This window comes from Anabrus simplex, chromosome 6 (assembly GCF_040414725.1).
Source record: "Anabrus simplex isolate iqAnaSimp1 chromosome 6, ASM4041472v1, whole genome shotgun sequence".
NCBI classification, from domain to species: Eukaryota; Metazoa; Arthropoda; class Insecta; order Orthoptera; family Tettigoniidae; genus Anabrus; species Anabrus simplex.
Genome location: NC_090270.1, coordinates 169,995,624 through 170,201,687, shown reverse-complemented (window position 1 = coordinate 170,201,687; position 206,064 = coordinate 169,995,624). Strand labels below are relative to the sequence as shown.

Here is a 206,064-nt window from a genome sequence, read left to right as displayed (position 1 = left end):
AAAACTGAAAGTAGTGTAGGGAAAGGTACGTGAACTTTAAGTAATTTCTGCATTAAAATGGCCTGGTGATGTGCATATTGGAGGCAATGAAAAAACAGGTGGTCACTATCGCCCTGAGATTCTCCGCAGGAACAAGTTGGGTCGTTCGTAATGTGAAATCGAGTAAAATATACTGGGGTTAAGGCATGATTAAAACGTAATCCAATGATATTGGTAATGTGACGTCGTGTATACGTACCATTTGCAAACCACGGCAGTTTGGGAATACTCGGTTGAATTTGATAGTAATGTTGACCTTTCGTACGAGCAGATAATCGCCATTGTGTGCACCATGTGCGTTGAGCTGCAGTTTTGATATGTGGAAAGAAGTCGGGAATAGGAATTTTGATTTGTAATATATTCGTGGTATCTGCACTGGCGTCTTTCGCTGCTATATCGGCCATATCGTTGCCTACGTGCCGAGTATGCCCTTTAATCCATATTAGCGTTATAACAAAACCGGATGTTTCAAGTCGAAATAGAAGAGACTTAACTTCGTAGACATATGTATTTGTATGAGGGGCGAGTGATTGCAGAGCTTGTAAAACACTTTGAGAATCGCTGAATATATTTATTTTTTTGGATTGCAACTGTTGAACATATACGAGGGCTTGGTATATGGCATATAATTCTGCTGTAAAGATAGTTAAATTATTAGGTAACGGATATTTAAAGCTAGTGTGTAGTTGTGGATCGTAAAATGCTGCTCCGACTCCAGTATTTGATTTTGACCCATCGGTAAATAGGTGGTAATCTGGTGAGGTTATGGGACTTTTAAATTTCTTATGAGCGCATAATGTGGGATAAGGTGTAGACATTGATTGGTTTGATGCATCAGAAGGGGCAATGATAATAGAAGGACGGAATGTTTGAATATCATAGTGGTATGAATACGTATTAACGCGTGGTGTACGAAATATAGTCTCATTAAGATGGTGGATTTCAGCATAAGCCATATATATGGCGGGATACCGATGATTGGGAGGAGGACGCTGTTGATAATATTCATATAATAATTGTAATTTAGGGACAATAAGGGAGTTCGTTCTACTAATATGTTTAAGTAGGAATTTTTTGGAAAGTTTTATCCTGCGAATATACAGTGGTTCTTCTGTAGTTTCTACTAATAAAGCGTTAGTTGGTGTTGTGCGGAGGGCACCCACACTGATACGTAGTGCTGAAAATTGGAGACGATCCAAAGCTAATAAACTATGTTTAGAGGTTAAATCAATAATGTGGGCGCTATAATCAAGTATGGACCGAATGGTTGCATGATATAGCTGTAGTGCTGACAAAGGGTCAGCACCCCATGCACGTTTCGTTACCGTTCGTAAGATGGTAATATAACGATCAGATTTCCGAATAAGATGCCGTATATGAGTTTGCCATGTGAGTTTTTGATCGATATATATTCCTAAATATAAGTGTTGTGAAACCAAGGGAATGCTATAAGTGTCAAAGTTAATAGGGCTTTTATCAAAGGTTCGTTTATGTGTAAAGATCATCGCTGCACATTTAGGTATAGAAAGTGAAAGTCCATGGGCCGTGAGCCACTGAAAGACTAAACTTAAAACCCGAGATATTGTGGCTCTACACAGGTCAATGTGGGAGTCAGAACAATAAATAACATAATCATCCGCGCAAGCTAGAATTCGAGCGTGTGGAATCACAAGAGATTCGAGCTCTTTCATGTAAAGGGCAAACAAAGTTCCACTGAGTATCGAACCCTGTGGTAAACCTTGTGATGTGTAACGGCTATCAATTGTGTGTTGGGGAGATTTAATAGTTAACCGGCGATTAGTAAATAGTTGATTTAAAATAGAAAGGAATTGGATGGGGAATTCAACACTAAATAATTTCTCCCAGAGGATATGCAATAACACAGAATCATAGGCACCTTTAATATCAAAAAAACTGCCACTATGGATTGTTTCCGCCATTTTGCTAATAAGATGTCGAGTAAAAAAATAATGATAGGGTCTTGTGTACTATTACCACGTCGAAAGGCGAACTGATACTTGGGTAATAGCGAGTGATATTCCAATACCCACGCCATTCGTTTCATAAGGATTTTACAAAAGACTTTGCGTATACACGATCCCAGAACCATGCCTCGGAAATTTTCAGGTTCGGTAGGTCGTTTTGTTGGTTTCAAAATGGGTGTGATGAAAAAGTCCTTCCATGATGCTGGTACATGTAGTGTCTCGAAAATACTATTATAATATTTGAGTAAATAAATTTGGACATGGGGGGTAAGGCCTTGAGCATTTGATAAGTAATTGCATCAGGTCCTGGTGATGAGCTATTAACGGTACATAATAAAGAGTGTAATTCGTTATATGTAATTGGATTCAAAAGGGAAATAAAAGAACAAGAATTATTCTGTGAGGTGGGTAGAAAGAATGGATTTACTGTAACAGGGACAAGGGTGTATAAAAGGTCTTCTAGAACTTGTCGCGGATAAACGGAAGAAGTTTGGTATTGGAAAGTTCTCGTGATCATGCGGATCGCGTTCCAAAATTTCGTTGCTGGAAGTTGTGGAGTTAATTGAGAAATAAACGATTGCCAAGCTTTTTGTTCTTTTTTGCATTAAAGACGAGCTTTGTTTTCGCAATATGATTTCGCAATTGAAAATAATGCTGCTGCGTCATTGATTGGCGATATTGTTTGAATAATTGTTTGCGCTTATGAATAAGATCGTGACATTCTTTATCCCACCATTTTAGTGCATATTCCTGTGGATGGGTCGTCACGTTTAATGGTCGACACGGATGAAATATGTTTAAATATTGGGTTAAATAAGGGATAAGAGGGAAAAGGAAAGAGGGGACTTGTGTTTCTGCTGCAAAATATAATTGAGGTATGATTGATAGTTAGAAACATTAAAATTTTTATAAGATCGGACGTTACTTATACAGGAGGGTGTCCGAAACTGGGAAGGTGGTGGGTGAATACCATATGTGATGAGAATTGGGAAGTGGTCACTAGTGTGAGTATCTGATAATGTATGCCAGGTGGTGACAGGGGCCAGAGTTGTGCTGCAGAAAGTAAGGTCTACTGCGCTGGGGGGGAGATCCAGGCGGAGTTAAACGGGTCGGGGAGCCGTCATTTAAAAGGAACAAATTCTGATGAGTTGAAGTAGTAAGTAAATTAGAACCTTTGATTGTATCCACCATACATCCCCATTCTGTGTGGTGGCAATTAAAATCACCAAGAAGGAAAAGATGTGGAAATGTGTCAAATTGTTGAAAGAAATGAATCCATTGATTCTGAGTAATGTAAATGTGGGGAGGGCAATAGATGTTTATGAAACAAATATTATGGTGTACTATTCCTACAGCATAAGTGTGCGGGATGATATATTGTAAAGAGAAATGTGTAACTGATAAGGAAGTATGAACACATGTGGCAACTCCATCAAAGCCGTTACCGTCATGTCGGAAAACTTGATAACCTCGTAATCGAAAAATGAAATGCGGTTGAAACCACGTTTCTTGTAAGCAGATAAAATGAGCTCGTGTTTCATTCAGCAATATTTGTAACTCATGTCTTTTAGAGGCGGCACTTCGACAATTCCATTGGAGTAAAGTAATCATGCTAGTATGTTCATGATCGAGTCTCGTAGTTTATATAATACATGGTGAAGTTGAGGCTCGTAACCCATACTTTGGATTAACATTACCAGCAATTGCTGGATTTCTTGTTGAAGGCGGTCCTTGTAAGGAGGATAATGTATATCTTGAGGGGATGCGGAGGGTTGCTGCCTAACAGATGTGGGCGCACTTGAGGGATATGCTAGTTGCAGAGGTTGTTGCATGGTACTCGTTGAGGGGATCGAATGTACTGAAACCGAAGGTTCGTTTCGCAGAATGGCCATGTATCCTTGTCGGTCGAAACCGGGTTCTGGTGTAGGAGGGGGAGATTGCATGATTACTTGGGTGAACTTACGCTTACGCGGGTTTGGAGTCGAAGGGGATGGGGTATTTGACGATAGAGGAGGGAACGGAAGTTCTTGTTGCTCGGAATGATAAATTGGAAGGGCGATTCGGGCTTTCGCTTCGGGAAAAGATATGTGTTCAGTACTCATTAATTTTTAATGGTGACCTGATACTTATGTTCAGGACAAATTGAGGAACCTGTGACATGGTTTTTCTTACAGTACGCACATTGTGTAAATTGCTCGGTACACGCCTGGGTTTCATGTTGTTGTGCACATTTCCCACAACGAGCGTTTTTCGCTTGACATTGCCGAATTGTATGCCCATAGCGCTGGCATTTGCGACAGCGAATGTGTGAAAAGATGTAAGGTTCAACTTCCATATACACCTTATATAAGGCGACATGGGAGGGTAATGATTGTGATCTGAAAACAATTTTTACTGAACCCGTAGGAAGGTATTGGGTTTCGCCATCTTGAATTGCACGGCGATTAAGTCGTTGCACGCTTTTAACTGGTGCCTCGGATTCCAGGTACTGTAATATGTCATCAGTCGATACACTTTTTTCAACTCCACGAATAATGCCTACCCTTAACAATTGTGAGGATGGAATGTAAGCTTTAATTTTGAGGGTTTCAAGCATAGGATTACTCAAAAATGTGTTTGCTTGAGAAGCCGTATGGAAAGTAACTTGTAGTCGATTACGTCCTTTACGTTGGATCGATTTGACATTGAGTTTAGTTTCGTAAAATCGGCGACAGGGTGCCATAGGGTGTAAATTGCCAATGTTTTGCTCGTTTATAGATTCAACAAATACAAAGAAAGGTCCATGATGAAAGCGATTATAATATTCCGGGGTAGAAGCCACTTGGGACGCCTCGGATTGATTGTTAGATTGTTCGGAATTAGAACGGTCTACCACTTCCGTGTTACCCCTCTGTACATCAGACTCAGTTGACTGAGAACCTTGCTGTCGTGTCGTATTACTAGAGGAATTAGTTATGGGTTCCTCTTCCATAGGTACGACAATTTCACGCTCCACTCGTAAGGAATTCCCGGTTACCGCCGACGTTCCTCCACTGTCGGTCTCCATTGCTTGTCACTCCCGCACCACACTTGAACGAAAACACAAGTGATTATCACTACCGCGCACCACTGACTCGCACAAGTAGAGTAGTGTACCGTACCACTATCACTGCGTGACTGACCTTCTTCTACTTGCTGATTGGCGGGTCTTGAGTTTTTTCTTTTCTTTCATACTTGAGGAAATTAGTTGGGATTGAGTGTTCTGTTTCCCAGTCTCAAGCCATACATAATATTTCACTTAATTCACTTTACGATACACACGCATCACGAATAAATTGTATGTGTACAAGTATACCAGGTAATATGAAATCTTAAGAAATACTACACCACCTTCCAAATAAGAAAAGATGTGGGCGATGCCCTTGGAATCTATAGAAGTGTCAATTCCATGCACGCAGGGAAACAAATAATTGAATGTAGCATAATTACAACCGGATTTGAGTAAAGTCAAGAAAATGGTTGAGGATTGTGATTATCTGTGGTGATGATTGAAATAACAAGGCTGACACTCGCGTAGGCAAAGGTACGTGAATACTTACTAATTTCCTAACTAAGAGTCGTCGTTGAGGTGCATATTGTGGACAATGAAAAAATAAATTATCACTATCACCATTAATGTATCCACAAGTACAATATGGACTGTTATCGATTTGGAAACGATGTTTACAAGTGGCGGTTAAAGAGTGATTAAAACGTAATCGTATAATATTGATAAGATGTCGACGCGTGTACGTACCTTTAAAAAATCATGGTTGTTTCGGAATGTTAGGCCGCAATTGGTAATAATGTTGTCCTTTCGTACCTGCAGAAAGTCGCCATAGTGTATGCGACGCCTGATTAGCGTCCATCTTAATACGTGAAAATAGGTCTGAAATCGGAATTTTAATTTGTAGTAGATTTGAGGTATCATTACTTGCCTTTAGCTGCCGAATCGGCTTTATCATTACCGAAATTATTAATATGCCAATTTATCCAGATTAACGATATATAAAAGCCTTCGTAATCGTGCAAGCGAAGGTTGTTGAGTGAGTGAGTGCTGACATGGGGATTTCAATAGAATTGTACCGGGCGACGATAGGTCGTTGGCACGGTAGAAGCAGGAATACGAGACGCAATATGAGTGGCAGAACCGGACAGCAGGTGAGTTTGATCTCAATTTTGATGACTGCATCAGTGATGACAGTGTTGTTCGTTATTGGAGGGGTCGAGATGAACCCTGGACCTGATCATGAGAATGTGGTTGGTTGGGAAGACATGGAGAAGATAAGGGAATTTAGTAAGGTCCAAACTGAACAAATGAGAGAGTTATTACGAGAGCAATCTAGTGATCTACGAGAAATGGTGAAAGAGGAGATAGGAAAAGTGACAGAAAGGGCGGTCCAAAATAATAAAGAAATATCAAGTTTGAGGGATAAGGTGAGGAGAATGGAGGAAGAGATAAAAGAGTTGAGATGGCAGGAGAAAAAAAGACAAGAGGAAACCCGAAAGAAAAATATTTTTATATATGGGCTACCAGAGAACACTAAAGAAGACCTGGTATTCAAAGTGCTGGAGCTAATTAACGAGAAGATGAAGATTAGCTGCAGAGAGGCCGATATAGAAGAACTACAGAGAATAGGGAAAACAAAAGGCAAGAGACCAGTGAGAGTGAGATCTGTATCAAACCTACTAATGAGAAAGATTCTGCATAGTACAAGCCGGTTGAAAGGTGAGAACATATGGGTCAAACAGAAGATGGAAAAAGAAGCCCTCAGGAACCAGAAAATGCTACAGTTTCACCTAGGGAAAGCTAGACGTGAAGGATTAAGGGCATACATAAGGCGCAACTAATTAGTGGTGGGGGACAGCAACTGGACGAGGACTTGGGGGATAGAGCAGCTAAAGAATATGTACAATACAGCGAGTACATTGGCCGAGGAGGAAGGTGAACGTACGAGGCAGCTGAGACCAGCAGAATGCGGAGCAGTGAGTGATAACCAGCTAGCGAAGCAACAAGGACAGAGAGAGGAAGTAACAGATGCTGAGACAACGAAAAGCGAAGGCAGTCCAGGCGACCTTCAGCGGCAGCTGAGTGCGGACTCTATGAAAGAAGCAACACCGAAACGTAGACGTGTGAGTATTAAGGACTTCTTGCTCAGAAAAGGTAATGTAAATGAGGGCGGCCTTGATAGAGAAGGTGTTAACACTCTAGATGAAAACTCTGAAGATCTAGGTGTAACAAGGATTACGAGGTCCAAGAAGATCAGTTAGAGTGAGGGACAGGGGAGAAAGACATAACTAGAGATAAGAGTAGGGTGTATCAATATTGAAGGCCTTAGGAGTAAGTTACAGAATGAAGCTTTTAAAGAGTTATTACATAGCTTGCATATTCTCGCATGTGTGGAAACCTGGATTCCACCGAAAACAATTATAGAAATAGGAGAGTTCACAGTCTACTATAAGTCAAAAGAGAGACGAACCGAAAGGGGCAGATACCCGGGTGGGATAATGGTGATGGTTACGGAGGATTTGCAAGCTAGAATAATTCAGATAGAATCAGAAATGGAGGAAATGATGTGGGTCAGAATAAAGATGTATGATGAGAATGAGTCAGACTTATGTATTGGTTTTGTCTACAACCCTCCTGAAACCTCGTCATTTGCGAAAAGGTTTAACTTTGATGAGTTGGCATTAGAAATCAATAGAGTACAAAATATTTTTGAGGATACAGGCATTCTAATAATGGGAGAATTCAATGCGAGTGTTGCAGACGAGAAGCCGGTGTACGACAAGGAGACAGAAGCTGTTTATGTAAAAAAGAGAGTGAGCCAGGATAAGGGTTGTAATAAAATGGAGAAAAGTTGCTAGAGCTATGTGGTACGATAGAACTATATATTTTGAATGGATGGTGGCATGGCGACGAATTAGGGAACCTGACATACATAATGGAAACAGGGGGTAGTAGCATAGACTTGGCGCTATGCTCTAGGAATGCGTTGCCTGTGATTAAAAGTATGGAGGTTAAGGAATGGGGTGAGTCACACCATCTCCCAATTATTGTCACAATAAAAGTTAGAGAGGGTAAGACACCAACAAGCAATATGATAAAATACAAAGAAACGATAGTCACTAAATATAGGTGGAGAGAGGAGCTAAAAAACGAGTTTATGAATTATTATGATGGAGAAATAGGACAGATAGTGAAAGCTGGAATATATTCAATGATCGAGATTAACCAAACGAGTACAGCAGTTAAAATAATTGAAAATTCTGTAAAGATGGCAGGGGAGAAGATTATGACAAAGGAGGGGCAGAATATAATAGGAAAAGGCTGGTACAATGACGAATGCAGGCATAAAAAGTATGAAGTGATGAAAGCACTGAAGGAGTTTCGAAAGCATGGGGGAGAAACCCATAGGATGGGATTCTATAACTTGAGAAGAGAATATAGGGAAATATTGTATGCAACTAAGTCCGAATGGCAGAGCAGAGAGTTGTCGAATTAAACAGCAATGCAAAACAGAATGATAGTAGAAAAGTATGGAGTACAATTAAGGGGATTTGTGGAATGCGGAAGCTGCCGCGGCAGACGGTAATAAGTCAGGCTATCTGGGTGGAGCACTATAAGAAACTATTAGAGGCTGAATATATGTGGAGACCGAGATTAAACGATACCGGTATATCGGTAGGGCTAGGGCGTACTGTGCCGGCATTAGACAAGGAAATATCGAAAGAAGAAATAAGGGAGGTACTAAGGAAAGCCAGGAAAGGAGAGATTTCGGGTATCACTAACGAGATTTGGAAGCAGCTGGCGCAGAATAAGGATATCATAGAAAGTATGGCGAAACTATTTAACAAAATATTTGAAGAAGGTGAGTTCCCAAAATCTTGGCAAGAGGGAGTGATCTGCCCAATCTATAAGAAGAAGGGAGATAAAAAATAACCCTAACAACTACAGGGGTATAACGTTGCTAGATACATTAAGTAAAATATATACAAGTGTGTTAGCAAAAAGGATAATGAAGTGGGCAGAGGGGGAATTGATTCTGGAGAGGCTGCAAGCAGGTTTTAGAGAAAGGATGAGGACAACAGATAATATTTTTGTAGTGAAAACAATAATAGATAAGTATGTAAAAAAGAAAGGAGGAAAAGTATATATTACCACTATTGATTTGGAGAAAGCATTTGATTCTGTCAGCAGAGGGGCGGTCGTGGCCAAGATGAGAGGGATAGGGTTGTCCCAGAAGATGATAACAGCGGCTGAAAATATATATTCAGAAGTAAGGTGCGCAATAAAAACTAAGGAGGGCGTAGTATTTGGAGAAATATTCTCTAATGTAGGATTAAAAGTGGGTTGTAAGTTGTCACCAGTACTGTTTCTACTCTTTATAAATGATATCTTTCAATCGAAAGGCTTCGAGGCAGGGGTTTACCCAAGTCTTGAGAACCGGGATATTCCGGGCCTCATTTTTGCTGACGACATCCTTCTGCTCACTTTGACACCCAATAGCATGCAGGGTAGTATAAATGTAGTGGTAAATTACTGTCAAGAATGGAATTTAAAAATCAATGTACAGAAAACCAAGGTAATGGTGTGCAAAAAAGGACATAAATTATCCAAGAATGTAAAATGGTGGATGGGCGAGACGAGGTTAGAAGTTGTCAAGAAAGTAGAATACTTGGGTATGATTTTAAGTGGAAATGGAATATGGTCAGAGCAAATAAAAAGATCAAAGCTAAAAGGCATGAGTGCACTGTCAGCCATTAGCATACTGGAGAAGAAGATGCCCAGCACAGACTACAGAGTGTATAAAAATGTTTTTAATGCAGTAGTTAAGTCTAGAGTGTTGTACGGAGCGGAAATTTGGGGAGCTGAAGAAAGGGTTGATTCACTTGATACAATTACGAGTAGATTTGTGAAAATAATTATGGGTCTACCCAGCTGTACAGCTAATTGTGGAGTGAGAATGATGTGCAAAGATATAAGTCTGCGAGTGGACATTATTAAAAGGATAATAAAGTATTGGTTGAGGATGAAGTTGGGAGAAGGGGGCGAAATTTTACAGATAGCTTATCAACACCAAATGAAACATCAGAATCAAGGATACTGGGTGGATGGGGTACGGAATATTTTAGAAACGATTAGAATGGGACGTTACTGGGAAAAAGAATGTAAAGAGAAGTGGAAAATATGTAAAAAAAAATAGTTCTAAGAATTAAGGATATTGAAAAACAAGGTATTGATGCACAATGTATAAGTAAGAGGTCATTAGAAGAATTTTGTAATATAAATGGGAGAATGAGAATAAATGTAGAGTTTATAACAAAAAAAGAATGAGGGGTATAATATGGTGGTGAATGGGGATACATAAAAATAAAGCATATAGAAGGAACAGGGATGAAAATAAATGTTTAATATGCTCTGAAGAGATGGGATGGGAACATCTTATAAAAGATTGCCCTATGACAAAAAATTCATAGACGATGAGGATGTAAAGAAAATTGAGAACGAAAATCAGTTGTATACAATTGTAAAGTTATTGAACAGAGAATGGATGCATCCGGATAGAATTGCAAATTTATTTAACATTATTAGGGGAAGGTGGAGCAGGAAACTGAAGGAAGAAAAGGATGTGATACATGTCAGCCAGGAACGGAATTGTGCCTAAGGTAACCTAGACAAAATAACTCCGTTGAAGTCTAGAGCCATTAGGTATATAGGCTTAAGGGATAGCATGGAACTACTTCTTTACAGTAGTTCTACTAGTTTCATGTATTGTCGAGTAATAATTTCCGTTTTCTCTCTTTTCTAAACAGCCTTCAAAGGCAATATTATCTTTGATAATCTGAAAAGATATCACTATAAATATATGCTTTGGTTTTTTTCTGCCATAATGCTATATATGAATGGAACTCCAACATTCAGTTTATATTATTCTTTCTCTGTTCAATCTCTAAGCACCTGCTTTATATAAACATTCATCGCATGTACCAATTATTAACACAATTCAAATAGTTATTTAAGTTACTCCTTCTAATTTTGTATACGGCATGTATCACAAATTATGAAATTATGAAACGATTACAATAAATAATACCCTCTCCCTAATCTATGATTTTCGAGATTACGGGAGACGGGTATCTTGAATCTTGAATCTATAAAAGCCTGACTTCTCGAGTTGATAGTTCAGGTGTTTAACTTCGTATATATACATATTATAAGTTTGTGAAAAAGATTGTAACGCTTGGAGAACACTTTGGGAATCGCTAAATATATTTATCTTCCGGAATCTCAGTCTTTGAACATATAAAATTGCTTGATAAATCGCATAGAGTTCGGCTGTATATATAGTTATACTATTCGGTAGATGATATTTGAAACTTAGCTGTACTTGAGAATCAAAGAAGGCTGTTCCTACTCCATTATGTGATTTTGCTCCATCGGTAAATATATTATAATCTTGTGAATGTAATAATCCTTTAAATATTTTATGAGGAGGATTATACGAGTGGATCTCGCGTGAATATTGGGTCAATGGACAGAAAGAAGATATAATTATGGACGGTCTGAATGTAAGAATGTCATAATTGTACGAATACATAATTAAGCGGGGTGTTCGTAGAATGGATTCATGAATATTCTGCATGTCAAAATATGCCATATATATCGCTGGGAATCGGTGATTTGTTGGGGGACGCTGTTGATAGTATTCATACAATAATTTCAGGTTAGGAAATATAATAGAGTTCGATTTACCGATATTTTTGAGCAGAAATGTTTTCGCAATTTTTAATCGACGTATATAAAGAGGTTCTTCTGTGGCTTCAACCCGGAGGCCATGAGAAGTTAGCCACCGAAAAACAAGACTCAGGACATGCGATATTGTGTTCCTGCAATTGTCAATGTTAGTATGTTAGTATAAATGGCATAATCATCTGCAAAATCTAATATACGGGCATAAAGTGTTACAATAGTTTCGAGTTCCTGCATACATAAAGCAAATAATATTCCACTCAAGACGGACCCCTGTGGTAAACCGTTCGATGTTTGACGACTAGCAATTTGATATTGAGTAGATTTGACTGTTCAAGTACGGTTTGTGAATAATTGGTGCAAAATAGATATAAAATTAAAGGAAAATCCATAACTAGATCATTTTTCCCATAATATATGCAATAACACTGAATCATAAGCACCTTTGATGTCCAGGAAAACGGCAATAGTAGTTTGCTTCCGCCATTTAGCTAATAAAATATCAAGGAGCAATATAGTGATAGTATCTTGTGTACTGCGTCCTCGCATAAAGGCAAATTGATACTTAGGAAACAGGGAGTAATATTCTAACGTTCACGCCATTCTTTTCAGTAAAATTTTGCATAATATTTTGCGTATGCATGATCCTAATACAATTCCTCTAAAATTTTCGGGTGCATTTGGACGTTTGGTGGGTTTTAATATTGGGGTTATAAAAAAAATTATTCCATTGTGATGGTACTTGAAGAGACGTAAGAATATCAATATAATATTGTAGTAATAAGACGTGAGCTTGGGGAGGAAGGAATTTCAGCATATTATACGTAATAGCATCCGGTCCTGGCGATGAACTATTGACATTAGATATTACGGATTGAAGCTCATTATAGGTTATTGGTTGTAACAATGTAATGAATTTGCGAGAAGAAAGGGATGGTGAAGGTAATAATGGAGGAATAGCCGAAACCGGGGTGATCGATTGCAGAAATTCTTCTAAGATCATACGAGGAAAGGAATATTGAGCTTGATATTGAAACGTTCCCGTTATCATACGAATGGCATTCCATAATTTTGATGAGGGTTGCTGAGGGGTTAATGATGAAATAAATGCTTACGTTTCTTGGTATTAAAATGAGTTTCGTCTTTGCGATATGCTTTCGTAATTGCAAATAATTGTCTTGAGTCATAGACTGACGGTATAATTTAAATAGTTGTTTTCTCTTAATTATGAGATCATGACAGTCTTTATCCCACCATTTAATGACGTTAACCGGGGGAGGACTAAATGCTTTGATAGTTCTGCAAGGGTGAAATGTATTTAAGTATTGGGTCATATAATCAACTAATGATGTAAAAGTGATATGTTTACCATGCTCCTGCTGCAGAGTATGAGTAATATATGCACGATAAGTTTGTGAATTGACATATTTGTATGATTGGACATTACTTACTGTGAGCAAGGCTAATGATGTAGGGACATATTGTCTAACTCCATACGTTATGATAATCGCTGGTGTGAGTGTCTGCCAAAGTATGCCACGTGGTAACGGGAACCATATTCGTACGGCAAGCGTCAGATCCACCGCGCTAGGTGGGGATCCGGGAGGTGAAAGACGAGTCGGGGAAACGTCATTTAAAATGAAAAACTCGTGTCGATTAGACATTAATAATAAATTTAACCCTTTTATCGTATCTGTTGTACATCCCCATTCGGTGTGATGACAATTGAAGTCTCCTACAACGCAGATATGCTGAAAGTGTGCAAATTGAGCAAAAAATTGTACCCATTGTCCTTGGGTGACATAAATGTGCGGAGGACAATATATATTCATAAAACAAATGTTATTATAAACTATTCCTACCGCATAAGTGTGTGGGATAAAATATTGAAGAGTTAGCGTGGTATAACTTAAGGATTTCTGAATGCACGTGGCTACAGCGTCATAACCGTTATCATCATGTCATATGACCTGATAGCCTCTTAATCGAAAAGGAGAGTTAGGTTTAAACCACGTTTCCTGTAAAAATATGAAATTAGCCTGAGTCTCATTTATTAATAAATGCAATTCATGTTCCTTGGAAATAACACTTCTACTGTTCCATTGCAGTAATCTGATCATGAATTAATATTCATGATATGATACCTCAATTTATAGATGACATTACTTAGTCGGGGTTGATTTTCCATTGTTGGATGCGCTTGAGAACGGTTGGCTGTTGATAGAGCTCTTGAATTATTGTAGTGATAAAGTAGTGAAAACCTATTGAAATAGCTTAATTTTGAGTTTATCTGATTCATTTAGTGCTGTTTATATAGTGGTGTTTAGTGCTTGTTGGTAGAAATTGGGAGTAGTAATAATTATTTAAATTTTGTAACAAGTAATTCAGTGGGTCTTCAGTAAATTACGTTTTCTAGGTTAAGTAGGCTAGCTAGGTGCACCTTGTTTCGAATTTAGGTTTAGGCAATACTTTAGGTAACAATATTAACTTTTAAAATATTTGTAAATATCTGTAGGTTCGTTGGTTGTACTTACAAAGGCAGATTATCGTAAGGAATAGTACCGTAACTTCTGCAGCAACTTCTCCGGTATTTCGTATAGATATCCGTTCAAACTGTCGCGAAGGATATAATTTACTACATTAAAAAAAACACGATACGCCTGTAAACTTCCATTTAAAAAGAAGTTAAAGAGATTACACGATAATAGTTAACAGTCGTATTGTTATTGATTATTGTCGCTCCTCATATTCAAATATTGCATTGTTGGCTACAGTCGTGAACAAAGGGTGTAGTGTAGTCAAGTAAATATAAATAAAAATCAGCTGACCTTGTATTCCATTCATTTGTACTTCTGAGTAGGTAGTTAGTATCCGTAATTTATATTTCGCTCCCTCGATCGCCAAAGAAGTAATAAAATTTACATATGATAACAATGACATTTACAATAAGATACAAAAGTTGAAAACTAGAAAAGCGGCTGGAATTGATCAGATTTCTGGGGATATACTAAAGACAATGGGTTGGGATATAGTACCATATCTGAAGTACTTATTTGATTATTGTTTGACCGAAGGAGCTCTACCAGATGAATGGAGAGTTGCTATAGTAGCTCCTGTGTATAAAGGAAAGGGTGATAGACATAAAGCTGAAAATTACAGGCCAGTAAGTTTGACATGCATTGTATGTAAGCTTTGGGAAGGCATTCTTTCTGATTATATTAGACATGTTTGTGAAATTAATAACTGGTTCGATAGAAGGCAATTCGGTTTTAGGAAAGGTTATTCCACTGAAGCTCAACTTGTAGGATTCCAGCAAGATATAGCAGATATCTTGGATTCTGGAGGTCAAATGGACTGTATAGCGATTGACATGTCTAAAGCATTTGATAGGGTGGATCATGGGAGACTACTGGCAAAAATGAGTGCAATTGGACTAGACAAAAGAGTGACTAAATGGGTTGCTATATTTCTAGAAAATAGATCTCAGAGTGTTAGAGTAGGTGAAGCTTTGTCTGACCCTGTAATAGTTGAGAGGGGAGTTCCTCAGGGCAGTGTTATCGGACCTTTATGTTTTCTTATATATATAAATGATATGAGTACAGGAGTGGAATCAGAGGTAAGGCTTTTTGCGGATGATGTTATTCTCTATAGAGTGATAAATAAGTTACAAGATTGTCAGCAACTGCAACGTGACCTCGAAAATATTGTGAGATGGACAGCAGGTAATGGTATGTTGATAAACGGGGCTAAAAGTCAGGTTGTGAGTTTCACAAATAGGAAACGTCCTCTCAGTTTTAATTACTGCGTTGATGGGGTGAAAGTTCCGTTTGGGGATCATTGTAAGTATCTAGGTGTTAATATAAGGAAAGATCTTCACTGGGGTAATCACATAAATGGGATTGTAAATAAAGGGTACCGATCTCTGCACATGGTTATGAGGGTGTTTAGGGGTTGTAGTAAGGATGTAAAGGAGAGTGCATATAAGTCTCTGGTAAGACCCCAACTAGAGTATGGTTCCAGTGTATGGGACCCTCACCAGGATTACCTGATTCAAGAATTGGAAAAAATCCAAAGAAAAGCAGCTCGATTTGTTCTGGGTGATTTCCGACAAAAGAGTAGCGTTACAAAAATGTTGCAATGTTTGGGTTGGGAAGAATTGAGAGAAAGAAGAAGAGCTGCTCGACTAAGTGGTATGTTCCGAGCTGTCAGCGGAGAGATGGCGTGGAATGACATTAGTAGACGAATAGGTTTGAATGGCGTCTATAAAAGTAGGAAAGATCACAATATGAAGATAAAGTTGGAATTCAAGAGGACAAACTGGGGCAAATATTCATTTATAGGAAGGGGAGTTAGGGATTGGAATAACTTACCAAGGGAGATGTTCAATAAATTTCCAATTTCTTTGAAATCATTTCGGAAAAGGCTAGGAAAGCAACAGATAGGGAATCTGCCACCTGGGCGACTGCCCTAAATGCAGATCAGTATTGATTGATTGAGTATTGATTGATTGATTGGGGTTCGTGCCCTAAGTGCTGTGTTAACATTATTAGAATACGTTGAATTTCGTTGTGAAGGTATTCCTTCGTGGGAATATAACTTGTGGCTAGGGAGCCCGAAATATTCCTCTGACCGCGTTGCTGAGACGGAATATTTTGTGTATGTAACACTGGTTCAGGTGCCACCGTTGTACTCGATGATGGACTTGATCCATTGTCGTGTGGTAATGGGAAAATTGATTCGGCTGTTGATCTGGGTAGTAAACTGGGAGTGTTATTCGAGCCTTTGCCTCCGGAAATGAGAGGTATTCTGTACTCATAAGCTTTTTAATTTGGACTTGATATTTATGCTCAGGACAATCCTGTGATCCCGTAATATGGTCCTTCTTACAATACGCACATTGAAGAAATTGTTCAGTACAGTCTTTAGTTTCGTGTACTTGGGAACATTTTTCACACCGGGAATTTTTTGCTTGACATTGTTTCATAGTGTGTCCATATCGCTGACATTTTCGGCAACGGATAGGTGAAAAAATGAAGGGCTCAACTTCCATGCAAACTTTATATAAAGCTACCGGTTGAGGTAGCATTTGAGCACGGAAAACAATCTTAATAGAGCCGGTAGGCAGATACGTTGTTTCACCGTCCTGGACAAGCCTACGATTTAAACTTTGCAAGTAATTAACTGGTGCTACAGATTCTAGATGGTTGATAATTTCCTCATTTGAGATGCCCTTATCAACCCCACGTATTATTCCCACTCGTAATACTTGGGAGGAGGGAATATACGCCTTAATCTTCAATTTTTCTAAGATCGAATTTCGCAAAAAAGCATTGGCCTGCGTGGCATTTTGAAAGGTCACCTGGATTCGGTTTCTGCCTTTACGCTGAATGGATTTGACATGTAAGTCTTGTTCATAAAAACGGCGACCAAGGGCCATGGGATGTAAACTGCCAACATTCTTTTCTACACTAGATTCAACGAACACTATATATGGCCCATGATGGAATTTGTTATAATACTCAGGTGTAGGCCCTTCTTGTTGCACTGCTGATTGTTAATTAAGCTGTTCGTCATTAGAACGAAGTTGTTCTCCTGTATCTAAACGTCGTTGGTCGCGCTTGGTTGCTCGTTATCAGACGATTTATCAGACATGGATTCTTCTTCCATTGGAAGTTCAATTTCACGTCCTACTACTATCTGATCACCCGTCACTGGCAATGGCCCTCCACTGCCTACCACCCACTCACTACTCACACTCAAGGAAAACTAGTCACCAATACCGTACACGACTAACACTCACTCACTGGCTAGTGTATCGCACGGCGAGCAAAAACGAACTGCCGTCTTGGGTTTTTTGTATGTTACCCAGTCATACATCAGGAGTAAAACCAGAAATAATAGAAATGAATAGTGTGATGACTCCCTCTGAATCACATGTTAACAGACACGGTGTACTTGTTCTCCGCCACCTGCAGCGCTGCTGTCGATAAAAATCCAAATTACGCGCGCTTTTCGTCGGCTTACTGTGGAATATTGTGTAAACTGTTTGTGGTCTTTTTCAGTTGTTTCATACATTCTCTAGTTGTATATGTGCAAAATAGCTGGTATTAACGTTTCGTGGACTGCAAAGTGAAAAAGATTAAGCATTTGAGAAGTAGGACGTATACTTTGGCATAGGCTTCAATTTACTACTGTATGTAAATATGCCTACAACTCGCAATGTCCCGGGTTGTAATTCGGGTTACAATAAACATTCGAATGATAAGCGTCATTTTTGTTTCACCCCCAAAAGATCCCACTCTGTTCTCAAAGTGTTCGAAAGCTATCCCATGTCAACATCTGCCTTAAAGTGATAGTACCCTTAACATAATTTTTCAGTCAGATTAGAGCCATTGCAAAAGCTGATGTCAAAGAAAATGCCAAAATCACAAGTACAGCTCAGGAAGAAAATTACAGCACGCATACCTTTTATCAGCCACCATTATAAATTTTTCTTTTCCTAGTGGCTTTAAGTCGCACCGACACAGATAGGTCTTATGGCATTGATAGGATAGGAAAGGCCTAGGAGGTGTAAGGAAGAGGCCGTGGCCTTAATTGAGGTACAGCACCAGAATTTGCCTGGTGTGAAAATGGGAAAACACCGAAAATCATTTCAGGGATGCCGACAGCAGGATTTGAACCCACTATCTCCCGGATGCAAGCTCACAGCCGCGTGCCCCTAACCGCACGGCCAGCTAGCTTGGTCCACCATTATCAAGTCTTAAAGATGAAAAAATAGCTCCTATCGCCAGTTCAAAAATTAATGTTATTCATCAGTTCTGTGGGTATATTGTTAAACATGCAAGCAAAGTGATAGGCTGTACAGCATGTATTGGTTCTATGCAAAACAATACAGAGGAGGCCCTAATAAGTCTAGAAGAATATTGTAACGCATCTATCTTATTTACTCATCGAGTGAAATATTATTAATGTTTTCTCAGGTAGAGGAAGTTGTGAGAAATGTTAATGTACAACAAACATTATGGGGCGAAGTATTTCAAGAATGCCTGGATAGTTTACCTTCAATGACTATTTCTCATAGAATTGGGTGCTGTACTGAACATGCTCAGGATTTAGTACCAAAATTTAATTTTTCATTACGTACGATGCTGATTTTATTTCCGAATAAAAGAAGTACGGAACGAAACGCAAGCTTGTACGAACGCAAAACATACCCGGAAAATGTCCAAGGTGTCCAGTTAACTGACTGATGGGGTGAAGTGCTGGTAAGATTCATTAATTTGAGCATATTAACATATAAGTTAACTTAAGTAGTTATGTAGGAATTACATATGTATGACAAACCGGTACGTAACATCATGTGGGTGTCTGCAGAGTTTTAATATGTTTATATTACGTACCATGTACACTAACAGTTAAACATGTGTTGTTTTTTAAGGTTATGACTGATAATTGCAACTGAGTTTGATTTTGTGGTGAATTAATGAAATATGTCTTAGCTCTATACACACATACCCGTTTGAGATATTCGGTAAGACACTGACGAACCAATTTCAGAACTAATGTCATTAAATCATTACTAAATATAAAATATTTCCTACGAATTTGTCACATATTACTTTCAAAACAAGGAACACTCTATCGTAATTTGCTCGAAACACAGATCGCACATAAACACAATCATCGGCGAGTAAAGAGAATGCACAATCCAGAAACCTAACAATAATAAACACACGGTTTTAAATAATTTATTTAAACGATAAATTCCGTATTAAGTCACATCAGATGTCGTTTAAAATCACATGTTCAGGGACAGCTGATCCCTGTTTACCTACACCACCACCGCGTAGTTTAGGAACATATCAAACAGCAGAAGTCATCACACTATGTACTTATATTCGTCCTGGTATAACTTTACTCATTTGCTATGAAAAGAATCCCCATAAACACACACATAATAATAAAGCACTCATTCACAATAAACACTAAACTAAACCGTTGCCTACGACATACATCTATCTCGTAAGCAACGGCTAAACACACGTTATTGACCAAATGCTATGAATGAAATTGAACAGTTCCTGTGACATTGGAACGTAGGAGTGCGAAAAATTGATAAACAAAAGAGGATCATTTATTACAAAATTAATTTAGATTCATCAAAAACGAGGTTTAGAATTTTAAGAATATTGGAAGAGGGTTCAAATAACAAACAATAAACACTAGTTGGTATAGGGATGGTTAACTCAAGACCGACTCCAATCCTCAGACCTTAGTGCTACTCTCGATCGTTCAAAGATGGCGAATCGAGTAGCCGGAATTGTTGCAAATCTGGGTTTATTTTGGTTTGTTTGTTATCTTATATAGTCTGTGTAATTTTATGAAAGGTGAAGATAAATGTTAGTTTCTTTGTAGAATATAAGTATGCGAGTGTATTTATATGAGTCAGTGGGCACATACGATCTGTAATTATACGCAGTAATGTGAGAATGTGCTTTTGATCATGATTTTACCTATTGAAGAACATGAGTGCGCTAGGTGGACGAGGTTTTAGTCTAACTATGGCAATGCCTCTCATACAACAATTCTTAAGTTTCCTAGGGAATAGAACATTATTTCGGGTGTACTTCCTACTCGTTGAGGGCTGAATTTAAGAAATTGTCCACAACTTCAAAACTAAGGCAAACAATTGTGTTTCACAGTTCTCATGAGTGCGAATAAATCGAGAAAATTAGTACCTTAATTTATTTTTAAGACTGCCTCTGTGGTGTAGTGGTTAGTGTGATTAGCTGCCACCCCGGAGGCCTGGGTTCGATTCCCGGCTCTGCCACGACATTTGAAAAGTGGTACGAGGGATGGAACGAGGTCCACTCAGCCTCGGGAGGTCAACTGAGAAGAGGTTGGTTCGATTCCCACCTCAGCCATCCTTGAAGTGGTTTTTCGTGGTTTCCCACTTCTCCAGGCAATTGCCCGTACCTAACTTAAGGCCACGGACGCTTCCTTCCCTCTTCCTTGTCTATCCCTTCCAGTCTTCCCATCCCCCCGCAAGGGCCCTGTTCAGCATAACAGGTGAGGCCGCCTGGACGAGGCACTAGTCATCATCCCCAGTTGTATCCCCGACCCAGAGTCTGAAGCTCCAGGACACTCCCCTTGAGGCGGTAGAGGTGGGAACCCTCGCTGAGTCCGAGGGAAAAGCCAACCCTGGAGGGTAAACAGATTAAGAAAGAAATAATTTATTTTGAAACATTCAAAATAATGTTAGAAGTATCATTTCAACAGTTTTATCATGTATTTTTATCCAGCGAAGTGAAATCTAAGAAAAAGCGTTACTTGACGAACTGAAATTTCTAAATAGTCAGCTTGTTGGTCTCTTTTCTAGTAGAATATATGTGATTCTTGTTGGCGAAGCGTTTTCATACATGTAAAAGTGATTTTCCCTATGATGATATATTTATCATGTTAATTTACCGCCGTTTATATAATATTCCAATACCAGGAATCCGGCTACTTCGGCCGCCATATTTTTTTATATTACGGTCTGAAGATTGGAGTCGGTCTTGGATAACTGTACGAGTTGCTTTAATAATGTATGTGACGAACAAGAATACTCAGGACATTGGCAGAGCAGATGATTACTATCACCTTTTGCATTACCACATATACAGTGAGGGAGGTTAGTAATATTAAAATGATCTTTATATTGAGGAGTGAGTGCATGATTGAACCGTAAACGTATAATGTTAATAATATGCCGCTGTGCATTTGAACCGTTAAGATACCAAGTTTTCTGTGAAATGTATGGTTGCAGCTGATAATAAAATTGACCTTTCGTGCGAGCGGAGCGTTGCCACACTTCCTTCCAAGATTGAAAGGCGGCATCTTTCATAAGAGGATAATAATCTGGGAAAAGTGTAGTTACTGTAAGAGGGTCAGAGGGTGAGTTACTCGCTTCTTGAGCAGCAAGATCAGCTTTGTCATTTCCAGGATTTGCATAATGTCCTTGGATTAAAGTTAAATAAACACTCGAAATTTCATGTTGATAAAGTAAATATTTAACATTATATAAATACCAATTATACGACTGCGTGTTCGAACGGAGAGCTTGTAAAACACCTTGGGAATCGGTATATATGGTTGCCTTTTTTTAGGGAATGGTGTTGAACATATAGGAGCGCTTTTCGAATCGCAAAAATTTCTGCTGAAAAGATGGAAAATGTATTTGGTAAATGTATTAAAGTATTAAACATTTCTTTATTGCCCACCCTAGTTTACACCTTCGGTTTACAGGCAATAAAGACAACAAAGGAAAATATACAAACATATAATATCTATTATAACTCTCCTAAAACTACATAACTACCTCACTAAATTTACTACGATGCTCCTAACAAGGGCGGATGTCCTGTCCACATGTTAGGGCACCCCCTAGGCTACATAAAAACACAAAATCTATTCTATCTTTCAACAAAACAAAGCAGAGAGAAAAAGGACAAAAACTAAAAAAACACAAAAACACACTTACTAAATCTACTACGATGCTCCTAACAAGGGCGGATGTCCTGTCCACATGTTAGGGCACCCACTAGGCTACATAAACCAACAAAATCTTTTCTATCTTTCAACAAACAAAGCAGAGGGAAAAAAGACAAAATACTAAAAAAACACACAAAACACACTTAAACTAATTTGAAGATGCTGCTGAGGCGGATCTCCAGACCATCAACTGCACCTCGCTTCACTAAAACTTAAATTTCAACTCCCTACAACTACCTAACAAAAAGAAAAGGGACACCTGGCTGATCGCGGTATCCTTGGTGATGAGGGAATGACTTCCTGCCATCATACCGCTCTCAGACACACCCGTGGGTCAGATATCGTCCCCACCTAAACCTCTATGACAATGTGTTTCCCTCCCCTTCTTTGTGTGACGAATCGCCGAAGTCAATCGTCACGTTCTTATCTATTGTCTCGCCTACTAATCTAATCTGTGTCGCCTTGTTGCACATTGCCTCTTCCATCTTGAACCTCCTTGAACGGACATGCTTGTTTATCACACTTTAGGATGGGTCGGTCTCACCCCATCCTTCCACTTATAATCCCCACTCCCTCTCTTATTCACATCTTTCCGTCTATCTTCTTCACTTACACCTATTCATCCACCTTATAATGACTTACAACTATATTGACAACACTATGTCTTAGAGTTTGTTTTCTATACACCATTGAGCAACACTGGACTGTTCACACTTTTAGAGTTTCCTTAATCCTCACCGTTCTTACATCCTATTTATATCTCTTAGATTTTTTAAATTTATTTTTTACCACTAATTGATTACACATTTCTTTACATTACCAATCTCGATGTACCGGTACCTGTTTATCCTATTTATTTTTTCTATTCACTATGATGATCTAATGATAATCTATTTCACTTTTTTTACCGAACTTGTCCACAGATCAACAATTTCTCTTACATACCATAGTTCTTTCCTCATATTTACATCACTTAGTCTAATAAAACCATTCTCTATTACACATTTCTATACATATCCGTTATAGTTAGCACACTTCTTTCTTATTTTCAACACTTTGTCCAAAAATTATTTATCATAATATATTTTTTGCGTCGCTTAGCCTAAATATCATACATTCTTCATATTTCCAACACTATACTACAATCTTTTCCTTTTGGCATACATTATCTGGAACATAACACCTTTCTATTGTTCACTTAATTTTTTTACAAACCTGGCTGTAACCAAATTTAAATATTTTGATATGTTTGTTTCTCTTTCCCATTCTCTACATAGTCACGTCGTTATCTTATGGCCCATTTCTACTTTTTCTATCTCTTTCTTATTCAACACTTTCCTTTTCATCTCTTCTAATTCGCTACATTTAGAAAAAATATGCATATCCGACCATCCCTCTCCACATAAGCTACATCTATCCTTGTTTTCTCGACCTATCCATCCTAATTTTTTTGGAATTCCAGAAACCCACCAGTATAATCCTCTTTTTCTCCTCCTACCCTCAAATTCGGTTCTTGGGTTCGTAGTTTCTACTAATTTGTTTAAAACTGATAATGAGTCTCTTTCCCTACATTCCATAATTAAAGTCTGTCTTTCTATATCAGCCACTCTCTTTGCTACTTTTTTCAATACCCAATCTTTCCTCTCTCCGCATCTTTCCCACCAGTCTTCTAATCCTATCCTTCGTAATTTGTTTTTGCACTTATTCACCCAGTACTCTTCGTTCTCCATACTTTTCTGGAACCTATACACCTCTTGTACTAAATCTCCTCCTGTTCCTTCTTCCAATCTCATCCAATACTTCATTACCCTCTTTGCTATAGTGATATATATCGATTCTTTACATACTACCCTAGTCCCTACATTAGCTGTACAGTTTGGAACCCCCATCATAATCTTACTAAATTTAGCCACCACCCGCTTTAATTCATTTCTATTCTCCTCCAGTCCCCACACTTCTACTCCATATAACACTTTTCCTTTAATCATTAATTAAACACCATTTCTTGAATTTTGTATTTAATATCCGGGAGTTTATTTTTAACCCCCCCCCCACTATAGCCAATGCGCTCCTCTCCCTTTTAATTTAGCTGTTTTGATCTGTTCCTTCCATGTTCCGTTGCTACTAATTTTCACTCCTAAATACTCAATTCTTTTTTCTGGCGTGATTTCTTCTTGTTCTACTATCCAAACTTTATTTTCTTTCTTGTCTTTCCTTTTCCTGCATACCATTATTTGTGTCTTCTGTACATTTATTCTAAGTGCCCATCTTTTTGTATATTGCACCACCTCTTCTAGTCCTTTTCTCAACCCCCGTGCTGTTAGTGCCAAAATCAATAAATCATCCGCAAATAACAGTCCCGGTATTTCCCGTTTGCTTATCCAAGGACATTGCCAACCCTCTCCTCTATGACCATCTAATATATTGTTTATAAACAATAAAAATAATATCGGTGTCAGTTTACAGCCTTGTCTTACACCCCTCTTGGATTCAATCCACTTACTCAGTTCACCCCCTTGTAATTTAATCGTCACCATTACTTCCTCGTATATTCCTTCTAATGCCATTCTCATTTTCGATGATAACCCAATATCCCTTAGCCTAGTAAACAACGCCTCCCTGTTCACTATATTGAAGGCTTTCTCCAAATCTATTTGCTGCTACATATAATCTCATCCCTGCTATCCTGACATATTTCGTAATTAGGGTATCCAAAATCCATATATTATCCATAGAATTTCTCTCTGTTCTGAACCCATTTTGATACTCCGAAATACTTCCATACTTCTCTGCCCAATTTAAAATCCGATTGGTTAAAATTCCTGTGTATACCTTCGATAACGAATACAGGAGTGTTATCCCTCTGTAGTTATTAGGATCACTTCGACTCGTTTTATTCTTGTAAATGGGACATAATACTCCTTTTCTCCATTCACTAGGAAATTTCGCCGATTCCCATACCTTGTTAAAAAATTTAAGCATCACCTTCAACATCGACTCGTTTGTCCCTACTTCTTTCCATACTCTATTAGTAATACCATTTGCCCCACCCACACAAATACGTAATACACTAGAGCGTAAAAACAAGGAAGCGCAACACTCGAGAAGACTGTAGACACTGCCGTGGTGGCTAGATGTGTAAACTTCCACTGACTCACAGCCACCACTACCCTCCCAATCTGGTTTTGTTCACCCGGCAGCCGGCCAGTACAGTGGGGGCTGCCGGCTTCGTACTACAATAGCACGGCAGCCGGGTGTCGCTTATAAGGCAACGACTTTTACCGGGCAAGTGTGAAACGTCTCGTACACTTCTTGCCCTGACAACCGTGTACCCGACACCGGTTACCCGGCAGCCGGGTAGGTGTGAAACAAACCTTAGAATACTGTTCATGATCATTGCTTTGATCCTTCAAATGATTATTTTGTTCTTTGAGAGCACTATTTTCAGCCTTGCTGTTGTTCACTTCGCTGGTTAAATGGTCTATGCACTTTTTAATTTCAGTGTTTTGCTGTAGCAGTTCATCAAATTTTCTGGACTGAAACTCCATTGTGCTGCAGACATCTTTCAGGATTTGTTGCATGTTGTTCACAGCTTTACATAGGCTTGTATTGTCCGCTTTTAATTTATTCTGCTGAAAAGAATATGAAGGTGATTTAGCAGAAGTAGGGTTATGTATGCATTGTTTACAGTGCCACAAAATTTACCCTGGATTTGGCAGCATTGGTTTAAAAAAAGCGTTTGAAGCATGCACACAGTTTAAATGGAACGTTTCACTACACTTCCCATCACACTGTACATAATTTTCATTCTCTTTGAGCGACACTTTGCAGGAACTGCACATAATATTGCTGGTATTGGGCGCCATGATGTGGTTATTTGTTGAGATGGTTCCCAAACTAAGCTTCGGAACAGTTTTTCCATGTAGGTACTCTTGAACAACTCTTGCGCAACTAATATGTTGTATGAAATTGCATTAGCCGTGATCATACAGTGCAGTGCAGTGCTGAGTCAAAAACTGCACTTTTTCTGGAAACTGTGCCTCTAATGGAAAATAATGAATATTTAAAAAAGTTATCATATTTACCTCTAAAAATCAAGTGATCATAAATATGTCTTTCAATCAATTGTGTGAAGCTGTTACCTAGCAACCATGCAGGCTTTGATCTGAAGTATTGAGATAACCATGACATACATATCCATGCCTTGTGCAGCTCACTTTATACAGATTCAGGGCCTGCGCAGTTCTTAAGGTACTGTTGCTAGGTAGCAACACGTTATACATTTTGTTACATAACACTATTATGTTACACAAATTTTCAGATGACCCCCAGCTCTAAGACATATTTATATCCATATGTGTGGTGTGGGTTACTGTAGACTCATCCTAGTGCGTGAACCATGGGAAATGGCTGAGTGGCAAAGTTAGGGGTTCTTAGAGTAGGGATAGCCGAAACTATGGAATAGGGGTGGGCATCTTTGACATGTTCTGAGCCAGGACCCTCCTCTTGGTCAGGCAGCAATAACTATACAATCCACTGGAGGTGCCTACCTGTTAGAGGAGAGATTCTCACTGTGACGATGTGTAAGCAAGGTAGCATCCTGCTTTACTGAGAATTTACCAAGCTCAAAATATTTTAAGCAAGAATCGGACCAATGGGAGTAATAAAGACAGTGATTCCTAAAGAGAACCTGAAATACAGTACGGTATTTCCTGTAAAAGAGATCAGGTCTCTCGTAGTGCACTGGTACAGCCTGTAGCTCCAAGTAGCCTATGCAGTGGTCTCCACTTTATGCACTAGCAATGCATCTTGGTAGGTGTGCTAGTTACCAATTGATGAGCCCAAATTGCCATACTGGGGCGAAACGCTGGGAACCAAGAATGAGTTGACTGGAAAATTTATTATGGAGCCAGCAAATAGTATCCATCCAATGTGTTAGGAGTTAATGATATTCAGGTAAGTGGAGATAATGAGGAGATAGAAGATTATAAAGTGTTCTTACCAGGTGCTAAAACAGGAAGGACTGTTCATGAGGCATATTATCGCACTCAACATAGTTTCTGTTAGGATCGTAAATGAGAGATGGCATGGGTAGATTTAGCAGTTGGAGGAATTAAGATAGAACTATCTGTGTGAACCGAATTTGAATTGAGGAAATGTGCAGATATTCCAGGAACTTTTCGATGATACAGATCACTATCTGATTTGTAGTGAAATAATTATCTCTAGATCTACGACAGAGAAAGCGAAATATGTCTGCAGACAAATAAGGGTACAGAATCTCCAGGATGTGGAAGTTAGACAGAAGTCCATGGATATGATTAGTGAAAAGATCCAAATGATAGACAGTAAGCAGGTTCAGGATATAGAAAGAATGGGTGAAATACAGCGATACTGTATCAGGAATGGCAAGGGAATGCTTATTAACAACTATGTGTAAAGATTGGCAAAATCAAACATGTTGGTGGAACGATGAAACGCGTGTTGCTTGTAAATGAAAAAGGTGTATCAGAAATGGCTCCAAACGGGCTGATGCAGACAGGGAATTGAATGCAGGACTGAGCTGGATTTGCATCTAAGAAAGTGAAACGCTACAATACCAGGACCTCATCCAATAAGTGAGAAACCAAGAGAACTGTGACATACCTTATTGTTGAGTTGAGTTCAACTGTGGTCAAAACTTATGCTTGCACAACTGAATAACATAGCCCAGTTTTACAGACGACTCATTTGGCTGCACAACTTCAACATTCACTGCCATAATGATAGTATTAGCAAACTATATTACTTTGTGGAAAGTGAAAGGAATAAAGACCCCAACTCACTGTATTCCTCTCTCTAATGCTTCTTGACTGAAAAACTACTTAAGATTCCTTAGTACAGTGATCACACGATCATCTTTCTGGCAACCACTCTTTCAGAGATGAAGATGGAAGATGAAAAATGAAATGTCGTATGGCTTTTAGTGCCGGGATATCCCAGGAGGGGGTTCGGCTCGTAAGTTGCAGGTCTTTCTATTTGACTCCCGTAGGCGACCTGCGCTTCGTCATGAGGATGAATACAACACAGACACCCAGCCCCCGTACCATTGGAATTAACCAATTAAGGTTAAAATCCCGACCCGGCTGGGAATCGAACCCGGGACCCTCTGAACCGAAGGCCAGGACGCTGACCGTTCAGCCAAGGAGTCGGACAAGATGGAAGATGATGTCCAATAAGAGTAATCAATAGATCCAAAGAAACAAACCAAATCTTATGTTCCTAAATAAGAAATTGTTACATTACATTAAGTGAATAATGTACTAACAAAGGCCTAACAACAATAATAATTAGTAGCCAATTTATCAAACGTGAAAGCATTTGCTCTGTAACTTGCATGTAAAACGTGGGAATAATGTATATTATTTAAGCTATAAAGCAGTGTGCATTACTGAAGAAAATGAAATAAAGTTATACAAAGGTCATTCTTCTTTTATTACTCAGCATTTATAAGCCATTTAGCTTCATCTATAGATGATAACTTTGGTGTATCAACTATTTTAATGAACATTTGGTGTATCGATAAAAGAAAAACCTAATTCCTTGCAATGCTATTGTTTTGTTTTATCCTAAGCAGAACAAGCATTTATTTTTTATTTTGACAACACTTACATTAGGTTGTGTTATTTCTACTGCTAATTGTCTTAGAGCTATGAAGTAATCCATTTTATGATGTATCATATCCTGAAATTTTTGTTGCCAATTTACTAATTTTGTTATTTATGGAGTTAGCTTGTTCTTCCAGAGACCTCTCATTTATAATTTAGTGTGGGGGGTTTGGTGTCATTCTGAATATATACACACATAAAAACGTCAAAATTTACAGATGATTTTAGAATTATATATTTACAACAATATTTCTTTTACAGGAATAAAAAGTGACACACACAGTTTCTCTATAATCTCATCAAGTCAATTTATGTATGGGTAATAACAGAGATAATACATTTCTTCATCAAGGAAAGCATTCCATTTGATGATTAATGCTGAATATTTGATATATTTGATATGGCAAATAACAGAATGTACTGATGATGTATACTCACAGAATAAAAATAATTATACTTCTAATGCATAAGTCTGCTTAACACCTCCAGTTTGTTATATTAAAGTAAATACAGACGAAGTACAATCTAACTTATACATATCTGAATACTAGAATCTAACTTATACATATCTGAATACTAATTCCTTTTCAACTATAACAACATAATTCTGTTTATTAAGTATTTAATTAATCTTGGCAAATGAGAAATACAATAAATTCTTCAACATTATAGGTATCCAAATTGATCATGTATTACACAATGGTACATTTCATTTTTGAGAGACAGAAATATTACACTTACATTCAGTAAGAAAGACCTCTCAGTATATTGTAACACAAACAATCTTGACCAAACTCACAACCTTTCTTTGTATGCTCAGAAAAACAAAATACATACTAAGATATTTTAATAGAAAAACTACAAGTACTACACACTGCATAAGAAAGAAAGAAATAATCCTTTACAGGGCTTGTGTCAACATGAGAGACATTAATGAGAACATCTAATAAACAGAAAGAAAGAAAAGCATTAAATTAATAATCATAATAATAAATACAGCAGTAGCATTATATACATGTAGTAGGTACACTAACGGGCCAAGTTTCAGGACAGCCACACTGAACACGATACGTGTGATGTCTGGCTATGCATCCGAGGGTATATAAGCGAAGGCATGTTGCGTCAACATCATAGACTTAGTTTCTGTTGGAATGAGTCAACATAGATTTGAGTGAGTTCGAACAGGGCAGGATTGCAGGGGCCCTTAAGTTTGGGCATTTAGCCAGAGGGATTTCACAACAGTTACATGTGCCCAGGTTCACTGTTAGCAATGTTAGTGTGAAGTGTCAGGGAAGCAATGAACCTAATTATCACTCTGGTAAGCCTAATAAATGAACTGGTAGGAACTGCTGAACTCTAAAGCGTAATGTACGAACAAATTACCAGACATCCTTGTCAACTACTGTAGAGGACTTCTGGAGTTTTATTTCCTTGAAAAAGTTATAAACAAATGAAAACTAGCTTTAAATGATAATCATAATTTGATAAATGCCAGAAGATTAAGATAGGCCAATGCCATTGATTAGTTCTAATGAAGATGCAAGCATGTCTTCAGATACCCATAGTTGTACAGAATGTGGGTTGAGTTTCACCTCAGTTAGGGGAGTCATCAAACATAAATCTAAGGGGCATGCACAGTTCTATTCAGAACAGGATGAATAAATTATCAGCCAATTTAAAATTAAGCGTAACAATATGGAACCCATTCAGACTGATGACATACAGAGTGAAACTTTAAAAAATAGCAGAATATTTCTCATAATATTCATAACAATTTGGTGGCAATTGACTCTGGGATATTTAATAATAAGATTAACAGATTCCTTAGTTTTGTAATTGAAAGTAATTCAAAACTACCTGGACCTCTAGATCCTGCCATATATTATTAACAAACAAGAACATTACGTAAAGAACCACAAAGACTCTCATAACCCTCAATGAACCAACTATGCAAGGTGGATTCAAGGTCATTATGAGTACAATTATTTTCATAAAGGAAAGGCAGTTGTTAGAAATGTTATGAATCATGGCAACAAAAAACATAGCTCAATGAACTTGACTGTCATTGAAAATAGATTTTACTTTATTTTAAGAATATCCAAAGAAAATGTAAGAATCTAATTTTTGATATCGGTAAATTACCACTGAATACTGTTAAGAAGACAATAAAAGGAATTCCACTTGACATCTTAGCATGATCATACCACATACTTATCAAAACAGTGAAGGAACTTCGTTTTCATGAAGTAATCATGATCATTATTGATTTAATGTTCTATATAGGTTGTATACCTCAAGTATTATGGAAAGGAAGAGCAGTTCTAATACAGAAAGGAAAAGGAGATGTCAATAATATTTCATCTTGGAAACCAATTACTATTTATTTTGTTAATAAATAAAGGAGTGTTAGATCTTCAGATGAGATCTCGAATAAATTGAGCTCAGTCAAAACCAACATAGTTTTGTATATAATGTAGCTCGATGTCACATAAATTCTAAACTCAATGATGGGTGCTTGAATGATGCTAAAGAAAAGAAAAAGAATTGCGCAGCAGATTTCTTAGATGTTTTTCAAGCCTTTAAATTGGACATGCAGTATACTGAAAACACTCTTAGAGCCCAAGGTGTACAATCCGATCTTCACGATTTTAGATCCCCCTATTTGTTATGAGAACAACCTTGAAGATCAGGCAGTCGGAGTTAATGAAGAGACCATGTCCGGCAGTTGAATTCTGTACTACAGTAAGAAACACTATGACAAATTTTGGCAGCCGAAATCGGTATACAGATTGTTGTTTGATGCATGAGGAACTACATTTCAACATACTGCTGATAATCTGAGGTCTGTCTATATTGAGAAAAATACATTAATAAGACTGAAGAGAGCGTTGCTGCGGACTCAAATGCTATTAACTGGGACTTACTGGAATGCTGCGTGAAAGGGCAACTTGCCTAAGAAGCAAACAGCACCATTTATGTATCTTATATATATAAATGAATAGTTAGCAGAGTTAACATTTTCACTACATTTCTTAAAAAATATTAATTTCATCGAGAATTCTATGGCTATTTAAATTTTCTTTATATAGATACAAAGTAAAAATCCCTGAGTCAACTATTTACATTATGAGGTTTCAGATGTAAAATACATTTTCATTTCTTTTCGAAATTTATGGCTCTCAGTGAAAAATGTCCCCATAGTTTCTAGGTGCAATAGCAGCTCCGTCACCTCCGAAAGGTCCATTCTTATTTTTAATTCTCTCTATATATTTCCACTCTCTCTGTCAAATAGTATTCAAATGATAATAATGTCATCATGATCATCAAATGACAATGCTTCTTGTAGAATGTATGTCAGTAAAAGAGAGAGAGAGAGAGGAAATTACATTATTTCTCAACACCCCTTTTCAACACAAAATGTAATATGGATCCCCATCATAGTCTTCTATTTCTCCTCTTCTTTATCTCACTTCTGAATTTGTGTTTCTTGTTTCTCTTAGGATTGTGACTTCTGGTCTTGTGAGAAATTTCGTCTGCTTCACTTACCTTAAAATGAAAGATTATACCAATTAATTATTTGTAGTAAAACATACCATATTTTAAATTGAATCATCTCTCCTCTTAATCACGATATGATGGAATTCAGGCTAAGAAGAAGAATTGTGTTAACATTTAATATGCTATTGTTTACATCACAAATACACAACATATTTACAAATACAAATGTACATTTCACTATAATAAATCATAGAAGATATAGAGTAGAACCCCTATTTAACGTTTTTGTAGGGACCTGAATTTTTAACCTTAACCCGTTCGGTGGGCGATGCGGCGAGATCCGCGGCTACAAGTCGATGATCGGCGGAGAACGCGGATATATATCTGCCGATTCAATTTTTTTTCTCAGTTGCCTGCCTGCAGAGCTTTCTTTCCTTTTCAGCAGCGTATTCTGGATAAGTTTGCCCTCCGATGTGATTTTTTCAACTACTGTATGTTCTGCCAATCACGGCCGATTAGATGCGTCGCTCTAGCTAACTCCTTGGAACGCAGCGAGGGATCTAGTCGGCTGTGTCCCAATACAAACGTGTCATCCATGAGTCGCATCATAAAGCACGCAGCTTACGTCCGGACAAGAACGACCTAAAGCCTAATAGCCTCGCGGTGAAGCTTTAGCTCATTGCCTAATCGTCCTTCGGATGTAATAATATTGCTGTAGAAGGGATTTCTAGATATTATGATACTGTACAGACCTCTCTGATGATATTTTAGAACTGTGACCTGATTTATTATCCCCAGTCTTGAGTTCTTCCTTCACGACTGGAGTGTGTGCTTACCGTGAGTTACACAACATTTATTATCGTACGCATTCGTAATACTGGCTCAATTCATGATTTCCATCCAAACTGCAGAAACCAGGTTTCTATTAGATACTTTTTCTTACATTTTTTGCGCTAAAATGTCTGTAACGAATTCAGTAGCGTAGCCAGGATCGGCCAATGGGGGGGGGGGGGGTTACAGTTCCAAAATTAAGATATAACATAATGAAAGTGCTTGTGCATGTCTGGTACCCGCGCGCATGACTGTCGTAAGGATACTGATACAAGAGTGAATTACTGTATGTGATATTCAGATTGCAATACACTACAAAATTCTGACTTTAAAATACAGAATAAGAACAATATGATCGAGGTCAGCAGTTTTATCTCGAACGGTATGTTCAGTTTACAATCAAAAATCCAATTTTCGAGGCTTCCTAGAAAATAAATTTAAAACACCTGTTGGCTTTACAACTATGTCTCTGTGAATGTTCAAGAGAGCCAACACGTCGAGTCGATTTTTACTTGTGTTATTTCTGAGGTAGGTTTTCGGGCGCCTTAATGTTGAAAATGATCTCTCACTGGCCGCAGTGGTGACAGGTAGTGTGGCAAACACTCTCAACAAGCAGTAGATTGCAGGGAGTTTATCTTGATCACATAAAGGAAAGGCACCTCTGGGTTTATACTCTAGAGATGAAAGCAAGCCGTACCACACACTCATCTCTCCTAGAGCACTGACTTCACCGCATTGGAGATCCACAGAATACTTTTGTCTTAAGACTTTAAGACTTTAATTGCCTCTTCATCTTCCTTCGTAGGTGTTTTCTTGTCACTTGGAGGTAGAAGGCATATAAAGACTGCAAATTCAGTTTATGAGATGTGAAACGTTCTCTTAGTTCTGCTAAGAAATTGTCCAAAAAGGTATGAATATGGATATGCGAAAATATTCTTCTGGACTACATTGCACCTCTGCCTTTCGCGCTTTGCTATACGAGGAATGGTAATTTGTGTGTCCAATTGAGAATATGTTTATGAACTCTTCTGCGTTTCCTCTGATCTTGATAATCCTGTCCTCCACAACATTAGCATATGAAAATACTTTTGCAATGTCCAGCTCCTCACTTTGAAAAAAATCTGGTAAGAGGAGCACTTATACTAAATACTTTACTTAGTATATGTATGAATAGAAGGAATTCTGAGTTCTGCACAGTACACAACAATTGTTGAGCATTAGTAGAGGCCTTTTTATTATTCCATTGTATTATATTTTCAAGACCTGCAACGACAGCATCAAACAGTTCTAAAAATACTGCAGTTGAGTCATGGCGCTCCACCCATCATGTTAGACACAATGCTTTAAGCCTAGTTTTGTCACTTTCATGAACAGTGGCATCTATCGATTCTTTAAATGCATTTAATTTTTTTAGGAAACCTAAAAAATGAACAAATATTCCCCATAGTACCCAAACAGTTTCTGATTCCTTGGATTGAGCATGCATGGGTTATAGCAAGATTGAGAACAGGTGAGCTGCAGTGCACGTACAAAGCCAATGGGTAGGTCTCCCTTATTATCGCTTGGACGCCATTAAACTGCCCACTCATAGCGTTAGCTCCATCATATCCTTGTCCTCTTAAATAATTTAAGTTAACTCCTATCTTCTGAAGCACATAAGTTATTTTGGCAGCCAAACGCCTTCCAGTGGCGTCAGTGATCGGTACAAACTGGAGGAAGTCCTCCCTGAGTGTCTGAGAGTCAGGGTCGACATACCGAACACAAAGTGACATTTGTTCCATTCCAGAAATGTCACTTGTCTCATCGGCCAGTATAGTGAAGCACTGTGATCTGTTCACTGTGCGCACGATGATTTCAACAATAAAGTCATTGCATACGTGAATGATCTCGTTTTGAGTTTGTGGGCTAATGTACGTAGCATTGCGGCTGCTTAAGCAAATGAGTTTTTAAATCCTCATCCCAATATCTTGCACGAAAACGAAGAAAAGTCCTAAACTTTCCATCATTTTCAGTAGGCTCTTCATCATTCAATATAAGGGTCCATCGTCTCTATGTCCTCTAAGGGGTAAACCTTGGCGGCCACACAAAATTATAGTTTCGATAATAGGAATAATCTTCTTTCTGTTGTCTCTTATTTCCTTTTTCACGTTCTTGTCGATTTGTATGTCGATTGGGTCTTGCTTATTCTCAGCAACAAGTTTGAATTGGCTCGCCCGTAATATACAATTCTTGTGGTACTTGGTTTTTTCATGCCTATTGAACTCTTCAGCCCCATTCACAAAGCAAACGTAACCGTAAACTTAACGACGTAACGTAACCGTAAAATTAACGTAAAATTTGTGGTATTCACAATGGAGGAACGTAACATTAACGTAAACAGTACACAGCAGCCAATCAAAACACTGCCATGTTATTTAGTACGGAAGTCAGGTTTTGGGCTATCTCGCAGTTTTATATTTCAATATCTCGATGGAATCAAACAACGTGGTAGCGGAATCCATATTACTTCAAACATCTATTGCCTTGCTCCTGGGAGCTGTGTAGGCCTACGGTACCTGAAAAGGCGATCTAAACAACGGTGCAGAAAATGGGTTCATCCCTTGAATCAAAGAAGGTTATCTCAGGGCGATTTCGGTAATCTACTGTAAGAAATGACCCTTATCAGTTCGTTTTGGACATGCGGATGAAACCTGAACTGTTTGCCTTTCTTATGATTTGCTTCCCCTTTTGTAATAAAAAGAAATGCAATGTCTCCTTTACCGACATCTATGACCCTATCTATCACACCCCGATGAGATGTTTGGATCTATTTGTTTGGATGATATCGTTTTCGTAAACTAGTAGTCCGTCATAATGTTAAGAAATACACTGACTGACAGAGCAAATCAACACCAAGAAGGAGTGGTCAGAACTTTATGCCAATTGCAGGGTAGACTGACGTCACTGAGGTATGCTCATGATGTGAAATGTGCCGCTGTGCTGCGCACGTAGCGAACGATAAATGGGACACGGCGTTGGCGAATGGCCCACTTCGTACCGTGATTTCTCAGCCGACAGTCATTGTAGAACGTGTTGTCGTGTGCCACAGGACACGTGTATAGCTAAGAATGCCAGGCCGCCGTCAACGGAGGCATTTCCAGCAGACAGACGACTTTACGAGGGGTATGGTGATCGGGCTGAGAAGGGCAGGTTGGTCGCTTCGTCAAATCGCAGCCGATACCCATAGGGATGTGTCCACGGTGCAGCGCCTGTGGCGAAGATGGTTGGCGCAGGGACATGTGGCACGTGCGAGGGGTCCAGGCGCAGCCCGAGTGACGTCAGCACGCGAGGATCGGCGCATCCGCCGCCAAGCGGTGACAGCCCCGCACGCCACGTCAACCGCCATTCTTCAGCATGTGCAAGACACCCTGGCTGTTCCAATATCGACCAGAACAATTTCCCGTCGATTGGTTGAAGGAGGCCTGCACTCCCGGCGTCCGCTCAGAAGACTACCATTGACTCCACAGCATAGACGTGCACGCCTGGCATGGTGCCGGGCTAGAGCGACTTGGATGAGGGAATGGCGGAACGTCGTGTTCTCCGATGAGTCACGCTTCTGTTCTGTCAGTGATAGTCACCGCAGACGAGTGTGGCGTCGGCGTGGAGAAAGGTCAAATCCGGCAGTAACTGTGGAGCGCCCTGCCGCTAGACAACGCGGCATCATGGTTTGGGGCGCTATTGCGTATGATTCCACGTCACCTCTAGTGCGTATTCAAGGCACGTTAAATGCCGGTGGCACTCCCGTACCTTCAGGGGCTGCCCAATGCTCTGTTTCAGCAGGATAATGCCCGCCCACACACTGCTCGCATCTCCCAACAGGCTCTACGAGGTGTACAGATGCTTCCGTGGCCAGCGTACTCTCCGGATCTCTCACCAATCGAACACGTGTGGGATCTCATTGGACGCCGTTTGCAAACTCTGCCCCAGCCTCGTACGGACGACCAACTGTGGCAAATGGTTGACAGAGAATGGAGAACCATCCCTCAGGACACCATCCGCACTCTTATTGACTCTGTACCTCGACGTGTTTCTGCGTGTATCGCCGCTCGCGGTGGTCCTACATCCTGCGCAATGCCGTGCGCATTGTGTAACCTGCATATCGGTTTGAAATAAACATCAATTATTCGTCCGCGCCGTCTCTGTTTTTTCCCCAACTTTCATCCCTTTCGAACCACTCCTTCTTGGTGTTGCATTTGCTCTGTCAGTCAGTGTATACAGGGACACTGTTTTATTTAAGACAGGGATTGTCTCTCGTCCGTTTGCCAGCGCTGCGAGCTTGTCTCCCGCCATTTATTGTCATATTACATTACTACAGGATATTAATTTCCACCTATTATTTTTCGGTACAGCGTATTTGTAATTCTTTTTCCTTCTATCATACATTGCCTATACACAAAGATTATTTTGGAAGAGAATTACAAGTGTTTCGTCGAAAGAAGTCATTATATCGTGCACAACACACAATGTTTACCTCTGCTCTGATTGGCTGGTTCTTAAAGTTAACGTAAAATTAACCGCAAGAGCTTGGAGTTTGCAATCCCTTAATTTTACGGACTCGCAGTTAAGTTTACGTCGGGGCATTGTGAATGGATCCATTAGATAAGATGGCCGCTAACTTCTAAGTTAACGTTAATTTTAAGTTTACGTTACGTTACGTTTGCATTGCGAATGGGGCTCGCCCTCTTTTAACTCCATATACCGAACTAGAATGTTGCTACCTAAACTGTGACTGTGATCGATGTTGTGATCAGTCGTGATATCAAGACATGTGCTGCCGCAACGGTATCCACGCGAAGCGATGCGTTCAAGGAAGCAGCATCGCCATGATTACCAATAGTATGGACATTTGTTGATTTCATTTTTTAAGGACGTTAACATATCGTTCAGTATATAATGTATTTGTAGGAATTGAGCACATTTCTCCCGAATATATTAACAACTGAAACACTTATAATCCTCGGCATCGCTTGCAATGTCAGTTTCAGGAAATTGTCAGGACTCGCAGTGTGGTATTATTTTTAAGCGCGCGTTCAAAAAAATCGTGGTACACGGGACTCTCCTAAAATAGTAACAAACATGTATTTCTCCTGTATTTTGGAATGCCCGGGGGCATATTGTCACTGGAGCTCAGTATTAGGAGGCAAGTTGACTGAAATGCCATTTTCTAGAAAAAGGAAGAACAGTGACCTGTAGCAGTCCTTTAAAGAAGTGGATGAAAATTTCACATTATGTAATATGTGCAAACAGAAATTGTCTTAAAAAGAAGTATTTCAAATCTGAATAAACATTTGGAATGCAAGCACCTCTCACTTGCTTTGCCAGAAAGCAGTAGTCAACAATCGGCACGTATCTGATGATACAGACCTGGGATTTTAGACTCTAAAAAAATGTTTTAGGCACCTAAAATGGCCTTCTAAACAAGTAAATAGGTTTTTAAAAGAGAATATAGGCACTTCAAATATGCTTTAAAAATAGGCAGAAAATCGACTTTAAAATATGACAATATAGACCTACACTGTAATGTGATATTTTTTTTTTTACGTTAAGTACAGTAATGTGGTATAGGCTACCGTTTCTAAATAGGAATAGTTGCAAAATGAAGGCATAATTAAACAGGCGTTTACAAACAGCTATGGATTAGGAAACAAAAAATTTTCATCAGTACTGTACTAAAATTAAATTAAATGCATAGTACTGGTATGCATATTTATTTGTGAGGAACATTCCTACTGCACTTTTCAGTCGTAGTTTGCTTTACAGCACATAACAATAATCTTCTCCAAATTTTCCACAGTCAGGCAGCGTCTTTTGTCTGTTAAAACAATTTTAAAAGCAGAAAAAATGTGCTCTACACTCACAGATGTTGGAGGGGCATAGCAAAATTTACCTACATTTTTCAGTTCAATTTCACTAGGTAGGTCTACTTTTCCCCATCCATTACCTGATGTACCCTTTCCTGCACTGAATTACCTAGATTCTTCTGCAATATACTAGCCTACCTGTCTTTTATTTTATCCCTTACTTTACCCCTAGTACTTTGTATAATATTCTCAGCTTCCTCAATTACAAAATATATCTGTTTGAGACTCTACTTTTTTTTCCTATTTTTGTAATGACTGACTGGAAGAACTGAAAAATTTGCCTGAATATATGCAATGTCTCTCTGAACACTGGAATAATCCTTTAGCAGATCTTTGCGCATACGACACACATGCAGAGTTGTCTGTTAAAGGCATATTGTCTATCACAGATGTTCGATATAATACAGGGCAGCTTCCATTGAGGAACCCCAACGGCTGATGATTGGCTGTGGTGGAAAAGAATAGAGGGGAATTTCTCTCAGAAGATGGCTATTCTTGATGGAAGCTTACAGAACACTCCCTTTGTTGTTGAAATCAGATTATTTACTGCAGGCAACTTGGCCCTAACTATTTCTGTGAGTCTGTGCAAGGCATGGGCCATGCAAGTGACATGAACATTAAAGAAGGGTAGAAAGTGTTAACGAGAGGTAGAGTAGCAATCATGTAGGAAGCAGCATTGGAGACAAGGAGAAGGTCTTTATAATCATCAACACTCCCAGGATACAGCTGGAACCCCTTGTTGATGTACACAATGCTTTGCTCTATTTTCTGAAGCTGCTTAGAACAAAGGAGAGCAGTAAATGCCAATTGGGTTCCAGTTTTCCTACTATAAGATTAGCAATGTACCTGCCCACAGAGTTGCTGGTTTTGTCCACATACAACCCTGTGTAAGGACTCCCAAATATCCTCTGTGACTGGCAAAATTACCTCCTATATCTAAGTAGTTTTTCTTTAATGTAGATGTTGAAAGTATGTGTTGTTGGTGTATTTCTGTAAACAAATCTCTGAAAACATGACTATGCACAGAATTCCAGGGGATATTTTCAGCAACTAGGGCTCTAAACATATGAGCATAGAAACTACTGTGGATTGTGAGAGGTATACTTTGTGTGAGCAGAGTCTGTCCAATGTTACTTTTCATGGTTGATTTTGCTTTGACTAGCACTATCAGCATGCTCTTGTGAAATCTAAAACACAATCATGTGATGAAAATTACAGACTAAGATAAGGAATAGCTAATGAATAAAATTTGTAATTTTGAATTATTTCATTTAAACCACTATTACTCTAAAGTTAATTAAGAACAAGAACACTCCACGCCTCGAAAGGTCTTGGCTTTCTTTTACAGCTGCTGCGCAGCTCTAGGCTTGCAGATATTAGATAGCCGTGTGGTCAAAACGTCACATCCCTCAAGTGTATTGCCGCGCCTCTGAGACCGCTCCTGATTGTAGCTTCCCAATTGCCCTCACGCAGCTGGGTCAGCGCCTTTCCATACTATACATTTTTCTAAATTACTGCTGGTACTGGTATCTAGGGAAAGGTGCACTGGTATCGTTAACCTTACATTAGGTGGCTGAGAATAGTCATTCATCATTATATTTTTCGTTTGTGCCAGATAGTGTAGAATTTCATTTCCTAGCACATACCAAATAATCGGTTACAGTATAAAACACGACTGTTACCAATGTTGATCCTATTTTTTCCTTGACATATTGGTTGAACTTCGGCATGTCTAGAGAAAACGAATGTAAATAATAAAATGATTATGTTTGTACGCCTAGAAGCAACGACCGTGTCTGTAATGCAAACAAAATGTAGGCTGTTTATTAAATGCAAAACCTTAGGTGGCTGATTTTCTTATAAATGTTTACACAGAGATAGCCTAGTCACAATAACAAGGCATTTTCTTGATCACAAGCTACAAATAACAAGCAGCACGGACGATGCGGTGATTGTGATCACGTCACGACTAAAAATCACTGATATCAGAAAATCACGATATCAAATCACGCTGTGACTCACAAATCACGGTATCGCTCATCACTACTTAGTACGTTTTTACACAAAGTATTGTAAAATTAAAATAATACAATTTTTCAACAATTAAATACATTATATTCAAGTAAATATTTTCTCTTAGGGCCCTTCAAGAGTTCATTTCAGTCTAAGATTGTTTTTAATCAAGTAATTAAATATTTTCTTCAATCAGGGAAACTGCTCTTCACTTGGGAGTGAGCCGGTGTGTACCGAGCTCCCCGCTTAAGGGGCTAAATGGGGGTTTACCTTAAATCGAGGTTTCAGTAAAAAGCACACCTTTTGCAGAGATCTCTGCCTGTATTAACATAAATTGTACCATCATACATTATTTACACAGTGACAGCAATAAAACAGGGAGATATCTACCCTACACACCTGTACTGTAGTTACGGTTTGTGCTTCATTTTGACAAATTTTTGTCGGTGAATGCAGAACCACTTCAGTTTAAGGTTATTCTTATAACGATATATATGACTTTCCATAAAAGTCGGAAAAGATACCAAATACAAATATATATTTTTAGTGGTTAAATTCTACATGAATTAAACACACCAGTTAGGGACATGTTTCGCTCTAGTTACAGGCTGAAGATGCCCATAACCACTAAAAATATATATTTGTATTGAATAGGTGGACACAATATTTTTAATCTTGAAAGAGTTTACTTATTGTATCTTCAAAGATACCAAACTCGCACAAATACATTAAAATCGGTATGAAAGAGGTTTGTTTAAACATTTTCGTGGATGTTTTTCAAGCAGCAGGTTATTCATTAGCACGTATTTTCTAATTCCAGTAGTCTGAACACAAATATTCATTTTCATTCTTTTTAATTGTAATAGCATCACTCCAGAGGCTTATGGCAAACATTTCCATTTTCTTACTTCAAACGGCATCACCTAATCTAGGTTTACCGCGCACGTATTTTGAAAACATATCTCAAGCCCCATGTGGAATAATGATAACATTTTCACTACCTATAAATCTACACGAGAACAGCCTTTCTGAAATTTAACAAGACGTGAAAGTATATAACCTAACCTCTGACATTATGCACACTGCTGTATCTTGAGAAGAAGAAGTATCACATTCTTATTTTATTTCAGTACATAGTATTAAAATTAAGCAATGGATAACTTCAGCCTTTAATCCTGAGGAGTTAACAACTGCTGGCATTGCGCTTATTGCGAAAACATATTATCCCGATGTTTGTTTACACGAGTCGGAGATTCGGAGCTTAGCCTACAAGTAATACAAAGCCTGCTCACTCATAGTGCTCTCTTCAGAAACAGGGTCCGCTTGGCAGTGCGCATCATGACCACTACAGCGCTAGTATACCACCTCACTAGCATTGCAAACGGGAGTTAAATTCAGCACAAATTTACCTCTACACTATACTTCCTATACATTATATACGTTACTGAGCAGAATTAAGTAGAAAATAAATACGGTAAATGTTCACCTTTTACCCCTAGGAGTTCAATTCGGCTGTGGATTTTCATTTCAGATAACACACATAACTGTCGAAAATAATGTCTGGCATTTAAAAGGATACAAGGTCTGCACTAGATATTTTTACTACCGCACCACAGATTTTCAGTGAAAAGGAACGACTTTAACCACTTTCCTTAATATTTTCTTCTCATAAATTGTTTTTCTCCTCAAGAAGTAGTCTCCACGATATTCATCTGTCATGCCATTAGCGCAGTTAGTGACAAATGGGTGCAGAAACTTCTGCAGTATTATTCTACTTAGTTCCACAGGATAACCACTTTTCCCACACTGTAGAATAGGATTTTTAGCAACATGTGATGACAGCATTTCAGTTTATGTTTGTGCTACCGGGCTGAGTGGCTCAGATGGTTGAGACGCTGGCCTTCTGACCCCAACTTGGCAGGTTCGATCCTGGCTCTGGCCGGTGGAATTTGAAGGTGCTCAAATACATCATGGCGCCATGACATCATGGCGTCAATGACCTTGGCCAGGGTCAAACACCTCGGGTGCTGACTCAGCAGAAAAAATGCTGAATAGGTGGTTCTGAACCGGCCTAGCTCTACTACTCCCGTGCATTTTTTACAAACTTCACTGTACCTTTTCTCAACAACTAATTAAGGTACATGTCTGAAAATAAATAAGGAGAACCTATGATGGTTTTCTAATACTTTAATACAGGGATTTCCAAATGTGCCATTTTGCCCTCAATGCATTCTCTGAACCCCTAATCCTTTCTTTGTCAAGCTTGTACATAGCTTGTATCGCGTGATACACAACGCTAATACTAAGTTTCTTCAATGCTTCACATCTTGACAAGTTGTCGTTTTAAAAAGTAATTACAGCATCATAAACACCAAAATGAAGAGCACTAATTGACACAATTTTTTTCCCGGAATTCTTGACCAAAAAACACTGTTTATGCACTCATTCTGATTTTGGGTACGACCACGTAAACACTTCAGTAACTGTGCATCAGATAGGTCCTTGAAAATAGGCCTACATTCCTCTATAAAAGCATATAGTAAACCATTCTTGTTTACCAATATTTTCCCTGCTGCTTATGCTTTGTTGTACATACACCATGTATCAGTTCCTTTGGGGCAGATGCCATTGTTCGGTGCAGAATCAACTGAAGCAAAGCTGCGAAGACTGCCACGCCGAAACGGCTTTCTATGAAATAGTTTATTTAAAGCATTTCTAGGTTACACAAATGTATATATTATACACCAAATTATAGAGAACATTTCAAAATAAAAAATCAGCAAAAAACGAAAATGATTAATTTCATCATTTTCCACCATACCGGAGCCCCTTAAATTCGGGTTTACGTTAAATTGAGGTCACGCAAAATAGGTGCTATACTGTATGAACTTGCATGACAAATAGTAAAAGATGAAATAATTTTCTAGTGGGTTCAACTAAACTCAATACTTACAAGGGAAGGGCTCATACCAGGTAAGAGTAGATTGTAGTAAATTTTACACACACATTAAATGAGCCAAGATGGCCAAAATACTTCTTTCAGAAATTAACTCCCGCAACCTGTAAAACGTGTTAAGTTCGTACGTTTGAATTAGCGCACTCGGCTATGCAGTACTGCACCGCGTTCTGGGTTCACTCATCGATAGCCGCTACTCCATATCATACCCACAACTTGCACTGTCCAACAGGTGTTTTGAGGGCACGCTGACATATGCTTATTGTCATCATATGGGACAAATAGTTGTTTGTATAATGGTAATCAACATAGGCGTTATTTTTGCGTTATAAGAAAAATATGAAACATGTGATATTTAGACTCTCAACGTTCAAGAACATGATGTGCTGGACGCTATTAATGATATGTTTATTTGTTCGTTTGCATGTGTTTCAAAGCTTGTGTTTAACTGAAGCAAACGATTCTGATGACAAATACTTGGTAGAAGGTGATAGCCAACCAGGGAACGCTAAAGACAAACTTATTGATATGGTCTATAAAATATGTAAGGCTCTTCAGTATTCAATATTTGCTTTTGTCGGTGAAACAAAAGTTCCATCGTGTCAAAAGCAAAAAGATTTATATTTTTGGGTAAAGCATGTTACTAACAGTGGGGGATGCTGCAACGAATTGAGGGCAATAGCATCTACTGTCAGGAAAAAAAACCAACTTGATATTATTCAGCAAAATAATGAAATAATTCACAATGTGACCATCCAGGAGTAGGCTATGCAAGCTGCTCATGAAGAACAATGCGGGGGGTTTAAAGTAGGCCACACGTGGGTATGTAACTTTAGGAAGTGCAATGGTATTGTGTCATGGAAAATAACATCTGTAACAATGAAAAAGAAGACCAACAAAGAAGTGTAAAACATGGCAGCAGCAGAAATATTCGTAGAAGTTAAATCTATAGAGCCCTACGGTTCCAAAAACGCGTGTAACAGTGATCAGAGCGGGTTCAGCTTGGAGATTGTTACGGGAATGACATTGACTTTAAAAGGGGTAAAAGGGGAAAAATAAGTTACCGCCGCAGTGCAATCTGTGGTGTCTACCACATACATTTCGTCGTTGCCGGGACAAAACCTCTTATGTGATACTATTTTTTGGAGATATACTGACCCGCAGCACATACATTATGAAGAACGAGAATGCCTTGACAATATTCACACAATATTGCATTTCAGATGGCAGAACCTTACCGGCCAAAGTTCTAAGCTAAAATATTTCACATAAGAGGTTTTGTCCCAGCAGTAGACCATAATGCCAGCAGTTACTGCAAGTGGCGAAAGGCGTGTTTGGTAAGATGGTGAAAAAAAAAAGTGTTTTTGCATAAAAATAAAAGGGGTCAAGGAAAAAAGAATGCCCAGCAACATTTTTGGTGAAACTGAGTTGTTGGTGCCATCTGTTGACAATTATGATAAGCTATCAGTTAATACTGGAAACTTGTGTAGAAACACACTCAGGTAGCACTGCATGTGACTTTCATATTCTTGCCCCCAACATTTCTTAGAAACTCTGAGTAAAACATTGTCAAGCAAGCAACAAGGAGACCCAAACTGCCATGGATTATAGGAGAAAGCTTACATAATTTAGTAATTCTGAAGAATATCCCAGTGATTCAGATGCAGACCCAGACTATCTTCCGCATATAGTGTGTGGAATTTCCTCTGAAAATGAAAGTGAGATAAGTGTTGCTAGGCATTATTTTGACTACCTATAACGAAAGCTTCTGCCATTGAAGCTGAGGTTTTGAAACTTATTTAGTAATTAGGATCAATCAATCAATCAATCAATCAATCAATCAATCAATCAATCAATCAATCAATCAATCAATCAATCAATCAATCAATACTGACCTGCATTTAGGGCAGTCACCCAGGTGGCAGATCCCCGTCTGTTGTTTTCCTAGCCTTTTCTTAAATGCTAGCAAAATTGGAAATTTATTGAACATCTCCCTTGGTAAGTTATTCAAATCCCTAATCCCCCTTCCTATAAATGAATATTTGCCCCAATTTGTCCTCCTGAATTCCAACTTTATCTTCATATTGTGATCTATCCTACTTTTAAAGACACCACTCAAACTTATTCGTCTTCTGATGTCCTTCCACGCCATCTCTCCACTGACAGCTCGGAAAATACTACTTAAGTAAAACACTTTCAAGATTAGAATTATTGTGTCCACCTTTTCAATACAAATATATTTTTTAGTGATTAAATTCTACAAGAATTAAAAACACCAGTTAGGGACATGTTTCGCCCTAGTTATAGGCATCTTCAGCCTAATACTAAATCTTAAGGCCAAGAATTAAAACTATAAACATCGGAACTTAACAGTAAAATTAACTTAACAATATGTACATTAACTTTGCCAGAATTTACGAACAATGAATTAATTTATTTTATGATGACTAGACATCCAAATTGTAGATTGGATTGATCACAGAGTGAATTGGTGTTTCTCAAATTGTATTGACTAGAGATTTATCACAGGGCACTATGACTGCTTGACAGTACGTTGATAGGGTACTCAATCCAGTGGTTGTCCCTATAATGGCGAACACTGCTAATGGGATGTTTCAGCAGGACAATTCCCGGGTTCACACTACACGCATCTCCAGAGAATTTTAATCTTGAAAGTGTTTTACTTATTGTATCTTCAATACGGAACAAAATGAGATTAGTTACTTGTAGCTAAATACCACTTAGTCGAGCAGCTTGTCTCTTTTCTCCCAAGTCTTTCCAGCCCAAACTTTGCAACATTTTTGTAACACTACTCTTTCATCGGAAATCGCCCCAAACAAATCGAGCTGTTGATTTTTTCCAGTTCTTGAATCAAGTAATTCTGGTGAGGGTCCCATACACTGGAACCATACTCTAGTTGGGGTCTTACCAGCAGCTTATATGCCCTCTCCTTTATATCCTTACTACAACCACTAAATACCCTCATAACCATGTGCAGAGTTCTGTACCATTTACACTGAAGAAAATGGAAATTGCAACATCCAGAAGGAGTGGTGCTACATTGCTGTAATTGAACATGCAAGACGAGTGTTCGGTTGTGATTCGATGATTACACTTTCAGGTCCCTCTGACCACACGTTTGGACAACAATCAATACAGGATGTGCCCAGCACGAGCTGCAATACATTGATGAATTCGTTGAGGCATGGAGTCAATAAAGCCCTGGATCGCTTCCTGAGGAATTGTGGCCCATGCTTGCTGCACTGCACGGGTCATTTGCTCCAGAGTTGTGGGTGGCTGAGGACGGTTGGCCAGTTGTCGACCCATCATGTCCCACACATGCTCAATAGGACTGAGGTCCGGGGACCTGGCAGGCCATTCCAAGGTTGTGATGTCGTGGAGAGCTTATCTGGAGATGCGTGTAGTGTGAACCCGGGAATTGTCCTGCTGAAACATCCCATTAGCAATGTTCGCCATCATAGGGACAACCACTGGATTGAGTACCCTATCAACGTACTGCCGAGCAGTCATAGTGCCCTCAACAAGCACTAATTGTGATTTCACATTAAAGCCAATAGCTCCCGAGACCATAATGCTTAGTGTTGGCCCTGTGTGCCCCTCGACAATAAGATCTGGTATGCCCCTCTCCCCGGTACGTCGGCGCACACGATTCTGACAATCAGTGCGGGCAAGACAGAAGCACGATTCATCACTAAAGACGACACTATGCTGTTTGTCGACCCACATCGATCTTTCTCGACACCAGGCCAACCTTACACGTCGCTGTTGTGGGGTCAATGGAACACCTTCTGCAGGCACACGGGCTCGTAAGCCAGCTGCACGCAGGCGATTACCAACTGTTTGTTGTGTAACATGGGGTGCCACAGATGCTCGAATTTGCGCTGCTGTTGCATGGGCTTCCATTCGGGCCATCCGAGTGATGCGGCAATCCTCTCTCACAGTTGTCTGTCGTGCTGGGCCTGTGCCAGGTCTACGAGTGTGGGTACCTTCATTTGACCACTGCTGCCATACATGTTGTACCGTAGATGCCTGTCAGCCAACACGTGCAGCGACAGTCCTTAGTGATAATCCAGCCTCACACAGCCCAATTATCCGAGCCCTCTCAAACAGCGACAGTTGTTGTCGTCGAGGCATGTTTGATGGGGAACATTTCACTGCACAGACTGCAAGTCAACTACGTTACACCAGAGTCCATATACTGGAGTTGATTCCTCCACAACCAATCATGTGGGGAGACCTGTAGCAACAATCCAATGGGTCTGAAACTTTGATCGTTTACATATCTTGAAAATCAACACAAATGACCTATGCCTTCATGGTGTTGCAATTTCCATTTTCTTAAGTGTATTTATAATCATATTTATGTGATCACCCAAATGAAGATCTTTCCTTACATTAAGACCTAGGTATTTACAATGATCCCCAAACGGAACTTTCACCCCATCAACACAGTAATTCAAACTGAGAGGACTTTTCCTGTTTGTGAAACACACAACCTGACTTTTAACCCCATTTATCATCATACCATTGCCTACTGTCCATCTCACAACATTATCCAGGTCATTTTGCAGTTGCTCACAATCTTGTAACTTATTTATTACTCTGTACAGAATAACATCATCTACAAAAAGCCTTATCTCTGATTTCACTTCTTTACACGTATAATTGATATATATATAAGAAAACACAAAGGTCCAATAATACTGCTTTGAGGAATTCCCCTCTTAATTATTACAGGGACAGATAAAGCTTCGCCTACTCTAATTTTCTGAGTTCTATTTTCTAGAAACAGAGCCACCTATTCAGTCACACTTTCTCCTATTTTTGCCAGTAGTCTCCCATGGTCTACCCTATCAAATGCCTTAGATAGGTCAATCGTGAAACAGTCCCTTTGACCTACCGAATATAGGATATCTGCTATATCTTGCTGGAATATTACAAGTTGAGCTTCAGTGGAATAACCTTTCCTAAATCCAAACTGCCTTCTATCGAACCATTATTAATTTCACAAACATGTCTAATATAATAAGAAAGTATGCTTTCCCAAAGCTGACATGCAATGCATGTCAAACTGACTGGCCTGTAATTTTCAGCTTTATGTCTATCGCCCTTTCCTTTATACACAGGGGCTACTATAGCAACTCTCCAATAATTTGGTATAGCTCCTTCAAGCAAACAATAATCAAATAAGTACTTCAGATATGGTACTATATCCCAACCCACTGTATTTAGTATATCCCCTGAAATCTTATCAATTCCAGCTGCTTTTCTACTTTTCAACTTTTGTATCTTACTGTAAATGTCATTGTTGTCATAGGTAAATTTTAATACTTCATTAGCATTAGTCACCTCCTCTATCTGGACATTATCCTTGTAACCAATAATCTTTACATACTGCTGACTGACTACTTCTGCCTTTTGAAGATCCTTGCATACACACTCCCCTTGTTCATTAATGATTCTTGGAATATCCATCTAGGAACCTGTTTCTGCCTTAAAGTACCTATACATACTCTTCCATTTTTCACTAAAATGTGTATGACCGCCAATTATGCTTGCCATCATGTTATCCTTAGCTGACTTCTTTGCTAGATTAAATTTCCTAGTAAGTTCCTTCAATTTCTCTTTACTTCTCTCAGAGTACGCCAGAAAAATGTATACACTCTTTATAAGATGATATCGGGTTATGGACATTGTCAACTGTTATCATTGTTTTCAAATGTTGTAGTATGGTCTTTCACTCAACAGATGCCAGTACTTATATCACGATAGTGGGAAAACAAAATGGCTGGAGCACACTTGACATTTGAGCAATGAAAATACATTCTGAAGTGGTTTATCAGGTTTGATAATGCCGTTGAAGTGCAGCGTCAGTGGAAGAATGAGTTTGAAACAGAACCCCCAACACGCCTAACAGTGAAATGCATTACTGGGAAGTTTGAGACGCATGGAATGATTTGTGATATCCAAAAAGGAAGATTGGGAAGAACGCGCACAGCTACCAGTCCTGCTTTGTCGGCTCACTTGTTGGAAAGTTTTGCTAATTCTCCACAGAAGTCTGCTACGCAATGTGCACGAGAAGTGGGGATTAGCAGTACAAGTGTACGACGAATTTTGAAAACAGCTAAATGGAAAGTTTACATATCACGATTACTGCATACGCTTAATGAGGACGATCCCGATCGTTGAATGCAATGTTGCGAATGGTAACCCAAGATGAACAATTTCTGACAAAGTTAGTGTGGTCTGATGAAGCCCAATTCAAACTTAATGGAACTGTGAATTGACATAACTGTGTCTATTGGGCTCTGGAAAATATGCATGTTCTTGTGGAGAAGGCGGTCAGTCTACCAGGGGTTAATGTCTGGTGTGGACTGTCATCGAGAGGCTTACTAGGACCCTTCTTTCTTTGATGGTACTGTCACTGGAGCAGTGTACTTGGAAATGTTACGCACATTAATTTTGCCAGCTGAACGTGCGCTTCATGGAGCCGATGATGAAGTCTTCTACCAACAGGACGGGGCACCATCACACAACCATGTAGCAGTACGAGCTTTCCTGGATGACAATCTGCCGGGACATTGGATTGGACGACGAGGGCTCATTGAGTTCCCCCCACGGTCGCCAAATCTTATTCCTATAGACTTTTACTTGTAGGGAAATGTGCAAAATCAAGTGTATCGATGTAAGCCACGCACGCTGAAGGCCCTTCACCAGGAAACTACAGCGGCATGTGCAGAGATCCCCATTCAAACATTGACGGACGTAGTTGCAGCGACACTCGTCATACTGTTATGTGTCTGGCAGCCAACGGTGAACATTTTGAACATCTCATGTAACCATATGTTTAACTGAAGACAGTACTACATGTGTAATTAAAATTTAAATGTAAAAGAAAACCCACAATAAATAGCTTTGTTCCTTAAAGAGTGTATACATTTTTCTGGCGGACCCTGTATATTGGATCTTTACCATTCCTTATCACCTTTAAAGGTACAAACCTGTTTTCACATTCCTCAACAATTGCTTTAAACCCATCCCAGAGTCTGTTTACATTTTTATTTATCGTTTTCCACCGATCATAGTTACGTTTTAAGAACTCCCTCTTGCCTATTTTATCAGCCATATGATACTGCCTAATAGTCCTAATTTTAATATCTTCCTTTCTTTCACATTTATTTTTAACTACGACAAAAACAGCTTTGTGATCACTAATATCATCTATTACTTCAGTTTCTCTATAGATCATCTGGTTTTACCAGCACCACATCCAGAATATTCTTCTCTCTAGTTGGTTTCATCACTTTCTTAATCAGATGCCCTTCCCATATTAACTTATTCGCCATTTGTTGTTCATGGTTCCTGTCATTCGCATTATGTTCCCAATTAACATTTGGTAAATTGAGATCACCCAATACAATCACGTTCCTTTCCTTATCGTTTCCCACATAGCTGATTATCTTATCTAATAATTCTGAATCTGCTGTCTGCGCTACCCTTTCCCAGTCTGTACACTCCAATGACATCAAGTTGCCTATTATCTTTAGAGATGAGCCTTATACCTAGGATTTCATGTGTGTCATCTTTACCTTTTTCGTAGCTTACAATTTCTTCTTTCACCAGAATGAATACTCCCCCTCCTACCATTCCTATCCTATCTCTACGATACACCCTCCAGTTCCGTGAGAAAATTTCTGCATCCATTATATCATTTCTCAGCCATGATTCAACTCTTATTACAATATCTGGTGAGTATATATCTATTAAATTACTTAATTCTATTCCTTTCTTTACAATAATTCTACAGTTGAGCACTAACATTTTTATGTCATCGCTACTTGATTTCCAGTTTCCTGTTCCTTTAACACTGCTCCCTAGGCCACCCTGTTTCCCTGAATGTACATCTCTATAACCCTTCTAAACAAATTTCCTAACTTATATGTACTACAGCGATTTAACTGAAGGCCATCTGAGTGCAGATCCATATCTCCTACCCACCCATGAGGATCTAGAAATCTCACTCCCAGTTTCCCACATACCCACTCCATAGTCTCATTTAAATCCCCAATCACCTTCCAGTCAGTATCCCTCCTACACAGTATTCCACTGATAACAATCTCCGCTTCCTGAAACTTCACCCATGCTGCATTTACCAGGTCCCACACATCCCTAACTATGTTGGTACTTATACCTGCTTGTCTTACATTGTTAGTATCAACGTGAAACGCTACCACCTTCTCCTTTCCCTCCTCCTTCTCTTCTACTTTCCTCAACATCTGCCTTAACCTAATCCCTGGATAACGCTCTACCCTGGTACCCTTTCCTCCACACACTTTCCCGACATGTCTAACAATGGAATCCCCCATGACCAGAGTCTCTACCCTACCCACCTCATTTAATCCCCTCCTCTCCTGGTCAGTCCTATCTTTCCTGACGGCTGCAGAAGCTACTTCCTCCCCCCTTTTCTCCATCCCATGACGCTGTTCCACCTGTCTTTTCCTATCCACTACTCCAAATTTTCCTTTCTTACCTTTTCCCTTTCTCCTACTTCCACACTTCTCAGCAACAGTTCCCTGTTCCTCATCTTCCCTCGGTTGTTCTACCTGCAGTGATTACAAGTTGTCCATTTCATGACCGTATCGATGTTTAATCAAGAAGTAAGTATAAATAACCACCTAATCGATACTTTATTAATGCCTCAGCCAAATTGAATAAAATTAAAACTTACAGGACATGTTTCGACCACTTAGTGGTCCTCTTCAGCTGTATAAATAAAGAACTGGAAAGAAAAACATTATGACAATAAGCACAAATAAAATTTCTTTGGAGACTCCTTTGATAAAAATGGAGGTCATCAGAATAAGTCATCTTGCCTCTCGTTCTTGTTTGGAAAAGTTGTTTATTCTGTGCTGTCTAGAGGGTCTGACTTTGAGCGCGACCTGGTGAAGTAATGATGTGATACAGTTTGACAGTTCATGGAAAGCTCTGGAGAGAAGGAAGTAGAGTTTTATCGTCATCTAAAATAACATGTGAGGGAGGAGGGAGATTGGGCTGTGCTTCTGCGATGTCGTGTTTGATCATATCTCTTGTTCGTCTAGTCTGTTTCAGGTCTACCCATTCTAAGTATTTGCTAATATTCTCATATAAGATGTTTTTATGCTCGTTGTTTTCGTTGAGATTCTCTTCACCATTTTCCAATTTATCAAGAACGATGTGGATGTTTTCTAGGTTGTTCATAAGATTACCTTTATTAATCATACAGATAATTTGAAGGTCCTGTTTTATATTGGTGAATTTGTGGTTGGACTCTTTCATATGGGATCCCATGGCAGAGAATCTTTTGTATCTTTCAGCATTGACATGTTCTTGATATCTAATTGAGAAGTTCCTTCCAGATTGTCCCACGTAAGTTTTTTTACATTGAGCACAAGTCAGCTTATAAATACCCGATTCCGGGAATTCGTCATCTTTAAGTTTATTAGCTTTATTATGACTAAAGAATCTATGTTTCGTGTTGTTATTTGTAGAGAAGGCTACCTTGGTATTGTGTTTCTTGAATAAGTTGGTGATTTCGTAAATCTTCGGGTTATTAAAGGTGAATTTTACATATCCTTTTTCTTTTTCTGAATGCTGTTTAAGTTTAATTTGTTGTTGGTATTTGCATTTAGTGAAGATTTTATTGATGAATTTCAAACTGAAACCATTATGTAGAGCCTGTTGACGAATGAAAGAAAGTTCCTTTTTTCTGTCTGTTTCTGTTAGCGGAATTTCAAAGGCTCTGTTGACAAAACTATAATAAGCTGATTTCTTTTGCGAGATGGGATGTAAAGAATCACTTTTGATTGTAGTCGGGGTAAAAGTGGGTTTCCTGTATATTTTAAATTGGAAATGGTTGTCTTGACGAATTGTTTGGATATCCAGAAAATTGAGTATGCCTTTCTCTTCTTCTTCAGCTGTAAATTTTATGTTTAAGGATACTGTGACTATCATTTATTTCCTTGTTAATTATGGTATAGGTATCATCAACATATCGAAGCCAGAGATCGAGTCCTTTAATGTGACCTACTATCTGAGTGTGTTCCAAAAAGTCGAGGTAAATGTTAGCTAAAATTCCAGAAGCTGGCGCTCCCATTGGAAGTCCATCTTGCTGATATATTTTATTATTAAAAGAGAAGAAATTGTGGTTCAAAACGAATTCCAAGATAGTAATGAAGTTTTCTATTTCAGGAATACTGATACGTTTGTGAATTAATAAATTCGTCTTTATAATCTCAATGGTGTTCTTAATAGGAATGTTCGTGTACATGTCCTTGATGTCGAAGGAACTTGTTACATGAGATGAAGTTAACTTGAAATCTTTAATAGCAATGCAGAACTCTTTGGAGTTTTTTATCGAAGATTTGGTATAAAATACGTAGTTATGAGTTAAGAACCTATGAATAAATTGGGATATTTTGTATGTGGGGCTTCTCCGAAAATTAATTATAGGTCTCATAGGTGCATCCTTTTTATGTAATTTAGGCATAGATCTTGCTTTAGGAAGTTCTGGATTCATATTAATGAGTTTTTGAATATCTTGGTCATAAAAAAGGAAGGAGCTTTGCTTCAGTATCCCTTTCAAATTCTTTTGAATTTTTAGGGTGTGGTCTTTCTCAATTACCTTAAATTTGTTGTTAGTGAAAAAAGTTTCTGTTTTATTGATGTATTCGGTTTCATTTAATATTACTACTGTTGCACCTTTATCAGCTTTCGTTATCACTACATCACTTTGTCTAATTTTACGCTGAAAATCCTTCTCGATTTTAGTGTTTGTGGAATTGGTTAGTAACCCTCTCATTATGGAGGGAATTTTTTTCTTTGCTTCTACCATACGTCATTCTGAATGTCGACTGGAAGGGTTTGTATGGCTGTCTCTGTTTCTGCTAAAGTTTGTATTAATACTTGTCTGTTATCGAAACTATGCCAATTGTGATTAGGCCCTTTGCTTAATAATTGCAATTCTTGGTCTGTAAACGTCGTGTTCGACAAGTTCATGACGGGGGGGTGGGAATTCTTCACAATTAAAAGAAGATTTAGGTTGATGCTTATTTAGATTTGTTGGGGGATTGTTTTTTTAGGTTTTCTAACTTTTTATTCAAAGTTGTACGTTTCTTGTTTATTAGAATTTCAACTTTATCTCTGCCATATTTTTGTACAGAATCCCATTCTAGCGGAACTAAGTTACTAGAAGCAGAAAGGTGCGCTAGGTAAAGCTCCCGGTTGAGGAAGGATTTCTTCCTATACATAAATTTAATTTCTCGTTTAAGCCATATGCGTTTAACTGTTCTTTGTGTAGAAATTTGGAAAACTGAGCGTATGTTGTTTCTTTGTGCCCCTTTTAAGAATTTAGGAATTAGATTATTATTTAGACATTCTTTAAGGAAATATATATCTGTGCTTACTTTTGCAAGTTTCATCTTCAGATTAAGATAGATGTTCGTAATGTTTCCTGCTTGGTTATCATTCGTATTACAAGTTGTCCATTTCATGACCGTATCGATGTTTAATCAAGAAGTAAGTATAAATAACCACCTAATCGATACTTTATTAATGCCTCAGGCAAATTGAATAAAATTAAAACTTACAGGACATGTTTCGACCACTTAGTGGTCCTCTTCAGCTGTATAAATAAAGAACTGGAAAGAAAAACATTATGACAATAAGCACAAATAAAATTTCTTTGGAGACTCCTTTGATAAAAATGGAGGTCATCAGAATAGGTCATCTTGCCTCTCGTTCTTGTTTGGAAAAGATGTTTATTCTGCGCTGTCTAGAGGGTCTGACTTTGAGCGCGATCTGGTGAAGTAACGATGTGATACAGATGACGAATTCCAGGAATCGGGTATTTATAAGCTGACTTGTGCTCAATGTAAAAAAACTTACGTGGGACAATCTGGAAAGAACTTCTCAATTAGATATCAAGAACACGTCAATGCTGAAAGATACAAAAGATTCTCTGCCATGGGATCCCATATGAAAGAGTCCAACCACAAATTCACCAATATAAAACAGGACCTTCAAATTATCTGTAAGAAAACATCCACATCATTCTTGATAAATTGGAAAACGGTGAAGAGAATCTCAACAAAAACAACGAGCATAAAAACATCTTATATGAGAATATTAGCAAATACTTAGAATGGGTAGACATGAAACAGACTAGACGAACAAGAGATATAATCAAACACGACATCACAGAAGCACAGCCCAATCTCCCTCCTCCCTCACATGTTATTTTAGATGACGATAAAACTCTACTTCCCTTCTCTCCAGAGCTTTCCATGAACTGTCAAACTGTATCACATCGTTACTTCACCAGGTCGCGCTCTAAGTCAGACCCTCTAGACAGCGCAGAATAAACATCTTTTCCAAACAAGAACGAGAGGCAAGATGACCTATTCTGATGACCTCCATTTTTATCAAAGGAGTCTCCAAAGAAATTTTATTTGTGCTTATTGTCATAATGTTTTTCTTTCCAGTTCTTTATTTATACAGCTGAAGAGGACCACTAAGTGGTCGAAACATGTCCTGTAAGTTTTAATTTTATTCAATTTGCCTGAGGCATTAATAAAGTATCGATTAGGTGGTTATTTATACTTACTTCTTGATTAAACATCGATACGGTCATGAAATGGACAACTTGTAATACGAATGATAACCAAGCAGGAAACATTACGAACATCTATCTTAATCTGAAGATGAAACTTGCAAAAGTAAGCACAGATATATATTTCCTTAAAGAATGTCTAAATAATAATCTAATTCCTAAATTCTTAAAAGGGGCACAAAGAAACAACATACGCTCAGTTTTCCAAATTTCTACACAAAGAACAGTTAAACGCATATGGCTTAAACGAGAAATTAAATTTATGTATAGGAAGAAATCCTTCCTCAACCGGGAGCTTTACCTAGCGCACCTTTCTGCTTCTAGTAACTTAGTTCCGCTAGAATGGGATTCTGTACAAAAATACGGCAGAGATAAAGTTGAAATTCTAATAAACAAGAAACGTACAACTTTGAATAAAAAGTTAGAAAACCTAAAAAAACAATCCCCCAACAAATCTAAATAAGCATCAACCTAAATCTTCTTTTAATTGTGAAGAATTCCCCCCCCCCCCCCCCCCCCCCCCGTCATGAACTTGTCGAACACGACGTTTACAGACCAAGAATTGCAATTATTAAGCGAAGGGCCTAATCACAATTGGCATAGTTTCGATAACAGACAAGTATTAATGCAAACTTTAGCAGAAACAGAGACAGCCATACAAACCCTTCCAGTCGACATTCAGAATGACGTACGGTAGAAGCAAAGAAAAAAATTCCCTCCATAATGAGAGGGTTACTAACCAATTCCACAAACACTAAAATCGAGAAGGATCTTCAGCGTAAAATTAGACAAAGTGATGTAGTGATAACGAAAGCTGATAAAGGTGGAACAGTAGTAATATTAAATGAAACCGAATACATCAATAAAACAGAAACTTTTTTCACTAACAACAAATTTAAGGTAATTGAGAAAGACCACACCCTAAAAATTCAAAAGAATTTGAAAGGGATACTGAAGCAAATCTCCTTCCTTTTTAATAACCAAGATATTCAAAAACTCATTAATATGAATCCAGGACTTCCTAAAGCAAGATCTATGCCTAAATTACATAAAAAGGATGCACCTATGAGACCTATAATTAATTTTCGGAGAAGCCCCACATACAAAATATCCCAATTTATTCATAGGTTCTTAACTCATAACTACGTATTTTATACCAAATCTTCGATAAAAAACTCCAAAGAGTTCTGCATTGCTATTAAAGATTTCAAGTTAACTTCATCTCATGTAACAAGTTCCTTCGACATCAAGGACATGTACACGAACATTCCTATTAAGAACACCATTGAGATTATAAAGACAAATTTATTAATTCACAAACGTATCAGTATTCCTGAAATAGAAAACTTCATTACTAACTTGGAATTCGTTTTGAACCACAATTTCTTCTCTTATAATAATAAAATATATCAGCAAGATGGACTTCCAATGGGAGTGTCAGCTTCTGGAATTTTAGCTAACATTTACCTCGACTTTTTGGAACACACTCAGATAGTAGGTCACATTAAAGGACTCGATCTCTGGCTTCGATATGTTGATGATACCTATGCCATAATTAACAAGGAAATAAATGATAGTCACAGTATCCTTAAACATAAAATTTACAGCTGAAGAAGAAGAGAAAGGCATACTCAATTTTCTGGATATCCAAACAATTCGTCAAGACAACCATTTCCAATTTAAAATATACAGGAAACCCACTTTTACCCCGACTACAATCAAAAGTGATTCTTTACATCCCATCTCGCAAAAGAAATCAGCTTATTATAGTTTTGTCAACAGAGCCTTTGAAATTCCGCTAACAGAAACAGACAGAAAAAAGGAACTTTCTTTCATTCGTCAACAGGCTTTACATAATGGTTTCAGTTTGAAATTCATCAATAAAATCATCACTAAATGCAAATACCAACAACAAATTAAACTTAAACAGCATTCAGAAAAAGAAAAAGGATATGTAAAATTCACCTTTAATAACCCGAAGATTTACGAAATCACCAACTTATTCATGAAACACAATACCAAGGTAGCCTTCTCTACAAACAACAACACAAAACATAGATTCTTTAGTCATAATAAAGCTAATAAACTTAAAGATGACGAATTCCCGGAATCGGGTATTTATAAGCTGACTTGTGCTCAATGTAAAAAAACTTACGTGGGACAATCTGGAAGGAACTTCTCAATTAGATATCAAGAACATGTCAATGCTGAAAGATACAAAAGATTCTCTGCCATGGGATCCCATATGAAAGAGTCCAACCACAAATTCGCAAATACTTAGAATGGGTAGACATGAAACAGACTAGATGAACAAGAGATATAATCAAACACGACATCGCAGAAGCACAGCCCAATCTCCCTCCTCCCTCACATGTTATTTTAGATGACGATAAAACTCTACTTCCCTTCTCTCCAGAGCTTTCCATGAACTGTCAAACTGTATCACATCGTTACTTCACCAGGTCGTGCTCTAAGTCAGACCCTCTAGACAGCGCAGAATAAACATCTTTTCCAAACAAGAACGAGAGGCAAGATGACCTATTCTGATGACCTCCATTTTTATCAAAGGAGTCTCCAAAGAAATTTTATTTGTGCTTATTGTCATAATGTTTTTCTTTCCAGTTCTTTATTTATACAGCTGAAGAGGACCACTAAGTGGTCGAAACATGTCCTGTAAGTTTTAATTTTATTCAATTTGCCTGAGGCATTAATAAAGTATCGATTAGGTGGTTATTTATACTTACTTCTTCTACCTGCAGTGACTCGTACCGATTTCGCACAGACACCTGTCCTGAATTCTGATCCTGAATGGAGCCCTTAGCTTGTAATCTCCTTCCCCTTAAAACATTAGACATTAGACCACCTGTCTTCTACAATTCCTCCCTTTCCTTCCCATCCCTCTTTTACACATACTGTATTCTGTACATTGTTTGAGGAAGGCCTACTTTCCTTCCTGTCCTCTGAGGTTATGTTTCAGGAACTATTATAACATACTCTTGGATCTATAGCAAGTGGCTTTTTCATTTCAAAGTTTACTTTGGTTAGTTTAAGGCCTTTGTTAACAAAAAATCTCAGATTTGCATTACGTGGCTTGGCACTATATTGTTCCAATTTTAAATTGGTTGCTGTCTGCCATAATTTTCCCCAAGAAATGTTACACTGTCACTTACTCCCAGAGGTTTATACGAGTTGCATAGAAACTAGTGCATAATTTTGCAGCACTCTTGTTAAAGTAATCGTTATTAGTTAGATAAGAGAAGATACAACATGGGTATTTCTCATGCTAAGGCTTCGTGTGCAGGAATTAAATTATTTCTCCTAATGCCGCTACATAATTTTCACGACATGCTACGTAATTACTAATGGAATAAAAAAGAAGATAAGTGGCATGGTCCCTCGACAAGTGAACCCAGTACACACCGCAGTCTTGCGTAGCCAAGCATGCCAATTCAAACATGCAAACTTAAATGCTTTCTGTAGGTCACATAAGTTAATTTCTGAAAGAAATGTTTTGACCATTGTGTTATTCTTGCCTCATTTCACTTGTGGGCAGTATTTAAGTAATATCCGTGATTCCCTGGTACGTGCCCTTCCCTTGTTAGAATATTTGTGAGTTTTTGAATGCTTTGTCTAATTCTGCCTTCAAAGGGTAAGCTAAGCTGAGTACATAAAATTCAGTATTTGATATACTGTACTACAATTTATTCCATTGAACTCTTTTCACTAAGGATAACAACCAAGTCAACAAAATACCCAGTAACAGAAAGCAGTGATATCCCCTGATAGTTTTTGCATTGGGCCTGGTCTCCATTCTTTCCGATGGTGATGATTAAAACATTTTATAGGTCATAAGAGATATGGTTTCAGTGTCACAAATTTTGGCAATAAGCATGTGCATATTGTCAGCTATTATGGACCTTCTTCGTTAAAGAATTTTGTCAGGATTTCTGTGTGAGCTTGCTGTTTTGTTGTTCTTTAGCTACTGAATGGCTAATTCAACTTCTTGAAGAGAATGAAATTCACCTAAATGGTTTTATATAGGTTTTTGAGGAAATGTAGCAAAGATGTTTTCATTAATGTGTGAATTTCTGTTTAAGAGTACCACAAAACTATGGAGCAATACTTAACAAGTTTAATTGCTTGTAAAGTATAGTGTTAAACTCTTGTGTTCCATGTTCCATGAAGCTAAAAGCTATACTTGTAGACAGATAATGGTTTACTTAAAAGTGATGCCTGCATATTTACAGTTGAAAGCACAGCTAAGAGTAATCACTAATGCAAAGAGGATAGAGTAGGTTTTCAATCTAGTAAGCCATGCAGTAATATAGAATGTTGCAAGCGGAAAATGTGAATATTTGTTTATTACATATTACGTTTTATGGTGGAAAGAACATTTGAAGGCAGAGCCATTGTGAAAGTAGCTCTAAATTAGCAAATACTGGAGCTAAAACTATGTAAGCATATTTCAATGAGTGTTTGTAGACTATTCGTCCAACATATCAGTTTAATATCATTCCCATTCTAATGTATTCCTTGGAAACGTGCACACTAACATCAAAGAACATAAGCAAGCTTCAAGCTTGTGATATGAAGTTCCTTAGACTGCCCTCCAAAAGACAACTTCATTATACAAAAAGCAAGGAGATCTGAACAAATCTAGGATTAAGTGAATCTATGGAGGAAAGACATCCAGACTTAAAACTGTTTGGACATGCTCAAAGAATGAATAGCACAAGAATACCACATGTTTATATGGAGAGAAGACTAACATGGAAAAGACCAGTTGGAAGAACAAGAAAAAGATGGGTAGACCAACTGAGCAAAGATGTGGAGAACAGAACACGGAGTTGGAAATTTGTCATGAACAATAAAATGTTTTTGGACAGACAGCACTGGAGAGAGCTTGTTTACAACAACCCTACCTGGCATGCTGATAAGTTTCAATAATGGTTGATGATAATCATTATGAATAGTTTAAGACATTTCTATTTAAAGCTGTATTTCAGATAGAGGTACAATGTCTTGCCATTGTAATCTCTTCCTTTCCAATGGTACTATATGGCATCATAATATTCCTCAGTCTATGAATCAAGAATTCTGAAGGATGCTGAAATATTTATTTATTTATTTATTTATTTATTTATTTATTTATTTGTGTCAGTAGCACAGTATAGATTAGAGATGCATATTACAAAAATAAAATTCATGAAATTACAATATTTACATAAAATTATATAGTTATTTACAAATTATCAGCCCAGAATATGGCCATGTCAACAGCACTGATACTGGCCTGTGCTAGATCAAGTTCTGGGCATTTAACAAGGCATAGAGGACAATTAATAAGGTGCCTTGTCGTTTGTACCACGCCGCATTCACATACGGTCTGATTCCCCTTCAGGAGGCCCCATTACTTCATATTGTCCTTGGATCTTTAAACGCCTGTTCTTACTGTGTTCAGTGCCTTCCATGTAGTCCAGGTTTCTTCATGACAAGGGGGAAGCTTTTCCTCCAATTTTAAGCATTCTGGACAAAAAGGGATCTTCTGATTCCAGAGTAGAAGTCTGGTCTTCTTTGCATATGCACTGGGGGGTGACGAGTGCATAAAACTGTTCCTGGATTTCAATCGAGTTGGTGGTAGTTTGTGTCCATGCAGGGGGTTGGCTGAGCTGGTAGAAGCCTTTAACCTCTCCACACTTGCAACTACTTCACGTCTGATCTCAGGAGAGGGAATTCCTGAAAGGGAGTACAGTTTGTCTGTTGGTGTTGGTTTCAGACATCCTGTAATATGTCTGTATGTTTCATTCAGGGCGACATTGACCTTTTTGGCATGTGTAGATTTATGCCAAACGGGACCAGCATACTCCCCTGCTGAGTAACAAAGTGCTAAGGCTGTCCTTACCATATGAGGATGGGCACTCCACTTTGAACCTGTCACTTTATGAAGCAGGGAGTTCTAAGAGGAGACCTTTGCCTTGATGTTTGAACAGTGCTCCCTGTAAGTTAGAGAACAATCCAAAGTAACACCCAAGTATTTCGGTGTGTACTTATGTTCTAGAACTTTTTCCTTCCCCTTCACTTGCAGCTTCCTTGAGTCTTGTTTGTTCTTCAGATGGAAGGCACATACTTGAGTTTTTGATGTGTTTGGTTTGAGATTATTGGTCTCATAGTAATGAGACAAAATATCAAATGTTGAAGTGAGATTGTTTTCTTCTCTTTCAAAACATTCACTCTGAGTAGCCAGGGCCAGATCATCAGCGCATAGGAAGCTTTTAGTATGAGGTGGATGTGGCTGGTCATTGGTTTATATATTGAAAAGTAAGGGAGCTAACACACTTTCTTGAGGAAGACCATTCTTTTGTGTTCTGCATCAACTTCGCTGACCCTGAAAGTCAACAAAGAATTGTTGATTCTGCAAAAGGGCAGCAAAAATTCTGGTAAGCTTGAAATCCTTTGTAAGGCTGTACAATTTTTTTAACATGATTTGATGTTGTACGGTGTCATAGGCACAAGAAAGCTCTTTAAATGCTACTCCTATGATTTTTCGGGATTGAAAACCATCTTCTATATACTGTATTAGGTTTACTACTTGTGAAGTGCAATTCATGCCTGGCCTGAAACCAGCTTGCTCTGAGATTAACAAAGGCTCCTCAGATGGTGCAAGATGGTTAAGAAGCATCCTTTCAAAGATCTTGTAGAGGTGACACAAAAGGGAGATCGGTCAAAAGTTCTTGGGGTCATTAGGATCCTTGCTGGGTTTAAGGATAGCAGATTTTGGAATGTGACAGCGCTCCAAGCAGTTATTGAAGAGTTAGAGTATCCATTCTTTGGTAGCATTTCCGAAATGTTTAATTTTTCTATTGAAATGTCGTCTAGACCAGGCACTTTTCTCTTCTTGCACATCTTGATGGTCTTTTCCAGTTTGGACATTTCACAGGCTACATCTTCAATGTTTCTTAGAAATATTGGTGGTCTAGCTCTGCGTTTAACTTTGCCATTCAACAAGAACTGATGGGCGAATTCGTTCGGGGATACATTATAATGAGCAGACGCCTTGTTGGAATCATAGTTCAAACGTTTTAGTGGTCTCCAGGTTTTCACGCTGCTCTGCAACATATCCAGTTCTTAATACCAATAAAAGTGGTCCATTATTGGACATTATAAATTTTCCAGCTAACTCATTCCTGGTTGCCAGCGTTTCACCCCAGTGTGCTAAGTTGGGCTCATCAGTTGGTAAACAGCACACCCACCCAGATGCATGACTAGTGCATACTGTGAAGGCCACTGCGTAGGCTACTTGGAGCCACCGGCAGTGCCAATGCACTATGAGAGACTTTGTCTCATTACCAAAAATTGATGCCTGCCCGGCCATCATATGATATGAATGTTGATTCCCATATTACAGGTTCCCTATGGGAATCAACATCTACATTTCACCATTTCAGGTCTAATTTCATCTGTTCCTGATGCTTTACGACAATGGAGTTTATTCACCATCCTTTCCACTTCCTCAAGCATAATTTCACCAACATCATTTTCCTCTCCCCATGAGCTTGGCTATTCGCAACACCACCAGGAAGATTTCCTTTTACGTTGAGAAGATGTTCAAAATAATCCCTCCACCTCTCCAGTGATTCCCTGGGATCTATTATGAGTTTATCTGAATTACTCAAAACACTGTTCATTTCCTTTTTCCCTCCCTTCGTAAGATTCTTTATTACTGTCCAGAAAGGTTTCCCTTCTGCTTGACCTAGCCTTTCCATGTTATTACAAAAATCTTCCCACAAATTCTTTTTGGATTCAACAACTATTTGTTTTGCTCTGTTTCTTTCATCTACATACAAATCCCTGTCTGCCTAGGGTGTTGTTTGGAGCCATTATGATAAGCCTTCTTTTTACGTTTACAAGCTGCTCTCACTTCATCATTCCACCAAGATGTTCGCCATTTCCCATCTTTACACACAGTTGTTCCTAGGCATTCCCTTGCTGTTTCTACTACAGCATCCCTGTATGCCACCCATTCTCTTTCTATATCCTGAAGCTGCTTACTGTCTACTGTTCAAAACTTCTCGCTAATCATATCCATGTACTTCTTTCTAATTTACTCGTCCTGGAGATTTTCTACCCTTATTAGTTTGCAGACAGATTTCACTTTCTCTACCCTAGACCTAGAGATACCTAGTTCACTACAGATCAGATAGTGGTCTGTATCATTGAAAAATCCCCGGAAAACTTGTACATTCCTAACAGATTTCCTGAATTCGAAGTCGGTTATGATATAATCTATTATGGATCTGGTACCCTAGCCTCCCATGTGTAGCGGTGAATAGCCTTATACTTGATGAATGTATTCGTAACTGCTAAACCCATACTAGCACAAAAGTCCAACAAACGCTTCCCATTAGCATTAGCGTCCGTATCTTCCCCACATTTACCAATCACCCTTTCGTATCCTTCAGTTCTATTTCCAACTCTCACATCGAAATAGCTCATTAGCACTATTCTATCCTTGCTATTGATCCTGACCATGATGTCACTCAATGCTTCATGAAACTTGTCAACTTCATCCTCATCTGCACCCTCACATGGTGAATACACTGAGACAATTCTCGTCCTAATTCCTCCAACTGCCAAATCTACCCACATCATTCGCTGATTTATGTGTCTAACAGAAACTACGTTGCATGCAATGGTATTCCTAATAAACAGCCCTACCCCATACTCTGCCCTTCCGTTTCTAACACCCATCAAGTACACTTTATTATCTCCACTCTCATCCTCGTTATCTCCCCTTACCCGAATAGCAGTTACTCCTAGCACATCCAGATGCATCCTATTTGCTGACTCAGCCAATTCTACTTTCTTTCTTTCTTCCTTCCTTCCTTCCACAAGCCCCATTAATATTGATAGCTCCCCATCGAATTCCATTTCGTTCGCCAAGTTATTTCCAAGGAGTCCGTCGCCTGTCAAATAGGAGTGGGACTCCATTACTCCCATAGGTCCGAGGCTTGCTTAAAATGTTCTGAGCTCGGTAAATTCATGAAGCAGGATGCTACCCTACTTACACATAGTCCAAGTGAGGATCTCTCCTCTAACGGGTTATGGACTACCGGTGGATCGTAATAATAATCCCACAAATCTTCTTTCCAAGGCTCTTTTTCTTATTGAAAGCGACTGTACTAAATACTCTCCTGCTGACTTGCTAGGCCTAACGCATAAGAGGATTTTCTTTCAGGGTTTACTCCCTTAGCCTTTGAGGATGCCTTCCTCATCCTACAAGACAGTAGGTTCCATCTGTACACCCCAGAAGGATGGGTTGCCACTTCCGCCATCTCCACCGTACCGAAGTCCATCTTCTCCGCCGCAGATGCCGTTGAGGTCTTCACCCTTAACCCAAGGCAAGGGCCTTCCATATTTATGACCCCTGGAGAGAGGGTGTCCCAGTATTTTAAAACCCCCCAGGAATTGGGCTACCTGTTGGTCCGCGGGTTGTATTGGTTATTTCAACCAGCCCTACATGCCGTAGGGGCCCCCTGTCTGCCACCTGGGGATGCGCTCTGTAGGGGTCAGGTTCCCCTGGTTACTTATTGGAAGTTAACCCCACCCACAAGGAGTGAGGAAGACGACCCATGGGAAGGCCACGAAGGAAATGGATAGATTTAGTTAAGAATGATGTACTGCTGAGAGGTCATGATTGGGACAAGTTGGTGGAGGAAGAATGGTACAAGGACAGGATGAGATGGAGGAGGCTCATACACCACACCCAGGAAACTGGAGATGGTTTAGGACGATGATGAATCCCCAAAAAAATAAGGAGCATAAAAATTAAACATGAACGATTATCTCAATTAAATAAAACAATTAGAATCACCTTAACACTCATAGGTGCATATACCGCATTTGCAAGTTACCCCCCTAATTTAATTACTGTTACAAGGTTGGGTTTAATAAACATTTTAACAATAATGGTTTAATGGTTTTTTTTTTGTTTGTTTGTTTGTCCGTATTAAGAAAATTTCGGGTGCAGAGGAGACATAATTCTAATTACGAGGTCAATCATTGTCGAATGGTTTCAGAATGGGTAGCCCAAATTTTAATAATTTCACATGATGAGCGATGGCTAGTTACTTCAATTTACGGTAATATCTTCAACTAATCCACGGTCGTAGGGATGTTTCCTATAGGGATGTTCCCAGAAATATTTTTAAAAGTATATTTACTTACATATTCATTGTGCAGTATCCAAATTAATGTTATCCAGTAACTCACATCCTCAGGTTTTGTTTGAAGGTATCACACACCAGCAATTCAGCACTCACAAGTACCAGTTCTCAAAAGAGAGAAAAAAAATTAAAATTAAAATATCTTAAAAACACCAAAACAATTAAGGCATAGCCTTAGTTTACAAGCACATTATTTACCGAGCTCGATAGCTGCAGTCGCTTAAGTGCGGCCAGTATCCAGTAATCGGGAGATAGTGGGTTCGAGCCCCACTGTCGGCAGCCCTGAAGATGGTTTTCCGTGGTTTCCCATTTTCACACCAGGCAAATGCTGGGGCTGTACCATAATTAAGGCCACGGCCGCTTCCTTCCAATTCCTAGGCCTTTACTATCCCATCGTCGCCATAAGACCTGTCTGTGTCGGTGCGACGCAAAAAAAAAAAACAAGCACATTAATCTGGAGTATTTAACTCCATTCCCCAAATACTCCAATATGTCTTCCAGCACACACGCCACAGCACGTCCATCATCAAGCTCACCTGAAGGACAAGTCAGCGTCTAGCCAGAACTGCCGGTCAAGAACGAGCTAAGCGCATGTGTGCCAGCATCGATTTTCCAATTGAGCGAATAGAATGATCTCAGTTTCGATGTAATAATGAGAATTATGTATTGTAAGGAATAGACTCATTGACAAGAAAGTTGTTTTAGAATCAAGTGGACGTATCTCCTGTGATATTTACACAAATAAAATCACATTGAGAATGATATAGTAACTTGATGTTGTATACTTCAAATTTTCTCATACACTATCGGGATTTTAATGCCAACTTCCACATTATAGAAATATATTTTTTCAGAAATAAGGTACTTTGTACAAATAAAATCAAAGTAGTCTGAATTCTGTCTACAACATTCTGTTGGAGAAGGTTGGCGTAAAAATGTGGGATGGATTTAACTGAAATTGATACAAGGGATTCACACTTTGGCCTATTTTAATTTTGATATTGGATGTTATTTTGGATTCTTGGCTCTTTTTCTTTCTCTTGTTCTTGCTTTATACCACTTTCCTTGGATGGGATACCTCAGTTCATAAAGAGTCAGCACTTAAAAGTACCATCCATAATGAAAGGCATTGAAGTTACCACCAGTCGTATGCCACTGTTCATGCATGCTACAAAAATGCAGCTATCAACTTATGATAGAAAAAGGAACTGTTACAGACATTATCACTTGCACCCCATGATGAAGAAAAATGAGATGAGTTAATTTCACTTCGGACATGAAGGACCTATATTTTTTCAACTACAGGCCATTTATTTAGATCAAATTAAAGAAAATTTGTGAGGAAAAAATGTAATAAATGACTTAATTCTCTGAATTGCTCTGCTCACGATGCACTCTATGGTCCAGCCAATATTTCTGGAAATGTGCTATCAAAGTTCCATATGGACAAATGTATATATTTCTCTAACATAATTTATTTGCAACAATGATAAGGATGTTAGCCTCAGAATAGTAATAAGTACTAAGGTACCTCACATTTACTAAACTTATTCAATTTACCCTAAAATCAATGCAATATAAACCAAGGTTCAGAAAAGAATATACAATCATATTTTTTGCATGCCTATATCAGTTCACTAACTAATCTCATATTATGCATACATTAGACAGATGAGGAAGACATTATATACTACAGAAAAATAAGATTATAAGATCACCTTGGAAATGCACTGTTCTTCATGGTATGTGGTACTACTTAGCTCCTTCTTGCTAACTCCATCATCTGAGATATCATCATATTCCAGCATTACTGTCTTGAACTAAAAATAAAAATAAATCACCATTATGTGATCAGATTAGAAAAATATTATTACCTATAATCCAAAGTCATTCAGAAGCAGTTTTGAAATGGTAGAAATAAATGATATGACTAAATCAGTTAGGAAAACATTCAGAAAAAATAAATAAAAAATTAAGAAATCATAATGGTTAGTAAGATTCTGAAGCTGATTTTAATCCACAAGGTTTTGGAAGTGTTAATAAAATTCTTGATAGAAAAATACAAGGAGTGAGAGAGTAACCATAATTACTGAATATTCTTAAGACTTTACCACTTTGATTATATTTGTGTATATAATCCTATTTAACAATAGTAATAATGAAGAGAGTCCAACTCATTGGCTGAATGGTCAGCGTACTGGCCTTCGGTTCAGAGGGTCCCGAGTTCGATTCCCGGGCGGCTCGGGGATTTTAATTGCTATTGATTAATTCTTCTGGCTCGGGGACTGAATGTTTATGTCCGTCCCAACACTCTCCTCTTCATATTCAGACAACATACCACACTACCAACCACCACAGAAACACGCAATAGTGCTTACATCCCTCCATATAGGGTTGGCGTCAGGAAGGGCATCCGGCCGTAAAACAAGGCCAAATCCACATGTGAGACGCATTTCGCACCCGTGATCTCACAGGTGTGGGAAAAGTTATAGGAAAAGAAGAAAGAGAGAATAATGAATAGACAATTTAACTACAAACAGGAAAAATGTATGAATTTTAAGGGAGATTTTAACACTGGAAAGTTGACAATAGATCTGATTGGTAAGAACTGTCATGAAACTATGAAATATTTCAATTTTAATCTTTTTTTGCTAGTCGTTAAATGTCACACTAACACATAAAAAGTTTTTGGCAACGTTTCAATAGTGAATCAGAAGCACTAAATATCCAACAAGATCAGATAAAATTTTAAAAACAGTAAAACACAAAAAGCAGTGTAGACCTAAGTGAAGTAACAGATATTACTAGTAAGTATATTGAAGTTACCAACAGACGAACAGGACAGTAAGTTAAGCTGATGCCAATACCAATAAACCAACGGTTGATCTCATAGAGCAGAGGTGCAAAAAATTTCTCTGAATTGAGGAGCCAGCACAAACATTTAGAAGTCAGAAAGAATCCCACAAACCTGCTTATAAATAATAAAATTATGCTATTTAGTGTTGACCTAGTTATTACTTGTTGAAATCTTAAAATTTAAACCGTCCAGAAACATTAAAGAGCTACACAGCAGATGTTAATGCTAGGGTCAGCTTATTACATACATATATTATCATTAAAGACTGTTATGACTTTCAGCATTCATTCTGCAAGCCTCTGTGAATTTACTAAACGTCGCCACAATCCTCTATTTGCAACTAGTGCTGTGGCCTCATTTAGTTCCATACCTCTTATCTTTAAATCATTAAGAACTGAGTCTAACTATCATCGTCTTAGTCTCCCTCGACTTCTCTTACCCTCCACAACAGAGTCCATTATTCTCCTAGGTAACATATCATCCTCCATTCACCTCACATGATCCCACCACTGAAGTCGGTTTATGCGTACAGTTTCATCCATCGAGTACATTCCTAAATTAGCCTTTATCTCCTCATTCTGAGTACCCTCTTGTCATTGTTCCCACCTGTTTGTACCAGCAATAATTCTCGCTACTTTCATGTCTGTTACTTCTAAGGAATAAGATATCCTGAGTCCACCCAGCTTTCGCTCCCATAAAGCAAAGTTGGTCTGAAAACAGACTGATGTAAAGATAGTTTCATCTGGGAGCTGACTTCCTTCTTACAGAATACTGTTGATCGCAACTGCGAGCTCATTGCATTAGCTTTACTACACCTTCATTCGATCTTACTTACTGTATTACCATCCTGGGAGAACAAACAACCTAAATACTCAAAATTATCGACCTGTTCTAGCTTTGTATCACCAATCTGACATTCAGTTCTGTTGAATTTTTTACCTACTGACATCAATTTAGTCTTTGAAAGGCTAATTTTCATATCATACTCATTGCACCTATTTTCAAGTTTCAGGCTTTCGGCACAATCTGCCATTAAGACCAAGTCGTCAGCATACGCCAGACTGCTTACTACATTTCCATCTAAATGAATCCCTCCCTGCCATTTTATACCTTTCAGCAGATGATCCATGTAAACTACGAACAGGAAAGGTGAAAGATTACAGCCTTGTCTAATCCCTGTAAGTGCTCTGAACCAAGAACTCATTCTACCATCAATTCTCACAGAAGCTCAATTGTCAACATAAATGCCTTTGATTGATTTTAGTAATCTACCTTTAATTCCGTAGTCCCCCAGTATAACGAACATCTTTTCCCTCGGCACCCTGTCAGATGCTTTCTCTAGATCTCCGAAACATAAACACAACTGCCTATTCCTCTTATAGCATTTTTCAATTACCTGGTGGATACTGAAAATCTGATTCTGACAGCCCCTCTGTGGTCTGAAACCACACTGGTTTTCATCCAACTTCCTCTCAACTACTGATTGCACCCTCCCTTCCAAGATGCCAGTGAATACTTTGCCTGGTATACTAATCAATGAGATACCTCGATAGTTGTTGCAATCCTTCCTGTTTCCTTGCTTATAGATAGGTACAATTACTGCTTTTGACCAATCTGAAGGTTCCTTACCAACTCTCCATGCTAATCTTACTACTCTATGAAGCCATTTCATCCCTGCCTTCCCACTATAGTTCACCATTTCAGATCTAATTTCATCTATTCCTGCTGCTTTATGGCAATGAAGTTTATTTACCATCCTTTCCACTTCCTCAAGCGTAATTTCACCAACATCATTTTCCTCCTCCCCATGAGCTTGGCTGTTCGTAACACCACCAGGATGATTTCCTTTTACATTGAGAAGATGTTCATAATATTCCCTCCACCTCTCCAATGATTCCCTGGGATCTATTATGAGTTCACCTGAATTACTCAAAAACACTGTTCATTTCCTTTTTCCCTCCCTTCCTAAGATTCTTTATTACTGTCCAGAAAGGTTTCCCTGCTGCTTGACCTAGCCTTTCCATGTTATTACAAAAATCTTCCCACGACTTCTTTTTGGATTCAACAACTATTTGTTTTGCTCTGTTTCTTTCATCTACGGGCCCTTGTTTGGAGCCATTATGATAAGCCTTCTTTTTACATTTACAAGCTGCTCTCACTTCATCATTCCACCAAGATGTTCGCCTTTTCTCATCTTTACACACAGTTGTTCCTAGGCATTCTCTTGCTGTTTCTACTACAGAATCCCTGTATGCCACCCATTTTCTTTCTATATCCTGAAGCTGCTTACTGTCTACTGTTCAAAACTTCTCACTAATCATATCCATGTACTTCTTTCTAATTTACTCGTCCTGGAGATTTTCTACCCTTATTAGTTTGCAGACAGATTTCACTTTCTCTACCCTAGACCTAGAGATACCTAGTTCACTACAGATCAGATAGTGGTCTGTATCATCGAAAAATCCTCGGAAAATTCCTACATTCCTAACAGATTTCCTGAATTCGAAGTCGGTTAAGATATAGTCTATTATGGATCTGGTATCCCTACCCTCCCATGTGTAGTGGTGAGTAGCCTTATACTTGATGAATGTATTCGTAACTGCTAAACCCATACTAGCACAAAAGTCCAACAAACGCTTCCCATTAGCATTAGCGTCCATATCTTCCCCACATTTACCAATCACCCTTTCGTATCCTTCAGTTCTATTTCCAACTCTCGCATTGAAATTGCCCATTAGCACTGTTCTATCCTTGTTGTTGATCCTGACCACAATGTCACTCAATGCTTCATGAAACTTGTCAACTTCATCCTCATCTGCACCCTCATATGGTGAATACACTGAGACAATTCTCATCCTAATTCCTCCAACTGCCAAATCTACCCCCATCATTCGCTCATTTACGTGCCTAACAGAAACTATGTTGTGTGCAATGGTATTTCTGATAAACAGTTCTACCCCATACTCTGCCCTTCTCTTTCTAACACCCGTCAAGTACACTTTATAATCTGCTCTCTCTTCCTCATTATCTCCCCTTACCCGAATATCACTTACTCCTAGCACATCTAGATGCATCCTCTTTGCTGACTCAGCCATAAGCCCCATTAATATTGATAGCCCTCCATCGAATTCCATTTAGTTCGCCAAGTTGTTTCCAAGGAGTCCCTTGCCTGTCAAATGGGGGTGAACTCCGTTACTCCCATAGGTCCAAAGCTTGCTTAAAATGTTCTGAGCCTGGTAAATTCATGAAGCAGGATGCTACCCTACTTATACATAGTCCAGGTGAGGATCTTTCCTCTGACGGGTTATGGACCTCCGGTGGATTGTGTAGTCCTAGCCGCCTGAGCATAAGGAGGGCCATGACTTAGAATATGTCCGAGATGCCCACTCCCATTCCATAGCAAGTGGTATCCTGACTCTCAGGACCACTTACTAGGCCACTGAGCCGTTGCCCATAGTTCACGAACTAGGACGTGACTAGAGTAACCCACACCATGAACCATTAGTGTCAGCTTTGTTTTACAAAATTTAAAAGATACTGAACATAGACTTACAATCTTACAGAGTAATGATCCAATTCTTGCATGGTCAATTGTGACCATGGATGTGCCCTGTGGTCTTGTTACGAAAAACCACTGATCCATAGCCCTTGCAGGATCAATTTCATTTACTGCAGGTACGTTCCTATTACACATCATCAACTCACACCAAATGTGTGTTTCTAATGATGATCCGAATTTGTCTTGTATGAGTTTCATCTGATTAAATCCTCACCCACACTGTATTGTAGAGGCTGGAAGAACACACACAATAGATAGTAGCTGTCCCAGAATATGAAATCTGTCACTGCTTGCCAACTCCAACAGTTTGCAATGATTATTTTTCCTCTTCCAAGAACTGTGAACTCATACCACTCATTTTGTGTGCATTGTATGTATGTCCACCGTTTTCACATTTTGCAAGTTGCTCTCTGGAATGTTCTGCCAAATATCATCAACACCATCATTTTCCAGATCACTTCTAGTTGGCCAAGCAAAGTTATCAAATAAGTTTGTTCACTTCTCTACAGTTCCATGAACCAGAAATCTACCTTTCCTTCAGTTATATGACACTATTACTAATCAGTTTTTCTTTCTGCAAATCGACAGCAGAAATAGCAGGTGGTCCAACTCCCTTCAGTCGGAGTTGGAGAATGCCACTAATGAGGCTGTTCATTACAAATTTATCTTCATTTGGGCCAGGGGTGGTTTTGAGTAATTCAAGTAGATGCTATTGTATTTTTTTAATGTTGTATTTCTGCTGAGAAATAGCTGCTCCCTCTGAAGTAGGAGGGACAAATTCTTCAGGATTTCTAAAAAATCCAGAAAAAAAAAGTGCAGCATGTGAAGAAATTTAAAATCAGTTAGTTTTTGCAGTAGACTTTTGCCACTGGAGCTGTTTTATCTTTGCTTCCGAATTACATTTGCCAAGTGCACAATGACATATTTCCAATCAATCACTGGAGCCGATACACAAACAAACTTGCTGGCACCCATCTTACACCGAGCAAATACTGAAATTCCCGAATTCTCATCTCAGTTCTAGTAGCCTCTTGGGAGAATAATGGTAGGATTTGTAGAGTGACTTCAGTAATAAATCAAGTTCATCAACATAGTCTACATTTTTTACAGAAGTTAATATACTTCATTGAAGCCTAAGTGCTATGCAGTGCACAGCAACAATATGTCTGACCTTTCTTGTCTTATGTTATGACTTATGAATGAATCCATTTTGTGCACCAAGAAGAGAAGCAGCACCATCTGTTCAAATGTCAACTACCTTGTGAACCAGATAACCATTCTGACGTGCCAAGTTTTTTCAAGTTTTTCCAATTCTTGGTGCGTCTATGCACCCAGCTGCACTTCACTTTATAAAGGAAAATAGGTGATAGGAAAATTTCTTTGACTTTCAAGTTCTTTATGAATCTTACATTGAGAATTACTTCTTCCACAGATCCACCATTCCGCTGATCCGTCCAGCAGTAAACTAACACAACTTGCATATTAAGTTACTTCTTAGCACATTAGATATTTGACTAATAGATGCCATGTAACTAGTCCTATTGCCATACCTCCCTCTTAGCCCTGCTCTCACTCAGTTCTATGATTCAGGAAAATCAGTGAATGGCTTATTATTCTTTGCAATATAATATGCAATACTGAAAAACTTCTCAAAATTTTCAAACATATCTATTATTAGAATCTAGAGGCGTTGTTACAGGAAAGTGTTGTATTACAAACTGCTACACAGTTTGTGTATTGTAAAGATTTGGTATATTTCTAAATGTTTCCAATTTAAATGGCCCTGCAAAAAACTGTTACTACTTTCAAAAAATGGCCTGAAGAATTTGGAAACAACATGATTTAAATTCAGCCATACCTGCAGTTTTCTCAAATGCTAAGCCAAGCAGTTCCTTACACCACTCTTTTTTGATTTTTTTTTTTTTAAGCTGTTTGTAGGTCCACTACAACTGTTGTATTTCTGACTTCAGATTTAACTTCATTTACAGGCTCTCTTGCTGACATACAGGATGTGTGAATTCCTGTGCTGATTATGGAAGAACCAGTTGTATTTTCTGCATCTTTATTTTCTCTCAATACTCGCTTGCTTAATATGTATGGGAGTTGTGAAGAATAGTGTAAACTTAGCCTGGTTTGATTGTCATCACTCATCACACTCTGGTTTCTTACTGCATCTCATATTTCAAGGCTAGCATAATATTAAACTCCCACACAAACACAAGGTTTATGATTTACAAGCCTAAGTCCTGCATTTATTAAAACTTGAGTAATAACAAAGGACACACATTGAACCACTAAAATGTAACATAGTACCAAGATACATTATACTTTTGACTACATGTGACTATGATGTAATTAGTTCTCAATTCTTCCACCATGCTCTGCTGCTGTAACAGGTAAGGGCCAACTGCGTTATGAACACTGACTATCCACTATCGTTAGTGATAAGTCTCTCGTTCACCTATATGGTCCTATGCGATGAAAAATTTATTCTCTTTGGTCTCGCAGTTATTTATTTTCGAGAAGATTGCGACGTGGTTTTAAGCTTGTCCAGTAAGTAAACTTGTGTCCTTATACCGAGGTGGTGCAGGTCTTTTCAGACACACCCCTATTGAAGGTGAGCTTCATGTGCCATTTTAACCACCCCTCCTGCCATTCTTTAATTTCTGGCAGTACCGGGAATCGACCCCGGGCATCTGATTACGGCAGTTAATAGTGCTAACAGTTATCTCACAGGGATCTTGTTGCAGAATGATTGTTAGGAGAAGAAAGAAAGAAAGTATGTAAAAGCAGAAAACAGATTTTTCTGGGGGACCAAAACTTAGGCACCAGTAGCAAAAACACAGTCGCAGTAGTGACCTGGTGCTGGGAATTTCTGCACCCCTATCATAGTGTACCACCTTTAATAAAAAGTTAGTTAAGAGATACGTTCAAATTCTCTTTACATCTTTCATCGAACTTTCTCACATTACAACATGGAAAATAATTAATACCAAAGAGCTGAGCATGTCTTTCTTTCATTGAATATCAAAGAGTATGAAATATGGAGACTGGAGTATTCATAGCAGAGTCCTAATAGGACTGCTGCAGTTAGGATAATGGAAAATCGTGTGCTACCAAATAAATAATTTAACATTGTGTCCAGCACATTTAATACGTTTTAAGGAAGGTTCCTCACGTCAATACCATTATCCCAAAAATTGTCTGATTTCATCCACATTTAGCAGTTGATTATTGAAACAATCCTTGCTTCTGGTAGCCTGGAACCAAATTCTTTAGTTTTCTAATGCCTCCTTCAGCTTTTTTTTCTTTTTTTCTCCAATCAGTTTAATATCTAAAGCACTCTATGGCTTACTTGGGAAAACTTATGTTTTCACTCTTCTGTATCCTGTTTTTCAACTATGTCTTCTCTCACAAGAATATGGACTCTAATCACAGAATAATGAGTTAAAATCAAATGAACTGAAGGTACTTTTATACACACATTATATCTAAAATATAACATACTTATTACAGTCTAATAATGTTGACTATATGCACATTAACAAGGAAGAATTAAACACCTAATGAATTCTATCCTAGTAGAGAACAAATAGTTTTATTTTGTTGGCTTACCAGAACCAAAATATGTAATGTTTAGAGACTTTAAAAGCATGAATTTAACACAACTGAGACAAGATGCACAAGACTGCCCCTGCTATGACATGATGCTACAAAGTCACATTAATGAAAAAGTGGAAATATTTAATTGCCATATACATGAACTGTACAACAAACATGACCCTAAGTGCAGTATGAGAGTCTGTATGATGAAAGAATGAGACACAACACACCGACTCTATAGGCAAACTCAACTAGCTGACATATAGGAGCAATACTGTGTTCTTTAAAACCAAATTGAACTAGTCATTTGTATTAAGAAATTTAATTATTTCCAGCATTTAAAGGAAAATATTAACACTGGGTCCGCATGGCGACATCTTCGGTCACTTGGTATATTGGCAAACCACTTGTGAAGCCCGTTGATCCTGAGGTATTCCTTAATGAATTAAATACATCTCTCTCCAAGGAGCATTTCACTACTGAGATGCAGATAGTACAAAACAGCATCGACAATATAATAAGCCCCGATCCTACTGATGAAGGATGAAAATGGTAAGCTGGCTCATAACAATAAAGACAATGCAGAAATTCTGGGTAAATATTTCAACATGCTTTTAAATTGTGAGGAACCTACAGAACTCCTTCATTTGGACACCAACACCCCAATAAAAACACCGCCAGAGAACATCAATCCCTCCACAATAAAGGAAGTCCACCAAGCTCTGAACAAATTAAGAAAAAACTACAAAGCGCCAGGAGAAGATCAGACCTTTGCGGAAATCTGGAAATATGCAGGAACATCAGCAAAAGTTGCCCTCCATCAACAAGTTGTCTCTATCTGGATTAAAGAAGAACTACCAGAACACTGGACAACAGCCTTCATTCACCCACTGCACTAAAAAGGAGACAAAACCGACCCTAATAACTACAGGGGAATCTTGCTCATAGACATAACATACAAAATATTTTCAATAATCATCCTTAATAGGATAAGTTTACAACTTGAGAAAGAACTAGGAGAATATCAAGGAGGTTTCAGACCCTGGAGGAGCTGTCCTGATCAGATCATGAGTCTTAAGTTGATAATGGACTATAACAGGAGAAGAAAGAGATATGCTGATAACATTTGTAGATTTCAAGAAAGCTTATGATTGCATCCATAGAGAATCTCTCTTTACAATTTTAAGACACCTTGGACTACACCCCATATGAATAAGCATGATAAAATTGACTCTCACTAACGCCAAATCAAAAGTGAAGTTTATGGGTGAAACATCAGAGATATTTGAAATTAAAACTGGACTACGGCAGGGAGATGGGCTCTCACCACTATTATTTAATTGTGCTCTAGAAATGGTAATGAGTTTAGGAAATATCCCTCCAAAACAAAGACTGGACGAAAACATGAAAACAAATTGCCTGGGTTTCTCTGACGATTTAGCATTACTAGCCGTGGGACATAAAAAACCCAGATATCAGAACTTCAAAACACTGCAAATAAAATTGGCCTCAAAATATCATTTGAAAAAACAGAAATTATGCCCCAAAAACCAACAAAACTAATAGAAGTTACCAGAAATGGCAGTAAAATCAAAATAGTAAAAATAGTAAAATAGTAAATATCTTGGAGAAGTAATAACACATAACCTAAATGAAAAAATCTCAATCCAAACAAGAACAAATAGATTAGCTAAAACACAAAAATTAACATGGATCATCTACAAAAAGAAATGTCTATCAATAAATGCAAAAATAAAACACTACAACACAGTTATAAAACCGGAAGCTACATATGCAGCAGAAATACTTTTTCACCTGAATAAACAATCGAAGAATGACAGACTTCAGAAAATTGAAAGGAGGATTGGAAGAACCTGCATCAACAAAAAATACCAGAAAGATGGACAGTGGCAGTTAATACCTAACAAAGTCGTGTACAAAGAGCTAGAACCCATTACAGATACTATGCGTAAGAGGAGACTGGGATTCTTTGGACATATCATGAGGATGCAGGATTTGAGACTTCTGAAACAACTAGTACAACACAATCTCGTCTCAAAAAATACCACAACAGGATGTAAATGGATCAGAGAAGTAAGAGAGGATCTGAAGTAAATAGGTCTTACAACAGAAGACACCACAAATAAGATAAAATAGAATACAAAACTCAAGAATACAAACCTCCGCTTTACCCTTACACAAAACAAACCAACAACACACATATTTTCAACTGAGGAAAGGGCATGAAAATCGGAGCGTCTGAAGAAGTACTGGGAGGACCGCAAAGCCCGAACAATCCCTTCAAAAAGACCTGAACGACGGACTTACTAAAGTGATCCTATGTGGTCATAAAAGCAGAAGAAGAAGAAATGCTTTACTTGAGGAATATTCCAGTTAAATGGAAAAGCATACTCATCATTCCAGTACATTTGACTACCGACCTGTTTGCATTCTCACAGCACTTTCTAAGGCTGTTAAAAAGATAATGCATAAGAAACTGCTAAATATTTGGAAAAATATTCTTTACTTGATCCCTTGCAGTCCTGGCTTTCACTCTTCCGCTGCGCTATTTTTAAATAGAACACTTACAGAAAAATGTAATTTTTTCGTATTTTCCAAATGAACTGAAACTTTATTTTTTTCAAGGTCAGTGACATTCAACACCATTGCACCATTTTTAACCCAACTTTGGCAAACTAGTAGTGCCATTTGACCTTGAAAGTGCTAGTATACCATATAAATATAAATGATTATTTATTAAATAAAGAGGAGGAAAATACAATGACAACTCAAAATATTAATCCTCACATCCATCACTATTGTCTTCATTGTCTGTTTCATAGTTACAACTGGTTGTAGGTACATCCACTGATGCAGCTGTACCAAAGAGGCTTGAGTAGTACTCTTTGCTTGCAGGATTTGTGAGGTATTCGGCAAGTTTTAATATGTCCTTAGCCTTTGCAGGTTTCACTGCAGGAGGGGATGGGAAAGCTCCTGATAAGTTGATTGTGTCAGGAGTTTTGAACTTCGGATCTGTGATGATGTGACGGCTCCAAGGACCACGGTACGTTTGTCCCAATTATACAGCTTTATGTTTGAAGTCGCACCATATAGATCGAACATCCTGAAGCCTGAATGCTGGCTTTGGTTTTTTACAAAACAAACTGTCAGTTGTTTTTTAAAATCCTTGAAATCATAGTGGGGTGAATACCTCCAAACCAAATGGAGATGGACGCGTTTGGGCCTTCAGAATCCTTTCATTCCAGTCTTCAGGAAGTTCGGCAAGGGTAGTCTTCCTGCATTGAGCAGAAATAAGTGAAAAGTTCTGGTCGTTTGGTAGGTAGATATGACCACGAATGGGAAAAAAAGTATGTAACCCTTTCAAAAAGTTTGAGTATGTGCACTACACAGAAGAGGAAGTAAACCATTGTTTTATTTTTGTTTTGCCCATGAAATTTTGCCATATGAAGCTTTTGTATTAAAACCAGCTCATCCATTAACTCGGAGTGTGGGATGCTATTTATGAAATGTAGCAGCATTGAGATAACCTCATTGGACCATTTGTGACCATATTAACTTAAAACTTTGGAGAACAGGAGTACAACCTAGAGGAACGCGGCCAATTGTAAACAAAAGTGTAGTGGTTTATCGGGAGTTGAGCAGAGCGTTCTTGCAGCACCTGCCTAAGCACCACTGACTAGTGATGTTCTCGCTAGCAACAGTCCGGACTTGTGGGTTTTTTGCCAAATCGCCGTATGTTTAGAGGCTAATACAGTACGACTTGAGGTGTTTTTGACAGAATCGGTTGTGTAATCACGTGCTTAACGCTAAACACTACAAGATGGCACCTATAACTCATTTTTTGAATTTTTTTACTAGTGGGGTCCTTGCCGGTAACCCCTCAATTGAATTTTTCTCAAAATACAGTTTTTGTAATAGCAACAGTCAATAATTAATATCTTCTGAAGTATTACACCTAGAAGCATGAACTCTTTTTTTAAATGTTCAGTATCTTATGCCAATTTTAGAACCACAAAAATCTCAAAAATGAAAAATTCGACTTTAGGTCCCTTTCCGCACAACAGGTCACACAATACTTTTCTGCAGATGCTTGTTATGTGATCATTCCAGTTTAATGTGTCTTTCAAGACAACACCTAGATTTTTTATAGACTTTTGATAAGGTATAGCTTCACCACAGAGCATCAGAATAGGTAGATGTGTGATTTTTAGGGCATTTAAAAGTCTAGGTGGTCCTGTTATGATTGCTTGCATTTTCTTTGTGGTAATTAATAGGCAGTTCTCTTTTGCATAGGAGCTAATTGAATTTAAAATTGAGTGCATTTGGTGCATTGCAATGTCAGAGAATTTGAAGCAAGAGTATGTATATCTGAAGATCTTCGCATAAAGGTGATAGTTGAAATCATTCAGTTGAGAAGAAATGCCATTAGGTTAAGAATAAATGAGGTCCAGGAAAAAATCTTTGAGGGACACCAGACAACTTTATTTTTCATTCTGTGGTTGCCACGTTTGATACAATTCACACAAGAACTGAATATCAGAAGGAGCCATATGGAGCTTTTGTAAATTAGCTAACAGATGCACGGTAAGCCGCACACAAGCTTAGTTGTCAATGTGACTTGAGACTGACAAGGTCATTTCCATTCGAGACGACAACTTTTATTTACATGTAAGTTAAATGAGTTTTCTTTTCTTACATTATTTTTTAACTTGTTTTTCATCCATTCATAATTCCTTTTCTCATTACAGAGATTACACACGTTTTAATCCATGGTATTAACGGTCTCACTACACTGCTTAGCACAGTGTTTTCATTTTAACAGTCAGCAAGTTTTATTCGACAATCAAGAACGACCCATCAGACGAGAGGACTTTGTACCTCAATATGTTTTTAATTCATTAATCATGATTGCTGTCATTTCACTTCATCAAGATTTTTAATTTGTTTGTGTGATGTAATAATTGTTCTGCTACTGAAGATGGCCTTGAGAATAGGCTGAAACATGTATAGACTTTGTTTCATCTAACAGATGAGTTGATTTGTATTGATAAGGAGGATTTTATAAATACTTTTATTTGTAAAATGACAACCGTCAATACAGAATGAGACTTATAACTTGCAATAGCTAACAGCATGTGTATATTAACAGTGCCAAACATACTACTGAAATCTAGAAGGATAACTAGTCAGTTTTCATTCATCCAGTGCCCGTTTAATCTCATCCGTAATCTTGATTAGTGTTGTTTCATTACTGTGTCCTTTCTTAACTCTTTCGCTGCGGAAGTCGACTTTTGTCGACTTACTTCCCTATAGCATTCGCTGCGGTAATCGACTTTTGTCGACTTGGTACTTTCCTGCTATAATTTTCGCGCGCTTCTTCAATAAAGGCCCATTTAATAATACAAAAATCTATAGTCATGTATTCACTATATACTGAGCATTGTTTGAAAACTTTGCCACCAATACTGGACCTATGTTTATTTATTATACTTCACCCGCCCGCCCGCCAACATCCCTGTCAGCTGTCTGGCCGATAGCAGGCTTCACCCAGCAGCTATGAGCGCGCGGAACAACATTAGTAATGGAAGTGAAGAAATCTTCTATCTTTTAGTGGACGATTCTGATTCAGACTGTTCGGTAAATTTGGACAATGAAACAAGTGATGATATGCATAGTGATTGTTCGGAAGAAAGTGCCAACGAGGAAGATCTTCATTTTTTATCGGTCTTGCGGGATATTAGTGATGACATTGAAACTGCACTAATGAAAGAATATTGTACAATAAGGTTTAAAAGAGGGCAATTAATGCTCCTGACTTCAGATATTCTGTCATAATGGGACTTCTACGAGAGTATCAGCGAAGTCCGCCGGCCAAACCAGGAAGAACTTCCGATTACATACCACAAACGCGCCTGACGGAGAGGCACTTTCTTGGGGAGCAGCAGGACAAGAGTCACAAACATAATTGTGTTGCTTGTTCCATATTACCAGAAAAATGTTCAAAGAATATAAAGGGACTGTGCAAGAGAAAACAGACAGTATTTTTTGTGAGAATTGCCCAGGACAGCCTGCAATTTGTCCAGTTCCATGTTGGGAGATATATCACAGTAATGTGTGTCTTAATCTTAAAAATTAACTTTTAATTATGAAATCAAAACATAGAGTTAAAATACAATTATTTGCTATTGAACTAAATTATAATTTGAAAGATTTAAAGAAACACATTATAATTAACTATATCTAAAACCTAAGCATCAAATAACTTAAATATTCGTAGAAAACATGAACTTTAATATACTTAATCAATGAATAAGTAACGTAAAATCATACGTATCACATAAAAAGAAATAAAAGAAGAAATTTAAATATAATTATTCAGTTTTGAACTTCTTTATATACAATATTGGCAGTTCTTCCTTTTGGTGCCAAAAGGATTAAGCAACTTGGAGAACTTACTCCTGGAACAGGCAACATAAAACTGTCTGTGGGGAAAATAATTTTTCGCGCAGGTCGATTCCTGCAAATGTTAAACTCCGGCCTTGGGATTTATTTATTGTCTTCTTTTTTTTTGCTAGTTGTTTACATCGCACCGACACCGATAGGTCTTAGGGCGACGACATGACAGGAAAGGCCTAGGAATGGGAAGAAAGCGGCCGTGGTCTTAATTAAGGTACAGCCTGGTGTGAAAATGGGACAGAAAGTGCCGACAGTGGGGTTCGAACCCACTATCTCCCGGATGCGAGCTCCTAACCGCACAGCCAACTTACCCGGTATTAATTGTCATAGCAAGGCATACTCTAATTGGAAAATGCAGTCTTTCAAACTTAAACGGAGAATCTGATGGTATAAGTGGTATTCGTGGAATGAACACTGATTCTCCTTGTGCACACACTGTATTAACAGTAGGTTCTAGTTTTTTTTTTAAAACCCGTCACACGTTATCTAGTGCCACTGCACAACTTAGGTGGCTTGAGGTTAAGCAACAACATTACAGGTGCTCCTACTTTCAAACGAAGTTTGTGAGATGGGAATCCTGGAAGATTAAGAGTATTTAGAAATTCTACTGGATAATTCACAGCATCGTCCGTTTGTAATACCGTGTCGACTGATTTATACTCTATTTCTTCTACATCAAAATATGTAAGCAATGCTTCATTTATTTCATTAGCCGTCTCATTTTTTGGTGTGAGAATTGCTTGCTCGCATAGCTGTCCGCAGTACATAGATTTGTCTTTCAGATTAGTGATATCGGGATATATCTTTGAAATAATACTTCCTAAAGAGTTTACTATTGAACCTAAACCTTCAGGAATCAAAATTTTTCCAGCGACTTCTGATAATTCTCCATTTACGATTTTCAGAAGAAGTTCCGAAAATTTGCCAGCCAAAAGATTACCACTCAAACGGACCCTCATATTTTTTCCTCAAAGTAAGTTTGTGTAGTTTAGACCATAAGTATGATGTTTTTACACATGCCTTTGCCTCGTCAGCACGTGTCCCTCTTGGTATCACTGGAAAAGTTTGACGAAAATCTCCAGCGAGTAACACAGTAACTCCGCCCGTTATATCTTTGTTACTCCTTGAGTCTTGGAGAGTATTATCGAGAACCTGAAACCGTCATTTATGTCCCATTGTACTTTCATCCCAAACAATGAGTTTACACTCTTGCAAAACCTGGGCCGTGTTAGATTGTTTGGAAATATAACAGATGGGAGTCTCAGAGCGAGCAAGAGGCAGCTTGAAGGCTGTGTGCGCTGTTGCCCTCCCTCCAGTAATGTTGCGGCGATGCCAGACGATGAGGCAGCTACAGCAATGTTTCTTGTACTTCTGACTTTTGCCAATAGCAAATTTATCAGGAATGTTTTTCCCGTACCACCTGGAGCATCTAAGAAGAAGTTTTTTCCATGTTCAGACTGTATGCTACTCAGGACTTTACGATATACAGTACTGCAAGTTGTTCTGTAGTTAAAGATTTTTCACTGGTAGTTTACTAAAGCAACCTCATTAAATGTTGGGGCATTATATCATCTACTGCGAGCGTCAGCCGGCTTTCTGTTTGCATGAATAACTACCTTAAAATCTTGACATCCCGAAGCCACCTTCTCAAGAGCTGTTTTCGAGTTCTTCACATAGCAGTTAACATCATGGAGCAATTTTTGCAACTGTTTAACCAAAGCCGGCTTAACATCTGGTATCTTAGAACATCATATTCGTGCTTCTCTTTCATCTTCACCAACAAAGTAAATCTGTAAAATACCAGAATCTTGGTAAGCATTTGGCAATAGACTGCCTATGGAATGATAAATTTGACCTTGTACTTTGAAAGTAGGCATAAAGCCATGTTAGATGACTTGTTTAGCACCAAAAGATGTCATATTGAAACAGCTGTTATATTTTCTAATTTGATCCAAAAAAAAAAAGACCATGATCTGAGTGGGCACACATTAGTAAAGTGTATAATGGTTCAGGTGGAGATTGGAGTGGTGGCAGCTGAACCTTGCCAGAATTGTAACACATGCCTGGTGTTTCATCTTTCCACTTGAGAGCTTTGCAGAATTGGCATTTATTGATCATTGTACGAATGGTTCTTCTACTTTCTTCCTTTTCCTATCGCTTTTTCCACACCTGTGGGGTCGCGGGTGAGATCTGAGTCGCACATGTGGATTTGGCCCTGTTTTATGGCTGATGCCCTTCCAGACACCAACCCTATATAGAGGGATGCAATCACTATTACATGTTTCTGTGGTGGTTGGTAGTGTGGCATGTTGTCTGAATATGATGAGAAGAGTGTTGGGATGGACCCATATGCCCGAGCCAGAAGAATTAATCAGAAGAGATTAAAATAACCGACCCGGCTGGGAATCGAACGCGGGACCCTCTGAACCGAAGGCCAGTACGCTGACCATTCAGCCAACGTGTCACACCACAGTATGAATGGTTATCAAGCTGTTATCTTCATAATTAATTTCAGGATTGTAAGACATCCTGGAACGAAACTTAATTTTCCATGGACGCAATTTTCTTTTTTTTTTCTGATCCCAGGGTGTTGCTGCCCATATCGCGTTTGAAATGTCCTGTGATTTTCATGAATATTTTGCTGGTATGTAGCTGCCGCTGCTCTGTGAACCTCGGGATTATTTTTCTGGTATGTCGATGCCACTGCTCTATGAACCTTGGGGTTATTCTTCTGGTATGTGACTGCCGCTGCTCTATGAACCTTGGGATTATTCTGCTGGAGCGTGTCCGCTACTGCTCTATGGACTTTGGGATTATTCTTTTGGTATTTACTTGCAACAGTGATATATGCGGCAGGATTATTCTGTAAAAATATGGCTGCTTCTTTTTTAAATTGTATTTTTCTCGTAGGATTTGAGTATCGAGTACGGCTTTTTTTAAATACTTTTGTAATAACGAATGAAGCCCTTGTTTCTTCGCACAGACATTCATGTACTTCAAAATGTCCATTAAAAAATTACCAGTAAATCACAATCTTTTTACGGTGTTAGCTTCATCACCAAATGTCCAGTATAACTTTTTATCACAATAAACGGAATGGAAATATTTTGCCTGCTGCCGTCAACTCACATGTTCCACCATAAGTTGGATCTTGTGACATGAAAAGTTGGTACTTTCTGAGGAGGAATAGGTATTACCAAGATGATTTTCGTATAAAATGGAGAACTCTACGCAACTGTTCACAACATATGAAACAATAGCTTAATGAACTTCTTTATGCTGTAATGAAATGGTGTATGGCTTTTAGTGCCGGAAGATCCGAGGATGGGTTCGGCTCGCCAGGTTCAGGTCTCTTGATTTGACGCCCGTAGACAACCTGCGCGTTGTGATGAGGATGAAACGAGGATGAAGACAACACATACACCCAGCCCCCGTGCCAGGGAAATTAACCAATGATGGTTAAAATTCCCGACCCTGCCGGGAATCGAACCTGGGACCCCGGTGACCAAATGCCAGCACGCTAACCATTTAGCCATTTAGACAGCTTTGCTAATGATGCGTGCGCGTGCCGATCATAATGAAGGAAGAACTGGTATTGCTTTCACCTAGCCTGTTTTACCAGTTGTACAGATGAAGAAAGAAATCTAAATAGACACGCACCGTCACCTACAATAGAAACAATGTTATTTGGCAACACTTCACCATTAACGTCTTGATAAGTTACTGACATTATGCTGAGTGCGTGAAAAAGGTGTTTTCGCGCTGCAGTCTGTTATTTAGTTGTCTTCTTGAAATATCACACACCAGTACCAGTACGTTGATTCTTCTGGTATGAAAAGTCAGTACTCTTCTCAGAAGGAATAATTATTACCAAGAACTGCCAAGGTTCAAAGCCTTCTTGTTCAAGAGTTCTATCACACTCAATTCATTACTGGTCGACAATATGCAAGTTGCCTCCGGTTTCTCCTTCGTCAATATGAGTGACATACCGTATCTTCGAACCTTAGACAGCTTTGCTAATGACGCATGCGCACGCCGATCATAGTGAAAGAAGAACTGGTATTGCTTTCACCTAGCCTGTTTTACCAGTTGTACAGATGAAATAATTCCTTTAAACTGTAAACGGCTGCATAAATCACTAACAAAATATAAAACGGTAATACTTTTCCTTGATAAAACAATATTTCTGTGCCTGGAGGCAGATTCGAACCTACATTCTTGCAGTCTGTAGTCCGCTGTCTTAACCGTTGCGCTATCAATGCAGCGTAAAGTATTGTCACATAAATTCACTGATAAACATTCCTCAGTCTTGCCTAAGCCACCGACAAAGGAGGTCGCATTGAGCGGTGAGTCCCGGGAGGGGGAGTGGAGTTCGAGAGTGTGGAGTGCTGGAAGGTCGCCGAGGAGTGGGCCGACAACGATTGGTATAGAGCAGTACAGAGCGACGATAGGAAGATGGCAAAGGAAAATGAAGAAGGAAGAAAAGAAGCCAGGTGGGTGTAAAATGGATATGGAGAGGAAAGGAGAACTATTGTTATCGGCAGCAGTGATTATAATTTTATTATGTATTGGGGGAGTCGAGATGAACCCAGGCCCGTCATCTAGGAGAAATGAGGAAAGAGAAAATATGGACGCAATCAAAAGAGCTGTACGAGAGGTGTTGACAGAAGTTTGCCCTTTCGGGCAGATAAAAGAGATGATTGAAGAACAGTCCAGTAAGATTGAAAAAATGGAAGTATGGATAAGAGGAAAAACGGACAACATAGCAGCACAGATGAGAAATAACACCGAGGAAGTAGTAGCATTAAGGGAAAAAGTAGGGCGACTTGAAGAGGAGAATTTAAAGCTGAAAGTAGAAGTGGAAGCGAATACTTTAGATAGAAGGAAGAAGTGCTTGTTTATTTATGGAGTGCCTGAGGAGACGTGTGAAGTCAAAGTAATTACAACTTATAAAGTAGTGGACCTAATACAGGGAAAAATGAAAATAAATTTTAGTGAAGTGGATATTGACGATGTGCAGAGAGTGGGGAGAACTAGAGGCAATAGGCCTGTAAAGGTTCAATTGTTTTCAACGTTGATGACGGATATTGTGTTAGCAAATGCGGGAAATGTCCAGAGGGATAAAATATGGATAAGGAGAGACGTGGAAAGTGACGCGATCAGAAATGAGAGGCTACTCAGAAAACACAAGATGCTGGCTGTAAAACAGGGGCTGAGGGCAACTATCAGAAGTCAAAATTTAGTGGTGTCAGACAGGAATTGGAAGAGAATCTGGTCTGTGGATAGATTGATGGATTTAGATTTGAAGTTAAAACAAGAGGGAGAAAAGGAGAGTAGTGCAATAAACTGTAGGCAAGTGAGGCAAAATACGAATAGCAGTGTGCTGAGGATGGACTTAGAGATGAAGTCAAAGCGGGCTGAAGAAAAAGGGAGTAGTACAGCGATTAGTGGAGAGGATAGGCAAAATACAAGAAGTAACAGTGTACCGTGTGAAGAGAGGCAGGGGGAGGTGTCCAGTGATAAAGTGACCGATAGCAGTGTTCGGAGTGAAGAAGTGCGGGTAGAGAGGCCAAGTGAGAATGTGACTATTTGCAGGGAAGAGAGAAGTAAGGGAAGTGTATGCAGTGAAGTAAGTGAAGCAGGGTAAGAGGCTCGGGCAGAAGCTCGATCTGACGCGAGATCTGAGCAGGGGCCGAAATGTCGAGCAGAGAGATAGAGCATTGAGGGCCATGTTGGCGGCTCTTTATGGAAAGAAGAAATAAAGGGCAGGATTGGCGAAGAAGTAAGAGATGTAGGTGGTGTTGTTGAGTTGGATTATATGAGTGATTGGTATTTGTTATTCATTGCCGAAATTTTTGAAGATGGAGAGGTAATTTTATTAGGTTATGATGGTATTTATTTGTGAAGGCTGAAATGTGGTGATGATATTTGGAGCTGGAGGAGTGGTGGTAAATGTGGTGTTGGAAAATATTGAGGGCTTGGTATTTATGATTATGTGTTATTTGGGGGCTGAAATGTTGTGATGGAGAAGTGATGTATAAGTTATGATATGTTATAGGGTTGAAATGTGGTGTTGGAGAAGTGGTGGTATAAGATGGTGGATGGTAGAAGGTGAGTGTAATGGTAGAAGAAGTAGAGGTGGTATAAGGGGTGGAGTTGGTGTTGTATTGCTAAAATGTGGTGTCAGAAAATATTGAGGGCTTGGTATTTATGATTATATGCTATGATTAATTTATGAAGTGTTATGATATGTTACAGGGTTGAAGTGTTATATCGTTGGAATGTGGTGTGAGAGAAGTGCGAGAAGTGGTGATTTAAGTAGAGGTGGTATATGTTGTGGAGTTGGTGTTGTTTATTAGGTTATGAGGGTATTTATTGGTGAAGGCTGAAATGTGGTAATGGAGAAGTGGTATATTTATTGTTGATATTTGGAGATGGAGGAGTGGTGGTAAATGTGGTGTTGGATAGGTGTTATATCGTTGGAATGTGGTGTGGGAGAAGTGGTGATATAAGTAGAGGGGGTATATAATATGGAGTTGGTGTTGTATTGCTGAAATGTGGTGTTGGAAGTATTGAAGGCTTAGTATTTACGATTAGGTGATGTATGGTTTGGTATTGAGATGGTTTATTTACGGCTCATTTCGTGGGAGTTGGGAGGTGGTATTATTGTATTGGTGTCTGGTATGAGTATTTAATTTTTTGGAGCTGGAGAGAGGTGAGTTTATTATCATTTTGTAAATTTTGGTTTGTTTGTATGGAGAGGAGGAAGAGATATGATGTTGGAGAGGTATATGAGTGATTGGTATTTGTTATTATGGAGTGTTATGGCGGAATGAAATGAAAGGAAGCAATTGGTAAAAGCTGTGGTATGATGGATTGGAATGCAATGACGGAATATTGTTGTTATTATTTAGCCTTTTACTATAGGAGGTGGAATCTGAAAGATTGAAAGCTATGTTAGTGTTATGGCTGGTTTGGAATGCAATCTGGTAATGTTGCTGTGGTAGCGTATTTTGGAGTAGGTCAGGGAACAATAGAGGTGATGAAAATGCTGAAGCAAGAAGGTTGCATACGTGTGAGTGATAACAAGCAGGAAGTTGTAACACCAGCAGTAGAATGTAAACATTGACCAGGCTGTTGTGAACTGGTGTAGATGGAGTTGGTTCTGGTATAGAACCGGGGCGTTATTGTTCATTTCTTTTTATTTTATTTTGTATATGGTGGAGAGGGGTGGCTTAGGTTGGACTACGTTTATTAATCTTATTAATTATTTATTTATTTATTATTATTGTGAACATGTATTCGGGGCTGAACGCCTGTTTTGTTCATTAATAAATACATACATACGTGATAAACATTCTTATATGTAGGTCTATATACAGTTAATTATATTTTCGTTAACGACTTGGTTGATTACCGTCTTGAAATACACGGAAGTGGACTGAATTGGCGCGTACATTTATATGTTGGAAAGTGCCGCGGCCATCTTTGATTGGCAAAAGCCAAAGATTCATGCGTGCAAGGGAAGTGTTTCATCTGGGAAATCTTGAAAATAAATATATTTCCGTTGACTTTTCAAGAAATGCAAGATTTTTGCTGTACTATTGAGACGATTTGGAAGACTGAATTAATATATATGTACAATATTTTTCACAAAAATGCAGATATTGAACACAAATGCAAAACCACATTTCACCCCTTTTAAATGGGAATTAAAAAAAAATTCTTTTAAAATAGTATTTATGCTATAAGAAAAGAAATATTTGAATGAATATACGTACAATAATTTTCACAAAAACGGAGATATTCAACAAAAATGTAAAATCACATTTCACCCCTTTAAAATAGGAATTTTAAAAAATCCTTTCTTAGTGTGCATCTACACTATGGTAGGAACATATCCTCAAATTTTCATGCAATTATCTCCAGTAGGTTTTGCTGTGCGTTGATTATCAGTCAGTCAGTCAGGACATCTTGCTTTATATATATAGATATAATATTATTAGGCATTATCTCAGTGGGGTTGTATTGAATTCTGCAAAAAACCCACTAGTCCAATCCATTTTCCTTCTTTATGCCCAGAGAATATAATTTGGTATGACTTCTGATAACATCCCTGATGCCTACAGAGTATTTAGACAAAACAAAGAAACATTAGCTATTTATGGGACGAAGATATGCGGTTTTTCTCATTTTCCCATAATTGTGATTTTCTGACTAGTGGGGTTCTTGTCGGCAACCCCTCAATTACAACTTTCACTAATTTTCTTACCAATTGTACAAAGTTTTCATGACATTGATTGATGAAGACTCAAACTGCTGCATAACTTACTTTCTTAAGAAGACCCATAGGTAACGTAAGGGGCCAAAACATAGATATGCAATTTTTACACCTCTGACACTTTGTTCAGCTCTACTGTAAGATTTCCATTGCCAACTTTGGGTACCTTTCCGTTAAATGGGTCCATATGCATATCTTCATCCTCTAAAATTTAACAATCCATTCCTCCACATAGTATGAAAATAACACTTATTCAAACACTAATTTTTCCAATAATTAATTACTGTGATGTACTAACCAACACAACTGTTGAAGAAACAATGACATTTCAGAAGGCTATGAAATTCTGTATTATAACATTTATATTTTCCTTGAACTCTGGGACACACACATCACCTTTCTATTAGAAGCTATCCTGCCTGAAAATTGATAAACTAAGAAACCTACACACTGTGACACTAATATGTATTCTCAAATTTTAACTTTCTCCTTCCCTATCCATGGGCATGACACCAAACTGACTTCTGCACTTATGATATCCTTAATCATGCATTAGTATACACCACTCCTTCCAGGTGTCTGGAACAAAGCTATGGAATTCTCTCCCTGTCAGTATACAAAATAGCACTTCAACAGTCTCATTTACGAGGTCTTGTCAAGATTTCCTTGTAAATACATGTACAGCTTGTATGACTAAGTAAATAAGTAAATAACCAAGGGACCAGTTCACACACGGGATACATTCGATCAATTTCATATAATAGATCAGCATTTTTTCCGTTAGAAGAACAATTTCAACATATTACTGCATAAAATAATGGCAGAAATTACAACGCAAGGAGTCCCATAAAGGCTAAATTACGCCGATCTAGACGACATTTTATCACCAGTGAACTCGTTTTTCAACCATCATGTGCGATTTTAGCGTTTCTCATCATATTTATTCTTAAAAAACAGCAACATAGTCTATAATAAGAACTCACCCTGATATGAAAAACTGATTTTATCATAAACAGTCTAATATAATCGAGCGTAGATATGTTGGACAACGATTTTTAAGAACATCTAATTACCATATACTATTTTTAACATTTAAGCCATCCATTCGGTTTTACATTTTAAACAATTTGAATGATTAATATTTTTGTTTTAATAGACATAAATAATCTTATTGATTTTTAAAGTGTTAAATTTATATATTTTTATCAATGTATATTAGACATTCTTTTGTGATATACACCAGGATCAGGGCCCTGACCCACCAATGATTTATGTTAACTATTGCTGATGATGCTCACAAAGTTGAGTGAAACATGTCCAATTTGTGATTAAATGGTTTCATCCTAAATATAAGGATTTTGTGTATTGGAAAGGTGGTTCATTAATTATAATAATTTGATACGTAGGACTTTTCCGAAAATTAATTACTGGTCTAATAGGTACGTCCTTTTTATGTAATTTAGGCATAGCTCTTGCCTTAGGAAGTCCAGGGTTCATATTTATGAGTTTATGGACTTCTTGGTCATTTAAAAGGAAGGTGCATTGCTTCAGTATTCCCTTCAAATTCCTTTGGATTTTTAGGGTGGGGTCTTTCTCAATTACCTTAAACTTGTTACTATTGAAAAAAGTTTCTGTTTTATTAATGTATTCGGTTTCATTTAATATTAGGTGGCTTTTTAGATTAATTTGTTGATTATACTCATCGATACGGCCATGAAGTGGACAGCTTGCAAGAGCTAAGGCATTACAAAACAATGGTGTGTCATCAAGAAAGGGCAACCAAAGATATATGGACTCTGGACACTACAGGAATTATTTTATGTAACTAGAAGAAAATGTTAATTTGAATATGTTTGTAATATTTCTTTTATGCAATTTAGGGAAACCTCAAGAATGATATTTGGGACTTATGAACTGTTGAATATTTTGAACATTGCAAGAGCGATTACGTGACCTTTGTATTTAAGTTTCATTCAGAAGCATGAAGAAAATACATTGTGTCGCAATAGAAAAGTTTGAGAACTTGTGAAATTGCTATCTTAAACTGACCATATATGGTCATGTAATTGGATTGGTCAGAATAACGACCTTTCCAATTGGCAAAAAATTGGAATCTAGAGGAATTTGGTGTTCTATTCGTTGTTTGTGATCGTTCCATTTCCGGCCTTCTGCCGGATTCGCGTGCGTGATGGGATTCGTCTGCATCTTTTCCAACTGACCATCCTCGTGAGTGTACGCGCTCGAGGGCTGCCCTCGGGGAACTCTTCCCCTTCTTGGTAAGTGCTATTTCTATGTTTTTCTACCATATTGATTTCATTTAATTCCTTCTAGTGTTTTGGTATTTTCTCGTTTAATGTAATTTTCAGTGTTTTAAATTCAACGTGTCTGAGTTTGCCCAAGATTCCCATCACTAATTTCAATTCTCTGAATGACTGTTTACGACAGACAGTCACCTGCACATTGTTATTGACAATATATTGTAATTCTGCATAATCTTACGATGTTAAACTTTGTGTTTTACAAATTTACTTAAGTATCCTGATTATGTCTTCATTTTGGTTTAGTGGATCTGTATCTTTTGTTAAAGTCTATTTAAACATCCTTGGTCTGTGAGTTAAATGTCAGCTGTTCTGGCATTTATTAATTTTGTTCTTGTATTTTCATTTGTTACTTTTAATATAGTTGAGTTCGAGGTTGATGATCGTGAACCTTTTCTTCCCCATAACGTCATTCCTTCCTGCGGACCTCAATAAGGCTCCAACACGTTCCACAATCCTGTCCGTAGTTGTCATTGTTAGGCCTGTAAGTTGTTTTCCTTGCATATTGTTTGATTTTGCGTATTTATAAGTCTACCGTTGTATTTCCAAGCTTAGATATGAAACCGCCGCTACTTTGTTATTTTTCTATTTTCCCATATTCTTATTTTTTTTTTTTTGATTTCATTTTTATTATTATTATCTTTATTGTTTTTTATTATTATTAGTTGGTGTACGAGCTCCTCAGCGGCAACAGAGAGCATAATCACGGAGAGACTGATGCGCCCTTATCTCATCTGCTGGCAACATTACGAAGTTCATGTAATATAATTTCAAATGTATATACAGTATTACAAGTTTGGTGTTGGCACAGTTTTGGGAAAAGCAAAAATAATTGCCGTGACTTCTAAATCAACCCTTGTAGATAGAAATATTAATACTTTTAACAAAATAACTATTATAATAACATTCCAGCCTTGGAGCTGGCATCAGAGAGCCTTCTTAATCCGGTCAATGAGATATCAGAGATGATCTGTGTCTACATGGATAAATCCTGTCAGGCGCATCCATGCCACAGGGGTGGGCAACGGTACTGCAGTCGAAGCTACAGTAGCGGCCAATTTCTGATGGGGACCCAGTTCCATGGGGTATAACATGGGCCCCATGCACAGGGATACGTGTGAAGACCTTAATGGCAATAAAGGCGTAAAATGAAAGTTTTCAATATGTCAGAACTGGCAGAGGAAGCAACCTGTCCATTTGGGGACAGTACAGAAGGAACCCACTGTCTTGCGGGAAGAGGAGGGATCTTCGAAGGTTAAGGGAGTAAACTCTGAAAGAAAAACATCTGATGCGTTAAGCTTAGCAGGATAGCAGAATAATGTTATTATGTGTTGCTTTCAATCTAAGAACGAGCCTTGGATGGAAGAATAAACCAAATTTAGGCCAAATTCCATGTTCCCTTGGAAAGAATCAAGTCTCTCCAGAGTTTGAAGATAATCCCAGAAATACAGGAAGTAATACTGTATCAATGAAAGATAAAATATTCAGGCTGGGCTAAAATACAAACACAAACTGAGAGTAGGAACTCTAAACACAACTCTGACAGGCAAGATTGAAGAGATTGTACTTATGATGGAAGATTCATATTCTGGGATTGAGCGAGACAAAACGGAAAGGGACAAATTCATAATTGTTAAGAGGAGGTTACAAACTGTACTGGCATGGTAATAGAAAAGAAACATGAAATGCAGTAGATTTGGTACTCCACAAAGATATCACAGATGTTACCTCTGTAAATGATAGAATAATGAAATCCAGAGTAAACTTAGGGAAGAATAGTTTTACAATACAGTAGTCCAAGTGTATGCCCCTCAACAAGGATGCAGTGACGATGAGAAAATAGAATTCCTACATGATTTGGAAGATTAAATACAAGAGGACAATGTTATGATGATTGGGGATCTGAATGCTCAAGTTGGGGCCAATAGATCTGGGTACGAGTTGGTGATGGGCCCTTTTGGATATGGAACAAGACATGTAGAGGGGGGAAAAATATTCTAAATTTGTGTGTAAGAAACAATCTTTAAACAAAAAATACTTTCTTCAAAATACGGTATAGCCATAAGATTACCAGATATGACTGGGATGGAAAATCAAAGACAGTTATTCATTATGTGATAACTGATTAATTGGAGAAAAAGTGAGGGATACAAAAGTTATCCCAAGTGAAAGATTGGATAGCAACCACAGACTTCTAGTAGTGGATCTAAATTGCATAGTTAAAGCTACACCTGCAGTAATGAGATTGCCAAACATTAAAGAATGGAATCTGAAAATCAAGAAGGATTTTCAAAATTCGATAGCGACTAAATTGCCAAAAAATGAGACAGGTAGTGTTGATGAAGAGTGGAATGCATTTAGAACAACAATAGTTAACTGTGTGAAATGAAATGAATGGTAAGAAACAAGTTGGTGGAAAACAGGGTAAAACATACAATTAAAGAAAGAAACATGGCAAAGAAAAACAAAGATGTTGAAAAACATAATTAGGCTCAGGGAACTGTAAAAAAGGACGATGAAAAAATAGGAAGACTGGAACAGGAATACAGGAATAAGAAACTCCTGGTAAAAAGAGTAGAGAAAGAAGAAAAGAAGAGCTGGGAACTGTTCAGCCAAAGGATTGAGAAAGATAGTAAAGGAAATCAGAAAATGTTATACAGGTTAAAGACAAGTAAAAAAAAAAATCACATAGGGAAGAAACTAAAGTTATTGAAATAGAGGACGAGATCATTATCAGAGACATAGTAGGAATCAGAGAAGAGATGAATAGTCATTTTGAAAAACTATTGAATGGAGAATGTTAATGTAGCCACAAAGACGCACACAAAATGCTATCACTTGCGTACATGGATTTTATTTGCAATAATTTACAGGTTACACATTAGACACACACATCAACAAACCACCATTTTTAACAACTGCCTATCATGAAGCACATGGAGACTGCAACCACTGCATGTCAACTACCAACTTTAGTAAACCAATTCTCATACTTCAAACACTCGCTAGCATGGCACACTTCTGATCAAAACAACTCCTGTTAAACAATATGTCACAACATATCTTCTAGTAAATTCTAGAGTGCCGAATAACATAGTTATAATGTAAAGAACATTCTAAAACCATCTAGTGTCAAATATACGTTATTCTGCATGTTACAGTATGTTGCACAATGTTACTGTGGATTATACATCGTATATTCAGGTAATAATACATTATGTAGTATTGATTACAGGTTCTTACATTAACTAAACCCATATAAATATATATACAGCACATGTTTCATGACATAACCTCACAAACAATGCGATCGTAATTAATAATAATACTAATAATACTTCATAGCCATACATCACAGGTCATGATAATAATCATAAAAATAATAATATAGATTCAAGATTGATACTTGAATTATTTACCCATGGGTTAAAGATTTTGTTTTCAAGTTATATCAGTTTATTACACTTGCATCAGTGTGAACAAGAACAGGTTACCAAAGTCACTAATGAACTACGGAAGAAACAACCTCAAATTACTTGGAAAGAGACAGAAAATGCCCTGAAGAAAATGAAAAGTGGAAAGTCAGCAGGAGCAGATGAACTGGGGGAATTAACAGCAGAATCCCTGGAATACAGTGGCTACATCGAACAATGGAATTTATATGAAAGAGAACAAGTTGCCAGATGACTGGAGAAAAGAAATTACAATGCCACTGTTTAAAAAAGGAAGTAGAAGGAAGTGCACCAATAATAGAGGCATCACCCTTTTGTCCCATTGCCTTAAGATAATGGAGAAGATTATAGAACAGAGACCGAGAGAAATAAGACCAATTTGAAGAGGAACAACATGGATTTAGAAAAAATAGAGGAACCACAGACCTAATTTTTTCACTCAGGCAGTTAATGGAAAAGTTTTGGGAAAAAGGGAAGGACTTGATAATAGTGTTTTTGGATTTGAAACGAGCATACGACAGGGTGGAGAGAGGAAAAAAGTCGGGAGTTCCTCAGAGGGCTAAACAGACCATGTTTAAGACTTATTTTCTGCCCATCATGACATATAGCCTGGAGAGATGCATCATACATAAAAGAGAAGTAAGTCAACTGCAAGCTTGTGAAATGAAGTTCCTTAGATCAGCTGTACAGAAAACAAGGAAGGACAGAATTAGGAATGATCTGATACAAAGAGACCTACAGGTCAGCCTGACCATGAAAGAAAGGCTGAGTGTTGAAAAACTGAAGTGGCTAGGACACGTTACGCGGATGCAGGTGACTCGAACACTAAGGAAGTATTTTGCAAAGATTATTCTGGGACAAACCCCAATTGGACGCCCTACAGATTAAAGAAGCATTCCAGGACCATAATAAATGGAGGAAGATCATTATAAAACATCCTACCCAGCTTGCTGGAAGGAATTCATGATGATGAAGAATACCATTCCATTACTTTAAGATTTTGTAGATGCTGTATACAGTCTATGTAATAATTTTTGAATTATGCCTCTGGTTAAGTGGTTAATTGTAACTGTAAGAGTAACTTCACCACATACAAAGGCATATAAAAAATAAAATATTATTGTTGCAAAAATGAGGATGAACTGTTTGACAAATTCACTTCATTAGTGCATACCATTTCATAGGCAGAAATGGAAAAGAATTTTTGAATAAAAATAACAGTAAATTAAATCTTCCACATTATTCATAAATATCAGAGTACCATGAAACTACCAAACAGGTTAGCTCAGTACATTGTGGCACAGCCAGTTATGGTTGCTAGCTCTGTACCCAGAAGACAGGTGGTTTTGAATCACCTGTTGGCCATCCCTGAAATGGTTTTTCATGGTTTTCCATTTCAACCCCAGGCTAAATGCTGGGATGCTACCATTCTCAACACCATGACCACTTCCTTCTCAATCTTACCCCATACAATCACACCTACATCTACAGACAATATCCTCACACAGCAGTACATGCAGCTCCCCCATCATATGGTGTACCAGGAGAGGCAGCAGCTACAGAACTGGTGAGCTGAACAAGTCCTTGGGCACTCATGAAAGCTTGTGGTAATGGCTGTTTAATTTTCACAGAAAATCTTTATTACATTTTACAGATGAAGTAAGTTTGTACTTATATGACTGCTGATCATACCTTCAAGACATCCAGTTTTACATGGAATCCGAACACAGGAATGTGATTTGTCATTTCAAAATTCCATGTGAATGGCTGGGATTCAGAGCATAGTTGCCCAAGTCAGTGACTATGCCACTTGGCTATAACCCACACCCACCAACACAGACGAAATTATTACGTGGAATGATTATATCTGGCTTGTATTGAATTAAATAATGTTTTCAAGATGTTCTGAAAGAAAAGTCGCCCCTAAGTTATTCAACCCTGTTCAAAGATTTGTTGGCAAACGGTTGTAATGTTGTACTCGTTGTTTGATCATGTTCTAACCCCACACACACAGTCTGCAGGTCTTTGTGATTGAACTATACACCTCCACAAACTGCAACCAGCTTTGAGAAATATCTTTTTTTTGCTAGTTGTTTTACGTCGCACCGACACAGATAGGTCTTACGGCGACGATGGGACAGGAAAGGGCTAGGAGTGGGAAGGAATCGGCCGTGGCCTTAATTAAGGTACAGCCCCAGCATTTGCCTGGTGTGAAAATGGGAAACCACGGAAAACCATCTTCAGGGCTGCCGATAGTGGGATTCGAACCTACTATCTCCCGGATGCAAGCTCACAGCCGCGTGCCTCTACGCGCACGGCCAACTCGCCCGGTGAGAAATATCTGGTTCTATACTCATCATCATCACCATCATCGTTGACCAATTATTATTCAAAAAGATTAAGCGTGCAAGAAAACACGGAAAATTTTAAATGAAATTATATACAACAAAAAGCACAGCTTAGAAGCTTGTAAATCTCTGTCAATAGAGAACACGGTAATTAATGATAAACAAGTAATTGCTAACTCATTCAATGACTATTTTACATGCATAGCCGATAATCTTGCATATCAGATAACCACACAAAATTTCATAGATCTAAATAGTAACAAGCAGTTTGAATCCCCTTTTCTATATCCAACAGATAATGTAGAAGTCAAATGTATAATTAAGAATTATAAAAATATAAAAGTTGTGGAGTAGGTGGGATTAGAGCTACTATAGTTAAAATGTTCTATGAACAACTAATAACTAAACTTATCACCTTAATTAATGAATCCATGGCAACTGGCATGATACCGCAGGATCTAAAAATTGCTGAAGTCATCCCAATTTTCAAAGGAAGGAATGCAAGCAATGCAGGGGACTATAGACCTATATCCATTCTACCCATCATTTCTAAAATATTGGAAAGCATTATAATAAGAGTAATGGCTTTACTTCAAAAGAACGGATTCTTTGTTGAGCCCAGTATGGTTTCAGGGAGAATTCCAGTACAGAACTTGCAGTAACTGATCTTGTATCGATGCTTCAGGAAAGTGTTGTCAGTAACCAGATAGCAGCTGGATTATTTATCAATCTCACTAAAACTTTTGATGTGGTGAATCACAAAATTCTGTTATCTAGATTAGAGGATGATGGAATCTGCGGTGTTGTATTAGAGTGGTTCTACAGCTACCTTAGTGGAGGAAAGCAAATTGTTTCTGTCAATGGTTATCAAAGCATGGAAAAAGCTAGAGGCTTTATGTCGCACCGACACAGATAGGTCTTATGGCGACAAAAGAATAAGAAATGCTTAGGAGTTGGAAGGAAGCGGCCGTGGCCTTAATTAAGATTCAGCCCCAGCATTTGCCTGGTGTGAAAACGGGAAACCAGGGAAAACCACCTTCAGGGCTGCAGATAGTGGGATTCAAACCCACTATCTCTTGGATGCAAGCTCACAGCTGCGCGCCTCTAACCACACGGCCAACTCGCCCGGTACGCATGGAGAAAGAGGTGCCCTGTGGGGTCCCACAAGGGTCCAACATTGTTTTTAATATACATAAGTAGTATAATACAGGGATTCTGCGGCCTCCTCCCGCGGGAAATTTGAATTCTGGCGGGAAATTTGAATTTTGGTGGGAAATTTGAATTCTGGCGGCAAATTTGAATTTTGGAGGGAGATTTGAATTTTGGCGGGAGATTTGAATTTGTAAACAAAGCCACGTGCTTTTTGACAGCTGTCATCGACAACAACGCATCGCTAACCCCACTGCTGCCATCTTGACGGGCCTAAACCTCAGTAGTGCCAACTTAACCTAACTAGCGTGAGGTAAACAAAGCCACGTGTTTTTTTGACAGCCACGTGCTTTTTTGACAGACAACAATGCATCGCTAACCTCAGTACTGCCATCTTGACGGGCCTAAACCTTAGTGGTACCAACTTAACCTAACTAGCATGTGGTAAACAAAGCCACGTGCTTTTTGACAGCCACGTGCTTTTTTGACAGCTGTCAACCGCCATCTTTAATCACCGTGCTGCCCTCTTTAGCTACTTACCTTTGAAATGTGGTGGCGGTAAGTTCCACGTGCTTTACAAACCCATGTGATTTTCTGACAGCTGTCATCCGCCATCTTTAATCCAGAGAGAACAGTGCTGCCCTCTATGTGGTGGCGGCAAATTCCACGTGCTCTTGTTTGGAAACAAATCAACATGCTTTTTTGACAGCTGTCATCCGCCATCTTTAATCACCGTGCTGCCCTCTTTAGCTACTTACCTTTGAAATGTGGTGGCGGTAAATTCCACGTGCTTTACAAACCCATGTGGTTTTCTGACAGCTGTCATCCGCCATCTCTAATCCAGAGAGAACAGTGCTGCCCTCTATGTGGTGGCGGAAAATTCCACGTGCTCTTGTTTGGAAACAAATCAACATGCTTTTTTGACAGCTGTCATCCGCCATCTTTAATCACCGTGCTGCCCTCTTTAGCTACTTACCTTTGAAATGTGGTGGCGGTAAATTCCACGTGCTTTACAAACCCATGTGATTTTCTGACAGCTGTCATCCGCCATCTTTAATCCAGAGAGAACAGTGCTGCCCTCTAAGGGTGGCGGCAAATTCCACGTGCTCTTGTTTGGAAACAAATCAACAGGCTTTTTTGACAGCTGTCATCCGCCATCTTTAATCACCGTGCTGCCCTCTTTAGCTACTTACCTTTGAAATGTGGTGGTGGTAAATTCCACGTGCTTTACAAACCTATATGCTTTTCTGACAGCTGTCATCCGCCCAGCAATTCTCTTTCTATATAATAATTTTGTGTGGCTATTTCTAGCCAAGTGCAGTCTAAAAGAATAAATCCTAGTCTTGTTGTATCAGGAAGGGTAACTCGCTAAATCCCGGTCTTTCAGCGTCAGGAAGGGCAACCAGCCATACCGTGAAACAATAATGTATGATGTAAGAGGCTAGATACTGCTTTGAGCATCTAGCTGTAAAACCCCGATTCTCGTGTTTAAAAGAGCATCTAGTTGTAAAACAGATTTTTAATCCCAGTTATTTGACGTCAGGAAGGGCAACCGGTCGAAAACAATAGTGTATGATGTAAGAGGCTAGATACTGCTAGTTTTGTATCAGGAAGGGCAACTAGTCTTAAAACAAATTCTTGCGATTTAAAATCTTAGTTTTGCGTCAGGAAGGGCATCCGGCTGTAAAACAATAGTTCGTGATACAGCGATTTAAAATCTAAGAAGAGCATCTAGCTGTAAATCCCCGATTCTCGTGTTAGAAGTTGTAAAACAGATTCTTAATCCGAGTTCTTTGACGTCAGGAAGGGCAACCGGTCGAAAACAATAGTGTATGATGTAAGAGGTTAGATACTGCCAGTTTTGCGTCAGGAAGGGCAACTAGTCTTAAAACAAATTCTTGTGATTTAAAAATCTTAGTTTTGCGTCAGGAAGGGCATCCGACTGTAAAACAATAGTTCGTCATACAGCGATTTACAATCTAAGAAGAGCATCTAGCTGTAAAACCCCGATTCTCATGTTAGAAGTTGTAAAACAGATTCTTAATCCCAGTTCTTTGATGTCAGGAAGGGCAACCGGTCGAAAACAATATTGTATAATGTAAGAGGTTAGATACTGCTATTTAAAATCCTAGGAGGGTATCCAGTTGTAAGACAGATTCTTGTGATTTAAAATCTCGCGTCAGGAAGGGCAACCGGTCGAAAACAATAGTGTATGATGTAAGAGGCTAGGTACTGCTTTTTAAAATCCTAGAAGGGCATCCTGTTGTAATACGGATTCTTGTGATTTAAAATCTCGCGTCAGGAAGGGCAACCGGTCGTAAAACGAATTCTTGCGATTTAAACTCATGCGTCAGGAGGAGGCACTCGGCTATAAAACATATTTTTAATCCCGGTCCTGCTACGTCAGGAACCACATCTAGCTGTAAAAACAGGAGCTTCAAACATTTACAGTTTTAAGCTTTAGGAACGGGTTATGGGTTACATTTTCTGTTCTACTACATAGAACACTATCTTTGAAGTTGTATCGGCGCAGTCATTCAGAGCGAGGTATGGCATGCATGTGTTAGCTGAAATTGTACACTCGGCTTCCGGCTGCACTAACCTTGAACGAAGACACGGTGTGCTGATGAGCGACTTGTAACTCACGTAGCCCGTGTAAGCTCCTAACATAAATTATCATGATTGTACGGAGAGGTTAAAACACACAGTGCTAGCATATAGCCCCCTCCTACCGAAAGAGCCTGCACGGCGCCGGCATGTAGGCTACTCCTGTTAAAGGAGCCTGTACAAGGTTTAACACCCCTCTATCAACAGCCCTTACTTAACGCTAGCTTTTTTGCACACCCGCCTCTTAGATCATACACCATAGTTTTACGACCGGTTACCCTTCCTGACTAGGATTTTAAATCGCAGTATACGCGATAAATTTGTTGTAGCGGGTTTTATAACTAGATGTCCCGGTACCGGCACATAGCCTACTCCTACTGAAGAAGCCTGCACACAGCTTATTGCCTCCATCCGACAAATGAATCACCCTCAACGTCTTGTACTCAAAATCATTTTCGAAGGAGTCTGCACAAGGTTTAACGCCCCTATCAACAGCCCTTACTTAATGCTGGCTTTTTTACACACCCGCCTCTTAGATCATACACCATAGTTTTACGACCGGTTACCCTTCCTGACTAGGATTTTAAATCGCAGTATACGCGATAAATTTGTTGTAGCGGGTTTTATAACTAGATGTCCCGGTACCGGCACATAGCCTACTCCTACCGAAGAAGCCTGCACAAAGCTTATTGCCTCCATCCGACAGATGAATCACCATCAACGTCTTGTACTCGAAATCATTTTCGAAAGAGTCTGCACAAGGTTTAACGCCCCCCCTATCAACAGCCGTTACTTAATGCTGGCTTTTTTGCACACCCCGCCTCTTAGATCATACACCATAGTTTTACGACCGGTTACCCTTCCTGACTAGGATTTTAAATCGCAGTATACGCGATAAATTTGTTATAGCGGGTTTTATAACTAGATATCCTGGTACCGACACATAGCCTACTCCTACCGAAGAAGCCTGCACAAGGCTTATTGCCTCCATCCGACAGATGAATCACCATCAACGTCTTGTACTCAAAATCATTTTCGAAGGAGTCTGCACAAGGTTTAACGCCCCCTATCAACAGCCCTTACTTAATGATAGCTTTTTTGCACACCCCGCCTCTTAGATCATACACCATAGTTTTACGACCGGTTACCCTTCCTGACTAGGATTTTAAATCACAGTATACGCGATAAATTTGTTGTAGCGGGTTTTATAACTAGTTGTACCGGTACCGGCACATAGCCTACTCCTACCGAAGAAGCCTGCACAAGGCTTATTACCTCCATCCGACGGATGAATCACCATCAACGTCTTGTACTCAAAATCATTTTCGAAGGAGTCTGCACAAGGTTTAACGTCCCCATCAACAGCCCGTACTTAATGCTGGCTTTTTTGCACACCCCGCCTCTTAGATCATACACCATAGTTTTACGACCGGTTACCCTTCCTGACTAGGATTTTAAATCGCAGTATACGCGATAAATTTGTTGTAGCGGGTTTTATAACTAGATGTCCCGGTACCGGTACATAGCCTACTCCTACCGAAGAAGCCTGCACACAGCTTAACGCCTCCATCCGACAAATGAATCACCCTCAACACTCTTCAATCATTCTCGCTACTTCGGAAGATAGCGGGTTCGAACTCCTACTGTTGGAAGCCGTAAAAAATAGCAAATGCTAGGCGAGGGGCCTGCGCGATCGTCATAACGTGTAATTACATGATCTAGCTAAATGTAGTTTTAGCTCAATACCTTTAAGTGCCTACAGGTAAGGAATACCGCGGATGTAGCTTAGTATCCTCCCGTTTAAGTCCAGAAGTCGAGGACCGCGCGCTAACTTTCCAAGGCTCGATCCGCTGCAGAACTCTTAAATTCTGACACCTCGGCATCAACAGGAGGTTCGATTCCGGCTTAAATACGTCAGCCTGCAGAACTCAGTGTAAGACCCTCAGGAGAGCTCTTGTTGCATAAACACTTCGTTCCGACTGTACTGCAGTTGTCAGCGATTTTCACATCCGCTTGGTAACAAGCAGCATATTTACTCGCTGCAGTCTGCGTGAAGCGCTCACAGTTCTCTGTATGCGTTTATTACGTACACACCCCCGTCTAAGTACTGTCTGCTGTGAATATTACTCTTCAGCCTTTATCTTAAGGTAAGCTAGAACTGTTAGTTACTGTTTGCAAAGCAACTTCTACGCTAGGTAATTGACATCTACATTCATATATGTTTGTTCTTTTCTTTTTTAGGTACCGTTCGAGTTACAGGCTTGAAAGTACGCATTTTATTCATCCGAGTAACAGTCTGCAGCACATGCATTTTTAAGGTATGTTTTCGAACTTTGAGTTGTAAAGATAGCTAGGTTAACTGATGTACCCTACACTACATTCATATATGTTTGTTCTTTTTAGGTACGACCGGAATATTATCATTCGAGTTTCAGGCTTGAACGTACGCATTTTATTTATCCGAGTAACAGTCTGCAGCACGTGCATTTTTAAGGTATGTTTTCGAACTTTGAGTTGTAAAGATAGCTAGGCTAACTGATGTACCCTACACTACATTCATTTTGTTCTTTTCTTTTTAGATTCGACTAGAATATTATCATTCGAGTTTCAGGCTTGAACGTACGCATTTTATTTATCCGAGTAACAGTCTGCAGCACATGCATTTTTAAGGTATGTTTTCGAACTTTGAGTTGTAAAGATAGCTAGGTTAGCTGATGAAACCTACACTACATCCATATATGTTTCTTCTTTTCTTTTAGGTACGACCAGAATATTATCATTCGAGTTACAGGCTTGAACGCACGCATTTTATTCATCCGAGTAACAGTCTGCAGTGCGAAGATTTTAAGGTATGTCTGACCTCTATTCGTTGAAACTTGGTTTCTTCCGAACATCGTAACTTTAAAGCTAATCATAAATAGTTGTTCTCTTCAATCCTCATGCTATAGACGAGGTTAATCTTATAATTTCAAACACGCACACATAGCTATGTCTGACCTCAACAGGCTGAAACTTGGTTTCTTCTAAAACATCGTAACTTTAAGCTAATCATAAATAGTTGTTCTCTTCAATCCTCATGCTATAGACGAGGTTAATCTTATAATTTCAAACACGCACACATAGCTATGTCTGTCCTCAACAGGCTGAAACTTGGTTTCTTCTAAAACATCGTAACTTTAGTCTATTGATAAATAGTCGTTCTCTTCAATCCTCATGCTATAGACGAGGTTAATCTTATAATTTCAAACACGCACACATAGCTATGTCTGTCCTCAACAGGCTGAAACTTGGTTTCTTCTAAAACATCGTAACTTTAGTCTATTGATAAATAGTCGTTCTCTTCAATCCTCATGCTATAGACGAGGTTAATTTTATAATTTCAAACACGCACATAGCTATGTCTGACCTCAACAGGCTGAAACTTGGTTTCTTCTAAAACATCGTAACTTTAGTCTATTGATAAATAGTTATTTTCTTTAATCTGCGTGTCATAGAAGAGGTTAATTTTATAATTTCAAACACGCACATAGCTATGTCTGCCCTCAACAGGCTGAAACTTGATTTCTTCTAAAACATCGTAACTTTGATCTATTGATAAATAGTCGTTCTCTTCAATCCTCATACTATAGACGAGGTTAATTTTATAATTTCAAACAGCACATAGCTATGTCTGACCTCAACAGGCTGAAACTTGGTTTCTTCTAAAACATCATAACTTTAGTCTATAAATAGTTATTTTCTTCAATCCTCATACTATAGACGAGGTTAATTTTATAATTTCAAACACGCACATAGCTATGTCTGACCTCAACAGGCTGAAACTTGGTTTCTTCTAAAACATCGTAACTTTAGTCTATTGATAAATAGTTATTTTCTTTAATCTACATGTCATAGACGAGGTTAATCTTATAATTTCAAACTCACAGCAATGTCGGACCTCTATACGTTGAAACTTGGTTTCCTCCGAACATCTTAACTTTAAGCTAATCATAAATAGTTGTTCTCTTCAATCCTCATGCTATAGACGAGGTTAATTTTATAATTTCAAACTCACATAGCTATGTCTGTCCTCAACAGGCTGAAACTTGGTTTTTTCTAAAACATCGTAACTTTAGTCTATTGATAAATAGTCGTTCTCTTCAATCCTCATGCTATAGACGAGGTTAATTTTATAATTTCAAACACACATAGCTATGTCTGACCTCAACAGGCTGAAACTTGGTTTCTTCTAAAACATCGTAACTTTAGTCTATTCATAAATAGTCGTTCTCTTCAATCCTCATGCTATAGAAGAGGTTAATCTTATAATTTCAAACTCACAGCCATGTCCGACCTATATACGTTGAAACTTGGTTTCTTCAGAACATCGTAACTTCCGCCTAATCTCTATTGGTCGTTCTCTTTTCAGATGTTCCCCTGCTGTGAGGAATGTAATGTAACGTTTACAAGGCGAGATAACTTCATGCGCCATATGAAATCAAAACACCCTAGCATAACATCTGCTTTATGTAAAGTTTGTAGTGTGTATTTCGCTAACGTAGAGCGATACAAGGCTCACTTAGTAGAGGTACACCAAATATCTACTTGCCCTCAGGTAGTAGTAGGGAAAAAGCGTGCAGCTACTGATGTAGCTGTAGAAAGTACTAGTAGTAAAAAACCTAGAAAAAATCATGAACTTCAAACTATTCACTGCGAGCACTGTAACACTGATGTACCATCTTCGCATTTTCAGGGACACTTACGGAGTAATGCACATAAGAATAATGCGTGTAGAAGTGGTAGTAACGCAAACATCGAGGAAATTAATACAGCATTTAAAAGTAGGATTGCTAGTTACAGAATTCGCACCAGTCAAAAGTTTCAGAGCACTTCAAACTTTTTAAATTGCGTTCAACCGGATGTACAACAGCTTCTTGCTAAATCTTTGTCCAATCATAATTTATTTGAAGTTAATTTTGAACTTTTCGCCTTGTACATTAAAAGCACGGATGAATCCGAAATAACGGACATTAAATCATTTAATACGAAGAATTTTGTCATAAGTGAGTCGACTAATTTTGGTGATGTACTTAGGGATGTCTCTAACATTATTTCAACTAAGAGCGAGGAATTTCAGGAAAAGGAATCAGGGTGGGCTTTAGTTGAAATAATGTATCTAGAAGTTAACATCAATAAGTACAATCCCATGCGAGGTTCATCGTACATCGAGCTGCCGACATGGATTCAGCAAAGAAAAGCTGTTGTAAACATCCAAAACAATGATGAAGCATGTTTTGCATGGGCGGTGATGTCGGCTTTAAATCCTACGAAATCAGACGTAGCTAAGAGAACATCATCGTATCCACACTATTCAACGCAACTAAATTTCGATAGTATAGAATTTCCCGTGCAGATAAAGGATATTAAGCGCTTTGAGGAACTAAATAACATTAGCATTAATGTGTATGGTGTAGAGAAAAAGTCTGTAGTAGGTCCTCTGTATTATACATGTCATAAGAAGAGTACTCATGTTAACTTACTCTATATTGAAAACAGTGAGAATAGCCACTTTTGCTGGATTAAAAATCTGAGTAGACTTGTTGGTAGTCAGTTGTCCAAAGAAAGGTGTAAAAAGTGGCTATGTGATGGATGCTTGCAGTATTTTAGAACTGAAGATCAGTTAACGAAGCATTCCAAGAATGACTGCAATCATGTACGTACAGAGATACCTACTACAGGCAATAATGTTTTAAAATTTACAAATTTTCACAAGCAGATGTGGGTACCGTTCGTGATTTATGCAGACTTTGAAGCTATCCTCACGCCATGCAACACATGCTTACCTAATCCTGACAACTCTTTCACTAATACTACGCATATGCATGTCCCGTATAGCTTCGCGTATTACATCAAGTGTAGTTACGATAGTACGCTTAACAAGTTAGAGCTGTATCGAGGACATGATGCTGCTAAAGTATTTTTAGAAAGACTTGAAAGTGATGCAGTTCGTCTTGGCCGTATTCTAAATAGTAATATTCCTATGAAGCCACTCACCGAAATTCAGTTAAATGATCATGAACGTGCTACAAAGTGTAGCATTTGTGATAGGGAATTTTCCGAAAATGACCCTAAAGTTTTTGATCATGATCATTTAACTGTTTCTACAGATGTGCCGCTCATTATAGCTGTAATCTTAAGTATAGAGTTCCTAAATTTATCCCTGTAATGTTTCATAACTTATCTGGTTACGACTCTCATTTCATCATTTCACAATTTGGAGCTTCAGATGAAAAAGTAGATATAATCCCTCAGAATAAAGAGCGGTACATTGCGTTTGCAAAGTCTGTAAAAGTAGATGCTGAGCATTCTATAAAACTGAGATTCCTTGACTCGTTTCGCTTTATGGCGAGTAGCCTCGATAAACTTTCTAGTCATTTACAGCCTGAACAATTTACGGAAATTCGACGCGTTTTTCCCGAAGAAGCGCAGTTTAATTTACTTCGGTGTAAGGGTGTTTTTTGTTATGAATATCTCGACTGCTTAGAACGCCTCGAAGAACGTGCCTTACCATCGAAACAATCCTTTTACAGCTCGCTGAATTCAGCAGATATTAGTGATGATGACTATTTACATGCACAACATATCTGGGAGCACTTCCACATTCAAACGCTGGGTGAATACTCCGATTTATATTTAAAGACAGATGTACTTTTGTTAGCTGATGTTTTTGAAAATTTTCGCTGTGTTTGCAAGAAAACCTACAGGCTTGACCCATGTCAGTATTTTACTGCGCCTGGGTTAAGTTGGGACGCGATGTTAAAATACACGCAGGTGAATTTGGAACTGCTAACTGATATTGATATGGTGCACTTTATAAAATCATCTATTCGAGGCGGTCTAAGTCAGTGCAGCGGGCGGTATTCCAAGGCAAATAATAAGTGCATGCCGAGTTTCGATTCTAGTCAGGAATCTCAGTATATCGTTTATCTCGATGCTAATAATCAGTATGGGTGGGCGATGAGTCAGCATCTACCGGTGAGTGGTTTCCGCTGGCTAACGCAGTGCGAAATTGATGCTTTACAGCTGCACGCCCGAGGCGATGAAGCTGATAAAGGCTATTTCCTCGAAGTTGACTTACAGTATCCTAAAGAGTTACACACTTCTCATAATGACCTACCGTTCTGCCCTGAAAATATGAAGCCCCCGTACATCGCATCAACGACGAAGATGCTCATTGCTAATTTATGCGATAAATCTAAGTATATCATTCATTACCGAAATTTAAAACAGTGTTTGCAACATGGTTTGGAGTTATCCAAAATTCATCGCGTACTAGAATTTAATCAGTCACCGTGGCTAAAGCCATATATCGATCTGAACAATAATTTAAGAACGAATGCGGTTAACGAGTTTGAAAAAGATTTCTACAAGCTCATGAATAACAGTGTGTTTGGTAAGACTATGGAAAATGTTGACAAACGCGTTGATGTAAAATTGATTACAAACTGGTAAAATATTAAGAAAAGGTATGGTGCTAACTATTTAATAAGTAAACCAAATTTCCACAGCTGCACCATCATACATGAGAATTTAGTTATTATACAGATGAATCGTGTTAAGGTTAAGTATGACAAACCTACCTACGTCGGCTTTGCAGTACTTGAATTGGCTAAAACACTCATGTATGAATTCCATTACGATTATATGATGAAGAAGTACGAGCATAATGCGCAATTGCTCTACACAGATACCGATTCGTTTATTTATCAAATCAAAACTGATGGCTATTACAATGATATAAAGCCAGACTTGGGTAGGTTTGATACAAGTAACTATCCTGCAAATAATCAATATCATCTACCGCTAGTGAACAAAAAGGTTCTAGGTAAAATGAAAGATGAATGTGCTGGGAATATTATCGATTCATTTGTAGGTACTAAATCCAAGTCATATTGCATAAAACTCTTAAATGAATTACAAATAAAGAGATTGAAGGGGGTTAAAAAGAATGCCGTTCAGAATCAGCTAAGTTTTGAAAACTATAACAATTGCATTAAAAGTAATCCACCTGTTTTGCATAAGCAAATGTCTGTCATTAGAAGCAAGAAGCACCAGTTGTACACTCATTTAATTAGTAAGGTAGCCCTTAATAGCGATGATTGCAAACGGTTTGTCATTCCAAATTCTACCAACACTCTAGCCTGGGGGCATAGTAGTATTGATCGGTACTACTTTACATAAAGCAGATGTGTGTGTAAACGTTATGCTAGAGGTGTGTACTTACGTTACGCTGTCTTACATCACAATTCACTGTACATATTGTAGGGAGAGGTACACTGAGAGCGTAGTACGGCAAGTTTAAACTTGTACATACAAGAATTGCATCGAGAAGTACGCAAACATCACTAGGGTAAAACGATTCGAGATAAAACTTGTACATACAAGATGTAAATAAATAATGTAGAATTGGCATATTTTTTTATTTTAGGTTAGGTATTACCTTCCTCCCGCTCCTTATTCGCAAGATAGAGTTTTTGTTTATTACTCAAAGAAGAAAAGCAAGAAAGAAGGTGTTGAGCAGATTCGTAAGTATGTTATTGTCTAGCTCATGTTGAGAAGAGACTTCTTTTTCTAAACAGTGTTTGATTGCAATGCAGTGTTCAACAACATCGAACTATAAATGGTAGTATGTGTTCAAGTCTAAACTTGCAATACTCTTGCTTTTGCAATGCACGTTCGATAGAGATGTAGCTTAATAGAGGAAGAAGAGCAGTTAGTAAGTATGTTGAGAAGATATTTTGTTTTTCTTTCTAAACAGTGCTCGATTCTAGTTATACAATGCAGTGTTCAACAACATCGAACACTAGTATGCAGTTCAAGTTGTAATAAGTTTTGAACAGTAGTATGTGTGTGTTCAAGTCTAAACATGCGTCACTGCGGGTATGCGAGCGGATGACGAAATTGCCCCACATGAGGGCAGCACGGTGCTCTGTTCATTAAAGATGGCGGATGACAGCTAACGAAATTGCTGGTTTGTTTCCAACAAGAGCGCGTACAATTTACCACCACCACATTTCAAAGGTAAGTAGCTAAAGAGGGCAGCACGGTGATTAAAGATGGCGGTTGACAGCTGTCAAAAAAGCATGTTGATTTGTTTCCAAACAAGAGCACGTGGAATTTGCCGCCACCACATAGAGGGCAGCACTGTTCTCTCTGGATTAAAGATGGCGGATGACAGCTGTCAGAAAATCACATGGGTTTGCAAAGCACGTGGAATTTACCGCCACCACATTTCAAAGATAAGTAGCTAAAGAGGGCAGCACGGTGATTAAAGATGGCGGATGACAGCTGTCAAAAAAGCATGTTGATTTGTTTCCAAACAAGAGCACGTGGAATTTGCCGCCACCACATAGAGGGCAGCACTGTTCTCTCTGGATTAAAGATGGCGGATGACAGCTGTCAGAAAATCACATGGGTTCGTAAAGCACGTGGAATTTACCGCCACCACATTTCAAAGGTAAGTAGCTAAAGAGGGCAGCACGGTGATTAAAGATGGCGGATGACAGCTGTCAAAAAAGCATGTTGATTTGTTTCCAAACAAGAGCACGTGGAATTTGCCGCCACCACATAGAGGGCAGCACTGTTCTCTCTGGATTAAAGATGGCGGATGACAGCTGTCAGAAAATCACATGGGTTTGTAAAGCACGTGGAATTTACCGCCACCACATTTCAAAGGTAAGTAGCTAAAGAGGGCAGCACGGTGATTAAAGATGGCGGTTGACAGCTGTCAAAAAAGCACGTGGCTGTCAAAAAGCACGTGGCTTTGTTTACCACACGCTAGTTAGGTTAAGTTGGTACCACTAAGGTTTAGGCCCGTCAAGATGGCAGTACTGAGGTTAGCGATGCGTTGTTGTCTGTCAAAAAAGCACGTAGCTGTCAAAAAAACACGTGGCTTTGTTTACCTCACGCTAGTTAGGTTAAGTTGGCACTACTGAGGTTTAGGCCCGTCAAGATGGCAGCAGTGAGGTTAGCGATGCGTTGTTGTCGATGACAGCTGTCAAAAAGCACGTGGCTTTGTTTACAAATTCAAATCTCCCGCCGAAATTCAAATCTCCCGCCAAGATTCAAATTTCCCGCCAGAATTCAAATTTCCCGCCAGAATTCAAATTTCCCGCGGGAGGAGGCCGCAGAATCCCTGTATTATACTACTTACATATATAAAATAAAAATCTAAAATTAATAATAATAATAATAATAATGTTATTTGCTTTACGTCCCCACTAACTACTTTTGCGGTCTTCGGAGACGCCGAGGTGCTGGAATTTAGTCCCATGGGAGTTCTTTTACGTGCCAGTAAATCTACCGACACGAGGCTGATGTATCTGAGCAGCTTCAAATACCACCGGACTGAGCCGGGATCGAACCTGCCACGTTGGGGTGAGAAGGCCAGTGCCTTAACTGTCTGAGCCACTCAGCCCGGCAATATATCTAAAATTAAAAGGTGTAATTATGCTTCACACTTATGATAAAAATGTGTTCTAAACTGGTGACAAAGTGGACTCAGTAATCGATAACATGTAAGAAGACATAATCGCAATAAACAAGTGGCTCATTATCAATAAATTAACTATGAACATCAAGAAAACAAAATATACAATAATAACTAAGCAAAGCAAAGCAAAGTCATCTCCGTACAGGCCCTGAAGGCCCTTGGAGCGGTGGAAGGTAAAGGCTTCCACTATTCGTAACCTCGGCACTTGATGGGGTAGAGTGGTTAGCTGTACGCCCGGCCGCCTTTGCACCTCCGGAAATAATAACTAAGCCAAGTATAAAAACATATTAATCATTCAAAGATTAAGTGGCGTCATACCGCAGGCCCTAAAAATTGCTGAAGTCATTCCAATTTTCAAAGGAGGGAATGCAAGTAATGCAGGGGACTATAGACCTATATCCATTCTACCCATCATTTCCAAAATCTTGGAAATAAGTGAGGTCGATCACCTTAACATTTAGAGCGCAGGAGCCGTACTATTATGTTTCAAGGTAACTATCTAAAACTGTGGCGAGCGCAATATTATGTTGTTCAATTTCTCGCGCTTTGTGTTGGAGACAAACTTAATATTACAGCTCTAGCACTCCCGTGTGGATACCAGTATGCATGAAGTTGCACATATTTATTTATTACTTATTTATTCCTGACTTACATTTGTGGCAAAGTTAGGGCTTATGGCCCTCTCTTACACTTAACCACTTTAAACAATAACATTTAAAAATGTAATCATAAAAGTAAGACATAGTAATTCTACAAAGAAATAATACTACGGACAGATATGCTAAGTTACAAATCAGTACGGCAATTAGTGTGACAATACTAATAATACTATAAAGAGGAAATATAGTAATAATGAGAATAATGACTGAAGTGCATAACAGATGAAAAACCCTTTCACACAACGTATACACAATGACTCACACATCTCAGTTTATGTTCCCAGGAAAAACTATTGGCAGGCAGATTTGAATTTATGAGAGGAAGTAATGTGCCGAATATCCATTGGAAGTGTATTCCAGAGTCTTGATGCAGTAACTAAAAAGGAATTATTGTAGGAATTCATTCAATTTAGTGGAATTTCAAGTAGGGTACCAGAACGGGTACTAATTTCATGGAATGAGGAAAGGAAACAAAAATGAGAAGATAGGTAGGTAGGAGTGTTCGCCGAGAGCACTTGGTAATCATGTGTAATTAGGTGAAAATTCCTCTGTTCATTTATGCGTAGCCATCCCAATGTTTTGAAATATGGTGTAATATGAGCATCATGTCACAAAGTCTCAAAGCTTGTTCAGCATTTAGATTGACTAGTACCATATCACAGTAGTCTAAAATTGAGAATAGTAGTGCTTGGATTAATTTTAATTTAAGTTTTTGAGGAAAAGAATTCTTGTGACATTTCAGGGGATATAGAGCTGCATGAACCTTTCTACATACATTAGTTATGTGTTCATTCCAGGTCAGATTCCCACTGATGGAGATTCCAAGATAAGTTACATTTTTAAGGTACGGTACAGCAATGTCATTGATAGGAGGATTGATATTACTTATTACATGTAATAATTTAGAGTTTCCTATGATAATACTTTGCGTTTTACACGTACTGTTGGTAGATAGCACCACGTTGTTGTTCAGTGGAAGAATATCGATCTGTTCGAAGGCAAGTGAACTCGTGAAAGGAACTTCCTTCGTAAAGTTGTTTGTTATTGTTTGTTCTGTGCGTGGCTTGTGCTAAGCTTCATTTGGACTGACATGGCTCAGAAAAAGATAAAAGAGTTATTAGAGGAACTTTTAGATGAATCGGGTGACACTGATAGTGATATATCTGTAAACAGCGACAGTGATTTAGCTCTTTCAGCAAACGATGCAAGTGTTCAGGTAGGTCAAATCTGTTTTCCTTTCCTTAGATTTTTCCCTTTCTTTGTGGACAGATTCTTCTCACGCAAAAACTTGGCGATTATCCTATTATTAGTATATTTTGGGGTTATAATTCGCTTTACAGATTCTGAATCTGACGCAACCGAAGAGACAGTCCTCCCTTCTACTTCTGCCGGCACGCCCATTCGTTCCAGGAAGAGAGCGCGGGCAACAGGTGTTGTAGGTACGGGTGATCGTGAATGGACAGCGGGACCAGATATTATGGTTTACATCGGACTTAGCGGGATGGAACAAAACATCAGCTTAGACCAGTCCTGTGAGCCAATCAATTTTTTTATGCACTTCATCGATACGGACATGATGAACACAGTGAAAGAGCAGATTAATTTATATGCACGTCAACGACTGAATAAACTTTGATTGCAAAATAATTTAAGCCCGAGTTTGTGATTTAGGCAGTGAAGCACTGTTATAATTGCAGAGGTGAAAAGGTTTCTTGCAATTTTATTACACATGTGTATTAGCCTGCATCTGACGATAGAGAATCATGAGCACAGATCCAGTTTTCAGTTGTAATTTTTGTCCTAATGTATTATCCAGGGACAGGTTTCTGAACATTCACTCCATGTTTCACCTATCTGACAATACCAGTCAGACAGGCAAATTAGGATAGGATGCTCTGCATAAAGTTTGGCCTCTCCAGAGTAAATTATTCGCTAAATTTCGAGAGACAAATTACCCAGGAGAATCCGTAACTACTGATGAAGGTATGTGCCCATTTAGGGGTAGGATATATTTCAAATTACTGTATATATGCCCCAGAAGCCAAATAAGTATGGTATCAGATTGTATATCCTGGCCGAGTTGAGTACGAGGTACATATAAAACTTTGAGGTGTACCACGGAAAGGACGCGCAACTTGATAACAATGTCGCTGATATTGTCAAACAGTTACTAGGTGATTTAGCCAACAAAGGTCACACTGTATATATTGACTGATTCTACACCAGTGCACCTGTTGTAGAAGACTTAGCAGAGATGAATACAGGGGTAGAAGGCACTGTAATGAAGTTGAGGAAGGGACTTCCCAAGGCACTACTGGAGGCTAAAGTGAAGAACGGTGACCACATATTTCGCCACAAGAAAAATGTTCTTGCCCTACGGTGGAAGGCCAAGCGAGATGTTTGGATGCTAAGTAGCAGACACACTGCTAATATGCAAAACGTGAAGACAAGACGGGGCCAGGAAAAATCTAAACCTATTTCAGTGAATGACTATAATCTGCATAAGCCTGGTGTTGACCTCTTCAACCAACACTTATCATGTGGCAGTATTAAGAGAGCTATGGGAATTGGTTGAAACTTCTTAATTTATTTTTTACAAAATTAATTTTGTTGTTGCTGTATAAGATTTTATTTTGTTTGGACCTTTGGACTTGGAAGAATTCTGTTTTAGAAATTCCTTTTATGTGTTGTATCAAAATTATCATTTATCTGTGAATTTTAATATTTTTGTTGTTGTCAAAATTTGTGAAATGGTGTTCTGGAAGCATGTTTCCTGTTGTGTATACTAAGACTTTTCTGGAATATTTATTATCAGCAAGAAAGAAGAAACTTTTGATTGGAGATAATAAGAGTTAACGTAATTGGTGAATGTGAAAGTTGAGGGTAAATTTTAAATTCTCATTGGTTCTCTTTGGTGGCTGCACCATTTCTTGTTTCTAAAAAATTACACTGCTCCTTCTATGGGAGCAAAGTAGGATCACCGCTAAATTTGCCGAAATGATTTAGCTTTTCAGCAAAGATCTTGTACCTTTGTTTCTGAGGCAATACCTTTTTCATTCCTTCACCTTGTAATTTATAATGTAACTATCCTACGGGGTCGCCTCCCCATATTTCTCTGTCACCTTACATAAATATCGAAAATCTATGCAAATTACTTGAAGTTTTTTAGCTAGTGATGCAAGTTTTCTGTACCTCTGTGTTTAGTCCTATTTCTACTTGTGTGTAGATTGTGATTAGCCCATATTTAATCATAATGTATCGCTGGATAATTTTCTTTCAATTCAAATTAAGTGATTAAATTTCTTTTAGTGCACTGCGCATTTCTGCAGGTGCAGTTAAATCCTAAATTTCCTTGTAAAGATCTTTCTATTTTGAGGTTTTGATTTGTTCTTTATTGTTATGAGTGTTGATTGTTTCCTTTTTTCTTAAAATAAATGTGTGTAATCCAAGGGCAATTACCCTCTACGTTTTCTTTCTTCGCAAAAGGCTACGTTCCATTACCTCTCAGGGTTCCATGCCGCTTTCCATATCCATTCTGTAGTTGTCATGTTTCCTAACTTGTTTATATTTTGTGCTGCAACGCTTTTGTTGAATTTTAAGATTTTCTTTTACTGTGTTTCAATTTCATAACTCTATTATTATTACTATTTTATTTGTGTAATCAAGCTGTTGCAGTTATAATCATATGGGACGCTCGAGCATAAAACAGTGAAGTGGTGGAAAAAAACTAGCCTTCCATCTCATTGTGATGACAATGGTGAATGGTTGTATTGTTCACAACAGTCTGAAAGCAAAGAAACTCAGTACCTCCCAGTTTATTCAAGAAGTTTGCTCAAGATTAGTGCTGTCTGCAGTCAATGAATTTGAACCTAGCACCTCCAGTATGAAGATAGTTCAGATCACATAAAAATATTTTCCAGACCGAGTTCCTCTTTCTGAAGGTAAAAAGAAGGCACAGAGAAGATGTATTGTTGGTAGTGACAAGGAAAAACATTGCACGGGCAAGGCCGGGAGAAAAGACACTTCATATCAGTGTACTGACTGTGACATTGGACTTTGTGTCACCCCTTGTTTCAAAATTTACCAAACTGTAGTGCATATGAAAAGTGACATTTTTGGTTTTAAGTTCAAAGTAGTGTGTTATATCAATTAAATGATTATTGATATTTATTTCAACAGTGTCGTGCAAGCATAATTGATTTTACAATTGTTATTTTTTTCTTCCTGAACAAAATGTAATTTTGCAGTATATTTTTGCAATAGTTTTTTCAATCGTATTTGAAATTTATTAAACTTATAGTGTAAAGATTCGGAAATCGAATGGACTTTTCAATTTATTTGCAACTCAAACCACATTCATTTTGCGCCATTCTGAATGTAACTATAAATTCTGGAAATCAGCCAGCACACAGGTGAGGAACAACATTTAAGGGATCAGCAGGGTAAGTGTTAAATATATGGGTCTAAAAATAGATAAACATTTAAAGTCTCCATGGCTCAGGTGGCAGTGCACCGGCCTCTCACCGCTGGGTTCCATGATTCAAATTCAGGTCACTCCATGTGAGATTTGCGCTGGACAAAGCAGATTACAAGTTGTCCATTTCATGACCGTATCAATGTTTAATCAAGAAGTAAGTATAAATAACCACCTAATCGATACTTTATTAATGCCTCAGGTAAAATTGAATAAAATTAAAACTTACAGGACATGTTTCGACCACTTAGTGGTCCTCTTCAGCTGTATAAATAAAGAACTGAAAAGAAAAACATTGACAATAAGCACAAATAAAAGTTCTTTGGAGACTCCTTTGATAAAAATGGAGGTCATCAGAATAGGTCATCTTGCCTCTCGTTCTTGTTTGGAAAAGATGTTTATTCTGCGCTGTCTAGAGGGTCTGTCTTTGAGCGCGACCTGGTGAAGTAACGATGTGATACAGTTTGACAGTTCATGGAAAGCTCTGGAGAGAAGGGAAGTAGAGTTTTATCGTCATCTAAAATAACATGTGAGGGAGGAGGGAGATTGGGCTGTGCTTCTGCGATGTCGTGTTTGATTATATCTCTTGTTCGTCTAGTCTGTTTCATGTCTACCCATTCTAAGCATTTGCTAATATTCTCATATAAGATGTTTTTATGCTCGTTGTTTTCGTTGAGATTTTCTTCACCGTTTTCCAATTTATCAAGAACGATGTGGATGTTTTCCAGGTTGTTCATAAGATTACCTTTATTAATCATACAGATAATAATATGAAAGTGTCCAACCACAAATTCACCAATATAATTAATTAAAATAAATAAAAGTACAAATAGGTTCCCGAGTACTCTCTTCCATCAAAATTGTAGTACTATGATGTGCATTGTTTTAGATTACAACTAAGTAAATTGAAGACTTTTTGCACCCCACCTCGATTCATAAGAACAAAGAAATTATACCTGGAAATCAGGACATGTTCAATCAGATTCGGATGTCTGGTAACCCTGCCTAGAACTATACCTGGATCAATGCGGATGAACATCAATTTTTCATCAGTAATGTACAGCAAACCTGTTCAGAAGAACTTATCATGAATTCCTTATGATATTCTGATATGAGATCTGTTGAAAACTGTCTCTCACCTAAGAACTGCTGGTTGAGAATTATGTGAGAGATTGGGAATAGTAAAGGACATTGTATCCAAAGCAGAATAAACAACACATACAGTGTCAGGTACGGTGCAGAACAAACTCAGTAAGGTACTGAGTGCAAATAAGGGATATGCAACAATGTGCAGAACTAGAGAACTAGTGGTGGCAAACACGACCCACAGCTAAACAGCAGTGAACTGATTATGTTTAAATACACTCCTGTGACATTGTGTGACGTAGAAAGGAGCTTCTGCCAGTACAAAAAGAACTGAGTGACTTTTGAAGGAGATTTCTTTTCGACAGCCTGAGAATGCACAGGGTTGTGATGTGCAATGCTGGCAGAGAAGAAGATTAAGAGGTACATACGATAATGAACTCAATATACTTCCTGTTAAGCAGTGACTTCTAACTTACGCCAACAGATAGCATAAAGCATGCTAATACTTCGGGTTTAAAATTTTTTTTAAACGGAAGACCGAGCGAGAACTGCACTTCAAGGCTAGGATACTGAATGAATGTTGAATGATTAAATGTTTCTGGTTCATATCACTGATTGCGTTTTGGTACTTTAGGTCATAAACTTCCAAAACCTAGTAAAAACAATAATAACAATTATTATTATTTTACAATGTGGTAACAAATTTGAATATTCTTTTACTTAGTAAGAATCTATGTATATAATTTGAACGAGAAACGCAATATTGTGAGAAAATTGCAATATTGATGCCTATGTGTTATACATCAAACGAAAGGTCTCCATCTCAGGATTACTATAAAAAGATTACTTATTTCATTAAGTCATTTACTTGGGTAAAATAGTCATTTATTCAAATAATAAGATGCCTATGTCATTGCAATTAACAGCATGAGCTGGCAGATGGCTCTATGAAAGTTGTCTCCGCTGATCTCTTTATGCCATCTCGACAGAGGGTTCTGTGGAAGTGGTCTATGAAAACTTTTTATGTTACTCCAATAGATGGCTCTGTGAAATAATGTTTTCATAAGAATGTGAGTTGTCGCTCCATGTTGGTTCTAATAAGCGAGAAACAGAAAAAAATCCATCTCAGGATATACAGTATTTCAAAATATCCTTTATTTGACTCAAATAGTCATTTATTCACAAAATACGATGCTGTGGGCATTTCATTTAACTGCATTTCCTGGTAGATGGCTGTGTGAGTCTGTAAATATGTGTCTGCGTGATCTGCCGATCTTTCATTGCCATGTTCCATCGAATGCCACGGAAGTGTGCAGTCCATGCACAATCTTTGCCATTTCATTACACGCACACACAGGGCCATTGTACCAGCAAATAGTATTCTCAGATAGTGGTTTTGTGGTTCCTTCAGTGCATACAATTAACTTCGCTTGCTTATCTCACAGTCCGCACCTAACATAAACATAATTAGTGATTCTGTTCGTCACTTTTAATGGTCCGGAGCACACATATTTGGTTGCATATTTTCTTCTTTGAACAAAATGAACTGCCATTATTGGGTAAACAGAACCATTGTGGCATGTTTAGTCCACAGCACCATTATGGCATATTAGATCATTTCTTCGTCGCAAAAGCACCACTGCGTTAAATTCGGAGTGCAGTGACGAAAGGACGTATTACTGATAAATGGATATTCTGTGTTTCTGTCCTATGTGATCTCCGTTTTCTTTTCATGGTTACTTATACCTTGACTGAATATCCTGCTACCTATCAGAAAGCCAATTATTATTATTCTGTTCTGACACACATGCACACATGCACAGAGTTTTTGGTTTTCTTTTGTGAAATGTATTCTGTTCCTAGGAGAGGACGCTCAAAAAGGTGTGTTGTTTTACGAATCACTGCAGATGTCAGTGCTCTAACTAATGATTGAGTTAATAATTTCCACAATAGGGAAAGAAATCCTTTGGCTCGGAACACTATTCATGATGAAACCTCCATTGATTTATACAGGGAAGTATTATTATATGAAATCTGTATGCACATGGCACATGGCACGTGGTGTGGGTTACTGTGGTCACATCCTAGTTCTTGAACCATAGGCAACGGCTGAGTGGCCTAGTAAGTGGTCCTGAGAGACAGGATACTAGTTGCTATGGAATGGGAGTGGGCATCTGGGACATATTCTGAGTCATAGCCCTCCTTATGTTCAGGCGGCTAGAACTATACAATCCACCGTGGTCCCTAACCTGTTAGAGGAGAGATTCTCACCTGGAATATGTGTAAGTAGGGTAGCATCCTGTTTCATGAATTTTTCAAGCTCAGCACATTTTAAGCAAGCCTCAGACCTATGGGAGTAATGGAGTCCCACTCCCATATTGCAGGCGAGGGACTCCTTGGAAACAACTTGGTGAACAAAATGGAATTTGATGGGGAGCTATCAATATTAATGTGGCTGACAGAAGAAAGAAAGTAGAACTGGCTGAGTCACCAAAAAGGATGCAATGGATGTGCAAAGAGTAAGTGATATTCGGGTAAGGGGAGATAATGAGGAAGATATAGGAGATTATAAAGTGTACTTGACGGGTGTTAAAATGGGAAGGGCAGAGGGTAGGGCTGTTTATCAGGAATACTACTGCACTCAACATAGTTTCTGTTAGGCACGTAAATGAGCCAATGATGTGGGTAGATTTGGCAGTTGGAGGATTTAGGATGAGAATTGTCTCAGTGAATTCACTATGTGAGGGTGCAGAAGGGGATGAAGTTGACAAGTTCTATGAAGCATTGAGTGACATCATAGTCAGGGTGAACAGCAAGGATAGGATAGTGTTAATGGGCAATTTCAATGCAAGAGTTGGAAATAGAACTGAAGGATTCAAAAGGGTGATTGGTAAATGTGAGGAAGATATGGAAGCTAATGGGAATGGGAAGCGTTTGCTGGACTTTTGTGCTAGTATGGGTTTAGCAGTTACGAATACATTCTTCAAGCAAAAGGCTATTCACTGCTACACATGGCAGGGTAGGGGTACCAGATCCATAATAGACTATATCCTAACCGACTTCGAATTCAGGAAGTCTGTTAGGAATGTACAGATTTTTTGACGATACAGACCGCTATCTGATCTGTAGTGAACTAAGTATCTCTAGGCCTAGGGTAGAGAAAGTGAAATCTGTCTGCAAATGAATATAGATAGAAAATCTCAAGGACAAGGAAATTAGACAGAGAAAGTGGTTACTAGATTGTGTGAAAGCATTGATTTTAATAGAAGAGTCAATGAGGACTTGAAAGCAGAGCTGTGTAAACGCGGTCACTTCACGAGCAGGTCTGCAGGCTCAATGATGAGGCAAATGAAGACGTAGAACAAGTGAACCAATACCTAAGAAGAAATAATGTGGAAACACACGGTGCACCAGAAATCCAAGGAGAAGACATTTATGAAGTTGTTAAGAATATAGGTGCAGATGTGGGATGCAAAATCAAGAGGACTGATCTTGATATTGTTCACAGGATCCCATCTGTCAACAAGAATCTTCCTCGTTCAATCATCGTCAAGTTCGTCAACAGGTGGAAAAAGCACGAATCAATGATGGCCAAGAAGAAAATTAGACAACTGCAGTCCTCAGCAATTGGAATAAATGCTGCTAGCCACACGGTCTACATAAACGATCATCTCACTCCTAAAGCTGAAGGGCTACTAAAAAGAGCTAAAGACCTGAGAATACAGGGGTATAGATATGTGTGGACCTGGGATGAGAAAATATATGTGTGAAAAGATGATACCTCCCAAGTAGTTATTGTCAAAACAATTGATAATAAATAATTTCGTGTGGCTATTTCTAGCCGAGTGCAGCCCTTGTAAGGCAGACCCTCCGATGAGGGTGGGCGGCATCTGCCATGTGTAGGTAACTGCGTGTTTAAACAATTGATGATATTGTCAGATTAGAATCATGAATTGTACAGTTTAGCCAGTTGAACAAAAATTACCATTATATTCATCATAATCACTGGATAAGACAGAAAATCAATAAAATAGCTTAGGAGAAGTTAAAGATAAAGGGAACAAAATTAGGATGTTATATATTAATGCTCAGAGTATACGTAACAAATGGATAACATTATCAATTCTCATTGTGCAAGGACACATGCTGGATGTTATAGTTATTACAGAAACTTGGCTGAATCCAGATGAAGAAATATATTATAACTTACCAATTTTTATGGTTATTTTTGTTCAAGACCATTAAAAAAGGGTGATGGGATTGTCATCTAGGTCAAGCAGTGCTATGAAGCTAAGGTCCTAACAACTGTAAAATCTACAGATGTGCCGTTTAATCTGTTATTAGTTGAAATTTCTGGTTCTGATAGAGAGTTTCTTGTTCTAGCTTGCTATAATCCAAATATTAAATGTGCTGATTCATTCATCACTTGTCTTGAAGAGATGTGGAGTAAATATAACAGGAAAGTTCCGTGTTACTGTTGGAGACTTTAATATAATGCACTCCTGATAATTCGTGTGTGGATAATTCGCTTTGCGGTTAATTCGCGGATCTCGGAGAGTTATTTTTTAAAGTATTAATTCTTACACCCACTAATCATCACGCTGAGTAAAATTATCTCTACCTAGTTTAAAAGAATTTTAATGTGATACATGGAGATGAAATCACTGATATTTGAGGAGAATGGACTTTGTTACTCTAAGATGTAGCAGTAGGCCTATATGCACACTGCTGCCAGAATGCTGCAAACTTGGGAACATTCGAGCATGTTGCTGCACGTGGCACAGCACAGATTACCATAACCTTGGAAGCAGAGACAATGAAAGAGGAATGCACTTGAAATTTACCGTCCCTTTCTCCACAGCCCCAGGTCACTGAACTGTAAGCCAAGTGAAGTGTAGGTGCGCCAGCAGTGAGTGTATTGTAGGCTCCTGTACTTGAGAAGTGTGAACAGAGTGCAGAATTTTTGAAGTTTCGAATAAGTCAGTAGTAAGAGTTTTCAATATGACTGGTCGAAAAAAGAAACATAAAAGGTTAACCATCAGTGAAAAATTGAAAATTATAGAAAGACTGGAGAAAGGCAAGGTGTCATCAAAGTTAGCCTGCGAGTTTGGTGTGGGTAAACAACAGTGAAAGACATGAAGAAGCAAAAGGAAACCCTCATTAAATTTTCTGCTAATTGTGATCGTTCGTCGTCCCGGAAATCAATGAGAACAATGGACTATGCAAATCTAGATGAAGCCATGATAGGGTGGTTTGATAAAAAACGAGTGGAAGGTATTCCTGTGTCCGGCCCAATGTGTGCTGAACAAGCAAAACATTTTCATGATGCTCTTGGCTTAGAAAGCGATTTTAAAACATCTTCTGGCTGGCTTACGCGGTTTAGGAAACGCTACGGAAAACGAGAAAGTGTTATTCACGGAGAGCGTCTCAGCGCAAACACGGGTGCTGTTGAAAAGTTTGCACAGGAATTTCAATCATTCATTGAAAAAGAACAGCTTGACCTACTAATTGTGATCACTCATCGTCCCAGAAATCAATGAGAAATCAATGAGAAGTTGTCTAACTTTACAATGCAGACGAAACAGGGTTGTATTGGAAATGTTTACCATACCAAACATTAGTGATGCAACAAGAACAGCAAGCCCCAGGCCGCAAAACATCCAAGGAAAGAATAACCATTATGGCGTGTACTAACGCAAGTGGTGATCATAAATTAAAATTATTAGTGATAGGGAAATCCAGAAAACTCTGTTGTTTTAAACGATAGAATGTACCTTTGCAGTACTACCATCAAAAGGCAGTGTGAATAGACACACAGATATTTAAGGACTGGTTTTACAATCATTTTGTGAAACAAATGATAGCCTAACTAATTAAGCAGTCACTGCCAATCAAAGCAGTGCTCTTGATTGACAATGCACCTTCTCATCCACAGGAAAGTGAACTTAAAGAAGGTGATATTTACGTGAAATACCTTCCACCTAATGTAACTTCTATTCTCTAACCTATGGACCAAGGCGTTATTGCTGCTTTAAAGAAGAACTACAGGTCATCTCTGTTACAGCAATTGGTTGAGGAAGGCATCGATATTCCAACATTTTGGAATGACTTCAGTTTGTTGGATGTAATATAGTAAGTGAAATTGAATCAAGTTGTAGTAAAGCTAATGCAGTGAGCTCGCAGTTGTGATCAACACTGTTCTGTAAGAAGGAAGTCAGCTCCTGGACGATTTACATCGGTCTGTATTTAGACCAACTTTGCTTTATGGGAACGGAAGCTCGGTGGACTCAGATATCGTATTCATAAGTCAGAAGTAACAGACATGAAAGTAGCGAGAATGATTGCTGGTACAAACAGGTGGGAACAATGGCAGGAGGACACTCGAGATAAAGGCTAAGTTATGAATGAACTTGTTGGATGAAGCTGTACGCATAAACCGGCTTCGATAGTGGGGTCATGTATGGCGAATGGAGGAGGATAGGTTACTTAGGAGAATAATGGACTCTGTTACAGACGGTAAGAGAAGTAGAGGGAGGCCAGGATGATGATAGTTAGACTCTGTTTCTAACGATTTAAAGATAAGAGGTATAGAACTAAATGAGGCCACTGCACTAGTTGTAAATAGAGGATTGTGGCAACATTTAGTAAATTCACAGAGGCTTGCAGACTGAATGCTGAAAGGCATAAAGGTCTATAATGATGTATCTGTACGCACTGCCAAGCACGGCATTTTGCTGCGGAAATGGTAATATTTGTTCCCGCGATGGTTTGGTTTATTTTCCACAACCTCAAGTAAACGACGTACTTACAGGTATGATGCTATATGATAACGGTTTCATGAACCATATAAGGCAGTATGATAGTACAATGTCCTATGCATCCTTCTCTGCTAACCGTAGCCACATTCCAGGATTACGCCCTTACTGTTTTAAGCTTCAGGGGATGATTCATAGATATATTTCAGATTTACTGCCTACTGAAAACTGCTGAGCATTATACGGCCAGCTTTATGTGATAGATTCAAATCTAGCCAACAGAATTCGTTGAGAAAATTCTATAAATTCCTCTCTTAATCCAGAGGCAATTGAAAGTTTGCTAAATAACCCATATGCTACGTCATATCATAATGCTGGCAAAACAATGAGACATGAAATAAGTTTGCAGCTATTGCTGCGACAGGCCAATAGTAGTGAACACAATCAGCTCTATAACTATAAAAGTAATTGTAAAAATTATACTTTACCTTCATATACTGTTTAATCAAGGCTCGATGAGATTCCTCACATGAAGCATCCTTTTGTAATTTACGTAAAACAAACTCAGGATTGTATTTCGAATGGGTCCTTCGGCAAAATAGTTTCTCAAAATCCTTGAGAGGCTTCTCAGGAGAGTACATCGTTAGTTTTCTAAAATGATAATAAAATTTTCTTCTCAGTATCTATACTTACGTCAACATGATATTGAAATTTATATTTTGCCATGGTTATATTCCAAACATTACACTGAACTCCAGGACAGAAAACACAAATTATCTTCAGAAAAGCAATAATTCTCAATGACTATGTAATAAAAGTCCTAAATCTGTTGGCCCTGTTTTTTCACTGATTGACTGACAGTTCAGTCCATGAGGCATTAACACTGAAGCAAACTACTCAATGACAAGAAGGAAGAATGAACCTATCAGGTTAAGGAACAGATATGCTTAATAAAGGCAGTATTGTGTGTCTTTGCATGAAGTTCTATTGTCTACATCTATACATGAAGAAGTAGATAATGTAGACTCTGTAATTCAGGTAATCTACTTTTATGATTGGTGAACTTGAGTCTACAATGCTTCTGCACAGTGCTTTGGTGACAATGAAGATTGGCAGTTGGTGGGGAAAAAAGATGAAATACTAATTAATATTTCTCACAAACCATACCCTTCAAATGCAGATGTAGCACATTTCTGGTTAAATCTAAATTTCAGAAGTTTTGAAAATAATGTGCAATCTAGAAAAGAAATGGCTCTTAATATTTTTACTTTGACTGGTTATTGTAGTATTGTAGTGAAGCCCCATGTTTGTTCTCAAGTAAACATTTGTAATAAGTCCAACAGAAGTACAATTTGAGCCAAAAAGGAATAACAGTCTTCATGATTTTGCACATAAGACTGGGATATTTCATAATGACCAGTTTTTTAAAAATATCACTGATGCAATAGTGTTTCCAAGTATGAATAAAAATTACTTAATTCTAAAGCTTCAGAAAATACTAACTTCTGTGTTCTCTAATTAGTCATTATTTAGAAACTGTCTAAATTTTGATAGCTTATCAAAACTATATTTATGGTGACCATTGTTTGAGTTGATCTGATTTATTGGAAGTTAAATCTTTAGTAAATTTTATTTTAAAATTAAGTTGAGATAAGGTCAAAGTATCCGACACCAATGAATAAGGAGGGATTATTTCATGCGTCTGGACAAAGTTCACTGATATTGTAAAGCTTGTAATGTTAATTTTTCTCTAGGCATCAAATGTTAAAGGTTAATTTCATGTGTCGTTCAGTCAAATTTATTATTAATATTATTACTATCTATTATACTCACAAAATGACAGCTAACTATACTGCAGATGATTATGGATTTTCTCAAACATAATGTCCTTCTAGTTACATTAAAAAATTCCTGCAGAGTCCAGAGTCTGGATTGTTGGATTTCACGCGTGTTAGTGTCATCTGGCTTATTGTCGAACTCTGGCTTACGTAAATTTAATGTCTAGCACATCTAATAATAATAATAATTTTAAAAAATTCCAGCTCGGGTTAAATGAATGAGTAAGGGTCATGAGTTTAAATATTGCTTGATCTTGTTGTAAGATGTTAAAGTGTGCTCAATTAGGATGAATATGAGCGTCGAATATGGCAGAATCCCGACAGATCGTTTACTATATTTATTGAATTATTGAATTCATTTATTGAATTTTATTTGAAGAGTACGCGTTTGGTGAAACGTAATTTCTTCAAATGTGGAGCACATGTTGACTGATAAATGTAGATTTAAGTAATAATAATGTCATGACTCATGAACCATGAACCATGAATGTGAATGTTAATGTTTGACCTGTACTATGTGCATATCTGTAGACGACAATTCTTCCAGATATCAACCGCTGATGTTATTATGACCAATGTTGTGAAATTTTCATCATCTTTGACTAAGTGATCACTCAGATTTCATCACATATCTGAGAGTCATAAATTGATTTTTTTAACCGATACTGTCATCGTGACATTTCATGTGCCTAGGGTAAAAAATCAAAATATAAAATTCAAAGTCTTCCACGAACGTATTATCAAGGTTTTTCCCCGAGCGTGGCGTATCATTTGAGACCTTACAAGAGGGCATTGAGAGACGACGCGGGGTGTATTGGAAGACTGACGGTGAGGTAGCGTGTACAATTTAGTGCAGTTTATGAACCTCTTTGGTGCAAGACAATATTCTTAAGGTTGCAAAAGAAAACAAAAATTAAAACTGTAAACAAAATCGTAGTGAGAAAGACAATCAGACAGAATTAGCTTGAAATTGTCCAACTCCATGGCTAACTTGTTATAATACTGGCCTCTGGTCTCACGTTCAATTCCCAGCTGGGTCAGGGATTTTAACCTTCACCGGTTAACTCCTCTGGCTTGGGCGCTGGGTGTTTGTGCCATGAAAAGTCTTAGAATTCATCCAAGGTAGGCCCCCATCCTCACAGTAATTGTGCAGGTCACCATGGGCATCAACCTGAAAGACATGCACCAGGCCGCTCTGGAGGCCACACATCATCATCATTAGCTTTAAATCTTTGTTCACCAACTTACGTGGACAAGATGCTTGTGTTGATGGTCTTCTGATGTCACAAAAAGTGGATAAATTTAGTAAGTAAATAGGAATGGATGGTTCTGTAGTAACAGAAGGATGGTGTCACTGTTAGAAAAAAAGAGAAAATGTTGTATATAAGAGGAATGACCAAACATTTTGTCTCAGTGTCCTTCCCAAATGTGTGAACAACACAGACAAGACAGGACTGAATTATTTTGCCTTGCCTAAGCATTCATACTTGTTCAAAGAAAAATGTGTTAAAGGTTTTTAAAACAGCCAAGGAACGATTGGCATTCTGCTGTGTAAATGTCTAGTGAAAATAAAACAGTGTTGGTAATTGGAAAAAACTGGAGCCCAAAAAGCTGGAACCCGCAATGATTTAGGAGGTTTTAATATGTTTCCAGTTGATTATCATTAAAATTATGGACAGCAGCTTCAATATTCAATGAATGGCTGTTGAAGTGGGACAATGGGCTCAACCGACAGTTTTGCTAGTTGATAACAGCGCAGCACACATTGTAAATTGTGGACTGAACAATATTAACCCATTAGTGCCCACTGATATCATATGGTATCGGAGAGTAGTGAAAGTTAAGTGAGCTGGTACTAGCTAGAATTGCAAAAGGTGTTTAGTTGTAATTTTATACGTTCTTTGGGTTGAAGTGATATTATACCTGAGGAAGCTTCTGACACTTACAAGTGGTTTGTTGGTTGGAGCAGTTGTGAAGTCAACTGTGATTTTCAGGAGTGAAAATCATAGTCGTTTGATATGTATGAGTATAATATTACCCATAGTATCCACTATTTCTTTCTAATCAGTATATTACAATGTTAACAATGAATCAAAGAAACCCTATGTACCATTTGGATTTTAACAACGTTAATTGTGACAAAACAGAGAGGCCCCTAAATGCATCATATCATATGGTAAGTAAAGTAAACTCGTGTCCTCATCCTAAGATGGTGCAGCTCTTTATATCATATGGTATCACTGGTTGATTATATCAAGCCACTGATAATGTCATGTTTAAATATTTGTTATATTGTACACTCAAAGATTACATATGTGGTAAATGTGTTTGGTTACATATTTGTTTGTTTATTTATTTATTTACCTATCTTTCATTATTCCAGTGGTGGATTGACCTTATCAGAAGTAATGGATATATTTGAAGCAGACTATGAGTTAGAATATCACATTGAGGATATATTTATTGAAACACCAGATGGTACTGTTGACTCAGATAAAGATTCAGCCAATGAAGATGAGGGAGTAACGGTTTATAATCTAAGTGACATCAGTTGCTTGTTGCAGCTGAAATACGTCTGGCAAACAATGAATGTATTGGAGGAGATTATGAACCCCTGGAATTTCCTCTGGTACCTTCTTGCCATCCATGCAGCCTATGGAAAAAATCAACAACAACAACAACATGAAAAAAGAAACTCCTGAGTGGATTCTAGAAATATTAGCCAACCCAGCTATTATCAATGGATTGATGGTAACTTAGAACATGTTGATACTTCCTCCCCTCCTCCTGACTACACAACTTTTTCAAATATGTCCTGTGTTGATTTATTTGAATTGTCTTTTGATGATGAAACACTAGAATACCTTGCTGAAGAGAGTAAGCATTATGCACAGTATAAAAATCAAATCAACCTTGAAATAACTGTGCTAGAACTGCGATGCTTCATTGCTATTTTGATTATAAGTGGGTACAAACCGTTGCTTTCAAAGATGATGTATTGCAAAGCTAATGAAGGCCTCGGGTTCGATTCCCGGCCAGGTCAGGGATTTTTACCTGGACCTGAGAACTGGTTCAGGGTCCACTCAGTCTATGTGATTAGACTTGAGGAGCTATCTGATGGTGAGATAGCAGCCCCGGTCTAGAAAGCCAGTAATAATGGCTGAGAGGATTCGTCGTGCTGACCACACGACACCTCATAATCTGCAAGTCTTCGGGCTGAGCAGCGGTTGCTTGGTAGGCCAAGGCTCCTCAAGGGCTGTAGTGCCATTGGGTTTGGTTTGGTTTGTATTCTAAACAATGGTAGTAGTGTAACTGCCCAGTGATACCATTTATGATATCAGTTAATATCTTGTAAAATAAGTTCTTGTTTGAAAAGATTGAGATATTTCTCCAATTCTTATACCCTAACAATAAAAAATTAATGAAAATATCAACAAAATAGAAAAAATATTTTCTGGGCACTAACAGGTTAATGCAGTTTTCTTATAGCCCAATATGATTTCGCTAATACAGCCATGTGACCAGGGAGTCTTCCAAACCCTAAAAGCATATTATCATCGTGAGATGCGAACAATAATATTACAAAGTATGGAGGACACACAAGAAATGAGTGCTAATGCGCTGGCAAAGAAAACCAATGTGCTTGATGCTCTCCATCTTATAGCCATGTCAAGGGATAACATGCCAACAAATGCAATTCCAGAGTGTTTCCAGCATGGAGGATTTTCAAAAATTGTTCCAGAAACTGATGAAATTGAAGACACAGAGATTCATCTATAAGGCATGACAGAAGATGAATTTCAGGAATAGACGGGTATTGATGAAGGCACAATACTACCATGGTGTAAGTATAATGATGAGGCGGATCGCTGACTCAATTGCGCTCCGTCTTGCGCATGACGTAACATTGGGAGCAGCGGGGAGAACTGGCGAGGCAGGGAAAAGCACGTCTAATTCGCAGTCAATTGAAATATGTTTATGTAGATAATTGTATGTGGTACTAGGAAAAGTATTTCTTAGTCTTCGTGAAAGGAACATGTGATGCAATGTCGGGTTGTGCTATGTATGGTTTCACGGTTTCAACAACCACTCCGAGAAAACAAAAGGATCGAATATAATATATTTGGATTTCTGCAGGACAAAGATGTAGCGAGCTCGTGGGTGAGTGCTTGTCGAAGGGAGGACAAGTTTAATTTAAAGCACAGTAAGTTATGGTTTCTAAAAGTAGAACGTTTGTTATAACATGACAAATAAGCTAAAATGCAGTGAAATATTTGTCAAATTATTTCTCATTAAGGTTGAAACCTTGGAATAGGCCTACACGCATTTTCAGACTGTAAATTTATATAACGTTAGAAATGATCAGACAAACCAAATAATATTTACGAGTGGATATTATTATTATTTTTATCTCGTGTATGCTCTCTTCACTTCACTGAAAACAGTTTTGAAATTCCACTACGACAGTAATTACTGTTAAACTACACTCCAGTGAACAGTAGAAATTTAGAAGAAAATGCCATTCCAACTGAAAATCCACTGATTTAGACAAGCAAATCAGTTTGTTACATGATGTCAATAAATTAATAATGTCCATGAGAGTTGGCCAACATAAAATCTTACTTCCATTTCAGAAAAGGGATTCTACTAAGCATCAAGTCCCTAGTTAACCTTTTCAAATATTTGAAGTTGATGTAATATAACTTATTGTCTAAATAAAGATATTTGCTGGGCTGAGTGGCTCAGACGGTTAAGGCACTGGCCTTCTAACCCCAACTTGGCAGGTTCGATCATGGCTCAGTCTGGTGGTATTTGAAGGTGCTCAAATACGACAGCCTCGTGTCGGTAGATTTACTGGCACGTAAAAGAACTCCTGCGGGACTAAATTCCGGCACCTCGGCGCCTCCGAAGACTGTAAAAAGTAGTTAGTGGGACGTAAAGCAAATAACAAATAATAATAAATAAATAAAGATATTTTAGAGAAATGTTTCTTATATCTTAGAGGAATGGGAAGCTCCAAAGATCACCCAACTCTTCTGGACATTAAATACAGGGTGAACCGAAATTTGCGCACTAGGGCGTCACAGCGCTACTCCTCACATGCCAGCAATAAAAAAATGTCTCTCACAAAAGTTTGTTCTGTGAGTATATCCGGCAGAAAAAGGACGTTGAAGAGTGGCAATTTGGCAACACTGTAACCATATGTAGGGTAACTATTTCTGTCAGCATTTTTAGTCATGCTGTACAGTTGTTGCAGTGGATAGAGTTTTGGGTTAGCATGCAGGAGGTCGAGGGGTCAATCCTGGGCTGAGGCATATGTTTTTTATTTCGTAAATGTAGTTCAGGTGGTATGGTATCTGGCATCTTAATCGTCAACAGCGATTGCAGCGGGTCCTCTAGAAACCATTTCCACTTACATACTACAATCCTAGAAATGGACAAGCAATCATTTTCATTGGTCAGCTTTGAAAGATGCCCTTTCCACGTCGTGGGTGTGAATTTATTTGCTGTTGATGATTAAGATGCCAAATACCATACCACCTGGACTACATTATTTTACGAGAATAGAAAATCAAAAGAACAAAATAAAGTAAAAATGAAATCTAGGAGATAAAATGAAGGACAAAGAAGTTAAATAACACATAGAGTTTACCTCCAAAAAACAAAGATAATATGACTATCCATCGAGGCACAGTCATACAAAACCCAAAATTGGTGATTGTGGAAGTCTAGGGAGAAACTCTGATACGCAAAATTAAATTTTACATTACCACAGAAGTTACTTAAATCAAATAAAGGTCGAAACAGAAGAAAGAATAAATTAAATTAACCATCAGAAAACACCGCTTACCGCAAGAGGCCGGCAACCCCAGAAGGCTGGAGTCCTGATACGGGACGGACGCAGAGCGTGTCCAGCCGCTAAGGTGATCAGTATTCAAAGACACGGACAGTTGCCTCGCTCTCACAAGGAGCCCTAAACCGGAAATCGAGCTATCACAAAGATATCAATAAGGACACAGAATTTCCCCAGATCTCTGTATCCACCAATGGAAAAGGTCGTTATTCCAACCAATGAAAATACATCTCGATTACAGTCCAGTAAATTCTAGAAGATTGTTGATGTAATTTGAACTGCATCACCTATAATCTCCGCATGGCAGCACATACTGCTACAAAAGTTATGTATCAAAATGAACATACCTTTATACAATATTACAAAAGTTTCTTCCAAAATAATCCTGTTTTTAAAGAGTTCATTGATTCAAAATATTTTTCTTCTTCAAGCACATCAGTAACAATAATTTAAAAGAACTAATTTTCAATATATTCTTCAGTAATGTCTTTTGTTGAGAGTCTAAGAAACCTTATTCTAATTAAAATTTTCCCAATCAACATAATTTTCAGTACATAAATTTCTTGCATAAAGCTCTTCAGAATAAAGTCTTTAAATGTTCCTTTTTTTTCTTTTCACAAACAGCCATTTTACATAAAAAATTTAAAATGATGACAAGGCCAAAATTAAATAACATATTACATGACAAGTATTTTGATGGCTTCACTGATTTCTGCACACGGCTGTTCAAACGTCGCTCACACAATTGAGTGTTTATTTGAAGAAGATTGTGTTAGTGACTTTAAACATATATTTTTGTAGAAGACAATGAAAACAAGATAATTTACTGTTAATATGGAAACTCAAGAGTCTATTAGAGTTTGATGATGATGATATTTGTTGTTTCAAGGGGCCTAACATCTAAGGTCATCGGCCCCCATTAGAATTTGGTTTACCTCACAGATATTTTCAAGCTTTCAGAGTAGTAGGTAAAATGTGAGCAAAGAAATGGAGATTATGAAAAAATAATAAAAGTCTGCAGAATATGTTTTTGCAATAATAACAAATTCAAGTTCACAAAAAATTGTTGCTCATTAGTTTCAGTAGGAACCTCATAAAATCAGTCTAAATTTGAGGAACATATACATTCAACACTGGATGAAGTTATGTACAGAGAGGTAGGAATATGACTTGATTTTCATTTGTTTGTTCCTTTCATTTACTCAACACTGACTGAGTACATTTCTGTTGGTGGCATACCATTCCTGCCATAAATAGTTAAGACACAGTATATTTTAAAAGAATTTCAAGTTACCAGTGAGCAATCAAGATGTACACAACTTACAGAAACTCTTTCACCTATTCATAGATCACCAAGAACAATAAAGATCAACAGAAATAGGGACAACTTAAACAGATATTAATGCTGTAGAAGTAGAAGCAACCAGCTTTGTAATTATCATGAAATAAACCTTTATTATATTTCATTTTCAATAATTATTCTAAAACAAATTAAAATGTAAAAATGTAATGTAGACTTAGGAAAAAAAATGGTATTCTCCAGACTTTTCACAAATTCCAATGGTTCATTCTTTTAATTAACACGTTCACTGCGTATTAGCAGAGCGTGACATACCCGCCAACCTGAGCAAAATATTTGTGTGGGACTATTTAAAAGTTGTAACTATCGAAGTTTTGTACGTTGGTAGGACGAGTTCTATCGAACTCGTGGACTCATCCCACTCACGCGCCTGGTGCGTGACCTGCACAGTGGTTGAAATCGAGAAGTAATACTGCTCACCAGACGGATCACGCGCCACGCGCGTTGGTAGATTACTGTGCATTATTTACCGCGGATAGCAAATAAATGCATAAAGTATGTTACAGACATAAATATATTCATATTTACACTTCTCTATTACAGAAATTGACAAACAAAAATGAAATACTTTGGCTAATTGGGTGGGTCTTGTGATGTTGAAGGAACCACATTGTCGGCCATCAGAAAAAAATATAAATAAAACGATAACATAAGCATCACGACACTGTCGTGGGTTGTACTGCTATCATACTATAGTGGGTGGTAGACTATTATACAATAGTGATAAGTGATCAGAAGTACGTACAGTGGAGTATAATATGATATTAGCAATACCGTAGAAAGCTCAGTGTACCAAAGTATAGTAGTGAAATAGATAATGTGAAATAATAATAATAATAATAATAATAATAATAATAATAATAATAATAACAATAATAATAATAATGAATGATTTAAACCAAGGAAATGCACAGTGAGAAGGAGCTAGGCCAATAGGAAGACCAAAAAGATAACGATGTCAATACAATATATATTTAACAATAAAACATAACAACAAGTTAATAAAATCGAAGATAAATTTATAACAAATGGTGAAAGATGAATATACCAGAGTAGAGAAAATCCAAAAAGTGTGCCACATTTACAAATTGAATATCCAAAAAAGCATAAGGGGAAAGCCTAATAAATAATTTACCAATGTACAATAAATATAAAAACTAAATAGGACAGCAGGAGTAAAGACCAGAGAGAAAAGAAGGACGAAAGAAAGGGGGAAGGGAAGTGACATAAGGATTAGGGCGGAGAAAGGATTTTCTTCACCGGGTATTCCAAGATTCACCAAATTTTTTTTTTACATAGGTCCAAGAAGACATCTGAAATGATTATAAATAATTCATAATTGTCCGTAGCGCATGTTCGTATAGTGATGCAGTCTATGAGCTTTAAAAATGTAGCATACCAACATGACGGAAGAAAATTTGAACTGGCAAGAGGCCGGATGAAAATTAAAGTCCAGATGAAGATAAATTACAATAAGTCTTGCTCACCAAATAGCTTGAAGACAGAGTCCAGATGGAATAGACATGATTACAAGAGGCACAGTAGTTTGGCACTCCACCACTCCGCTATGAAACCCGACTCAAATATGGAGAAGCGGAGTGGGCAAAATATAGTGGAATAGAATATTCCAGAAAAGTAGGGAAGGCTACAAGCCATTGAGTTTGAGAAACATGAGGTCATGTGTACAGACAGCGCACAGGCAACGGCGAAGTGCAGCGAGGATGACGTAATCACACTGGTAGAGCATAGGTGAGCGGAGTGCTTGAAGCGGCGAGGATGAGGTCGAGGCGAACAGCAGTATGTAAGGTAGGGAAATGTACTGTAGATACGGCGATCGTAATAACCCAGTCAAAAATGATTACTGCACGTTCTTTCAAGTTACTTACAAGTGTGATGAGGAATAAATAACAATTAGTTCTTTCGTGTTATACACATATATGATGCAAGAATAAACGACAATTACAAGTTCAGTTCTTTTACTGAACATATTGCAGTAGTGGAATTTATTTATTTCAAAAGCGGAACCACTCGTAATTCTCCTGAATTAATAAGCAGAAAATGCAGTGTCTTAGCTCGCATTGAAGTGGTCTTGCTGCTCAAAGATCCCATAAATGAATGATGATGTATGATGACAACTCTGGAGAGGAAATACGCAGGAAACGGAATATGCATGCGCAAATATGGCTACGGATGTATCTGGTAGTAGACTGGACTTAATACGATGTGTGGGATGACAATTAGAACCTTTCTCACCATGCGGGAAACCTGTGATTACATTTCCTACAACCGTCCCATGATGCGCTAGGCGCGTGCTCCGCACCTGCTTATAAAATAGCGTCACGCGCCCAGCACGTGATCCGCATTGAACGTGTTAATGATAACTCAGATTCTGCTCCATTCTCTCAAAAAATATTATAAACAGAAATACTGACAAGGTTTAATATTGTGCATGGTACATGAATAAATATTACAACTTCAAAGTTTTGGAATTCTACTTACACTTTTCCAATGCCATACATCAGCATTAAGTGATGTTTCAAGTTAATCAATAATGAACATCTCTGGAATCCTATAACACACTTCTGGAGCAAGGTGGTGTTTTCTGGCACTCGACATAAGAGAGTCTCTTCATCTTCTTCACCCTCATCTGTTTCTTCATCATTTACATTATTAATTTGGTCTGACATTCCAGGACCCGGAATCGGTTCAAGAAGGGCCTTAAAAAAGTATAAAAATATGTTCTACAATTTACCACCGATTTTCAGTTAAAATCGAATTCAGAAAGTTCTCTGTCATAAATTTTATTCCTTACTTTTATTAAAAGCATAATACAAATTGGAATTAGTAATAAACTAACAGAAATAGCACTGAGGATAATTAATAATAATAATATAATTTCACACAGCAATGAAGAACATAATCAGAAATAAAGTAAAAGTAATTGATGTTGTGATAAGTGTGCCGCCAAGAAAGAACAACAGAATTGCAGTTTTGTCATCAAGAAAGGAAAGCAGGATTTCATTTTTGTTTGTAATGTATTGTGAGAAATGAAGAAATAAGAAATAAGAAATAAGACTCTGCTGGAATACTTTTTATGTTTGTAATAATTTTTTTTTAGGGAAACATCAAGATATATGGAACTGTAAATGAACATTGCAATATGCGAGAATTGTTTTGAAGTGATTTTTTTTTGTATGTAAATTTTACGTAATTGATAATTTAAATTAATGTCAGCAAGCAAGAAAAAACCCCCAAAAAAACCACTTGGGACGTTTTAACTTGAAGAATTATTTGAAAATTATTTTTGTACTTCTGTATGTCAAAATTGTAATCTGATGGAAAATTGTGTATGGTGCTTTAATTTTGAAGCATCCTATACTGCACGTGAGGTTACAGATGTTGAAACAGGTGATGTAATCCTCTTGCATCAGTAAGCCAGGAAATGACCATATATGGTCATGCAATTGTATTGGCGAACGGGAATCTAGTGGAACAGTGTCCTATTGGTGGACTGGGATTTGTCAATTTCTGGCCTTAGGCCGTTTCGCGTGCGGGATGCGATTAGGCCGCGACTTTTCCATTTGTCCGTCCTCAAGTGCGTTGCGCTCGAGGAGTTCCCCTCGGGAACTCCTGTTTTCCGAGGTAAGTGCTAGTTTCATGTTATTTTCAATGTTTTCTTATTTTGTTTGATTTAATTTAATTCCTTTGCATTTCTGTATTTTCTTGCTTATGTCATTTTTCAAGGTTTTAAATTCAATGTGTCTGAGTTTACCCCAGATTTCCGGCGTTTGTAATTTCAAGTCTCACCTGTGTTTTTTAAAATCAATAATCCATTCATTTGTGTTTTTGGATTCGTAATTGTATCCGTTTGTCAAATGTGTTAAGTATCAGCTGTTCAGTCATTTAACTTTTTCTTGCAATTTTTCATGTGTTATTTTTAATATAGTTGTGCTAGAGGGTAATTCTTGTAAGTCTTTTCTCCCCCATAATGCCATACCTTATCTTGGACCTCATAGGGTTCCTGCACCTTCCATAATCCTCTCTTAGTTGCCATTATTAGGCGTATAAGTTCCCAGCGTACGATTTGATTTTGTGTATTTAGAAGTTTTCCGTCACGTTTCCAAGTTTTGATGTATATCCACCGCTTCCGTGTCATTTTACGATTTCATTTTTCATATTAAGTGTCAGTTTTATTTTTATTATTTTCATTATTATTTTCGTATTATTATTATCATTATCATTATTATTATTAGTATGGGTAGGCGTTATTAACTCGATAATGGTTACAGATGTATAACTCTGAATTATTACTATTTCCATTGGAAAGTAATGTAATTTTATGGATAAGAAGGGTGAAACATCTTTTATGCTCTTTTGACTTCACATAAAAGGTTAGTCAATATTTCATTAAAATAATGCTTGTATAGTGGTTATTTACAGGAGTGCAGACTTCGGGCCTATGAAGGTGATCCGTCGGATTTTGTTCAGGCCACACCTTCTGTGATACAGTGGCTGGATGGTTTGGTTTTGAGAGTATAGATATATTGTTGTTTCTTGTCATATATATTTATGTGTATATTGTACATGGTACTTTTTGTCATCTTTCCAACCAGCATAAATACTGTAATTCTGCATGTACAGTCATGCAATAAATAACAATAAAATAACAAGTAAATAATAGGGTATGGTTCCAGGATCAATTATCGGGTTTGATTTAGGATTTCTTCTTGATATCATAATCTTTTTCCAAGCATTTCTCCCGCTTAGGTTAGGGGTTCCCGTTCTTACATGTCTCTGCCAATCAAGGGTGCCATTGGGGGTGACACTCAGAAGTTTTATGTCCGTCTTCAGCCTTCTGGGCTGAGATAGAAGGCCCTTGTGGCCACAGATAATTCATTACCACATACAACATGGCCATACCAATGCATAAGGACCTCTTGCATCTTCATTTGTATAGGTCTCACTCCAAGAACAGCCGAGACATCTTCATTTCCATGACATGCACAGCTTGCACATGGTTGGCAGTGGCTGGTCAACATTCACATCCACAAATGGAAACTGGGCACATGACACCTTTGTAGACCTAGGTCTTCAGATGAGGGGGTATTCTGTGGTTACAGATAACTACAATGAACTGCTTCCACTTTAGCCAGCCAGTATTAACCAAGCACAGGCATCGGGAAGCATGTCTCCATCTGCACAGGTGAGGATGCCGATGATGATGATAATGCATGTTGTTTAAAGGGTCATTGGGCCTGCACAGGTGAGAGAGCCAAGGTATTTGAATTGCTCAGTTTTGTTTAGATCCTGATCATCACTTTGGATGGTTCCATCTGTCTACAGTGTGCACTTCATGTACAGTACTCAAAGTTTAGCTGCAGTCCATGTTTAAGTCTGATTTTCCACAATTCTGTTTAATTTTGCAAGGCCCTATGATCTTTACTAGCCAAGAAAACATTATCGGCATATACACTGGCATCAAAAAGTTTTAAAGTCACCTTAAGGAAACTCCAATTTTTGGTATATTTCTTAGACAGCAGATTAGTGATATTTCAAATTACATTTATTTAAAATCAAAATACAAGCACAGATGTCCATTATACACAAAATGACACACAATAAAGCAATTTAAGCTTCAGATAATGAAAAACAATGTCTTTTAGAGATACACTATTCAAACTTTGTGCTCGTCTATGTGTTCCCTTTTCACTCAGATTACTGCTTGACAAGTGTGAGATATTCTGGTTAGTTTCTCTAACATTTCTGAGATTATTGTTTTCCATGCTTGCAAAAGGCATTGCCAGATATCTTAACAACTACTTGACAGAAAATTGTTTTGCTTTATTGTATTTATTGTATTTATTCATGAACATAACAGGTGTTCAGCCCCAAATACATGTTCACAATGAAATAATCCAACCTAAGCCACCAGGTTCACAACAATAATACAAATTTAGCTGACTGCTGTTACCGTCCGACCGTGTCATCCCCCTGGTGAGAAGAAGGCCGCCTTCCCCATGATGACACGGCCGGCCCTAACTGTGGGGCCCTAAGGAAACCCCAACCATCCTACCAGATGACAGTGTGTTTTCTTCTCACCAATCCATTACGACGGTCCACATCTAACTGGATCCTCTCTCCTCCCCTATCCAACCTATTGTATTCTTCCCTTCCTTGGCTTATTTGGAGTGGGCCTTACCCACCCCGTCTTTCTCACTTGCCCATCCTCCTTTACTCCCTCCTAATATGCATGAATGGTGAGAAAAAAGCACCTGCCCTAATACTATAATAATAATAATAATAATAATAATAATAATAATAATAATAATAATAATAATAATAATAATAATAATAATAATAATAATAATAATAATAATAACAATGGACAACTCATATCACAAAAAAGGGTAAGGAAAGAAATATCCCCTGGGCATGCCATGAGGTTCGTTGGATACTCTGGAAATGTAAAACCCCCAAAATAGAGTCACCACAGCAGTCATCCTCAGAACCTCGTGCCATGCCCCTCATTCCGTTGAATTAAAACCCCAGAATCAAGAGAGAAATAATGATAAAGATAATAATAATAATATATATATGATAGCATTATTCCTAGCAGTCATTAGCTGTAGCAGCCACTTACTCAATGTTCAAACATGCTCATCAAGTGTCCTTATTGCGCACTTCACTTGCGTCACATTATTGTTCCTGACCTACACCTAATCAATACTCCAAACAACAACACTCAGCATTTCAGCACTAGCACACCTAATCAATACTCCAAACAACAATACTCAGCATTTCAGCACTTGCATTCCAACCAACTCTAACACAAACAGAAAGACCTTGCCTTCATGCAATCCCATATCATTACCCAACTCCACATACTTAACTAAGTACTCGACACAATTTCCATTTCAGATACACCACAAAATCAAAATTTACAAAATCGAAAATTTACAAAATAACACCACTTCTCACCACATTTCAACAATAGTCCTCAATAACTTCAACCATTTCATACCACCACTTCTCCAACACCTCATTTCAGCAATATGACACATCATAACTTTAATCATAACACATAATCTTAAATACCAAGCCCTCAATAACTCTACATATCACTTCTCCATCACCACATTTCAACCATCTTATACCACCACTTCTCCAATACCACATTTCAGCAATAGCCCTCAATAACTTATCCATCTCCGCCCTTTCCAAGACCACATTTCAGCAATATAGCACCAGCTCCACCTCATATACCACCTCTCCATCCAAAAAAATTCAGTAATAAATAATCAGATTAGATACCAAACCGCAACTTAATCATAACACATAATCATAAATACCAAGCCCTCAATAACTCTACATACCACTTCTCCATCACCACATTTCAACCATCTTATACCACCACTTCTCCAATACCACAAATACCAAACCGCCTTCCCTTACAAACTCATGAGTACACCACCACTTCTCCATACTTCTCCAACACCACATCGCAACATATACCACCTCTACTTCTTCGACAATAACACTCACCTTCTGCCCTCCACCATCTTATATCACCACTTCTCCAACACCACATTTCAACAATATAACACCTCCTAACTTAATCATAACACATAATCATAAATACTGTTGTATGTCCGGCGCTCCCTGCTCGCTCCACCAGCCAGCTGCACGCGCGCCTGTGTATCATTCTGCTAGCTTCGACGCGCAGCCCTCAGTGCGCGTGCCTGACCATCGAGTGTACTATAAATAGGAGCTCCCGGCCTGCTCACTTGCCCACTTGCCCCGGTGTCCAGCTCCAGAATACACCTTACGTCGAGCACGGAGGCTACTCCTCTTGAAAATGTGCTTCGACCAGGTGGACTGAATTTCTGGCAGTACGAGGTTTCACCTCTGGTCACCGCTCCCTTACCTGTTTCCGCTGCCTAAGTCCCGTAATTCTTTTACAAGCCATTTTCATTCCCTAACTTATGCAAGCTCCCTTAGTTTCGCTAGGTGGAATTTCTTCAATCAATTGAACTTGCTTTTTAGGAATTCAGGCACTTCAACAAACAAGGACTCTCATGAACATTTATGTTAGTGTGCCAGATAGTTCTCGACTATCAAAGTGTCAATTCACAAAGACTATCTTTTCAAGATAGAAGTGTATATAAAGACTGCAAACCTGTACATATTGTATAAAGACAGACTGTTCTCAAGATTCAATATTCCTTTTGCTTCAAAATAAATTTCAGTTATTTGTGTAAATATTATAAAGTGAAGCAAATAAAAGTTGTGTTCTGTAAACTTCAACCTTGGTTACAACACAACTCTATGGCGACGAGGTAAAAAAGCGACACTACAATTCATCGGCCCCAGTCGCCAACTCTATGGCGACGAGGTAAAAAAGCAACAAACTACAATTCTTCGGTCCCAGTTGCCAACTCTATAGTGACGAGGTACACACGAAACCAACACTACAATTCAACGGGCCCAGTTGTCAACTCTACGGCGACGTGCTAAACAACAACGACACTCCAACCAGTTCTGACACACAGCGTACCTTACTCTTTCTTGCACGCATCTCGCAATGGCTACTGCGGAACAACTCGCTACGGTCTTCCAAGCCTTACAGCAGCAACAACAACAGTTTATGCAACAACAACAGGCAGCATTACTTCAGGCTATTCAAGCTATTTCTGTCTCTACACAGCCATCAGCTATTCCTCCGTTCTCTGCTTTTGATCCAGCTAAGGAAGAATGGTCAGTTTATTTAGCCCGCTTGCAACAGCATTTCATCTGCCATTCTGTCACAGATGATCAACGCCGCCGCGCACTATTTCTTAGTTCGGTTGGCAATGCTACGTGTGAATTACTACGTAAATTAAGTCCAGAAGAACACTTATCTGAGGTACCCTTCACGCAGCTCTTGGCCCGTCTCACGGAACACTATGCCAAAGCTCCTCACATAGTGGCTGCTCGCTATAAATTTTTTCAGAGCAGAAAGCAACCCCCTCAGACACATACTGAATGGATAACTGAATTGCGTGGTCTAGCTAAACCCTGCCAGTTCATCTGCTCCAAGGACGGTTGTGGTTCATCCTACACTGATTCTCTCATTCGGGACATGATCATTTTACATACTCCTGAAGACAAAATACGTTTTGACGCTGTCAAGCAGAGTAACCCTTCTTTAGAAGACGTCCAGCGTATTGCTACGGTTTATGAGCTTACTACCAAGACGGCCGCAGCCATAGCTTCTCCACACGAAGTTGCACAAGTCTCGCCTCAGGCCCGCAAGTCCTCTGCTACAGTGAACCGTACGGATAAGGCGCTCTCCACCAAGCATTCTCGCCAGGTTCCCTCTCGTAATGCTACACGGAAGCCCAATTCTAAAAGCACCTCGAAACTCCTGCCTTCCTGCCGAGGCTGTTTCAAGCATCATGAACGTCGTGACTGTCGTTTTTTCAAAGCTACTTGTGAACGATGTAATAAACTTGGACACATTCAGACTGTCTGTCAAAGTTCGCTCCGCCCTGCTCAGACTACTGCAGCGCGCCGGAAGCATATACAGCCCCGCCAAGACATGGAAGTTGATCAGATCAATCTTATTCTTCCCACAAAGGATTCTCACAAAATCATCGTTCCTCTCTCATTCTCTGATCGATCTGTCGATTTTCAATTAGACACTGGATCACCTGTCTCTATTATTAACCTGACTACCTACCACGACTTAGGTTCACCTTCATGCTCTCCAGCTGACATCCAGCTCGTGACATTTAACAAGAAGAAAATTGACATCAAAGGTCACATTAAGCTTCAGGCTAGTTATAAAGGAATTCAGAAGGCCATTCCTCTTCTCGTAGTTAACAACTACACTGCATCAAACATTATGGGCATGGATCTATTTAACTTATTTGGTTTCCAGATACATGACAACATTCACGTCGTATCTACATTGCATCCTACTTCTGATGTTACCGCTCTCCTAGCGCAGTTTCCTGAAGTCTTCGACTCTCAGCTCGGAACAGCAAAAGACTATACAGCTCACATACAGCTGAAATCCGGAGCTAAGCCTCGCTTCCTCAAAGCACGTCCAGTACCCCTAGCACTTCAAGACCAGGTCACGAAAGAATTAGAAAGATGGATACAAACTGGAATTGTAGTACCAGTTACTTCTAGTCAATGGGCTACTCCACTCGTGGTAATCAAGAAACCTGATGGTAATGTTCGACTTTGTGGCGATTTTCGATCTACAGTCAACGCACAACTCGAAACCGATATCTTTCCTATTCCACGTCCAGAAGACTTATTCCGTCGTCTCTCTGGTGGACAATTCTTCTCTCGAGTTGATCTTAAAGAAGCATATCTCCAGCTACTTTTAGACGAAGAATCTAAGAAATTTCTCACACTCAACACTCCTCTAGGACTGCTCCAGCTCCAGCAGCTCCCATTCGGTGTTTCATCCTCAGCGGCTATTTTTCAGCGCTATTTGGCTCAACTCACCGCCTCAATTCCCGGTTGTGCTAACTACCTGGATGATATTATTGTTACTGGAAAAGATCATCAGGAACATCTAACCAATCTCCGCCTTCTTCTCCAGAAATTGAAAGACAATGGCCTACGAGCGAATCTCGCTAAATGTACCTTCTTTCAGCCTCAAGTTCACTACCTCGGACATATACTTGATAAGAATGGAATTCGTCCTAGTATGCAGAATGTCTCCGCGATAGTAAACATGCCAGCACCTCAGAACCTCAAGCAGCTTCAGTCCTTCATAGGCAAAGCGAACTATTATAATAAGTTCATTCCACACTTCGCTACAGTGGCAGCTCCATTAAACGCTCTACGTAAAAAAGGTGTTAAGTTTCAGTGGACTCCGCAATGCCAACAGGCATGGAAAACAATCAACAACGCCTTAATTCAAGCTATACAACTCACTCATTTTCAGCCCGACAAGATCATCACGCTAGCTACTGACGCTTCAGACTATGGTGTCGGTGCCGTTCTCTCCCAGAAGGATCGTCATGGACAAGAACGCCCTATCGCCTTCGCTTCGAAAACACTTAATGACCATCAATGTCGATACTCACAGATAGAGAAAGAAGCTTTAGCCATCATCTTTGGTATTCGCCGTTTCAATGAATATCTTTATGGCAACCATTTCCTGATCATTACCGATCATAAGCCTCTCGTACACTTATTCCATCCTGGTAATAAGATCCCAGAGAATTCCCTCAGAAAGCTTCAAAGATGGTCCCTGTTCCTTTCTGATTATTCCTATCAGATTGTATATCGAGCCACATCCCAGCATTGTAATGCTGATGCCCTCTCCCGCTTACCCGTTGGTCCTGATACTGCCTTCGATTCTCAAGAATCTGAATGTCTTCAGTTGGACATAGAACTTGAAGATACTGTATCCAGTTTTCCTATTGATGCTACCTGCATAGCTAAAGCTACGGATAAGGACAGTACACTTGCTACTGTACGTACTTACATCCGCAACGGTTGGCCTCTTCAGAGCACACTTCCTGCCCACCTGGCACCTTATCATCGTATGCAGCATCGTCTCACGACTCGTGCCGGAGTTGTACTACTAGAAGCAGGCACCATCTTCCGAGTGGTTATCCCACTTAGCCTACAGAAACAAGTTCTCGAATTATTACACCAAAGCCATTGGGGTATCTCCAGAACAAAGCAACTCGCCCGTCAACACTGCTACTGGCCCGGTATTGATGCCGCCATCAAAAAGCTAATACGTCATTGTGAGCAATGTCAAACGAATCAGAACGCCCCGTCTTCTGATCTTGCTTCATGGCCTCCTGCTACTACTCCATGGGAACGAGTTCACATCGATTTCGCAGGTCCTTTCCTCAATTCCATGTGGTTAATAGTCATCGATTCCCTGTCAAACTTTCCATATGTAGTGGATATGCATTCGACTACTACAACCGAAGCTACCATTCGTGCTCTCCAGAAAATCTTTACTACAGAAGGTTTACCGCAAGTACTCATTTCGGACAACGGACCTCAATTTCCAGCTACTGCTTTTCAGAACTTTTGTACACATAATGGCATTCGTCATATACTAGCACCACCTTTTCACCCTCAATCTAATGGTGAAGCTGAACGCTTCGTACAAACATTTAAAAGAAGTATGAAGAAAGCTGTCTCTTCAGGCTTAACCAAAGACCAAGCCTTGCTCCAACTCTTAAACAACTACAGAACTCTACCCGGCGCTGATAATATCACTCCTGCACAGAAGCTCCATGGACGACCTCACAGAACTTTACTTTCTCTGTTACAGCCTCTTCCGGCCCAGCATAAGACCTCACCAACGAAGTTCTCCCTCAACGACAAGGTCTACACCAGGACATTCAAATCCAACCCACTCTGGATACCTGGAGTCATCTGCAGATCTTTGGGTCATCGTCTCTACGAGATACAGACTACGGAGAAACGTATCTGCCGCCATCAAGATCAGATACGTCTGCGCTACCGCCCCTGTCCAGCTATTGATGCTATTGCTAAACCAGATAAATCTATTGCTGAACGCGCTTTAGATCATTTAATAACAATGGGTTCCTTTCAGGACGAGACAGCGCCACTCCGCCCAGTTCCAGCTCCGGACAATACAACAGAGACATCAGCAGCTCCGCCCCAGCATCGCAGTCGCCGCCAGCGCCGCCGCCGTTTCACGCCGTACCGGCGCATTTAGGAGGGGAGGGTGTTGTATGTCCGGCGCTCCCTGCTCGCTCCACCAGCCAGCTGCACGCGCGCCTGTGTATCATTCTGCTAGCTTCGACGCGCAGCCCTCAGTGCGCGTGCCTGACCATCGAGTGTACTATAAATAGGAGCTCCCGGCCTGCTCACTTGCCCACTTGCCCCGGTGTCCAGCTCCAGAATACACCTTACGTCGAGCACGGAGGCTACTCCTCTTGAAAATGTGCTTCGACCAGGTGGACTGAATTTCTGGCAGTACGAGGTTTCACCTCTGGTCACCGCTCCCTTACCTGTTTCCGCTGCCTAAGTCCCGTAATTCTTTTACAAGCCATTTTCATTCCCTAACTTATGCAAGCTCCCTTAGTTTCGCTAGGTGGAATTTCTTCAATCAATTGAACTTGCTTTTTAGGAATTCAGGCACTTCAACAAACAAGGACTCTCATGAACATTTATGTTAGTGTGCCAGATAGTTCTCGACTATCAAAGTGTCAATTCACAAAGACTATCTTTTCAAGATAGAAGTGTATATAAAGACTGCAAACCTGTACATATTGTATAAAGACAGACTGTTCTCAAGATTCAATATTCCTTTTGCTTCAAAATAAATTTCAGTTATTTGTGTAAATATTATAAAGTGAAGCAAATAAAAGTTGTGTTCTGTAAACTTCAACCTTGGTTACAACAAATACCAAGCCCTCACTAACTTCCAACACCACATTTCAGCAATATAACACCAACTCCACCTCATATACCACCTCTACTTCTTCGACCATTACACTCACCTTCTGCCATCCACCATCTTAAACCACCACTTCTCCAACACCACATTTCAGCCCTATAACACATCATAACTTACATAGCACTTCTCCATCACCACATTTCAGCCTCCACAAATAAATACCATCATAACTTCCAACTCCACAAACACCACCTCCATCTCTTACTTTTTCGACAATCATGCCCTTAATACTTACTTACTCACTTTATTATTGTTTTTGCTTCTTGTTACAATACCCTCATTACTTTTCGTAGCTCCCCACATGGCCGTTAAGTCTCTATTTCTTCCTCTGCTCCAACTCTGTTCATTTCCCAGCCTTCTGCCCATGCCTCTATCCCAACTCAGATTGAGACACCCCCTGGTTGCCTCTGAGGTCACCTTTTTACCCTGCGCTTCTCTTACTTCACTGCTTTCACTCCCCTGCCTTTCTTCTTCACTGCTTATGGTTACCTTTTCACTTTGCACCTCTCCCTGGGCTTCTTCACTGTTTATGATCACATTTTCACTTGGCACCTCTCCCTGACCCTCTTCACACTGCACACTGCTACTGATATCTCGCCTCACTTCCCCACCTTTCGTTGCACTACTCACTTTTTCTTCGTCTTCTTTTATCCTCCTGTCTAAGTCAATCAGTCTATTTACAGACCAGATTCTCTTCCAATTTCTGCCTGCTACCACTAGTTCTTGCCCTTTAATAGTCGCTCTCAGCCCTTGATTTATGGCACGAATCTTGTGTTTTCCGAGTATTTTCTCGTTCCTAATCGCCTCCCATCCCACGTCTCTCTTGATCCATATTTTCTCTCTCTGCACATTACTAGCATTTCTTATCACAGCATCAGCCATCAACGTAGAAAACAGTTCTAGTTTGATAGGCCTGTTGCCCCTACTTTTTCCCACTCTTTGCACATCGTCTATATCCACTTCACTAGAGTTAAGTTTCAATTTCCCCTGTATTAAGTCCACTACTTTATAAGTTGTAAGTACTTTGTCTTCTCTCAACTCCTCAGGCACACCATATATAAATAAGCACTTCTTTCTTCGATATAAAGTATTGGCTTCCACTTCTGCTTTCAGCTTCAAGTTCTCCTCTTCTAATCGTCCTAGTTTTTCCCTTAATGTTACAACTTCTTCGGTGTTATGTTTCACTTGTGCTGTTATATCTTCCGTTTTTTCTCTTAACCATACCTCCATTTTTCCAAACTCCCTGGTTTTTTCTTTAACCATATTTTTAATTTGCTCAAAAGGGCAAACTTCTTTCACCACCTCTTTTACGGCTCTTTTGAATGCGTCCATATTTTCCCCTTCCTCATTTCTACTAGATGCCGGGCCTGGGTTCAGTCGACCCCCCCAATGCATAGCAAAATTATAATCACCGCCGCTGATAGCAATAGTTCTCCTTTTCTCTCCAAATCCATTTTACACCCTCCTAATTTCATTTCTTCTTTCTTCATTCTTCCCTGCCATCTTCCTACCGTCGCCCTGTACTGCTCTACACCAATCATTGTCGGCACACTTCTCCACAACCTTCCTGCACTCCGCACTTTCACCCACACCTCCCACTCCCGGGACCCTCCACTCAATGCGATCTCACTCGTCCGTGGCTTAGGCAAGACTGTGGTTTTGCTTTATTGTCAAGTTCATACCACAATTACTCGATGGGTGACAAATCGAGTTACTAAGTGGGCCAGGTTGTTACTTGTAGAACTCCTGATGATTCTAATGTACTTATTGCAAAGGTTCAGCATGTGTTTTGGGTCGTTGTCCTGCTGAAGAACAAATCCACTTCCAGTAAGTTGAGTTCACGATTGTACTGCAATGCTTGAAAGAATGTGATGGTACAGCTCCTATTCAAGATACCTTCCACTTCAACCACGTCTTCCACCTTACTGTTACCAAAACAATCCCAAACCATAACACTATCACCCCCCATGCTTCACAACTGGTGTTAGGTAGCCTTCTAGCATTCCTCTTCCTGGACGACGGCAGACATACTGACGACCCTTTGACCCAGACTTCTCATATTTTGATTCATCACTCCATAGAACAAGTTTCCACTTTTTAATGGTTCAATCCTTGTGTTGTCTGATCCAGTGAAGTCTCTGAGATTTATGTCTGTGTGTTAAAAGAGGTCTTTTGGCAGATACATGTCCAAACAATCCAACAACACATAAGCAATATTTCACGGTTGACAGTGATACTTGTTGTTCACTAGTTCTGTTGATTTCAGCATAGATGTCCACAGCTGTAAGCCTTCTGTTACTCTTACTTAAGATCACAATGTATTTATCTTCAGCAGCAGATGTTCTTCTAGGATGTCCACTACATATTCGATCATTGTAAGTTCCATCTTTCGTCTTCGCTTCAAAGCAGAGCAAACGCCAAATTCAGAAATCCCTAATTTTGCACCAATCTGCTGGCTTGACCAATCATCTTATGGGTACATGCCATATTGCACTTTTCTTCAATAATGTCAGCTTTCTCTCCCATTACTACAGTGAGTCCCTATCCAGAAAAAATCAGAGCAGTACTGAAGAGAAGTCAATGTTGGAAAATATTTAAACCAAAGACATACAAAAAAGGAGGGGAAGTATGATTGCCAAAAATTGCTGCTTTCAATAACAAAGACAACAGAGTCTTTTGAGGGTTGTAAGTTCTTTGTTATAGCAATATAACACAATCTAGGCTGACATTTGGTGCACAATGGCTGTAGATCATTTTTCAAGTATCATTCTCCTGATACCTACTCCATAGTTCCGTTTCCTCATACAGAGTTGGGGCTGAGGTGAGATGAAACTTTATGACATGTTTTTATGACCAGATGCTCTTCTTGATGCCAACCTCAGTTGAGGAGCTAATGAAGATGAAATGAATGATGGTGAATGAAATTGGGTAAGGTGGGAGGAATCGGCTGTGACTTGTGAATAGGAACTGGAAATAAAAATGGGAGCCCACAGAAAACCATTCTCAGGACAGCTGAAGGTCGGGTTCAGACCCACTCATCTTGCAAGTGCAGAGCTTGGCGCCATAGCCATAAAGCATTAAAATGCATGGCCACTCCGCTTGGTCGCATAATACCTAAATAATAATTAATTATCATATTTTAGTGTGTAATAGATCAGTATGGACAAATACCTGCAGCAGGAAATACATCAGAAATCCAAGAAATCTCAATAAATTATCAGTTTAAGGAATATATAGAAAATTTCAGAGGTAATGCTAGTGTCTGAGCACCCATCATAAGAGTAGTGTTTGGATGTCCGCTGTCACCATGTCCATGCAGAGCATGAATAGCATGGGTGAAAAAGATGGTGCCTGACGGATGTCAACCTGGATGGTGAAAAATGGTGACATTCCAACAGAACATTGCATGATGCTGCTGGTGTTACAGTACAGCTGCTACGTCCGACAGACATACTCTTCTGAACACCATATGATCGAAGTGCCTGCCAGATGAGCTCGTGAGGAATTCGGATGAACGCCTTCTCTTGCCCTAGCTTGTTCTTCTTCCTGTGTCTCTCCATGAGCAGCCTAATGGTGTGGAAGGCATTTGTTGTTCCTCTATCCACCACAAAGCCATACTGGTTAGGCGTGGTCTTGATGTTACTGCAAAGGTGGCTATCAAGAAGAAATGCTCATAGATCTGTATTGTATGGCACACCAGGTGATTTGTCTAATAGACAGCACACTCTTTGACATCACCCATGTTCTTTTGGCACTGCACTTTCCTCCAGAATCTTGTTGAAGAGTGATGCCAGAATTTTGGCCAAGCATCTTCCAGGTTTCAGCAAGGATGTCATCGAGACCGGCTGCCTTCCCATTCCATACCTTATTAATTGCTTGTTGAACTTCTGCTGTTGAGATTGGTGGAACTGGTCTGCATATGCTGATTTTGGAAAAGTAGCAGATCCATCAATTCAGCCGAATCTTGGAGGACAATAGTTGGCAGAAGATTTTGCTTTCCCCATCTGGTGTGTGCAGCTTTTCATACCTCAGTATGGTGCTGGGCTTTAGCTGGCTTTTGTAATAGCTTGCTTTTCTGCAGACTGAAGCAACTTATTCTGCTGATCAATGGCACTGAGGTGTGAAGTTTGCCATGACTTATAGGCTAGCTTCTTCTCTTTGATCACTGCCAGCAACAGGGTGTCACGCCACCACCAGATTTGCTTGTTAATAAACTGCATGTGTTTCCGACAGTATCAGCTGCTGCAGCATCAACGTGGTCTGAACACTATTCTGGAGGCCCCCTACCAGCTGACTGGGGTCGATGGTATGTGTGCAGACCCAGTCTTGCGGGACATCATTTACCATCCAAGTGCAAGCATAAGGTCAAGGTGGTGATGGTGGGGATTCATGGTCAGCTTAAGGTCACTGCACCATAGCACACAGTAGTCAAACTGGAATGTCCATCCGCCACTATAACAGGTGATAAGGTGTGCTTGGCTGTTTCTTGAAATAGGTGTTCGCAATGACAAAATTGTGCACCTCTGCACAGTCAAGGATGCGGCAGCCAACGTCAATCCGGGTGCCAAATCTCTGTCCACCATGACACTAAACGCTTTCCGACTAGAGAATAAAGTAAGCGTAAACAAAACCAAGTGACTTTGACTGCTTCATACTACTTTCTTTCTAAGTCCGCCCAGTAAACAGACCATTTCTAAATTAAAAAATATGAGTTGTTTCTAAAAATTTGAAATTTAATGTATTAAATACTGAATGCAAAAGGATTTTATCAACTGAAAATTGTATTCTCATTCTAAACTTCTGGTCAATATCTTAACATCCAATATCGGCTCATGGAAATCCCTATATATATCTATCAGCCATGAGGAAGGTCACACATGATTGCACAACCTTGAGTCAGTTCGCTTCAAAGGTTGGTGTTGTAAAGCATAAGCGAGGGAAACCTCTGAAAAGTGGAGAGAAGACTATTGTCTTAAATGTATTTAATAAGTTTATGGAAACATATACTGACAGTTCAATTGACAATTGGCAATATCATGAAATTGATATCAGACTTCACCGATGTGTCTGTTTCGAGTGTTTACAATGCACAGAAATAATTTTTTACTACTGGTCGTGCCAATGCACTGGATAAGCAGAGGACGTGCGTTAGAAATGTTGGATGTGGAGTGCGATGTGTGGCAGTATAAAGACAGCAGTGGGAAATGACTTGAAATTTCTTATTTTACTGTATTTGAATTTTATTCTATTTGGACTGAAAATCTTGGACTTGGAAGAATTATTTTGATCTCATAAACCTGGACCTGTCCAGATAATTTTAAATAGCCTGTTTTGAAAACTCTTATTAGTGGGTTGTATACAAAATTATCATTAACCTGAGGAATTCAATATTTTCAATTTTGGTCAATTATTCCGAAACATCCTATACCTGCACGCGCAGTTCTGGAATCGCATTTCCTGTTGTGTAAAAGAAGACTTTTCTTGAACATTTTATTCTCAGTGAGTCAGCTTTTGATTGCAGAAAATAAAAGTAAATGTAATTGGTGAATGTGAAAGTCGAAAGTGAATTCTGCATTCTGACTGGTTTTCTTTGGTGGCTGCACCATTTCCTGTTTCTTGATCTTACCCCACTTCTTCGGTGGGAGCGAGGTAGCATCTGTGTCTTTGGTCACCTGACCATCTTAGCGAGCGGATGTGTATCCTTCGGTCCCATAGTGGGAAACCTGGTTTCAGGGTAAGCACTGTTTCTTCCTTACTTCATTCAAATGTGAAAATTTATCTTTTTTTCTTATGCAGGAGTTTGCCCTCGAATTTCAAGTTCACCGCTAATTATGTCAAAATAGCTTCTCAGCATATACTATTTGTTTGGAGGCGATACCCTTTTCTTTACTTTCTTATTAAGTTGTAATTATCCCTTGGGTTTGCTTCCCGGTATTTCTGTTTTTTCTTTCATAGTGTGGAAAATCTATGCACATTTACATGGAGTGATTTCTGGATAATGATGCAATTTTACTCTACCTCTGTGTTTGGTTTAATTTCTATATTTGTTTGTTTAGAATGGGACTAGCCCTTACTTAAATTGACATGTATTGTCGAATTAGCGTTTCTATAAGTTTAACTTTAGTGACAAAATTTCTTTTAACACATCGCGCACGACCCAAGGTATGATGAACACACTTATTTCCCTTTTGTAACTATGGAATGTATCTAAAGGTCTTTCAATTTTTGAGTTTCTGATTTTGTCTCTTTTTAAAAATAAATGTTATAATCCAAGGGCATTTACCCTCTCCATTTTCTTTCATACCAGAAAGCTACGTTCCATTACCCCTCAGGGTTCCATGCTGCTTTCTATATCCATTCCGCAGTTGTCATGTTACCAAACCTGTTTGTTTATATTTTGTACTGCGATGCTTTTGTTGCATGTACATTTTTTTATTAAGGTTAAAATTTCCTTCTTTATTATTAACTGTCTGCGTAATCAGCCAAAAAGGTTACATGATGAATTTGTTCATTCTGGTATCTGGAGAAAAGTGCACATATTTTTTAAAAACACTGAAGCCCCTACGATTAACAAAGTGTTATCAGCTGTAAATTCTGATCCTGAACTCCCAGATTTTTTCATTTACATTCATCAGGGCAAAGTATATGATGGTGTGCTGCTGACAATAAGCATAGAAATGTTTCAAGGAATGTGGAGGTTGGTTGAGTGAATCACGGCCACAGTAGTTTTGTGGCCCCTACTGACTGGACTCGGGTTGTGCTGTGGTGGTAGAGAGGGAAATTATTGACTCATCGCCCTCTGTCAAGAGTTTACGGATTGCATCGCACTGTGCCAGTGTGGTGTTATGTATGTATTTCTGGATTAAAGATCTCCCATGTATTTGACAATTTGAAGCTGTCTTCCCTGTTACAGTTATTTGGGCACAGCTCTATTTCTATGTCTTTCCTCACACGTTCAGTAGAGTAGTTTTTTACAGGCATGATGACCCTTACCTGGTCAAAGAGGATTTGGTGGTCTGTACTGTCTACTGTAGAAGTGTTCTGCTATGGCAGACTGGCTTATAATATTTTATGTGGAAAACCTTATGTGTTCTCTCATCCTGGCTCTAATAAGCCTTTTTGTCATGTCAATATATGAGTGATCACAACCACACGGAACTTCATAGACACCAGGTGTTTCAAGAGGCGGTTTTACTTAGACTGGTCAAAACAGGGATTTGAGTTTCTGGTCTTCCGTGAAAATTGGACTTAAAGAATTTTTTACACCATAAGATACCCTTTTTGTTACAAAAACTACTGCCTAAAATATAGCTGGATCTTATGGTCCGAAGTTCTATCATATTTAGACACTCAGTATATGTGATTTGCTACACCAATGCTCAAAATATTCCTTACAATACTCTCAGCAGTTGACCCCTTTTATTACTGCAGTTAAGAAACAGTGGCTATGGTATACCTGCACCTGCATTTGTCTGACAAGAATGCGAGTTTCCAGGGAATTCCTAGTAAGATGGTTCACAACCCCTCCCCCGTCCACCTTCTTATCATACCAGGCAAACACAAAGACCTGCAATCTTGATTATCTTTAAATGTAACCTTCAAGGAAGAGTAGAAAGAACATCTTTCACTTCAGTCTTTGCTGAGCTGAGCTAGTGAGCAGACGTGCGTGGTAACGGTGCGGAAGTGCAGGAAAAGCAGTATGGGCGTAACAGTGCAGCAGTATAGGAGTGTGATAGGGCGATGGCACAACCGGGTCAAGTGGATCAAGACAGAGTGTAAATTAGGATTTAATAAAGAAATAGGACTGAGAGAACTGTTGATGGCGGCAGCTATAGTGGCTACTCTATTAGTCATCGGAGGCGTCAAGATGAACCCAGGCCCATTGACATGGGAGGAAATGGAGAAAATCAAGGAAGTTGTCCGCGATGCTTCTCAGGCTGACCAGACCAAAGAAATGCTCGAAGCACAGTTCCAACAAATCAACGATATGAAGGACAGCATAACCAAAGATCTAACAGAAATAAAGGCGAAGATAAGAGAAGACAAGGAAGAAAGAGCTATAATAAATCAGAGGATACAGGCACTAGAAGAACAAGTACAGGTACTTCAATGGCGAGATAGCAGAACGGAAGAGGAGAAGAGAAGAAATATTATTATTTACGGACTGGATGAAACAGAAGGAGAATCTAAGGTGGAATTGATGAGCTCAGTCTTTAAGCTAATGAGAGAGAAATTAGGCATTGATTGTACCGAAAGGGAGATAGATGATGTGTATAGGATGGGAAAGAATAGGGGAAGAAGACCTGTTAGAATTAAGTTTGTTTCCTTATTAATGGCAAGCCATATTTTGAATAGTGCGAGGAACTTGAAGGGCAGCAGAATTTGGATAAAAAGGGATATGGACAGAAAAAGCCTCCAAGAGCAAAGAGTTCTACAATTCCATTTATGACAAACAAGAAAATCGAATCTATGGGCATTTATAAGAGGAAACCGCTTGCATGTGATGGGAGATACCTGGGCGAGAACGTGGACGGTCAGTGATCTGGGTGATATGTTTAAAGAACGAAGTAAGCAGTTTGGGTCATCAGCGGAAGTGCATGGTGAAGGAGTGATGACACAAGGGATTCCAGAGTATACGTGCAGTGGTGGGGTTGATAACCCTGGACAGATGATTCAACAGTCTACGTCAGATCTTCCAGTGGAGTTAAATAACAGTGGGAGGAACGACGAGGCGAGCCGGATGTGAACAGCGGCGCCGTGTGGAGGAGCTGAGGATACTTCCAGGCGTAGCTCAGTGAGTCTAAAAGACTTTTTTCAGAAGAAGGGGATGGGTTCAGGTACCGTAGTAGATTAAAAATCACAGAAGAACTATCTGAGAAGGACGTTATTTGCTCTCCGGAGGGGAGTATAATGGAAGTGGAAAGATCTAGAATGACTAGAAGTAAGTCAGGGAGTTTAGAACATAGAAGTAAAAAATAACTAGAGTTAAAGGTATCATGTGTTAACATTGAAGGAGTATGGAGCAAAATAGGTAACGAAGACTTTAAAGAGCTACTGGAAGAAATGGACATCCTTGGGCTTGTAGAAACTTGGGCTGATTACAAGAAAGACTTAAAGATAGAAGGGTGTATCGTATGGAGATCCAATAGAGGAAGGATATCGGGCGGAATTATAGTGGTTATCAAAAACAACTTAAAAGATAGAATACAGCTCTTAGAATCTGAGTTTAAGGAATTAATCTGGATATGAATATTAGATAGGGTCAATTGGAGGAATGAAATAGGTATAGCTTTTATATATAATCCACCTTTGAGCTCCCCATTTGCGCAGAATTATTTTTTTGAGAATTTAGCGACAGAAATTAGACGAATGAGAAGTATGTATGATCAGGCAAGCATTATTATTATAGGCGATCTTAACGCGAGGATAGGGGACAAGAAACCAGTTTACAGTCAACTTGAGGACGGGGTATTAGTAGTTAATAGAAATAGCCAGGATAAAGAATGTAACAGAAATGGAGAAAAACTACTAGAATTATGCGCGGTAGAGGAGCTCTATATATTGAATGGGTGGTGGTTTGGAGATGAGAGTAGAAAACTAACCTATATAGTAGAAAATGAGGGCAGTACAATTGACCTAGTTGTATGCTGTAGGGATAGTTTGCAAATTATCAAAGAGATAAGCATTAAGGATTGGGCAGAGGCAAATCATATGCCAGTATCTATAAAATTAATGATTCAAGATATAAGAGCGCAAGAGATCGTTTACGATAGCGTACAGGAGAGGAAAATACCTAGGTATCATTGGAGAGAAGAATTAGGAAATGAATTCAGAGAGTACTTTAATGGAGAAAATTGATAGAAGAGAATAGAATGGAGGAAGCCCTAACCAGGATAGAAAATTTAATAGGAATGGCAGAAAAAGGTATGAGGCAAAATCTAAGTAAAACGCAGATAAAAGGTAGATGGTATAATACAGAATATGTAAAGAAAAAGTCACTAGTCATGAAGGCACTTAGGAGATCCAGGGTGGATGGTGGTCAAGTAGCTAGAAACAAATTTTGTAAAAACAGGAAAGAATACAGAGAATTGTTAAGAAAGACGAAGTGGGAATGGCAACAAAAGATGGCTGCAGACATAAATAAAAAGTGCAAGGACAATGACAGTAGGAAAGTATGGGATAAAATAAATCAAGTAACCAAGAAGTTGTGTTCTGGGGGGACCAATATAAGTCATAGTACATGGGTCCAGTATTTCGAGAAATTATTGAATAAAGAAGACAAATGGAGAGCTCAGCATGAGGGGATTACTGTTTCGGGGGGTTTGAGTGTCACTCTGCCTGAATTAGATGAGGCTATTTCGACGCATGAAATAAGGAACCTGTTACAACGAGCCATCTTTCACTTTGTAACCATTAGCATGTTACAGTAGTGGCAAGTTCCAAAAGTGACAATTTACTGTACACAATATCAGTTGTACACAAAATTACATGGTGATAGGGCAGCACAATGACAATTTGAATCTCCACCAACTGAGAAAATGATATGAAAACAAACTCGGTTCGAACTCCATCACGTTGGTATTAGGGACGAAATGCCTCTAAACTTTCACGTTCCATCAAACAGAACTGTTGACAGTAAAGGAACTGAGACTATCACAATAAAAACATCCAGCCATGAAAAGTCACATTACATTGTTGTGTTGTCTTTTTATGCAGATGATACAAAATTGGCTCTAATGTAATTTTTAAGAGAATAATTGTACCCACAGATAAAATTTCACAAGGTATTGTCCTTCATGTTCAAGAGAAGGGATGGATGGAGGAATATGGAATGAAGATATTGTTGGAGAAATTGTGGGCTAAACGTCCCAGTGGCCTCCTGAAAAAGAAATTCCTTCTTGTGTTGGACCAGTTCAAATCCCACAAAATGCATACAACAAAGTGGAGAATGAAGGACTTGAACACTCAATTTGTGATCATTCCATGGGGCCTCACAAGCCAGTTGCAACTACTGGATATATCAATAACCAAAACATTCATGGTTTTTAGCAGGATGAATGAAGAGACCATTGGTTGGACTAGTCTGTGAATGCCTGAAGACATCATGGATGTCAGTGAAAAGGGAAATGTTGCCAAAACCTTTAATAATTGTGGTATAAGGAATGCCCTTGATGGTGCTGAAGATGATATACTGTTTAAAGTATCACAAAATGAAAGAGAAATTTCAAAAACAGTGTTATGAGTAATGAATGAGAGTGAGAATTGCAAGTACCTACCTACTTGTGATTTGTAACAGTGACAGTATTGCACTACCTACCAATAATTTGGGTTAGTATACAAATTAAATTATTTCTATAAAACTTTGTCAGTGAAATTATGTTTTTCCTTAAATTTTCATAAAATATCAAGGTGCGTGTATGATCCAAAAAAAAAAAGAAGGTATATATTACTTCCTAAGAATGCGCCCTATTCTGTCGGTTATACCTGCCACATAAGGAAGGAATTTCTTTTTTTTTCTGAAGTCTTGGTTTGTACTATCCTTATTAGGCTCCTTGATCTTTACAGCTCATGCCGTGTCTCCTGGTATATAGGTGTTTTTCTTGATGGATGCTGTCAGTTCCCTTAATGTACTCGGGAGGTTCAGCATCTGCAATTTTATTTACCCTAGTAATTAACGTTTCAAGGAAAGCTGTTTTTTGACAAGGCTGGTGGTGTGAGGACTTATGACTTACGAAGGTACCTTTCAGAATGTGTAGGTTTCTTATACATTGGATGACCTAGTGTACCATCGTATTTTCTTGTACACTAGCACATCAAAAATTTAATTTACCTTACATTTTCTCTTTCCATTGTGAACTTGATATCCCTGTTAATGGAATTTAGGTGCTTCAAAAGTTCATTTAATGTTTCTCTTCCATGTGACCAGCCTGAAAATGTGTCATCTATGTAACAATAGAAGCACTTAGGTTTCAGTGGCGCTGTAGTTAATGCAGCAAAAAGCAGTCTGCCATAGCAGAACACTTCTACAGTACAGACCATCAAATCCTTTTAGACCTACAAGGGTCATCACGCCTGTAAAAGAATACTATGTTCGACTTGTGAGGGAAGCCATAGACATAGAGCTGTGCCCAAGTAAGTTTAACAGGGAAGACACCTTTAAGTTGTGAAATACATGGAGACCTGTACTCCCCACATACATATGTAACATTACCATGGAACAGCGTGACACACTCCAGAAACTGCCGGCAGAGGAAGGTGAGTCAGTAACTTCCCTCCCGAACACAACAGCATACCATGGCGATACCTGAGTCCGCCCGAAGCTGTTGGCTTCCTTAGGGTGCCAGTTATTTCCCCCTACCCAACTCTTGGCATTGAGATGCTGGCAGCAAAGTCTACTTGCTACCATAGCAGGAAAAATCTGGGGAGTCATTCTTCTCGATATGAGGTAGTATAAGATTAACTCAGTTATATGAAGATAAATAAGCTGCTGCCTGACCCATTAGATCACAGTTGTGTCATGAAAACTGACATTTTGCATGAGAGAGAGATGATTGCTGCAGGATATCTAATATTGTCTTACAGAGAGCAGTTATTAGTCAGCAAGCCTTGGACCCTCAATATTAAGTATCCCAGAACTAAACAAATAACGGTTATTGGCAAACCTTATATACGTAGACATCACATCAAGCAAGTATGGCACAAATGGAGAGGAAGAGTGACTTATCCAGGAACCCCCACACACATACCATCAGTTAGGGAAACAGTGGAGTTGAAACAGGTGTAATGCTGTAGACTAGTATGTCTTCTGAGGATGAAAAATAGAGCACTGAAGGTATATAAGGAAGGTGAAAAGGGGTGGACAAGGAAATAATGTTCAGGTAGGATCTGACAAGGACTTAACAAGATAACAGCACTTCCAGTATAAAAGAATCAACTGATGAATTTAACAGTAAAACACTTGTAAAGAGAAGCCTTCACAAAGTGGGCACACAAAAGTATGACAATATGTTGTTATGGTATATTGTTCACATGTGCCTCTAGGATTGTTCATAATGCAGTAACGCCTTCACTCCATCCCCCCAAAGACCACAAGTAATAATAAAACCAACAGTTAGCACTAATAGCTGCTGTCCTGGGAGGCCTGGGTTTGATTCCTGGTACTGCTAGAGATTTAAGAAAGGCAGAAAGGCTGGAATGTTGTTAAAAAGCTACTGCAACACACCCCCATTGGTGGTGTGCCTGAAAATAGCTGCACCATATTGAGCAATATGAGGCCACAAGTTTACTTAATTAACATCAATATAATTACTAATACCAGTGCAAGAATAATCTGCATACTACAGTGATCTCTTGTTTACATAGGGATTACACTCCAAAGGGGTATATACAAACAATATAATAACAGTTTTCCAATTGCATGCATAACTGCTTTCACGAAGATTCTAATGCTGAATGGAGATGATGTGCAGAGGAGGGGATGACAGAGAGCAAAAGCATTTAAACTACCTGCAGACTAGCAACTCACAAACCACAAACTAATTTAGGGAACCATTATGTAATTGTTTGCTTTTATACATTTTACTAGCTGATGTAGCCGTGCTTCGCTACGGAATCTACATTGTATACAGAATTGTAGGTTAGGTAGAGAACACGTTGTGAGCAAGATTTATTAAACTGCATAGCTCATAACGTTACCCTAGAAATGCGACGGAGAAATCACCAAACATCTTGTCTCATATGAAGACTGCGTTAGAGAATTTTCATAGTAATGGTAGGCCCGCTTGCCTACCATCAGTCACAATCAGGTTGGGGAATTGCATTATAATGGCAGACACTCACTCTCCACCTGCCTTTTTTACATCCCCAGAAAGACTGTCTTAGCGGTTTTCCCAACTGAAATGAACATAGGTCATTACAATGTCAGTAGAAATGGCGTGAGTACAATGATTTCACATGAAATATTTGATCAAATGAAAAACCACACATTTTCTCACTTTTAATGGACAGTACTACGCTGCCAATCTAGCAGTCCAAAGTTCCAGAGCTGGAATGACCAGGCCGCAGACAGCTACGATCCGTGAACATTCTTAGTTTTTTTTTGGGGGGTGGGGTCGAATAGTGGAGAGTCGCAGGGCAAAAACTATGCACTTTTACTAATCTGTTTCCTAGGAGTACCCGATGAGTCGGAAAATCTCAATTCACTACACTGGCGGCGGAAATATCTATCTGTCTTGGAGGCAGTTTTTTCCTTGAAGCACCGACCTCGATAGCTGCTGTTGCTTAAGTGCGGCCAGTATCCAGTATTCGGGAGATAGTGGGTTCCAACCCCACTGTTGGCAGCCCTGAAGATGGTTTTCCGTGGTTTCCCATTTCCACACCACGCAAATGCTGGGGCTGTACCTTAAAGGCCACGGCCGCCTCCTTCCCACTCCCAGCTCTTTCCTGTCCCATCGTCGCAATAAGACCTATCTGTGTCGGTGCGACGTAAAGCAACTTGCAAAAAAGAAAAATTCCTCCAAGCCAGAGGAGAAACCCCCTCTTCACTGCTAATTTTGAATAAAATTAATGTAGAATTTAATAAAAGTGAAGAGGAAAAGGCTCTTTTTAAGAAACAGCTCTTTTCAGGGTTGAATTTTGAGTTATTTAGTCAATTGTGGTACTATAATTTGGAATATGCCTAAATTTAATTCTAGACTACTATTACTACTACTACTACTACTACTACTACTACTACGTGAGCCTCTGCCTTAAGAGTGCACACTGCTCATTCAAAACAGCGCGTCAGAGTAGGGATCAAATAGCTGGAATACTATGAAGGACCACTGAGTTACGTACTAGTGATGGGACATTTGATTCATTTTACTGATTTGATACTGCTCACATTACTGAATCGATACAGCACATTAGTCACCGCTCCTACTGCATCTGAGTAGTATGTGCTGGTAAGACAGCAGCAACAGCATTCAGTGCTCACAGCTGCCATCTGGTTTCATACTATGAACTCCTTTCTTAGAAAAAATGCTAGTCACTCTAATACATCGAAGGTTTCTGGCCTGAATTAAGGTACAGTCCCAGCATTTCCTGGTGTGAAAATGGGGAAAGTACAGAAACCATCTTAACGGCTGCCGACGGTGGGATTCGAACCCACCATCCCCCGAATGCAAGTGCATAGCTATGCGATACTAACCGCATGACAATTCGCTCGGTCATTTTTGAAAATATGTATTTTTCTATCAGCTGAGGATTTTTTAAATCGTCATATTTTGTATAGGCTACCCGAGATGTACAGTAGCCCCGCTGGTTTTCTGATTCAACATACTGTTGATTAAGTTATTGCGTCTGTCCACATATGATTGAAGTCTTGTGCAGCGATGTGACATATGAACTGAGAGAATACTGAGCCGTTCTTCCCAATATAAAACAGATACTTTTGAGTATTCATGAGCATGACTCGTAGTCATAGGGCAGGCTAGAGTAGAGTTTAATTGTCAAATGTCAACTAAGTTATAATACTAAGATTCATTAAACTAATAAATAGTATAACCTAATAGCCTACCTACTTACTAGCTACTTCAGAATTATGTTTTGACTACCTTTTTAACACTGCAAATAAAACCATCTATTATTCAAACCTCCCCTGTAAGAAGAGGACAGTGAGAGCAAATGGGTATTATTTTAAAATGAGCTGAGCTCGAGAATCCATTACAGCATACGATTCTTTCAGTGTACTGTACCATGGCTCACTGTATGTCTCGCTGCAGCGGAAGCTCGGCTCTCCGCCAGTGTCCAACTGTCCAGTGTGCCGATAAGGAGCCGTGTATCTTGTGTCTCACTGAGCCATGCTCGTTCACGATTCTTTCGGTGTGCTATGGCTCACTGTATGTCTCGCTGCAGTGGAAGCTCGGCTCTCCGCGTGTCCACTGAGCCGATAAGGAGCCGTGTGTATCTTGTGTCTCACTGAGCCGTGCTCGTTCACGATTCTTTCGATGTGCCATGATTCACTGTCTTGCTGCAGCGGAAGCTCGGCTCCCCGTCAACGTCCAGTGAGTGCGCCACTCAGCACTGTCTGCTGGGAGTAAGCTGAATTGTGTGCCGTGAGCTCGCCGTTCCTGTGAATCAATTCACTCGGACACTTGAATGAATCAATACACTGCTTCGAATCATGCATTCAGTAGCCAACACTATTACGTACCAGCAGTACGGTATCATAAAATTTATGAACCAGAGGAATGACATGCTAAAGAAGAAAGTTTTCTAACTCCCCAGCTATTTCCCGCCAATGTATTACTCGGCACACATCAGTAATCCCATCTATCGGAGTTGAGCGGCAGCATAAGAGACAAAGAACATCACCACAAACACTGGTCAATGTAATGTTATTGTTGATCAATGCTATGCGCTTTCAATATCGTAGGCCTTCACATTTAGTCTTCTTCCAAATCTGAAATACCACTCTTATCATAGTCGGTACGGTAAAATTGAATAAAACATAAATGGTCGGAAATTGTATTCTCTATAAGTTCACTTTTGTTATGTAGTAATTTTCGATAGGGCCAATAACATAGGTATTTAAAAAATAAATTTCAGGTGCCTTCCCCTAAACTACAATTTCATACAGGGCGAATACAGTTGTTTATAACTTAGACTGTAGTTTCTTATTCCCCGAATCTATATACTGACTTTCATTAAATTCTCTTGACCCATTTTCTCGTGGCTCGGCGTTGATATGGACTTGACAACAAAAATACAAATTCATGAATATCTGTGTTATCAAAACGGTCACAATGTATGACATAAATGATCGGAAATTTAATTCTATATAACTTTAGTTATGTAGTATGCATCGATAGGACCACTAATATAAATATTTGAGAATTAAATTTTAGGCCTTCCCCTAAACTACCATTTCACTCAGCGTGAGTAAAATGATTTATAGCCTAGATTGTAGTGGCTCATCCTCTGACTTCACATACCGATTTTCATTAAATTCTCTTCAGCCGTTTTCTCGTGATGCGTGTACATACATACATACATACATACATACATACATACATACATACATACAGACAGACAGACAGACAGACAGACAGACAGACAGACAGACAGACAGACAGACAGAAATTATGGAAAAGTAAAAAGTGCATATCCTTGTTACTATGGACATGACTGATACAGAAATACCATTCTTTTCAAATTCTAAGGAATGTACAGACAAAACTCATTTTATATATACAGATTTACAATATTTCTCATCCCCTCCACACTCCCCCTCTCTTAAATATACATGGCAGAAAAAAATTACCTCTTCAAAATCCTTTTTTAGATCATAGCCTACAGTTGACAAGATTACATCAATGTGACGAATAATAAATAAGGGCTCATCCAGAATTTCATAGTGAAAGTAGGCAAGATTATCACACAAGAACAGCACTTCAGATAGGTCTGGATTCTGAAAAAGAAAAAAGAAAAAAGAGACAGAGTAAGACAATAAACAGACTATTTGTCAAACAAGTTATCAGCGTGGTTCGGGCCATGTAGCTGTTAGCTTGCATTCAAGAGACGGTGGGTTCGAACCTCACTGTTGGTAGTCCTCAAGATGGTTTTCCATGGTTTCCTATTTTCATGCCAGGCAAATACTGGGTCTGACCTTAATTAAGGCCACAGTCGCTTCCTTCCCAGTCCTATCCCATTATCACCTATTTGTATGAGCCCAAAATTAAACATTAAAGAGAAGCTAACTAAATTATCATCTTTACACCCGGGTAATATGAAATCTTAACAGAATGTGTGATTGTGATTAGATTTAATTGCAAATCTATCACAATCAGAATTACACAAGAAAGAAATAAAAATATTAAAGCTTAAAAATTAGTATGATCTACATGCAATAAAAAATGTATATCAGTTAAAACGAAATTAACATGTTTTCACACAATAACAACCGCACTGTTCGCAATTCTGAAGATGGTTTTCCATGGTTTCTTATTTTTCCAACAGGCAAATACTGGGACTGACCTTAATAACCCACCATTTTGCTTAGAGATTCTCTTGTTGCCTCACATATGATTAGTATCAACTTACAGGGTTTCATTTCTGGTTTGCCAGTCGAGTACTTGGGATTACTTCAGCCAAGATTGGGCTGACCCTGTTCCCACAATGAGATAATCTCATTCATTATCTCTACTTTCTTTTTTCTTCTCTATTGGATTAATGTCACAATGTCTTATGGAAACAATGGTATAGGAGAGGGCAAGGACTGGGAAACTAATGACAGTAGCCTTAATTAAGATACGGACCCAGCATTTGCCTGTTGTAAAAATGGAAAACCACACAAACACCTTCAGGGCAGCTGATAGTGGATTTGAACCCACTGCCTCTCAAATGAAAAGTAACAGCTACATGGCCCAAATTGTGGAGCCAACTCACTTGGTATTATCATTGCTCTTTTGAAATGTATTTTAACTCACATTTTAAGAGTGAAATGGGTGTTATTTCATTTCAAGCCTCACTTAAAGTGTTGCAAGATGGTGATGTGGATGGCATCAGATTAAAAGAAAAAGAGAATATACAAAAAAGTAAAAGATCGTCTGACTGTGTACAATCGAGCTTGGAAAATAAGTATGTTAAAAACTTACACAGTCTAAGGTTAATGAAAACAAGCTTCCATGTGAAAATGAAAATCCACAGCCTGTTTCCAGTCATTCGACCGGGTCAGGAATGGAAAGAATGAAGCTCCCATCTCGCGACTAGGATAGGAATTGTGCTGGCTGCCGAAGCCATGACGAAAAAATTAAAATACGACCATTTTCATAAAATAAATAAATAAATAAATTGAATTTATAAAAAACTAACATTCTAGCAGTAATTAAATCATTACTGCTTTGATTTTTAATGACAGCTTTAATCCAATATTTAAGTGTTTCATCTTTATACTTTAGTGTCTTGTACTTCAGCTATTGTGATTCTGTACCGATTATGGTTCTTATGTTATGGTTGAGGATGACCTCAAAACATAGAGGTTGAAACTAGTCCCATTAACGAATACTCTATGAATAAAACCTTGTTATATCATTTAAAATATACTGAATATGTGGACCAACTCCTACTTCATTAACTTGTGTCTTGGCATTGTGTGAAAATATTTTAATTCTGATAAAATTGGTCTGAAATAATGACTGATAATGATAAAGAGAGAGATAAAGGTAGCAGATCCACTAGTAATAAACCACATAACAGTAAATAACAGGAAAGTAAAAATAGTGAAACAATTTAAATACCTAGGAGAAATTATAACATACAACTTGGATGAGAAACCTGCACACAAGAAATAACTAATAAAAAGGTAAAAGCTTAAAAATTAATATGGTATACATAAAATAAAAAATGTCTGTCAATTAAAATAAAATTAAAACTACAAGATGGTGGTTCAACCAGAACTGACATATGGAAGTAAAACTAGTTTAAAGTCCTCTCAGAGTGGCTCAGACGGTTAAGGCGCTGGCCTTCTAACCCCAACTTGGCAGGTTCGATCCTGGCTCAGTCCGGTGGTATTTGAAGGTGCTCAAATACGACAGTCCCGTGTCGGTAGATTTACTGGCACGTAAAAGAACTCCTGCGGGACTAAATTCCGGCACCTCGGCGTCTCCGAAGACCTTAAAAAGTAGTTAGTGGGACGTAAAGCAAATAACATTATTATTATTATTAGACTTTAAATCTGCTTCATCTGTCCTTTCGCTGATGTTCGTGCTCTGTAGTTGCTGCTAATGATTTATGGCCTCCACAGTTGTGTGTCGATCAAGAATAACTTGCATTGCACAAAAGTGATCAACATGCTCAGTAGTGCTTCTCCTAGACCAGAACTGGGCTTCCTGGTGTAGATATTGTCCTCTCTGTACCTTTTAGCAGTTCTGTACACGTTAGAACAAGCAGTGCCTATAATGTCTGCTACATAGAGTATGCTCTGCCCAACCTCCACTAATGCCATAGCCCTTTGCTGCATTTTCAGGTGAAAGAGCCATTATGACCTGACTTAGAAGCGAGACTAACTGTTGTAGGCAAGACGTAATGTCTACAAAAATATGTGGCATAAGAATTCGCAGCAATAACTTTCAGCTGTTTGTGGATATTCTTGTCCAAAGCAAGAAAAGAAAATATTGGTGTTGTGATTGTCATGATCAATAACGTTTATCAATTACTGCGCAGAAACTTCTGAAATGGGCTAATTAACTAATGATACAATGCCATATTGTTATAATGTCATAACATTTAATATGTAGACATGATAATTATGGGCTTCTGGGCTTATGCCACGCCAAGGAAACAAGGTGAAGTTCTTTATGTTTCGCAGGTGAATGCAGTGACAAATTGCCCCCACTATTACAGCCTGGGGTGTGCAGAATTCCCTGTACTTGCAGCAAGGTATACATTGGCCAAACATGCCGGTCCATTGGGACTCACATAAAGGAACACCAAAGAAATATCTGTCTCAACCAGCCAGACAAGTCAACAATAGCTGAGCATGCCCTATCGTTGGGTCATGATGTCGTGTTCCAAGATTTATTTTAAAATAAGAATTTCATAATGTTCTGTACTGAATTGAGTTCGTAATTCAATTGAAATAAGATATATAGTGATTCAACCGTTTCAATACAAGTAGAAGTAGAAATGCAATGTTACATTCCTAGTTGATTGTAAGCAGTACCGGTTTCAATCACTGTTCCAGGTCATTATCAGCTGATCACTTAAAATATTAAAAACAATACAAATCTTCCACCAGTTGCAGTTCATGAAGCACTCTAACACTTTAGGAATTAGCACAGATGTTGAAAGTTCCCAAAAACCTGAAGAAGTCGAGGATCAATCACATAAATGAAGCCAGAAATAAGTTCTTGAAGAGCAGCAGAACATACGTGCTGACTGGCACTGTGCTTCCAAATGTTTATGCAGTTCATGAAGCACTATAACACTTTAGGGATTAGCAGTGTATGTGTGTGTGTTGAAAGTTCCCAAAATCCTGAAGAAGGCAAGGATTAATCACATAAATGAAGCCAGAAGCAAGTTCATGAAGAGCAACAGGACATACATGCTGACCGGCACTGTGCTTCCAAATATTTATGAAACTCGATGAAAAATTGAACAGTTGAAGGATCAAGCCTGCAAATGCTGCTAGGCGCAAAATCGTACAATATAGTTTGATATACCTGATGATATATATATATATATATATTAATATTTATAGAATCTTGTATGTCAGATTCTTGAAGTTTGGAGATGAAGAACAGTTGACATGAAAAACAATTGTGAAAAGAAAAAAGTTAAAAAATGCAATATTAGAACAACTGAGCAACGCATTTATGCAGCGTGTAATTTCCTGAAGATAAGAGCTCGGGTAGTTCTTGAGGTGGCGTCAAGTATAAATTTAAATATAAATATAATGATCTGAACTGTAAGTGATATTATAATACACAGTTCAATGCGGAAAAAGAAAAAGAGAGAAAAACAACTATGTTAGTAGATGATGGTGTGGATCAAAATATAAATAATGATTAAAGCAGGTAGATAGAGGTTGAATTAGATAGGAGATGATTAATAGAGTGGGAAGTGGAATGAAGAAAGAAGAAAGGAAAGGATAGGATAGGATAGGATAGGATAGGATAGGATAGGATAGGATAGGATAGAGAAATAAAGTAGTAGTTTAAGGTGGGGCCAGAGGATGGGTTATTGGAGGTAGAAAACGTGGCTAGGAACTGTGTAAGGCATGAAAAATCGAATTCGGGTTTGGAAATTTGATGATGATGATGCTTGTTGTTTAAAGGGGCCTAATATCTAGGTCATCGGCCCTTAATGGTACGAAATGAGACAAAATGGAATGACATATTAAAAGTCCAAAATCCTCCACTGACCAGAATTCAAAACGTGAGGATGTAAGTGTACTAACCACAGGGACTCGTGCTATCCCTTGGTGTTCCTCATATAGTGGGTACTAATCATAGGCAAGCCAGAACCATGGTGTTGCTCATATAGTGCTACCAATCACAGGTACTGTAAAATGGATGGATATGAATTTAAAACAATCAGTGGATCCGACATGCAATGTCTCGCATTCACAGGAACTGATGTGAAGTAATAGTATTACTAACCAAGGGACTGCGTTTGTAGCATAATACTGAATTGATGATGCTTTTAGTCCAAAGGGGTCCAAAATTCAAGTCATCGGCCCCTCCTAATGGTACTTATCGCTAGGAAAGTAAAACCATGGCATTTGTCATGCTGCGGTACTAATCAAAAGTAGCATAGACTTGCAGTATTACACACATTATGGTACTACTTACAGGTAATGAAATTCACACATGTAATATGTGAGGGGTTTCGCACATTGTGGCACCATTTACATGCAATGCAAACCTATGGTGTTCATCACGTGGGCCTTTGTTAATAAATTTTAAGAATTTCCATGTCCTGTTCAATTTTGTTGAAATTATATAAACACAACTGAAAATTGTTTAATTCACCTTGACCAATACTTCAACCCTGATGTCAATTTAAACGACATTTCTGAAAAACAATATATTCTATTCAACTTCCTCATTCTCATTTTCAAAAATGCTAAATTTCCAAACCCTAATTCGATTTTCCATGCCTTACACAGTTCCTAGCCATGTTTTCTACCTCCAATAACCCATCCTCCTGCCCTACCTTAAACTACTGCTCCTCCTTTATTTCCCTCTCCTATCCTATCCTTTCCTTTCTTCTTTCTTCATTCCACTTCGCGCTATATTAATCATCTCCTATCTAATACAACCCCTCTCTACCTGCTTTTATCATTATTTATATTCTGATCCACACCTATTTATCTTCTATTGACATTGTTGTATTCCTCTCTTTTTCTTTTCCCCATTGAACTGTGTATTATAATATCACTTACAGTTCAGGTCATTATATTTATATTTAAATTTATTCTTTATGCCACCTCAAGAACTACTTGAGCTCTTATTATTTTTTAAATTTTATTTTTACTTCAAGAAATCACACGTTGCATAAATGCATTTCCCAATTGTTCTAATATTGCGCTTTTTAATTTTTTTCTTTTCACAATTGTTTTTATGTCAACTGTTCTTTATCTCCAAACTTCAAGAATTTGACATACGAGATTCTATAAACATCAATGTATATTTATATCATCAGGTATATCAAACTGTATTGTACGATTTCGCACCTAGCAGCGTTTGCAGGCTTGATCCTTGAACTATTCAATTTTTCATCGAGTTTCATAAACATCTGGAAGCACAGTGCCGGTCAGCACGTATGTCCTGCCGCTCTTCATGAACTTGCTTCTGGCTTCATTCATGTCATTGATCCTCGACTTCTTCAGGATTTTGGGAACTTTCAACACACACACACTGCTAATCCCTGAAGTGTTATAGTGCTTCATGAACTGCATAAACATTTGGAAGCACAGTGCCGGTCAGCACGTATGTTCTGCTGCTCTTCAAGGACTTACTTCTGGCTTCATTTATGTGATTGATCCTTGACTTCTTCAGGTTTCTGGGAACTTTCAACATCTGTGCTAATTCCTAAAGTGTTGTAGTACTTCATGAACTGCAACTGGTGAAAGATTTTGCATTGTTTTTAATATTTTAAGTGATCGGCTGATGATGACCTGGAACAGTGGTCGAAACCGGTACTGCTTTTAATCAGCTAGGAATGTAACATTGCATTTCTAATTCTACTTGTATTGAACAGGTCGAGCCACTATATAATTTATTTCAATTTAATTGTGTTAGAAGATGTTCGAGCTCTTACTCACACTACAGTGACTCTATATGTACAGTGTGGCCAAGGCCAGCCCAGCCGCCATATTTTAGCTAAGTACTCAATCAGCTGATAGTTCAAGGAGAGTGATATTATTATTTCAATAAAGAATAGACTAGGTCAATGTTTTAAGATGTTATTCATTTTGCTTATGCTGTATGTGTATAGGCCTGTCAGTATTTGTTATATTCAGAGTCGGACTACATGACGTAAGACTTCAAAATTTAGAGTTATACGTGGTTTAGGCCTACAAGTCACTATTATTGAAGAGGTTAGAAATTCTGTATTGGTAGCTAGGCCTATCATAACATTTATATTATAATATATGTGGGGTAAAATAGTAAAGTCGTTGTCTTGAATAATGTATGTGAGGACTGTAAAGTTAGCCTACATTTAATTTTTTTCTATTTGCTTTACGTCGCACCGACACAGATAGGTATTATGGCGATGATGGGACAGGAAGGGCCTAGGAATAGGAAGGAAGCGGCTGCTGCCTTAATTAAGGTACAGCCCCAGCATTTGCATGTGAAAATGGGAAACCACGGAAAACCATCTTTAGGGCTGCTGACAGTGGGATTCGAACCCACTATCTCCCGGATGCAAGCTCACATCTGCGCGCCCCTAACTGCACGGCCAACTCACCCGGTCATTTAAATTTTTTTAAAAATATAACAATACCATATATCAGCTTACATGGTTTTACATATTAGAATATACAACGCAGTATCATAAAACTATACATAGAAATGTACTTTTTATATATGACAACGGTATGTATGTAATCTGAACACGCACAGAAGATTGTATTACCTAGCTCCATATTTATGTTAACGTAATATAAGTTAACATAATATACTGTACCATTGTACTCGTAGCGAAAACCTGCTACTCTTTAGTGACGAAAACAAGCAACTGCCATGGTCCCCGGGTTGTGTATAGTGCTCCTTTAATGATGGCTACGGTTTGATCCTCGCAACTAGGAATTAAATATTAGTATCACTATACAACATATCTATCGTTTGAGAAAATACTACTTGTTGCTCGGTGAAAACAATCAGTTTTTCTGGTCCCGGTGTACTTGTATTCTGGACTCAATTATCGACCACCTGCTGTTTGATTTCCATGATGTGGGACTAATTCTGTGCCCCGGTTCGGTTAGAATTGGTAGATATCTGCTGTATTTTAAACATTCTATTTGCTACTATCGGTTTTGCTAATGCTTTGTTATCACTGTTATCAATAGCTTCTTCTTTTTCTACCGCTCTTCCCACAACTGTGGGGTTGTGGGTGGGAACTGCGTCACACATGTGGATTTGGTCCTGTTTAACGGCCGGATGCTATTCTTGATGCAAATCGTATATGGAGGGATGTAATCACTAATGCGTGTTTCTGTGGTGATTTGTAGTGTGGTATGTTGTCTGAATATGAAGAGGAGAGTGTTGGGACAAACGCAAACACCCAGTCCCCAAGCCCGAGCTATTAAAATACCCCACCCGGCCGGGAATCGAACCCCGGACACACTGAACCAAAGGGCAGTACGCTGACCATTCAACCACGGAGTCAGACTATTATTGTTATCATTACAATATACCGTATGAGAAAATTCAACTTGATGCCAGGCGGCACTTACAACCATGTCCTTTAATAGATGAATAGCCATGAAAGTTTGAATTCGAGAATATATCAATCATAATACCTCATACGGTGAAAATGAATGAGACTTACAGTGAATGATTGGGAGTAGCCTTTCCTGTAAGGTTTGTTAAGTACAGTTTTCAGTTAAAACAGACATTTTCGGGGATACTTGAAAATTTGTGAAAAATAATATAATCGTGAAAATCTCTGTTATTTTCCTTACACGGTAAAATCGCATAAAACGTAAAATTCCGGGAATTATATTCTAAACAACTTTCTTTATGTACAGGTTTTCGATACGGAGAATATTAATGGAGAAATCTGACATTTACTGTCTTGGCCTCTATAAAATTACTAACACATTTTGTTATTATTGTTACCATTATAATGCATGAAACAACTCTTCTCGTTGTTGGGAGCATCTTATAACGTGCTGAAAACAAGCAATTGCCTAATTTCATTTTAAAAACCTTTCCTGATCTGTTTCTGCAACCATAAACTTAACAGCCTGGCATAATTTTCTTCAAAACTCAGACCTCAGAAATACGTAAATTCACACACATTTCTTAATTAATAATGCTAAATCATCTTCCATGTTTAATAAAAACATATTTTCGGTGTATTAAGGTTAAAACAGGTCGCCTGTACTTCGCTGAAATTGCATAAAGAGTGATCTTACCCTGTGTTGAACACATACGTTTAAATCAGCTGACGGGACATTTGGCTAAAACATGGCGGAGCCAATCAGAATGAAGCACTCATTAGCCACACTGTACATATAGAGTCACTGTAACCCACACTAAATACTACACAGGTCTAGGATTATAAAGGAAGCTGTGAAAATATGTAAAAATCCTAACGGTTTCAAAAGGGACGTTGGCTATCAATCAAGTAATATGGGGTTGCCACCCATTAAGGATTTATGTAGTAGTTCTCTTCAGTGTACTTTCTACGTTGTTATTTCGTTTTGGTGTTTTCTGAATTCGTACGTTTGTCACCACCTGTTGGTTCGGTTCATTCCATACTATGTGTTATGTATTAAGTGTCATACTTTCATAACGTATGTACACTGGTTATGCCTTCCCACCCTGTCTCACACCATTATCCATCCTCTGGTTTTCTCCACATACTGTACTTTTTTTTTTTTCATTCTTCAGCTCTGTTCTCTTCTATCCTGGTGTTTTTCACTGCATTTTATTATATTAGTTTCCATTATTATTTCTTCTACCACATTTGTTCCTGATTTGTCTGATGTTCTCTATGTTACTTCTCAAGCACACATTGTGTGATGAAACATCTTAATTGAACCTTACTGTTGTTGTCACTTCCCGCTAGGAGCGCTGTGAAAGCATTTGGCAAGCCACCTGGTGATGAATGAGCATACCACTACAGCTCCAATGGTAATGCATTCTTAAATTCAAATGCTCATTAATGTAAAAGTCTTCCTCGTTAACAGTCAAGATTTTCTTCCAAAGATGCGGAGTGAAACGTAAAGAGTTTCACCTCGTTTCTTGACATGGCACAAGCCCAAAAGCCCATAATTATCATGTCTACATATTGGGCCCTAAAAGCATCAATGTTAACATTTAATTTATACAAGGTTTCAAATGGAATAACATTAAATTTTGTGTAAAATACAGTGTTTCTTTTTTTTTTCTCCCCCTAGTGAGTGTATCTGCGTAAGTGGAACCTCGGCAGGTTTTACCCTGCATGTTTCAAGGTGAGCCACTGCTCCCACTTAATGGTATAGAGCCAAACCAAACAGTGGAAATTTCCACTCCACTGTTCACATCTAGAGGAGTGGGATTCATTGCAGGAAACAATGCATTCGATGTACAGTATGAAGTGTGAAAAGTATGAATTTTCATGCCAATATATGTGGACTCTAACGTGATAATATGATTTTGTTGCAAAGTTAACAATTATCAATTATTACAAAATAAAAGAACCTTAAACCTAAACAACCTTAAACATTTTAACCTGATAGATTCTTCATACACTTCTGTTTATGTGTATGTTGTTGTTTTTTGTGACCTGGGTTTTCAAGAAAGGACGAAGAAATTTATTTGTGTTCTAAAATTTATTGTAATATTTTTTTAAAAATTTAATTCAGAGACGAAGTTTTGATCTATAAAGAATGTAAAATTTTAATTTGGACTGGAAAAGAAGGTTAATTATGATTGGACAAAATTATGAGTAGTATTATTAAGATTTAAAATTTAGGCCTATGAAGAACATAAAGAACTAAAGAACATGAACTAAATTGTATTGTCATTTTCAAATGTGTTTGAAAAATTTAAAAGGGTTTTAATTATTGAGGCAGCTTATACCGCACGTGCGGTTTCCGCTAATGAAAACCTCTATGTTGCAATAGAAATGATCGACAACTTGTCAAAAACTTTATCATCAAAAATTTAGTTCTTACTAGTCACAATAAGAACTATTTTAATTGGTTGGATTAACAACCATGGTAATTGGTGAAAATTTATGTCTGAATTGTAGCGAGCTTCCCTGATTGGCTTTTTGCGTGTTTCTCAATTTCCAGCCTCGTCCACTCGATTCAACTCGTGGTCATCGTCATCTTGATCTCCCATTCAATCAAAAGTGTGTGCTGTAAGCACGTGATGTGTCTGTCTGTATCTGTTTCTCACCAGCACTGAAAGCAATGTGTTCACGTGTTTCTTGAATTTCCATCAACATACATGCTTTTGAAATTGGTACTGATATAGGTGATTATGCTGAAAAGAGAGCTACTGTAGTGTCACAGTTACATAAAACAATGCATCACAGTTACAATAAAAAATTGAAATGTTAAGTGGTGAGATATGTGGAAACGAACAACATCCTTGCAGCACGAACTCTAAAAGCTAATGTTCGACTGGAGAAAATCGAAGGAAAAATTAAATGACACTTATTCAACGTGGGAGAAATTTCATGGACTGACAATTGGCTGTTTCAAAGACTTGGAAGAAGTAGTCCTGGAGTATGTGTGTAAGAAAGGAAAGAATGGATTTTCTATTTTGCAGGAAACTATAAGAATGAAAGCCCTGTAGAAGCATTGTTATACCGGATACCATGGCAGCAATTTAAAGTGTAAGATGGACTGTAAGGTTCATTCAGAGGCATGACCTAACACTTCATAGAAGAACCACACTGGCACAGAGGCTGCCAAATTATTTTAGTGGAAAGCTTGCAAAATATCAGCGGCATGCAATTCGTCTTCATAAGCAGCACAATTATTTCCTGTCTCAAATCGGGAATGCAGATGAAACAACAGCGTACTTCAACATGCCTTCCACCACTAACAGTTGATCCAATAGCTTTGAAATCTGTGTTAATTAAAACCAGTGTTAGTGAAAAACTTTGAATAGCAGAGATTTTAGCTGCATTGATGATGGCAGGAAGCTTCCAGCATTTACAGTATTGAAGAGGAACAATCTGGCAAAGGAGAAGCTTCCAAGTGGGATTATATTCAGATGTAACAATAAAGGCTGAATGACTGCTGAATTTATGGTGGAATGGCTGAAAGAAGTGTGGAAAAGGCGACAAGGTGTACTTCTGAAACAATGAGGTTGCCCTCCCAGCTGCACATAGTTGAGGGCACTGTGGATAAACCATTTAAGGGCGACCTTCGACATCTCTACGAGGAATGGCTGCTTGCTGGTAACTGTTCTCTTACTTCTTTAGGCAAGCTTGAGAAACTATCTGAGGCATTATTGGGACAATGGATCAAGACTTCATGGAACAACATCTCACCAGGCCTGTGTAATTGTCCATTAATTCACCATCATCATCATCATCATCATTTAACCATCTCCAGTTTCCTGGGTGCAGTGCAAGAGCGCTCTCCACTTATGTCTATACAAGTACATTTCTTCTCCTTCTTCTTCTTCTTCTTCTTCTTCTTCAAATTTACACAGTTCCATTTCTCTTCTTGCAGATCATCTTTTATTTGGGAGATCCATCGTGTCCTTGGTCAGTCCCTAGGGCGCTTTCCCTCCAGATGTTTGTCAAACCATTTTCTTGCTACCCTCTTCAGATCCATTCTCTTCAAGTGACCAAATCACTTCAATCTTGATGTTGCTAGAATTTTATTGAGTGGTTTCACTTGGATGTCTTTGCGGACCTTTTCATTCCGGATCCTATCTTATCTTGTTTTTTACAGTATTGATCTCAGGAATTTCATTTCCACAGCCTGGAGACTGCTGTTATCCCCGTTGTGATTGTAAAATATGTTCATTTGCTTTGGTAAAGTATGCTATGATTGTAAAATATGTTCATTTGTTTTGGTAAAATATGTTTATTTGTGAGACTTAAAAAAAAAAAAAAATTGACTGTGTGTGTAAAATGGTTAAATTGGTCTTATCCTCAAGATTGACTGTGTGTAATATTTACAAGAAAATTTGTTTTTTTAATGCATGATTTAAGTGAAAAATGTGAAGATTTTTAGGGTGTTTGTTTTCAGCGATTTTATTATATGTAGATCATTTTTTCTGTAAAGGTATTGTCTTTATAACTTTCGGGGCACAGTGTAGTCGCACGTGCCGGGTTTGGTAAGATGCTTCGAGTAGTTTCCGGTTGCATCAGAATGGAAATTTCTCTAAGCTACGACCGGTATTTGATCATCAGTTTTCTCTGGGCCCTCATAGGCCAAAATAAAACTCTTTCCTATCGGCAAATGTAAGAAATGCGGTCGCGCTAATTGGTTATTTTGCGATATCACCACTTCCGGCCGCTGGCCGCTGGCCACTTGGCCAAAGCCAAGCTTGTTCCGTCTGTCTTTCCTGTTGGACCGGTGGAGGGAGAAGTAGTCTCCTCCATCTGATGGGTCTCTCGGCCTTCCGAGGTAAGCACTATTTGGTTCATGTTTTGGGTTTTTAACTTTCAAATGTAGTTTCATATTTTATATTTTCTTTACCCTCCGGAGTATGCCCGTGACTTCTTCCATTCGCCAATTTTAATTTCACATGACTTAGTCTTCGCGGATAGTCATACTCATTTTGTTTTAGAGGCACTTCCCTTTTCCTTTTGGCTTGATTAATTGTGTTGTAATTATATAAAATTTCATTCCCCTTTTCTTTTGTTTTAATTGCATAAAATATGCAAATTTTAAGTTTCCCTCGGGTTTGCCTCTAAGTAGTGCCGTTCTGTCTTAGCATACTCTCGTTCAGAATAAGCTCCTTATTCGGAAGTGGTTTAAAAAAGGTTGCTTCCTGAATGGGCTCTGGGTTAAGATTTTAATTATTTTCATCTTTTCCTTCCTTCTTTATGTCTTAACATGTAGGTGTGGTTTGTGAGAGCGTGTTTCTTGCATTAAATGTATTTAGTTAAAATTTTTCTAATTATTTCTGCATGTTATCTTAAACTCACCGCCGTGAAGCTTGTACTCTTAGTGCGATGGCTCTCCCTAAATTTGTTGTGTTAAGCGAAATTCGCGTCATTGATGCCTCCGTTTGTAATGTTATTTTCTAATTGTTATTATTTCAGTAAATGTAGTACTTAAATAGAATCACCGCTAATTTCGTTTCCTCGGCAACATAATACTTTCTCACGGCCCGGGTAGGGTCACAACCGCTTCCCATCTTCATTCCTTTAGTTGTCATGTTGCCTAACCTGGTAGTCATATTCTGATGTTTTCCTGTACTTGTCATGTGTGAGTGTTCGATTTTGTTTGATTGGGTCTGAAAATCATTATTTCTCTTTATAACGTTTATTTTTATGTTTTAATTTTTGTGTACGCCCTCACCGAACCGGGTTACATAATGGTAGCAGAGCGTGGTTGCTGGTGAAAGGAGATTAACAATGATAATAACCAAAAAATTACCTAAAGAATTATCTCATATTGCTGTTTCTTAAGGTCAACATGTCTCGTCCTATCCCTAACCCTTTCCACTTGAGGAAGGAGGAATTAATTTACGCACTTTGTATTCGTAAATTAAATTCTAAAGGAAAGATTAGATCAGGCTATTGTATTGTACCATTTCATTGCCCCATTGCCCTGATCATATTAAAACGGGATGTTACGCCACCAATGTTTGCCATGCATCGCAATAAAATGACAAAGATTATATAGTAGAGAAATACATTAGAAGAAAGTACGGACATACAGAATTAAATAGGCCGTGATTATGTTATAATAAAAGTACAGACAGATAGAATTAAAGAAGCTGTGAATGTGTCGAAAAGAATACATATTTAATGAATCAAGTAAGCCATGGTCAGGAAGTAAGACATACAGACCTATAGAATCCACGCGGCCGTGATTAAGAAAAATGCAGAATATTTTTAAATTGTTAAAATGGCAAAGTGAACAATCACATTTACGTTGAGCATCGGGACGAAATTATTCACGCGAAATTCGTCACGTAAAGAAGGAGGAAGCTTTTACGGAAGAAGATTTGAAGAATAATTGGAAGATCGAGTAATATTATAAAGATATTACGCCAATCTACAACTAAATATCAAGGTTAATGGGGAGGGAAACTTAGAAAAAAGGAAAGAAGAATTAAGTTATCAGAGACGAAAGCTCAAATTGAAAGCTAACACGAGTTACTTAGTGAAAAATAAGATATCGCCAACTCAAAATATATTACACGTTATAATTCTCATGTTAGGTCCGTACTGAAATGTACGTAAATACAAAGTATGTTACAAGTGTTATTATTTTTTATATCCACCTATTCAATACAAAGAGATCAATTTAGAAATTAAATATTATTACAAAATGTTAAGGGACATGTTTCGCCCATATTAAGGGCATCATCAGCCTCAAACTCAAACCTGTATGGTGAAAAATCAGAATCTCACGGCCCGGGTAGGGTCACAACCGCTTCCCATCTTCATTCCTTCATTCATTCATTCAGAATCATGATTTTTCATCATACAGGTTTGAGTTTGAGGCTGATGATGCCCTTAATATGGGCGAAACATGTCCCTTAACATTTTGTAATAATATTTAATTTCTAAAAAGATCTCTTTGTATTGAATAGGTGAAAATAATAACACTTGTAACATACTTTGTATTCAAAATATATTTACGATAAACTAGAAGTTATCTAGAGTACTTTACAAATCTTATAACTGAAACTGTCATGGAATTTTGATGGAATAACCTGTTTTAAAAATTAGAAATTAGACACAGGAGAATTTGTTGCAAGACTGAATTATGGTACTAATGATGGTGTTAAATATGTTTTTATAACATGCAAACGACGGCATCGAGATGAGTAACTAAGTCGGAGATGGGGCTGATAACTGATGGACACCAGCCAGCTGATTCTTCAAGCCCGAAACTGGTAGCTACTGCCCAAATATAACGCAGCCATCACCTGGAGCAAGGGAACCAAGGATGACCGAATTGGAATCTAGCCCAGTCCAGTAATGCCAGCAGATAAAAGTTAAGTTCCATGCAGTTTTATCTATTCAAAGTAACCATACATGTTTAACTTTAAGAAGTAGTGCGTAGATGTTAGTAATGTGATTTTAAGAAGGTCGACATTTATATCTTCGAGAACTGATTTCAATGTGCAGTGTCTTCGCAAAGAAATTATCATAATTGTCTTAAAACCATGGATGTAGGTCTTCGACTACGTAAACCAACATTCTTATGCAGGGAAGCTTGTAATCAAATGTGGAGAGATTGGAAAATGATATTTCGACTATTACCAAAGAAAAGTTTTATACATAATATGATTTAATCCAGCTGTAATGCGGAGTGGAAATAGATGGTTTCATAGGATATAAAGACTTGGTTATCGCCAGTTCGTCACCGCATGTAAGTAAATACTAGCCTGATTCATTCATACACGTATTTCTTTTACAGGAAAGAGTGATAATGTGTATTTGAATAGAAATTAAACACATTAATGCATCACTGTCATATGATAATGGAATATTGAAACGATACGCCGCTAAAGGAGAAATGATTGATATTTATATGTGTAATTAACAGTACATACAACGTAATGATGAGATTATAAGTATGAATATTCTGAGGGATATATTTGTTGATATGAATAATGTGGAGTTATAATGTTTACGGTTGGCATATGGAGAGAGATATGTATTTGTGATTTATTGGTAGTAATTACATGACGTGATACTAACCACTGGTTATAATTGACATGTTTGCGGCATGATTTTAGTAGCGGCATAGGATGTTTTGGGTTGATAGGGTATTCATACGGTGAAATACGTTACAGAATCTGTAGGCTGATAACCATATAGTCATCAAAATAAAATTTCCAAATAATAAATATTAAGGTGTAAACCTGATTTCTTCCAGGAGAATTTCACATGTTGTAATAAGCCTTGTTTGATTTTTTTGTCAAAGCCATGATTTGATGGGAGGAAGCATCTTCATAATTTAAGTCTCTGCCATTGACAAGTAAATAATTATCACCAGCAATGTTCTCTAGAATTCCATGAGCTAGTGATTGAACTTAGATGCGATCGTGAATCTTGATAGATGTAAGACCTGATAGGATAATGGTTAGAAGTTATTAGGTGATACCTACATTTACTTTTTAGGAAATAATATGGATATATTTATCCAGTAACAGGTGAAACTGATTGATTTTTTTTAAATGCATCAGAATATATTTAGAATAGCCATTTGAAGCTATGATATTTGGAACTTTGCTTTTTCTGCTACCGTAACAATTGAAAATCAAGCAAGGATGAACGAGAAGATTAATGACTTGATGAGAAGATAAATAAGCACTTTTGATTTGTTTCAATTTTAATTTTAACCACATTTTTTACTTATTTCACTTCCGACTTGATTTTTTTTAATTTTATCACTTATGACTTTATTCACATTTTTAACTTTCTTGACACTTTAATATCAATAATATCTAGTAAGATTGCTACATAATGAAATTGATAATTACGACATATGATACTTCGTAAACTTTTCTTTGCTTTTATATAGTGAGAACCATATTTCTTTAATGAAATAATCATTTGATCTCAGTCAAAGACTTTGTTGATTTATCTTTTGAATGAAGAGACATTGAATGTAATTAGATATTTTAATAATTGAATAATTCATCCCAAGGTAATTCATGATTATGAATAAAACAAGTATTTAAACATTTAAATTATTATTATTGCAATTTATTTCATTATTATAGCAGATCAGTTTACGTTGAATTCTTGCAGGATTATTTTTGGTTGGATGAGTTTGAGTGATGATTTTTATTGACATTTAAGGAAACATGGAATTGGTAAACTATAAGAGAGGATATGCGGGTCCCCAGTTGATCTCATGTAAAAAATATAATTTATTGATGCATATTAGTTACCCCTGAGAGGTATCGTGTAGCAAGTTGGAGAATAATTTGACACCTACAGTGAAACGTGGAAAGGAGATAATTACCTTAATTGGAAATTATGAAAGCGTAAAGAATTTATTGTTGACAGATTAATGGAGATAAACATAGCTGCCGATACTTAGCATCATATTTAATGCACGATCTATACAATTGACTCCAATACGTGGTGTAGTCGCAAGAGGAGAAATGGCCGATGCAATAAATTGAACGCCCATCGTGGTGCAAGAAGGATATCTCCTCAACGTCGTGGTGCAGTATACAATTTAAGTAGTGATAATTTCTTCCACGTTTTATATCCACACATATCCGGAGCTCTTTCTGAGCATATCATTAGAGCCATTTCTGAAAGATGTAAAGTGGATCAGTTTCAAGCACATGTACTTGAATTTTTTATTCCTTCTTGTGCCTTGTCTTCCTTGGTGCTAAAACATTATTTCAGAGTGCAGCATTTGAATGAATCGTTGTCTGAGTATATTCAGGACATTAAGTTCTATGCTAGAATTTTTATGCTCAACTACTCAGAGTCCTAAACAGTTGCCAGCATTGTTGAGGGTCTTGCCCCTAATTATTGGTCGTATCTTGCTCTTTCACCGCGATCAGCTACTTTTGCTCAATTGGAAGCTATTACTGTTTGTACTGAAGGTATTAGATATGCCGGCCGGCTATGTGTTGCATTAGCTCCCCCTCCTATGTGCATGTCCTTTCCACAAGTTACTGAAACCGCTTCTTCTCTTTCTCCAAGCCACGTAATTCTCGTGCATATTTTAATTGTGGCTCCACTGAACGTCTGCAGCAGAATCATCCTAAGATTGGGCCCTAAGGCAATTCAAATTGCCGTGGGTGGTCCCAGTGAAAATTTCCAGAGGAATTTTCCTAAGATTGAGCCCTTAGGCAATTCAAAACCTGGTATGGGTAGCGTCACTTCCACTAATAATTCTTGTCAATACTGTGGGTCGAATAGGCATTTTTCGAGACAGTGCCCTCGCAATTCTTGAGGGTCTGGGTGTTCTGGTAATGGTAATTCTAGACGACTAACCACCCATTCTTGTGCCAAACCTCAAAGTGTAGCTTCATGTTTCGTCTGTTATCACTGTAGGTTAAATGATGCTTTACACAATTCTGTGGCTAATGAAAGGTCTCAGTCTGACCCTAGTGTCAATTTCCTATAATCCTGTGGCATTTCTGCTATCCCTCCTTGTAAATTACCATACATATGCTTAGAGGTGAACAATGAACCTGTCTGTGCATTGCTAGATTATGGAAGTGGCTTCACATTGATGAGTGAGAAAACTGTGAAAACTGTTTGCAAGTTCCCGTCTTTTAAACCTGTATCTTAAACCAGCCTTATGGCTAACTCTAATTGAATGTGATTGGATGTCTGGATGTCAAAATGAGAATGCGTGATTTCACATGGAAAATGGCCATGCTAGTGTTGAAAAATTTATCTTGTCCTTTCATTCTGGGTGCAAATTTTATTGCCAAAACTGGTATGATTTTGGACCTTCAGTACAATGAGTTCCAGTTTAAATTTTCCGTTAGAATCTTTAAGTTGTGTAATCGCTCCTCTATTCTTCTTTGTCATGTTAATGCTGTTTCTGAGGACTCGGGTGAATCCAAAACTTTAGATTTTGATCATTTGCCTGATGATCAGGCCAACCAACTTAAGAATCTTTGTGATAAATTTCCTGATGTGTTTTCCAATAAGTTAGGTGTAACCAATGTTTTGGAGTACAAAATTGAAGTCACTGACAATGTACCTGTTCGTTCTCCTCCGTATAGGTTGTCGCCTCCTAAGATGAAAGCCCTTAAGGCTATTATCGATCAAATGCTTGCTGATGGTGTAACATGTCCTTCTAAATCTGCTTATTTTCCACTCATATTTCTTGTTCCTAAACCAAAGAGTGGTTTCAGGCCTGTGGTTGATTATCGGATGCTCAATAAGAGAGTTGTACTTCAATCTGTTCCCCTTCCTGATTTTCACTTTTGGTTTGGTAACACCAAAATTTTTACCACTTTTGATCTGAATCAGGCATATTTATCAGATACCTCTTGCTGAGGAATCCAAGAAGCTCACTGTTTTTGCCACTGATTGGAACCTCTATGAATTTGAATGCATGCCGTTCATCTTGAGTACAGGTACTGCTGTTCTTACTCGATTACTAGATATGGTTTTCCGTGGTTTCCCATTTTCACACCAGGCAAATGCTGGGGCTGTACCTTAATTAAGGCCATGGCCACTTCCTTCGCATTCCTAGGCCTTTCCTGTCCCATCGTCGCTTGACGGTGCGACGTAAAGCAAAAAAAAGTAAAAGTCACAGCATCCAAAGACATTCCTGTATTAAATAACTAAAATGTCACCAAGACACTTTTCTTGCGTGATATGCTTGTCAAAAAGCCAAATGTAATGAATGTTATTGGCTTTATGCCCCGCTAATTACTTCTACGGTTTTCGGAGACGCTGATGTGCAGGAATTTAGTCCTGCAGGAGTTCTTTTACATGCCAGTAAATCTACCGACACGAGGATGACGTATTTGAGCACCTTCAACTACCACCGGACTGAACCAGGATCGAACCTGCCAAGTTGGGGGTCAGAAGGCCAGCACTTCATCCATCTGAACCACTCAGTCCGACTTGTGAAAATTAAATAAAGTCATATTTATCTTTATCATGTTTAACTTTTTCCTTCCACCAAGATATTCAATATTTCTCTTCCATGTGCTCCGGAAGTGGGTAAGCCAGTTGCCCCAACCATAAATATTTTTTTTTCCGGGAATGATAAATTATAGACCTACAGTACTATGATCTTTCTTTCTTTCTTTCTTAATCAGTTTATCCTTCAGGAATGGTTTTTTCCTCGGACTCAGCAAGGGATTTCACCTGTACCACTTCAAGGGCAGTGTCCTGGAGCGCGAGACTTTGGGTGTGGTGATACAACTGGTGAGGAGGGTCATTACCTCACCCAGGCGGCCTCACCTGCTATGCTCAACAGGGGCCTTGTTGGAGGATGGGAAGATCGGAAGGGATAGACAAGGAAGTGGGAAGGAAATGGCTGTGGCCTTATGTGCCTGGAGAAGAAGTGGGAAAATACGAAAAACCACTTCGAGGATTTCATACTATTTGTTTTCAACTTTCATGGCAGAGCCGGGAATCGAAACCGGGCCTCGGGGGGTGGCAGCTAATCACATTAACCACTACACCACAGAGGCAGACTAGTACTATAATGCTACCTATATGTTTATGTTAGTGCTGAAATCCGACTTCTTACTTTACTAATGCTGAAAGCCCGAAAATGTAATATTATTCTTTAATCTGGGAATCAGTCTAGAAGGAAATGTTGAAAGATAAGTGATTTATATCCAGGTTTGTTGTTATCCTAACACTATGAGTTACAGTACATTGCATGTATATAAAAGATGCCACTCAGAAACTTGCTTTTTATCCGCAAATTTCTGCGGCCATAAAAGTCACTATTTTTCAAGAACGATGGCATCTACACATGGTAGATTGTCTGACTGTGCTGTTTTCAACCTTTCTTCTGTCATATTGAAGTTATTCGCGATCACGAATAATAAACAGTCGGCTTTTAGTAACGGCTGATGCACAATGGCTGGTAGAGCTGCATGCGGTACTGGATCGTGACATCACAGCGTGCCGCTTACGTCAGAGGCCGTTTCACTCGCCTTGCGGAAAGACACTTTTAATATTTTTTTAATGGTAGAAAACAAGGCAACTTGCCACTGTGATACGTTTATGCACTATTTCATTGGTGTACTTTTCATAAAAAATGTTTTTGAAAATTATGCATGTTCCCTATTGACTATACCTTTCAGTGGACATAAAGGCTGAAGATTGTAAAAAATATTGTCACAAGGATATATTTTGCCATGTTCTGTTTATAATACATGCTTTTCAGTGGACATAAAAGTTGACGTAGTGACATTTTAATATCCTTTGAATATTCAACGTAAGGCAATAATGACTGCCAATAAAGTGTAAGAAAGTTAGTTGCCTCAAGCTTGGCAAAGGGAACTATGTTGTGGTTGTAAAATATGTTCATTTGTTTTGGTAAAATATGTTTATTTGTCAGACTTTGGAAATTGTACTGTGGGAAAAGAAGAAGAACTGTATGTTATGATTGTAAAATATGTTCATTTGTTTTGTTAAATATGTTTATTTGTTGGACTTTAAAAATTGACTGTGTGTGTAAAATGGTTAAATTGGTTTTGTCATCAAGATTGACTGTATGCAATATTCAAAAAAGAGAATTTGGTTTTCTTTAATGTGTGTTTTAAGTGAAAAATGTGAAGATTTTTAGGGTGTTTTTTGCAGCGATTTTATTATGTGTAGATCATTTTTTCCATACAGGTATTGTCTTTATAACTTTTGGGGCATGGTGTAGTCACACATGCCTGGTTTGATAAATGCTTTGCGTAGTTTCCGGTTGCACCAGAATGGAAATTTCTCGAAGCTACATCCGCTAATTGATCATCAGTTTTCTCTGGGCCCTCACTGGCCAAAATAAAACCCTTTTCTATTGGCAAATGTAAAAAATGCGAGTGTGCTAATTGGTTATTTTGCAATTTCACCACTTCCGGCCGCTGGCCACTTGGCCAGAGCCAAGCTTGTTTCATCTATCTTTCTCGTTGGACTGGTGAAGGAAGAAGTAGTCTCCTCCATCTGATGGGTCTCCCGGTCTTCCGAGGTAAGCACTTTTCAGTTCATGTTTCGGGTTTTTAACTTTCAAATATAGTTTCTTAATTTAAATTTTCTTTATCCACCGGAGTTTGCCCGACTTCTTACAATCTCCAATTTTAATTTCACATGACTTAGTCTTCGCGGTTAGTCATACTCATTTTGTTTTAGAGATATTTCCCTTTTCCTTTTGGCTTGATTAATTGTGTTGTAATTATATAAAATTTAATTCCCCTTTTCCTTTGTTTTAATTGTGTAAAATATGTAAATTTTAAGTTTCCCTTGGGTTTGCCTCTAAGTAGTGCCGTTTTGTCTTATCATATTCTCGTTCAGGATAAGCTCCTTATTCGGAAGTGTATTAGAAAAGGTTGCTTTCTGAGCTGGCTCTGGGTTAAGATTTTAATTATTTTCACCTTTTCCTTCCTTCTTTATGTCTTAACATGTAGGTGTGGTTTGTAAGAGTGTGTTCCTTTAAATGTATTTAGTTAACATTTTTCTAATTATTTCTGTATGTTATTTCAAACCCACTGCCGTGAAGCTTGTACTCTTAGTGTGATGGCTCTTTCTAAATTTGTTGTGTTAACCTTAATTCGCATCATTGATGGCTCCATTTGTAATGTTATTTTCTAATTGTTATTATTTCAGTAAATGTAGTACTTAAATAGAATCACTGCTAATTTCGTTTCCTCGGCAACACAATACCTTCTCACAGCCTGGGTAGGGTCCCAACCACTTCCAATCTCCATTCCTTTAAGTGTCATGTTGCCTAACCTGGTAGTTACATTCTGATGTTTTCCTGTACTTGCTGTGTGTGAGTGTTTGATTTTGTTTGATCGGGTCTGAAAATCATTATTTCTCTTTATAACATTTATTATTATTATTTTTATTATGTTTTAATTTTTGTGTACACCCTCACCGAACCGTGTTACAATCCCTTCCGCTGATGGAAAAAAGTAGGCCTGACACAAAGTTTTCTTAGATATTAAAGGAATTTGGCTGTCCCAGAAGAGGATCCTGACTTGATGGTAAAAATTATCTCCTTTCTGAATCCTACTGGTGATTTCATCTGAGCAAGGGCCATCTCAAGTTACAATGCTGCCAAGGTATTGATACCAATCAACTTCTGCTACCTTCTTTCCATCTAGCATAATATTCATACTTCTTCTTTGCCTGCTAACCTTCATGGCTACTGTCTTTGTAGGGCTAATATTTAGGCCAAACTCCTTAAATTGGTTGTTCCAGGCATCTAGTTTCTGCTGTACTTCATCCTCTGTGCAATCCAAGTCCCCACATCGTCTGCGAAAGCCAATGCCTTAAAAACAGTACTGTTGTTCCATCCTATTTATGATTTAGTTCATTACAGAGATGAATAGCAGTGGCGACAATGCACTGCCTTGCTGCACTTCCTTAGAAGTAATAAACCAATCTGAATATCCGCTCCCTATTTGGACACAGCTCTGACAATGGGTATACAGCATTTTCACTTTTCTGATAAGAGAGTCTGGAATGTTTCTTCTTGATAGACAATCCATTGATTATGTTACTTTAATTGTACGTCATTTGTTTATAATTTTATTCATTCCAGAATCAATTCTGCATGGTATCAAGAAGCGTTGTCTGCCTAAAAAGATGGATGGAACAGAAGATGACATTCTTCGGAAAGAAAATTGTGAACTTTCAGAGTGAAGTGGTGAAAGTGATAACTAAAATAAGTTTTTTTTTCCATTATGACAGCACTGCTTATATTAGGTTGATCATGTGTTATTAGTGTTTGTTAAGCTTTTGTTTACATCATTAATAATACGTGATGCTGCTTAAGCGGGTTTCAATTCATATCACTTATAAATGAGACTCTTATGATTTTTTTTTTAAAATCCTAAAAAATGGAGATCATTTTTAGAGGGTCATCTTATATTTGGGTAAATATGGTAGTTTCATTTAGCTTTGGTCCACTGTAGTGTTTCCGCTATTACAGTTCCAACCCACGTATAACCAGCTAATGCTGAGTAATAAGCGATACAATAGGTTTTCTTCCTATTAGGTTTTGGTCACACGGACTCAGGTCTTATGGGAGAGGACAGGCCTAGGACTGGGAAGGAAGTGACCATGGCTTTAATAAAGGTACAGTCCCACATTTGTCTTCAGGGCTGCCGACAGTAGAATTCAAACCCACCATCTCTTGGAAGTAAGCTCACAGCTATGTGATCTGAACCATGCAGCCAACTCACTTGGTCGTACTATGAAATATTCAGGGAGACAAGAGAGAGTTATTTCTTCCTTCAGATGTGCTTTCTATTAAATAATGCGAAAGACTGACTAATGTTGAAGTATGGGATATGAGAATATGTTGGCCTAGAATAAAGAAGTCAATAAAAGGAACCAGACTACCTTCAAATTAACTTTGCCTTACCTGCTGTTCAATATATTTTATAAGGTAACTTGCAAGTCCTCTTCGATGTAGTTTATTCTTACGGATAATACTATACACTGGACCAAGTAGTGCTTTTGGTGGGTCATCTTTCCAACCTCGAATTACTTCCTTTTCCTGAATTAGCCTTTGAAATGTGTATGTTAGGTGTATGCCACGATACACAACAGAAAACAACATTTCTGGGTAAGCTTTTTCAATATCTTCCAGCAATCTGAAAGCAGTGCTAGCCAATGTTTGCTGTACATCTGTACTCAAGCAGATGAGATGAGGAACAAGCTAGAAAAAAATAAACATATTAATTTCTTAATGAATATACAGTAATACATAGTACGGAATAATTCACCACTGTCTGATGGAAAAAGGTAGCCTCAGTTCTGAACATGCCTAAAATAAATAAAAGCAGTATCACTAGGACATGATTACAGAACTTATATAGGTGAACAGAGAACTCATATATCTATCTATAACAGTAAATGAATGTTTCTCTGTGTGTCCTTTATAGACTGAAAAACTACTGGACCGATTTTACTGAAAATTTCACAATTTGTTCTTATTATTGCTAAGAGGGTTTAGGAAGTGGTTTGAACAAAATCTGATGGATAGTTTCGCATAGGGGGTGGGGAAAAAATATAGGGGAAAGTAAGCAAACCGCAAGACAAGTTTGATCAGCGGATTGCCTACCCAACAGCATGATAAAGACATTGATTCCCATAGGGAACCAGAAATATTTGTTCCGAATGAGTACATTTATAATACCAATATAGTTGGTCCATTATTGGACGTTAATACATTTTTCAGCTAACTCATTCCTGGTTGCCAGCGTTTCGTCCCAGTGTGCCAAGTTGGGCTCCACAGTTGGTAAATGGCACACTCACCAAGACGCATGGCTAGTGCATACTGTGGAGGCCACTGCGTAGGCTACTAGTGCATTGGCTCATAGGCTCATTTGGGGTAGCTGAGATAAACCGTGACACTTTGGATGCTGTTTAAGTCAAAGTTCATTCCCAATTGGGTTGGGGATTAGAAAGGGTGACAAAGAATGTCCAAAATGACCGAGATCATACATGTATGTGTGTATGTTCCAGCATAGCTCTCAACCGAACGTGATACACATATGACTTAGTGTTTGGGAAAGAAGACTGTAGGGTAAGACACCCCTATGGGCAGGGGTGGAAAGTGGGGGAAATATTAAAATAATAGAAAATGATCAATATTAAAAATGAAAACGATATATATTAATAAATATACTTTTTTCTTTTGCTTTTAAATGAACGGTTTAGAAACATCTAACACGGCTGAATGAATAAACATGGGCAAGCCGTGGGCACCTCCAAGTAACATATAAGATGGTTATTATATGATAAAAGAGCTGAAAATGTGACTGCTCTAGGGATTCAAAACCAAATTCCTTGTTTTCCAGAAAAATATGTAAACTGGGTCAGCTGAACAATATTCTTTATTTACTTCTTGTACAGCAGATTTCTTCGTAAACAATTATTTCAACGTCAAATCGCTCAGAGTGACTTGGTGAATTGGTTAATACACCTATCCAGAGAACAGGAGATTCAGGTTTGAATCTTCTGCCAAGCACATTTTTGGATCTTTCATCTTGGAACAAGTGCTTTAGCAGAAACCATTTAATACACCTATACAGAGAACAGGAGATTCAGGTTTCAATCTTCTGCCAAGCACATTTTTGGTGCTTTCATATTAGAACAAGTGCTTTAGCAGAAACTATTTTTAAGTCACAAAATTGACTATTAACCCAAACTTGGTATAATGGATTTATGTTCAGTTGTTCTTGTGGCATCTGCTCTTTGCAACAAAAATGATAAATTCAAATATTTTGTGTGGTTATCTATTACTTACTGCAAAATTATAACAGAGATTTAAAGAAAAGGATTAATTTATTTCAAAAGAGAATCATCATCATTTACCCTTATCCAGCTCCTGCCGGGTCAGGGTATTTATGGTACTTCTCCATTTTCCTCTTTCCCTCCACGATCTTGTCCCAGTCTACATTTTGTCTTCTTATGCTGCTCTTCACTGATTCAATCCACCATGTTCTAGGCCTTCCTCTTGCTCTCTTGCCCTCTCACTTTGCCTCCAGCATCTGTCTTGGAATTATATTCTCCTCCATCCTCTTTACATGTCCAAACCACCTTAGTTTAATCTTTTCAATTCTCTCATTTAGCTTTCCCATCCCAACTTTCTTCCTAACATCTTCATTTCTCACTCTGTCTGTCCTTGGCTTTCCTATCATACTTCTTAGGAATTTCATCTCACTGGCTTGAATTCTACTCTCTTGCCTACTAGTCAAAGTCAAAGTCCAAGTCTCAGCTGCATAAGTCAGTATGGGTACATAGTACATTTTATACATTATCTTTTTACTTTTCCTTGGTACTTCTTTGCTCCAAACAAGTTTTCTCGCACTTTGGTAGAATGCATTACTCTGCTGTACCCTCCTGCTAATCTCCATGTCCACCCTAGCATTTTGCATTAATTCACTTCCTAGGTATTTAAATCTGTCCACAATTTCCAGACTCTGACTTCCAATTTTCACAGTGCCCTTTCCTTGCCTTTCCCCTCTCGATGTCACCATAGTCTTGCTTCTCTGTACTAATTTTCATGCCATACTTCTCAGTTTTTTCATTCATTACATCTAGTTGTTGTTGCACTTACTTGCTATCCTTTCCCCAGATTAAAACTTCATCTGCAGATAGCAATATCTTTATCTCCCGAGGCTTCCTTTGTTTCCTTTACAACTTCGTCCATGACCATAATAAACAAAAGAGGTAACAACACACCCCTTGTCTTAGTCCAGTCTTATTCCTAAACCATTCTGTCTTTCCAACTGGTGTCAGTACACTGCTAAAACAGTTGTACACTGCTTGCACCATTTCTAACATTTCTCTTCCGCGTTGCTTTTTAACCATGGTTTACCAAAACTTCCATCTGGGTACACTATAATATGCCTTTTCTATATCTATGAAAGCCATGACCAGTTACTTTCCATATTCTCAATTCTTTTCCATCAGCTGTCTCATGCTAAAGATTCGGTCCACTGTAGATCTTCCACTCCTGAAGCCGTATTGTTCCTCTTCTCTCCTTCAATCTTTCTTCTCATTCTACCGGGCGAGTTGGCCGTGCGCGTAGAGGCGCGCGGCTGTGAGCTTGCATCCGGGAGATAGTAGATTCGAATCCCACTATCGGCAGCCCTGAAAATGGTTTTCCGGGGTTTCCCATTTTCACACCATTGATGGTTATGAATTTCATGTTTTTGGTCCGTATTGAACAATATATAAGTAATAATAATAATAACTTAAATGTTTCCACCTTTTCAATACAATATATTCACAAATTTACAAAATTATACGGTACTAGTTTCGACCCATCTAGGGGTCATCATCAGCCGTATTGGAGCAAAGATCATTTGTTATTCTTTAAAATAATATTGTCTTAGGATTTCGCCACAAATGATCTTTGCTCCAATACGGCTGATGATGACCCCTAGATGGGTCGAAACTAGTACCGTATAATTTTGTAAATTTGTGAATATATTGTATTGAAAAGGTGGAAACATTTAAGTTATTATTATTATTACTCATTTTCACACCAGGCAAATGCTGGGGCTGTACCTTAATTAAGGCCACGGCCGCTTCCTTCCAACTCCTAGGCCTTTCCTATCCCATCGTCGCCATAAGACCTATCTGTGTCGGTGCGACGTAAAGACCCTATAAAAAAAAAAAAAAAAAAAAAAAAAAAAAATCTTCTCATTCTTTCTAATATCCTTTCCAGTATTTTAACTAACCACGATATAAATGTGATTCCTCTATTGTTACCACAAACTTTCTTGTCCCCTTTCTTAAACACTGGTATTATTATCCCTTTTTTCCAGCCTTCTGGTACACATTTGTGTTTCCACATACACTTTAGAAGTTGGTACAACCATTGTATACCAACAGGTCCTGCAGCCTTTATCATTTCTACACTGATTTCATCCATCCCCGCTGCTTTTCCCATATTCATCTTTTGTATCGCTAACTCCACCCCTACATTGTTGGTACTCTGTTGTTCAGTCCTCACACTGTATTGCTTCTATCTCCCCTGAACAGTTGTTCACATACTCCTTCCATCTTCTCTTTATCTCTTCTGGGTGTGTTAACAGTGTTGTTGAGTCTTCACAATGTATTGCTTCCATCTCCCCTGTACTGGTGTTCACATACTCCTTCCATCTTCTCTTTATCTCTTCTGGGTGTGTTAACAGTGTTGTTGAGTCCTCACACTGTATTGCTTCCATCTCCCCTGTACAGTTGTTCACATACTCCTTCCATCTTCTCTTTATCTCTTCTGGGTGTGTTAACAGTTCCCCATCTTCCTTTTTCACTAGCTTTGTGGTAACTCTTTCTGTCCTCTTACTTCTTATAAGTCCATACAGCATTCTTTTACTGCCGCTTACATCCGCTTCTTTTTTTTGTGTAAATTCTTCCCAACTCTTCTTCTTTTCTTCTCCTACCACCTTATTACATCTCCGTTTACTGTTGAGATACTCCCTTTTGCTTTCTTCTGTTTGATCTTGGTTCCATTCTTGCCAGGCTGTCTTCTTTCCTTTGACCTCTTTCCTCATTCCACCACAGTGTCTCCTTTTCTTTCACTCTTGTAGATGTCCTGCCAAAAGCACTCTCTGTTGCACTAACAAATGCCTTTTTAAAATTGGCCCACTCCTCTTCTACATTTTCCACTTCATTAACTGGGATTTGTTACCTCAATCTCTCCTGAAAGTTTTCCTGTACATTTTTGTCTTTCAATTTCGATACTTTTATTTTGCTTTCTCTTATCTCTTTTAGTTTTTCCATTTTTCCCAACTGTAATTTTGCTACTACAACTCTATGGTCCCCATCAAATGCTTCTCCTGGTAAAGCTGTCACATCCATAAACTTCCTGCGATTTGTCCTTTCCACAAAAAAGTACTCAATTACTGATTTTGTTCTTCTCCCACCCCACCTATATCTCGTAATTTTCCTGCTATTTTTCTTTTGAAACCTTGTATTTCCCACTGTAAGACCATTCCTTTCACAGAAGTCCACTAGTTCCTCTCCTTCGTGATTCTTTTTCCCCATATGGTCCAATGTCTTCTTCCTTTCCTTGTCTCCTCTTTCTGACCTGGGCATTCAGATCTCCCATAATAATCACTTCCACACCTCAAATTTATCTTTCTACTTTCTCCAAGAATCCTTCAATATCTTCTTCCCTGTTTCCCATCTGTGGAGCATACACTTGTATGAAGTCCATCACTTCATTCTTCATCTTTAGTCTAATCTTCATTATTCTGTCACTCACACATTCTACCACTTCAACGTACTCCTCCAATTGCTTCGAAATGATTAGTCCCACTCTGTTTATTGCCTCTTGGCCACCACTCTAGTATAATGTGTATCTTTTCCTCAATTTCTTACTCCCATTACCTTTCCATTTCACTTCACTCAGCCCCATCATTTCCACCTTCTTCTTCTCCATGAAATCTACTACTTCCTCTGCCTTTCCTGTCAGGGTCATAGGATTTACTATTGCTATCTTACTGTTAGTTACTGGTCGCCCATTTCTCACAGTTCCCCCAGTACCCTGAGAACTGCACGTCGCTTTAAGCAGGGGACGCCCTAGCCTTTTCCAAGGTTGATTTCCTAGTACTATACCATATATAGGCTATTATTACAATGGGGTCACCACTTTCAAAGGCATTTTATACCTACTGCCAGGTGTTATTTTAGGCCACTCCACTGAAGCATAGACGCCTTCTGTAGCCGCTCCTCTGAAGTACAGACGTTACAAGTTTCCCTCTTCAGCCACCAATGCCGTACCAAATCCACCTTCTCCACCACTGATGCCGTTGGGGTCTTCACCCATACCCTGGGCTTTTAAAGCTCTCAGGAACTGGGCTGCCTTTTGCTCCACAGATTGTATTGGGTACTTCAATCAGCCCTACTGAATTGTAGGGTCCCCCTATCCACCACCCGGGCATTTTTAAAGAGAGATGCTAATGCTGAAACTCTACCAGTAAATCCAGAATATTGTTCATTAGGACCTATCATTAGGTTTTGTAACAAAAAATTAAAGAAAACATGCTTAGTGAAAATTTTGACAAGCATGTTATACAATTGACAAATTTACCTTTTTGTTCATATGGATTTATAAATAAACTAATTTATTCATTTAATGCAATAATATCACTTTTCCACTATTCAATACTGTACGGGGTGGGACATCCGTATTATTGATAATCTCTACTGGAACCAGAGTGCTAGCATAAGAATTGATGGTCGTGTCTTGGAAGAAGTCTCAATTATCAAAGGAATTCACCAAGGCTGTATTCTTTCACCCGTGCTTTTCAACATCTATTCAGAAAAGCTTTTTCAAGATGCTCTTTATGGAAAGATTCAAGGAGTTGTGGTTAATGGTTTCATCATAAATAACATCAGGTATGACGATGACACTGTTCTACTTGCAACCAATCTACAGGATCTACAGGAACTATTTAATGCTGTCAGTGAAGCCAGCAGCACCATGGGATTGAGGCTTAATGTAAAGAAGACCAAGTGGATGGTTATAAGCAGGAAAGAAGATGGCATTCGAGGTAATCTCACAGCAGCAAAGGACCAGATCGCAAGAGTGGCAACATTTAAATGGCTGGGATGTCACATCAGTGATGACTGGGACCTTGCTCATGAGATCTCATGCAGAACTTAGAAAACTTTTGACAAGCCATGATATTTTCATTGCACTACGGACACAACTGCTCCGGTGCTAAGTTTTCTGTATTCTGTTATATGGCGTTGATGCATGGACACTAACTGAGATGATGTGCAAGAATTTGCAAGCATTTGAAATGTGGACATACCAAAGGATGTTGAAGATACCTTGGACAGCTATAATGACCAATATAGAAGTTTTGCACTATATGAACAAAGAACCAGAAATTCTCACTACCATCAAGAGAAGGAAGCTAAAATACTTTGATCATATGATGCAGAACAGTAAATACCTCCTTCTGCAAGTAATACTCCAAGGGAAAATTCATGGAAAATGTGGTCTGAGGAGAAGTAGGACACTGTGGCTCGGCAACTTGAGTAAGTGGTTTGGGGTGACAAAGCTTACTCTGTTCAGAACTGCTATGAATAAACAACAGATCATGCTGCTGCTCACCAACGTTCTGTGAGGACATGACACATGAAGAAAAGAAGAAGACAATTCAAACACTGATTAAAAACAAGTCACAGAATGTAGAACATGTTTTGGTTGTTTGTGAACTTCCTCAGCTACAATACATAATTTACATGAAATATGCAAACATGGTGGTACACATTGGAAACTTTTTGAAAATATAATAATCATGCTACTTACAAGTAGTAAAAAGTTGTGTCCTCATCTGTCAGAATACACACCAAAAACGAAAAGAAATAATGAACTGTTTACAAGTCCTAATGATTAATTTTTTAACACTGGACATGTCTCCGATATTATTGGAACATGTACTCGAACATTCAAAGTTACTGTTCTGCTCCTCCATAAGAAATGCTTGAAATGTTGTTTATTAGCTTGACGACAAGCTTCCATGCAGTGACACTACAAAGTTCTCACCCACTTCCATACCTCCAAGTCAGCTCTCACAGTTGCGACGGCATCCCAAATACATTGTCGTAAAGTTGCTTCATCGGCAATTCCCACTTGACACACTAAGTCTTTGAGGTGGCCCCAGAAATAAAAGTCTAGTGGATTTAATTAAGAGGACCTTGATCGTCAACCGATGGGACTATACCAACCAACCCACTCACTCAGGAAATGGCGATCTAGAAATCAACAAATGTCCATACTGACGTAGGAGGTGCCCCATCATGTAAGAACCATATCCGCTGATGTATCTGTTATGGAACGTCGTCTAGAAGCTTTGGCAGAGAAGACTAAAGAAATTGGAGATAATTAGAGCCAGTTAGTCTTGCAGGCAGGTCCAATAGTCCAAGAAGCTTATCTCCCAAGATCCTGACGCAAAGTGTATAGAAAATTTGTGTTAGAAGTGACCTTGGTGAATGGCATAAAGATTTTCTTCTACCCAAGTATGGGCATCGTGAAAATTAATGATACCTTCCCAGGTAAAGGATGCCTCATCTATAACCGACGCATCATGCAGAAAATATGCATTCTGTCCACAATGTTGCAAGAACCAGATACAGAATTCAGCTCTTGGTAAGTAATCTGCTTCTTGGAGGTGCTGAACTCTCTGGTAGTAGCATGGGTGCAATAGCTGTTCACACTCTGTATGGCGAACAGTCCAGTTAGATGTACCCACTTGCCTTGATAAGCTTCTTGCGTTTATAGTCAATCTCTCTTCGACAAGTCATAAAATTTCTTCTCTTCACCGAAGCTCTGCAGGATCACAATGCAGTCCATGACCCTCGACCCGAGGATAAAGCAAACCTGTGACCCGGAGCCTTTTTTTTTTTTTTTGCTAGGGACTTTACGTCGCACCGACACAGATAGGTCTTATGGCGACGATGGGATAGGAAAGGCCTAGGTGTTGGAAGGAAGCGGCCGTGCCCTTAATTAATTAAGGTACAGCCCCAGCATTTGCCTGGTGTGAAAATGGGAAACCATGGAAAACCATCTTCAGGGCTGCTGATAGTGGGATTCGAACCTACTATCTCCCGGATGCAAGCTCACAGCCGCGCGCCTCTACGCGCACGGCCAACTCGCCCGGTTCCGGAGCCTTTAACGCACAGGGAGGTACGTTCGGCTATTGGGAATACGGTGGCTTGGAAATTGTTATCTATACAGCTCCCTTGCCGCAGGTTCAGATTCTCCAGCTGCTCCGTAAACGAGGTAAATATAAGGTAATTCGGCACGTAAAAGAACTCCTGCAGGACAAATTCTGGCACCTTGGCATCTCCAAAGACCATAAAAGTAGTTTGTGGAACGTAAAAATCAATAACATTATTGTTATTACGGGTGATCCAATTAAACAGGTCAAGCTTACAGTCATTATTTTATCTAGCAGCACTTACTGTCCAATAATAAGCCTTCTGTTACAAATACCTGGCGGCACTTTCATAGTAGCTCTTTATCCCTCAAGCAATTTTCAAAAGCACGGATGCAAGTATGGTCTTTGCAACTTGTGTCATCATTAACAATCTCCTTGAATCTACAGATAGCCATTTCCTTTCAGTGTCCAATGTTCTTTCATTGACCTGAAAATGTTATGAAAATAGCATAGACAACTCGCATAGTCTATTGTCCAAAATTCAGTGTAAACTAACACAATAAAAACAGTGAAATGGTTCAACCACTGTTTAACTGTTCCCTATCATTTTTGTCGGATTGGATCACCGAGTAATGTTGGTGATGTCTTATAAATCATCCTCAACTGCACAACACTTGATTCACATGAATGTGCTGGTCACATACTGCATGTAAATGAGTAGATAATAGCACCCGACGGCAACATGAGTGGGTACAAGCGTGGATACCACCGAAAGGATTCCATGTACTTCTCGCGGAGTACCCTAGACCGGTTCTTGAGTCCAGCAAGTTGTCATCTTGCACGTGCATTCTTCTACCCCTGCTTCCCAGCTCATGGTGGTGGTGGTGGTGGTGGTGATTTTTGTTTTATCAGGAAGTACAACTAGGTAATCATCCTCTCTGAACAAATAAAGTGGAAAAGAAATTTAAAATAAAACAAAATTATTTATTCAATGAAGGAATACAAAAAAGTATTGTATTAAGCTGAAAACTTCACTAACGAATCAAAAGGGAACATGCGTACCCTGAGTAACAGTACTCTTGTAATTTACATACCCTTGATTAATCCACTGTAGCACATAAAGCAGATGCCGAGATAAGCAGTAGTCATGTCATCGGCTAATATGCGTTCGAGTGTTTCCTGCAGGTCAAGGCTCCATCTTAGGCCAGAGAGTTCGGCGCACTCTGTGAGGATGTGGGGCCACGGTGAAGTCGGCACCACAAAAACACATTGAGGGGGGGGGTCTTGCCCCTTTAGGAGATGAAAGTCCGTAGATTGTCCATGACCTATCCTCAGCCTACAAAATACTATGGCCTCTCGCCGTGAAGGCTGGGAAGAGGATTGCCGCATGGTGGTTGTCTTTTTTAATTACTCTCAGCTTGTTGGGAGTTTGGATAGCTAGCCACTCTGATTCCCAGGATGCCAAGATGGTTCGACGTAGCTGAGAACAAATATCTTTAGCAGATACCTTTACAGGTCTTGGAGGTAAAAGTACCGCTTCCTTTGCAACATTACCCGCAAGTTCATTTCCCACAATCCCAATGTGGCTTGGAAGCCATGCAAAAATGATTCTGGTGCCAGCATTGCTTAACCTGGCTAGAAGGTTATGAATCTGCTGCACCAGTGGGTGTTGCGAGAAACAGGCTTCAATGGACTGCAGAGAGCTTAACGAGTCGGTACACATAAGAAAATGGTTTCTTTTGCCACCCAGTGCAAACTGCAAAGCTTCTAAGGTAGCCATGGGAATACCAGACAGCAACATAAGTTGGCCTGCGATAGCAAATAGGTTCTGCAACCCCTATACTCGGCTACTGTAGTTAAACATGTAACTCCATGACACGAGAACAGTATGACATAACCAGTGTTCCCTAATACAGTAATTCAAAACACTATGGGCCGATTGCAGAAACAACGACTAGTTTTATGCCTTAGACATCTACCTAAACAAGGTCTAAGTTGTGCATGGTCTTCCATTGCATAAACAATGTTGAGCCAGTGTTTAACTAAACATCGTATGAAGTTTCAATATTGGTTTGATAATGGAGATGGAAGTATCTTTCATGTAACTCTTTGCTTGTAGCAACCAATGAAATTCGTTGGTACACGCACCGAGCGCTAGTCAGTTGTTGTCTTCCTATACATTACTCAAATATGGCTAAGCACGAGCATGACTTGCCCACAGATAAGAATATCGCTTTCGGTGGAAATGAAATATTATCGACACTAAAGCGACACGCCACCACGCAAGGAAATGTAGCTTTGATTATAGTGTTGTTACAGTGAGTGTAATCTACTCGTAAATAGCTTCGGCGAAGGAAAGATGAAACAATGGTACTGTGTAACCGAATGAGTTGTACAGGCCATATAGATGTAGTTTGCACTGTGGAGATCACAGATTTGAAATGCATCATCGGTAGCCCTGAAGATTGTTTTCCATAGTTTCCACATTTTTACACCAGACAAATATTAGGGCTGTTATTATGGCTATGGCTCTTCTTCCTCAGTCCCCCTTAAACAATAATCACTACCATCACTAGCACTTGCCTTTTCCAATCTCATAGTAGCCGAAAAGTTATCTGAATTGCCGTGACGATTATAAAAAAACCCACGTAAAACCTAATTTTTAGTTGTCACTAGATGTCACTGTGCTTACTTGGCAGTAAATAAATATAAGAAAATCCCTCCCGGTTGATGTATGTGACAGCCCTCTGATGATTGAGACAAGTAATTCTGACATATATGTAGTCGAAGTGATCTATAATTCCATGGAAATTATCCCCTGTATTACTACTTCTGTGTTGAAACCTGGGCAGAGAATCATGATTTTCATCTAATTCATGATCCGAAGCTACCAGCATCCTTCAGTTGTGGTCGATGGAAGAGAGGCTACAACCCTGACAATATTTTCGTGTCATCAAAAGTTGCTGGGAGTTGCATGAAGATGATGAGTAAACCCATCCCATCTACCCAACATAGACCTGTAATCTACAAAGTGAATGCCATGGTAATGCCAGAGGAGGTACCTTTCAAGCGAAGGTTTAATTTTCAGAAGGCCGATTGGGAAAGATTCACCAACGAGCTTGATACAGAAGTTGCCAAGATCCCACCACAACCTGAGATGTACGAGGCATTTGTCAAATGCATCCAGACAGCCTCTAGAAGGACCATTCCAAGAGGTTGTAGAACAAGTTACATACCAGGACTGACTGATGACAGCAAACAGCTGATGAACCATTACAAAGATCTTTTTGATACTGACCCATTTGCTGATGACACTATCCAGGTTGGTGAGGAATTGCTGCAAACTATCTCAGCCAATCGCAAAGTTAAGTGGACCTCACTGGTAGAGAATCTGGACATGAAGTTGAACATTAGGCGAGCCTGGAATCTCCTGAAAAACCTCAGCGGTGATGCAACAAAACCTAGAAACTTCACCACAATAACAGCAGACCAGATTGCAACCCAATTACTCATGAATGGGAAGACTAAAGGTGGGAGTACACGGGAGCAACTGGAATGAACCCCACGAAGTGAGAACCATAATCTCTGAGAACCTTTCACCTTGAATGAACTAGAGTCTGCCACCTCCACCTTGAAATTAAATAAAGCTGCTGGCATCGATGATATAAGAGTAGAACAGATCAAGAAGTTCGGCCGGAGCACTCTCCAATGGCTGCTTACAATGATTAATGAGTGTGTATCTAAGCTTTATATTCCCAAGCTCTGGAGGAAAGCTCGAGTGGTTGCACTACTTAAGCCTGGTAAGGAGCCAAATGATCCTAAAAACTTTCGCCCAGTATCACTGTTATGTAATTGTTTCAAGATCTTCGAGCGCCTTAGTCTTAACCGAATTAGTGGCATCCTCGAAGAAAAGTTCATTCCACAGCAAGCTGGTTTTCAACCTGAAAAGTCGTGCTGCAGTCAGATATTGAACCTTACTCAACACATCGAGGATGGTTTTGAACAGCATAAGGTAACAGGAATTGCCTTTGTTGATTTAACAGCTGCCTACGACACCAACAACCACAGAAAGTTGCTGAGGAAAATTTACCAGCTCACTAATGATTATCAACTAACATCTCTTATTGGCATTCTCCTGCAGAATAGAAGATTTCAAGTCTCTCTCCATGGTAAGAAGAGCAGATGGCACATACAAAAGAATAGTTTACCTCAAGGCAGTGTGCTAGCCCCTGTACTCTTTAATATTTACACTAATGATTAGCCCATAACAGAACATACCAGGCTTTTCATATATGCCGATGATACTGCAGTAGCTGCTCAAGGAAAGACATTTGAAGTGGTGGATGGAAAGTTGACTTCTGCACTAGATACTCTTGGCTCTTACTATGAAGGCAATCATCCAAAGCCAAACCCCAACAAGACTCAGGTTTGCGCATTTCACTTAAGGAATAGAGAAGCTCGGCGGGAACTGAACATTACATGGCAAGGCAAACGCCTTGAACATTGTCCAACACCTGTGTATGTAGGTGTTACTCTCGACCAAACACTGTCCTTCAAGAAACATTACCACAACACCAGGCTGAAAGTCAGTTCACGGAACAATATTTTGAGAATGCTCACAGCCACCACTTGAGGAGCAAGCCCTCGTGTCCTGAGAACCTCTGCTCTTGCTTTGTGTGCGTCTGCTGCAGAGTACGCTTCACCTGTGTGGAATGCATCCACTCACACCAAGCAGGTTGACATTGCAATCAACAAGACCATACGAATCTTGTTGGAATGTCTGAAGCCATTTCCAGTTCACAAACTCTACCTGATTGTTGGAATAGCTCCCCCAACTATCAGAAGGGCTGTTGTTGCTGATGCAGACAGGACGAAGCAGACTAATGATTTTTGCCATCCACTGCATGATCACCAGGCTGTAGTCTGTCGACTGAAGTCGAGAAAGAGCTTAATCACCAGGACTCAACCACTGATAGGAACATCGGAGTCTAATTGCATCACCAGGTGAAAGAGCATGCTGCCATCTGATACCACTGCAAAGAAAGAACTAGCTCCAGGGAATGACCTGCCCTACCCTATTTGGAGATCACTTAATCGTCTTAGGGTGGGCGTCCCTCCTTGCAAGACCAACATGGAAAAATGGGGCATACTTTCAGCTGATGGAGACGCATCCTGCGAGTGTGGTGTAACAGAAGATCCGAATCACCTGCTCATCGGTCCCCTACTTGAACAACCCTGCACTACACAGGACCTGATCGAGATGAACAACAAGGCCATGGAGTTGCTACATTTTGAAATGCTGACCGGACATGGAATAATGATGATGATCCCATGTATAATAAAATATATCGATTGACAAGAATTGTAGTCAAGTTGACAGTTACGAGACTGTCCCTTTGTCAGTCTCAAGATCTTGAATAAAAAAACCTTATTTTAAGCTGTACCTTCCCCTACATTTCCAATGAACAGCTGCGATTTTACAGCGGAAGACCCACAGAGAGGCCGTTGGACTAACCTTTCTTCCCGGAATCGTCTCAACATGATAATACAAATTACATGTTTCATGGTACATAATCTCTGATTGTGATTCACTCCTCGCATTTGAGGACAAACAGTGTTCTCAGCAGCGTTCAAACATGGCTGGTTGAACATCGGTTTTAGACAGTCTAAGTGATAAATAACATC

General features: G+C 38.6%; 1 protein-coding gene and 1 long non-coding RNA gene across 2 annotated transcripts; one reads left to right on the top strand and one right to left on the bottom strand.

Moving 5' to 3' along the window:
• Window positions 1-29,240: 29,240 nt before the first annotated feature.
• LOC136875922 (nipped-B protein) lies at window positions 29,241-169,743 on the bottom strand. Its single transcript, XM_068228256.1, has 6 exons — window positions 169,690-169,743; window positions 167,028-167,174; window positions 138,772-138,989; window positions 127,709-127,871; window positions 68,783-68,884; window positions 29,241-32,522 (listed from the first exon to the last, which is right to left on the bottom strand). The coding sequence occupies exons 1-6, from the start codon at window positions 169,741-169,743 to the stop codon at window positions 32,412-32,414; spliced, it is 795 nt and encodes a 264-aa protein (XP_068084357.1). The 3' UTR covers window positions 29,241-32,411.
• Window positions 169,744-182,756: 13,013 nt separating this feature from the next.
• On the top strand, window positions 182,757-191,921 carry LOC137501316 (uncharacterized). Its single transcript, XR_011018458.1, has 2 exons — window positions 182,757-182,945; window positions 190,785-191,921. It is a non-coding gene; the product is annotated as an uncharacterized lncRNA (long non-coding RNA).
• The last annotated feature ends 14,143 nt before the right edge of the window (window positions 191,922-206,064 follow it).

Coding starts and splice junctions, on each gene's coding strand:
- LOC136875922 (XM_068228256.1), bottom strand. CDS start 169,743: ATGGCTCTTTCACCTGAAAATGCAGCAAAGGGCTATGGCATTAGTGGA. Junction 167,175..169,689: donor ATGGCATTAGTGGAGGTTGG/GCAGAGCATACT, acceptor TTTCTTTTTCAG/AATCCAGACCTATCTGAAGT. Junction 127,872..138,771: donor ATGTATGGCATTGGAAAAGT/GTAAGTAGAATT, acceptor TTATCATTTTAG/AAAACTAACGATGTACTCTC.